We start from the raw sequence: 288,358 nt of genomic DNA, 5'->3' as shown, positions 1-288,358 counted from the left end.
AACTATGTTCCTGTGCAGGATTAGAGGATCTCTGACTACTTGTTTGTGTTTTGTCATTTCCTGTTATATTCTATGTAATGTATAAAAAAAATTCCATCAGGTAGGATGAGAGTCTTTCATAATAAAGACAACAGGTGTGCAGACCTGGGAATTCAGACCAAGGATGGTGGAAACTCACAATGGGCACAGCTGGTATACAAACCCAGGAACCCAGTACAAGGATGGTCAGAACCCCTCATAATGGGCACAGCAGGTGTGCAGACCTGGGAACTCAGCCCAGGGATGGTGAGAACCCCTCATAATGGGCACAGCAGGTGTGCAGACCCAGGAACTCAGCCCAGGGATGGTGAGAACCCCTCATAATGGGCACAGCAGGTGTGCAGACCCAGGAACTCAGCCCAGGGATGGTGAGAACCCCTCATAATGGGCACAGCAGGTGTGCAGACCCAGGAACTCATCCCAGGGATGGTAGGAAACCCTAACAATGGGCAAAGCAGGTGTGCAGACCAAGGATGGTGAGAGGACTCATCAATATATGGCCAGAAGATTTGGACACCTGACCATCACATCTACTTATATGATCAAAAGCATGTGGACCACTTCCAAGTGACTGAGTTCAGGTGTTTCCAGTGATGGGTACCAATAATAATACATCATAAAAAAAACACTGTAGACAATTTTGCTCCTACAACTTTGTGGTAACAGTTTGGTGAAGGCCCTTTTTCTATTCCAACACAACTGTCCCCATGTGTAAAAAGCCATAAAAACATGGTGTGACCAGTTTGGTGTGGAGGACCTCAAAGTGTCCTGCACAGAGCCCTGACCTCAACCCTTCTGATCAACACTTTGGGGTGAATTGGAATACCGATTGCGAGCCAGATCTTCTCAACCAACATCAGTACCTGACCTCACAAATGGGCAAAAAATTCCCACAGACACCCTCCAAAATCCTGTGGGAAGCATTCCTAGATGACTGGAGGAATTCATAGCCACAAAAGGTGGCTGGGGTCAGTCAGGGGGGGGGGGGGGGGGCAACTCCATTATAAAGACCATTATGGGAGACTCCATATTAATGGCCATGATGGACTCCTTAATAATGGCCATGGTGGGGGGAACTCTATATTAATGACCATGATGTAGAAAGGGAACTGCTTATTAATGGCTATGATAAGGGGAATCCATATTAAAGGGCCATGATGGGGAGGAGGACACTATAATAATGGCCATGATGGGGAGGAACTAATGGTATTGTTCATCATTGTGGTGGGGGCTCCTTATTAATGGCCATGATGGGGGGGACTGCATAATAATGGACGTGATGAGGAGGGCTCTACATTAATGGCCACAATGAGAGGGACTCAATGTTAATGGCCATGATGGGGGGGACTCATTAATGGCCATGATGGGGGGGAGGGGGTCCATGTTAATGGCCATGATGGGGGGGTCCATATTAATGGTCATGATGGGGGGGTCCATATTAATGGTCATGATGGTGGGGGGGGGTCCATGTTAATGGCCATGATGAGGGGAGGGGTCCATATTAATGGTCATGATAGGGTGCTCTATATTAATAACCATCATGGGGCGGGACGGGGTGGGGGGGGGGGGGTGATGCCTATATTAATGCCCATGGCCTTGGAATGGGAGGTCAAATAAGCTCATAGAGGTGTGATGGTGAGGTTTTCTCAAACTTCGGATGATATAGTGGAGAAGGACCAATTAGGTAGTTTAACTCTCCAAACTCCACCAAACATAAATTCTCAGTTTTTCTGTACCGGCCTATTTCCCATCACTGTGAAACACAGCAAAATGCAGCGAGAAGAAACCCCGAGGCGTCGATGCAGAGTGATCTGTCATCTTGTAATAAATACGCTTTGCTTGAAGCTGCGGCGGCCTGCCTGCACGCTGAACAGACATTGTTGTGATTCCTGTGAAGAGACATTCTATAGTCACAAAGATCTGCAAAAGTGTGTGTGTGGGGGGGGTCATCCCTTTGTAAAGGGAGCCCTGATGACAGCTAGGGAAGCCGGCGGAGGATACATAGAGTTTTCCCAGCTGCGGTGAGTTTTTAAAGCTGAACCCTGGGATGAGCAAATATTACCTAAATCCATTCCTTGTGTGTCTTCTTCTTGAATCTCGGGGAGCTTTGTGTATTTCTTCCAGATCTGTGCAGTAATCCCAGTGTGAGACTTCCTGTAATAAAGACTGCTCACTGCTGCTCGCTCTCCTTGTGCAGGGAGACTGGTCTTGTCTCCGTCCCTTCCTGCAGGTTTCTGCAGGAAGCCTGTAGTGGGTGGAGCCTGATAGGTCCCTCCCACAGCTGTGGCCCTCTGCACAGGTTATGTACAGCAAAGTGCTGGGTTTTCAAAGGCATTTGGTGCACACAAAGTGGATTTATATCCTTTATGGATATATATATATATATATATACAGTACTGTACAAAAGTCTTAGGCAGGTGTGAAAAAATTGCTGTAAATGAAGAATTAATAGTTTATTTTTTATCAATTAACAAAATGGAAAGTAAATAAAAAAAGAGTAATTCAAACCCAATCAATATTTGGTGTGACCACACTTTGCATTCAAACCAGCATCAATTCTTATTTGCACACAGTTTTTGAAGGAACTCAATGGGTAGGTTGTTCCAAATATCTTGGAGAACTAAGCTCAGATCTTCTGTGGATGTCGGCTGCCTCAAATCCTTCTGTCTTTTCATGTCATCCCAGAAAGACTCCATGATATTGAGATCAGGGCTCTGTGGGGGGCAAACCATCCCTTCCAGGACTCCTTGTTGTTCTTTACACTGAAGATAGTTCTTAAAGTGGAGTTCCACCCAAAAATGGAACTTCCACTTTTCCGGTTCCCCCCCTCTGGTGCACCTTTAAGGGTGAAGGGAGGAGGTGATACCCGTCTATTACAGGTATTTTGCTCCCACTTCCGGGCATAGATACCTGAGCCAGCCGCGGGTATCTACGACACTTCCAGCGCCTTCTCCTCTCCCCCCCTGCTTTCTTCCGGGAGGTCCACGGGTCCCAGAAGACAGCAGGGACCTGTGGGATCACGCAGCGTGAGTCGCGCATGCGCAGTAGGGAACCAGGAAGTGAAGCCGCAAGGCTTCACTTCCTTATTCCCTTACCGAAGATGGTGGTGGCAGCACCCGACAGCCGAGGGATGGGTGCCGACATCGCGGGCGCCCTGGATATATATATATATATATATATATATATATGTATATATACATATGTTTTTTCTAGGAAAGTGTGCAGTTGCTAGAAACAATTCTTGTAAATGACTATTCCACTTTTTTTCACAGCTCTAATGCCTTGTACACACGGTCGGAAATTCCGACGGAAAAGGTCCGATCGGATTATATTGTCGGAAAATCTGATCATGTGCGTGCTCTATCGGACTTTTTCCATCGGAAATTCTGACGGAAAAAATTAGAGAGCAGGATCTCAAATTTTCCGAAAAAAAAAAAATCAGATGGGACTTTTTCTGATCGTTTGTAGAGAATTCCTATCGGACAAAGTGCCAAGCATGCGCAGATCAAATTACGAGACCAAAGCTTTTGGCTACTAGCCTCAACGTAGTCCCGACGTAATGAACGAACGCCATCACGTTCCGAACGATCGGATTTTCCGATGGCTTTGTCCAACCGTGTGTATGCAACACCAGTTTAGGACAAAATCCGTCGGAAAAAATCAGACGGATTTTGTTGTCGGAATGTCCGACCCGTGTGTACAAGGGCATTACAGTAAAGAATCCTTCACCACCTGTACCGTTCTCTCCTTTTCCGCTATGCCCTTGAACTCTCCTCTCCCGGGAAAAGAATCCCGCTGAGGCCCATCCTCTAGGTCTTCTAGCTGTGACTCCTCTCAGAGTCTGTTGAATATTCGGAGTTGCAGTGACATCACACAATGTGCTGGCGGTTTGATCTGTAGCGCTCTCACTGCCTTTCTAGTCTAATGCTGGAAAATTGGAAGTGGCACTTAACGCTGCCAACTGGGACCGCCAAGGATTGCTTTGATAAGTGCATTTGATGCTACAAGTGTGGTCTGGGCTTCGGCTTCTCTGGGAGATGCGGGATGCGTACGACGCGCCGGATTTGCGGGGGGGGGGGAGCGGGGGGGGGGGGGTCTGCTTTTTTCCCGTATTGATCTGACCATAATGTGATTTTTCTCTGCCTGTTAAACACGATTGTCTCGCTGGGAATATGCATCTCCCGGATGCGAGAGACAGTTTAATTAGCAGTGCACCAGGCGACCACACCGCCGCTCTCCGCATTAAATTGAGGGTGATAATAAACACAGGGAGAGACTAGTATGAATACATTACACTCAACTTCATTGGGGGGGGGGGGGGGGGGATTCAAGAAACACGTTAACCCCTCCTGTGCCGGCTACACGTTTGTCTAAACTTTAAAACTTGGATAGGACATAGTTGCGGCAAAGTGCGCTCGGCTGCCAAATCCCTGATGTGGTGTCATTTAACCACGTGCCTGCCGAGCACATTTACCCCCTTCCTGCCCAGGCCAATTTTCAGCTTTCAGCGCTGTCGCACTTTCAATGACAATTGCACGGTCATGCTACACTGTGCCCAAATTACATTTTTATAATTTTTTTTAAACAGAGTTTTCTTTTGGTGGTATTTAATCACCACTGTTTGTTAAACAAAAGCGAAGCTTTTGAAAATACATTTTTTTTCTTAGTTTCTGTTATAAAATCTTGTAAATAAGTAATTTTTCTCCTTCATTGACGTGTGCTGATGAGGCTGCACTGATGGGCACTAATAGGCAGCACTGATGAGGTGGCACTGATGAGGCTGCACTGATGGGCACTGAAAGGTGGCACTGATGAGGCTGCACTGATGGGCACTGATAGGTGGCACTGATGGGCACCGATGAGGCTGCAATTATGGGCACTAATGAGGCAGCACTCATGGGCACTGATGAGGCTGCACTGATGGGCACTGATAGGCTGCACTAATAAGACTGCACTGATGAGGCTGCACTGATACTCTGCACTGATGGGCACTGATGAGGTGGCACTGATGAGGCAGAACTGATGGGAACTGATGAGGCGGCACTGATGGGTACTGATAAACCGGCACTTTTTTTTTTTTTACTTTCTGACACTGATGAGAAGACACTGATATATGGCACTGATAGGTGGCAATGATGGGCAAAACATTTTTTTTACTGGATATGTTTTATAGCAGAAAGTAAAAAATATAGCGTTCTGTTTTGTTTTTTTTCAAAATTGTCGTTTTTTTGGTTTATAGCGCAAAAAGGCAGAGGTGATCAAATACACTAGGATTTTTATATTTTTGTTAAACAAAAGCAAAACTTTTGAAAATAAAACATTTTCTTCATTTCTGTTATAAAATTTTGTAAATAAGTATTTTTTCTGCTTCACTTCTGTGTGCTTGATGGGCACTGATGAGGTGACACTGGTGAGGCTGCACTTATGGGTGCTGATGAGGCTGCCCTGATGGGCGCTGATGAGGCTGTACTGATGGGCGCTGATGAGGCTGCACTGACGGGCACTGATGAGGCGGCACTGATGGGCACTGATGAGGTGGCACTGATGGGCACTGATAGGCTGCACTGATGGGCACTGATAGGCTGCACTGATGGGCACTGATGAGGCTGCACTGATGAGACAGTACTGATAGGCTGCACTAATGAGGCTGCACAGATGGGCCTTGATAGGCTGCACTAATGGGCACTTATAGGCTGAACTGATGGGCACTGATAGGCTGAACTGATGGGCACTGATGAGGTGGCACTGATGGGTACTGATAGGCTGCACTGATGGGTACTGATGAAGAGGCACTGATACATGGCACTGATAGGTGGCACTGATGGGCACTGATAGGTGGCAATGATGGGCAATGATAGGCAACAATGATTTTTTTTATTGCATATGTTTTATAGCAGAAAGTAAAAAATATATATATTTTTGTTTTCAAAATTGTCGCTCTTTTTTTGTTTATAGCGCAAAAAATAAAATCCGCAGAGGTGATCAAATACCACCAAAAGAAAGCTCTATTTGGGTACAGCGTCGCACAACCGCGCAATTGTCAGTGCCGTATCGCAAAAAAATGGCCTTGTCATGAAGGGGGGGGGGGGGGTGTGGGGGTTAAATCTTCCGGAGGTCAAGTGGTTCAACCGAATGGATTGTTTTACAAGGTGATCGTTTACAATAACTTGTATTGGATGTGTATGGATTCGTTTCGGAGAATAAGGATATCATTTAGTGTCACTTTAATCCGTCGTAGACCGGATATGGACGGTGAATTTTTATTACCAATAATAGTGAGAAATTGTTTTGTTGTTTAATTTTTTTCTTTTTTTTTTTCTGGCCCATCAATCAAATCCTCATTAGAGCTCCTCTTCTATGGAGCGGAGAGGATGGGAAGTGTTTCCAGCACAGCAAGTCCCATGAAAAGACTCTATAAATACAGAGATATTCATTGAGGCCGCCATTCACAAGTATAATTATAGCTCGCTCCGGAGAGGCAGGAGACGGTGTGCTTGACTGGCTGCCCAATGTGCCTGTATTGTATCTCCCGCGAGCATTCGTCGCTGACCTATACAACGTACTAATTGCTTTTCTCCCCAAAACTTTTCACTCTGTCAATCACACCGGGGGGGGGAGTTTAAAAGGAAAACTTTAAAGTAATTAAAGCTTGGCTTGAAGTGTATGTAAAACCCAAACTTTTGATTTTTTTTTTTTTTTGGATACAATGTAGAAGGGTTAGCACCTCTGTCTCTTTTTTATTGTCTAAAGAAAAATACGTATTATAATGGGCACCACTGAGTGTGCAAGACAAAGGGGGAAATGGCAACATAAATCCCACCAAAAAAAAAACCAAACAAACAATATTCCGCATAGTTCAAGACTTTTTCAACACGAATGAGTCTTTTTATGACGAAACGTACGTCAGGTGGCAGACGTGCTGACGTCATTGCGATACAGCGTAGGTTGGACAGGCGATTGCATGCCGGCTGGCATTTTTTATAGCCGTTTTTACTGCTTTCTATGTAAATGTATTTTTTTACTTATTTCTTTACTTTTATTACTTTTTACTTGCTTCTTTACTTTTATTAAAATTTGTTATACGGAATTATGCAATGGTGAGCCTTCTTTCCGTTTCCCTGGGATCCTGAGTATGGCCTTTCTGCTTCATGTGCCGCTGTTGACGGTCCCGGCCTGTTTTATTCAATAAGGGAGCCTACTGTGATCATGGTCTGAGGAGGTGCTGTGGAGATTGACTATGGGCACGAAATCGCTTGATTTTTGGTAAGCGCATATTTTGTGTGGTGGTGGTCACAGAAGATTGAACACTTTTTTTATTTTATTTTATTTTATTTTTTTTACATTATTATTACACTCATTATTACCACTATTTTTTTTATTATTATCACTATTATATATTTTTGTACATTTTATTTTTATTTTCATGGTTACTATTAACTTTATATTTTCTATTTTTTCATGAATTCTTATGAATTTTTACTTTTGATCAATTTAGGTATTTATTAAGTTCTCACTGGACTATTTTTTTATTTATTGGACTTTTTTATCACTTCACTGGGATTTTATGAATTTCATTATTAATACTTCATTGTTATTTATAATTATTATTATTAACACTTTATTGTTATTTATAATTCTTTTTATAAATTATGTTATGTTTGATTTATTAGAGGGGTAGATCAATTTTTCTCACTATTATTGCAATCAATTAATTTATCACTCATAGGTGTTTATATTTAATTTATTTATAGTATTTTATTATTATCATTATTATTATTATTATTATTAACACTTTATTGTTATTTATAATTCTTTTTATAAATTATGTTATGTTAGATTTATTAGAGGGGTATATACATTTTTTTCACTATTATTGCAATCAATTAATTTATCACTCATAGGTGTTTATGTTTAATTTATTTATAGTATTTATGTATGTGCGCGGCTTTTTCCTTTTGTTATAAATAAATATTATATTTATAACTTTATATAATTTAATTGATATACTTTAAAATATTTATTTAATAAAAATATTATTAATTTTTTTAATTTTTATTCTCTATTTAAGATCGCTAGTGTTCTGTATTAAAGTGGTATTTCCATACCCGGCATTTTCACCTCCTTCCTGCCCAGGCCAATTTTCAGCACTGTCACACTTATACACACACGGTCGGAAATTCCGACGGAAAAAGTCCGATCGGATTATGTTGTGGGAAAATCCGGTCGTGTGCGGGTTCTATCGGACTTTTTCTGTTGGAGCATCCGACGGGAAAAGTTTGAGAGCTGGATCTAAAATTTTTCCCACACCAAAATCCGATCGGACCTTTTCCGATCGTGTAGTAGTGAATTCTGACGCACAAAGTGCCACGCACGCTCAGAAAAAATTTGGAGACGAAAGCTATTGGCTACTGGCTTCTACGTAGTCCCATCGTACGCGTATAACGTCCCCTTGTTCCGAACGATCGGATTTTCTGACAACTTTGTGCGAGAAAAAATTTCAGCCATAATCCGTCGGAAAAAATCAGACGGATTTTGTGATCGGAATGTCCGACCGCGTGTATGGGGCATTTGAATGACAATTGCACGGTCATGCGACGTTGTACTTAAATTAAATTTTGATAGTCCCCCCCCCCCCCCCCACAAATAGAGCTTTCTTTTGGTGGTATTAGCATTTTTTATTTTTTTTTGCGCTATGAACAAAAAAAAATAGCGACAATTTTGAAAAAAAAACACAATATTTATTACTTTTTGCTATAATAAATATCCCATTAAAAAAAAAACAATTTATTTCCCTCAGTTTAGTCCAATACGTATTCTTCTACATATTTTTGGTATAAAAAAAAATCCCAATAAGCGTACATTGATTGGTTTGCGCAAAAGTTATAGCGTCTACAAAATGGGGGATAGATTTGTAATTTCTATTATTTCTTTTTACTACTAATGGCGGCAATCTGCGATTTTTATCGTGACTGTGACATTGCGGCGGACAGATCAGACACGTTTGACACTATTTTGGGACCATTCACATTTATAAAGCGATCAGTGCTATAAAAAAAATGCACCGATTACTGTACAAATGTGACTGTCAGGGAAGGGGTTAACACTAGGGGGCGCTGCAGGGGTTAAATGTGTGTCCTAGGGAGTGAATCTAACTGTGGGGGGGGGGGGGGGGGGACTGATGAGAGGAGGAGACCGATCTGTACAAGGAATCAGTTCTCCTCTCCCCTGACAGGACGTGTTTACAAACACAGATCCACGTCCTGGCTCTGTTACCGGGCAATCGCAGGTGCCATCACTGCCACCCATCAGTGCCCTTCACTGCCACCTGTCAGTGCACATCAGTGCTGCCTCATCAGCGTACATCAATGACGGCCAAAAATGTACCTGTTTTAAAATTTTATAACAAATTTAAAAAAAAAAAAGATTTTTTTTTTTTAAAGTTTGGTCTTTTTACATTTAAAAAAAATAAAATAAAAATCGCACAGGTGATCAAATACCACCAAAATAAAGCTCTATTTGGGGGGAAAAAATTATACAAATTTCGTTTGGGTACAGTGCTGTATGACCGCGCAATTGTCATTCAAAATGCATCAGTGCTGAAAGCTGAAAAATGGTCTGCATAGGAGGGGGGTTTAAGTGCCCGGTAAGCAAGTGGTTAAAGTTCATGTGCGTGTGAAGGCAGGCGTCCCAATACTTTTGGTAATATAGTGTACTTCTTGCTCATAACTTGGTTTTCACATCCAAAACAAACCATTAATCTGCACTCATCTCTCTGCTCATCGTTGCTTTCCCAAGTAAACTCGTCGCCGTCTTACAAGACAAAAACTTTTTTTTTATTTTTTTTCCCCCACCTGTTAGCGCGCGTCGTAGAAAATGATTAAATTAAATATAACAAAGGCAAAGATAAAACTGAGATTCTAATTAAACATACATCCTTAACGCGCTTCGCTCGCCAAAAGCCCAACTCCCACAATGCCAGTAAAGGCTGCGGAAACGAGAGGCGGAAAGGATGATATGATGGAGGGCTCTCTTCCCCGGCTCCGCTAATAAAAAAGAGGAGCTTTTCATTTTTTGATGATGTTATAATTATGAGGTGCGTGGCGCTCCCGCCTCTCGACGCTCGCAAACGGCGAATACCGGCAAAGCTGGAAAATGTAAAAGGCGCGCGGAGCGGGCAGCAAAGAAGGCGGACCCGAGCCAGCCAGATTGATACCAGACTTTTACCCTTTCAGTGCCAGAGCCCATTTCACGCTTTTTTTTTTGCACACTTTTAAAAAATAATTTTAGGCCTGAAGATTCCTTATAACCCAAAAACACGATATATTTTCTGAAAGCAGAGACCCCGGAGAATAAAATTGTGGTAGCTTAAAGTAGAACTATAGGCAAAACCTTTTTTTTTTTTCATTTTGGATAGAGTAAGGGAGGTTAGTAACCCCTGTCAGATTTTTTTTTTTTGCCATCTGTGCCCCCATTGTGGGGATTTCCCTTCACTTCCTGTCCCATCGCCCAACAGGAAGTTAGAGAAAATCCCTGCAAGCGAAGGGAATTCCAGGTCACCAGAACTGGTGTCCCCATTGGAAGAATTCCCCTCTATTACTTTTCTGGGGACAACCGAATATTTGGGATTTTCTTCTGCTTTCGCTTTCAATGATAATGGTAAACAGGATCACAGATCAGAGTAAAGGGGCCGATCCCGGCCCTTTACCACGTGATCAGCTGCCAGCCAATGACAGCTGAACACATGATGTAAACACAAGCCGGTAAGCGGCTTTTGTTCCCTCACGTTGGCAGCATGAGAAGAAAAAAAAAGCCGATTACCGGTTTGTGTAAATGGGACTTCGGTCCCGCACACAGAGAGCCACTGCCGCCTCATTAGTGCCCACCAGTGCTGCCAATCGGTGCCTCATCATCAGTGCCACCTATCAGTTATGCCTATCAGTGTCACCTACCAGTGCATATCAGTGCCACCTCTCAGCTCCCTTCAGTGCCACCTATCAGTGCTCTTAAGTGCCGCCTATCAGGGCCCATCAGTGCCACCTATCAGTGCCACCTTATCAGTGCCCATCAGTGCAACCTATCAGTGCCACCTTTGAGCTCCCTTCAGTGCCACCTATCAGTGCTCTTCAGTACCACCTATCAGGGCCCATCAGTGCCACCTATCAGTGACACCTCATCAGTGCAACCTATCAGTGGCACCTCTCAGCTCCCTTCAGTGCCACCTATCAGTGCTCTTCAGTGCTGCCTATCAGGGCCCATCAGTGCCACCTATCAGTGCCGCCTCATCAGTACCCATCAGTGCAACCTATCAGTGCCACCTCTCTGCTCCCTTCAGTGCCACCTATTACTGCTCTGCAGTGCCGCCTATCAGTGCCCATCAGTGCTGCCTCATCAGTACCCATCAGTGCAACCTATCAGTGCCACCTTTCAGCTCCCTTCAGTGCCACCTATCAGTGCTCTTCAGTGCCGCCTATCAGTGCCCATCAGTGCCACCTATCAGTGACACCTCATCAGTGCAACCTATCAGTGGCACCTCTCAGCTCCCTTCAGTGCCACCTATCGGTGCTCTTCAGTGCCACCTATCAGTGCTCTTCAGTGCCGCCTATCAGGGCCCATCAGTGCCACCTATCAGTGCCGCCTCTTCAGTACCCATCTTTGTAACCTATCAGTTCCACCTCTCAGCTTCCTTCAGTGCCGCCTATCAGTGCCCATCAGTGCCATCTATCAATGCCGCCTCATCAGTGCCCATCAGTGCAACCTATCAGTGCCGCCTATCAGTGCCACCTCTCAGCTCCCTTCAGTGCCACCTATCAGTGCTCTTCAGTGCTGCCTATCAGGGCCCATCAGTGCCACCTATCAGTGCCGCCTCATCATTACCCATCAGTGTAACCTATCAGTGCCACCTCTCAGCTCCCTACCTATCAGTTATGCCTATCAGTGTCACCTACCAGTGCCTATCAGTGCCCATCAGTGCCACCTATCAGTGCCGCATATCAGTGCCACCTCTCAGCTCCCTTCAGTGCCACCTATCAGTGCTCTTAAGTGCCGCCTATCAGGGCCCATCAGTGCCACCTTATCAGTGCCCATCAGTGCAACCTATCAGTGCCACCTTTGAGCTCCCTTCAGTGCCACCTATCAGTGCTCTTCAGTACCACCTATCAGGGCCAATCAGTGCCACCTATCAGTGGCACCTCTCAGCTCCCTTCAGTGCCACCTATCAGTGCTCTTCAGTGCTGCCTATCAGGGCCCATCAGTGCCACCTATCAGTGCCGCCTCATCAGTACCCATCAGTGCAACCTATCAGTGCCACCTCTCAGCTCCCTTCAGTGCCACCTATCACTGCTCTTCAGTGCCGCCTATCAGTGCCCATCAGTGCTGCCTCATCAGTACCCATCAGTGCAACCTATCAGTGCCACCTTTCAGCTCCCTTCAGTGCCACCTATCAGTGCTCTTCAGTGCCGCCTATCAGTGCCCATCAGTGCCACCTCATCAGCACAACCTATCAGTGGCACCTCTCAGCTCCCTTCAGTGCCACCTATCAGTGCTCCTCAGTGCCACCTATCAGTGCTCTTCAGTGCCGCCTATCAGGGCCCATCAGTGCCACCTATCAGTGCCGCCTCTTCAGTACCCATCATTGCAACCTATCAGTGCCACCTCTCAGCTCCCTTCAGTGCCACCTATCATTGCTCTTCAGTGCCGCCTATCAGTGCCCATCAGTGCCATCTATCAATGCCGCCTCATCAGTGCCCATCAGTGCAACCTATCAGTGCCGCCTATCAGTGCCACCTCTCAGCTCCCTTCAGTGCCACCTATCAGTGCTCTTCAGTGCCGCCTATCAGGGCCCATCAGTGCCACCTATCAGTGCCGCCTCATCAGTACCCATCAGTGTAACCTATCAGTGCCACCTCTCAGCTCCCTTCAGTGCCACCTATCAGTGCTCTTGCGTGCCACCTATCAATGCCCATCAGTGCAGCCTCATCATGGCACATTAATGAAGGAGAAAAATTACCTGTTTGCAAAATGACCTATGAAAACTGTATTTATTTATTTTTCAAAATTTTTTGTTTGTTTAGCAAAAAAATAAAACCCCAGCTGTGATTAAATACCACCAAAAGAAAGCTCTATTTGTGAGGAATGTAATTTGTGTACAGCGTTACATGACGGCGCAATTGTCATTCAAAGAGTGACAAAGCTGAAAGCTGAAAATTTGCCTGGGCAGGAAGGGGGTTAAAGTGCCCAGTGGGCAAGTGGTTAAGATTTTTTTTTTTTTATGTCACATGATAATAGTGCTTGATAAATTTATTTAATTTTACTCTATATATCAAGCAAAAAATTTCAGTAAAAAAAAAAAAATACACAAAATGTCATTTTAGGGCACATAAACACAATATAGGAGATTTGCCAATGCATGAAGTGGCATTTGAAACAGAACACCGGGGTATAAGATCCACCTGCAGAAAGACCAAATGTCGAAAAATCCTGAATTTTTTTATATAAATGTTAATTTATTGTTCAAAAAAAAAAAATGATAATGCTTTTTGTGGGGCTCAAAGTCGGGGGGACTTAGCATTGCCATTTTTTTATTTTTTATTTTCTTTGTGGCTATAAGACAGATACAAAAATAATAGTAAAACTATAAAACTTAATATCGATTTAAAAATAAATAAATTCATTTATTATATATATTTTGTATCCATTTGAAAAAAAAAAAAAAAAGAAGATGGGCGTGTCTCTGGTCCGGGTCACTGATGGCGATAGGAGGATGATGAAGGCGATGAGCATCCTCTTCCCTTCTCTCTCTAGAAAAGTAACAAAGTTGTTTATTGCACTAATTTGGCTGAGAGTAATTCTGGGCTCCGGGGGATTATTACCGCTTTACAATATTCTCCTTCCGTCTCCCATTCCCTCTCCCCCTGTCTGTGACCCGACATGAAAACTCCTAATGAGATCCACCTCGCAGCAACGATATAACTTAATTACATTAACCCCCCAACTGCTGGAGACAACAACCCCCCTTCCTGTGTCCACAATGGTACATTGTTGCGGTGGCGTTCCTGCGTGGTGTCACAGCATTCATACATAATATAAACTAGTCTCATGGGAGGGTATTGGCTGCTTCCATCAGAGCCTAATCACACAGGTGTCCTGATTTGGGATGGATCATCTCCGGTGGTGAGATGATTGGGGCTTTGTGACATGGGGCATTATCCTGCTGGAAGAAGCCATCAGCAGATGAGGACACTGTAGTCATAAAGGCATAGCTCCCAACTGTCCCTGATTTCGAGGGACTGTCCCTGATTTCGAGGGACTGTCCCTGATTTCGAGGGACTGTCCTTGATTTCGAGGAACTGTCCCATATTTCAAGGGACTGTCCCTGATTTCAAGGGACTGTCCCTGATTTCGAGGAACTGTCCCAGATTTCGAGGGACTGCCCCTGATTTCAAGGGACTGTCCCTGATTTCGAGGAACTGTCCCTGATTTCGAGGGACTGTCCCTGATTTCGAGGAACTGTCCCCAATTTCGAGGGACTGTCCCCAATTTCGAAGGACTGTCCCTGATTTCAAGGGACTGTCCCAGATCTCGAGGGACTGTCCCAGATTTCGAGGGACTGCCCCTGATTTCAAGGGACTGTCCCTGATTTCAAGGGACTGTCCCTGATTTCGAGGAACTGTCCCAGATTTCGAGGGACTGCCCCTGATTTCAAGGGACTGCCCCTGATTTCAAGGGACTGTCCCTGATTTCGAGGAACTGTCCCTGATTTCGAGGGACTGTCCCTGATTTCGAGGAACTGTCCCAGATTTCGAGGGACTGTCCCCAATTTCGAAGGACTGTCCCTGATTTCAAGGGACTGTCTCAGATCTCGAGGGACTGTCCCAGATTTCGAGGGACTGTGCTAGATTTCGAGGGACTGTCCCTGATTTCGAGGAACTGTCCATGATTTTGAGGGACTGTCCCTGATTTTGAGGAACTGTCTCTGATTTCGAGGGACTGTCCCTGATTTCGAGGGACTGTCCCTGATTTCGAGGGACTGTCCCTGATTTCGAGGGACTGTCCCTGATTTCGAGCAATGTCCCTCTGTCCCTCATTCCTCCTCATTTTGGTCTGATCTATATAGATGTATATAAATTATAAAATGCACTTTTTATTTATCAAAAGGTGTTTCCCAGTGCTAAACCTTTCATCTGATTTCTAAATTGCTGCATTTGTAAATTCCAAAAGCCAATATAAAGGAATAGTAGTGGTAAAAAAAAATGCACTTTAACCAATCTTGTTTTTTTGTACAATTCTCCTTTAAGGGGGCGTGGCAAGGGGTGTGTGTCTTATGCCTGCATACTTTTGCTGATAGGTGTCCCTCATTCCCATCTCAAAAAGTTGGGAGGTATGATAAAGGGATGGACATGGTCAGCAACAATACTCAGGTAGGCTGTGGTGATTAAACCATGCTCAATTGGTACTAAAGGGCCCAAAGTGTGCCAAGAAAATATCCCCCCACAGCATTACACCCCCACCACCAGCCTGAGCCGGTGATATCCCATCCCCCACATCATTACACCCCCACCACCAGCCTGAGCCGGTGATATCCCATTCCCCACATCATTACACCCCCACCACCAGCCTGAGCCGGTGATATCTCATCCCCACAACCAGCCTGAGCCGGTGATACCCCATCCCCACCACCAGCCTGAGCCGGTGATACCCCATCCCCACCACCAGCCTGAGCCGGTGATATCCCATCCCCCACATCATTACACCCCCACCACCAGCCTGAGCCGGTGATACCCCATCCCCACCACCAGCCTGAAACGGTGATACCCCATCCCCACCACCAGCCTGAGCCGGTGATACCCCATCCCCACCACCAACCTGAACCGGTGATATCCCATCCCCCACATCATTACACCCCCACCACCAGCCTGAGCCGGTGATATCCCATCCCCCACACCATTACACCCCCACAACCAGCCTGAGCCGGTGATACCCCATCCCCACCACCAACCTGAACCGGTGATATCCCATCCCCCACATCATTACACCCCCACCACCAGCCTGAGCCGGTGATATCCCATCCCCCACACCATTACACCCCCACAACCAGCCTGAGCCGGTGATACAAGGCAGGATGGATCCATGCACCAAATTCTGACCCCACCATCTGAATGTCTCAGCTGAAATCCCGACTCATCAGACCAGCCAACGTTTTTCAAATCTTCAATTGTCCAATTTTGGTGATCCTGTGCCAATTGTAGCCTCCGTTTCCTGTTCTTGGCTGATAGGAGTGGCACCCAGTGTGGTCTTCTGCTGCTGTAGCCCACCTGCTTTACAGCGGAGGTCCGCCAAAAAAAATAAAATATTAAAAGCCAGCACCTACAAATACTGCAGCTGCTGACTTTTAATATATGGACACTCACCTGTCCAGGAAGCCCGCAATGTCGTCAGCCAAAGCCAAAGTCCGTCGGCTCTCGGTAAGGGAGTCAGGAAGTGAAGCTGTGCGGCTTCACTTCCTGGTTCCCTATCGCGCATGCGCGATTCGTGCTGCGCATCCTCACTGGTCCCTGCTGTGTTCTGGGACCTGTGTGTCTCCCAGAATACAGCGGGGGGGGGGGGGGGGGACAGAGTAGGTGCCGGAAGTGGCGTAGGTCACCGCGAACGCCGTGGTGATCTATGCCAGGAAGTGGGAGCAAATACCTGTATTAGACTGGTATCTGCTCCCTCCTCCCCCCTGAAAGGTGCTAAATGTGACACCGGAGGGGGGGAGGATTCCAACAAGTGGAAGTTCCATTTTTGGGTGGAACTCCACTTTAAGGTTGGATGTGTTGTGTTCAGAGATGGTATTCTGCATATCTTGGATGAAATGAGCGGTTATTTGAGTTTAAGTATTAAACTGTAGTGTAGCGCTAAAAAAGAAAGGTGACCTTATATACAACCCATCAATATTCTCACAGTATTATATAAATGTCAAAACAAGATTCTCACAGGGGGTCACCCCCAGATGACGTCTTTGAAGACGAAACGCGTCGGAACTCTACTGCAGCCATGTTTTTATTGAAAAAAGCGCTTGATTCATTGTATATATGTGAGTTCATTACCTTTTTTTATAAAATTTTCTTTTAAAAACGGAATTACGCTATTTTGGCCCCTATTTCCTTTTGCATGTGTTCGACAATGTGAGCTGGATTACATTGCTGGAGATATTTTACTGCCCAGTACTCGAATGGAATAGTTTTATTTGAAAAATCCCTGGAGAGTTTATCTTTGAAAAATCTGCATAAGAGTGCATAAGCCTTTGTGATCCTTCGAATGTACATTCGTTTGGATCCAGTATATCTGGTAAGCCTACATCGTGATTGGTGATGGGAACATCACGTGGTGTCTGCATGCTTTTTTTATACAGAGAAGGTGGACGGTGATTTCTACTTCACATGTGGATTGGACCATTATTTATAAGAGACTTTGTATCTCTTTTGGACTTTTTTTTTGTATCACTTTATATTTCATATATATTTTTTATATACACTTGTGCACATACGGTGTATTTGGACGAGTATTACTTTTTCACATGAATGTTATGTAATCTTGTTTTGACATTTATATAATACTGTGAGAATATTGATGGGTTGTATATAAGGTCACCTTTCTTTTTAAGGGCCGGTTCACACAGCGGGCGATGCGAGGCGACACGACTCGCCTCGCTCCCGCAAGTCGCCCCCGTTCTGTACAGGGGAACCGTTCTGAGAGGAGCGACTCGAGTCGCTCCGACTCAGAAAAAAGGTTCCTGTACTACTTCTGGGCGACTTCGGGGGCGACTTGCATTGACTTCTATACAGAAGTCCTCTGCAAGTCGCCGCTGAGGTCGCCGCAGGTCGCGGCGAGGCAAGTCGGAGACGCCTCGCCGCGCCTGCAGTGTGAACCGGCCCTTAGCGCTACACTATAGTTTAATACTTATATTCTTTCACTTTTTTATATCCTTGTGTTGTGTCAGCAGCTTTTCTTTATCATTTTTTGGAGATAGCGCAGTGTTGGCTGGTATTGACGGTTATTTGAGTTACCAGTCTGCCCATTCTCCTCTGACCTCAACAAGGCATTTTCCTCCACACAACTGCCGCTCGCTGGATATTTTCTCTTTTTCCCACCATTCTCTGTATATCTGATAGATGGTTGTGAGTGAAAATCCCAGGAGATCAGCAGTTTTCGAAATACTCAGACCGGCCCATCTGGCACCAACAACCATGCCACGTTCAAAGTCACTTAAATGCCCTTTCTTCCCCATTCTGGTGCTCTGTTTGTACTTCAGCAAGTCGCCTTCACCACGTCTAGATGCCCAAATGTGTTGGGTTGCTGCCATGTGATGGGCTGATTAGCAATTTGTGTTACCAAGCAATTGAACCTAATAAAGTGGCCGGTGAGTGTAGATGCCAACTGTTTCAGGTTTGCCGGGACAGTCCCGCATCTTGACCCTCTGTCCTGCCAATGCCGGTTCCCGGTAACTCAAATACTGTATGTGCAGTAACGCAAAAAAGGTGGAAGCTGTGATCCTGGCTCGTGGCCCGGGCTGTGATCCTGGCTGTGATCCTGGCTCGTGGCCCGGGCTGTGATCCTGGCTCGTGGCCCGGGATGTGATCCTGGCTGTGATCCTGGCTCGTGGCCCGGGATGTGATCCTGGCTGTGATCCTGGCTCGTGGCCCGGGATGTGATCCTGGCTGTGATCCTGGCTTGTGGCCCGGGATGTGATCCTGGCTGTGATCCTGGCTTGTGGCTCAGGCTGTGATCCTGGCTGTGATCCTGGCTCGTGGCCCGGGCTGTGATCCTGGCTCGTGGCCCGGGATGTGATCCTGGCTGTGATCCTGGCTTCTGGCCCGGGATGTGATCCTGGCTGTGATCCTGGCTCGTGGCCCGGGATGTGATCCTGGCTGTGATCCTGGCTTGTGGCTCAGGCTGTGATCCTGGCTGTGATCCTGGCTCGTGGCCCGGGCTGTGATCCTGGCTCGTGGCCCGGGGTGTGATCCTGGCTGTGATCCTGGCTTGTGGCCCGGGATGTGATCCTGGCTGTGATCCTGGCTCGTGGCCCGGGATGTGATCCTGGCTGTGATCCTGGCTTGTGGCTCTGGCTGTGATCCTGGCTGTGATCCTGGCTCGTGGCCCGGGCTGTGATCCTGGCTGTGATCCTGGCTCGTGGCCCGGGATGTGATCCTGGCTGTGATCCTGGCTTGTGGCCCGGGATGTGATCCTGGCTGTGATCCTGGCTTGTGGCTCAGGCTGTGATCCTGGCTGTGATCCTGGCTCGTGGCCCGGGCTGTGATCCTGGCTGTGATCCTGGCTCGTGGCCCGGGCTGTGATCCTGGCTCATGGCCCGGGATGTGATCCTGGCTGTGATCCTGGCTCGTGGCCCGGGATGTGATCCTGGCTGTGATCCTGGCTTGTGGCCCGGGATGTGATCCTGGCTGTGATCCTGGCTCGTGGCCCGGGCTGTGATCCTGGCTGTGATCCTGGCTCGTGGCCCGGGCTGTGATCCTGGCTCGTGGCCCGGGATGTGATCCTGGCTGTGATCCTGGCTCGTGGCCCGGGATGTGATCCTGGCTTGTGGCCCGGGATGTGATCCTGGCTGTGATCCTGGCTTGTGGCTCAGGCTGTGATCCTGGCTGTGATCCTGGCTCGTGGCCCGGGCTGTGATCCTGGCTCGTGGCCCGGGATGTGATCCTGGCTGTGATCCTGGCTTGTGGCCCGGGATGTGATCCTGGCTGTGATCCTGGCTCGTGGCCCGGGATGTGATCCTGGCTGTGATCCTGGCTTGTGGCTCTGGCTGTGATCCTGGCTGTGATCCTGGCTCGTGGCCCGGGCTGTGATCCTGGCTGTGATCCTGGCTCGTGGCCCGGGATGTGATCCTGGCTGTGATCCTGGCTTGTGGCCCGGGATGTGATCCTGGCTGTGATCCTGGCTTGTGGCTCAGGCTGTGATCCTGGCTGTGATCCTGGCTCGTGGCCCGGGCTGTAATCCTGGCTGTGATCCTGGGTCGTGGCCCGGGCTGTGATCCTGGCTCGTGGCCCGGGATGTGATCCTGGCTGTGATCCTGGCTCGTGGCCCGGGCTGTGATCCTGGCTCGTGGCCCGGGCTGTGATCCTGGCTGTGATCCTGGCTCGTGGCCCGGGCTGTGATCCTGGCTCGTGGCCTGGCACACAGCATCGGTTAGACAGAAGCTCAAGATGTAGGACTGTGTTGGCAAATCTGAGACAGTTGGCATCTATGCAAAGGTAAAATGCCAGTCTGGTTCCAATGAAGCATTGTTTGTGTAATTATTACTGTCCTCCGTCACGTTTGATTAGATCAGTGTTTCTCAACTCCAGTCCTCAAGGCGCCCCCAACAGGTCATGTTTTCAGGCTTCCCATTATTTGGCACTGGTGATTTGACCCGTTTCACTACCTTACCCTGTTTTCCCGAAAATAAGACCTAGCGCGATTGTCGGTGATGGCTGCAATATAAGCCCTACCCCCCAAATAAGCCCTAGTTAAAGTCCGTGTAGGTCTTATTTTCAGGGTAGGGCTTATTTTCTGGGAAACCGGGTAGGGCTTATTTGGGGGGTAGGGCTTATATTGCAGCCATCACCGACAATCACGCTAGGTCTTATTTTCGGTGGAAACGGGGTAGTACTTACCACAGCCGTTTCATCTGGGGGAAATCCTGAAAATATGGCCTGTTGAGGTGCCTTGGGGACTGGAGTTGAAAAACACTGGATTAGATGGTACTCATACAATTATATTATCTCCGAGCCACAACTAGTTACAGATCAAAAAAAGAGCTTTAAATGAGAATTTTTATGTCAGGAACGGTGCTGATTCCATTTTTATTGTCACCTGGAGCGGTGAATTGTCTCTGCATATAACGGTGTAAATTGCACCTGTAACTGAATATTAAGCATTATGCAGAGCTGGGACTGAGAACCATGGGGGGGGGAGTGAAGTTTACTACAGCTTGAAGTATAATATTTGAAGTAGACCTATAAAATACATGTGTTCATAAATGTAAGCTGCAGTAATGTATCAGTGTAATGCCGCGTACACACGGTTGGATTTTCTGACGGGAAATGTTGGATGTAAGCTTGTTGTGGGAAAGTCCGACCGTGTGTATGCTCCATCGAACATTTGCTGTCGGACTTTCCGCCAACAAAGGTTTGCTAGCAGGTTCTCAAATTTTCCGCCAGCAAAACTTTGGTGTTCGAAAGTCGGATCGTGTGTACACAAGTCCGTTGCACAAAAGTTCCACGCATGCTCGGAATCAAGCAGAAGATGCCGCACTGGCTATTGAACTTCCTTTTTCTTGTCTCGTCCTACGTCTTGTGCGTCACCACGTTCCCACGTTCGGAATTGTTGGCCAACATTTGTGTGACCGTGTGTATGCAAGACAAGTTTGAGCCAACATCCTTCGAACAAAAATCCACGGTTTTGTTGGCGAAAAGTCCGATTGTGTGTACGCGGCATAACACAACGCAGCCACAGTGCTCATCAATTGCCGCAACTGTGCCATCAAATGCAGCCACTGTGCCCATCAAACGCAGCCACTGTGCCCATCAAACGCAGCCACTGTGCCCATCAATCGCAGCCATTGTGCCATCAAACGCAGCCACTGTGCCCATCAATCGCAGCCACTGTGCCCATCAAACGCAGCCACTGTGCCCATCAAATGCAGCCACTGTGCCCATCAATCGCAGCCACTGTGCCATTAAACACAGCCACTGTGCCCATCAATCGCAGCCACTGTGCCCATCAAACGCAGCCACTGTGCCCATCAAACGCAGCCACTGTGCCCATCAAACACGGCCACTGTGCCATCAAATGCAGCCACTGTGCCCATCAAACGCAGCCACTGTGCCCATCAAACGCAGCCACTGTGCCCATCAAACACGGCCACTGTGCCATCAAATGCAGCCACTGTGCCCATCAAACGCAGCCACTGTGCCCATCAAACGCAGCCACTGTGCCCATCAAACATGGCCACTGTGCCATCAAATGCAGCTACTGTGCCCATCAAACGCAGCCACTGTGCCCATCAAACGCAGCCACTGTGCCCATCAAACACAGCCACTGTGCCATCAAATGCAGCTACTGTGCCATCAAACGCAGCCACTGTGCCCATCAAACGCAGCCACTGTGCCCATCAAACACAGCTACTGTGCCCATCAAACGCAGCTACTGTGTCCATCAAACGCAGCTACTGTGCCCATCAAACGCAGCCACTGTGCCCATCAAACGCAGCCACTGTGCCCATCAAACGCAGTCATTGTGCCATATCAAATGCTCCCACTGTGCCCATCAAATGCTGCCAGTGTGCCCCCCCCGCCCACTGTCTGCCCGGCACTTACCCTGTGTCGTGGGGCAGCAGGAGACGGCGGCGAGCGGTGACCTCCATGCTCCTCGAGGCTCCTCAATGTCTTCTCTCATCCTCTCCACCCATCCAATCACAGCGCCTGTCGTTTCAGCCAATCAGGTGACGGGTAACAGACCCGAGCACCTGATTGGCAGAGAGGTGGTTCAGTGTTAGGAAAGCGAATATTCACAGCTGGGTGACTGCGAGCGCCAAGTACCTTTTTTGATGCCTATTAGAGCCTATTGCTCTAATCAGGTGCTTCACCAAGGGTGGGGGCAGCTGTGGCCATAAATAGATTCATGCAATGCATTGGTGATAGAGGGGGTGGCAGGAGAGAGGGGGCGGACAAAAATGTTGGAGCTGGAATAGTTACACCCAGAAATTGGTGCCGGATATACCAGCTTGAGATATTCGGAGTTTAACTGGCAGTATAATGAGGACCAGTTCACAAAACCTAAAACCTAAACCTACACAAAACCACAAGACCTAAAAGTGAGGTGACAGCATTTTTATGATTTATTATCAAGTTATCAAGTTTGAGAACTGTTGTCACTGCTATTGAGGAGCCCACAATTAGGATGTGTAGAGTAGACTACTCTGAAGTTTGGGGTTTCATTAAAAGAATGCCGAGCAGCCCACAGGTATCCCTGCACACCCCGTCCATTCTGGCAGACACCGGGGATGCCAGATCACCAATCCATGCTTGAGCCAGGCTACACATGGTGTCTGTGTGGACCTGCCGGGTGAATTGACAATAAGAGAACTTTGTTAAACACAGAAGGGATGTTTGTTGACAAGTTAAATATCCGAGGGGGGGGCCGCGGAGAATATCAGGACTATGGAGCTAATTCCTCTTGGCTTGTTGCTAATTGCTCGTCCTGATTGATTGACCTCCTTCATGTCCTATTTATCAAACTATTATCATGTAACTGTTCGGAGAGGACCCTCTTTGTATTACATGACCCCAATTAAGGAAGAGTCGCATCAGATTACGCTCTATTTTGGAAGGCAGAGAGAAAAGTCAGTAGAGGAGCTAGGAGATGTAAATGTGATGGAAGGAAGGAAGGAAAGAAGAACGGAGAGGAGATAGATGGTAGGAAGGAAAGAAAGAAGGAAGAAAAGAAGGAAAGGAAAGAAAGAGAAAGAAAGGGAAGAAAAGAAAGAAAAGGAAAAAAATAAAGAAAAAAGAAAAGAAAGAGAGAAAAGAAAGAAAAATTAAACTAAAGAAACAAAAGAAAGAAGGAAGGAAAAGGGAGAGGTAGTTGGCTTCTATGCAAAAGAAGGAAGAAAAAGGGAGAAGGAAGGAAACAATGAAGGAAGACAAAGGAAAGAAGTGTGAAGGGATAAACAAAATGTATTGAAGAAAGGAAGGAAAAAGAGGGAGGGTGGAAGCAAAAAGTAAGGCAAGATGAAGCATGTAAGGGAAACAGGAAAAAGAAAGGAAGGAAGGAGAAGGGAGAGGTAACTGGCTTCTATACAAAAGAAGGAAGAAATGAAAAGGGAGAGGAAAGAAGGAAGGAAGGAGAAAGAAGGGAGAGGAAGGAAGGAAGAAGCAAAGAAAGAAGAAGGGAGGAAAGAAAGAAAGCCACTAACGGGGCCGTCAAGAAAAGAAAAGGAAGAAGGAAAAAAGGGTGAAGGGGTAAACAAGGATGTTTTGAAGAAAGGAAGAATAAAGTGGGAGGGTAGAAGCAAAAAGTAAGGCAAGATGGAGCATGTAAGGAAAACAGGAAAAAGGAAGGAAGAATGAAGAAGGGATGAAAGGAAGAGGAGATGGAAGGTAAGAAGTAAAGAAAGAGAAGGAGAATGAAAGGAAGAAAAGAAGGAAGGATGAATAAAGTGGGAAGGCAGAAGGAAGAAGGTAAGGCGAGATGCAGGATGTTAGGGAAGCAGGAAGAAGGAAGGAAGAAAGGAAAAGTGATGGAGAAGGATGGAAGACAGAGGTGGAAGGATAAAGTGATAAGATGGAAGAAGGAAAGGGTGAGGAGATGGCAATTATGTAGGAAAGAATGAGGAAGAACAAAAAGAAAGAAGAAGGGAAGGGAGGGGGAAGGAAGGAAAAGGGGAATGCAAGATTGAGGATGTTAGGAAAGCAGAAGAAGGAAAGAAGAGGGGATGAAAAAGAATGAAGGGAAGGATGGAAGGAAGAGAGGAAGATGAGATTGAGGTTGTTAGGTAAGCAGGGAGAAAGGGAAAGGGATGAAGAAGGATGAAAGTAAGAGAAAGAAGGATAAATGGAGAGGCTGGAAGGAAGGAAGGAGAAAGGAAAAAGGAGATGGAGAGAATGTTGTAAAGAATGAGGAAGAACAAAAAGAAGGAAGGAAGAATAAAGTGGGAGGATGCAAGAAAAGAAGAAAGGATAAAGTGGGAGGGTGGAAGAAAAGGAAGAATAAAGTGGGAGGGTGGAAGAAAAGAAGGAAGAATAAAGTGGGAGGGTGGAAGAAAAGAAGGAAGAATAAAGTGGGAGGGTGGAAGAAAAGAAGGAAGAATAAAGTGGGATGGTGGAAGAAGAGAAGGAAGAATAAAGTGGGATGGTGGAAGAAAAGAAGGAAGAATAAAGTGGGAGGGTGGAAGGAAGAGAGGAGATTGAGGATGTTAGGAGAGCAGGTGAAGGAAGGTAGAAGGGATGAAGAAGGATGGATAAAGTGGGAGGGTGGAAGGAAGAAGGGAAAGCGAGATCGAGGATATAGGGAAAGCAGGAAGAAGGAAGGAGGAAACAAGGAAGAAGGGTTGAAGAAGAATGGAAGGAAGAAATTAATTTCAATATGAATGCATAATTAAAGTAGAATTCTGGTTTTAGACAAATACTTTTCTTTGCCTGATGACCCCTCCAGTTCACGAAGACCCCAGTAATAGTAAGCATTTTATTAATTCATTCCACAGGTCAAGATAAACCTCATATGATATAAAAGTCGCACTATTCACTGAGCAGATAGAATAAATGTCATATGAATATATTCTGCAAACACAGGACAAGGACAGGCCGTACCCCTGAACAGGCCGAGACCCTCCAAAATGTCATCTTGTGTGTCTCTCCAAAAATAAGGGCCCCTTTCTTTTGTCTGCTCCCAGTTGAGGAAACATGTAGAAGACAAGGAGCTGATCCTGGGCACACAGCGGTATTTATGGCGTAAATCACACCGGGACCCTGAGGCCCCCCCCCCCCGGTCTTGTATGTGGTATTTATCTACACCAACATGTAAAACAATGTTTGGTTTTTGTTAGCTATGTGCTTAATTATATCTGTACAGTGAGATGGCTGTAGTGTAGAGGAAGATGATACAGAAATACTTTTACCTTTTTAAATCCATGCGTCCAATGGGAAATGTTTGCTTACAATCAAGGTTGATGAAGTGGGATGCAGAAATTCATACAGCTGGAGCAAAAATCAGCATTGCATTTCTCTTATAGGGAGCAGCGATATTTTGATTGGAGATAGAACCTGGGGGGGGGGGGGGGCGGGGACAGAGTCAACCTTTGATCTTCTCTATGTCTTGGATGCCCCAACAGTGAGATCTCCATATCATAATTCCCGGCTCTGTTCCTGTCCACCTGGGGGCTTCCTGTGTGTTCTCTCCCATCTTTGTGTGTCTTGGTTCCTTGTGTTACAAGTTGTTATAGAGCATGAATAAAAAAGTGAACAGGGATGGTTGGAACCCCTCGTAATGGGCACAGCAGATGTACAGACCCCAGAAATCAGCTCAGGGATAGTGGGAACCCCTCATAATGAGTACAGCAGGCGTATAGACCCAGGAACACAGTACAGGGATGGTGGGAACCCCTCATAATGGGCACAGTAGACGTATAGACCCAAGAACTCAGCCCAGGGATGGTGGGAACCCCCCATAATGGGCACAGCAGGTGTACAGACCTCAGAACTCAGCACAGGGATGGTAGGACCCCTCATAATGGGCACAGCAGGCGTTCAGACCCAGGAACTCAGTGCAGAGACCTCGCCAATAGAGTCCCAGAGACTGAAGAAGTCTTCACCATCCACCAAAAGCTGAAGTTTTGATTTTGGCAAGAGTGACGCTTTAGACCTGGTTGACAGCTATGCATTTTACAGTGTGTTTGCAGAAATGCAATACAGTCCATTGAACATTAGTTCCAATGGGTCACGTTCTCATGTATGCAGTTTCTACATTTTCGGAAAGGTGCCGCAACTTTTTTTTTCCATGCAGCACAGTGCATTTTTGGCTTCATAGAATTCAATGGAATCACATCAAAATGTCCCTGCACAGAAACAGACATCTCCTCCTAGCAAGATTAACACGCCCCAAAAACACACAATTCAAAACGCATCAAAAACGCTATAAAAATGCGTAAAAAAAAGTGTTTGAAAAAACACAAACCGCGCTGCAAAATGTATAAACTGCAACCTGCATAGGTGTGATCCTAGCCTTTAAAAAGGGGCACTCCGATCCCACTAGTGGGGCTTACCTGCAGAAGAGCGCCTTATGTAAAACGCCAATCAGACCTGTGTCAAGGCAACTTGTGGGTGTGAACGTTAGCAGGTGTGTCCAATAATGATTGTAGGTGGGGCTATTGGGGAAGGCAACACCCCAGAGGGGCCATTGGCAGTACACTGTAAGCACCCCGTCCTGTGACAGTGGAGCAGATTCTGGCCAAGGTCCCGGAGGAGGAAGAGATGATTGTTATGTTGGCGGATGCAGCTCTTTAGACTGAACTATGAATTGATTTATTGTTTGTTTCTAAACCTTTTGTGTGGTTGTCCTATCAGTTCTTTCTTCTAAGCGTCAATTGTTCTCCTGGCCGGCTGGGGAGCATCTACTTTTTATTACATTTACACTGCAGGAAAAAATAAAAGGCCTTTTTATGACAACGTAGTACAGAAACAAAGAATTTCTATGAACAATTCCAGGGAGAAATCCTTTAAATGGAAATGCAAATTCCTGCTGAGATTTTGCTGAAGAGACCACAAGAGCCCTTACACCTTAAAGTAAATCTAGGCGCTATCTGGATGACATTTAGTTTGCTAAAGCACTATGCAAATTATAAAACACTGTTTTCACTTTTTGTTTTTTCAATACTTATTTTTCCATCTTAATGCTGCTGACCTACTGCAGCCTCTTTCAGACACTTTGGGGTTGATTAACTAAAGGCAAATAGACTGTGAATGTTGCAATGTGCAGTTGCTCCAGAGCAGGGGGTCTCCAAACTTTCTAAACAAAGGGCCAGTTTGCTGTCCTTCAGACTTTAGGGGGGTCGGAGTGTGGGCATTGTAGTAGAAATTGTCCTGGCATCAGCGGGAGTAAACAATGCATATTTGGTGTCTGTGGGAGGAATAGTGCCCCATCATTGGTGTCAATGGGAAGAATAGTGACCCATCATTGGTGTCAGTGAGACCAATAGTGACCCATCATTGGTGTCAATGGGAAGAATAGTGACCCATCATTGGTGTCAGTGAGACCAATAGTGACCCATCATTGGTGTCAATGGGAAGAATAGTGACCCATCATTGGTGTCAATAGGAAGAATAGTGACCCCTCATTGGTGTCAATGGGAAGAATGGCGACCCATCATTGGTGTCAATGGGAAGAATGGCAACCCATCATTGGTGTCAATGGGAAGAATAGTGACCCATCATTGGTGTCAATGGGAAGAATGGCGACCCATCATTGGTGTCAATGGGAAGAATGGCGACCCATAATTGGTGTCAATAAGAGGAATGGTGCCCCATCATTAGTGTCAGTGGAAAGAATAGTGACCCATCTTTGGTGTCAATGGGAAGAATGGCGACCCATCATTGGTGTCAATGGGAAGAATAGTGACCCATCATTGGTGTCAGTGGGAAGAATAGTGCCCCATCATTGGTGTCAGTGGAAAGAATGGTGCGTCATCATTGGAGTCAGTGGGAGGAATAGTGCTCCATCTTTGGTGTCAATAGGAGCAACAGTGCCCCATTTGTGTTGTCAGTTGGAAGAATAGTGATCTATCATTGGTATCAGTGGGAGAAATAGTGTCCCATCATTGGTGTCAGTGGGTGGTATAGTGCCCCATCAATGGTGTCAATGGGAGAAATTGTGGCCTGTTGTTGATGTCAGAAGAAAAGTGACCCATCACTGGTGTCAGTGAGATGAATAGTGCCCCGTTGTTGTCAGTTGGAAGAATAGTGACCCATCATTGGCGTCAGTGGGAATAATAGTGACCCATAATTGGTGTCAATGAGAAGAATAGTGACCCATCATTGGTTTCAGTGAGATGAATAGTGCCCCGTTGTTGTCAGTTGGAGGAATAGTGACCCATCGTTGGTGTCAATGGGAAAAATAGTGACCTATCATTGGTGTCAGTGGAAAGAATAGTGCCCCATCATTGGTGTCAGTGGAAAGAATAGTGCCCCATCATTGGTGTCAGTGGAAAGAATAGTGCCCCATCATTGGTGTCAGTGGAAAGAATAGTGCCCCATCATTGGTATCAGTGGGAAGAATGGTGCATCATCATTGGAGTCAGCGGGAGGAATAGTGCTCCATCTTTGGTGTCAATGGGAGGAATAGTGCCCCATTTTTGTTGCCAGTTGGAAGAATAGTGATCTATCATTGGTATCAGTGGGAGAAATAGTGTCCCATTATTGGTGTCAGTGGGTAGTATTGTGCCCCATTAATGGTGTCAATGGGAAAAATTGTGGCCTGTTGTTGATGTCAGTAGCAAGAATTATGCCCCATTGTTGGTGTCAGTGTGAGGAATAGTGTCTTGTATCAGTGGGAAGAAAAGTGCTCCAAGGGCCAGATAAAGGGAAGCAAAGGGTTGTATCCAGCCCACGGGCCACAGTTTGGGGACCACTGCTCCAGAGCTTAGTAAATGAGGTAAAGCTACACTTTGCAAAGAATACCCAATCAAATGCAAGGAACGTTTTAAAAAAAAAACAGCATTTTTGCTTGCACTGCCCTGGCAGAGTGCAAGTGCACTTTGCAAAGTGCACAGTCTATTTGCCTTTAATAAATCAACCCCTTCCTATCTGTATTTGCTCCAGCATCGGCTGTACATCATTGATCTGATAATGAGACCCTATCAGTGGAATCTTCTGGGACCTGTGAGGTGTCCCAGAAGATTGCAGGAAGGGAGGGGGAGAAGTGAACTTCCTTCCTGGCGCCGCAGGGCCCCAGGAGGAAGTGGGAGCTGGATGCCTCTAAAAAAAGAGGGTATCTGCTCCCCCCCCTAACAAAAATTACATGCCAAATGTGGGATGTCAGGGGGTCACCGTCACTTAAAGCGGAAGTTCAATTTTTGTGTGGAACTCCGCTTTAAGGGGTTTTTAAATGATCACATATACTGTATACAGTACTGTGCAAAAGTTTTAGGCAGGTGTGAAGAAATGCTACAAAGTAAGAATGCTTTTAAAAGTATATATTTTAGTTGTATATTTTTATTAATTTACCAAATGCAAAGTGTGTGAACAGAAGAAAAATCTAAATCAAATCAATATTTGCTGTGACCACCCTTTGGCTTCAAACTGGCATCGGTTCTTACAATTGCACAAAGTCAGGGATTTTGTAGGATTAGAGTCAGGTGTATGATTAACCAATTATGCCAAGTAGGTGCTAATGATCATCAATTTTATATGTAGGTTGAAACACAGTCATTAACTGAAACAGAAAAACAGAAACAGCTGTGTAGCAGGCTTAAACGTGGGTGAGCAACAGCCAAACTCTGCTACTAAGTTGAGGATGTAGAAGACAGTTTTATGTCACACTTCATACACCATGGCAAGACTTAGCATAGCAACAAGACACAAGGTAGTTATACTACATCAACAAGATTTCTCCCAGGCAAAGATTTCAAAGTAAACTGGGATTTCAGGATGTTCAAGCTCTTTTGAAGAAGCACAAAGAAACGGGCAATGTTGAGGAGCGTAGACGCAGTGGTCAGCCAAGCAAACCAAATGCAGCAGATGAACGACATATCATGCTTATTTCCCTTCCACATCAGAAGATGTCCATCAGTGCCATCAGCACAGAATTGGTGGAAACCAGTGTAACCCGGGTACACCCATCTTCCACTGTCTGGAGAAGTCGTGCCAAGAAGCGGTCTGAAAAATACAGGCAGATCCTTCTCCATCATGCCATACCATCAAGGAGGGGTATGATTGGCCCCAAATGTATTCTGCAACAGAAAAACCACCCCAAACATACAGCCAATGTCATTAAGAACTATCTTCAGTGTAAAGAAGAACAAGGAGTTCTGGAAGTGATGGTTTTCCCCCCACAGAGCCCCCTGACCTCACCATCATGGAGTCTGTCTCCAAGATGTTTGGAACAACCTACCTGCCAAGTTCCTTCAAAAACTGTGTGCAAGTGTTCCTAGAAGAGTTGATGTTGGTTTGAAGACAAAGGGCAGTCACACCAAATATTGCATTCTTCATTTACAGCATTTTTCACACCTGCCAAAAACTTTTGCACAATAGTGTATATATATATATATATATATATATATATATATATATATATATATATATATATATATATTGTTTTTGGGGACTTACCATTAGCATACAGTGGGGATTTAATATTATTATTCGTTGTCATATGCATTTCTCTAAGAACAATCTGACCCAAGAAAAAAACATATTTGATCAGAAGAGTAAATACCCTAAGAATATTCAATTAGAAGATATAATTCCATAAAAACATTTGATTAAAATAGTAAATACTCTGAGAACATTAGGCCCTAAGAGAAAACACCCTAAGAACATTCCATAAGAAGAGTAAGTATGCTAAGTACATTAGATCCTAAGAGAATATACCCTAAGAACCTTCCATAAGAAGAGAACGTATGTTAAGAACATTTGTTCCTAAGAGATACCCTAACATTGATTAAAAGAGTATATACCCTAAGAACATTCAATACCAAAAAAAAAATACCCTAAGAATATTCAATGAGAAGATAAAATTCCATAAAAATATTTGACTAGAAGAGTACTCTGAGAACCTTAGGTCCTAATAGAAAATACCCTAAGAACATTCCATAAGAAGAGTAAGTATGCTAAGTACATTAGATCCTAAGAGAAAATACCCTAAGAACATTCCATAAGAAGATTAAGTATGCTAAGTATATTAGATCCTAAGAGAATATACCTTAAGAACATTCCATAAGAAGAGTAAGTACTGTATGCTAAGTACATTAGATCCCAAGAGAAAATACTCTTCTTATGGAATGTTCTTAGGGTATTTTCTCATAAGATCTAATGTACTTAGCATACTTACTCTTCTTATGGAATGTTCTTAGGGTAAGTATGCTACGTACATTAGATCCTAAGAGAAAATACCTTTAGAACATTTCATAAAAAGATTAAGTATGCTAAGTACATTAGATCCTAAGATAAAATACCCTAAGAACATTCCAAAAGAAGAGAACGTATGTTAAGAACATTTGATCCTAAGAAGAGACCCTAACATTGATTAAAAGAGTATATACCCTAAGAACATTCAATACCAAAAAAAAAAATACCCTAAGAACATTCAATGAGAAGATAAAATTCCATTAAAATATTTGACTAGAAGAGTAAATACTCTGAGAACATTAGGTCCTAATAGAAAATGCCCTAAGAACATTCCATAAGAAGAGTAAGTATGCTAAGTACATTAGATCCTAAGAGAAAATACTCTTCTTATGGAATGTTCTTACGGTATTTTCTCGTAAGATCTAATGTACTTAGCATACTTACTCTTCTTATGGAATGTTCTTAGGTAAGTATGCTAAGTACATTAGATCCTAAGAGAAAATACCCTAAGAACATTTGATTAAAAAGAAAAATGCCCTAAAAACATTCAGCCAGAAAAGTAAATACCTTAGATCAGAAGAAAAAATACATTTAGAAGCTTTGATTAGAAGAGAAAAATACCCTACATTCAATCAGAAGAGAAAATCTCTAAGAATATTTGATTCTGTGACAGAATATCCTAGGAACATTCAATCAGATAAGAAAATACTACATTCGATCCTAAAAGAAAATATCCTAAACGATACAACCAGAAGAGAAAATACCTTAAGTGCATTCGATCAGGAAAGAAAATATCTAAAACAGTCAACCAGAAGAGAAAATACCTAAAATACCTAAAATCCATCTTGCCCCATTCACACAACAGCTACAGTTTTTTTTTTTCATTGTTCCATTAATCTCTAAAAACAAATAAAATGCCGGTTAATTCACACATAACGAATGTACATGCAGCTTTTCTGGACGAATAGCTGTGCAAATAATTTTTTGTTTTATAAATGATCCTCTTAATTTTCACCCGGAGTCTGGTGACAACATCATTCTGCACAATGAGAATTTTCAGACCCTCGGTGTTCTCGGTATCTCGCCCCAAGAGCTGTGATGTCACCTTTTGCCCAGGTGCCGAGGGCGTAGGACGGCTGTAAGCTAAGTATATTCAGGTTTGTATTTTCCAGTAGAATGGGGTGTTCGGCCCTCTTTAAGGTGGTCCTGAGACCTTTACTGTACGGACAGAGAGTCAGGAAGTTGTTGTATGGCTGGAAATCCTGCGGCAGAGCTCCGTAGTGCGGCCTGGTTCTCTACATCCTGCCCCATTCTATCCCAGTGTACATAGAATACACAACGCACTCCTGTATTGTCTTTATGAGACTGACGGCTTTACCGATACCACAACTCCATCCTAAGGCTACCTTCATTTCATCTTACTGGTGCCCCCCCCCCCCCCCCCCAGCTTCTTGCTAATGCGCACTCATTCGCATTGTACCAGAACGCATGCAAACAAAGTACCATGCATTTTGGTGCGGCACAATTTTTTTAAAAGGATCAGACACTTCTTTTGACACGTGTAGGGCAGCCCCGTGAAACGAATGGGCTGCACTAAACGGGACGTGCAGAAACTTGCCTAAACGCATGTTCTGAGACCTCTGCACAGGTCTGAACAGACCCTAAATAAATGAAAATATCATAGTGTTAAGTCATAAGCCAATACGTTTCATTGTAGGAACTTTGTCGTGGCAGCTGCAACAACTGTGCAGCACAGTGATGTAGTGGTTAGCACTCTCGCCTAGCAGTAAAAAGGGTCGCTGGTTCGTATCCCAACCACAACACTACTTGCCTGGAGTTTGCATGTTCTCCCTGTGCCCGCGTGGGTTTTCTCCGGGTACTCCAGTTTCATCCCACACTCCAAAGACATGCAGGTAGGTTAATTGGCTTCTGTCCAAAAATTCTCCCTAGTATGTGAATGGGGACCTTGGATTGTGGGCTCCTTGAGGGTAGGGACCAATGTGAGTGTGCAATGTACAGTGATGGGGACAATTGTAGACACTCAGGTTGAACTGGATGGACTGGTGTCTTTATTCAACCTTACTAACTATGCAACCGATGCCACAAGGATCATTAAAGGGGTTGTAAAGGCTCGTGTTTTTTCAAAAAACAGGCATTCAAGAAGTGGCAGGATCGCCTCCTGAACGCCTTACAGCGGCTGCTTAGTAGAACAAAAATCTCCCTGAAGAAGACCATCGTTATATGGGTCGAAACGCGTTGGGGTATTCATGTGGATGGAAATTCTGTAATGTAATGATTTATTTGCTCCACTGTGGAATTTTCACTATGTATGATGGAATATGTTTTTTTTAAGTCTGTAACCAGAGCTCATATTTTAAACCATTTATGAAATGAATTCCATTTTGTGAAATAAAAAATTTTTTTTTAAATCACCACTTTTTGGATTTAATACCTTGCTGCTAAAGAAAAAAAAAAACAAATCCATGGGGGAATCATCCCATATTGCAATTTCATTGGAGTGTGCAGCTATACTGACTCTCACACATGTGTTTTTCTATTTTTAAATGCCACGATGGAATTGTGCCCCATAATTGGTGTCATAGATAGAAATTGTGCCCCATAATTGGTGTCATAGATAGGAATTGTGCCCCATCATTGTTGTCATAGGTCGGAATTGTGCCCCATCATTGTTGTTATAGGTCGGAATTGTGCCCCATCATTGTTGTTATAGGTCGGAATTGTGCCCTATCTTTGGTGTCATTCTGTGGAATTGTGCTCCATCATTGGTGTCATAGCTACCGTAGAAATTGTGCCCCATCATTGGTAAGACTTGTGCCCTATCTTTGGTATCATTGGGAGGAACTGTGCCCCATTGTTGGCGTCCTTGGAAGGAACTGCGCCCCATTATTGGTGTCATTGGTAGGAATTGCGCCCCATTGTTGGTGTCATAGGTATGAATTATGCCCCATCGTTGGTTTTATAGTTATGAATTATGCCCCATCATTGGTGTCATAGGTATGAATTATGCCCAATCGTTGATGTCATGGGTAGAAATGGTGACCTATTTTTGGTTTTATTGGTAGGAATTGTGCCCTATCTTTGGTGTCATTGGGAGGAATTGTGCCCCATTGTTGGTTTTATAGTTATGAATTATGCCCCATTGTTGGTGTCATAGGTATGACTTATGCCCCATCGTTGATGTCATTGGGAGGAATTGTGCCCTATCTTTGGTGTCATAGGTAGGAATTGTGCCCCATTGTTGGCATCCTTGGAAGGAACTGCGCCCCATTATTGGTGTCATTTATTAGGAATTGTGCCTCATTGTTGGTGTCATAGGTATGAATTATGCCCCATCGTTGGTTTTATAGTTATGAATTATGCCCAATCATTGATGTCATGGGTAGAAATGGTTACTTATTTTTGGTTTTATTAGTAGGAATTGTGCCCTATCTTTGGTGTCATTCTGAGAAATTGTGCCCCATTGTTGGTGTCATGGGTAGGAATTGTGCCCCATCTTTGGTATCATAGGTATGAGTTATGGCCCATCGTTGGTGTCATTGGGAGGAACTGTGCCCCATTATTGGTGTCATGTAGAGGAACTTTGCCCCATAATTGGTGTCATAGGTAGGAATTTTGCCCCGTTGTTGGTGTCATAGGTAGGAATTTTGCCCCACCGTTGGTGTCATAGGTAGGAATTGTGCCCCGCCGTTGGTGTCATAGGTAGGAATTGTGCCCCGTTGTTGGTGTCATAGGTAGGAATTGTGCCCCGTTGTTGGTGTCATAGGTAGGAATTTTGCCCCATTGTTGGTGTCATTGGCAGAAATTGTGCCCTATCTTTGGTGTCAGTGGATGAAATAGTGCTCCAAGGGATAAAAGAAAGCAAAGAGCCGCATCCGACCCCTGGGTGTCGCAGTTTGGAGACCAGTGGGTTAAACCATTCCCCAGTTTTCGGGAACGCTCCCCCTCGCAGGCATCCCAGGTGAGCGCTGCCTCTTTTTTTTTTTGCTCTCCTCTAGTAATGTCTGGGAACCGGAGCCAAAACAACAAGTCCTGATATTCTAGTCTCAGGCTTTGTGCGCAGAGTTTCCTACGAGGGAAATTCCGAGAGCGCTCCGCTGATAAAAATCCGCGTTATGTCAACAGATCGCCAACTGACCTCAGACCCGGAGAGAAGAGACAGGAATTACAAACCAAATCAACAAAATCATTATTGGATGTGACCGCGGCGGCCAGGCAGACACAATAATAGCGATTCCAAAAAAAAAGAGTTGGCCCGGTGTGCGTTTTGTGAGGCTCTGAGTTCCAGTGTAAAGGTCAATATAAATATAATATTCATACCTCAGTCCAGCCCCGAAATATCTTTTATTGTTTTGGGCTCGCACACACACTCTGAAAGTTGAAATCAGGCTCGCATGGCCGGTCTGATATCTGATAGGTAGAAGGGGGAGGCACTTAGGGCTCATAAACACCACAGCGCATATTAAAAAGGAAAAAAAAGACGCACGTGTCGACGTGCCTTTTTTTTGGGGGGTGCGTTGAGCTGCGTTAGGCTGCGGGGGGGGGGGGCGGCGCCAGCAAAAACAAAAGTAGATTCTTGTTGGCACTTGTAAGCGCTGTCTGCAGGCAATCCGTGCAGATCAATGGCAGGTGCCGCCGCTGTTTGCATGTAACCACTTGCCAATGCGAACAGAGCCCGCCAAGCGACCCCGAAAGCAGCAATCAATCTGCAGAAATGCGCCGGTGTGAATAAAGCCTTCCATTGAATTCCTGAACAGCACCCCCCCCCCCCCCCCCCCCCCCGGTGCCCCTTTCAAAACTGCTCAATAGCAGATTTACTGCTACAGGGTGGATTTCCTGCAGAATCACCTATATATACGTGATAATGCACTTCCGCCAGCAGGGGGCGCATGCTGCCAGCGGACTGCTTCTGCTGTGATTATTCACAGCAGAAGCCGATCTGCGAGTGCCGGCAGCTGGATATCCTCCGGCACCCGCCGATCGTCGGTAAAACACATAGAACGGGGGGTCTATGTAAACAAGGCAGATCTCCGTTCTGACAGAGGAAGAAGAGATGGATTTTAATAAAAGCCATCACTTCCCGTAGTAAAAGCAACGCACACGATATACATAAACACTAGGCGCACAGTTAGCCCTTTGATCGCCCCCCTGATGTGAACCCCCGTTCCCAGCCAGTGTCATTAGTACGGTGACAGTGCATATTTTTAACACTGATCACTGTATTAGTGTCACTGGTTCCTGAAAATAAACACGTGCGGTTGAAAAAACGTATCAGGGAGGCGAAGATATTGAAACAAACTTATAGCGCCACATCCCTTTGACTATATATCATATCTGCAAAGAATTGTTTGTGGGACTTTTCAAGCGCAATAACACCGATATAGTTAAATAAATAGAAATTTTTATATAAATAAGCAAAACATATAAATACATCATTTAAATTAATTTCAAAGAGATACATTGCAGAGTACATAAGAACAGTTGCAAAGCCAATAAATCTCGACATGTTTCGCCATACAGTACATGGCTTCTTCAGGAGAACTGTTTATTATGGCAAATGCATTTAATCACTAGAATGAGAGAAAACTATTTTAGAAAACACAGCAAGGAAAACACACATAATAATACATATGATACAATTTACAGCCATGCCCAATGTTAGGAGGACCAAAATCCACTCAAAAAACTGACCTGTGCTCTCAAGAAAAATGTGTGTTTTCCTTGCTGTGTTTTCTAAAATTGTTTTCTCTCGTTCTAGCGATTAAACGCATTTGCCATAATAAACAGTTCTCCTGAAGAAGCCGTATACTGTATGGCGAAACATGTCGATAAGTTTGATCTCAGTGGGCATGTTTGCATGGATGAGCGAGTTTGGGGTGGAGGAACTTGACTGGTCTGCGCAGAGTCCTGACCTCAACCCGATAGAACACCTTTGGGATAAATTAAAGCAGAGCCTGCGAGCCAGGCCTTAAGGGGCCAAGCCCAACCCCTGAAAAACAACCCAACACCATAATCCCCCCCTCCACCAAATGATTTGGACCAGTGCACAAAGCAAGGTCCATAAAGACATGGATGAGCGAGTTTGGGGTGGAGGAATTTGACTGGTCTGCACAGAGTCCTGACCACAACCTGATAGAACACCTTTGAGTGGAGACTTTGAGCCAGGCCTTAGGGCAGTGTTTCTCAACTCCAGTCCTCAAGGCGCCCCAACAGGTTATGTTTTCAGGATTTCCATTATTTTGCATAGGGGAATCGATCAGTTGCACTGCCTTAGTAATTACCACAGCTGTTTCATCTGAGGGAAATCCTGAAAACATGACCTGTTGGGGCGCCTTGAGGACTGGAGCTGAGAAACACTTAAGGGGCCAAGGCCAACCCCTGAAAAACAACCCCACACCATAATCCCCCCTCCACCAAATGATTTGGACCAGTGCACAAAGCAAGGTCCATAAAGACATGGATGAGCGAGTTTGGGGTGGAGGAACATGACTGGCCTGCACAGAGTCCTGACCTCAACCTGATCGAACACCTTTGGGATAAATTAAAGCGGAGACTGCGAGCCAGGTCTTCTCGTCCAACATCAGTGCCTGACCTCATAAATGCGCTTTTGGAAGAATGGTCAAACATTCCCATAGACACCCTCCTAAACCTTGTGGACGGCCTTCCCAGAAGAGCTGAAGCTGTTATAGCTGCAAAGGGCGGAGCCAACTCAATATTGAACCCTACGGACTAAGACTGGGATGCCATTTAAGTTCATGTGCGTGTAAAGGCAGGCGTCCCAATACTTTTGGTAATATATTGTACTGTTTTTTTTTTTTTTTTTGCATGTGTGCACCAACACTGGAGTTCCCCTTTAAGGACGCAGCTTCATTTGGCGAGCCAGCCAAACGCTGCCAGTTCCCTCCCTGACAATGAGCCCCATTGTGTGGTCCCATTTTCGATTCTGTAGTTGTGCCCCCCGGTGTGAATCTCTGGACCCTGGCATGATGTCACTGTGTACTCGGCACAATCCGATTTCCGGACCCTTTCTCCACTCATTGAAAACATGTTTTCCTCCCCGCCGGAGGAGCGAGAACACAAGGTGTATATATAGAGCGGGAGTCAGCGACCTCGCCGCTTCCCCTCCAGCTATTGGACGGAGGCTTATTTTGGTGACAAAGGAGGAAGTTGTCTCTCCGACTCCATAACATGTTTTTATACAACAACCATCTGCAGGTCAGATGTCATTCCTCTAAAGTGGGTGAAAAATAAAAATCATGTCACATATCCAAATTTTGTTGACTTTCCCACTGTCAGGAGAGAAAGCGAGAGAAAGCAGCTGGCGCCAAACACGCATTTTCTGCCGCTTCTTTTTTTTTCACTTTTCACGTGTTTCTTCCTGTGTTTTCTTCTTTTAGCAAATGTGTGAAAAGAGATTTGTTTCGGAGGTTTTATATTTTGTCCTAGGTTCACACCTATGCCTTTTTTTTTTTTTTAGTGCAGTTTGTAGAAACGCACTACAGTCCGTTTCCTATGGTACACGTTCACATCTATGCGTTTTTCAGCGTTTTTGGAAAAGGTGACTTTTCTCGCAAAAATTGAAAAGGACTTATTTTCCCGCAGCAGATTGCGTTTTGCGTTTAACCTTCAGCCCCGGAAGATTTGACGGCTGCTCAGTGACCAGAGTCATTTTTTTGCGATTCAGCACTACGTCACTTTAACTGACAATCGCGCGGTCGGGCGACGTTGTGCCCAACAACATAGAGCTTTCTTTTGGTGGTATTTGATCACCTCTGCGGTTTTTATTTTTTGCGCTACAAACATAGAAATAGCGACACTTTTGAAAAAAATACAATATTTTGTACTTTTTGCTATAATAAATATCCCCAATTTTTTATTTATTTTTTTTATATTTTTTTCTCAGTTTAGGCCAAAATGTATTCTTCTACATATTTTTGGTAAAAAAAATAAAAATAATCGCAATAAGCGTATACTTCATTGCAGCCTCACCGTGCCCACCAATCCAGCCTCACTGTGCCCACCAATGCAGCCTCACTGTGCCCACCAATGCAGCCTCTCTGTGCCCACCAATGCAGCCTCTCTGTGCCCACCAATGCAGCCTTAGTTTGCCCACCAATTACAGCCTCTGTGTCCACCAATGCAGCCTCTCTTTGCCCACCAATGCATCCTCACTGTGCCCACCAATGCAGCCTCTCTGTGCCCACCAATGCAGCCTCACTGTGCCCACCAATGCAGCTTTTCTGTGCCCACCAATGCAGCCTCACTGTGCCCACCAGTGCAGCCTCACTGTGCCCACCAATGCAGCCTCAGTTTGCCCACCAATTGCAGCCTCTGTGTCCACCAATGCAGCCTCTCTGTGCCCACCAATGCAGCCTCAGTTTGCCCACCAATTTCAGCCTCTGTGTCCACCAATGCAGCCTCTCTGTGCCCACCAATGCAGCCTTACTGCGCCCACCAATGCAGCCTCACTGTGCCCACAATGCAACATCTCTGTGCCCACCAATGCAGCCTCACTGTGCCCACCAATGCAGCCTCACTGTGCCCACCAATGCAGCCTCAATGTGCCCACCAATGCAGCATCTCTGTGCCCACCAGTGCAGCCTCTCTGTGCCCACCAATGCAGCCTCAGTTTGCCCACCAATGCAGCCTCTCTGTGCCCACCAATACAGCCTCTCTGTGCCCACCAATGCAGCCTCACTGTGCCCACCAATACAGCTCCTCTGTGCCCACCAATGCAGCCTCACTGTGCCCACCAGTGCAGCCTCACTGTGCCCACCAATGCAGCCTCAGTTTGCCCACCAATTGCAGCCTCTGTGTCCACCAATGCAGCCTCTCTGTGCCCACCAATGCAGCCTCAGTTTGCCCACCAATTGCAGCCTCCGTGTCCACCAATGCAGCCTCTCTGTGCCCACCAATGCAGCCTCACTGCACCCACCAATGCAGCCTCACTGTGCCCACAATGCAGCATCTTTGTGCCCACGAATGCAGCCTCAGTTTGCCCACCAATTGCAGCCTCTGTGTCCACCAATGCAGCCTCTCTGTGCCCACCAATGCAGCCTCACTTTGCCCACCAATGCAGCCTCACTGTGCCCACCAATGCAGCCTCACTGTGCCTACCAGTGCAGCCTCTCTGTGCCCACCAGTGCAGCCTCTCTGTGCCCACCAATGCAGCCTCAGTTTGCCCACCAATGCAGCCTCTCTGTGCCCACCAATGCAGCCTCACTTTGCCCACCAATACAACCTCTCTGTGCCCACCAATGCAGCCTCACTGTGCCCACAATGCAGCCTATCTGTGCCCACCAATGCAGCTTCTCTGTGCCCACCAGTGCAGCCTATCTGTGCCCACCAATGCAGCCTCTCTGTGCCCACCAGTGCAGCCTCTCTGTGCCCACCAGTGCAGCCTCAGTTTGCCCACCAATTGCAGTCTCTGTGTCCACCAATTGCAGCCTCTCTGTGTCAACGAATTGCAGCCTCTCTGCCCACCAATTGCAGCCTCACAGTCTCACCATTTTCTGGATAACACAACGCTCTCCTCCCTCTGTTCTCCGGCACTCGTATATCACGGAGCTGGGTCTGTGTGCAAGGTCCCGCCCCCCTAGACCGGCTCGTGTGATAGGCGGAACACTGATTCAACCTACTATCACACAAGCCGATCTAGGGGGGCGAGACCTTGCCCGCAGACCCAGCTCCATTATATACGAGCACCGGAGCACAGAGGGAGGAGAGCGATGCAGTCGCCGCTCAAAGCGGCCCCCAGGGCAGATGGTCTACCAGGAAATCTCCCGGTATCCCGGTAGGCCAGTCTGGCCCTGCTGATGACTCATCGGTTGTTAAGGACGCAGCAGCTGGCTTCCCGGTCTGCTCCTCAACAACCAGCTATTCACAGTTTGTTAAAGAGAAAAAAAGGCATAAAAACGGCATGCACAAATGCAACCAAAAACACGTGTTTAAAAACGCGCCGGAAAACGTATCAACTGGAACCGCATAGATATGAACCTAAAGCCGGACTCTGGACACAAATGCATTCATTTAAAGCGGGACTGCACTGCGGAAAAAAATATTAAAAGCCAGCAACTACAAATACTGCAGCTGCTGACTTTTAATAAATGGACACTCACCTGTCCCGGGGTCCAGCGATGCCGGCAGCCGAGGCCGATCGATCGCTCGGCTCTCGGCTGCTGCCGCCACCATTCTAGGTGAGGGACTCAGGAAGTGAAGCAAAGCGGCTTCACTTCCCAGTTCCCTACTGCGCATGCGCGAGTCCCGCAGCGCAATAGGAATTGTCCGCGCTGTTTCTGGGACCCGTGTGTGTCCCAGCAGACAGCGCGCAGGGACATGAAGAGGCATAGACTCCCGTGGGAGTCTATGCCCGGAAGTGGTTGTAAATACCTGTCTTTGACAGGTATCTGCACCCCCCTCCCCCCTGAAAGGTGCCAATTGTGACACTGGAGGGGGGGAGGGTTCCGATCAGCGGAAGTTCCACTTTAGGGTGGAACCCCGTTAAGTATATTCCTCAATAGCACTTAGTGTGCACCAAATGGTTTTGAAAATCCAGATATTACCTTTTAAAATGGTCAGTGACCTCATCACTGTGCTGTACATAGCCTGTGCAGACCCAGCAGGCTCCACCCACTTCAGGCTTCCTGCAGAAAAGTACAGGAGTGGGGCGGGGACAAGACCAGTCACCGTGCACAAGGAGAGAGAGAACAGAATTGTAGGAGGGGCTCAGCAGCTCCACCCACTACAGACTGCCTGCAGAAAACTACAAGAGTGGGGCAGAGACAAGACCAGTCACCGTGCACAAGGAGAGAGAGAACAGAACTGTAGGAGGGGCTCAACAGCTCCACCCACTACAGACTGCCTGCATAAAACTTCAGGAGGGGATGGAGACAAGACCAGTCTCTCTGCACAAGGAGAGAGAGAACAGAATTGTAGGAGGGGCTCAGCAGCTCCACCCACTACAGACTGCCTGCAGAAAACTACAGGAGTGGGGCAGAGACAAGACCAGTCACCGTGCACAAGGAGAGAGAGAACAGAACTGTAGGAGGGGCTCAACAGCTCCACCCACTGCAGACTGCCTGCAGAAAACAACAGGAGGAGGCGGAGACAAGACCAGTCTCCCTGCACAAGGAGAGAGAGGCAGCAGTGAGCGGTCTTTATTACAGGAAGTCTCACACTGGATTACTGCACAGATCTGGAAGAAATACACAAAGCTCACCGAGATTCAAGGAAGAAGTTCAGCTTTAACCACTTGTGGACCACCCCTTGCTGTTATATGTCAGCTGTTTGAAGAGGAATACCATTGTTATGGCAGCAGATAGCTGCCATAACCCCGGTATCCTCTTCAGTGGGCGGTCCGTTTTTAGATAAAAGCTCCTCCCCCCCTATATGTATATCATGCCCCCCTGAGCTCATATCCACAGTAATCTCTAGCAACCAATCATCAAGCAGAAATCATGTGCTGTAACCTCTAGCAACTAACCAGTGAGCTGTAACCTCTACCAACCAGTCCGTGAGCGGTAATAATACACTGTAACCTCTGGCAACCAATTGCAATCGCTGCCTGATCTGATTGAGTAAACTGATTTTGAGTCTAGCTGCTATTTATTGTATGTCTCAGAGCAAGTGGAGAGCAAAACTGCATGGGGGGGGGGGCAACAAAAGTTTTGCCCGGGGTCCAATCGATATTAAAGACGGCCCTGCATATGGGTTTGATCCCCTGCATGATATAAATACATTTGTAGCGAACAAAAAAAGTGTAAAAAATGTAATTTATACACAAACATTTCAACAACCCCAATCCCCCCACCCTGCCCCCATGTAAATGCACATGTCGGGGGTGCATACGTATGAAAATGTTCATTGTGACACACACCATTAGGCATGTCAGCGTGAGAGCAATAATTCTAGGGCTATTGTTCACAGTAACAATGTATCACTAGTGCTGTATACTATATTACTGTACTGTATAATATATTGCTCTATGGGTAATGTAACACTGTAATGTATAATGTATCCCTGTACCAAACAATGTATCACATCACTGTACAATGTAACCCCCGGAATGCATAATGTATCCCTGTACCCAACAATGTATCACATCACTGTGCAATGTAACCCCCGGAATGCATAATGTATCACTGTACCCAACAATGTATCACACCACTGTGCAATGTATTACTGTGATATGTAATGTATCTGTATAACATACAATGTATCACATTACTGTACAATGTATTACTGTAATATGTAATGTATCTGTATAACATACAATGTATAACATCACTGTACAATGTATCCCTGGACTGCGTAATGTATCCCTGTACCAAACAATGTATCACACCACTGTGCAATGTATTACTGTAATATGTAATGTATCTGTATAACATACAATGTATCACATCACTGTATAATACATCCCTGTACCAAACAATGTATCACACCACTGTGCAATGTATTACTGTGATATGTAATGTATCTGTGTAACATACAATGTATCACATCACTGTATAAAATAATGTATCTCTGTACCAAACAGTGTATCACTTCTCTGTACAATGTATCAGTGTAATGTATAGTGTATCACTGTACCATACAATGTAACACTGTAATGTATTATGTATCCCAGTACTATACAATGTATCACACAGTGGTGGCCCGTTCATAAGGGGCACAGGGGCGCACCCTTAATTCATGCACCCGGTCCCTATTCTACATGCAGCATGCCGGATGCATGGATTTTAATCAGGTTTTTTTTTTTTTTAGAAGCACGTGAGGCCAGAGGACCTAATTGGCTCCAAAAAGTGTGGGTTCGGAGCACAGAGCACTGCTCCTCGAGACCCCCCAGTTGTGTGACAATAGCAAATTAATATTCGGGAGTCTCCTCCCAGCCAATCAGGAAGCGGGGCTTAAAGGGGCTGTAAACCTTTGTGTTTTTTCACCTTAATGCATCCTATGCCATCTGCCAGTGACCGGTAAGTTTTACTTACCTGAGTCCTGTAACTTGACCCGCCGGGGGCACGCTGTCTCTCTGCCCGGGGGTTCTCGGCTCTTGATTGGATAGATTGATAGCAGCGCAGCCATTGGCTCCCGTTGCTGTCAATCAAATCAAATGACGCAGGCGCCAAGGGGCGGGGCCCGAGTCATACATTCGACGGCTATGGACGCAAATGCTGGACTCAGGAGCACGCCTGCAAGGTAACCCCCTGGGAGAGCGCTTCTCCTAGGGGGTTATCTGATGTGGGGAGGAGCCGCGAGAGCCGCCGGGGGACCCCAGAAGAGCAGGTTCGGGGCCACTCTGTGAAAAACAAGCTGCACAGGGGAGATAAGTATGATACCCTTACAATCACTTTAAGACCCCACTGGATGAGAGGAGAAGCGACCGTATTGGCCGCCGAGGAGGAGGAGACGCAGGGGAAGCCATAGCGAAGCAGCTGAGGAGGAGAAAATGCAGGATGGAGCCTGCGCCCCATAGATGGGATAAGTGCGAGGCTGGTGGGCGGATGGACGAGTGAGCAATGGGGATGGGGGGGGGGGTGGGTGGTTTGGCCGACAGAACCATGGGGGGTGGTGGGTGATGGGTGATTTGTTTTCCACGCCCCCCCCCCCCCCAAAATGGAGCACCAGCCACCACTGCACTGTAATGTATAATGTATCCCAGTACTATACAATGTATCACATCTCTGTACAATGTATCACTGTAATGTATAATGTATCAGAGTATTGCATGATGTATCCTTGTATTGTATAATGTAGTCCAGCACTGCATAATGCTCCTCAGTACTGTATAATGTGTCATATCCCGATATGATGTATCACATGGTATTTAATGACAGCATGGATGAAGAATGTCCTCTTGTGTAATGTTCTCTATTTGTTCACAGGCAGAATGCTGCCAGAAAGGCGGGGGTTAATGCAATTCCTCTCTATCCAGGTTCCCTGAGAAATGCTTCCTTGCCTCCAGGAAACTGAAAGGGCTTTTTCCTGTTATGAAGGTTGCAGGGTTACTTCACTCCAATCACTGGACTGTGCAGACAGGGACAGGAAGCCGTGACAGCAGTGCTGGCATTGCAAAGCCTAGCGGACTGCTTACAAGACTCATTATTTGCATTCTCCCATGTAGTGGTGACCACCATGAAGTCATGCAGTAGGTTGACAGGCCTTGGTGCCCAGCGTGCCCACTGTTAAGCCATGCAGTAGGTTGCCAGGCCTTGGTGCCCAGCGTGCCCACTGTAAAGTCATGCAGTAGGTTGCCAGGCCTTGGTGCCCAGTGTGCCCACTCTAAAGACATGCAGTAGGTTTCTAGGCCTTGGTGCCCAGTGTGAAGTCATGCAGTAGGTTGCCAGGCCTTGGTGCCCAGTGTGAAGTCATGCAGTAGGTTGCCAGGCCTTGGTGCCCAGTGTGCCCACTGTGAAGTCATGCAGTAGGTTACCAGGCCTTGGTGTCCACTGTGAAGTCATGCAGTAGGTTTGCAGGCCTTGGTGCCCAGTGTGAAGTCATGCAGTAGGTTGCCAGGCCTTTGGTGCCCAGTGTGCCCACTGCAAAGTCATGCAGTAGGTTGCCAGGCCTTGGTGCACACTGTGAAGTCATGCAGTAGGTTGACAGGCCTTGGTGCCCAGTTTGCCCACTGTGAAGTCATGCAGTAAATTGCCAGGCCTTGGTGCTCACTGTGCCCACTGTGAAGTCATGCAGTAGATTTCTAGTCCTTGGTGCCCACTATGAAGTGGGTTTTCCTGTTCTTGGTGACAGTGTAGAACAGTCATTCTTAACCCACGATTTCATGGTACCCCGGGGGATCCTTCAAAGGTTGCAAGAGGTTCTTTGAACTATGGCTGAATGACCTCCCAGTTGATGGTGCTTGCTTATTTTCTGGGCTAACTCCACTTTGCAGAGCCAGCAACAGGGCATCAGTGATCTTTTTAGCTATCTGTAAGAGCGCCATTTTGACCATCACTGTAAGAGGGGTATTCTTCCCACTGACCCCCCAGGGAATTGGATTTAACAGGGGTACCCCAGGAAATATTTCAAGGGTTCCTCTAGGGCACATATGTCAAGCACAGGACCCTTTGGCCTGAATCCGTCCACCAGGCCTTGTCATGTGGCCTTTGTACCCAATTTTGCAGGCAGAATGGGTCAGAATTCCATTTCGCCACCTCTGTCTCTCACCCTCCACTCCATGCTGTCACTTGTAAACATAGACAATGCAGATTTGTCAAAAAGTAAGTACACCGATAATTTACCCCCCACTTTAAATCCATAAAATTAGAATAAGGTGTCCCAAATTAGGCACCAAAAATGTGAACCTCCTTAGAAAGTATACAGGGGGAACATTTAGGTCTGTTGTTCTCTTTCCCCTAAGGGGGTCTCGTCCAAACCCGAGCTGCAAGAGGTTTCTTTGTTTCGTCCAGCAAACAACGGGTTCAAGTCATGTAGGCCGCCATTGAACCCACTAACTCTTTTGAGTTCTTATTATTCCGCAACTTGTTAGCGAATGAAATATTTATGTCCAGTAAGTCGGAGGTGACTGATGGGAGCTGGGAATTAGCTGTTCGACAGCAAGTCGGTGGCACGAAACAAGAAATGTAATTCAAAGTCATGTCATTTATATTGCATAGCAAATAAGGGGGGGGGGGGGCAGCTTTAAATTAATTCCACCCTCCTCCTCCATACCCTGACAATTTATAGTAACTAGGCCGGCTCTGCCGAGTGATCCCTGGCCAGAGAGGCTGTCCCAGTAATTACGCAAGATACGAAGGCCCGACAGGTACCAAGTCATTATTTCTAGAGGACGATGTGACTTAGTGCAGAGAATTCCTCTATTGATCCGTTTATATTATTTACGCAAAAAAATAAAAATCATTCCGCGATGACTAACGCCCCCAAGTCAGTATAGAAGGATAATAAATGCATTAAAATGTATCATGTTGAAAATGCTATAGATAATTATTTTATCCATTATGGTATACATTGATCAGCATGTTCTTATATATATATATATATATATATATAGCTCCTGACTATGGTAGTTTAATATTCAAAATTCCAAATGGAGAAGGGGGGAAAAAAACAGAAGGGCTGGAGGGTAACCAACCCCCGGGACTTTAAACGGTACCAGATTGGATGGATCGAAACAATATATTATAAAAGGTTTTATTTTTATTTATACAAAGAATAAAAAAAGCATTGATAAAAGTATCAATACATAACAATGGGTATAAGCCTGGTACAAAGCATAAATACATGAAATGTTACCAATCTTATAAATAAATGAACAGCTGCTACTCTCAACATGTTTCGCTCATTCGAGCTTCCTCAGGAGATAGGTGATGCAGCTTGCAATAAATGTTAAGACAACAAAATACAAAAATAACTTGTAAATACATATTGATATTCATACATATGAACAATCCAAATCAATAATCAAAAATGTAATTTAATTCAAAGGACATAAAAGGCATATGACTGAAAGCACAGAAACAGAGCACAGAAACACATCTCACCACATAGACACGGGTTCCAAAAATTAATCTCTTTGTTTCATGTGGAGGCCACTGTCCAAGAACAATGATTTTCTGAATCTTGAGAGTTCCGATACACCAACACTTGGGGTCCCAGAACAATGACCTGCTCAACCTTGAGGGTCCCAAAACAATGATACACTGACACCTGGGGGATCCCATAGCAAAGACACACTGACACTTGAAGGTCCCAGAACAATGACCTGCTAAAGCTTGAGGGTCCCAGAACAATGACCTGCTAAAGCTTGAGGGTCCCAGAACAAAGATACTCTGACATGGGGTATCTGAGGATCAGGGCACACTGACACTTGGGGTCCAAGAACAAGGGCACACTGACACTTGGGATCCCAGAACAAGGGCACACTGACATTTGGGGTCCCAGAACAAGGGCACACTGACACTTGGGGTCCCAGAACAAGGGCACACTGACACTTGGGGTCCCAGAACAAGGGCACACTGACACTTGGGGTCCCAGAACAAGGGGACACTGACACTTGGGGTGCCAGAACAAGGGCATACTGACACTTCGGGTCCCAGAACAAGGGCACACTGACATTTGGAGTCCCAGAACAAGGGCACACTGACATTTGGGGTCCCAGAACAAGGGCACACTGACACTTGGGGCCCCAGAACAAGGGCACATTGACACTTGGGGTCCCAGAACAAGGGCACACTGACATTTGGGGTCCCGGAACAAGGGCACACTGACACTTGGGGTCCCAGAACAAGGGCACATTGACACTTGGAGTCCCAGAACAAGGGCACACTGACGCACTGGTCATAATACAAGAGCATGCTGACATTTGAGAGTCCCACAAGGGCATGCTGCTGACACTTAGGGGTCCCTGAATATTGATACATTGACATTCGAGATCTTAGAAGGCTGACACACTATCACCTGGGGCCCTAAAATAATGACATAATGATACTTCCAAAATAATGGCACAGTGACACTTTAAGATCCTAGAAGAGGGGGAATGTGTAGCAGGACTTTAACGGTACCATGCCAAAAATAGATAAAAAAAATATTAATTTTATCGCTACGACATACAAAGATTAAAATCCTCCCCAAAAAAGTAAAGGATGGAATGAGCCATGGCGGATTACACTTCTGTTACCTATCTAAACTCTTCATGCTAGTGAGGAAGCTGGTTGACCGCAATATACGGCTTAACAAACTATTTTTCTATCTTGATTGGAGACGTGACTTTTGGGGTCCATTCATCCAAGGGGCCTGCTGATCCACATTCATTTCATTGGTTTGCACATTTCGCCAACAGTTTTGACAAACACCTAATAAAGCTATTCTTCCTGAAGAAGCAGGCCTTATCCTGCGAAACCCGTTGAAGATATGGTCCAGATGATATAATGTGAAAAATTCACCTTGGAGTCATACCATTTAAGATGATATAGTGTGAATAATTTACTTGGGAATTATATCATTCTGTAACGGTCTAAATTCAGGTCTTAGGCTGGCCATAAATTATACAATTTTCTTGTACAATTTACATTTACTAAAAACCATATAATATGAGGACATACCTAAACACTTCCAATTTGTATGCAAGCAGGCAGGTCCTTGTACTACATAGCTGAAAGTAAATCTAAAGGAAATTTAATAAGTAAATTGTATAATGTTTGGCCAGCCTTAAACAGTAAAGGCCAAGTGCTTGTTATAGGTGCAATTTACCCTCCTATTTTGTGGGATGAAGCTTTGTATGCTTTGGTAATAAAAGTATACTTTTTTTTTTAAATCTATGTTTGATGTGTTACCGTTAAGGCCTGGTTCACACCTCTGCAGGTTGCAGATGATGCGTTTTGCAATTTTTTTCACATGCATTTTTGACACTTTTGAATGTGTTTTTTATGCGTTTTTGGGAGGTGTCTGTTGTCTTGAGGGAGGAACCAGCAGAAACACATCAAAGGCGCAAACACTGATTTTTTTTTTGTTAAAGTCTGTGGAACCAAAAACACAAATTTCTGCAGGAAAAAAAGGTCCATATAAAGACATGGATGAGCTGGGTTTGGGATGGAGGAACTTGACTGGCCTGCACAGAGTCCTGACCTCAACCTGATAGAACACTTTTGGAATGAATTAGAGTGGTGACTGCGAGCCTGGCCTTCTTGTTCAACATCAGTGGCTGACCTCACAAATACGCTTCTGGAAGAATGGTCAAACATTCCCATAGACACACTCCTAAACCTTGTGGATGGCCTTCCCAGAAGAGGTGAAGCTGTTATAGCTGCAAAGGGCGGAGCCAACTCAATATTGAACCCTACGGACTAAGACTGGGATGCCATTAAAGTTCATGTGCATGTAAAGGCAGGTGTCCCAATACTTTTGGTAATATAGTATAGATAAATAGATTGATACATAGATGTGCCAATGTGCCTATTATATACAGTGTATACAGTATATTGTGTGTATATATATATATATATATGAGACCTTCATTGCTGAAAACAATATAATAGCAAAACCAATTCTAAGATAGATAAATGGATAGTGATAAATAGATTGTAAGCTCTAAACAGGGCCGGTGCACGGATTTTTGACACCTTAGGCGAAACCTAATTGTGCTGCCACCCCCCCTTAACCCTGCTCATGTATACCCCACCTTTTTTAATGAAGCGCCCATGAAATGCAGCCTCACCAGCGCCCATCAATGTAGACTACCAGTGCCCATCAATGAATGTCTGCTTGCTTCCATTCATTCGGGAGTCGGGACACAGACACAGTCCTCCACCGCCACTGTGCCTCTGACACTATGTGCGAACGGAGCGGCGGCTGCATGTTGATGGTGAGACTTAGTTGCTTGCTGCAGAGAGAGGAGAGTAGGAAAACCAGTGGCTGGACGCCCTAGGCGACAGTCAGGGCCATTTTTAAGGCAGAGCAAAAGGGGTAGTTGCCCTGGGCCCTGTCATTGTTGTGGGGCCCAAAGCAGCTGCCTCATACTTGCCAACTATCCTGGTTGAAATTCCCTCGCCCCTTGAGGTTTTAGTCCTGTGCTGTGTCCCGATATCTCAGTGTGAAGTGCTGTTACTAATGCTGCCCAGCTCTGCCCTGTTGTTGTGTAAAGATGACTCCCCTGCATACCCTGTGCTTACATGTAAATTACCGGCATGCATATGTAAATAGCGGCAGCATTCATATATAAATAGGGGATATCATGCGGGGGGGCATAAGGTGTATATCATGCCCCCCTGAGGTCATATTCACAGTAATCTCTAGCAACCAATCGACAAGCAGAAATCATGTGCTGTAACCTCTAGCAACTAATCAGTGAGCCGCAATATGTGCTGTAACCTCTAGCAACCTGTCAGTGAGCGGTAATGATACAATCTAACCTCTGGCAACCAATCATAATAGCTGCCTGATCTGATTCAGTAAACTGATTTTGAGTCTAGCTGCTATTTTATTGTATGTCTGAGAGCAGGCGGAGAACAAAAAGTTTTGCCCAGGGTACAATCAATATTAAAGACGGCCCTGGCGACAGTGCGCCCTAGGCGGCTGCCTAGTTTGCCTAGCAGTAGCATCGGCCCTGGCTCTAATGAGCAGGACTCTCTGATCCCTCCTGTATTGAATTGTACTGTAAATGTACTGTCTGCCCTCATGTTGTAAAGCGCTGCGCAAACTGTTGGTGCTATATAAATCCTGTATTATAATAATAGATAGATAGATAGATAGATAGATAGATAGATAGATAGATAGATAGATAGATGATTGATAGATAGCTGTGCCAACTATTTTATTTAATGGCAATAAGATACAGGATCATTTATTTATATATATATATATATATATATATATATATATATATATATATATATATATATATATATATATAAAATAAATGATCCTGTATCTTATTGCCATTAAAAAAAGATTTATCTTGGCTCCTTTATGCAGTTTTCTGTTTTGCTTTATTTTATATCCTTCAAAACCCAATGCACTTTTTCAGACTGTTCTTATTTCTGCAGTATTGTATTCACTTGTTCATACTGTTTTATATATATATATATATATATATATATATATATATATATATATATATATATATATATATGTGGGACAAAATTCATCAGCCTCTCCAAAACAACTCGAGGGGTAGGTGATGTTAAAGTACAGTACCCCAAAAATGGACAAGTGAAAAAATGACTCCCCCCCCTCTTGCAAAGCAGATTGAGGATTGGTCTCTGCCTGCACCATCCATGCCCCCCTTTCCTTCCTCTAACAAGACACAATGGAAGTTGGCAAGGATCGCATAGCGCTGTAGGTGCAGAGGGTAGTCACAAGCATCGCCCCGGCGCTGGGAGGGAAGGGGGTTGTCAGACACGTGACCCCCCCCCCATCCTCTGGAATAGAAGCTGGGATTGTCCTTGTGTGGATGTGTTGGGTCCCCTCTCTCCCCCTGCAGGAAGGGACATGCTGCAATCTCAGCGCTAGCAGCCCGCAGCCTGCCCAATGCTGACACTCAGCTGACACTGCTGCTGCTGCTGCTGCTGCTGCCGGGGAGCCCAGAGGATGGTCTGAGCACAGAGGACTGCTGCAACTTCTCCGCACAGGAAGATGAGCACAGGTAGGTGACCACAGCAATGCTGTATCCTCCGCCCCTGCCTGTGTGCCCATCATAGGATGGGGGGGGGGGGGTGTATAGTGCTCAGATGGATTCATGCAAAACCCAGCTGCTGTGGAAGTATCAGGACATGCTGGGATTTACAGTCCCACAACAGCTGGAGAGGCTTTCTGGCAAGAACTGCTTTGTATAGTCATAAGCCGACAATATAACACAGCTATACTCCCCGGGCGTTACAGCACTTGTTTTACCATTAGGTTGTAATTGCTCCACTGCTTTTATGTAGGAGAGTGCTTGTGCTGTGTGTTACTAATCTCTGTTATTGTATAGGGGTGATTCTAGGGTCCTAATAGACCAGGGACCCCTTTCTGGGTATACAGGTATACCAGTTCTTGTATGTTACTAACCTATATGTGTCATTGTATAGTGAGTTAACTCAGAGGTAGTTATAGGGTCCTAATAGATCAGGGACCCCTCTAGGCACATAGGTATACAAGTGCTTGTGCTTTATGCTACTGCTAATCTCTGTCATTGTATTGGGCTGATTCTGGGGTTCCAATAGACCAGGGGCCCCTCTGGGCACACAAGTAAAGCATTGCTTGTATGGTACTAATCTATATATGTCATTGTATAGTGAGTTAACTACGAGGTAGTTATAGGGTCCTAATAGATCAGGGACCCCTCTAGGCACATAGGTATACAAGTACTTGTGCTGTGTGTTACTAATCCTTGTGGTATAGGGCTTATTCTAGGGTCCTAATGGAGTAGGGGCCCCTCTGGGCATACAAGTATACCCAGGGGTGGACTGACAACTCGTGGGGCCCTGCAATAGGAGATTATGGGGCCCCCAGGCAATAGATTATGTGGCCACACAGTATATACACACACACACACACACACACACACACACACACTCACACACACACACACACACACACAATATGCACAGACAGTACACACACACAGAATACACATACACACACTGAAAAGGTACTGGAGAGGCAGGGCAGCTATAATCTTGGGATTTTTTTTAAAAAACACAGATTTTTACATACTGTCCCTGGTATTATTGAGGCTGGCAACCCCGATGGGGCCTCTTAGTGGCATGGGGCCCTCGGGCAGTGCCCGAATGGTCAGTCTGCCCCTGGGTATACCAGTGCTTGTGCTGTATGGTACTAATGTATATATGTCATTGTATAGTGAGTTAACTCAGGTAGTTATAGGGTCCTAATAGAACAAGGGGCCCTCTAGGCACACAGGTATACAAGTGCTTGTGCTTTATGTTACTACTAATCCCCTGTCATTGTATTGGGCTGATTCTAGGGTTCCAATTGACCTGGGGCCCCTCTGGGCACACAAGTAAAGCATTGCTTGTATGGTACTAATCTATATATGTCATTGTATAGTGAGTTAACTCAGAGGTAGTTATAGGGCCCTAATATACCAGGGGCCCCCCTGGGCACACAGCTATACCAGTGCTTGTGCTGTATGTTACTAATCTATGATATTGTATAGTCAGTAAACACAGGGGTAGTCCTAGGGTCCTAATAGACCAGGGGCCCCTCTGGGCACACAGCTATACCAGTGCTTGTGCTATATGTTACTAATCTACATATGTCATTGTATACTGAGTTAACTGAAAGGTAGTTCTAGGGTCCTAATACATCAGGGGCCCCTCTGGGCACACAGGTATAGCAGCGCTTGTGCTGTTTGGTACTAATCATTATTGTATACTGAGCTAGCTCAACGATAGTTCTAGGGTCCTAAAAGATCAGGGGCCCCTTTGGGCATACAGATGCAAATGTTGGAGGGCTGGAAGGATGCCATGATGCCCACTTTGGATCAAATCTAACACCAACTCCAACCACTTATTTTTTAACTGAACAGAAATGAATTGGTCTAAAATATCACATTAACGATGATAAAATAATTGATAAGTGAACTGAAAAGTAGATAAATATTTATTGTCATTGAGCTATTAGAATTTTTAGTATTATGTTTAATTATTATTTATTATTATTGTTAATGAATTAAAAATTAGATAAAAAAGATACAATGTCTCAAAATTGTATACAGTGCTGCATAGAATGTACCCTCTCCATGTCTTAAAGGAGCCCTGTGGCACTCGGTAGAAGACCTGGAGCAAGTGCCCTGGGTGCCAGGATCTAGAAACACCCCTGCAGGGTCGATTTACAGATGGGCTCGCTCAACTTTCACCCAAGATTCACACATTTTCTTACTAAATCCTATGTGAATCTTGGGTGAAAACACTGATAAATAGAAGTTCTGTGCAGTCTATAGATTCTGCAATACAAATCAACAATATCTTTAGTTTTTCAGCACTTTTTACTAAAGGAATCTATTATTACTCTGCTTTTTTTTTTATTTTATTTTTTACATCATATAGATTGTTAGCTCTGTCACATAATCTTATTCTTTCATCGTTGAGAATACTAAGATTAGATTGCTTTGTATTAACATATTAAACACAATCAGTTGCATTGATCTGTTGTTGCTTTACTAGGCTGTATTTTTTACATGTGGATACGATGTATATAATAAGGTTTTGTTATACTGCCTGGACAAATACATATTCTTCTTCTGTCCTAGTGCTGGGTCAAGCCCTTGTCTATGGGGATAGAAGTATAGATGTTTAATGGTCTCTGTTTAGAAGCGGTAAAATGCACTTTTTATGTGCAAAATCTGCAGATGATTATACAGAAGGAATAGCCAAGGGATTGATTTATTGAGGATGGGACATGTTATAAATTGATTATGTACTACATTATAGCCATCCGACCTTTACTGAGTAGACTTAGTACACTGTTCCTAAATGGATAGATAGATAGATAGATAGATAGATAGATAGATAGATAGATAGATAGATAGATAGATAGATAGATAGATAGATAGATAGATAGAGTTATACATTTTTTTATTCTTCTTTTATATTAGATAGATAGATAGATAGATAGATAGATAGATAGATAGATAGATAGATAAATGTAGTTATAATTTTTTTATTCTTCTTTTATATTAGATAGATAGATAGATAGATAGATAGATAGATAGATAGGTAGGTAGGTAGATAGATAGATAGATAGATAGATAGATAGATAGATAGATGTAGTTATACATTTTTTATTCTTCTTTTATATTAGATAGATAGATAGATAGATAGATAGATAGATAGATAGATAGATAGATAGATAGATAGATAGATAGATAGATAGATAGATAGATAGATAGATGTAAGTATACATTTTTCATGCTTTTTTTATGATAGATAGATAGATAGATAGATAGATAGATAGATAGATAGATAGATAGATAGATAGATAGATAGATAGATAGATAGATAGATAGATAGATAGATAGATTTAGTTATACATTTTTTATTCTTCTTTTATAATAGATAGATAGATAGATAGATAGATAGATAGATAGATAGATAGATAGATAGATAGATAGATAGATAGATAGATAGATGTAGGTATACATTTTTGTATGCTTTTTTATATTAGATAGATAGATAGATAGATAGATAGATAGATAGATAGATAGATAGATAGATAGATACATAGATGGCTAGCTAGATGTAGGTATACATTTCTTTCTTATGCTTTTTTATATTAGATACATAGATAGATGTAAGTACACATTTTACACTTCTTTTATAATAGATAGATAGATTCATTTTTATGCTTTTTTATATTGTGTTTGTATTATTTTTTTTTTTTTTTTTGCATCAGTTCTATAACTTCTCTGCAATATTTGCATATTCTCTATCAGGCAGTGTGTAACACAACATAACTCCACACAAAGGGGCCCTTTATAGTCAAAATTGAATTTGCACATCGCACTCCAAGGCTCATTTATCCAACTATGCACACTGGATCAATTCTTAATGACACAGGTGCACCACTTAAACCAAAACCATCAATCCCAATTCATGGATGGTAGACGGAGCTGCAAGCATGGGAGTTGACCAGAAGGGGGCAGCATGGTGGCAGTGAGGACATTGCTGTACTTTTTGTCATCCTCAGGACAGAGCCTGCGAGTGTGTCCCTGAGATTAGGGAGTGGGTCACAGTAACAGGATGTGGCCTACAGATCCATTTCTTCCTTCCTGCCATTGCTAACAGTTTCTGGAGTCTTTTTAACCCTTTCGCTGCCCGTGACGCCTAGCTGCATTGTATTGTAGAAGCAGTAGTACAGTCATGTGGATATATATTTGGGGGGCCAGCGATATAATTACCCTAAAATACAATTTTTAGCTGTACCAATCCTGTAAAAAAAAAAAAAGAAAAGAAGAAAGTTCCTGTAATGTTATCACTACTGTAAATATATATTTTTGATTGTAAGCTCCTATGAGCAGGGCCCTCCTAACCAGGAGGGGTAATTTGGTGGGGGCGGCAGAAAGTAAGAATTTGGCTTCGAGGGGAAATTTGGGGAGGTGTGCTAGGAGTGGTGATTTTAAGGGGGGTGTGTGTTGAGAGGAGAGATGGTGGAAGGGGATTTGTGCTAGGATGGGGGACTTTGGGGAGGGGGGGGTGATTTGTGCTAGAAAAGGTAATATGGGGGGAGGGATTTGTGGGATTTTTTTGGGGGGAAATGAATTTGTGTTAGTAGGGATGATTGGGGGGCATTTGTGCTAGGAGGGGAAATTTGGAAGGGGGGGGGGGTGCTAAGATGGGGGTTTGGAGGAGTGGAATTTGTGATGAAAGGGGGGATTTAGAGTGGGGGGGATTTGTCCTCTGAGGGGAAATTTGAGGGGTAGAGGATTTGTACCAGGAGGGGAATTTGTGCTAGAAAATGTAATATGGGGATGGATTTGTGCTAGGAGGAGAAATTTGGAAGGGGTGCTAAGATGGGGGTTTGGAGGAGTGGAATTTGTGATGAGAGGGTGGATTTAGAGTGGGTGGGGGGGGGTTGTCATCTGAGCGTAAATTTGAGGGGCAGAGGATTTATGCTAGGAGGGGGGATTTGTGCTAGAAAGGTAGTATGGAGGAGGGGGAATTTAATTTGGGAGAGGGATTTATAAGTTAGTAAGGATGATTGGGGGGGCATTTGTGCTAGGAGGGTAAATTTGGAAGGGGGGAGGGTTACTAAGATGGGGGTTTGGAGGAGTGGAATTTGTGATGAGAGGAGGGATTTGGAATGGGTGGGGGGAAATTGGCCTCTGAGTGGAAATTTGAGGGGTAGAGTATTTGTACTAGGAGGGGGATTTGTGCTAGAAAAGGTAATATGGGGAGGAGATTTGCGCTAGGAGGGGATTTTTTTTGGGAGAGGGATTTGTGTTAGTAGGGATGATTGGGGGGGGCATTTGTGCTAGGAGGGGAAATTTGGAAGGGAGGGTGCTAAGATGGCGGTTTAGAGGAGTGGAATTTGTGATGAGAGGGGGGATTTTTTTTGGGGGGGTGTGTGCTGGGAGAATATGTTGAATGAGAGGTTTTGAGCTGAGCATGCAGATGAAGCATGAATTTTTTTTGGGGGGGGGGGAGGGGATTTTTGCTGACAAATAATGCTCATACATGTTGGAGGGGGCACGTTTTGGCATGTTCACCCTCTGGGCTCTAGATGACTCTGTGCCAGCACTGGTCCTAACCCTCTGGTCATGACTTGTTTTGTAACTGTACCGTCTCCCTTTTTAAATTGTGATTAGCGGCAAAAACTGTTGGGCACTATATAAGTTCTGTATACCCAAAATCCATTATTCGGAATGTGTGGCATCGTGCCTCACTGTATGCAGTCATGTTAAAGAAAGCTGGCGATCCTGCCAGCAACAGCACTTCCTGTGTCAAGCTGACAATGCTAAAGTCAGCGCATCGCAATTAGCAGCACCATTGGCATTGTGCACCTCTGCAGTTGGCTATTGGATTGCCCAATTGTGTCCCCAGTGGTGAAATGAAGGAATGCGCATGGCAGGCTATTGCTAATTTCAATGCATTGGATTTCAAGAGGTGGATTTATAAAAAATAAAAATAAAATTAATATCCGTTCATCCATTGAAACTGCATGTTAAAGCAGTTGTAAAGACAGAAGTTTTTTTTTTTTTTTTTTTTTTATCTTAATGCATTCTATGCATTAAGATAAGAAGCTTTCTGTGTGCAGCAGCTCCCCTAATACTTACCTGAGCCCCATCTCGATCCAGCGATGTTGCAGGAGAGTCTCGGCTGCCCGGTACTCTCCTTCCACATTGGCTGAGACATCAGTGCAGGGCCATTGGCTCCCACTGCTGGCAATCAAAGTCAGTGAGCCAATGAGGAAAGGGGCGGGGGCTGAACCGTGGCTCCCGTGTCTGAGCACGCTGCTTTCTGTGGGGGGCACTTGACAGGAGGGAGGAGCCAGGAGAAGAGGAGGATTGGGGCCGCTCTGTGCAAAACCACTACACAGAGCAGGTAAATATAACATGTTTGTTATTTTTACATGAAAAAAACAAACAAAAAGAAACGGAGACTTTAAGAGCCCATTCACACAGGGGCAACTCCTGATCCGACTTCAGGTCGCCCCTAGTCGCCTCAGGTCGCCTCAGGTCGGACAACATTTAAAAAGTAATGTAAGTGAATGAGAGCCGTCTTAATGCACACTACTGAAGTCGCTCCGACTTCAGAAAAGGTTCCTGTACTACTTCTATCCGACTTGTAGGCGACCGGTACCCATTGATTTCAATGGAGATCGCCTCCAAGTCGGATCTCCGTTTATACGGAGGCGACTTTGACAGAATTATCAGCTCTCAAGGGGGAACTCCACGGCAAATTTCTGAAAAAAATTTGGCGTGGGTTCACCCTCCGAGAGCATACCAGGCCCTCAGGTCTGGTATGGATTCCAAGGGGAACCCCCTACGCCGAAAAAACGGCGTGGGGGTCCCCCCCAGATCCACACCAGACCCTTATCCGAGCACGCTACCCGGCCGGCCAGGAAAGGGGGTGGGGACGAGCGGGCGCCCCCCCCCCCTCCTGAGCCGTACCAGGCCGCGTGCCCTCAACATGGGGGGGTGCCTTGGGGGAGGGGGGGGCGTGCGGCCCCCCCACCCCAAAGCACCTTGTCCCCATGTCGATGAGGACAAGGGCCTCTTCCCGACAACCCTGGCCGTTGGTTGTCGGGGTCTGCGGGCGGGGGGCTTATCGGAATCCGGGAGCCCCCTTTAATAAGGGGGCCCCCGGATACCGGCCCCCCACCCTATGTGAATGAGTATGGGGTACAATGTACCCCTACCCATTCACCTGTGGAAAAAAAGTACAAAAAAAAAACACAACACAGGGAAAAAATATTTTATTGCACAGCTCCGGGGGTCTTCCGTCTTCGGGGGTCTTCTCGCCGGACTCCTCCGCTATCTTCTTGTAGCTCTTTTACTAGCGGAGGAGTCCGGCTTTCTTCCTCCCCGCCGCCGGCCTCTTCTCCCGACTTCGGGGGTCTTGTCCCCCTCTTCGGTTCTTCTGCCGGGCCACCGCGCCTTCTTATAGCTCTTTTGCAGGCGGTGGCCCGGTCTTCTGTCTTCGCCGCCGCCGCCGCCGCCTTCCGTTCTTCTTCTTCTTCTTCTCCAGGAGATGTTGACACGACGCTCTCTCCGGCCGGAATGCCAGAGCCGCCCTGCGCTGCCACTTATATAGGGACAATGGGGCGGTGTCACATGGGTTGATGTCACATGGGTTGGTCACATGGGTTGATGTCACATGGTAAGGGTGTGACCAACCCATGTGACATCAACCCATGTGACACCGCCCCATTGTCCCTATATAAGTGGCAGCGCAGGGCGGCTCTGGCATTCCGGCCGGAGAGAGCGTCGTGTCAACATCTCCTGGAGAAGAAGAAGAAGAAGAACGGAAGGCGGCGGCGGCGGCGGTGGCGGCGGCGAAGACAGAAGACCGGGCCACCGCCTGTAAAAGAGCTATAAGAAGGCGCGGTGGCCCGGCAGAAGAACCGAAGAGGGGGACAAGACCCCCGAAGTCGGGAGAAGAGGCCGGCGGCGGGGAGGAAGAAAGCCGGACTCCTCCGCTAGTAAAAGAGCTACAAGAAGATAGCGGAGGAGTCCGGCGAGAAGACCCCCGAAGACGGAAGACCCCCGGAGCTGTGCAATAAAATATTTTTTCCCTGTGTTGTGTTTTTTTTTTGTACTTTTTTTCCACAGGTGAATGGGTAGGGGTACATTGTACCCCATACTCATTCACATAGGGTGGGGGGCCGGTATCCGGGGGCCCCCTTATTAAAGGGGGCTCCCGGATTCCGATATGCCCCCCGCCCGCAGACCCCGACAACCAACGGGCAGGGTTGTCGGGAAGAGGCCCTTGTCCTCATCGACATGGGGACAAGGTGCTTTGGGGTGGGGGGGCCGCACGCCCCCCCTCCCCCAAGGCACCCCCCATGTTGAGGGCACGCGGCCTGGTACGGCTCAGGAGGGGGGGGGGCGCCCGCTCGTCCCCACCCCCTTTCCTGGCCGGCCGGGTAGCGTGCTCGGATAAGGGTCTGGGGGGGAATCTATACCAGACCTTTTTTCAGAAATTTGCCGTGGAGTTCCCCCTTGAGCTCATTCTCTGCTTGGCCTCGGCAAAAGTCGCCTGGCCTGGGGCGACTTGTAAGTCGTCCCAAGTCACGCTTGAAGTCATCACAAGTCGTTTTGAAGTCGTCCCAAGTCGCGCTGTGATCTTAACTCAAGTCGTGTCCAAGTTGCCTGACTCAAGTCGCCTACAAGTCGTGTTGCCCCTGTGTGAATGGGCTCTAAGAGCCCATTCACACAGGGGCAACTCCTGATCCGACTTCAGGTCGCCCCTAGTCGCCTCAGGTCGCCTCAGGTCGGACAACATTTAAAAAGCAATGTAAGTGAATGAGAGCCGTCTTAATGCACACTACTGAAGTCGCTCCGACTTCAGAAAAGGTTCCTGTACTACTTCAATCCGACTTGTAGGCGACCGGTACCCATTGATTTCAATGGAGATCGCCTCCAAGTCGGATCTCCGTCTATACGGAGGCGACTTTGACAGAATTATCAGCTCTCAAGAGGGAACTCCACGGCAAATTTCTGAAAAAAATTTGGCGTGGGTTCCCCCTCCGAGAGCATACCAGGCCCTTAGGTCTGGTATGGATTCCAAGGGGAACCCCCTACGCCGAAAAAACGGCGTGGGGGTCCCCCTCAGATCCACACCAGACCCTTATCCGAGCACGCTACCCGGCCGGCCAGGAAAGGGGGTGGGGATGAGCGGGCGGCCCCCCCCTCCTGAGCCGTACCAGGCCGCATGCCCTCAACATGGGGGGGTGCCTTGGGGGAGGGGGGGCGTGCGGCCCCCCCACCCCAAAGCACCTTGTCCCCATGTCGATGAGGACAAGGGCCTCTTCCCGACAACCCTGGCCGTTGGTTGTCGGGGTCTGCGGGCGGGGGGCTTATCGGAATCCGGGAGCCCCCTTTAATAAGGGGGCCCCCGGATACCGCCCCCCCACCCTATGTGAATGAGTATGGGGTACAATGTACCTCTACCCATTCACCTGTGGAAATAAAGTACCCGGCCGGCCCTTTCCTGGCCGGCCGGGTAGCGTGCTCGGATAGGGGTCTGGTGTGGATCTGGGGGGGACCCCCACGCCGTTTTTTCGGCGTAGGGGGTTCCCCTTGGAATCCATACCAGACCTAAGGGCCTGGTATGCTCTCGGAGGGGGAACCCACGCCAAATTTTTTTCAGAAATTTGCCGTGGAGTTCCCCCTTGAGCTCATTCTCTGCTTGGCCTTGGCAAAAGTCGCCTGGCCTGGGGCGACTTGTAAGTCGTCCCAAGTCGCGCTTGAAGTCATCACAAGTCGTTTTGAAGTCGTCCCAAGTCGCGCTGTGATCTTAACTCAAGTCGTGTCCAAGTTGCCTGACTCAAGTCGCCTACAAGTCGTGTTGCCCCTGTGTGAATGGGCTCTAAAGAGGAAGTAAACCCTGATGAGTTTACTTCCTCTTTTTTTCCCTGCAAAGGTAAAGCATAATGGACTACTATGCATCGCATCACATCGCATAGTAGCCCATTATGTGTCACTTACCTGACACAGGAGCCAGCGAAGTCGCCGCTGTCCCCTGTAGTCCGCCGCATCCATCTTGCTGGTGGCGTCTCGCAGCTCCGCCGCTGTCATTCGGCGAAGCCGCGATGACGTCACAACCGTGCATGCGCACGGGAGTCGACAAATGCGGCAGCTCCATTTTTGGAACTGCCGCGTTCAGTGCGCCTGCGCGCCGCTGTCTATGGCGCATGCGCCGTAGACAGCGGTGCCCGTTTTCGGCCAAATATCTCCTAAACCATATAGGTTTAGGAGATATTGCTTGGACCTACAGGTAAGCCTTAATCTAGGCTTACCTGTAGGTCAAAGTGGTTTGTAAGGGTTTACAACCACTTTAATATCACTGTAAAATGGTTGTAAACCGCTTGGTGTTTTTTTTTTTTCAGACCTGCAAGGTAAAGCGATAGTGTGCTAGTATGCATCACATACTAGCACATTATGTGTAACTTACCTGAAAACAAAGCATTCCAGATGTAATCGCTGGAGGCCACTTCCATCGTCACCTGCCTTGCCTCCGGCTGTGTGATTGGCCGGAGCCGCAATGACGTCACTCCCGCGCATGCGTGGGGGGGGGGGGGGCCGCCATGTATGGCACAGGATTCTGAAAGAACGGCCCGGGTGGCTGTTCTCTCAGAGCACATGCACCGATGACATCATGTTTAGTAGATATATACAGTACCTACAGGTAAGCCTATAATATAAGTACAAGATGAAAATTTACAACCACTTTATTTTCTTCTCTGTGAACAGGCAAAATGGAATGTTCTAAAGCTATATTACCTGCAGTTCGAATGTGTGCATGGGGGAAATACCACATTATTGCCACTAGTAGGCGCCGAGAATCATAGGAAATAAGTATGCTCTTCAGCGCCATCTACTTATAATGTGGTATTTTCCCCATTCACACATTTTATCTGCAGAGAACGTATCCTGAGAGCGTTCGATTTTGTCTTGTTCGCACGAAATCTGCAGGGCTTCCGGGACGGATCAGAATAATTTCCGGTTGATCAGCGTCCTCCATTTTGGCAGCAAATTTCGAACTAGTTTTAGTCTTATGCCCTGCACACAAGGTCGGACTTTCCGCCGGAAAATGTGCGATCGGAGCGTGTTGTCGGAAAATCCGACCGTGTGTGGGCTCCATCGGACTTTTTCCGACACACAAAGTTTGAGAGCCGGATCTAAAATTTTCCGACAACAAAATCCGATCGTTTCAATTCCGATCGCGTGTAGACCATTCCGATGGACAAAGTGCCACGCATGCTCAGAATAAATTACCAGACGAAAGCTATTGGCTACTGGCCCTCTTTATAGTCCCGTCGTACGTGGTTTACCTCACCGCGTTCTGAACGATCGGCTTTTCCGACAACTTTGTGCGACCGTGTGTATGCCAGACAAGTTTGGGCCAAAATCCGTCGGAATGTCCGACCGTGTGTACGGGGCATAAGTCTTTGGACTAATGGCATTTTCGTTTTTTTAGTCGCATTTTAGTCTTCTGCAATTGTTTTATTTCTAGTCGTATTTCGTTGAGTAAATCTCCAGTACATTTTAGTCCACTAAAATCGAATGTGTTTAGTAAAAGTGATTGTAAAGGCTCATTTTAAAAAAACAAAAACATAACAAACATGTTATACTTACCTCCTTCTGTGCAGTTGGTTTTGCACAGAGCAGCCCCAATCCTCCTCTTCTCGGGTCCCTCTTTGCTGCTCCTGGCCCCTCCTTCCTATTGAGTGCCCCCTACAGTCAGCAGATTCCTATGGGGGGCACTGGAGCCGAGTCACAGCTCTGTGTGTCCATTCAGATGCGGGGCCCCCATCCCCTCTCTCCCCTGATTGGCTGGCTGATTTTGATTGACAGCCACGGGAGCCAGTGGCGCCGCTGCTGTGTCTCAGCCAATCAGCAGGACGGCTTAGACATTTGTGGACATCGCTGGAGAGAGATGGGGCTCAGGTAAGTATTAGGAGGTTCTGGGGAGGCTGCTACACACAAAACGTTTTTTTATCTTAATACATAGAATGCATTAAGATAAAAAAAAAACATTCTGCCTTTATAGCTCATGCATTACGCAGTCCTGGAGTAAAAAAAATTGAATATCGTGTTATTATTTATGATATTAGGGTTTGAACAAACTCACGGATTTATATTTAGCCACTCTGAAAGGTGGCCTGAGGAGGCCAGTAATGCTGCACAGTGCTTTGAAGGGTGGCCTGAGGAGGCCAGTAATGCTGCACAGTGCTCTGGATGGTGGTCTGAGGAGGCCAGTAATGCTGCACAGTGCTCTGAACAGTGGCATGAGAAGGCCTATAAGGCTGCACAGTGCTCTGGACGGTGGTCTGAGGAGGCCTATAATGCTGCACAGTGCTCTGGACGGTGGTCTGAGGAGGCCTATAATGCTGCACAGTGCTCTGTACAGTGGTCTGAAGAGGCCAGTAATACTGCACAGTGCTCTGGACGGTGGTCTGAGGAGGCCTATAATGCTGCACAGTGCTCTGGATGGTGGTCTGAGGAGGCCTGTAATGCTGCACAGTGCTCCGGAATGGCGGTGCCGAGCCACGGCTCTCTCTGTGAATGGACACACAGGGCACGGCTCAGGAGCAAGCCTGTTTGGGTGCCCACATTGCAAGCTGCTTGCTCTGGGGGCACTCGGCAGAATAGTGGCCAGGAGCGCCAGTGGGGGACCCGAGAAGAGAAAAATCGGGGTTGCTCTGTTCAAAATCACTGCATAGAGCAGGTAAGTATAACATGTTTGTTTGTTTTTTTTATTGCCTTTAATATCACTTTAATAAAAGTAATTTTTTTACTATACATTTTATCATTATAATTTTTTTTATTGTTTTATATAATTTTTGTATAGGGAGATCCCTTCTGTCAGGAGGGCCCAGAGCAGTTGACGCTTTTGCCCACTTATAAATCTGGCACGAGATAGGTGGAGGGGCTCTGTAGTCCACTAGGAGGGCTAATTAGACTGCTTGATATAACACTGTAGAGCGCACAGGGCAGCTTTGTATTTCTGACACAATCAACAGGAATTTTTGTTGCACTTATTGAACACATTAAAAAAAAAAATTTCAATTATATATTTTCTAGACCAGGGATATGCAATTCAGCTGTTGCAGAACTACAAGTCCCATGAGGCATAGCAAGACTCTGACAGCCACAAACATGACACCCAGAGGCAGAGGCATGATGGGACTTGTAGTTCTGCAACAGCTGGAGATCCGCTAATTGCAGATCCCTGTTCTAGACTAATGGGGGTGGGGCAAATGAAGGTAAGTGGGGTATCATGTCCAAGTGTAATGAGCAACCTCAATGATACAAAATATCTTAACAAAAGTCACATGCAAATAATTCCTTCCAGCCCAACAAGTTCTCCCCCCATAAATTATAACACATTTCTGTCCAAGTAAAATAATGAGACACCTCGCATCAATAAGCACAGGCGATAATGAACAGGCGCGAACGGCGAGCAATTAGAATACGTCTGTTTATAAAGAAAAGGAAGTGGTGGCTTTTTAAGGAGATGATCCAGCTTACCTGTACAACGAATTACTCTTCTGCTTTATATGCTATATTACCAAAAGTATTGGGACACCTGCCTTTACACGCACATGAACTTTAATGGTATCCCAGTCTTAGTCCGTAGGGTTCAATATTGGGTTGGCCCCGCCCTTTGCAGCTATAACAGCTTCAACTCTTCTAGGAAGGCCGTCCACAAGGTTTAGGAGTGTGTCTATGGGAATGTTTGATCATTCTTCCAGAAGCACATTTGTGAGGTCAGGCACTGATGTTGGATGAGAAGGCCTGGCTCGCAGTCTCCGCTCTAATTCATCCCAAAGGTGTTCTATCGGGTTGAGGCCAATCAAGTTCCTCCACCCCAAACTCGCTCATCCGTGTCTTTATGGACCTTGCTTTGTGCACTGGTGCTCAGTCATGTTGGAACAGGAAGGGGCCGTCCTCAAACTGTTCCCACAAAGTTGGGAGCGTGAAATTGTCCAAAATGTCTTGGTATGCTGATGCCTTTAAGAGTTTCCTTCACTGGAACTAAGGGGCCAAACCCAACCCCTGAAAAACAACCCCCCCCACCATAATCCCCCCTCCACCAAATGATTTGGACCAGTGCACAAGGCAAGGTCCATAAAGACACGGATGAGCGAGTTTGGGGTGGAGGAACTTGGCTGGCCTGCACAGTCGACGGACTAAAAATCGGGAAAACCGTGCGTCTGTGTGCCGGTCCGATGGACCAAATACAGCGCAAGGACAGCTATTGACTACTGGCTATTGAACTTCCTTTTTTAGTCCCGTTTACGTCATCACGTTCAAAACGAACAGACTTTTTGAACGGACTTAGTCCGTTCATGTGTGGGCAAGTCCGTTCGTACGCAAAGTCCGTCGGACCTCCGCTAAAAAGTCAGTCGGGCCTAGTCAGTTGAAAAGTCCGGTCGTGTGTACATAAGACTGGGATGCCATTAAAGTTCATGTGCGTGTAAAGGCAGGCGTCCCAATACTTTTAGTAATATAGTGTAGATGTAAATGAAAGTGATTGTAAAGGATCGTTTTTTTTTTTCATTTAAATAACAAACATGTTATACTTACCTCCACTGTTCAGCTCGTTTTGCACAGAGTGGCCCCAATCCTCCTCTTCTGGGGTCCCCCGGTGGCTATCGCGGCCCCTCCCCGCATCAGAAAACCCCCCATGGGTGCTCAACCTTTGACCCTCCAGCTGTTGCAGAACTACAAGTCCCATCATGCCTATGCCTTTGGGAGTCATGCTTGTAACGGTCAGCAGCTTGCAATACCTCATGGGAATTGTAGTTCTGCAACAGCTGGAGGGCCACAGGTTGAGCACCCATGCCCTAGGAGAAGCGCTCTCCCTAGGGGGCTACCTTGCCACCTTGACACAAATGCCGGAATCGGTCCGAAAACCCCCACCCCCTGGTGCCAGCGTCATCGGATTTGATTGACAGCAGTGGAAGCCAATGGCTGTGCTGCTATCAATCTATCCAATCAAAAGCCGGGACTCCGTTGAGAGAGGGACAGCTCATCCCCGCCCAACCCCCCCAAGCGATGAAGGGGCTCAGGTAAGTAATTAAAAGGGGGGGCTGGGGGGCCGGTGACTGCCAGGTGTTTTTTCACCTTAAAGCGGAGGTCCACCCTAAAGTGGAGCTTCCGCTCATTGGAACCCTCCCCCCCTCCGGCGCCACCATTGGCACCTTTCAGGGGGGAGGGAGGTGCAGGTACCTGTACAGTACAGGTATCTGCACCCACTTTCGGCGTAGATTCTGCAGAAGGTACGCCCCTTTCCCGCAGAATCTACGCCCCTTTCCGAAAGTCCCCCGCTGCCTGCTGGGAAACACACGGATCCCAGAGACAGCGGGGACCATCCTTATTGCGCAGCGCGACTCGCGCATGCGCAGTAGGGAACCGGGAAATGAAGCCGAAAGGCTCCACTTCCTGATTCCCATAACCAAGATGGCGGCGGCAGCACCCGAGAGACAAACGAGAGATCGGCTTCGGGTGCCGACATCGCGGGCGCGCTGGGCGGGTAAGTGTCCTTATTTTAAAAGTCAGCAGCTGCAGTATTTGTAGCTGCTGGCTTTAAAAAAAAAAAAAAAAAACTGCGGACTCCCGGCGGACTCCCGCTTTAATGCACAGGAGGCATTAAGGTGAAAAAACACGAACCTTTACAACCGCTTTAAGTCTAAAACACAGGGAAGTGTCCATGCATTGCAGAGATGTGCTGAATATGTTTTTTTTCTCTCTCTCTCTCTCTTAAATGCAGTAAAAAATAAAGTATATAAAAGAATCCTGCATCATAAGAACAGGTATACTGCCATTGCTGACTCATGACAAAAAAAAAACAACGCACTCCCTATGGGGCTGATATCTTATCTCAGCAGATGTTAAGCAGGGACGCTGATTGAGGCTGAGCCGAGAGATCCTTCTACAAATCTCCGTATTTATTACAGTAGCAAAAACGTGGAAGAGCAAATAAAAGAATGAGATAATTACATGAAAAATTGATTTATATATAGCACAATAAATATTTAGATATACGCTTGCCAGAAATAAGTTACTTTCCCTTTAAAGATTATTTGTCTTTTTTTTTTTTTTTTTGTAATAATGACATCATGTGCATGTAATATTATTGTAAGCGGGGAATCACATGGTGTCATGGAGTCACCCCTTCTAGTATTCTTCTGACCGATTCCCAGACTTTCATCAAAAAGAATGTCACAGAATGTTATTCTGCACAGGAAGTGACCTCAGTGGCTGATTATTTTTTGTCCTACACGACTTCCTGTCGACAATCAGTCTGAACCGGCATCATGTTTACTAGGAAGCAAGATCATCTGTCCCGAGGGGGCCGGGAGGAAGCGTCTCCCTGGAGAACGAACCCCCAAGATATATTCCAGACTTAAAACACTTTGTCAAAAGGTTTTGTGTAACAAATAAAGTTGGTTTAAAAAAGTTTGGCGCTACATTATTTTTTAGGGCGTGTTTGATGGAGGAATCTTTCCGGGGATAATACTTTGATGCATAATACCATTGTTGGCTGCCAGCAGCTCTTAGAATGGTTCAAGCGCTCTTCCACCGGTTACCAATTTATTCTTTATGTCAATGGAACCTCTTTATTTGGTGTTGGTCTTTGAGCACCGATTTTGGTCGAGCGAGGGTTCGCCAATCCTTCCAAGCAACGGGCCAGTTTACTGTGCTTCAGATTCTGACTGTGGCCAAAAAGAGTAGAAAAAGGCCCCAAACTTGGTGATCAGTGTGGGGGGGGGGGGGGGGGGGGGTAAAATAATGAAATAATGCCTGTGGGCACTAGGAGGTATTGGTATTAGTGGGAAGAATAATCTCCATCATTGGTGTCAGTGGGAGGAATAGTGCCCCATCATTGGTGTCAGTGGGAGGAATAGTGCCCCATCATTGGTGTCAGTGGGAGGAATAGTGCCCCATCATTGGTGTCAGTGGAAGGAATAGTGCCCCATCATTAATATTAGTGGGAGGAAAAGTGCCCCATCATTGGTGTCCGTGGGAGGAATAGTGCCCCATCATTGGTGTCCGTAGGAGGAATAGTGCCCCATCATTGGTGTCAGTGGGAGGAATAGTGCCCCATCATTAATATTAGTGGGAGGAAAAGTGCCCCATCATTGGTGTCAGTGGGAGGAATAGTGCCCCATCATTGGTGTCAGTGGGAGGAATAGTGCCCCATCATTAATATTAGTGGGATGAAAAGTGTCCCATCATTGGTGTCCGTGGGAGGAATAGTGCCCCATCATTGATATTAGTGGGAGGAATAGTGCCCCATCATTGATATTAGTGGGAGGAAAAGTGCCCAATCATTGGTATTAGTGGTGTAAATTGGAGGAATAGTGCCCTATCTATTATGTCACTGGAAGGAATAGTGCACCATCTATGGTGTCAGTGGGAGGAATAGTACCTATTTATAGGCAGAGAAGGAAGGGCTGAGCCCAGCCCTGTGAGAAATAGTGCCCCATCATTGGTGTAAGTGGGAGAAATAGTGCCCCATCATTGGTGTCAGTGGTAGAAATAGTGCCCCATAATTGGTGTCAATGGGAGGAATAATGCTTATTGTTGGTGTCATTGTGAGGAATAGTGCCCCATAATTGGTGTCATTGTGAGGAATAGTGCCCCAGCGCTGGTATCAGTGGGAGGAATAGTGCCCCATTGTTGGTATCAGTGGGAGGAATAGTGCCCCATTGTTGGTATCAGTGGGAGGAATAGTGTCCCATTGTTGGTATCAGTGGGAGGAATAGTACCTATTTATAGGCAGCGCGGGCTCAACGGGCAGCTGCTTTGAGCCCCACAATAATGAATGGGCCCAGGGCAGTTGCCCCTTTTGCTCTGTGTTGAAGATGGCCCTGCATAATTGGCTGATCTGTAGCCTTTGCTTTTGGTGGCCAACGCAAGCTGTACCTGTGCTTCCCCAAACACCCTAGAAAATGTTATAAGCTCGCCCTCAGTGCTTCTAGACCAATCTTTCTCACCGAGGGCCCTGAGGAACCCAAGGGTTCCTCCATAGGTTTATAGTGGTTTCCTTCTGCTCTTCCCAGTAATACACTTCCTGTGCTAGGGTGACAAAGCTAACTGTGTCTATGGAGCCGCATTCTCACCCCTGGCTGCTCTCATGATTGAGACTATAAACATCCCCCCACCCCTCCTTATCTCTGTTACATAGGAAGGGGGTGCTCTGTAGTTCACAGAAGACATCTGGGAAAGCTGATAAGATTGTTTGAAATTTCAATTCAATGAGCAAGAACTTACAAGGGCACTGGTTGTCTATGTCCATCAATAGGTATTTTTCTGTATTTGTATTAAATGCATTTAGCCAGAAAAAGAAAAGAAATGCAGTTACCACATCTAAAGCCTGGACTGTTGGACCGTGCTTCATTAGTTTTTTCTTTTTTTTTCGCCTTGTTCTGGATCGGCTGTGGCTATGATCTTGTGTGTATGGAGGTTCTCTATTTGTTTATTTTTTCTATTTGTTGGACTAGAAGGGCTTGTGTCTTATTCAGCCTGACTAACTATGTAACTAAGTGCAGGGCTGTCTTAATGCATAGGCACTGCCCAGGGGCCCCGGGTGCATGGGGGGCCCATGAAAATCTTATATTACATCCAGGGGAGGACTGACAACTCATGGGGCCCCCGCCCGGGCAATAGGTGATTATGGGGCCCCCAGGCAATAGGAGATTATGGAGCCCCCAGGCAATAGGAGATTATGGAGCCCCCAGGCAACAGATTATGGGGCCACACAGTATACACACACACACAGTATACACACACAGAATACACACACTGAAAAGGTACTGGAGAGGCGGGGCAGCTATAATATTGGGATTAAAAAAAAAAAACACAGATTTTTACATACTGTCCCTGGTTTTATTGAGGCAGGCAACCCTGATGGGGCCCCTTAGTGGCATGGGGCCCTCGGGCAGTGCCCGAATGGTCAGTCTGCCCCTGGGTATACCAGTGCTTGTGCTGTATGGTACTAATGTATATATGTCATTGTATACTGAGTTAACTCAAAGGTAGTTCTAGGGTCCTAATACATCACCGATGGGGCCCCTTAGTGGCATGGGGCCCTCGGGCAGTGCCCCAGTGTCCGAATGATCAGTCCGCCCCTGATTACATCATACTTGCATACTGTCACGTAGTTATAGGGTCCTAATAGACCAAGGGGCCCTCTAGGCACACCGGTATACAAGTGCTTGTGCTTTATGTTGCTATTAATCCCCTGTCATTGTATAGGGCTGATTCTAGGGTTCCAATAGAGCAGGGGCCCCTCTGGGCACACAAGTAAAGCATTGCTTGTATGGTACTAATCTATATATGTCATTGTATAGTGAGTTAACTCAGAGGTAGTTATAGGGTCCTAATAGACCAGGGGCCCCTCTGGGCACACAGCTATACCAGTGCTTGTGCTGTATGTTACTAATCTACATATGTCATTGTATACTGAGTTAACTCAAAGGTAGTTCTAGGGTCCTAATACATCACCGATGGGGCCCCTTAGTGGCATGGGGCCCTCGGGCAGTGCCCGAGTGCCCGAATGGTCAGTCCGCCCCTGATTACATCATACTTGCATACTTTTACGGATTAGCTGGGACAGCCACGCTTTTTACTAAGCTGTCCCAGGATGGCCATGTCCCAAGCAGTGTCCCGGAACCAGTACTCTGCCCTCCCAAATTCCCCTGTACCGCGTCTTTCTGCCTCCCCCTGTACTATGCCCTTTGTGTTGATTAATCTTTGATTTATGGCATGTTTTCTCATTGTTTAAAATTTATTTTATTGAAAGTACTAATCAATATATTTTTAATTATATCAACTATTTATACTTTAATTCTTGAGAGTAGGTTCGTAAATTGGGGCAGGCCGGTAGGGCTCCCAGTTTATTACTTTGGCCAAGGACCTATAATGTTATTAAAGCGGGAGTCCGCCATATTTTTTTTTTTAAAAGCCAGCAGCTACAAATACTGCAGCTGCTGACTTTTAAAATAATGACACTTACCCGCCCAGCGTGCCCGCGATGTCGGCACCCGAAGCCGTTCTCTCGATCGTCTCTCGGGGTGCTGCCGCCGCCATATTGGGTATGGGAATCAGGAAGTGGAGCCTTGCGGTTTCATTTCCCGGTTCCCTACTGCGCATGCGCGAGTCGCGCTGCGCAAAAAAGGATGGTCCCCGCTGTCTCTGGGATCCGTGTGTTTCCCAGCAGACAGCGGGGGACCTTCGGAAAGGGGCGTAGATTCTGCGGAAAGGGGCGTATATTCTGCAGATATCTATGCCGGAAGTGGGTGCAGATACCTGTACTGTACAGGTACCTGCACCCCCCTCCCCCCTGAAAGGTGCCAATTGTGGCGCCGGAGGGGGGGGGGGGGTTCCAATGAGCGGAAGCTCCAATTTAGGGTGGACCTCCGCTTTAAGACAACCCAGACTATGTGACTGGCAAGCTGCAATATATTAAAACATTTTTTTGGGGGGTTTAGGTACACTTTAAGCGTAGCTGTCGTATACTTTATAGAAGTCTCAAATAGGGCCGAAACAACTAATCGATTAATCGACAACTAATCGATTATGAAATTAATCGATTACTATTTTCATAATCGATTAATCGCCACTAACATAATGGGGTTAAAAAAAAACGAAAATTAGCCCTTTATAGTACAAAAAGAGCAAATTGCTACTGTAAATATTACTTTCACTGTCCCATAGTAAAAAAATTAACCCCTTACAGTAGCGATTATTTGCTCTTTTTGTACTAATTTTAGTTTTTTTAACCCCATTATGTTACTAAACATCTGAGGCCTGGGTCACCTCTGTTTTTTGGTGCTTTTTGCAGAAACACACTACAGTTCATTTACATGGTTTCCTATGGGACACGCTCACATCCATGATTTTTTTCAGCTGCTGTGTATTTGGAAAAGACAAGGACTTTTTTTTAACGCAAAACGGTGCTATTTTGTTTTTTTGGTTTGATATACTTCAATAGATAAGCTGCAGAAAAGCAATGTAATAAATGTGTTTTTGCGCCAATTTGTGTTTTTTAATCTGTCCAACGACAATTGACCAAATATGTAAAAATGCAAATCATAGTAAAATTACCTTTTTTTAAAGGTTATTAACCACTTGAGACCCGTGCTATAGCCGAATGACGGCTACAGCGCGCATCTCCTTTGCCGGGACTACGTCTATTGACGTCGTCCCGTGCACGAGCGGCCTGCGCGCCCCCTGTGGGGCGCGCGCGGCGCGCGCTGTGATCGGCGAGTCTATGAGACTCGCCTGATCACTGATCCGAGCAAGGGGTCGATCCCGACCCCTTATCACGTGATCAGCTGTCAGCCAATGACAGCTGATCATGTGATACAATGGAGCCGGTAATCGGCTATTATTCCTCCTCGCGCTGTCAGAAAAAAAAAGAGCCGATCACCGACGGCCGTGATCGGGACTGACCCTGCCAGTGCCCACCTGCCCCCTGCCAGTGCCCACCTGCCCCCTGCTTTGCCACATCAATAAAAAAATGTGTCCCCCCCTGTCAGTGCCACCCAGCAGTGCCCACAGTGCCACCCAGCAGTGCCCACAATCTGCCTCAACAAAGGTGCTGCACCCCAGTGCCACATATCTGTGCCCATCAGTGTCATCTACCAGTGCCCATCAGTGCCCAGCAGTGCCGCCCATCAGTGCCACCTATCAGAGCCACCTATCAGAGCCACCTATCAGTGCCACCTATCAGTGCCACCTATCAGTGCCCATCAGTCCCATCTATCAGTGGTACCTATCAGTGCCCCTTAGTGCCACCCATCCGTGCCACCCATCTGTGCCACCCATCCGTGCCATCTTATCTGTGCCCATCTACCAGTGCCCATCAGTGCCCAGCAGTGCCGCCCATCAGTGCCACCTATCAGAGCCACCTATCAGAGCCACCTATCAGTGCCACCTATCAGTGCCCATCAGTCCCATCTATCAGTGGTACCTATCAGTGCCCCTTAGTGCCACCCATCTGTGCCACCCATCTGTGCCACCCATCCGTGCCATCTTATCTGTGCCCATCTTTGCCCATCAGCGCCGCCTTATCTGTGCCCATCGGTGCCGCCCTTATCTGTGCCTATTAGTGCCGCCTTAACTATGCCTATCAGTGCCCAACAGTGCAGCCTATCAGTGCCCACCAATGCAGCCTATCAGTGCCCACCAGTGCAGCCTATCAGTGCCCATCAGTGCCGCCTCATCAGCGCACTTCAATGAAGGAGAAAAATGACCTGTTTGCAAAATTTTATAACAAACTATTAAACATGATTTTTTTTTTTTTTTTGCATCTTTTTTGTTTGTTTAGCAAAAAATAAAACTCCCAGCTGTAATTAAATACCACCAAAAGAAAGCTTTATTTGTGCGGAAAAAATGATAAAAATTTCATTTGGGTACAGTGTTGTATGCCCGCGCAATTGTCATTCAAAGTGCATTAGCGCTGAAAGCTGAAAATTGGTCTGGGCATGAGGGGGGATTAAGTGCCCAGTAAGGAAGTGGTTAACCGATTATTCGATTAATTGAAACAATAATCGGCCAACTAATCGATTATGAAAATAAGTGTTAGTTGCAGCCCTAGTCTCAAACGCAATTATTAATTCATGTTTTTTTTTTTCTTCTTTGTTTCAGAAGTCACCAAGCCTGCTCTTGCACCAAAACCACAAGGTCTTGACCCTTTCAGTCCAGTGCTTCTTTCAAAGTACTCATCACCTCCTCTCTCAAGATCCAAACTGGTTCACCAAGGGAAATCTATGTCCAGGGGCCCCAAACCTCCCATTGCCCCAAAACCAGTTTTATCTCCATCTACAGAACGAAGGTGTATAGAGGACGAGAATAATTCCCTGAACAAGTGTGCCAACGGTGAAGTAGAGTGCCCAGTGGAAATTTACGATGCTGACCATTACAGATCAGGGTGTGGAGATTCGGAGAAGTTAGACATTACGTATGGTGATTATTTTACTGAATCTCAGCTTACCGATGAAGAAAATACTGATTTGGAGTGTGAAAAAAGCTTATGTTCCGAGGGACCAGCAGATGTGTGGAATACTACGTTTGGGGAAGGGGATATCACTGACGACACAAGCTGCAGTCCTTCCCAAGCAGGGGAAGAAGACAGTGGGCATCCAGACAGTATGCCATCCAGGGATGTTGAATCTGGGGACTCTACAGAAGTCGATGACAGTGACAACACTGATGCTCTCAGCTTAAGATCTTCATCAACGGCTGAGGCCGATAGCTTAGTGCCTAATTCTGGCTCAATGCAATTCAAAAATGACCTAGGGGACATGGATGATTTCTTACCCACTGACAGCAATGAATGTAACATTGATCCAGAGGAAGGGGACACAGATCTTAAAGACACAAGTTGTGAAGATGTCATTTTGACGGAGGATGGCGAGGATAGCCCTACAGCAGAAGATGAAAATGAAGGAATGGAAAACTGTGAGATCTCTTTGGAACAGGCTCCTTGCCACAATAGCCCATTCCAAAACTGTGAAGGCGTTCATGTATCTTCACTGGCAGCTGACCATGAATTGTTAAGTACCGATGCCATGAATGAATGTCCAGGATCAGAAACGTGTGACGAGACAGCCGAGACACAGCAAGAAGTCTCCACAGAACTTATGGATCATGTGCTAGAAAGCACAGGTGACCCGGCTGTTGACAGTGTTGAACTGACCATTGAGGGTGACAGCGGTGAACCACCAATGGACATTAATGAAGAGTTGGTAGAGACTCTACCAGACTCTACTTTCCAGGAGGCAGAAGAGCAAGAAGACAACGAGGTCTGTGAAATCAGTGAAGTAGTGGAAGAAACAACACAAGATACGCTTCAGATAGCTGAGGGCCCTCAAGGTGAAGATACAGTAGAAGACAATTTTGATGACAGCTGCCAAATCATTCCCTTCGAGAATGAGGGTTGTGATGATGCGAACGACTTAGTTGAGCAACCTCTGGATACGGGAACCTGTACCACCCTTCTGGAGCCATTGTCGGAGTCGGAGAAAGAGCAGATAGATGAAACTGAGCCTGTTTCCGAGACTGGATGTTTCAACAAGGAAACTACACCACCACAACCTTCTGAGCTCACCGACACAGCTGCAGATAGTGAAGGAAATAACACATGTGAGGATGACCCAGCTTTCGTTGCACAGGGTGAAGGACTTGGAGAGGATGGAGCTGACACAGCAGAGGTGTCACCTGAAGATCAGGAAATAGAGGTCAAGGAGCTCCCAAGGGACACTGCGGAAAACGCACCAGCGGCTGAGATACCTCTAGAGCCAGAGGAGGATGACAGCAACCCTTATGTACTGGAGGACAGTGTCCATTCCAGAAACAGGAAGTTGCTACAAACAGAGGACATTTCTTACAACAAGCCAGAGGGGGAAGTCACTAGGCCTCATTGTATAATGGAGGAATGTAACCAGGAAGGGGAAAACCATTTACTCTGCATAGACAGGAAAAACATCGTCACAAGGACGAGATCCTACTCAGGAAAAATACCTGGTAATGTCCCAGAGACTGTCCCGGAAGAGACAGCAGCAGAGATGGATGCTCAGCCTCCAAGCAATGACTCGTTCGCCAACACAAAGAGTGAAAAGCAAGAGTCAAAACATTTCGACTTTCTCAGGGCTCTACCTAGGAAGCCAAGCCGCTTTATTCTCTACCCGAGGTCTTACTCTGTTGAGGGCAGGGAAAACGCAGCTTCAATGTACATTGAATCCGACATCACATTCTCTCCATATCTTATTAGTTCTTCTGGTAGCTTTTCACAAAGAAATTATCATTCCTCCAGCGGAATGTCCACACCTACCTCTGTGGTGGACATTCCACCACCCTTTGAACTAGCCAGCATTACAAAGAAACCCATTACCAAAAGCTCCCCATCCCTTTTGATCGAAAATGAGTCTTCTGACAAATCTTTCAAAAAGAAAAAGTCATCGTTCAAAAAATTCCTCACCTTAAAGTTTAAGAAGAAGACAGAAAACAAGGTCCACGTTGACGTCAACGTGTCTTCTTCAAGGTCTTCTTCAGAGTCAAGCTACCATGGACCATCCAGATTTATAGACATGGAACGAAGGAGCCTTGGGAATTCTCCTCAACTGCAGAGTCGTTCTGGGATGCATTGTTATCCTGATTCCCCCACAGCTATCCTCTTCTACAAGGACATGAAGAGGAAAGGAACTTCCAAGGCCTTTACCAGGAGCGTGGCTAGGGTTGAGTCCTTTGAGGATCGTTCCAGGCCACCATTTATGCCTTTGCCGTTAACTAAACCCAGGTCTATTTCTTTTCCCAACACTGACACCTCCGATTATGAAAACATCCCGGCAATGAATTCAGACTATGAAAATATACAGATTCCACCTCGAAGACCAGCGAGAGCGGGGACCTTTACAGAATTTTTTGAGGATCCCTGCAGGGCTTTGAATTCTGCCAATGAGAATGATGGATATGTTGACATGAGCAGTTTCAATAACTTTGAGGTCAAGCCACAAACAATGGAGCAGGAGTCTGAAAGGTAATTCTTTTAATTTCTCTCTGTATATATGTGTACAGTATATGACGTCTTACCACAGTGCCAATGCCAACCATGTAAAAAGTACAGCCATTTATACCTACCATTCAGGTTGAGTCTATTGTAGTCAGACCAATAGAAAGATAAAGACAGTTCCAACCAAAAATTTTCTTTTTCATTTTTGGCGTATGTAAAGGTTAGAGCTTTTCTTAATATTGCTGGAGAGTTTCTTACAAAATCAGCCCTTTTTGGAGAAAAGTATGAAAGCAGACATCTCCTGAACTAAATCACCTTCCTTTTATTCCAAGTGAGTTCACTATTCCTTTCAAACCACCACCTGAAGTCCTGATAAAGGGGGAATGTTGTAACCCCCACAACGAGGTGGCTTGGAATCCTAAACCTGTGGTGTGACTTCTTTGGTCTTTTCCTATATCATGCTTTAACCACTCAAGGTGCCTTCAAGGTGCCTTCATGTTATACAGTCCTTTAGCCTGGGCCGTTGTACTTCTCATTTTGCACCTACCGTATTTGCCGGTGTATAAGGTGACCCGGCAAATAAGACGACCCCCTAATTTTACAGGTTTTTAAGATGTTTTGCCCGTACTCACCGTTTAAGACGACCCCCCCCATTCCAAGGCTTCCGACGCTTCATATCCTTCTTCTTCATTCTTGCTGGAGCCATTTCCTTCTTCCTTCTTGCTGGTGCTGGAACCAATCACGGCGAGCAATGTATTCTATTAATGAATACAAAGCCTGCTTGGATTGGCAGAGGCTGTAACATCATCAGCCGGCGCCTCTCTGACTCTCAAAGCCAATCCGAGCAGGTTTACTGTGTGTAGCCTGATCGGATTGGCAGAGGTTGTTATTCCAATCCGAGCAGGCTCTGTATTCATTTGAATACATCGCTCACTGGGTTTGGCTCAGTGGTATATACAGGGGCGGACTGACAACTCACGGGGCCCCCGGGCAATAGGGGATTATGGGGCCCCCGGGCAATAGGAGATTATGGGGCCACACAGTACACACACACACACACACACACACACACATACAGTATACACACATAATACACATACACACACTGAAAATGTACTGGAGAGGGGGGGGCAGCTATAATCTTGGTATTTTTTTAAAAAACTGAGATTTTTACATACTGTCCCTGGTTTTATTGAGGCTGGCAACCCTGATGGGGCCCCCTAGTGGCATGGGGCCCTCGGGCAGTGCCTGAGTGCCCCAATGGTCAGTCCGCCCCTTAGTATATATTGTATGTTGCCAAAGCTACATACAGTATTACCGCACATCCAGAAGGCATCCCAGCAGCTGACCCAGTGTATAAGACGCCCCCTCCTTTTTGCCCAGTTTTTTTAAGTGTAAAAGGTCGTCTTATACGCTGGAAAATACGGTAATCTAATGCTGAGAAGCAAAACTAACTCTTGATCCAGTGCCATGACCCATGTTCACATTGCTGCCCTCTCTAGAGAGATGCTCCCTAGTTTCCTTTGTCTCGGGAAGCAAGGGGGCATCTCGCCATTGGGAACAGATTTGTCCTTTACTTATATCCAGGTAATGTCTATAACAGGGATATGCAATTAGCGGACCTCCAGCTGTTGCCGAACTACAACTCCCATGAGGCATAGCAAGACTCCGACAGCCACAAGCATGACACCCAGAGGCAGCGGCATGATGGGAATTGTAGTTTTGCAACAGCTGGAGGTCCGCTAATTGCATATCTGTGGTCTATAAGGACAGGAAGTCTCCCCAAAAAGAGACAGGAAAAAATAAAATACTATACAACTAAGATGGTCTAGTTCAGTGATGGCGAACCTTGGCACCCCAGATGTTTCGGAACTACATTTCCCATGATGCTCATGCACTCTGCAGTATAGTTAAGTATCATGGGAAATGCAGTTCCAAAACATCTGGGGTGCCAAGGTTCACCATCACTGGTCTAGTTGATGCTCACGTTTACCTTTATGCCATCCAAGATTAAATTATAGGAATCATATTGTTGTTGGCTATTTTTATGTATTTACAGTTATATCTATACAGTGATTGAACCACAGTTGGAAAATTAAAGTGGTGTTGCCACCAAAAAAATAAAAGCTGCTTAAAATTAGTAAAAAAAAGAAAAAAAAATAATTGGCAAAAAAAAATTTTTTTACTCACCTCTAAATACCGGTTGCTAGGGGGTCCCTCGTAATCTGCCTTCTTCATTGCCCGGGCTGGTGACATCACTTCCCCTCGCGCCGCACATTGTACGGCGTATCACGGCGCCCTGCGCCGCTCGCGCATGCGCAGTGGGTGCCCGGCTGTGAAGCCACAGCCGGGTGCCCACAGTATGCATGACGGCGCCGCGAGCGGAGCGGGGAGCGAGGGGGGGGCTTCGTTCCCCCGCATCGCTGGACCCTGGGGCAGGTAAGTGTCCGATTATTAAAAGCCAGCAGCTGCAGTATTTGTAGCTGCTGACTTTTAATTTTTTTTTTTTAGGGGGTACCCCACTTTAAGCCACTTAGTGGTTAGCAGGTCCACCTTGTAGTGCTAGCGTCTTAAATTCAATACCCAACCAGGAAATTATCTGCAGTTTGCATTTTGTCACTGTAATTGCTTGGGTTTCTTCCCACACTCCAAAGACTCTCTGATAGGTACGTTGATTCAAGATGGCTGCCTCAACTCCTAAGGCTTTGAGTCTCCAGAGAGAAAAGTGATACAAATTAAAGTGGAACTATAGTCAGAAAATTAAGTCCTGCTAGATGACTTTAGACTGGCCCCTTTTGCAGGTATAGCCAGTGGCGGCTGGTGCTCAATATTTTGGGGGGGGGGGGGCAGCAAATGAACCTGACCCCCTCACTCACACTACACCCCCCACACGTGGGATGGACAGGAAGATGGCGATCAGTGGCCTTACCTTAGGAGGCCGATGACGAGGTGGTACTGGATCCGGGGTAGGGCTCCTGGAAGCTTGAAGAGGCTGTTGCGCTGCCTCTCCACCCCTAAGACCCCTTTCTCACCAGGGCGTTTTGCAGGCGCTATAGCGTTATAAATAGCGCCTGCAATCCGCCCTAAAGAAGCTGCACCATTGTATGTAGTGTGAAAGCCCCGAGGGCTTTCACACTACAGCGATGCGCTGGAAGGACGTCAGAAAAAAGTCCTGCCAGCAGCTTCTTTGGAGCGGTGAAGGAGCAGCGGTGTGTTTACCGCTCCTCCACCGCTGCTCCCCATTGAAATCAATGGGGCAGCGCTGTAATACTGCCGGCAAAACGCCGCTATTGCGGCGTATTGCCGGTGGTTTTAACCCTTTCGCGGCCGCTAGCGGGGGGTAAAAGCGCCCCGCTAGTGCCCGAAATGCACCGTAAATCCAGGGGGTAAAAGCGCCCCGCTAGTGCCCAAAATGCACCGCAAAATAGCGGAGTTTTACCGCTGACGAAATGGGCGGTGTGGTGTGAAAGGGGTCTTATTGATTGGCCAGGAAGAGAAGCAGAAAGACATTAGCGAATATTAATTCTCTACTGTCACACAACTGGGTGGGCGAGTACATCCTTTTTTTGAAGCCAATTAGAACCCCAGACTCTAATCATCAAAAAAAAAGACCCCATTGAAATCCATGCCTCCGGTGCCCTGCATGTGGATTAGGAGCCGGACGCATGGATTAAGGGGGCAGCCTCTAATGGAGCAACCGCCACTGGGTATAGCTATGCAAAACACAAAAAATAAGTGTCTACCGGTATATCTTTCTGATAAAAAAATAAAATAAATCATTAATGTGCATGAAATAAATAAAAAAAAGAACATCTCACCTCTTAAAGCCTGTTGCTAGGGGATCCCTCGTAATCTGCCTCCTTACTCACCTCGGCTCCTTACGTCACTTCCCTCAGCGCAGGAAGGGAGATCAGCTCTGCCCCCTCCCTCTAGGCCAGTGATGGCGAACCTTGGCACCCCAGATGTTTTGGAACTACATTTCCCATGATGCTCAACCACACTGCGGAGTGCATGAGAATCATGGGAAATGTAGTTCCAAAACATCTGGGGTGCCGAGGTTCGCCATCACTGGTCTAGGCAATCATCTGGGACATGTCACAAGTCCCAGATGATTGCGCGGCCAGTCAAGACGCGCGGCCGATTATTAAAATTCAGCAGCTGCAGTATTTGTAGCTGCTGACGCTTAATTTATTTTTTTCTTTAAGCGCAACTCCGCTTTAAGATTCAGTTATACCCTGTCTTACCCTGCTCTGCACATGCTCAGTTGCTTTCAATTTTTTGGCACCGTGCTGAAAATGTAGAGACCGATCTGCTGTCAGTCTTAAGATTTACTAAGGGGCTCTGGGCTTCAGCAAAATGGCAGCCTCCACAGCAAGAAGACACAGAAACAATGCCGGAGGCGATTTACAGCACACACTCATTTTGATAGCATATTTATTCATGTAGAATGTATGTTCCTTGCTAAATAACATTATTTTGTATAAAGTTGTTATAGGTAAAGTTCTTCTTTAAACTAAAAAAAAAAAAGTATTCAAATAAAACCACACATTACCAAATAACATCAATGTTACCGATTTGAAAATGTATTGTATTTATAAAAAAAAAAAACATTTGCACATTGATACATTCAAAGACAATGGCTTGGAACATTTGCTGTGTTTAGCTGACCATTTATTGATTGATCAGCAATTCACCATTGATTATATTTTACCTCCCAATTTTCTGAGATGGGAAAAGAGGCACCTAAGTATATAGGGAAAGACCACACCCCTGCCACACCCCCAGCTACGCGGACTGAAAAGAATGAACACGCAGAAAATGATTGGGTAATCCCACAACTAATCCTCCTTCATACTGGCTGTTCAATTTAAAAATTTAGAGATCGATTTAGCATTTTGGTAATTGATACTTTGTTTAATCGGAGCCGAAAACTCGTCTAGACCAATGGTCTTCAAACTGAGACCCGAGGGCCCTTGGGGGACACTATTCCTCCACTGACATCAATAATGAGACACTATCCCTTCCATTAACACCAATCATGGGACAATATTTCTCCCACTGACACCAATCATGAGGCACTATTCCTCCCACTGACACTAAGAATGGGGCACTATACGTTCCATTAACACCAATCATGGGGCACTATTTTTCCCACTGACACTAACAATGGGGCACTATACCTTCCATTGACACCAATGATGGGAAACTATTCCTCCCCCTGATACCAACAATGGAGCACCAAACCTCTGATTGATACCAGTTATGGGGCGCTATTCCACCCTCTGACATCAATAATGGGGCACTAGTCCTCTCATTAACACCAAGGATGAAACACTATTCCTCCCACTGACACCAAGCATATGGCACTATTGTTCCTCATTGGTGTCAGTGGGAGGAATAGTCCCCATCATTGGTGTCAGTGGGAGGAATAGTGCCCCATCATTGGTGTCAGTGGGAGGAATAGTGCCCCATCATTGGTGTCAGTGGGAGGAATAGTGCCCCATCATTTTTGTCAGTGGGAGGAAAAGTGCCCCACCATTGGTGTCAGTGGGAAGAATAATGCCCCATCATTGGTGTCAGTAGGAGGAATAGTGCCCCATCATTGGTGTCAGTGGGCGGAATAGTGCCCCATCATTGGTGTCAGTGGGAGGAATAGTGCCCCATCATTGGTGTCAGTGGGAGGAATAGTGCCCCATCATTGGTGTCAATGGGAGGAATAGTGCCCCATCATTTTTGTCAGTGGGAGGAAAAGTGCCCCACCATTGGTGTCAGTGGGAAGAATAATGCCCCATCATTGATGTCAGTAGGAGGAATAGTGCCCCATCATTGGTGTCAGTGGGCGGAATAGTGCCCCATCATTGGTGTCAGTGGGAGGAATAGTGCCCCATTATAGGTGTCAGTGGGAGGAATAGTGCCCCATCATAGGTGTCAGTGGGAGGAATAGTGCCCCATCATAGGTGTCAGTGGGAGGAATAGTGCCCCATTATAGGTGTCAGTGGGAGGAATAGTGCCCCATCATTGGTGTCAGTGGGAGGAATAGTGCCCCACCATTGGTGTCAGTGGGAAGAATAGTGCCCCATCATTGGTGTCAGTAGGAGGAATAGTGCCCCATCATTGATGTCAGTGGGAGGAATAGTGCCCCATCATTGGTGTCAATGGGAGGAATAGTGCCCCATCATTGGTGTCAATGGGAGGAATAGTGTCCCATCATTGGTGTCAATGGGAGGAATAGTGTCCCATCATTGGTGTCAATGGGAGGAATAGTGCCCCATCATTGATGTCAGTGGGAGGAATAGTGCCCCATCATTGGTGTCAATGGGAGGAATAGTGCCCCATCATTGGTGTCAATGGGAGGAATAGTGTCCCATCATTGGTGTCAATGGGAGGAATAGTGTCCCATCATTGGTGTCAGTGGGAGGAATAGTGCCCAATCATTGGTGTCAGTGGGAGGAATAGTGCCCCATCATTGGTGTCAGTGGGGAGGAATAGTGCCCCATCATTGGTGTCAGTGGGAGGAATAGTGCCCCATCATTGGTGTCAGTGGGAGGAATAGTGCCCCATCATTGGTGTCAATTAGAGGAATAGTGCCCCATCATTGGTGTCAGTGGGAAGAAAAGTGCCCCATCATTGGTGTCAGTAGGAGGAATAGTGCCCCATCATTGATGTCAGTGGGAGGAATAGTGCCCCATCATAGGTGTCAGTGGGAGGAATAGTGCCCCATCATTGGTGTCAGTGGGAGGAATAGTGCCCCATCATTGGTGTCAGTGGGAGGAATAGTGCCCCATCAGTGGTGTTAGTGGGAGGAATAGTGTCCCATCATTGGTGTCAGTGGGGAGGAATAGTGCCCCATCATTGGTGTCAGTGGGAGGAATAGTGCCCCATCATTGGTGTCAGTGGGAGGAATAGTGCCCCATCATTGGTGTCAATTAGAGGAATAGTGCCCCATCATTGGTGTCAGTGGGAAGAAAAGTGCCCCATCATTGGTGTTAGTGGCAGGAATTATCGCCGATGTTAATGTCAATGGGAGGAATCGTGCCCAAGGGCCAGATAAAGGCAAGCAAGGGCCAGATCCGGCCCCCGGGCTGCAGTTTGGAGGCTGCTGATATAGAGGTTAATGTTGCTGCAGCTCAGCCGCCGTATCTTGATGCAGTTAGCACGGAGGGTTTATGTTGCGCTGTCGGCGTTGGAATGTATGTGTGATTAGTGATGACGGTTGCAGCAATACAGCCCCCCCCCCCAGTCTGCGGTGCAGCAGTCAGCAGCCTCCCTCCCCCCACCCCCCGAGAATTGCAGGCTGTATAATCTAAGCTATAGCGACCGGCTGTCCTCTTCAACTTTAATCACACAACTCGCACTTTGCAACTGTTAGCAGTTTGCCTTTTGGTGCATTGCTCATTCGCAGTCCGCTCTGATTGGATAATTGTTGGCAATGTCACCTGAGAGGCGGGGCCAGACTGTGATTGGGATGGCAGGAGGGATATCATGTGATGTGAGTTTGGTGACGTACGTCAGTGGTGGTGACCAAACCGTCCTTTGGGGCCCTCGGCTGCGGTGTGCGGAGTATCCACATCGGGCCGAGTCAATTAGAAGAGGACGTTCGGATTGATTGGCTTTGTGTCAGCGCAGACGTCAATGAGACTTGGCTTGTTAGCTTATCCTGTGGCTTGCGTAGAAAAAGTGTTTGGCTCAAAAGACTCCATCTTGTAAAAAAAAAAAAAAAATATATATATATATATATATATATATATACTGTATATCTTATGGGCACCTACCTTTCAGTTCATCCGGTACGGTTGCCTGAAATACATTTTTTATGCCGCATTGCCGCACATCAGCTGAAAGTTGAAATAAGGCTTGCGGAGTGGGAGGGAGTGATGGATGGGAAAGGGAGATGCATAGCTGAGTAAACCATTCATATACATGGTATTACCAAAAGTATCGGGACACCTGCCTTTACACGAACATGAACTTTAATGGCATCCCAGTCTTAGTCCGTAGGGTTCAGTATTGAGTTGGCCCCGCCCTTTGCAGCTATAACAGCTTCACCTCTTCTGGGAAGGCCGTCCACAAGGTTTAGGAGGGTGTCTATGGGAATGTTTGACCATTCTTCCAGAAGCACATTTGTGAGGTCAGGCACTGATGTTGGACAAGAAGGCCTGGCTCATAGTCTCCACTTGAATTCATCCCAAACCTGTTCTATCGGGTCGAGGTCAGGACTCTGTGCAGGCCAGTCAAGTTTCTCAACCTCAAACTCGCCCATCCATGTCTTTATGGGCCTTTCTTTGTGCACTGGTGCGCAGTCATGTTGGAACAGGAAGGAGCCGTCCCCAAGTTGGGAGCATGAAATTGTCCAAAATGTCTTGGTATGCAGACGCCTTAAGAGTTCCCTTTACTGGAACTAAGGGGCCAAGCCCAACCCCTGAAAAACAACCCCCCCCCCCCACCATAATCCCCCCTCCACCAAATTATTTGGACCAGTGCATAAAACAAGGTCCATAAAGACATGGATGAGCGAGTTTGGGATGGAGGAACTGGAAACGGGTCGGACAGTTTGTGAATCATTGAAAGTATTTTGGACTTCTTTATGAATTCGGTCTGCCACTACTTATATGTGCGGCGGCAAAAGAGTGGGCTTTAATGCCCACACCCTTCACATATGCATCACTGGGCAGTCAATGTTTCTATGCTGAGAAAGCATCTACTGCATGCTCCCAGCACAGAGACCGAGCTATCAAAGACAGCTCGCAGTCACTGCTAACGATTGGTGGCTGGCGGGACCGGCTCCCCATCATGTGACCAGTGTAATAGCCACTGGAGAGAAAAAAAAAATCAAACCCCACACACCGAATGCGAGATAGTAAATCTTTTTATCCAAGCCATGCCCCCCCCCAATGTGTTTCGCCCTGCCCACAGGGTTTAGTCATGGAGGTCCGTGACCAAGCCCGGTGGACAGGACGAAATGCATTGTGATGTGGCCTGTATGGAGCCGGGCTGATGCCATGTTTACTATCTGGCTCTCAGGCTGTGTTGGTGTCAGTAGTTTGATTTTTTCTTTCCAGCCCAGCTCCATCCAGGCCACTCCCTCCATATCCACAGGGCTTAGTCGTGGAGGTCCATGACTAAGCCCTGTGGGCAGGACGAAATGTGTTGGGATGTGGCCTGTATGGACCCGGGCTGATGCCATGTTTACCATCTCGTACTCGGGTTTTGTTGGACTGCAGCAGTATAATTTTTTCTTTCCAACATGGCTTCAGCCCAGCTCCATGCAGGCCATGGTGTTAACACGTTTCACCCTGCTAACAGGGCTTAATCATGGAGGTCCATGACTAAGACCTGTGGGAAGGGTGAAATGCATTGGGATGTGGCCTGTATTGGCTGTTTACGTATAATGTCATGTTTACATCTCGCACTAGAGCTGTGTTGGTGTGCGGCGGTTTGATTTTTTTATTTCTAGCAGTGGCATAGAGCCAGGACAAGCTTTCTTCCACCTGCACCCAATAGTAGGATGTATGTATGTTTAGATTGGTGCCCAAAGCTATATATGGTCACATGATTGCCAATCCCTCCCGCCCCCTACACCCCTCAAGACGCAAGAATGGGTTCAAATTGGGATGCCCATTGGTAGCCCTGATCACCACCTAACCTGATCCAATGAGCGGCGAACATGCAAACTTGCACCCACTCCCCTCCCCCCCAAGATGTATCAGCATTATGTGTCAGCCAAAAACCCCTCCCACCAACAAAAAATCGAGCGTTAATTTGCATGCTTAGCTCAAATCCTTCCACATTGGCTCCCAGCACAGCCCCCCACCCAAAAAAATCCCCCCTCTTAGCACAAATCCTTTACCCCTCAAATTTCCCCTCTGAGCACAAATCCTCTCCTCCTCCACTTTAAATCCCGCCTCCCAGCATAAATTTTCCCCTCCCCCCAAATTTCCCCTCCTAACACAAATGCCCCCCCCCCCATCTTCCTTACTAGCACAAATCCCCCTCCCCCCAAAAAAATGTCCCCTCCCAGCACAAATCCCCACCCCCCCCAACACTATTACCTTTTCTAGCACAAATTCCCCATGCTAGCACAAATCCTCTTCCTCCATCCAGGGCTTTCTTAATGCATGGCCAGTGCCCAGGGGCCCCATGATAATCTTACATCAGACTTGACAACTGTCCTGGATTTGCCAGGACAGTCATGCTTTTTACTAAGCTGTCCCGGGATGGCAGCATCCCATAAACTATCCTGACTCCCCCTGTACTGTGCCCTCCCGACTCCCCCTGTATCATGCCCTCCTAATCCCAGTACTGTGCCCCCCTGACTCCCGCTGTATCATGCCCTCCTAATCCCAGTACTGTGCCCCCCTGACTCCCCCTGTACAATGCCCTCCTAATCCCAGTACTGTGCCCTCCTGACTCCCCCTGTACTGTGCCCTCCCGACTCCCCCTGTACCATGCCCTCCTAATCCCTGTACTGTGCACCCCTGACTCCCCCTGTACAATGCCCTCCTAATCCCAGTACTGTGCCCTCCTGACTTCCCCTGCCCAGTGCCCTCCTAATCCCAGTACTGTGCCCTCTGTACTCCCGCTGTACTGTGCCCTCCTGACTCCCCCTGTACTGTGCCCTCCTGACTCCCCCTGTACTGTACCCTCCTAATCCCAGTACTGTGCCCTCCTGACTCCCCCTATACTGTGCCCTCCCGACACCCCCTGTACCATGCCCTCCTAATCCCAGGACTGTGCCCTCCTGACTTCCCCTGTCCAGTGCTCTCCTAATCCCAATACTGTGCCCTCCGTACTCCCCCTGTACTGTGCCCTCCTGACTCCCCCTGTACTGTGCCCTCCTGACTTCCCCTGTACTGTACCCTCCTAATCCCAGTACTGTGCCCTCCTGACTCCCCCTATACTGTGCCCTCCCGACACCCCCTGTACCATGCCCTCCTAATCCCAGGACTGTGCCCTCCTGACTCCCCCTGTACTGTGCCCTCCTGACTCCCCCTGTACTGTCCCCTCCCGACTCCCCCGTACCATGCCCTCCTAATCCCAGTACTGTGCTCCCCTGACTCCCCCTGTACAATGCCCTCCTAATCCCAGTACTGTGCCCTCCTGACTTCCCCTGTCCAGTGCCCTCCTAATCCCAGTACTGTGCCCTCCTGACTCCCCTGTACTGTGCCCTCCTAATCCCAGTACTGTGCCCTTCTGACTCCCCCTGTACTGTGCCCTCCCGACTCCCCCTGTACCATGCCCTCCTAATCCCAGTACTGTGCCCTCCCGACTCCCCCTGTAACATGCCCTCCTAATCCCAGTACTGTGCCCTCCCGACTCCCCCTGTAACATGCCCTCCTAATCCCAGTACTGTGCCCTCCTGACTCCTCCTGTACCGTGCCCTTTGTGTTGATTTGTTTTTATGGCATGTTTTCTTATTGTTTAAAATCGATAACTAATCAATATATGTTTAATTCTATCAACAATTTATAATTTAATTCTTGAGAGTAGGTGTGTAAATTGGGGCAGGCTGGTAGGGTCCCCAGTGCATTATTTTGCCCAGGGGCCCATAATGCTATTAAGAGGGTCCTGCCCCATATCCTCTCTCAATACAAATCCCCCAAATCACCACTCCTAGCACACCTCCCCAAATTTCCCCTTCTAGAACAATTCTTACCTCCTAAAGCCCCCCCCCCCACAAAGTTGCTCCCCCCAACACAAATCCCCTCCACCCAATCTCCTTGTGGTGCCCCCAAACCTCACACGATACCAGAGTGCCCAGGGCAGCTGTCCCCTCCTGCCCACCCCTTGTCCCTGCCTCTGTATTCCCTTGAACCTTTCAACCTGACATTGGGCCCATGATTTAGGGGTGTGGTTGGCCCATTTTTGTCGGTCGTTTTTTTTCTCCAGCGGAGCGGAAGGGGTTAAATCTCAGCTCAGCATCCTCTGTGGAAAGGACATTATCCCGTTTTATTGTTCCTCCTGAGCATTAGTTTTCAAAACTCAGCAGATTTAGTTAAAGATAGTTCTTGTGGACAGGCACACGCCAATAATGATTAGACGACGCAGCCATCGCGAGCAACAACAGCTGCGGGGCTGCCATTCAAATCTGACTGAGATTGGGCTTTTCAATCGAAACATCTTATTTAATGGGCCTCTAATGGGTTTTCACAGACATTGTGTTCCCCATACTGCTCATCACACACACTCCTCTCCATACTAATGTATATTTAGATTTGTATTTACGGGTCTGTTCATAAAAAAAATTAAAAATTGCATTGCCATTTGTCCAGCAAATTTGAAAAAAAACAAAAAAACGAATGTTCTTTAGGCTATTGTCTCCTCTAAACAAATGTTCTTTTAATATAGGTAGTAAAAAAAACAAATGCAGCATTGTGGACAATAGATGGAGCTGAGAAGTATAGGAAATACATTGATCTTTGTAACAAGAGATATAGAGGCGCAATACCCTATACCACTTCTAGTGACGCTTCTCTATGATTAACCACTTCCAGCCCAAGCCAAGTCTGACATTTCTCTCCTACATTTAAAAAACATATTTTTTTTTCTAGAAAAATACCCAGAACCCATAAACATTATATATATATATATATATATATATATATATGTATATATATATATATATATAAATTATTATTATTATTATTTATATATATATATATATATATATATATATATATATATATATATATATATATATATATATATATTTTTTTTTTAGCAGAGACCCTAGGGAATAAAATGGTAGTCATTGCAATTTTTTATGTCCCACAGTATTTGCGCAGAAATTTTTCCAATTTTTTAAGGGAAAAAATACAAATTTTTTTGCAAGAAAACACAATAGATAACCCGATTTTTTTTTTTAATATAAAAATCTATAGAAGATGATGTTACGCTGAGTAAATAGATACTTAACATGCCACGCTTTTAAATTGCGCACACTTGTGGAATGGCGCCCAACTTCGGTACTTAAAAATCTCCATAGGCGACGCTTTAAAAATGTTTACGGGTTACCTGTTTAGAGTTGAAGAGGATATCTTTTTTTAAATATTAATTATTTTACCCTATACCACTTCTAGCGACGCTACTCTATGATATATATTTATTTTTTCGTAAAAAATTTGAAAAATTGCTACGCAAATACTATGTGACATAAAAAATTGCAACAACTGCCATTTTATTCCCTATAGTCTCTGCTAAAAAAAAAATATATATATATATATATATATATATATATATATATATATATATAATATTTAGGGGTTCTGGGTAATTTTCTATCAAAAAAAAAATATATATATATATATATATATATATATATATATATATATATTTTTTTTTTTTTTAGCAGAGACTATAGGGAATAAAATGGCAGTTGTTGCAATTTTTTATGTCACACAGTATTTGCGTAGCAATTTTTCCAATTTTTTACGAAAAAAAAAATATATATATTATAGAGTAGCGTCGCTAGAAGTGGTATAGGGTAAAATAATTAATATTATTATAATATTATTATATATATATAATATTTAGGGGTTCTGGGTAATTTTCTAGCAAAAAAAAAATATTCATGTATATATATATATATATATATATATATATATATATATATAATTTTTAAATGTAGGAGAGAAATGCCAGAATTTATATTATATATATATATATATATATATATATATATATATTTTTTTTTTTTTTTTTTTTTTTTTTAGCAGAGACCATAGGGAATAAAATGGCAGTTGTTGCAATTTTTTATGTCACACAGTATTTGCGTAGCAATTTTTCAAATTTTTTACAAAAAAAATATATATATATATATTTAGGGGTTCTGGGTAATTTTCTAGCAAAAAATATATATATATATATGATTTTTAAATGTAGGAGAGAAATGCCAGAATTGGCTTGGGCTGGAAGTGGTTAATCATAGAGTAGCGTTGCTAGAAGTGGTATAGGGTATTGCGTCTCTATATTTTTTTAAATAATTAATTTAAAAAAAAAGATATCCTCTTCAACTCTAAACAGGTAACCCGTAAACATTTTTAAAGTGTAGCCTATGGAGATTTTTAAGTACCAAGTTTGGCGCCATTCCACAAGTGTGCGCAATTTAAAAGCGTGACATGTTAGGTATCTATTTACTCAGCGTAACATCATTTTCTACAGATTTTTATATAAAAAAAATTGGGTTATCTATTGTGTTTTCTTGCATTAAAATTTGTTAAAGTGTGTATATATATATATATATTTAGCAGAGGCCATAGGGAATAAAATGGCAGTCGTTGCAATTTTTTATGTCACACAGTATTTGCGCAGCAGTTTTTCCAATTTTTTAGGGGAAAAAATACACTTTAACAAATTTTAATGCAAGAAAACACAATAGATAACCCAATTTTTTTTTATATACAAATATATAGAAGATGATGTTGCGCTGAGTAAATAGATACCTAACATGCCATGCTTTTAAATTGCGCACACTCAAACAAAAGACAATAAAAAGAAAAATGGGAAAGGATATAGATAAAAAAGAGAAAAAGAAAAAAAAGGGGGAGAATTTCACAAGTAAATAAAAAAAAAAAATGTCAGTATTTACATCTGCCGGCGCCAGAAGTGATGTCATGACGTCGCTTACGGCCTCCAAGGGTCATAGAGATTATCCACTAAGATGGATTTTACATTATAGGGAATCGCCGGATGAAAAAAAAAAAAAAAGATATCTGGATGATGATGCCTGCAGCTGCACCCATCATTCAGATATCTCCACTCAAAGCCCAGGATGTCATATGACATCCACCCCGGGGAGGGAAGTGGTTAAGCCCAGATGGGTGGGGTGAAATGCATCAGAGGCGGGGCTTAGGAGCAGTGCATGGCTGAGAGATAGAGGGTAACAATTCTAGAGAACACTAGAGGGAATTAGCAAATAAATGTAACCATTTTTATGGATTTTAAAATTCATACCAAACCCAGTTACATAGTTAGTAAGGCTGAATAAAGACACCAGTCCATTCAGTTCAAACTGAGTGAGTGTCTACAATTGTCCCTATCCCTGTGCATTGCACACTCACATCAGTTCCTACCCTCAAGGAGTCCACAATCTAAGGTCCCCATTCATATACTGGGGCCAATTTTGGACAGAAGCCAATTAACCTACCTGCATGTCTTTGGAGTGTGGGAGGAAACCGGAGTACCCGGAGGAAACCCACACAGGCACAGGGAGAACACGCAAACTCCAGGCAGGTAGTGTCGTGGTTGGGATTTGAACCAGCGACCCTTTCTACTGCTAGGTGAGAGTGCTAACCACTGCACCACTACACCCTTGTGTGGTTCTGGGGCGTTTTTTTTTTTTCCAATACATTTTGCATCGCTAAAATTGCCCCTGAGCACAAGTCGCATGTCACAAGTCGAATCATTCATAAAACTATTTCATTTCCGACACGTGCTGGAAGTTGTTACACTCCCATTGGTTGAGCTCTCAACCACACTGTCAAACCATCCAATGGCTGGTGTCTAAACTGATCACATGTGCAGCATCATGGCAGTTGTAGATTGAACAGAGGCAAAGATGGCGGCTTCCTTGTCTGAAAACGATAGCTGGGGGTTTTACTTACACGTTAAGACGCTGATCTGACTTGGATGCGACTTCCGTTCAATTCTTTGAGCTTAAATCAGACAGAAGTCGGACCAAAGTAGTGCTGGAACCTTTTCCAAAGTTGGGGCCAGTTAAGACGGCTCTCATAGGGAACCATTGATTTTGACACGCCATGCGACTTGGAGTTGGAGTGCTTGTCGCACCAGTGTGAACCAGCCCTGAAGGGAAGATTTAACCCTTTGCAATGTCGTATTACTCAGCCCCTGTAACATATATGCAATGCCCGGGCAAGGTCACCCAGCGCCCAGGGCAAAGATGCCAAACTGCTCCGCCCTCCCCCATTCATTATATAGGGCAGTGATGGCGAACCTTGGCACCCCAGCTGTTTTGGAACTACATTTCCCATGATGCTCTTGCACTCTGCAGTGTAGTTGAGCATCATGGGAAATGTAGTTCCAATACATCTGGGGTGCCAAGGTTCGCCATCACTGATATAGGGGATCCCACACCCAGCACTCACGTGTTAAAATCACTGCCCCTGTCAGCCTTGCAACAGAAGGAAGGCGTCCCCAGTAAACCATTGCACCCAGGGCAGCCGCCCCTCCTGCCCCCCCCCCCCCTTGTCCCGGCCCTGCATATATGGGTTTATGGGTGATGGTGTATTGGGAACCCCTCGGTCTGCATCATTTCGATGTATAAATGATAAGGAATGAATGTTAATATTTCTCACCCATTGCTCAGGGGAATCCCTCCAAGCAGAGCCCCATTTCCTCCCCTCCCTGTTTGAAATGGGATAATCTTATCTGGGCTGCGGATGCGATCTCCTGCGCTCTTCCTGTCCCCAGCCTCACGGATGTGTATACTTTTAAGTGTTGTAAATAAGAGATCAAAATAGGTTTGCTTTTCCAAAATAACGTTGTTTGCCATTTGGAAGACAGCGGCGTCCATATAACAGGAAGTCACCCTGAGGAATAACATCCCGCGCCGCTGCTCTTTTTTACACTTAGCGCTGGCGGCCATGTTGGACGTCCGATTGAAGTGGACATCTTTTCTGGTCTGCACAAATAAACTGCCGACAGCTCACAATATACAGAAACAGACTGATGCGGGAAACGCGCGGGAATCGCTGCATTTCCCTTATCGCATCGCAATCGCACTGCGTCCATGAGATCTGCTGCGGGTGTCAATTAGACCTCTTTCACACTGGGGCGTTTTTCAGGTGCTTTAGCGTTAAAATAAGCGCCTGTAAAGCGCCTGAAAGAAGCCGCAACTGCAATCCCAATGTGAAAGCCCGAGTGCTTTCACACTGAGGCTCTGCGCTGGCAGGGCGTCAAAAAAAAGTCATGCAAGCAGATTCTTTGCCGTTCCTAAAGCGCCCCTTCCCATTGAAATCAATGGGAAGCGCCTGCAAAGCGCCTGAAAAGCGCCTGCAAAGAGCTTTTGGCAGCGACACTTTGTGGGCACTTTTAACCCTTTATTTGGCCAGTAGCAAGGGTTAAAAGCACTCAAAAACACTGGTAAAGTGCTGCTAGTTTAAGCAGCGCTTTACAATCGTTTTTTCGGGTGCTGCCAGTGTGAAAGGGCTCTTAAAGCACTCGGGCTTTCACATTGGGATTGCAGATGAGCTTCTTTCATGCTCTTTACAGGCGCTTTTTTTAACGCTAAAGCGCCTGAAAAACGCCTGAAAAACGCCCCAGTGTGAAAGGGGTCTTAAAGCTTAGGTTCAGTTCACGCTGCCGTGGCCTGGGATCCGACTCGTGACACTCCAAGTCATATGACATGTGAAATCTCATGTTAGTCAATGACAGCTGTCTTAAAGTGGTTGTAAAACCTTACAAACCACTTTGACCTACAGGTAAGCCTAGATTAAGGCTTACCTGTAGGTCCAAGAAATATCTCCTGAACCTATACGGTTTAGGAGATATTTGCCAAAAGACAGTCACCGCTGTCTACGGCGCGCAGGCCCACTGAGTGTGCCGCTGTTAACGGCGATATGGCTCGAGTGGCGGCTCCCGTGCACATGCGCGGGAATGACGTCATCGCGGCTCCGTCGAATGACAGCGCCGGAGCAGCGAGACCCACCGAGAAGATGGATGCTCCGTACACAAGGGGACAGCGGTGACATCGCTGGCTCCTGTGTCAGGTAAGTGACACATAATGGACTACTATGCGATGCATAGTAGTCCATTATGCTTTACCTTTGCAGGGAATCAAAGAGGAAGTAACACCCATCAGGGTTTACTTCCTCTTTAACCACTTGCCAACATATACAGTGCCTTGAAAAAGTATTCACACCCCTTGATATTTTCCACATTTACTCATGTTACAACCAAAAACGTAAATGTATTTTATTGGGATTTTATGTGATAGACCAACACAAAGTGCCACATAATTGTGAAGTGGAAGGAAAATGATAAATCGTTTTCAACATTTTTTACAAATAAATATGTGAAAAGTGTGGGGGGTACATTTGTATGGCGCCCCCCGGAGTCAATACTTTGTAGAACCGCCTTTCACTGCAATTACAGCTGCAAGTCTTTTTGGGGATGTCTCTACCGGCTTTGCACATCTAGAGAGGGACATTTCTGCCCATTCTTCTTTGTAAAATATCTCAAGCTCTGTCAGATTGGATGGAAAGCGTCTGTGAACAGCAATTTTCAAGTCTTGCCACAGATTCTCAATGTGATTTAGGTCTGGACTGTGACTGGGCCATTCTAACACATGGATATGCTTTGATCTAAACCATTCCATTGTAGCTCTGGCTGTATATTTCGGGTCGTTGTCCTTCTGGAAGGTGAACCTCCGCCCCAATCTCAAGTTTTTTGCAGACTCTAAAAGGTTTTCTTCTAAGATTGTGCTGTATTTGTCTCCATCCATCTTCCCATCAACTCTGACCAGCTTCCCTGTCCCTGCTGAAGAAAAGCATCCCCACCACATGATGCTGCCACCACCATGTTTCACGGTGGGGATGGTGTGTTCAGGGTGATGTGCAGTGTTAGTTTTCCACCACACATAGTGTTTTGCTTTTAGGCCAAAAAGTTCAATTTTTGTCTCATCTGACCAGATCACCTTCTTCCACATGTTTGCTGTGTCCCCCACATGGCTTCTCGCAAACTGCAAACAGGACTTCTTATGACTTTATTTCACCAATGTCTTTCTTCTTGTCACTCTTCCATAAAGGGCAGATTTGTGGAGAGACGACTAATAGTTGTCCTGTGGACAGATTCTCCCCCCTGAGCTGTGGATCTCTGCACTTCCTCCAGAGTTACCATGGACCTCTTGGCTCTTCTCTGATGAATGCTCTCCTTGCCCGGCCGGTCAGTTTAGGTGGATGGCCATGTCTTGGTAGGTTTGCAGTTGTGCCATACTCTTTCCATTTTCAGATGATGGATTGAACAGAGCTCCGTGAGATGTTCAAAGCTTGGGATATTATTTTATAACCTAACCCTGCTTTATACTTCTCCACAACTTTAACCCTGACCTGTCTGGTGTGTTCCTTGGCCTTCATGATGCTGTTTGTTCACTAAGGTTTTCTAACAAACCTATGAGGGCTTCACTGAACAGCTGCATTAATACTGAGATTAAATGACACACAGGTGGACTCTATTTTACATTTCAAGGGGTATGACTTCTATATAAGGCAGCAAGGTGGCACTGCTACACTGGATCATGTACTGTACCTAGTACATTATGTGACACATTGGGCGGCACAGTGGTGTAGTGGGCAGCACTCTTACCTAGCAGTAAAAAGGGTCGCTGGTTAAAATCCCAACCACAACACTACCTGCCTTAAGTTTGTATGTTTTCCCTGTGCTTGTGTGGCTTTCCTCCGGGTACTCCGGTTTCCTCCCACACTTTAAAGACATGCAGGTAGGTTAATTGGCTTCTGTCCAAAATTGGCCCTAGTACAAGAATGGGGACCTTTGTGGACTCCTTTAGGGTAGGGACCAATGTGAGTGTGCAATGTACAGGGATAGGGACAATTGTAGACACTCAGGTTGAACTGGATGGACTGGTGTCTTTATTCAACCTTACTAACTATGTAACTTCCAGGTAGGGGGCCCGCTTTCACTGTGAATATACACAGCAGGAGCTGATCTGCGGGTGCTGCATACTCGATGTCCACTGGTACCCACCAATCCTTTGGTACAGAGGCAGACCTGCTGTCTGCCTATGTAAACAAGGCAGATCGTTGTTCCCGACAGGAAGGATGGCATGGATCCATGCCATTTCCTAGTAAAAGCAGCACACACAGCGCACATAAGCACTAGTTAGGCACACATTTAACCCTTTGATCGCCTCTGATGTTTAACCCCTTCCCAGCTAGTGTCATTAGTACAGTGACAGTGCATATTTTTAGCACTGACCAATGTATTAGTGTCGCTGGTTCCTACAAAGTGTCAAACGTGTCAGGTAGTGTCCGACTGTTTGCCGCAATATTGCAGTCCCGATCGCTGCCATAACTAGTAAAATAATAAATAAATAAAAATATCCCATAGTTTGTAAACACTATCATTTTTGTGCAATCCAATCAATATATACAATATGGGATTTTTTTAACCAAAAACATGTAGCAGAATACATATTGACCTAATTTGATGAAGAAATTGGATTCTTTCATTTTTTTTTATTGGATATGTTTTATAGCAGAAAATAAAAAATATTGTTTGTTTTTTTTTTTCTAAATTGTCGCTCTATTTTTGTTTATAGCACAAAAAATAAAAACCGCAGAGGTGATCAAATACCACCAAAAGAAATCTATTTGTGGGAAAAAATGGAGATACATTTTATTTGTGTACAGTGTCGCGCGACTGCGCAAGTGTCAGTTAAAGTAACGCAGTGCTGTATCGCTAAAAATGGCCCGGTCATGAAGGGGGGTAAATCTTCCAGAGGGAAAGTTGTTAAAAAGCAGCCCTTGAGTTCCATTCTGCGATTTTGCCAAGCCTGAGACCACGCTGCCAACCAGAAAGGTCATCAGTGCCCCGCAATCCTCCTTGTGTGGACCCTGCAAGCCAGCCTAGAGGACATAGTGAATTACGGCGGCCATCTTGCTGCACCCTGGCCATCCTGCAGGACATAGATACTGACGGTGGCCATCTTGCTACACCCTGGCCAGCCTAAAGGACATAGACATAGAGAGTGTCTGCGGCCATCTTGCTACACCCTGGCCAGATTAAAGGACATAGAATTCTACTAACTTTTTTTTTAAACTTTAAAAACTTTACATGGTAACTTTGTAGTAAGCCACAAGATGAGAGACTGCAGCGGTGGCTGATCTGTGTCACACATTTGTGAACACAGCCATGTTCCACACAGACACCAAGTTTTTCATTGTGCATCTCTGAGTGAGTAGTTTGGGACCCTGAATGATGCCTGAATAAAGATGGTGCCATCGTTCCAGAAAGGAAAGTCGATTTGCTGTCTAAGACTGAACAATTTTTGTATGTGTGAGGCTTTAGTAGTACTGGCAGACAGAATTGTGGTCTGTAGAACTCAAGTGGGGGGGGGGGGGGGGAGGGGTGTCTTTCTCTTCTCCATAATACCAGGTTACATGCACTCGACTTATTTTTATTAACGAGAGGCAGATCAGGCGTTTTTTGTGATCCAGACAAAGGTTTACAGCTGCATTTACAAGGGGAGTTTTATACGTGGCTTGCTTTGTGACGTGCCCCCCATTTATTTCATTCTAACAGATCCATTAAAGGTAATGAATGGTGAAATGTACTTCGGAGGCAGTGTCTGGCTCCATCCACTTTCTATAAAATATTCTTCACATTGCATAATTGGGCGTGCTAATTGCCATGCCGTTACTTTAACAGGAACAGGATACTTCGCTGTTGGGCTTATTCAATAAGGCAAACTGCTGTTACCAACCAATCAGCAGTCAGCATTGTTGTCTAGATGGATTCAAGGGCCTGGGCCTTAAAGGAAACAGGACGCCAGCAAACCCCACCCTCACCTGCGGGAAGGGGTGTGGTTGCGTGCGTTAAATGCCTCTTTCTTGCCAATGGGAACGGACATAGCTGCTCCCCTCTTCAAGGACTGGCTTACTAAGGTTGTTTGATTTTTACAGTGCTTTATTTTCAGGACAACGGGGAAGAGTGTTCTTTGGAAATGATAAGATTAAATGGGGGGGAGGGGGCCTTTCCCTCCCAAATGTGGCTTTAGAAATAAGAAAATGTAATGTTGAGTGGGAAGCTCCGCCCCTGAATATTGCCAGTTCCACCCCAGAGGTTATATGATTTAAAGTTTGTTAACCCCAACAAAAATAAAAAATACAGATTCTGGTCCCTTAAAGCAGATGAAATAGCACAGAGCTTGTGCTGTGTAATCTGCCCCCCTCTAAACTGTAAAAAAAAAACAAAAAAAACCTGCCACTTCCTGTATCCCCCTCTCTGCTCCGACCACGAAAATCAAGGCTGCCGAGCCCTGACCACCGGGGTCAGAGAACGTCCCTCCATCATCCGCAGTCCTGCTCTACTCTCATCTCACCCCCCTCCTCCCATCCAGCTGTCAGCTCCTTGTTGTGCGTCTCCATCTCTGACCCCCCCCACCCCCGCCCCCCAGCACTATTAGTACTAATCCAAAGCGTTTAAATGCCCATTGGCAGCCCCTCTATTATACTCAGGCATAGCGCACTGTATATGTGTTTTCTAAAAATTATTCTTGTAAATACCTATTTACAGCGATCTTCAGGGTGGTCACGTGACTCGCGGCCGCTTTACAGCTCTGCGGGATAGGATATGCTCTCCCCGACTGATGTCAGAGGGAGATCTCGGCCCCTTCTGCAGTAGCCATGTATTAAAGCTGAAAAGCGGCCGCGAGTCACGTGACTGGCCTGAAGATAGCTCTAAATAGATATTTACAAGCCTCGTAAATACCTATTTACAGCGATCTTCAGGACGGTCACGTGACTCGCGGCCGCTTTACAGCTCCGAGACAAGGCTTCTGTGGGAGGGGCTGAGCGGCCACTTGATCTCCTTGACTGATGTCAGAGGGAGATCTCGGCCCCTCATGCAGTAGCCATGTATCGGAGCTGAAAAGCATCCGCTAGTCACGTGACCGGCCTGAAGAACACTCGAAATAGGTAATTACAAGCCTTGTTTTTAGAAAACACATATACAGCATGCTATGCCTGAGTATAATAGATTGGCTGCCAGTGACTTATAATTGTACCTTCACAAACACTTTAAAGAGGAAGTACACCCTGATGAGTTTACTTCCTCTTTCATTCCCTGCAAAGGCAAAGCATAATGGACTACTATGCATCGCATAGTAACCCATTATGTGTCACTTACCTGACACAGGAGCCAGCGAAGTCCCCGCTGTCCCCTGTAGTCCGCCGCATCCATCTTGTTGGTGGGGTCTCGCAGCTCTGCCGCTGTCATTCGACGAAGCCGCGATGACGTCTCTCCCGCGCATGCGCACGGGAGCCGACACGTGCGGCAGCTCCGTCGCTGAGAATGCCGCGCTCAGTGCACCTGCGCGCCGCTGTCTACGGCGCATGCGCCGTAGACAGCGGTGCCCATTTTTCGGGCAAATATCTCCTAAACCATATAGGTTTAGGAGATATTGCTTGGACCTACAGGTAAGCCTTAATCTAGGCTTACCTGTAGGTCAAAGTGGTTTGTAAGGGTTTACAACCACTTTAAGTGTATGTATAATTGAGTGTTAGGTGGTAGCATTAAGAGGGTGTCATTCCCTCCCAAATGTTGCTTTACAAATATAGAAGACAGCGGGCACATATCAGGAATATGAAGTGTTGGGGTAACAAACGCTTTCATGTAGCTCCACCCTTGAATATTGTCAGTCCCGCCCCTGAGGGTACACCATTAAAGTACATGTACAGCGATAGAATTTCCTGTAGAGGTAAGATCTGACCAGCACTGTCAGAGTAAATCGAGGGTTTCAAATCTTTCCAAAAATAAGGCCAGTTTACTGCCCTTCAGGCTTTAGGGGGGGCCGGACTGTGGTCAGTGGGAGTTAAATATGTCCCAGCAACAGTGGAGGTAAACAAAGCAACAATCATTGGTATTAGTGGGAGGAATGGTGCCTCATCATTGGTGTCAGTGAGAGGAATGGTGCCCCATCATTGGTGTCAGTGAGATGAATGGTGCCCCATCATTGGCGTCATTATGAGGAATAGTTCCCCATCGTTAGTGTCAGTGGAAGGAATAGTGTCAGAAACCATGAAATCAGGCCAAGACAGAAGTACAGTTAAATCACACTTGTTTAATATTAAAATTAAAAAGAACAAACTTAGTCAAAACATAGCCAAAGTTCAGTAACCAGAACGGATAGTCAGCCAAGCCAGACGTCAGGGATCAGTGTAGTGCAGTGAACAGCCTTCAGGATCTGGAGCCAGAAGGGATGAGCAAGTGGGAGGAATAGTGCCCCATTATTGGTGTCAGTAGGAGGTATAGTGCCCCATCATTGGTGTCAGTGGTAGAAATAGTGCCCCATCATTGGTGTCAGTGGGAGGAATAATGCCCATTGTTGGTGTCAGTGGGAGGAATAGTGTCCCATCATTGGTGTCAGTGGGAGGAATAATGCCCATTGTTGGCGTCAGTGGGAGGAATAGTGCCCCATCATTTGTGTCATTGTGAGGAATAGTGCCTCATCTTTGGTGTCAGTGGAAGAAATAGTTCCCCATCATTGGTGTCATTGGGAGGAATAGTGCCTCATCGTTGGTGTCAGTGGGAGGAATAGTGCCCCATCATTGGTGTCATTATAAGGAATAGTGCCTCATCGTTGGTATCAGTGGAAGGAATAGCACCTCAAAGGCCGGAAAAAGGCAAGCAAAGGGCCGCATCTGGCACATGGGTCGCAGTTAGAAGATAACTGAGCTAGACCAACTCCTATACTCTGTTTTATATATTTATATAGATCCATAGGTTGTTTATCCTTTCTTCAGATGTATAACTTTTCAGCTCCAATGACATGCGATAGATGAACTTTGATGTGTAAGGGCTCATTGAGACGCGCGGCAGCCCTCGCTCCTCCTCTGAAAAGCGGTGGATCGCTTCTAACAGGGTGGTTGACCTGCAACTGGGAGACAAGATGTTGCATTCTCACCGCCTGTTCTAATCATCAAAATGCTGAACCACCCTGCTGCAACCACATGCACCGCATTAAGTTGAAATTCGGTGGTGCCGTGCCCGTTAACCTGATTTTTTGCCATGAGCACGAAGAAAAGCATCGCGGCCACAGCATATGTACAGCCCTAAGTGGCTGTATACCTGTGTTCAGGTGGGAAGTTGGGGGGGGGGGGGGTGGTAAAACATTAGCCTAACCGCTGGTTTTTACCGGCTCCTAGGCCGCGTTTCTTCTGAACGAGCCCTAAATGTGTGAATTTTCCATGTATTTTAATTACCGTGTATGAGGGCCCCTTGGGCCCCCAAAAGTCTGAATCCAGCTCTGGCTGGAGGGCCTGGGATGAAGAGTGTGCAGGGTGAGTCCAGGTTTCAATGGCTGCCTGCTGTCTTGATTCAGAATGAATTGGGTATAATAAGTCACTGCCATCTGTAGGCAGGTAGTGCAGACAGCAGCAGAGCCAACGCGTCCGAACATGCAGTAATGGATGAAGTCACGCTGAAAGCTCTGATTAATGTCCATGCCGAACACGCTTGCAGTGAAATAATGACCTGTTTATGGCCCTCGCAGGCTCGTGTTCCTCTCGCTTCCGTTTTGGACGAGGATTGTAATGCTAAGTTGGAACTTTTTGTTTCCTGATGTAACGCAGCGAGCCAATTAACCCCATCCTAGCGCTGGCATCCAGGGATCAAACGGACCTTTGTGAGTCAAACCGAGTGACAACGTGTTCTTAGCTGCCAGGCCCAGGATATTTAAAGTTCTTAAAAGAAAAGTAAACATCTGTATGATCAAACTCCTCTCGGCGTTCTTGTGATAAAACGTTAAACAACCGATCGATCCAAAATTGAACTTACAGATTTGATAGATGGTGGAGAGTTAAATGACCGTTTTTATGACTGCTGGCGTGATGCCCACACTTAGGTCTCTGGGCCTACACATGTGCCACACCCATTCCCACCCTCCCTGTTGAATTCTTTAAATTTTGAGCAAAACGGGAAGAGTGGGAACACCCCAACTGGGGCAGGAACAACCACACCTCTAAAGTTTATAGAAAACCCACACCTCTAAGCCCTTGTACACACGGTCGGAGACAGGGCTGGACTGGGACAGAAATTTGGCCCTGGACTTCATCCAGACCGGCCCACTTACATCAGCACCACCTTACATCAGAGTGTTCCATCACCAGCCCCCTTACATCAGAGTGTTCCATCACCAGCCCCCTTACATCAGAGTGTCCCATCAGCACCCCCTTACATCAGAGTGTCCCATCAGCAGCCCCCTTACATCAGAGTGTCCCATCAGCAGCCCCCTTACATCAGAGTGTCCCATCAGCACCCCCTTACATCAGAGTGTCCCATCAGCACCCCCTTACATCAGAGTGTCCCATCAGCACCCCCTTACATCAGAGTGTCCCATCAGCACCCCCTTACATCAGAGTGTCTCCATCAGCACCCCCTTACATCAGAGTGTCCCATCAGCAGCCCCCTTACATCAGAGTGTCCCATCAGCAGCCCCCTTACATCAGAGTGTCCCATCAGCAGCCCCCTTACATCAGAGTGTCCAATCACCAGCCGCCTTACATCAGAGTGTCCAATCACCAGCCGCCTTACATCAGAGTGTCCCATCAGCAGCCCCCTTACATCAGAGTGTCCCATCAGCAGCCCCCTTACATCAGAGTGGCCCACTGAGCCATCGGCCCACCGGGAAACTCCCGGTAGTCCCAATGGCCAGTACATGCCTGGTCAGAGATTCCGACGGAATGTGTCCGATCGGAGCGTTTTGTCAGATATTTTCCGACTGTGTGTGGTCTCCATCGGACTGTTTCCGTCGGAGTATCCGACGGACCAAGTTTTCCAACTTGTTGGTAAAATTTTCAGACAAAATGCTCCGATCGGACATACTCCGATCATGTGTAGAGAATTCCGATCGGACAAAGTGCCACGCATGCTCAGATCAAATTCCTACATCAAAGCTATTGGCTACTAGCGTGATGTAACATAACGAAATAACGTCATCAAGTTCTGAACGATCAGATTTTCCGACAACTTTGTCTGACCGTGTGTATGCAACACAAGTTTCGGACAAAATCCGTCGGACAAAATCTGACGGATTTTGTTGTCGGAATGTCCGACCGTGTGTACAAGGGTTAAGATGAACAGGGACACCAGTACCTCTAAAGCAAGCGGGAACAAGCCAGGGTGATTACCCAGTTCTCCAAGGGTCCCGTTGTAACGAAATAATGTCATCACGTTCTGAACGATCGGATTTTCCGACAACTTCGTCCGACCGTGTGTATGCAACAGTTTCGGACAAAATCCGTCGGACAAAATCCGACCGACCAAATCCGACGGATTTGGTTGTCGGAATGTCCGACCGTGTGTACAAGGGCTAAGATGAACAGGAACATCCTCACCACCAAAGTGGATATAACACCCACACCTCCAAGGTGAACAGACCCACACCTTAAAGATGGAGATGAACAGTCACACCTTCAAGAGGAACAGGAACACTCACACCCTAAAGATGGAAAGGAACGGCCATACCTCCAAGAGGAACATGAACACCCACGCTCTAAAGACGGAAGAGAAAAGCTACACCTTCAGTGTGAACAGGAAAACCCACACCCTGGAGAAAAATACGAACACCCAAAACACCAAGATGAACAGGAACATCCACACCTTCAAGGTGAACAGGACAGAATAGCCACATCGCTAATGTGGAAGAGAACATCCAAGACGTAAAGGTACACCTACAGCTCCAAGGTTAACAGGACCATCCACATATCCAAGAGCAACAGGAACACCCACGCCTCGAGAGTGAACAAAAACACCCATACCCCAAGGATGGACTGGAACAGCCACTCCCTCAAGGTTAACGGGAGTGCCCAAAACTCTAAGATGAATAGGGATACCCACAATACCAAGATAAACAGAAACATCCACACCTTCAAGGCAAACAGGAAACCCAAACCTCTAACATCCACAACACCAAGATAAACAGGAACATACACACCTAAAAGGTGAAAAGGAACACCTACAGCTCTAATGTGAACAGGAACACCACACCCCTAAAGTGAAGAAGAATACCCACACCTTCAAAGAGAACAAGAACACCTACACCTCCAAGGTGAACAGGAACACCACACCTCCAAGGTAATTAGGAAACTTTTTTCGTTACTCAGGAACACCTACACCTCCTTGTTGAACAGGAACATGCACACCTTCAACAAGAACACCCACATCTCCAAGGTGAATAGGAATTTATACCTCTACTGCTGCGTACACACGAGCGGACTGTATGGCGTACTTAGTTCGTCATACAATCCGACGGACAGTCCGTCGTACTTTCCACTGAACGGACTTGACCACACACGGATGCACAAACAGTCCGTCGAAAGCTTGCGCGATGACGTGTACAGCACGTACGACGGGACTAGAAATAGGAAGTCCAAGACACAGCAAAGCACCCTTCCGCCGTGTAAATCCTTTCTGGGCATGCGCCATTCTTAGTCCGTCGAACTAGCATACTGACGACCGTACTGTCCGCTGAAACCAAAGTACGACGGACAGAATTTCAAAAAAACCGAAATACTTAGTATGCCGGACTGCACGCTGAAAAAGTCCGCTGAAGCCCACACATGAGCGGATTGTCCGCTGAAATGTGTTTCGACGGACTAAGTACGCCATACAGTCCGCTCGTGTGTACGCGGCATACCTCCTCATGGAACACCCAAACCATCTTCATGGTGAACAGGAACACCCATGCCTCCAAGACAAACAAGAACACCCACATCTCCAAGGTGAACAGGAACACCAACACCTCCAAGGTGAACAGGAACACCAACACCTCCAAGGTGAACAGGAACTTATACCTCTACCTCCTCATGGAACACCCAAACCTCCAAGGGGAACAAGATTACTCAGATCTTCATGGTGAACAGGAACACCCATGCCTCCAAGACAAACAAGAACACCCACATCTCCAACGCAAACGAGAACACCCAAGGTGAACAGGAACACACCTACACCTCCAAGGTCAACAGGAACACCCACAACTCCAGGGTGATCAAGAGCACCCACACCCCCAAGGTGAACAAGAACACCCACACCTCTAAGCCCTTGTACACACGGTTGGATATTCCGACGGAAAATGTCCGATTGGACCGTGTTATCGGATAATCCGACAGTGTGTGGGCTCCATCGGTTCCGTCTGAATATCCGACGGGCCAAGTTTGAGAGCTTGGCTATAAAATTTTCCGACAACATGGTCCGATCGGACTTTGTCCTATCGTTTGTAGAGAATTCCGATTGGACAAAGTGCCACGCATGCTCAGATAACATTCCGAGACCAAAGCTATTTGCTACTAGCCTGAACGCAGTCCCGTCGTAACGAAATAACGTCACCACGTTCTGAACGATCAGATTTTCCGACAACTTTGTCTGACCGTGTGTATGCAACACAAGTTTCGGACAAAATCCGTTGGACAAAATCTGACGGATTTTGTTGTCGGAATGTCCGACCGTGTGTACAAGGGCTAAGATGAACAGGGACACCAGTACCTCTAAAGTAAGCGGGAACAAGCCAGGGTGATTACCCAGTTCTCCAAGGGTCCCAAAATTATGCTTAGAGATCCAAACTTTCCTAGTTATAATTGTATAATAAAAGTTAACCATTGGATGAAGAACTTTCAGAAGTTTAAAATTTTTTAGCACAAGGCCAGTCATAGACAATGCAATGATTGCAAGCACAACTACCAGTTTGAAGCATCAGAGGAGTATGCTGTTGTGTAGGGAGATTTTCCAGAACAGAATATGTTGCCAGCACAAGTCCATCAAAGTCCAGTTTTTTATAGAAAAGCGAAAATCTCACCCAGAATGCAATGTTATGGAGGTGTGACAGACAAGCCTTGTTGAAGTGGTCCTATTTGACTTTAAACATTTTAAACTCTGGCATCATTTTCAGTATGCTATAATTACTTGATGGACTACGGTGTACTGGCAACATATTCTATTCCTGTGTGTCACAGTGCGGATCGTTGGTGGCCCCAACAGCCAACTGGAGAGGTTGGATCCAGTATGGTGTGTGATGGGAATATACTGATTTATGAATGAGCCATATGATTATTACTGTCAGTGCAGTAGGAGTATCACAGCAGGTAATAGTACTTGTGGGATCCTTGCATGTAAGGGCAGATAGCCCTCTACCAAATGTTCTTGGTGAGACCAACCTAAGAACTGCTTTTCAGTCCATTTCGATAAATAAAGGGCAGATTGGCTCATGGTTATCAGCAATTTCTGGATTGTGATTGGAATGAAAGAAGGACTTCTTCTACAGTTAGATGCCTAAATTACCTTTTCAGAAGCATTTAACCAAACCGGTATAGAGATGGTCCTCAAACTATTGTTCTTAACAGAATTTTTTTTTGAGTCTTTACCCTTACAAACCATTGTTGGGGGTTTGGAGTGCAAGATTTAACCCTTTGCTGCACTACTCAAAGAGGTGAGGGGTTTAAGAGGGCATTGTTCGGTGGCCTTGGCTCGGCGTGGTCCTGACTCCTGGGTGTGCCGTCCAGGCCCCACGTCAGCCTCCTGCAGTTCATTGCCAGGTTATCTCTGGGGAGGAAAACGCTCCCTGTTTACAGGAAATGCAGCACAAGGGGTCTGCGGTGCGGTGGGAAAGGCGTGTGCAGTAACAAGGATGCTGATTGCTGGTAACCCCTACTTTGCCATGGTGCTAACATGCAGGTTATTTTTATTCTCAAAAAGTTGGGAGGTATGTGTGTGAGTTCACATGTAGTTAGTGTTGTAATGTGAACTTCCTCGCAGTTAGCGTTGGCACTCTTCACAAAGTTACTTTTGGTTGGGTGTACTTTCGTGACAATTTCATTTGGTGTCCTCACATTTAGTTAGCATTGCTTGGGTGTACCTCATGTAGTTAACATTGCTTGGGTGTACTTTCATGAAGTTAGCATTGCTTGGATGTACTCTCGGGAAGTTGGCATTGGTTGGGTGTACTTTCAGGAAGTTAGTTCTGCTTGGTTGGGTGTACTATCATAAAGTTAGCATTGCTTGGGTGTACTGATATAATGTTAACGTTGTTCAAGTATATTCTCATGATGTTAGCATTGCTTGGGTATACTCTCAGGAAGTTGACATTGGTTGGATATACTGTCAGGAAGTTGACATTGGTTGGATATACTCTCAGGAACTAATTGCTGGTTGGGTATACTCTCGTGAAATTAAAATTTGCTTGGGTGTACTCTCAAGAAGTTGGCATTGGTTGGGTGTATTCTCGTGAGGTTCACATTGGGTGTACTTTTGCGAAGTTAGTTTTGGTTGAGTGGACTCTCCTGAAGTTAGAATTGCTTGGATGTACTCTCTTGAATTTATCTTTGGTTAGGTGTACTGAAATGAAGTAAGCACTGCTTGGGTGTACTCTCATTTAGATTGCACTGCATGGGTGTCCCCTCATTTACTTAGCATTGCTTGGGTGTACTCTCATGAATTACAGTAACATTGCTTGGGTGTACTCACATGAAGTTAGAATCGTTTGGTGGTACTTTCGTGAAGTTAGCATAGCTTGGATGTACTCTCAGGGAGTTGACATTGGTTGGGTATAGTCTCAGGAATTTGACATTGGTTGGGTATAGTCTCAGGAATTTGACATTGGTTGGATATACCCTCAAGAAGTTGGCATTGGTTGGGTGTATTCTCATGAGGTTTACGTTGGTTGGGTGTATTCTCATGAGGTTCACGTTGGTTGGGTGTACATTTATAAAGTTAGCAATGGTTTGGATGTACACTCATGAGATTAGCATTGGCTTTGTATTTTCTCCTAAATTTAACATTGGTTGGGTGCACTCTCGTGACGTTAGAATTGCTTAGATTTACACTTACGAGATTAACATTGGCTTTATACACTCTCCTGAAGTTAGCATTGGTTGGGTATACTTTTGTGAAGTTAGCTTTGTTTGGATGCACTCAGAAGTTAGAATTGCTTGGATGTACTCTTATTTAGTTGAAATTGGTTGGGTGCACTCTCCTGAAGTTAGCATTGGTTGGGTGTACTTCTGTGAAGTTAGCATTGGATGGGTGTACTTCTGTGAAGTTAGCTTTGGTTGGGTGCACTCAGAAGTTAGAATTGCATTGGATTTAGCTTTGGTTGGGTGTACTGTCATGGGTGTACTCTCATTTAGATTGCACTGCTTGGTGTCCTCTCATTTAATTGGCATTGCTTGGGTGTACTCACATGAAGTTAGAATTGTTGGTGTGTACAGTACTTTCATGAAGTTAGTATTGCTTGGATGTACTCTCAGGAAGTTGACATTGGTTGGGTGTACTTTCAGGAAGTTAGTTCTGGTTGGATGGTTGGGTGTACTGTCATAAAGTAAGCGTTACTTGGGTGTACTCACATGATGTTAACATTGTTCAAGTGCATACTCATGAAGTTAGCGTTGGTTGGGTATACCAAGGATTTAAAATTGCTTAGGTGTACTCTCAAGAAGTTGGCATTGGTTGGGTGTATTCTTGTGAGGTTCACATTGGTTGGGTGTACATTTATGAAGTTAGCAATGGTTGGGTGCACTCTTATTAGCATTGGCTTTGTACACTCTCCTGGAGTTAGCATTTATTGGGTGCAATTTTTGTGAAGTTATTTTTGGTTGGGTGCACTTTCGTGAAGTTCGAATTTCTTGGATGTACTCTCTCAAATTCAGCTCTTTGGATGGGTGCACTGTCGTGAAGTAAGCACTTGGGTATATTCTCATGCAGTTCAAATGTACAGTATGTAAACACTTACAATCAGTGATGGCTGGTGCTTAAAATTCTTTCTGGTGTTTAAAATTCTTTGGGGGGGTCAAATAAACTGAAAAATTCTGAAAAAAAAAAAACATCAATTGTAGCCTCACTGTGCCATCAAATGCAGCCACTGTGCGCATCAATTGCCGCCACTGTGCCATCAAACGCAACCACTGTGCCATCAATTGCCACCACTGTGCCCATCAATTGCCGCCACTGTGCCATTAAACGCAGCCACTGTGCCATCAAACACAGCCACTGTGCCATCAAATGCAGCCACTGTGCCATCAATTGCCACCACTGTGCCCATCAATTGCCACCACTGTGCCTATCAATTGCCGCTACTGTGCCATCAAACGCAGCCACTGTGCCATCAAATGCAGCCACTGTGCCCATCAATTGCCACCACTGTACCATCAAACACAGCCACTGTGCCCATCAAATGCAGCCACTGTGCCCATCAAACGCTGCCGCTGTGCCATCAAACTCAGCCACTGTGCCATCAAACGCAGCCACTTTGCCTATCAAACACAGCCACTGCGCCATCAAACACAACCACTGTGCCATCAAACGCAGCCACTGTGCCTATCAAACACAGCCACTGCGCCCATCAAACACAGCCACTGTGCCATCAAACGCAGCCACTGTGCCTATCAAACACAGCCACTGTGCCCATCAAACACAGCCACTGTGCCCATCAAACGCAGCCACTGTGCCCATCAAACGCAGCCACTGTGCCCATCAAACGCTGCCACTGTGCCATCAAACTCAGCCTCTGTGCCATCAAACGCAGCCACTGTGCCCATCAAACACAGCCACTGTGCCATGTCACATGCTCCCACTGTGCCATATCAAATGCTGCCACTGTGCTCCATCAAATGCTCCCACTGTGGCATATCAAATGCTGCCAGTGTGCCATATCAAATGCTGCCAGTGTGCCCCCTCCCACCGTCTGCACTTACCCTGTCTCGTGGGACAGATCCTTGATGCTCCTCGATGTCTTCTCCCATCCTCTCTTCCCTTCCTCTGCTATGATTAGATGCCTGATAGACGTCCAATCACAGCGCCTGTCATTTCAGCCAATCAGGTGACGGGTAACAGATCCAAGCACCTGATTGGTGGAGAGGCAGTTTAGTGTTGGGAAAGCAAATATTCATTCCCTTTTCTAACACAGCTCAGTGACCTGCGAGCATCCAGCATGACGCTTGCAGGTCACCTTTTTGACACCTATGGCTCTAATCGGGTGCATCCAAAACACCCGGCACCGCTGTAATTCAGACGCCTGAATAAGGGGTGGCAGCGGCGGCCATAGATAGATTCATGCAATGCATGAATCTATCTATTGGTGATAGAGGGGGGTGACAGGAGCGCGGGGGCGGCGCCCGTGCGCCCTTATGGACGCAACGTCACTGCATACAATGCACTTCTCTTATTAGCTTCCTTTTGCCCTGTTAAATATTCCATTGAATGTATTTTGTTATATCTGCTTGACAAGTGCAAAAAAACTCTGTTGATCCTGCTAGAAATCTTCTTGCAATAATTTCCTGTGCTCTGTGCCAGTACTGCTGTTATCTCTTATCATTGTTTACAGCTGTTTCTGTGGACTACAAAAAAAAACAACCTCCCCCTATGTTACAGAGATGATGAGAGGTGGCTTTGTTCTGTAGTCTTAGCACACTTACTTCCCAGGGTGAAAATGCTGTTCCTCCGTAGATACAGTACAGTGAGTGAGTGTTTGATAAAAGATAAAAATCCTGAAAAAAAAAAAGGAGAAGAAAACAAATGCAGCCACCACATCTAAGGATTGGTAAACTGCAATTTATTACAGTTTTGTTTTGGGGTTTGGATAGACTTTATTCCGGGTCCAGTGTGCTCACGTGCAGTTACTGTTGTTTTCGCTGTACTGGTATGCAGCGACGGCTCGGCTGATGAGCTTGCTCTCTCTGGTGGGCCATCAGTTTGTCTTCTGGCTCCCTTGGTAGTTGCCCATCTTCATTCAGCCCCCCAGCTGCAATCTGCTCTCACTCAGCCATGACATTACAACGAACGGAAGAATCATCCGAGGATTAAACCGTCCGTAGAGACCCCCAGCTCCAGGCTTCTTCTGTGTTTTACTGGCTGGAAATGTAAAAGCTCAGCTCTTGTCTTGACACATCAGGAGAAGAATCACCTCCGAATCTATTATTAACCCCTCGCTGTACTGCATGTCCGAGAAGCGGAACGTTTATAAAACTTAGTATGAATGGTTCCTTTCTGAAAGAAGACAACGCTCCCGCCTAGATGATGCCTGAACAAAGATGGCTTTGTCCTTTTGGAGAGGAAAGCAGATGAAGGCAGTGTCAGGGGGGAGTACTGTGATGTCTGTGAGAGGTAATAAATTCCTGGAAGCAATACAATGACACATTACTTAAAGCGGAGCTCCACCCTAAAGTGGAGCTTCCGCTCATTGGAACCCTCCCCCCCTCCGGCGCCACAATCGGCACCTTTCAGGGGGGAGGGGGGTGCAGATACCTGTACAGTAGAGGTATCTGCACCCACTTCCGGCATAGATATCTGCAGAAGGTACGCCTCTTTCCGCAGAATCTACGCCCCTTTCCGAAGGTCCCCCGCTGCCTGCTGGGAAACACACGGATCCCAGAGACAGCGGGGACCATCCTTATTGCGCAGCGCGACTCGCGCATGCGCAGTAGGGAACCGGGAAATGAAGCCGCTTCCTGATGCCCATACCCAATATGGCGGCGGCAGCACCCGAGAGACGATCGAGAAATCGGCTTTGGGTGCCGACATCGCGGGCGCGCTGGGCGGGTAAGTGTCATTATTTTAAAAGTCAGCAGCTGCAGTATTTGTAGCTGCTGGCTTTAAAAAAAAAAAAAAAAAAAACGGCGGACTCCCGCTTTAAAGCTGAACTCTGAGGAACTAAAGAAAAAAAAAATACTCCTGCAGTGGGGCACCTACTCTCCCCCCAGTGAACATATTGCAATTTTTTTGTAGCTCCTCTTGCGCGCCTCCTTCACCGACCCCCATCTCTGCCTTCTCCCCTTTCCCTGTCACTACACTGAGTGGCTGAGTGAGGAATCCTCTGTCCACCTTTTTATGCCTCCCTCTTCTCCGCGCCTGAAGATATCATGCCAAGTGTCTACTCTGGGGGGTGGGATGCTACACCTAGGGGCTCGTCCGGGATCCCTCTTGCTTGCCTTTTGGAGAGAAATGCAGATGAAGGCATTGTCAGGGACAGTACTGTGATCTCTGTGAGAGGTTATAAATACCTGGAGGTGCTATACTGACACGTTACATGCATTTAATATGAAACATCACTATATTGTCTAAGGCAGTGATTCTCAACCAGGGTTCCTCCAAAGGTTGCCAAGGATTCCTTCAGCTTTGGGCAATTTCTGCCTCTCAGATAAGTTCCCACTGACACCATTGATCTTTTTAGCTATCTGTTAGGAGGTGATTCTTCCCAATGGCCACAAGTGTAAGGACCATTCTTCCCACTGACCATCACACTATTGTATAATAAGTTGTAGATTTATTTTTAGCAGGGGTTCCCCCGAGACCGGAGAGCTATTTCAAGGGTTCCTCTGTGTTCAAAAGGTTGAGAAAGGCTGCTCTAAGGTATTGGGACGCCTGCCTTTACACGCACATGAACTTCAGTGGCATCCCAGTCTTAGTCTGTAGGTTTAATATTGATTTGGCCCACCCTTTGCAGCTATAACAGCTTCAACTCTTCTGGGAAGGCCGTCCACAAGGTTTAGGAGTGTGTCTATGGGAGTGTTTGACCATTCTTCCAGAAGCACATTTTGTGAGGTCAGGCACTGATGTTGGACAAGAAGATCTAATTCATCTCCAAAGGTGTTCTATCGGGTTGAGGTCAGGACTCTGTGCAGGCCAGTCAAGTTCTTCCACCCCAAACTCGCTCATCAATGTATTTATGGACCTTGCTTTGTGCACTGGTCCAAATCATTTGTTGGAGGGAGGATTATGGTGTGGGGGTTGTTTTTCAGGGGTTAGGTTTGAGCCCCGTAGTTTCAGTGAAAGGAACTCTTAAGGCGTCAGCATACCAAGACGTTTTGGACTTTGTGGGAACAGTTTGGGGATGTTTGGCCCTTTCTGTTCCAACATGACTTCTCACCAGAGCACAAAGCAAGGTCCATAAAGACATGGATGAGCGAGTTTGGGGTGGAGGAACATGATTGCTCTGCACAGGGTCCTGACCTCAACCCGATAGAACACCTTTGAGATTAATTAGAGTGGAGACCGCAAGCCAGGCCTTCTCTTTCAACATCAGTGTCTGACCTCACAAATGCGCTTTTGGAAGAATGGTCAAACATTCCCTAGACACCAGTGGCGGCTGGTGAAGTTTTTGGATGGGGGGGCGCCAGACCCCGCCCATCATGACCCCGCCCACCATTTTGGCCCCTCCCACTTCTCATAAAACACACCCCTTATGTAATCGGAAAAAAAATTTGACGTGGGTTCCCCCTCCGAGAGCATACCAGGCCCTTAGGTCTGGTATGGATTCCAAGGGGAACCCCCTACGCCGAAAAAACGGCGTGGGGGTCCCCCCCAGATCCACACCAGACCCTTATCCGAGCACGCTACCCGGCCGGCCAGGAAAGGGGGTGGGGACGAGCGGGCGCCCCCCCCCCCTCCTGAGCCGTACCAGGCCGCGTGCCCTCAACATGGGGGGTGCCTTGGGGGAGGGGGGGCGTGAGGCCCCCCCACCCCAAAGCACCTTGTCCCCATGTTGATGAGGACAAGGGCCTCTTCCTGACAACCCTGGCCGTTGGTTGTCGGGGTCTGCGGGCGGGGGGCTTATCGGAATCCGGGAGCCCCCTTTAATAAGGGGGCCCCGGATATCGGCCCCCCACCCTATGTGAATGAGTATGGGGTACAATGTACCCCTACCCATTCACCTGTGAAAAAAAGTACAAAAAAAAACACAACACAGGGTTAAAATATTTTATTACACAGCTCCGGGGGTCTTCCGTCTTCGGGGGTCTTCTCGCCGGACTCCTCCGCTATCTTCTTGTAGCTCTTTTGCTAGCGGAGGAGTCCGGCTTTCTTCCTTGCCGCCGGCCTCTTCTCCCGACTTCGGGGGTCTTGTCCCCCTCTTCGGTTCTTCTGCCGGGCCACCGCGCCTTCTTATAGCTCTTTTAGAGGCGGTGGCCCGGTCTTCTGCTGCCGCCGCCGCCGCCCGTTCTTCTTCTTCTTCTTCTTCTCCTTCTTCTCCAGGAGATGTTGCCTCGACTATCTCCCTGGCCGGAATGCCAGGGACGCGCTGCAATGCTACTTATATAGGGACAATGGGGCGGTGTCACATGGGTTGATGTCACATGGGTTGGTCACATGGGTTGATGTCACAGTCGCCATGTGACATCAACCCATGTGACCAACCCATGTGACATCAACCCATGTGACACCGCCCCATTGTTCTTCTATAAAAGTGGCAGCGCAGCGCGTCCCTGGCATTCCGGCCAGGGAGATCGTCGAGGCAACATCTCCTGGAGAAGAAGGAGAAGAAGAAGAAGAAGAAGAAGAAGAAGAAGAAGAACGGGCGGCGGCGGCGGCAGCAGAAGACCGGGCCACCGCCTCTAAAAGAGCTATAAGAAGGCGCGGTGGCCCGGCAGAAGAACCGAAGAGGGGGATAAGACCCCCGAAGTCGGGAGAAGAGGCCGGCGGCGAGGAAGAAAGCCGGACTCCTCCGCTAGCAAAAGAGCTACAAGAAGATAGCAGAGGAGTCCGGCGAGAAGACCCCCGAAGACGGAAGACCCCCGGAGCTGTGCAATAAAATATTTTAACCCTGTGTTGTGTTTTTTTTTTGTACTTTTTTTCACAGGTGAATGGGTAGGGGTACATTGTACCCCATACTCATTCACATAGGGTGGGGGGCCGGTATCCGGGGCCCCCTTATTAAAGGGGGCTCCCGGATTCCGATAAGCCCCCCGCCCGCAGACCCCGACAACCAACGGCCAGGGTTGTCGGGAAGAGGCCCTTGTCCTCATCAACATGGGGACAAGGTGCTTTGGGGTGGGGGGGCCGCACGCCCCCCCTCCCCCAAGGCACCCACCCATGTTGAGGGCACGCGGCCTGGTACGGCTCAGGAGGGGGGGGGCGCCCGCTCGTCCCCACCCCCTTTCCTGGCCGGCCGGGTAGCGTGCTCGGATAAGGGTCTGGTGTGGATCTGGGGGGGACCCCCACGCCGTTTTTTCGGCGTAGGGGGTTCCCCTTGGAATCCATACCAGACCTAAGGGCCTGGTATGCTCTCGGAGGGGGAACCCACGTCAAATTTTTTTTCAGAAATTTGGCGTGGAGTTCCCCCTTCAGAGCTCATTCTCTGATTGGCCACGGCAAAAGTCGCCTGGCCTGGGGAAACCTTTCTGGCTGTGAAAGCTTTTTGCATTCATTCAGCTAAATGCACGAACATTCTCCACAAAGTAGAGGCTAGAAAGCCTTTATGCGGCGACTCACCTCTCACTGTCTGGCAGCTCCGCTCGGGCTAAGGAACGGAGCTGCCTACGTCACTTCCGGGTTTCGTGAAGCAGCCGAAAGCCGGAAGTGACTGCCTGTCTAAGAATGACAATGCTCCCGCCCGTAGAATCACAGTGATTTTACGGGCGGAAGCTAGTCGGCGTTCTGCAGTGCGCCGCAAGGCGGGTTTTTAACCCGCAAATGAAGCGCCATGGATGCAATCTTGTGATGGCATGGACGTGGCGCTTCTCATAGTGCACTGTGACCGGCGTCACAGTACACTATGTTAAATTGTTAAATGAGATTTTTTTTTTTTTTTTTTAAATGTCTTAAAGGGCCCGTATTTTTTTTTTTAGTTTTTTTTTATTTATTTTTTTAGTTTTTTACTTTTATTTTTTTTTACACCTAGGGAGAGGGGGGGCGGCGCCCGGGCGCCCCCTATGGGCGGGCCGCCACTGATAGACACACTCCTAAACCTTGTGGACAGCCTTCCCAGAAGAGTTGAAGCTGTTATAGCTGCAAAGGGCGGAGCCAACTCAATATTGAACCCTACGGACTAGGACTGGTATCCATTAAAGTTCATGTGCTTGTAAAGGCTGGTGTCCCAATACTTTTGACAATATAGTGTATCTGGTGCTGGAGTCACTTTAAATATAGACATCTGTACATGGTCACAGCCATACATCTTCCCTGTATGAAGGATATCAGTGATTCGGATAATAATCCCCCCACCCCAGCATTGTCTCAGGAAGTGTCTCCTAATTGGACGCTGTTTTCACGCATTGCGTGTTTCTATATCAGTTTGTGCCCTAGGGATGTAATATCCACCGTCCCCTCAATAATAACATTATAGATTACCGCCTAGGATAGCAATAACCCCTCGCCGTGAAAACGGCCTCCCTTCCATCATTAGTATTTATTGTCATGGCTTCCGCGGCAGACGGGAGCCTTCTCCCAGAATTATTATCTACACTTGTGCGGTCAAAAAAATTCGCCCCCGCGATCTTCCAAGATGAGGATTTAATTGCATCGCCACGAGTGCCAGCCTCATCGCGCTGCTGCCCCGGCGTGCGCTTATTGGATCACGTGGCTCCGGCTCCCAGCGTCGTTCCTGCGCTCGCCGCATACAGCAGCTGTTTAAAATATGTTTTCTCCGCGTGGGCCCCCCATCCCCCCCCGCCCCCGTCCGCGGACTTCATTAACAAGATTTAGTTCCCCAACTAAAAACGTTAGCGGCTCAAAGTGCGACGTTAACAATGCACCTGCCGCGGCTCTGCTGGTGGGACTTTAATGGACGGCAGTCCTGAAAAATTGCGTTTTTTTTGTGACGGCTCGCTGGTTTGGCTTCAATATCCAAACTGATTAAAATTGAAATGTTTTTAGATTGAAAAGGGTATGAACTAGGGTGGCACCGATACCACTTTTTTTAAGACCGAGTACAAGTACCGATACTTTTTTTTAGGTACTTGCCGATAACGATTACTGATTCTTTTTTTTTTTATGTCAAAGCACAATACAGACTAATGATATCTTCTTTATAATTATGAAGAACTGTAACTCAAGACATTATAAAAGAATAAAATGTTTTTATTATGGGCACTGATAGGTGGCACTGACTGATGGCTGGCACTGATAGGTGGCACTTATGGGCACTGATAGGCGGCACTGACTGATGGCTGGCACTGATGGCCAGCACTGATAGGTGGCACTTATGGGCACTGATAGGTGGCACTGACTGATGGCTGGCACTGATATGTGACACTGATAAGTGGCACTTATGGGCACTGATAGGCAGCACTTATGGGCACTGATAAGCAGCACTGACTGATGGCTGGCAGTGATGGCCAGCACTGATAGGTGGCACTTATGGGCACTGATAGGTGGCACTGACTGATGGCTGGCACTGATATGTGACACTGATAGGTGGCACTTATGGGCACTGATAGGCGGCACTTATGGGCACTGATAGGCGGCACTGACTGATGGCTGGCACTGATGGCCAGCACTGATAGGTGGCACTTATGGGCACTGATAGATGACACTGACTGATGGCTGGCAGTGATATGTGACACTGATAGGTGGCACTTATGGGCACTGATAGGCGGCACTTATGGGCACTGATAGGCGGCAGTGACTGATGGCTGGCACTGATGGCCAGCACTCATAGGTGGCACTTATGGGCACTGATAGGTGGCACTGACTGATGGCTGGCACTGATATGTGACACTTATAGGTGGCACTTATGGGCACTGATAGGCAGCACTTATGGCCACTGATAGGCGGCACTGACTGATGGCTGGCACTGATGGCCAGCACTGATAGGTGGCACTGACTGATGACTGGCACTGATATGTGACACTGATAGGTGGCACTTATAGGCACTGATAGGCGGCACTTATGGGCACTGATAGGCGGCACTGACTGATGGCTGGCACTGATGGCCAGCACTGATAGGTGGCAATTATGGGCACTGATAGGTGGCACTGACTGATGGCTGGCAGTGATATGTGACACTGATAGGTGGCACTCATGGGCACTGATAGGCGGCACTTATGGGCACTGATAGGCGGCAGTGACTGATGGCTGGCACTGATGGCCAGCACTGATAGGTGGCACTTATGGGCACTGATAGGTGGCACTGACTGATGGCTCGCACTAATATGTGACACTGATAGGTGGCACTTATGGGCACTGATAGGCAGCTCTTATGGCCACTGATAGGCGGCACTGACTGATGGCTGGCACTGATGGCCAGCACTGATAGGTGGCACTGACTGATGACTGGCACTGATATGTGACACTGATAGGTGGCACTTATAGGCACTGATAGGCGGCACTTATGGGCACTGATAGGCGGCACTGACTGATGGCTGGCACTGATGGCCAGCACTGATAGGTGGCAATTATGGGCACTGGTGGGCAGGCACTAATGGACACTGAAATGCAGCACTGATTCGCAATTGCTGGCCTGGCATAAATAAATGAAATAAATAATAAATGAAATGAATGAATAATGCTTTAAGTTATTATTAGTTATTATTTCATATTTTCGGATTTTCAATTTTTTTTACATTTACAAGTTTTCGAATATTTGAATTTACGAATATTCGGAAAGGTTTGTTAAACGGGTTTTTCGTTCATTCAGATATTTCCGAATGAATGAATGTGTCTAAATTTGTTAAACGAATTCGCAACAAAACTAATCGCACATGTCTAACCCCCCCCAATGCATTTGCAAACGCATACGTTTTTGCACGCCAAACTGCATGGTGCAGCAGCACCATGTGGAACGGTGTGGCGTGTTTTTTGCAAAAGAGTAATGGACTCCTTTTCTGTGTTTCTCGCGCATAGGGCTACCCATTAATATGAATTGCATGCGCTACACACAATGTGTGGGGAAAATGCACAGAAACACGGCCGTGCTTGGTCGCACCTGGTAGGTGTGAATCAAGCCTCATGGACTTCCTTTACGCGTTTCTCACACGTAGTGCAGACTATTGAAATGAATGGACTGCTCTACACACGATGGGCAAAAAAACAAACTGTAATTCCCGCCAGAACTAGTTTCACATTTTTTTGCAGGTTGCGGTTGATGCGTTTTTCCAGCGTGCTTTTCAGTGAGTTTTGCGTTTTTTGAACATGCGTTTTTGCCACTATTTTATGCCTTTCGCGGTTATTTTTTCAGCTAGTAGTAATGTTAGGCTTGATTCACACTAACGTGTTTTCTGATGTATTTTGCATTTTGCAGAAATGCAGGAAATTTTTTAACATGGGTTCCTATGGAACATGTTCACATCAATGCATTTTTGTGCCTCTGCGTTTTTGGAAAGGGTCGGGGACTTTTTTTCATGCAAAATGCAGCGTTTTGCATGTAATAGAAGTCAATGGACCCGCATCAAAAATGCAAGTACCGCGTTTTTACCGCGATTTGCGTTTTTTCTTTTTTTTCACTGTATATAGCTGGTTGCTAAGCAACCACAGTGTAAAAAAAAACACAAAACGCAGCAAAATCGCGGTAAAAACACATGACCAAAAATGCGACAAGCACCGCAAAAAGCACTGCAAAAACACTCAAAAGCAACATGCATAGATGTGAATCGAGCCTCAGCGTTGCATTTGATGCGTTTTGATGGGTTTTTTTTTTTTTTACACGTGTTTTTGACACGTTTTGCATTTTTCGGAGGTGTCTGTTGTCTTGCAGTAGAAACCAGCAGAAATGCATTACTGCATTTTTTTTTTATGCGCTTTTGATGCGTTTCAATTGAAGCCTATGGAACCACAAAAACGCAACCTGCTGCTAGGAGAAAAAAAAAGTCCCCGACCCTTTTAAAAAAAAAAGTCACTGGTGAAAAACGCACAGATGTGAACGTGACCCATAGGAAACCATGTTAACCAAACTGTAGTGCGTTTCTGCTAAAACTGAAAACGCACTGAAAACGTATAGGAGTGAACCAGGCCTGGTCCCCACCTATGCAGGTTGCAGTTTGCACATTCCAGGTGCATTTTGTGTTTTTCAATATACGTTTTTTGATCCATTGAAGTCTATGATACTTTAAGCCCTCGTTCACACCGAATGCAGCTTTGAAATCGTGCCACTTCACATGAAACTGCACCGCTTCAAAGCCGTATCACTGCAACTTCAGGCTGCGACTTGGAAGACATCTGTGGGGCTCCATGCACAGATGTTTATGCAAGTCGCACCCGAAATCGGAAACTACTTTTTCAAATCGGTGTGTCGGCGTCGCACCAATTTGAACACTGCTGTTGCCGCCAATAGGGTGCGACTTGTCGTGCGATTTGACATGTCAAGTCGCATAACAAGTCGCTCTGGCGTGATGCAACTTTGATGCTACTTGAGTGCCAGAGAGTGTAAAGTCGCATCAAAGCCGCATCAAAGTCACACTAAACCCCCCCCCCCCCCCGGAAAACGCATCAAAAACGGTGCGCGTCCATTGAAGTCTATTACACACAAAACGCGATCTGCTGCAGTAAAAAAAAAAGTCCCTGACCCCTTTCCAAAAAAAAAAACCACAGATTTGAACTAGATCTATAGCACACCATGTTAAATGGACTGCAGTACGTTTCTGCAAAACGCACTAAAAAAACGCATAGGTGTGAACCAAGGGTAAGAGCTAGGAGGAGGAGGAGAAGGTGAGCAGGGGGATCGTCTTATAAAATGTACTGCCGATCACTTGTTGACTTACAGTGCCTTGAAAAAGTATTTATACCCTTTGAAAAAGTTTTCCACATCTTGTCATGTTGCAACCAAATAATGGGATTTTTATATACAGCTTACCTGTAAAATCCTTTTCTTGAAAGTACATCACGGGACACAGGAGCTTCATTACATAGTGGGTTATATAGGCACCTCTGGTGATTGGACACTGGTTGACCCTAATTAAGGAGAATTCCTCCCCTATATAACCCCTCCCATTTGGGAGGCACCTCAGTTTTGTAGCAAAGCAATAAGAAACCACGTAAAACCCAAGAGGGGCGGGAGCCCTGTGTCCCGTGATGTACTTTCAAGAAAAGGATTTTACAGGTAAGCTGTATATAAAAATCCCATTTTCTTGATCATACATCACGGGACACAGGAGCTTCATTACTTAGTGGGATGTCCCATAGCAATGCTCAGATTGAGGGGAGGGAGACACAGATCATAAATATAGACCGCCAAGGACCGGAGGACCTAAACTGCAGCCTGCAGTACACTGCGCCCGAAGGCGATATCCTCTTGCCCTCTGACATCCACCTGATAGAATCTGGTGAATGTGTGGACTGATGACCAAGTCGCAGCCTTACAGATCTGAGCCAGGGAGGCCTGGTGATGCACTGCCCAAGAAGCACTGACAGCCCTAGTAGAGTGCGCTTTCACCTAAAAAGGAGGAATCTTCCCCTTTAAGCCATAGGCCTGAGAGATAACTTGCCTGATCCACCTTGAGAGAGTGGACCTTGACGCTGCCTGACCCTTTCTAGGGCCTTCCGGCAGAATAAATAAACAATCAGTTTTCCTTATCTGAGTAGTTGCCTGAAGATAAATACTGATTGCTCTAACCACATCCAAAGTGTGTAAAGACTCTTCCTCTGTGGACTGAGGGTCCGGAAAAAAGGATGGTAGGATTACATCCTGATTCAAATGGAAACCCGAAACCACCTTAGGTAGAAAGGACCTGTTGGGACGCATAACCACCCGGTCCTTATGGATAATTAAATACGACTCTTTACTGGAAAGAGCTGCCAACTCTGATACTCTTCTAGCCATAGATATGGCTACTAAGAAGACCAGCTTTTTAGTCAGGAGAGCTAAAGAAGCTAGATGCAAAGGTTCAAATGGTTGCCCCTGTAAGGCCGAGAGAACCAAATTCAGATCCCATGGGCATACCGGAGGTTTAACTGGCGGTTTTGTCCGCATAGCCCCCTGGATAAAAGCCCGTACCAGGGAATGTGATGCAAGCGGTTTTTGAAAAAATACCGACAGGGCCGAAATCTGCACTTTGATAGTGCTTATGGCCAAATTAATTTCTAGGCCTGACTGGAGAAAGGCCAAGATTCTGTTAATGACATACTTTCTAGGATGCCATTTCCTGAGTTCACACCAGGAGACATATGTCCTCCAGATTTTGTAATAAATAAGCCTGGAGGCCGGCTTTCTGGCATTGACCAGAGTAGAAAGGACTGGCCCCGAAAGGCCACGGTCTCTCAGAATGTGGGTCTCAGCAGCCAGACCGTCAAATTCAGACTGCGTAAAGCAGGATGGTAGATTGGACCCTGTGAGAGCAGATCTGGCCGGAGAGGGAGGGTCCATGGCCTGCCTACTGCCAACTTCATGATCTCTGCGTACCATGGTCACCTGGGCCAAGCCGAGGCCACCAAAAGGACCGACTTCGTCTCCCTCTTGACCCTTCCCAGGAACCGCGTCAGCAGCGGGCTCGGGGGGAAGGCATAGATCAGATTGTACTGATCCCAGGGAACCGTCAGAGCATCTGACCCCTGAGCAAGTGCATCTCTTGTCCTTGACACAAACTTGTCCAGTTTCCTGTTGAACCTGGATGCAAACAGATCTACGTCTGGGGTACCCCACTTGTGGCATATGCTCTGAAACACATCGGGGTGCAGAGCCCATTCTCCTGGGCACAACTGCTGGCGGCTGAGAAAATCCGCCTGCCAATTCTCCACTCCTGGGATGAAGACTGCAGAAAGACACGGAACATTCTTTTCTGCCCAGACAAGTATGCGATTCACCTCCTTTTGGGCCACCAGACTTCTGGTACCGCCCTGGTGATTGATGTAAGCCACTGCGGTGGCATTGTCGGACTGAACCCGAACCGGGAAACCTCGCAGTCTGTAAGACCACTCTATGAGTGCCATGTAAACTGCCCGAATCTCCAAGATATTTATGGGCAGTAGACTTTCGGTCGCAGACCATTTCCCCTGCGAGCACGTTCCCTCCAATACAGCTCCCCAGCCTGTCAGGCTGGCATCTGTTGTGATAATCTTCCATGAGAGAGGAAGAAAAGTTTTGCCCTTCAGCAAATTCTTGGTTTGTAACCACCAGACAAGACTTTTGCGTGTCCCGGGGGATAGACGCATAGGAAGATCCAGAGATTGGGGCTTCCTGTTCCAAGCCGCAAGGATGCATCCTTGCAGAGGCCTTGAGTGGAACTGGGCGAATGGGGCGGCCTCGAAGGAGGCAACCATCTTCCCTAATAGTCTCATGCACAACCGAATGGAGGAAGATCTTCTGCCCAGAATCAGGCGCACCAGATCTCCAATGGCCAAGACCTTTAGCCTTGGAAGAAACACCCTGCCTTGAGCGGTGTTGATAATCATACCTAGGTATTCCAACCTGGTAGTCGGTTGTAGGGACGATTTTTCTAGGTTTATAATCCAACCTAGGCGTTCTAGATGTTCTAGCGTTTTGGTGACGCTGCGACTTAGGAACGCTGCAGTTTTCTCCATGAGAAGCAAGTCGTCTAGATAAGCCATGACGGCTATGCCCTGAGCTCTTAAGATTGCTAAGAGAGGGTCCAGAATCTTTGTGAAGACTCGAGGGGCTGTAGCAAGCCCGAACGGCAAGGCCACAAATTGAAAATGGCGCCGCTCTACCGCGAACCTTAGAAATTTTTGGTGTGTGGGAAAAATTGGCACATGGAGATATGCATCTTTGATATCTATTGATGCCATGAATTCTCCCCCTTGCAGGGAGGAGACCACAGTGCGGATTGACTGCATTCGGAAGGTCTGGATGTGTAAAAACCGGTTTAGGTCTTTCAGATCCAGGATAGGTCTGACACTTCCATTTGGTTTTGGAACGGTGAAGAGATTTGAGTAAAACCCCGAACCCTGATCTTTCGGGCTCATTTCTACTATCACACCCTGGGATAGTAACTGATCTAAGGCCAGGAATAGCGGTTTCTGCTTTACTGGATCCCTGGGGATCCTTGACCTTAGGAAACGAGAAGGTGGAATGATAATCTCCTGAAACTCTAGCTTGTAGCCCAGAGATACTGAAGAGATCACCCACTTGTCCTGGATCTCTTCCCGCCAGGCGCCTGCAAACTGCAGGAGCCTTCCCCCCACTCTGCCGAGCGGGGGCGCCCCTTCACAAGGAAGTTTTTGGGGTCTGCTTGGCAGGCTTTCGCCCCCAAGTCTTTTTCTGTCCCTGGGCTCGGCCTTGAGCCTTTCTAGCAGAGGAGGACTGAGAAGGCCGTCGCCACTGTTTAGAGCTTGATGCTTCGGGAGAGAGAGCACGCCTGAATGAAGGACGCTTGCTCTTTTTGACTGGAAGGAGAGTAGACTTACCTCCTGAAATATTTTGGACGAATTTATCTAATTCTTCCCCAAACAAACGCTCCCCTTTAAACGGGAACCCAGTCAAATGCTTTTTGCATGACAGCTCAGCAGCCCAATTCTTTAGCCATAGGGCCCTTCGTATGTGTACCAACATGAGAGACAAACGTGATGCTTGTTGGACGGAATCCAAAATCGCATCAATTATGAAACACAGAATGTGAGGCAATTCTGCATAATTTCCTATTCCTCACTGGGAAGGAGCCCAAGCATCTGTTTAACCTGTTCCTTGAGGAACTGACACAACCCCACGGCTGCGACTGTAGGTTGCACCACAGTGCCAGCCATGGAAAAGGAGGCTTTTAATAAGGTTTCCAGCTTTTTATCAGTTGGATCCTTAAATACCTGCGCATTATCCAAAGGACAAGTTAGGTTCTTATTCACACAAGAAACAGTCGCATCGACAGATGGGACCCCCCACTTCTTGGTGAAACTTTCCTCCACAGGATAATGCATGGAAAACCTTTTGGGAGGAGCAAACAGTTTATCGGGATGTCCCCAATCCTCATACATCAATTTATCCATTTAGGCTGGGTTCACACTGCTGCGGGGGGAGATCCGGATGTGATTCGCACCGCAAATCACATCCGATCTCCGTAGCGATGCGAGTTCAGCCATACAGATAGTATGGCTGAATTCGCATCGCTCCCACAGCAAACTCGCACAGGACCCTTTTTTTGGTCCGCAACAGAATCGGATCGCATGGGGGTTCACACCATGCGATCCGATTCCTGTGCGAGTCAGCAGATCGCACTGCGATATGCGGACGGATCTGGGGGTGTCATTAACATATCATTGACACTCCCAGCCGTCCGCATAGGGCAGTGTGAACTGCCGGCGGGAGTAATGCGATGCGGGAAAACGCCGCGGATTCGCGGCGTTCCCGCATCGCAGCGGTGTGAACCCGGCCTAAAGGATGAATTGGGAAGGAATAGGCAGTCTGTGGGGCTTTCCTGACTCCCAGGGAAGAAACAGAGGACGTAGCGACTTCAGCAGCAGGCATTCTGAATGTGGTACGCACCAATTCAGTATAACACTGCACCTGTTTTCTGAGTGCCTGGGAGGAGGGGACTATCTCCTCTTCCTCTGACTCGTCCGACTGCTCATGATCCCTATCCAAAGATAGGGATCCCTCCTCATTTTCAGAAGAACCATCCGAGAGAGGGATTTCAGCAGAGGGAGGGGATCTACCCCTTTTCCTGCTATCTTTTAGGGAAGCAGAAATAAAATTCATGATTCTCCCTTCAAAACCCTCCAATGTAGCCCTAAGGGAGTCCTTAGTGGCATAAACCGGGGCTGCGACATTAGGAGAGGCTGCAAAACCTGACAGGGGCACCGACTCGTCTTGAGAGGCTGGCTCCAGTCTTGCAGGGGGGGATGGTAATTTACAGGCACTTTTGGAACCCCTGGACCTAGGCGGTGACTTACCAGTGCTCTTATTACCTCCCCCTGAGACCCTCTTACGAGGAGACATAGTACTAGGCTACAAAGCAGAGGTACTAGTACAAGTGCGATCACTGTTGCGCTTAAAGTCTCACAATAATAAATATATGCTTAAACTGCACAACCTGATGCTGAGTAGGTGTCTTAAGGTTTGCCTGGATCCAATCCCCACGGATGCTTACTGCCCACAGCTCCTGTGTCTTCAATTACAGTCCCCTGACGCTCTGGGCTTTTAAAACTGCCGCCTGGCGCCTGCGCAGTACAGCGCCGTGCACACTGACGTGCACGGCTCGCAACCACACCCCCCTCCTCCATTAGGCCGGGAGCGCGCCCGGCGCGCGTGCACGCGCCAGCGCGCGTGCACGAGGACCGCGGAATCCGGGGGGAGAGGGGAACCCAAAATGGAGCAGCGTGGGACCCCTGAACTGCGTGGGACCCCTGTTTACCTTATTTGTGGCAGGGACTGCAATGGAGACGTGAGTTAGCTGGAGAAACAGGCTTTCACTTGATCGTGTGTATTGAAAGGCATGTAAGTATGCATCAGGCTGCTCTTACTCCCTCTAGTGGTGGAAACCAGGTAAGACATACAACTACTCACAATGAAGAAATCCATTCATATATTAAATATACAGGATGACTTCCCTTACCTGTCCCCGCCGCAGGAATTGCTGAACCAGACAAATTCCAGCCTTCACCCATCACGGCGGGTATTGTTAGCCAACCTTCAGGTATATCTGGGGCTCTTACTCGGAAGAACCTCCCACCTGGGCCATGTAGAAAGCTCTGCCAGAAACTTTCGTGCGCTCTGTATAAACAGTACACAAAGTCTGGTTTTCCCAGAGCCCAGTCTTCCAATGGAGAGGACTTACAGGCAAAACCTCGCTTCTTCGGCAGACGAGGCCCGGGTACCATACCATCTTGGGAGTCAAATATCGGCCCGAGGTATGGATCCGGTTTGTTGTAGCCCTTAGGCCCTCGCAGGGACCTGCATAGAGCTAAAGTTTTACGTGACCATCACCTAGACACTGGCGAAAAAACTGAGGTGCCTCCCAAATGGGAGGGGTTATATAGGGGAGGAATTCTCCTTAATTAGGGTCAACCAGTGTCCAATCACCAGAGGTGCCTATATAACCCACTATGTAATGAAGCTCCTGTGTCCCGTGATGTATGATCAAGAAAAATTTATTTTATTGGGATTTTATGTGATAGACAAACACAGAGTGGCACATAATTGTGAAGTGTAAGGAAAATGATAAATGGTTTTAAATTTTTGTAACAAATAAATATGTGAAAAGTGTGTGGGGGGTACATTTGTATGGCGCCCCCCGGAGTCAATACTTTGTAGAACCGCCTTTCTCTGCAATTACAGCTGTAAGTCTTTTTGGGGATGTCTCTACCAGCTTTGCACATCTAGAGAGGACATTTCTGCCCATTCATCTTTGTAAAATATCTCAAGCTCTGTCAGATTGGATGGAGAGCGTCTGTGAACAGCAATTTTCAAGTCTTGCCACAGATTCTCAATTGGATTTAGGTCTGGACTGTGACTGGGCCATTCTAACACATGAATATGCTTTGATCTAAACCATTCCATTTTTCTGGCTGTATGTTTAGGGTCGTTGTCCTGCTGGAAGGGGAACCTCCGCCCCAGTCTCAATTCTTCCCGACGCAGTTCCGACGGAGCTCCGGCGGACTTCCAAATGAACAGACTTGCCCACACGGACTAAAGTCCGTTCATTTTGAACGTGATGGGACTAGAAAAGGAAGTCAATTTTGCCGCTTTTATCGGCAAGATTGGCACCTTGCGAGCCCCATCGCCTGGTATGGGTTTTAAGGGGAAGCCCCTACGCCAAAAAAACTGCGTGGGGGTCCCCCCAAAATCCATACCAGACCCTTATCCGAGCATGCAGCCCGGCCGATCAGGAAAGGGGATGGGGAAGAGCAAGCGACCCCCCCCCTGAACAGTACCAGGCCGCATGCCCTCAACATGGGGGGTGGGTGCTTTGCGAAAAAGGGGGCGCTCAGCGAGCCCCCCACCCCAAAGCACCTTGTCCCCATGTTAATGAGGACAAGGGCCTCTTCCCAACAACCCTGGCTGTTGGTTGTCGGGGTCTGCGGGTGGGGGCTTATCGGAATCCGGGAGCCCCCTTTAATAAGAGGGCCCCAGATCCCGGCCCCCCATCCTATGTGAATAAGTATGGGGTACATTGTACCCCTGCCCATTCACCTGGGGGAAAGAAAGTCAATAAAAAAAACACACTAGACAGGTTTTTAAAGTAGTTTATTAGGCAGCTACGGGGGTCTTCTTCTTCTATGATGCTCACTCCCGCTGTAATGCTGTGGACATGGTGTGTAACCACTTATATAGGCATAAGAGGTGGGGTCACCAGGTGATGTCACCTGGTGACCCCGCCCCTCATGACATCACAGTCCCTGCATGCCCCAGGACTGTGACATCATAATGGGTGGGGGTCACCGTGTGACATTACCCGGTGACCCCGCCCCTTATGCCTATATAAGTCGTTACACACCGTGTCTACAGCATTACAGCGGGAGAGAATGTTGTGTCAACATCGGAAGAAGAGAAGAAGGAAGAAGAAGAAGACAACGACGTCAGCGGCGGCGACGACAAAGGAGAAGACCGGGCCAACGCTAGTAAAAGAGCTGGAAGAAGATAGCGGAGGAGCCCAGCAGAAGAACCGGAGAGCGTGAGAAGAGGCCGGAGAGCGGGAGAAGAACCGGAAAGCACAGAGAAGTCGGGAGAAGACCCCCGAAGTCGGAAGAAGACCCCCGGAACTGCCTAATAAACTACTTTAAAAACCTTTCTAGTGTGTTTTTTTTATTCACTTTCTTTCTCCCAGGTGAATGGGTAGGGGTACGATGTACCCCATACTTATTCACATAGGGTGAAGGGCTGGGATCTGGGGGCCCTCTTATTAAAGGGGGCTCCCGGATTCCGATAAGCCCCCCGCCCGCAGACCCCGACAACCAACGGCCAGGGTTGTAGGTAAGAGGCCCTTGTCCTCAACAACATGGGGACAAGGTGCTTTGGGCTGGGGGGCCCGCTGGGGGGGCCTCTTCCACATGTTTGCTGTGTCCTCCACATGGCTTCTCACAAACTGCAAACAAGACTTCTTATGACTTTCTTTCTCCAATGTCTTTCTTCTTGTCACTCTTCCATAAAGGGCAGATTTGTGGAGAGACGACTAATAGTTGTCCTGTGGACAGATTCTCCCCCCTGAGCTGTGGATCTCTGCAGCTCCTCCAGACCAGCCGGGCAAGGAGAACATTCATCAGCGCTTCTCTGATGAATGCTCTCCTTGCCCGGCTGGTCAGTTTAGGTGGACGGTCATGTCTTGGTAGGTTTGCAGTTGTGCCATACTCTTTCCATTTTCGGACGATGGATTGAACAGAGCTCTGTGAGATGTTCAAAGCTTGGGAGATTTATTTATAACCTAACCCTGCTTTATACTTCTCCACAACTTTATCCCTGACCTGTCTGGTGTGTTCCTTGGCCTTCATGATGCTGTTTGTTCACTAAGGTTCTCTAACAAACTGAGGGCTTCAAAGAACAGCTGTATTTATACTGAGATTAAACTACACAGAAGTGGACTTCATTTACTAATTAGGTGACTTCTGAAGGCAATTAGTTCCACTAGATTTTAGTTAGGGGTATCAGAGTAAAGGGGGCTGAATACAAATGTACCCCCCACACTTTTCACATATTTATTTGTAAAAATTTTAGAAAACCATTTATCATTTTCTTCCACTTCACAATTATGTGACACTTTGTGTTGGTCTATCACATTAAAGCCAAATAAAACACATTTACGTTTTTGGTTGTAACATGACAAAATGTGGAGAATTTCAAGGGGTATGAATACTTTATATACAGGCACTGTATATAATTCCAATGTAGATTTATTGAATGGAAAGTTGTTATGTGTGAGGTGTTCATAAGATCTATTGCTTTGCCGCTTGCAGTGCCTACACTGAACCATACAAAGTGTGCCCCATTCCTATGGGCAACGCCGAGGACGTCACCTCCGATGAAGAGCAGAAGAGTTCTGAAGATGAAGAGAGCAGCTCGGGCGGAAGTGGCGGCCTGCATAAGGTAACTTTGTTTGGTATCATTATAAACATTTATTACAGGACAAAGAATTCCCAAAGCATGATGGCTAAGCTAAGCAGACAGCACTGCAGAGCAGCTTGCCTTAGGCACAAAAGGGTTAAATAATGAGGCCAATAAGGTGCTGTCTTTTTGGCACAAGAACAGATCCAGGATCCTTGAAAGGAGCCCTTAGATATTTGAATCTGAACTCCAGGCACACAAACTTACATTTTAAAATATTCCTCATTGGTCACATAAGCTACAAATGCACTTTGTGTGCACCAAATGCCTTTGCAAATACAGATATTACCTTGTAAAAGTAGCAGTGACATCATCACTGTGCTGTACATAACCTACACTATGCAGAGAGCAGAGCTGTGGGAGGGACCTAAGAGGCTCCACCCACTACAGAAAATGACAGGAGGGGGGCGGAGACAAGACCAGTCACCCTGCACAAGGAGAGAGAGAGAGAGCAGAGCTGTGGGAGGGGCCCAAGAGGCTCCACCCACTACAGAAAATGACAGGGGGAGGGGGGCGGAGACAAGACCAGTCACCCTGCACAAAGAGAGAGAGGGAGCAGAGCTGTGGGATAGACCCAAGAGGCTCCACCCACTACAGAGAACGACAGGGGGAGGGGCGGAGACAAGACCACTCACCCTGCACAAGGGGAGAGAGAGAGAGAGCAGAGCTGTGGGAGGGGCCCAATAGGCTCCACCCACTACAGAAAACGACAGGGGGAGGGAGTGGAGACAAGACCAGTCACCCTGCACAAAGAGGGAGCAGAGCTGTGGGAGAGACCCAAGAGGCTCCACCCACTACAGAGAACGACAGGGGAAGGGGCGGAGACAAGACCACTCTCCCTGCACAAGGGGAGAGAGAGAGAGAGAGCAGAGCTGTGGGAGGGGCCCAATAGGCTCCACCCACTACAGAAATTGACAGGGGGAGGGGGCAGAGACAAGACCACTCACCCTGCACAAGGAGAGAGAGAGCAGAGCTGTGGGAGGGGCCCAATAGGCTCCACCCACTACAGAAAACGACAGGGGGAGGGGGCGGAGACAAGACCAGTCACCCTGCACAAAGAGAGAGAGCAGAGCTGTGGGAGGGGCCCAAGAGGCTCCATCCACTAAAGGCTGACTGGAGAAAACTAGAGGGGGGGGGCGGAGACAAGACCAGTCTACCTGCACAAGAAGAGAGAGCAGCAGTGAGCGGTCTTTATTACAGGAAGTCTCACACTGGATTACTGCGCAGATCTGTAAGAAACACACAAAGCACACCGAGATTGCAGAAGAATAAGCATGACTTTATACAATATTTGCTGATCATGGAATTCATCTTTAAATGCAAGCATTGTAGGTACCTGATATGACTTGGATTCAACCTATTGCAGTCCTTGTACTGCAGGGCTCAGAGTGGTAAAGAGAGAAGCAACACAAGATATCAGTCAGGTGTGCAGTCAGGTGTGTTCATATGCTAACGAGGAGCCTGCTGATAGGAGGAGAGAGCAGAGTGATAATAAGAGTAATATTACTTACGTTCAGCTTAATATTACTTATGTTCAGCTTTAAATAGCAGCTCCATTTTCGGTGAGAAAAAAAAACAAAAAAACCTTCCCCTCTGGGTGATCTCTGTACATTGCAGGGATTTTAACCAATTTTGTTGCCGATTCCGACCTTTTGCTATTCTGAAGAAATAGCTGTTTGTTTCTCTGTGTCCATGTGAATGTGAATGGGAGTGATTTTATAGTTAACAATCAGCTGCAGCACCTGCAGGGCTCTAATGAGGAAAGTGAGAGAGTCTGCACCCCTAAGCCCTTGTACACACGGTCAGACATTCCGACGGAAAATGTCCGATCGGACCCTGTTGTCGGATAATCCGACCGTGTGTGGGCTCCATCGGACTGTTTCCGTCGGAATATCCGACCGACAAAGTTTTAGAGCTGGGCTATAAAATTTTCCGACAACATGATCCGATCGGACTTTGTCCGATCGTTTGTAGAGAATTCCGATCGGACAAAGTGCCACGCATGCTCAGATCAAATTCCTAGACCAAAGCTATTGGCTACTACCCTGAACATAGTCCCGTCGTAATGAAATAACGTCATCACGTTACGAACGATCGGATTTTCTGACAACTTTGTCCGACAGCGTGTATGCAACACCAGTTTCGGACAAAATCCGTCGGACAAAATCCGACGGATTTTGTTGTCGGAATGTCCGACCGTGTGTACAAGGGCTTAGATGGGATTTCCCTTTGGGAATATCTCACCACAAATGACATTTTTGTTGCAGGGGATGCCCAAAAGTCTGACTTATATCTTAGTGCAGACTTCTGGGGAAATCAGTGAGCCAATCACACAAAGCGGGGAATGTTGTTTCTGGGGGGCGTTCTGTATACCATCTGTGTATCGCATTTTACAGAAAATGGCAGAGCTGCAGATTGAAAAGGAAAGGTCATTTTTAATAATATTCAATTACAATATGACTTCTGACTTTTTTTATTTGCTATTTTCTTTTCACAAGATAGTGGAGTTCTCCTTTAAAGCTCTTTGCACCCTTATAAACCTTGTTAATGGGGTTGATTTACTAAAGGGAAAAAGACTGTGCACTTTGCAAAATGCAATTGCCCTCTGCAAGTGTAGTTGCTCCAGAGCTTAGTAAGTGAGCAGAAACTCTGCTGACTGCCATCATCCAATCATGTGCAAGCATTAATGCATTTTTTTTAATTTTCTTTGGTCATGATTGGGTATTCTTTGCAAAGTGAAGCCTTACCTCATTTACTATGCTCTAGAGCAATTGCACTCGCAGAGGGCAACTTTGCAAAGTGCACAGCCTAGTTGACTTTAGTAAATCAACCCCGATGCCCCCTTCTTCATTGATTCCAATTTATAGCTATGTGGTTACAGGCTGAAAAAAGGCGCCATCCAGTCCATCTAGTTTAGGGGTCTCCAAACTTTCTAAACGAAGGGCCAGTTTACTATCCTTCAGAGTTTAGGGGGGGCTGGACTGCGGCTAGTGGGAGTAGAAAATGCCCCAGCGTCAGTGCCCTGTTGTTGGTATCAGTGGAAGCAATAGTGCCCCATTGCTGGTATCAGAGGAAGGAATAGTGCCCTATTGTTGGTATCAGTGGAAGGAATATTGCCCCATTGTTTGTATCAGAGGAAGGAATAGTGCCCCATTGTTGGTATCAGAGGAAGGAATAGTGCCCCATTATTGGTATCAGTGTAAGGAATAGTGCCCTATTGTTGGTATCAGTGGAAGGAATATTGCCCCATTGTTGGTATCAAAGGAAGGAATAGTGCCCCATTGTTGGTATCAGAGGAAGGAATATTGCCCCATTATTGGTATCAGTGGAAGAAATAGTGCCCCATTGTTGGTATCAGTGGAAGGAAAAGTGCCCCATTGTTGGTATCAGTGGAAGGAATAGTGCCATATTGTTGGTATCAGTGGAAGGTATAGTGCCCCATTGTTGGTATCAGTGGAAGGAAAAGTGCCCCATTGTTGGTATCAGTGGAAGGAATAGTGTCATATTGTTGGTATCAGTGGAAGGTATAGTGCCCCATTGTTGGTATCAGTGGAAGGAATAGTGCCCTATTGTTGGTATCAGTGGAAGGAATAGTGCCCTATTGTTGGTATCAGTGGAAGGAATAGTGCCCTATTGTTGGTATCACTGGAAGGAATAGTGCCCCATTGTTGGTATCAGTGAAAGGAATAGTGCCCTATTGTTGGTATCAGTGGAAGGAATAGTGCCCTATTGTTGGTATCAGTGGAAGGAATAGTGCCCTATTGTTGGTATCAGTGGAAGGAATAGTGCCCTATTGTTGGTATCACTGGAAAGAATAGTGCCCCATTGTTGGTATCAGTGAAAGGAATAGTGCCCTATTGTTGGTATCAGTGGAAGGAATAGTGCCCTATTGTTGGTATCACTGGAAGGAATAGTGCCCTATTGTTGGTATCACTGGAAGGAATAGTGCCCTATTGTTGGTATCAGTGGACAGAATAGCATCCCATCATTGGTATCTGTGGGTTGAATAGTGCTCTACCACTGGTGTCAATGGGAGGCATGGTGCCCCATCAATAATGTCAGTTGTTGATGGACTAGTGCTCCAGGGGCCGGATAGAGGCAAGTAAAGGGCCACATCTGGCCCCAGGGCCGCAGTTTGGAGACCACTCATTTAGTTCAACCAATAGAAAAAAATGCATTTCACCAAGATAGAGAAAAGTCAGGGAAATCTCCCAATTTTTTCCGAAATTGAAAACTCCGAATTTCTCTCAAACAGCAATGGATCTTCTAAGACGTTGACTTCCCTCGCTTGGTCTCTGTCCTTCATCCTTTGCTCTTTCGTGCCTCCTGCTTCTCAAGACTCGTAACTCACGATGTACCCGGGGGAGATCGGCGTGGTGCCGTCTGGCAGTCTCTCCATGTCCAGCCATGAATAATAGATGGCTTCCATCACACCGTCTGCTTACACGGAGCTGCCAGCCATCCTTCACTCGAGCTGTCGCAATGTTATTATATTACAATGGCCGAGTCAGCAGTCCTCGGGCCCGGCGTTGGGTTAATGCCTGCGTCGCCTTTTTCTTCCTCCAATATTTATATATAGTGGCAGAAAGCTAAAGTCAGATTATCCTCCTTGCCAGCAGCAGGTGTGACATCTGCCCCCGACACGGCTCCGTATATCTCACGCGGGCAACTTTCAGCCCTGCGGACGTTGAAAGGTTTCACAAACCCAATTTCCTGGCTGGTATAACAAAAATTATGGACATGGTGCGTCAGAGGTCTGGCTGGATGGGTTTTTGTTTCCTGGGCCAACGCTAATAAGATATGTTGGGCAACTTGGGCTGGTTAGATGGTTGTGTCCCCCCCCCCCCCCAGGACAAGTTGGTTGTGTTAGTGTTTGCCTTCTAAGGCTAATTGCTTGTGTCTGTGTTTGCCCCCCCCCCCCCCCCCCCCTGGAGTGTTTGATTGTGCTTGTGTTCATCCCCCATGGCTATTTGTCTTTGCATGCGCCTGAGGGCTAGTGGACTGTGCTTGCCTGTTCCCTTCCCCAGAGCTAGTTGGTGTTTGCCCCCAGGGCTGGTTGGCTGTGTTTGCATTGATCCCCAGAATTGGTTGGCTGTGTTTGCATTTGCCAGTCTCATTGGTTGTGCTTTTATTTGCCCTCCAGGGTTAATTGCTAGTGTTTGCCTATTCAGGGCTCGTTGGTTGTGTTTGCATTTGCCCCCCTCCCGGGCTAATGGGTTGTGTTGGTGTTTGCCCCCAAGGGCCTATTGGTTTTGTGTTTGATTTTGCCCCCAGGGCTATTTGGTTGTGCTGACCTACCAAGAATAAATGGCTGTGTTAGACCCTCAGGGCTGGTTGTGTTTGCGTTTTCTATCAAGGTCTGGTTGGTTGTGTTTGTGTGTGTGTGCCCCCAAGGTCTGGTTGCTTGTGTTTGCACCTGTGGGCTAGTTGGGTGTGCTTGCCATTCACCTAGTTGATTGTGTTTGCAACCCAGGGCTGGTTGACTGTATTTGCATTTGCCCCCCCCCCCCCCCCAGCACTCGTTTGTTGTGTTTTTATTTGCCCTCCAGGGCAAATATTTATGTGTTTTTATTTGCCCCCCCGGGCTAGTTCGATGTGTTTGCCACCCAGGGCTGGTTGATTGCCTCTGCATTTGCCCCTGGGGCTAATGAGTTGTGATGGTGTTTGGCCCCAAGGACCAGGCTAGTTGTTTGTGTTTGCCCCCCCAGAACTGGTTGATTGTGATTGCTCTCTAGGGCTAGTTGGTTGCGTTTGCTCCACAGGGCTAGGTGGTTCTATTTGTGTTTTCCACCAAGGTCTGGTTGGTTGTGTTTGTTGTGTATGTGTGCCCCCTCCCCAGGGATAGTAGGCTGTGTTTGAAAAAGTATGATTTGTTGTGCTTGTGTGTGCTCCCAGGGCTAATTGCCTACCAGGGCTTGTTGGTTGTGTTTGTTTTTGCCTCCTGGGGCTAATGAGTTGTGTCATACTGTTTGGCCCCCAAGGTCTAGTTGGTTGTGTTTGACCCCGCAGGTTGTGTTTGCCTCCTAGTCAAATTGGCTGTGTGTGCCCCAAAGTGCTAGTTGGTGGTGTTTGTGTTTTCCCTTCCCCAGAGCTAGTTGATGTTTGCCCCCAGGGTTGGTTGGCTGTGTTTGCATTAACCCCCCCAGAATTGGTTGGCTGTGTTTGCATTTGGCAGTATTATTGGTTGTGTTTTTATTTGCCCTCTAGGGTTAATTGCGTGTGTTTGCCCATCCAGGGCTCCTTGGTTGTGTTTGTATTTGCCCCCAGGACTATTTGGTTGTGCTTGCCTCCTGGGGATAATTGGCTGTGTTAGCCCCTCGAGGCTAGTTGGTTGTGTTTGTGTTTTCCATCAAGGCCTGGTTGGTTGTGTTTGTGTGTGCCCCTGAGGTCTGGTTGGATGTGTTTGTGTTTGCCCCCCCCCCAGGGCTAGTTGGTTCTGCTTGCCTTTCACCTTCCCCAGAGCTAGTTGATTGTGTTTGTCCCCCAAGGCTGGTTGGCTATATTTGCATCCCCCCCCCCCCAGGGCTAATTGGTTGAGTTTGCCACCCAGGGCTGGTTGGTTGTGTCTGCATTTACTCTGGTGCTAATGAGTTGTGTTAGTGTTTGGCCCCAAGGAAAATTGGTTGTGTGCTCCCCCAAGGCTAGTTGGTGGTGTTTGTTTTTTCCACCAAGGGCTGGTTGATTGTGTTTGTGTATGCCCCCAAGGTCTAGATGGTTGTGTTGGTTGTGTTTGTGTACGCCCCCAAGGGCTGGTTGGTTGTGTTTGTGTATGCCCCCAAGGGCTGGTTGGTTGTGTTTGTGTATGCCCCCAAGGGCTGGTTGGTTGTGTTTGTGTATGCCCCCGAGGTCTGGATGGTTGTGTTGGTTGTGTTTGTGTATGTCCCCAAGGTCTGGATGGTTGTGTTGGTTGTGTTTGTGTACGCCCCCAAGGGCTGGTTGGTTGTGTTTGTGTATGCCCCCAAGGGCTGGTTGGTTGTGTTTGTGTATGCCCCCAGGGGCTGGTTGGTTGTGTTTGTGTATGCCACCAAGGTCTGGATGGTTGTGTTGGTTGTGTTTGTGTATGCCCCCAAGGGCTGGTTGGTTGTGTTTGTGTATGCCCCCAAGGGCTGGTTGGTTGTGTTTGTGTACGTCCCCAAGGGCTGGTTGTTTGTGTTTGTGTATGACCCCAAGGTCTGGATGGTTTTGTTGGTTGTGCTGGTTGTGTTTGTGTGTGCCCCCCCCCCCCCCATGGATAATTGGTTATTCTTTCCCTCAGGCCAACGGTTTCCAGTCCTCTTTGTGAATTAATTTGTATTTTTACCCAACTTTATAAGCTGACCCCCCACTCTAAGGCCGCGTACACACGCGCGGACTGTTCGCCCAACTTTGTCCGTCCAACAGTTTCGGCAAACAGTCCGCTCAAACTTAGCATGGACGGACATGGCCACACACGACGGACGAACAGTTTGCTGAAACCGTGCGCGATGACGTGAACGGCACGTACGACGGGACGAAAAATACGACGTCCTATACACTGCAATGCAACCTTCCGACGTGGAAATCCTTTCTGAGCATGCGTGAGACTTAGTTGGCCGAACAAGCCTACACACGAGCGAACAGTCCGCTGAAACCTTGTTTCAGCGGACAGTTTTTCGGAATTTCCGTAAGACCTTGTTCGGCCAACTGTCCGCTGAAGCCCCACACACGAGCGGACTGTCCGCCCAAACACTGTTCAGCGGACAAGGTTGGGCGAACAGTCCGCGCGTGTGTACGCGGCCTAAGATTCCTCACATCTGATGAGTTCTACACCAACAATTTCCAGGTTCGAAGGTATAAGTGCACTCTGCTTTTGCATCCCAACACAGCTCAGCTCGGCCTCATGTATTGCAACACAAAACGCCACAAAATGCCAGGTTTGACCTACTTTGGTGAAAGCGACAGCTGAAGGTTATTTCTGGTGGGCTCTCAAGGTAACTGCACTTTCCTCTTTGACGTATCGAACAAACCTGCATTAACTCTGACAGCGAAAGGGTGGCCGAAAGTTCTATTTTTAATACCTCGCGTTGGCTCGCCGCCCCTTCTGTCTGCAGCTGATAAACAGAAATATCCTCGGGAGCCCAGCCGGGCCCTCTACCTCCCTCCATCATACGGTGCCCCCACCGGCCAGAGCCCTCTGTACGGGGTTGTAAACAGCGCAGTCAAAACACAGACAATGGGCGGAATGGAATGAAATGTTTTTCACTCTCGCCGGGGCGTCGATGCCTGCGCCGCTGTTTGTAAATACGGTGCGAGTAAAAAAAAAAAAAAGGTCGAAAATAGCAAAGACAAAAATATCCCGACAACGCGGTAACATTTCCTGCCGACAGATGGAAGTCCTGTTGACAGCACATCTTGTTTGTGCCATGGGGGGTGTAAAGCGTGACCCCGCCTTGTAAAATGGCTTAGATATTTTATTGGAGATGAAATAAAAAAAAAATTGTAGCTGGTATTTATTACCTTAATTGTATTGTTTTACGTGTACAGGCTCTTGAAGTATCCATTCCTCAAAATGGAAAATGTGCTAATCCAGCGTTGCCCTGAGCTTTGGTCAGTATTGGTGGGTTTGGCTAATAAGAGAGGGGGTGGGGCTGAGGTTACCATTGGTAAAGGATAAAGGAAGGCCCCAATTCACACTCTTGAACGTGCGCAAACTTGAGCGTTTTTGGGCTTCTGTATGCCGCTAAAAACCTGAAAAAGCTTCTTAACCACTTCAGCCCCGGAAGATTTGGCTGCTGAATGACCGGGGCCATTTTTTTTTGCGATTCGTCACTGCTTCGCTTTAACTGACAATTGCGCGGTCTTGCGACGTTGTACCCAAACAAAATCGACGTCCATTTTCCCCCACAAATAGAGCTTTCTTTTGGTGGTATTCGATCATCCCTGCGTTTTAATTTTTTTGCGCTATAAGAAAAAAAAAAATTGCGACAATTTTGAAAAAAACTCAATATTTTTTAGTTTTTGCTATAATAAATATCCCCCAAAAATAAATGAACTGATTCAGCCTCGGAAGATTTTACCCCCTTCCTGACCAGAGCACTTTTTGCGATTCGGCACTGCGTCGCTTCAATTGACAATTGCGCGGTCGTGTGACGTGGCTCCCAAACAAAATTGACGTCCTTTTTTTCCCGCAAATAGAACTTTCTTTTGGTGGTATTTGATCACCCCTGCGGTTTTTATTTTTTGCGCTATTAAAAAAAAAAATGAGCGATAATTTTGAAAAAAACGCAATATTTTTTACTTTTTTCTATACTAAATATCCCCCGAAAATATATTAACTGCTTCAGCTCCGGAAGATTTTACCCCCTTCCTGACCAGAGCACTTTTTGCGATTCGGCACTGCGTCGCTTTAATTGACAATTGCGCAGTTGTGCGTCATGGCTCCCAAACAAAATGGACATCCTTTTTTTCCCGCAAATAGAACTTTCTTTTGGTGGTATTTGATCACCTCTGCGGTTTTTATTTTTTTGCGCTATAAAATAAAAAGAGCAACAATTTTGAAAAAAAAACGCATTTTTTTTTTTTGCTTTTTGCTATAATAAATATCCCCCGAAAATATATTAACTGCTTCAGCCCCCCGGAAGATTTTACCCCCTTTCCTGACCAGAGCACTTTTTGCGATTCGGCACTGCGTCGCTTTAACTGACGATTGCGCGGTCGTGCGACATTGTACCCAAACAAAATCGACGTCCATTTTTCCCCACAAATAGAGCTTTCTTTTGGTGGTATTTGATCACCTCTGCGTTTTTTATTTTTTTGTGCTATAAACAAAAAAATAAAGCGTCAATTTAAAAAAAAGAGCAATACCATGTTTTTTTCTGACCATATGCTCCTCTTTTGAACGCGTCCGTGATGTTTCTCTTTTTTTTATTAATGCCTCTAATATGCCTGTAAATGCTTATGCGTGCAAGGATACATAGGGGTGTTTAGAGGCTGAAAAAAGTGCCAAACGCCTCTAAAAACTGCACTTTTCATGCCCAGTGTGCTTTTAGGTCTTTAAGTGCGTTTCCAAAATTCGCAAAAAAAAAAAAACCTCATGCCGCACTTGCAGTTTGGTTCATTGTTAATGGCACTCTTAAATGCGGCAAGAAGGAACCATGTGAAGCTCAACACCTAAAAGAAAAAAAGCTACATGAGCTACTTTGGAGCGTTTAACACGCATAGGACAGCACAATGAATGGGCTTACCTGTGCCTGCAGCACAAAACGCACACAAAATTGCGTGTTCGTAAAACGCTGGGGTGTGAATGGGTCCTCAGCCTGCAGTAAGAAAGGGTCATAACGCCTCCTCGCAGCCTGTCAAACACCTCTGATTTTTTGTAGGCGTCACGTTGGGGGACTTTGGTGAAATATCCGGGGTCTAAACCCCTGATGTCTCACTTTTGGCTCGGGTAGCATGAGGATCACACCCGTCACACCCTGTGCGCACGCCTATGTGAATGTGTACCGTTTTTCAGAGGCGCTGCAATTTAGCAGCATGACTAAGCTTAGCCTTACCTAGTCATGGATGAATCTCTCTGGCAACAAAGAGCGTTTTGGCGGTCTGCCGATTTTTTATTTTTTTTGCAGATCTCTCGCCATGGCTGGCAACGCCCCAGTGCGGGCTGAGAGGCCAGGCGGCTGATGGAGTGGCGTTCATTTCACGTTGATTAATAGAGTCAGCGCAATTCTCTGAGGGCCATTTACTCAGACTCAAGGTTAGGTACTGAGTAGAGTCGGTGGCGGGAAGCCCAAGTAGTCCGCAGAGCCCGACCCTTGTGGCCGGGGGGCTGAGTTGGCAACTGATTACATTTAAAGTAAAGTTGGAGATCCGGCACTCGCCACGGAAAAGAGATTGTGAATTCGGTCAAAATTGACTTGTTTTCTTCCGTGTTCATTATCTTTATGATGTTTATTGTATGAATCGTCCTGTTTTCAAGCTGTACCCAAACTAATTTAGCCTATTGCTGCCTACATAGCGCATATGTTTGGAGGCAGGGCTGGACTGGGACAAAAACCCTGGAATTCATCCAGACAGGCCCACTTTTATTTTGTGTTCCCATCAGCACCCCCTTACATCAGAGTGTCTCCATCAGCACCCCCTAACATCAGAGTGTCCCCATCAGCTCCCCCTTAAATCAGAGTGTCCCCATCAGCTCCCCCTTACATCAGAGTGTCCCATCAGCACCCCCTTACATCAGAGTCTCTCCATCAGCACCCCCTTACATCAGAGTCTCTCCATCAGCACCCCCTTACATCAGAGTGTCCCCATCAGCACCCCCTTACATCAGAGTCTCTCCATCAGCACCCCCTTACATCAGAGTGTCCCCATCAGCACCCCCTTACATCAGAGTGTCCCCATCAGCACCCCCTTACATCAGAGTGTCCCCATCAGCTCCCCCTTACATCAGAGTGTCCCCATCAGCACCCCCTTACATCAGAGTGTCCCCATCAGCTCCCCCTTACATCAGAGTGTCCCCATCAGCACCCCCTTACATCAGAGTGTCCCCATCAGCACCCCCTTACATCAGAGTGTCCCATCAGCACCCCCTTACATCAGAGTCTCTCCATCAGCACCCCCTTACATCAGAGTCTCTCCATCAGCACCCCCTTACATCAGAGTGTCCCCATCAGCACCCCCTTACATCAGAGTCTCTCCATCAGCACCCCCTTACATCAGAGTGTCCCCATCAGCACCCCCTTACATCAGAGTGTCCCCATCAGCACCCCCTTACATCAGAGTGTCCCCATCAGCTCCCCCTTACATCAGAGTGTCCCCATCAGCACCCCCTTACATCAGAGTGTCCCCATCAGCACCCCCTTACATCAGAGTGTCTCCATCAGCACCCCCTTACATCAGAGTGTCCCCATCAGCACCCCCTTACATCAGAGTGTCTCCATCAGCACCCCCTTACATCAGAGTGTCTCCATCAGCTCCCCCTTACATCGGAGTGGTGCTATCAGCACCCCCTTACATCAGAGTGGTCCTATCAGCACCCCCTTACATCAGAGTGGTCCTATCAGCACCCCCTTACATCAGAGTGCCTACATGAGCACCCCCTTACATCAGAGTGTCCCCATCAGCACCCCCTTACATCAGAGTGTCACCATCAGCACCCCCTTACATCAGTGTCCCCATCAGCAGCCCCTTACATCAGAGTGGTCTTATCAGCACCCCCTTACATCAGAGTGTCCCCATCAGCAACCCCTTACATCAGAGTGTCTCCATCAGCACCCCCTTACAGCAGAGTGTCCCCATCAGCACCCCCTTACATCAGTGTCCCTATCCGCACCCCCTTACATCAGAGTGTCCCCATCAGCTCCCCCTTAAATCAGAGTGTCCCCATCAGCTTCCCCTTACATCAGAGTGTCCCCATCAGCTCCCCCTTACATCAGAGTGTCCCCATCAGCTCCCCCTTACATCAGAGTGTCCCCATCAGCACCCCCTTACATCAGAGTGTCCCCATCAGCACCCCCTTACATCAGAGTGTCTCCATCAGCACCCCCTTACATCAGAGTGTCTCCAACAGTGTCCTCCTCCCCACTTCAAATCCCTTCCAGCGCAAATTTCCCCCCAAGTCCCCCCTCCTGGCAAATATATTTTTTTCCCCATCCCCCTTCCAACACAAACCCCCATAAATCACCACACTTAGCACCCCTCCCCCCCACAAATCTCCCCTCCTAGAACAATACTTACCCCCCTGTCGCCCCCCAAATTCCCCCTGCCAAAACAGATCCGCTCCCCCTCCCCCAATTTCCTTGTGGCGCACCCCCCCCCCCCCCCCCCACCTCACATGATACCACTGTGCCCAGGGCCCAGGCTCCCACTGCTGTCAATCAAATCCAATAACGCGGGCGACGGGGGGCAGGGCTGAGTCTGGCATTTGTGTCTATGGATGCTGAATGCTGCACTCGGGAGAGCGCGCCCGCAAGGTAAGCACTTCTCCTAGGGGGTTATCTGATGCAGGGAGGAGCTGCGAGAGCCGCCGGGGGGGGCCCCAGAAGACGAGGATCGGGGGCCACTCTGTGCAAAACGAGCTGCACAGTGGAGGTAAGTATATGTTTGTTATTTTACATTTAAAAAAACGATCCTTTACAACCACTTTAAGAATGAAGACAGGAGAAATCAGTACAGATCGCTCAGTGTGTTCATTCAGAAAAGCAAGGGGCCGGTTAATGAAATATTTACCAGCCCCTTCCACGATCCTGAGAGGAGAGGAGGGAAGCTGGCAGCACTGCAAGCGGAGGGGGGGGGGGGAGGAGACAGAAAGCAGGGGAATTCGGCACCGCACAGGGTGATTAGGGTGTGCCCAGGCACACCCGGCACACTCTGTGCGCACGCTTATGATGATGCCTGAACAAAGATGGCAGCGTGATTCTGGAGAGAAAAGCAGATGAAGGCATTGTCAGGGGAAGTACTGGGATCTCTGTAATAAATTCCTGGAAGGGTAAATCTTACACAATACTGACCATGGATTGGGCATGAAGAACATACCTGAGGATGGGTCCAATTTAATTGGTAGATAAGTCTGGTATGATGTCAGAGTGAAAGCTTCTGTTGGGAGAGGGATTGATATGACTGTTTTGTTGTATATTCTGTAATTGCAATTCTTTATTGAGTTGCTAGTTTTGTTATATTTCATCTGTCTCTGCCCTTTGACCTCTATGGTGAAAAAACAATTCCTATAACATTGCGGCTCCCCCATATAAAAGTGCCTATAATTGTCTCTGCTGACCCACATAATTGCTTCATCTATAAATCAGTAAATGCCGCCGTCTCCTCCAGCCAAATCCAATACTTACTAATTCTATCTCTGCCCCGGGGTGTGTGGGGGGGGGGGGGCACAGGAAACATCTTACCAAAAAATCTTATATATAGCACCTTACCAATCATTAGATGTGGCGGCTGCATTCGTTTTACTTTTTTAGGCTTTTGTAGGAAACATCTTACCATTAAAGCCGTATTAAACCAACATCCAAAAATGTCCTATATTGCACCTTACCAATCATTAGATGTGGCGGCTGCATTCGTTTTCCTTTTTTAGGGTTTTTCCCCCCTCTGTTTTCACCTGTGATCTGGACAGTAACACAACTCCTGTATTAGAGTGCCCCCCCCCCCCCCAACTATGGATGAAGGGGCACAGGGGGCACATTTGGACAGCAGCATTATCAGTCTGTGGGAAGAGGAATAGACTAGAAGATTTAAATGCATTAATTAAAGCCAAACTCCAGCTAACACTTAAAGCGGAGTTCCACCCAAAAATGGTGACCCCCCTGACATGCCACATTTGGCATGTAATTTTTTTTTTGGGGGGGGGGAGCGGGTACCCTGTTTTTACAGGCACCCAACTCCCACTTTCTCCCCTGGCGCCGTGGTGCCGGAAGGAAGTTCACCTCTACCCCCTCCCTCCCTGCAATCTTCGGGGACACATCACAGGCCCCAGAAGATTGCCCGACCATTCACAGCGCGCAGCACGGCTCGCGCATGTGCAGTCTGCGCCCGGCTGTGAAACTGCAGATGGGTCGCCCACAGTTAGAATGTCAGCGCCGCGGAGGGGAGGGGGAGACGAGTGAGGCTTCGTCCGCCCGCATCGCTGGACCCTGGCGCAGGTGAGTGTCTGATTATTAAAAGTCAGCAGCTCCACTTTTTGTAGCTGCTGACTTTTAAATGGGTGGAACTCCGCTTTAATAGATACAGCAACAGTTTTTTTTCCTTTTTGGGGTATAGGATGTATATGAATAAATAAAAGCTGATCATCTGACAAGTTTTCCTGACACCAAGAGAAAAATGGTGACGGGGAGGGAGCTCCAGCACACAGCCTATGATTGACAGCCTCAGCTCTGTTCCCTTTGGGCTGTGTGAAGGGGGGTGTGTCCAGGTCCATCTTTAATATTGATTGGACCCTGGGCAAACATTTTCCAGGGCCCTCCCGAATCCACTTGTCAACCATTTGCAGGCAGTGAAGCTGCTTTGGGCTCCACAACAATGACTGGACCCGGGGCAGCTTCCCCTTTTACCCTGTGTTAAAGACGGCCCTGGGTGTGTCCCTTCCCTCCAATCAGAGAAAAGATATACCTGTGCTCAAATCCCAATAGCTTGTATATATATATTTGAACTATCAAGTGCTAATGGGTTGTGACCACATATTAACACTACAAATTCTGGATGGACCCTCTGCACACTGCTACACCCTCCCCAGCAAACTATGCAATGTAAAAACAGGGATTTCTAGTTCACTTATATTGCAATACATGTTTAAGCTGACCCACTGCATCAAAGTAACCAGTCCTACACTGCCTTGCCAGTGCAAATGCCAAGGTGGACACTATGCCAACATGGGGCATGAAGACCCAAGGTGGGAGAGAGTGATTGACTAGGTTTTGATCTGGCCACTGACCTCCAATCAGCTCTCAGAGCTCTCCTCACTGAGCTCTGCAGAGTGTGACTTTAACTCTCCGCCCCCCTTTTTTCTGACAGCTCAGGCAAGCTTTATAAATGATGTACTTTAAACAGATGTAGAGAAGAGAAGACTGCAGATAAACAGGTACAACTTATGCAGGAGTGTTTCTTTCATCTCTGTGTATCCCCTGAGGCCAGTCACTTCACTGGGTATATTAGAAGGTCTACAACCACTTTACCGTGCGTGCATTAACGCTCTGCAACAGAAGTGTGAATGGGCCATTAATGAGCATTCTCAGGGAATAAAGCAATCAAGCAGATTAAAATAACCGTTCCCGACTGTTATTGTTCTCCCTGACGGTGAGATTGTCTGCATGTGGCTCCCCTTCCATTGCCATAATCAGAGGCGCTCATGCGACTAGAGCGCGGCTTGTTTAGGGTAGTATCTGGTCATTGCGAGATGGTCGGAATCTGCCTTTTGCCTCTGTCTGTCCTCCAGTGTCTTCATCCAGCAGTCATAGAATGTGTGGCTATGGCAGTGGCCATTGTTGGTTCGAATTGCATTGAGCACTGTGGGTTATTTACAGTACTGTGCAAAAGTTTTAGGCAGGTGTGAAGAAATGCTGTAAAGTAAGAATGCTTTCAGAAATATATATATATTTTATTTGTTTATTTTTTTATCAATTTACAAAATGCAAAATTGAGTGAACAGAAGAAAAATCAAATCAATATTTGGTGTGACTACCTTTTGGCTTCAAACCAGCATTAATCCTTACACTTGCACACTTTTTACACTTGCACAAAGTCAAGGATTTTGTAGGATTAGAGCCAGATGTATAATTAACCAATTGTATCAAGCAGGTGCTAATGATCATCAATTTCATATGTAGTTTGAAACACAGTTAACTGAAACACAAACAGTTATGTAGGAGGCTTAAAACTGGGTGAGGAACAGCCAAACTCTGCTACTAAGGTGAGATTGTGAAAAACAGTTTCATGTCACAGGTCATACACCAGTGATGGCGAACCTTGGCACTCCAGATGTTTTGGAACTACATTTCCCATGATGCTCCTCTACACTGCAGAGTGCATCAGCATCATGGGAAATGCAGTTTCAAAACATCCGGTGTGCCAAGGTTCGCCATCACTGTCATACACCATGGCAAGACTGAGCACAGCAACAAGACAAATTGTACTGTATCAGCAAGGTCTCTCCCAGGCAAAGATTTCAAAGCAGACCGGAGTTTCGGGATGTGGTTTTCAAGCTCTTTTAAAGAAGCACAAAGTAACAGGCAATGTTGAGGACCATAGACGCAGTGGTTGGCCAAGCAGATGAAGGACACATCATGTTTATTTCCCTTCCACATCGGAAGATATCCAGCAGTGCCATCAGCACAGAACTGGAGGAGACCAGTGGGACCCAGATACACCCATCTACTGTCTGGAGAAGTCTGGCCAGAAGTGGTCTTCATGGAAGAATTGCTGCCAAAAAGTCAAACCTCCAACGAAGAAACAAAGCTAAGAGACTCAACTATGCAGGAAAACATAGGAACTGGGGTGTAGAACAATAGCAGCAGGTGCTCTGGATGGAGAAGTCAGAAAGTGAAATATTTGCCTTGGCTTGTTTGCTTTTAAGTCAGAATGCACCCAGGAACAAATGCCCAGAATGCAGACTGCTTGTGTCCCTGGCCGCATACTGCCCTACCGCTTGGTGTACAGTCCAGCTGCAGCAGTTGCCAGCCTTGCATAGAGCTTGACAGGCTGGTAGAAGGGGGCCTGGATGGGACACCTGTTCCCTCCACCCACAGCTAGACTGAGAAGAAAACGGGGAGCTTCCCTCCAAAGGAGGGACAATTTGGAGCTAGGGGGTATGCATGCTCCTAGTAGGCTTCTGTTGTGAGTGCAGGCCCAGAAACGTGTTGAACATTATTTTGTTGTCCAACAACTGAAATTAGACACTGGTAAACATTGTAGCCATTCATACAGTAGATTTCATTTCTGTTTATCCTTCTATTTGAAGTTAATAGAGAACATTTTAGGCAGGACAATCAGATGACACCCAATACCTTCCTCTTCTACAGTTTACATGGATGCTGTCAGTTTACTTCCTGCCTAACCTGGGAAGAATCCTTCCCTCCCAGATATCGAAAAAGATTATCAATTTCAGTGGTTACCTGTATGAGAGGCAGAAATGTCGAATTTCTCAGGGAACTCCTAGCAACCTGTGGAGGAACCCTAGTCGAGAAAGGCTGATTTAGAGGATGGATTAAAGGTTTACTGCAATAGGACACTTTTTTGTAAAGGTCTTTACATTAGGCAAAAAAGAAGGACGACTTAAAAGGAAAGAAGAACAGAGGGATTTGGTTCCAGAAGAGGGACAGTCCATTCTAATGAGGGTCAGTTGGGAGCTATGGATGTATGTGTGCTCCTAGTAGGCTTTTGTTGGGAGCACAGGCCCAAAACATTTGTTGACCTTTCCTTTCCAACAACAAAATACATACACTGGTGATATCTCATTTCTGTTCATCTTTGATAGACAACATTTTAGGCAAAATGTCAAGTTTGCACCCAATACCTTACTTCTAGAGTTTACATCCTGTCAAACCTGGGAAGAATCCTCCTTTACAGATATCTTAAAATATAATTGGTGACATTGGTTACTTATCTATGTTGAGAGGCTAATTTTTAGGTTGGTTTAAAGGTTTACTGTAGAACCCTTTTTTTCTATAGGGGTCTATACATCAGAACAAAACGAGGGACAACTGAGAAGGAAATTGGGACATAAAGAGCTGGTTTCAGAAGAGGGACAGTCCATCCAAATAATGGAAAGTAGGGAGCTGTGGGAGTATGTATGCTCCTAGTAGACTTTTGTTGAGCGCATAGGCCCAAAAATCGTGTAGACCATTACTTTCCAATAACAAAAGCAGGCACTAGTAAAACATTGTAGCCATTCATACCGTATATTGCATATCGGTTTATTTTTCTACATGAAGTTGGTAAAGACTATTTCAGGCAGAACATCAAGAATCTTATACAGATATCTAAAAGGATTGTCGTTGTCAGGGCCATCTTTAATATTGATTGGACCCTGGGCAAAACTTTTCTTGGGGCCCCTCCCATGCAGTTTTGCTCTCCATGTACTCTGAGACATACAATAAATAGCAGCTAGACTCAAAATCAGTTTACTGCATCAGATCAGGCAGCTATTGCGATTGGTTGCCAGAGGTTACAGTGTATCATTACCGCTCACTGACTGGTTGCTAGAGGTTACAGCACACATTACGGCTCACTGATTAGTTGCTAGAGTTTAAAGCACATGATTTCTGCTTGTTGATTGGTTGCTAGAGATTACTGTGGCTATGACCTCAGGGGGGGGCATGATATACCTATCAATGCCGCCGGCTCTCCTATTTACATATGAATGGCACAGCTATTTACATATGAATGGCGGCAATTCACATGTAAACACAGGCACTGCAGGTGAGTTATCCTTACACAACAATAGGGCAGAGCTGGGCAGCATTAGTAGCGGCACTTCACACTGAGATATTGGGACACAGCACAGGACTAAAACCTCAGGGGACAAGGGACTTTAAACCAGGATAGTTGGCAAGTATGAGGCAGCTGCTTTGGGCCCCACAACAATGACAGGGCCCAGGGCAGCTGCCCCTTTTGCCCTGCCTTAAAAACGGCCCTGGTCATTGTCAGTGGTTACTTACTGTATTCCAGAGGCAGAAATGTCTCATTGCTCATGGAACTCCTAGCAACCTCTGGAGGAACACTATTTAGAAAGGTTGATTTAGAGGTTGGTTTAAAGGTGTACTGTAGAACACTTTTTTTTTTATATAGAGGTCTATACATTAGACCAAAAATAGGGACAACTGAGAAGGAAAGAGGGACATAGGGAGTTGGTTCCAGATGAGAGACAGTCCATCCAAATAATGGGCAGTAGGGAGCTATGGGAGTATGTGTGCTTCTAGTAGACTTTTGTTGAGAGCACAGGCCCAAAAAACACGTGGACCATTACTTTCCAACAACAAAAAGCAGACACTAGTAAACGTCATAGCCCTTCATACTGTATATTGCATATCTGGTTATCTTTGTATATGAAGTTGGTAAAGAACATTTCAAGCAGAACGAACGTCATCTGACAGCCGGTACCTTCCTCTCCTAGAGGTTACATGGATGCTGTCAGTTGACCTCCTTTCAAACCTGGGGAGAACCCCTTCTTACAGATATATAAAATGATCATCGGATTTAGTGGTTACTTATCTGAGAGGCAGAAATTCCTGAATGCTCCAGGAACCCCTAGCAACCTCTGAAGGAACCCTAGGGTTCCACAGAACTCTGAATAGGATGGAATAAAGGTTCAAAGTACTGTAGTTTACCATTTTTTTTATAGAGGTCTATGCATCTGACCAAGAAGAGAGACATCTGAGAAGGAAAGAGGGACATTGAGATTTAGTTCCAAAAGAGGGACAATTGCTTTGAATGAGGAACAGTTGGGAGCTTTTGGAGCATGCGTATTTCTAGTAGGCTTTTGTTGTGAGCACAGGCCCAAAAAAAGTGTGAACCATTACTAATACTTTCCAATGACAAAAAGAAGACACAAAAAACATTGTAGCCATTCATACAGTATATCCAACTTCTGTTTATTTTTCTATATGAAGTTGATAGAGAATATTTCAGGCAGAACATCTAGCTGACACCCAATGCCTTCCGCTTCTCGAGTTTATGCTGTCAGTTGACGTCCCGTCGAACTTATAGATTGTGCCACTTCCTGCCTGCTGTGCCAAGCGGGGTGGGGTGAGAGTCATATGACCAACCAGGCAAGGGCAGCTGTGTACGAGGACATATCAATCAAGGGATTATCTTACATGTATACAAGTGGTGGAAGTGGGGCCTCCCCGAGAACTTGGCACACAGCATGGTGGGGATATGAGGACGTGCCGAGTGCCCAGTGTGCATTATTACCCCGAAGTGATGCCAGTCTCACTGAGGTCACTTCTGGTTGAGAACTGTCAGAGGAGGGAAGGGCAGCCACCAAGACACTAATAAATGAGCTTGCCCAGTTTACGGTAGTAGAGCATTAGAGCAGGAAAAGCGTTACCGTAAGAATTACTCTAATTACCGAGGAGGATACAACTATTAAGGGAGCTCTCATCCTCAGGCCGGTGCAGTGCAGAAGCTGGAATTTTCCCACACTAGAAAAGAATAGTACATTTGTTGCCCATTTAAAGGGTGAAATGCATTTGTTTACAGATACTGATTAGAGTTTAAAGCTGAACTCATTGCAAGGGTCAGTATTTCTAGGGGTATCAGAAGAGGCTGTATTATTAACTATTCTACATACCCTGGGGAGAGTCTGTCCAGGAGATTACATTGACATACCAGAGGGTACATGGAGACACAGGTGTCATGGAGGCACACTGGGTGCACAGAGTCACAGGATATACTGGGATGCACTAAGAGACATAGGACTGCATAGAGCACATGAGTCACAGGGTGGCACAGGATGCTCAGGGTTCTCTGAGGTCACTGGGGTCATGGGGTGACGCAGGATGCTCTGGAGTCACTGGGGTCATGGAGTGACACAGGATGCTCTGGAGTCACTGGGGTCATGGGGTGACACAGGATGTTCTGGAGTCACTGGGGTCATGGGGTGACACAGGATGTTCTGGAGTCACTGGGGTTATGAGGTGACACAGGATGCTCTGGAGTCACTGGGGTCATGGGGTGACACAGGATGTTCTGGAGTCACCGGGGTCATGGGGTGACACAGGATGTTCCTTGATGTCACTGGGGTCATGGGGTGACACAGGATGCTCTGGAGTCACTGGGGTTATGAGGTGACACAGGATGTTCATTGATGTCACGGGGTGACACAGGATGCTCTGGAGTCACTGGGGTCATGGGGTGACGCAGGATGCTCTGGAGTCACTGGGGTTATGCGGTGACACAGGATGTTCCTTGATGTCACTGGGGTCACGGGGTGACACAGGATGCTCTGGAGTCACTGGGGTCATGGGGTAACACAGGATACTCTGGGGTTATGGGATGGCACAGGATGTTCTGGGGTCACGGGGTGACACAGGATACTCTGGAGTTACTGAGGTCATGGGGAGACACAGGATGTTCTGGAGTCACTGAGGTCATGGGGAGACACAGGATGTTCTGGAGTCACTGGGGTCACGGGGTGACACAGGATGTTCTGGAGTCACTGGGGTCATGGGGTGACACAGGATGTTCTGGAGGCACTGGGGTTATGGGGTGACACAGGATGTTCTGGGGTCACGGGGTGACACACAATACTCTGGAGTTACTGAGGTCATGGGGAGACACAGGATGTTCTGGAGTCACTGGGGTCACGGGATGACACAGGATGTTCTGGAGGCACTGGGGTCATGGGGTGACACAGGATGTTCTGGGGTTATGGGGTGACACAGGATGTTCCTTGATATCACTGGGGTCTTGGGGTGACACAGAATTGTCAGGGTGTTCTGGAGTCACTGGGGCCAAGGGGGCCACACAGGATACTAAGGATGCTCTTGAGTCATTGGAAAGGGCCAATCACAGCTTGGTGGAGGCACCCTTACAGGCCCTAGGAAGGATTCTGTAGATACATTGAATAAATGAATAAATGAGAAATATATGGGCTTCTATCACTGCGCTGTTCCTGAAAATGCCAGGTGCCTGGCTGTCTCCTCCTTTAAGGTAGATTCATACAAGGTGCGTTAGGACTGTGTTGGGTGCCTATTTCAGCAAAGTCCCACTGCAAGACAAGGCAAAGTGCTTTGTCTCCTACTTGGCTGGTTCACACCACAGTGTTGCATGATTGCTGTAAAAAGGGCACCGCATGTGGTTGTTTTTTTTTTTTTTTGTGCAGCACAGTGAGAGCCAATTCACCACCTCGCACAGAACAGCAGCGAACAGAACTTAATGAAGTGTTACTGTGTGACATTTCAGTAAAGTTTGTTTAAAAAAAAAAAGTGAACAGTGCAATGTGCCATGATCAGCACATTGGCACTGCGGTCACCCCACCGCACAGCACGTTGCATGGCAGCAGCTGGTGTGAATGTACACTTAGTGCTCTCTGGGTTACTCAGAACTAGCATGCAACCAGTAAAGTCAGAGGAAAAGCAACAACTCCTGGTCTCTATCTCTGTTGTCTCCTCCTCCTATGCTCATCTCCGGGACTTCCCCAGAACCTCTCTCACCCCCTGGAACTCTCTACCCCAATCTGTCCCTCTTTCTCCTATTTGCCACCTTTAGGCAATCCCTGAAAACTCCTCTCTTTAGGGAAGTCTATCTCACCTCCACCTACCAAACTGAACTATAATTCTTCCATCAGCTCATCCCTCACAGATAATACCTTTTTCTACCACTTGCCCCACCCTATTAGATTGTAAGCTCTTATGAGCAGGGCCCTCCTACTTCTCTTATATTTTATTGTATTTTAAATATACTGTCTCCCTTTAGATTGTAAAGTGCTGCGCACACTGTTGGCGCTAAGAAAATTCTATATTATAATAACTCCTGATCATACTTCTTCTATGGTCAGTAAGCCCTGAAGCAATTGGATAAGCATGGCCGAGGCAAGGGGTGGGCAGGAAGGGCGGCTGCCCCCGGCACTTTGGTATCATGTGAGGTGGGGGGGGAGAAGGGATTTGTGTTGGAAGGGGGAATTTGGGGGGCAGTTATCTGAGGGTAAGTATAGTTCATACAAAGACATAACTATGTCCTGGGGCTTTAAATGGGGAGCATCTTTAAAAACTCAATGCGTTTCGCGAGCTACCGCTCACTTCCTCAGGAATGAATGCACACATGCTGTGTTTACCTCTCATTCGCTTCCCACCCCCCTTGGGTCTCTCCCCAGTCCCGCACCTATAGCTCCTACAGCTCCTAGGCCAGACCTTTTCCTGACTGCCGCTATCTGGGAAGGTTTCTATAATACTTTGTCTCAGCTGATTTGTAAGTATGGTGTCCTTTATGGTGTCCCCTATACTTTGAAGGAAATTCCTTATTATCATATGTCATACGTTCTAGAAAAAAAAAAAAATATATATATGTTTTACCTTATAGACCTGTTTTATGTGCATCCACTCCTGAGGAAGTGAGCTGTAGCTCACGAAACGCGTTGCGTTTTTAAAAACGCCCTGTCTCAGACATGTGCTGTCTTTTGTACATTTTCAAGCATGTATTATACACGGTAATTACTATGAATTTGTCTGGTCTGTTGTCTTTGTAACATGACGAAAAAGTGTACTTACCTAAACCCATTTATTATGTCTAATCAGCATCCAATGGCCATTTGTGTTACACTTCATTTAAAGTCCCAGGGTATAGTTCTGTCTTTGTATGTATAGTTTAGGGATGGAGGTGCACCACTGGTGGCACTGGACTACTTTTATCATTTTTGGGAAGTATTGTTCTAGAAGGGGAAATTTGGGGGGGTACTAAAAGTGATGATTTAGGGATATTTGTGTCAGGAGGGGGGGTGGTAAGAAGAAGACCCGTGCTAGGGGGGGGGGATTTGTGCAGAAAAGGGGGATTTGGAGTGGGGGGGGGTGGAGAAGATGTGTTCTAGGAGAGGAAATTTTAGAGGCAGAGGATTTGCGTTAGGAGGGGTGATTTTTTTTGTGGGGGGAGGGGCATTTGAGCTGGGGGAATTTGAGGGATGGGGGGGAGGGGGCAAAGATTTGTGCTGGGAGGGAGGATTTCAGCAGGGCGGTGGATTTGCACTGAGAGGAGGAGGGAATTTCCAGTATGCTTAGGGGGGTATGCTAATGTCATACATCTTGGGGAGGGTCGCAGTTTGCCCTGGGCTCTAGATGTCCTTGTCCTGGCACTGAGCATGGGAGCCAGGCAGCTAGCATTTTCAGAAACCCTCAGGCACAGAACACTTTCATGGGGCCTTTTTTTTTATTTTTTTTTAAATCAAATACTTTTTATTATACATTTTTTTGCATTTTTACAAGACAAGTACAAAATATAAAATTACAATCAATGAAAGAAAAGAAAAAAAAATCCCAAATACACTTTTTTTTTCTTTTTACTTTCTTTTCATGGGGCCCTCTATGTCGGCTATTGGGTTGTGTTGTCTCTGGTTGATATACAAGAAGAAAAGATTTTGTACTGACTTCCTCCACTCATGGCCGCCCTATATTTACATTATTTGTTCCCTTTTTTTTTTTTTTTTTATCCGCCATAAAATGTAGATTTATAGTTTACATCAAAGAAGGAAATGAAATTTGCGGTCCATATGAGAAGCCGTATAATCTGTCACTTCCCCAATAACAGACAGTGTACTCTGTGACTGCGCCATAAATCTCAGGAATTACATTTGCTGCATTTCGCTCAGAGTTTCTGGAATTCTCTATGAGCATGTTGTGACCTAAAGAGGAACCGCGGCACGACCTCCCCATTTTTATTTCATTTTGCCCCGCTTACCTGATGGTGGTATCTGGACATTTCAGATACTCACCCATCCAGTGGATCCAGCGCTGACCCCGCTGCTGAGATCATCTCCTGCCCGGCCACAGCTCCGCCCCACGCGGCCGTGTTCTCTCTGACGTCATCCAGAGAGACCATGGAGGCCAGGGACAGTCAGGCTGGGAAGGAAAAGGCTAGCTCAGGAGTCGCCAAACTTTCTAAAGAAAGCGCCAGTTTACTGTCCTTCAGACTTTGGGGGGGGGTGGGCGGACTGTGGAGAGTGGGCGTTGAAAATGTCTTGGTGTCCGTGGAAGTAAACAATGCATCTTTGGTATTAGGGAAGGAATAGTGCCCCATCATTAGTGTCTGTGGGAGTGATAGTGCCCCAACCTTGGTGTCAGTGGGTGGAATAGTGCACCATCATTAGTGTCCGTGGGAGTAATAGTGCCCCATCATTGGTGTCAGTGTAAGGAATATTACCCCATCATTAGTGTCCGTGGGAGTTATAGTACCCCATCATTGGTATCAGTTGGAGGAATAGTGCCCCATTGTTGTTGTCAGTGGGTGGAATAATGCCTCATTGTTGGTATCAGTGGCAGGAATAGTACCCCATCATTGGTGTCAGTGGAAGGAATGGTACCCCATCATTGGTGTCAGTGGCAGGAATAGTACCCCATCATTGGTGTCAGTGAAAGGAATAGTGCCCCATTGTTGGTGTCAGTGGAAGGAATAATACCCCATCATTGGTGTCAGTGGGAGGAATATTGCCCCATTGTTTTCAGTGGGAGGAATATTGCCCCATTGTTGGTGTCAGTGGGGGAATAGTACCCCATCATTGGTGTCAGTGAAAGGAATAGAGCCCCATTGTTGGTGTCAGTGGAAGGAATAGTACCCCATCATTGGTGTCAGTGGAAAGAATAATACCCCATCATTGGTGTCAGTGGGAGGAATATTGTCCCATTGTTGGTGTCAGTGGGAGGAATATTGCCCCATTGTTGTCAGTGGGAGGAATATTGCCCCATTGTTGGTGTCAGTGGGGGGAATAGTACCCCATCATTGGTGTCAATGGAAGGAATATTGCCCCAATGTTGGTGTCAGTGGGAGGAATAGTACCCCATCATTGGTGTCAATGGAAGGAATATTGCCCCATTGTTGGTGTCAGTGGAAGGAGTAGTGTCCCTTTGTTTGTGTCAGTGGGAGGAATAGTGCCCCCTCATTGGTGTCAGTGGAAGGAATAGTGCCCCATTGTTACTGTCAGTTGGAGGAAAAGCTCCCCAAGGGCTGGAGAAAGGCAAGCAAAGGGCCACATCTGGCCCCCAAGCCGTAGTTTGGAGACCACTTGGCTAGATGATGCTGAATGTCCTCCAACCAGGAAACGAGACGGGCTCTACCCGGTATGCTGCAGCTTCTGATGCACGTTGTGAGAAGCTCACAGTGTGCGTTGAAATCAGAGGAAGTCATTTCAGTCCAGGAGAGGAGCTGCTACAACTGTGCAAGACTATAGAGAAGGTCGGAGGCCAGATTTAAGTATTTCGGATAGGAATAGGTATAATGATACACTTGTGTGATTAGACAACCTGTTAACGATTGTAATTCTCTATTATTCTTGTCTGCCTTAGAGAGACGGACCGACCAGAGCGCTGACGATCGTGGAGAATCTGCTCGCCTCAGAGAGAGAGTAAGTACGGGAACGGAAGATGCAATGCAAAGACACACAAATCACACTTCATTCCCGTCATTCCAGGATTCTTCTCAGAGCGGATTAGAAGAATGGGGGGTCACCCGCTTTCTTAGCCACGTTGGGGTGTGCTGGCAGATCCTTCTTTTGCAATGAGCTGCCTTGGCTCAATGCACCCCAGGCCTCCCTCACACTACACAGAGTCAGAACTTCTGTACCCACTGGTGGACCCAAAGCGCCCACATGGGAATAGATCCTTAAAGTGGTGTTGCCACCAAAAAATTAAAAGCTGCTTAAAATTCGTAAAAAATAAATAAAAAAAAAATAATTGGCAAAAAAAAAATTTTTTACTCACCTCTAAATACCGGTTGCTAGGGGGTCCCTCGTAATCTGCCTTCTTCATTGCCCGGGCTGGTGACATCACTTCCCCTCGCGCCGCACATTCACCTGGGACCTGTCATGTGTCCCAGGTGACTGTATGGCGTATCACGGCGCCCTGCGCCGCTCGCGCATGCGCAGTGGGTGCCCGGCTGTGAAGCCACAGCCGGGTGCCCACAGTATGCATGACGGCGCCGCGAGCGGAGCGGGGAGCGAGGGGGGGGGCTTCGTTCCCCCGCATCGCTGGACCCTGGGGCAGGTAAGTGTCCGATTATTAAAAGCCAGCAGCTGCAGTATTTGTATTTTTTTTTTTAGGGGATACCCCACTTTAAGCGTTAAGTGCACATTAAGACATCACAAAAAAGTAAATGGGTCCTAAAGAAATCTGCAGTGTTTTTTTTTTATTATTATATTTTTATATATTTTAATTACGTATTTGTTGTATTATGAATGCATGCTATAATGTAGCATAATAATATGATATATATTAGTATAATATAATAATAATAATTATAAAAATAACATCTATTTAGCCAGGCTTATAGCAACACCTGACAAATTCTTCTCTTCACTTCAAAGACCCCAAACATTATTTGATAAGTACTGTAGAAATATTATTATTATTATTGTTTTAGCTGTGGTGGTTGATATTTTTATTATTATTGTTGCTAATAATAATAACAACCACAATAATAATAACAGTAATAGTAGTAACAACAACCATAATAAAAATAATAATAATAATAATAATACCAGTAATAAAAATAATGCTAGTAAAAATAATAATAATAACAACCACAATAATAATACTAGTAATAAAAATAATAATAATAAAATGAATAATAGTAATAGTAGTAATAATAACCATAATAATAATAATAATAGTATTATTATTATTATTACAAGTATTATTATTGTGGTTGCTATTATTATGATTATTTGTATTATTATTTGTATTATTATTAATATTATTATTACTACTGTTATTATTTTTTACTTTTAGTAAATATAAGGTTATAATCTTCGAAATGTATAAATAGTATAAGGCCCGGTTCACACCGCTGCGGGGGGAGATCCGGATGTGATTCGCACAGCAAATCACATCCGATCTCCGTAGCGCTGCGAGTTCAGCCATACAGACAGTATGGCTGAATTCGCAGCGCTCCCGCAGCAAACTCGCACGGGACCCTTTTTTGGGTCCGCAACAGAATCGGATCGCATGGGGGTTCACACCATGCGATCCGATTCCTGTGCGAGTCGGCAGATCGCACTGCGATATGCCGACGGATCTGGGGGTGTCATTAACATAACATTGACACTCCCAGCCGTCCGCATAGGGCAGTGTGAACTGCCGGTGGGAGGTGAGCGATGCGGGAAAACGCAGCGGATTCGCGGCGTTCCCGCATCGCTATAGTGTGAACCCGGCCTAAATGACCAAAAACAAATTGGAGGAAGCTTCTTTCTGATTGGCTGCTCTGGGCAGCGCGGACACATTTAACAGGTTTCCTCTGTTTATCTTATTCTAGCTGATTATTCATTTTGTTTCCTTCCAGGTATGTGGAAATGCTGAGACACTTGCACACTGTAAGTAGACACGGATTCTCGTCATTTCACCCGGCTAATTTGCGTTATAATATGTTGAATTTTGAAGAACTGTTTTACTGCTTTGCTTTTTTTGGGACCTGCTGGAAATTTGGATTACTTACTGGACATATTGCTAGATAGCTGTCAGAAATTAATAATGTGTACCGGCTCTCTGGGGACCCTGATGTAAGGGGGAGGCTCTCTGGGGACCCTGATGTAAGGGGGAGGCTCTCTGGGGATCCTGATGTAAGGAGGAAGCTCTCTGGGGACCCTGATGTAAGGGGGGGCTCTCTGGGGACCCTGATGTAAGGGGGAGGCTCTCTGGGGACCCTGATGTAAGAGGGAGGCTCTCTGGGGACCCTGATGTAAGGGGGAGGCTCTCTGGGGACCCTGATGTAAGGGGGAGGCTCTCTGGGGAGGGGACCCTGATGTAAGGGGGAGGCTTTCTGGGGACCCTGATGTAAGGGGGAGGCTCTCTGGGGATCCTGATGTAAGGAGGAAGCTCTCTGGGGACCCTGATGTAAGGGGGAGGCTCTCTGGGGACACTGATGTAAGGGGGAGGCTCTCTGGGGACCCTGATGTAAGGGGGGCTCTCTGGGGACCCTGATGTAAGGGGGGGGGCTCTCTGGGGACCCTGATGTAAGGGGGGGCTCTCTGGGGCTCTCTAGGGACCCTGATGTAAGGGGGAGGCTCTCTGGGGATCCTGATGTAAGGAGGAAGCTCTCTGGGGACCCTGATGTAAGGGGGAGGCTCTCTGGGGACCCTGATGTAAGGGGGAGGCTCTCTGGGGACCCTGATGTAAGGGGGGCTCTCTGGGGACCCTGATGTAAGGGGAAGGCTCTCTGGGGACCCTGATGTAAGGGGGGCTCTCTGGGGACCCTGATGTAAGGGGGGCTCTCTGGGGACCCTGATGTAAGGGGGGGCTCTCTGGGGCTCTCTAGGGACCCTGATGTAAGGGGGAGGCTCTCTGGTGACCCTGATGTAAGAGGGAGGCTCTCTGGGGACCCTGATGTAAGGGGGAGGCTCTCTGGGGACCCTGATGTAAGGGGGAGGCTCTCTGGGGAGGGGACCCTGATGTAAGGGGGAGGCTTTCTGGGGACCCTGATGTAAGGGGGAGGCTCTCTGGGGATCCTGATGTAAGGAGGAAGCTCTCTGGGGACCCTGATGTAAGGGGGAGGCTCTCTGGGGACACTGATGTAAGGGGGAGGCTCTCTGGGGACCCTGATGTAAGGGGGGCTCTCTGGGGACCCTGATGTAAGGGGGGGGCTCTCTGGGGACCCTGATGTAAGGGGGGCTCTCTGGGGCTCTCTAGGGACCCTGATGTAAGGGGGAGGCTCTCTGGAGACCCTGATGTAAGGGGGAGGCTCTCTGGGGACCCTGTTGTAAGGGGGAGGCTCTCTGGGGATCCTGATGTAAGGAGGAAGCTCTCTGGGGACCCTGATGTAAGGGGGAGGCTCTCTGGGGACCCTGATGTAAGGGGGAGGCTCTCTGGGGACCCTGATGTAAGGGGGGCTCTCTGGGGACCCTGATGTAAGGGGAAGGCTCTCTGGGGACCCTGATGTAAGGGGGGCTCTCTGGGGACCCTGATGTAAGGGGGAGGCTCTCTGGGGATCCTGATGTAAAGAGGAGGCTCTCTGGGGACCCTAATGTAAGGGGGAGGCTCTCTGGGGACCCTGATGTAAGGGGGAGGCTCTCTGGGGACCCTGGTGTAAGGGGGAGGCTCTCTGGGGACCCTGATGTAAGGGGGGGCTCTCTGGGGACCCTGATGTAAGGGGGGGGCTCTCTGGGGACCCTGATGTAAGGGGGAGGCTCTCTGGGGTCTCTGATGTAAGGAGGAGGCTCTCTGTGGACACTGGCATTTGGGGGGCTCTCTGGGGACCCTGAGGTAAGGGGGGGCTCTCTGGGGACCCTGATGTAGGGGGGCTCTCTGGGGATATATATACACACACACGTATATTACTGTATATACATGTGTATGCCCGCTCAAGCATATCACTTTCTTTACTATGCTGCTATGGGCTCTAGCCCCAGATCTTTTGTAGACCTAGCAACGCCCCTGGATGGTGCTGTCCTCCTGGAAAGATATTTGCACCACGTATGGCCGGCCTTAGACATTACTTTGGATGCATGCACTTGACATGAAAACAATACATCTGACACTCGGCCCACTTTAATCTATATCACACATCAGGGATGGCGGAAGGGAAGATTCCTCGCACAGAGATGGAGCCCTTCTAATCTCTGTGAACTTTTGCATCTCCTCCATTCTTATCATTTACACTGTCCAGGGAAGTGACACGGGGAATGGAAGTGATCACAGAGGGGACATGTTAATAATGCATGTTACAACCATAAAGTGCTTTAACGTGCTGAAAACTCAGAGTGCTAAAGATGTTGTCACATGCATTATTAAAGAGGCCGTTACACTGATTGCGGCCCAGGACGAGGTGAGATGAACACCATCGAATGGACACACCGTCCAGTCCTGTGTGAAGATGCTGTATATTGTGTAAATGGCTGGGGAAAGATAAAGGCGATCTATGTGGGATGATGGGGGTCACGCTAAGAAAAGCAGCATATATCATCCTGTAGATTGGGATAAGAAGGATCAATGAGTCCTCATGAATATTGACAAGTTATGGACTAACTTGGCCTTTGGGTATGGGAGGTCTGATAAAGGCAAACAACACTCAGGATCATTGCTTATTCCTTGTGTTAGTAGGGATGGACAAGGACTTCAGACAGGGAGGTCTGCGATTTTGTATGAGTGGGCCTGAGTTATGAAGAAGGGCAAAGGATCATGGTTGGGCAAAGGTCATGGTTGGTACCAGTGCGCCCTCATCAACCGGCTTCCCTCATGGTTCTCCAGGAGAGACACTATATGGGCAAATGTTTGTAGACACCTGACCATCACACCTATAAGGTTGTTGGACATCAAATTCATAATCATGGCCATGGAGTCCCACCCCATCATGGACATCAATATGGAGTCCCGCCTTATTGTGACCATTAATATGGAATCTCCTTAATCATGGCCATTAATATGGAGCCTCACTCCATCAGGGCCATTAATATGGAGTCCCACCCCATCATGGCCATTAATATGGTGTCCCACCTTATTGTGACCATTAATATGGAATCTCCTTAATCATGGCCATTAATATGGAGCCTCACTCCATCAGGGCCATTAATATGGAATCCCTCTCCATCATGGCCGTTAATAGGGTGTCCCACCTTATTGTGGCCATTAATATGAAATCTCCTTAATCATGGCCATTAATATGGAGCCTCACTCCATCAGGGCCATTAATATGGAGTCCCACCCCATCATGGCCATTAATATGGTGTCCCACCTTATTGTGACCATTAATATGGAATCTCCTTAATCATGGCCATTGATATGGAGCCTCACTCCATCAGGGCCATTAATATGGAGTCCCACGCCATCATGGCCATTAATATGGTGTCCCACCTTATTGTGGCCATTAATATGGAATCTCCTTCATCATGGAGTCCCACCCCATCATGGCTATCAATACGGAGTCCCACCTTATTGTGACCATTAATATAGAATCCCCTTCATCATGGCCATTAATATGGAGCCTCACTCCATCACGGCCATTAATATGGAGTCCCACGCCATCATGGACATTAATATGGTGTCCCACCTTATTGTGGCCATTAATATGGAATCTCCTTCATCATGGAGTCTTACCCCATCATGGCCATTATTATGGAGCTCCACTTTATCATGGCCATTAATATGGAGTCATACCCTATTGTGGCCATTCATTTGGAATCCCCCCCCCCCATCATGGCCATTGATATGGAGCCCCACCCTATTGTGGACATAAATATAGAGCTCCACCCCATTGTGGCCATTAATAAGGAGCCGAACAAGGTTGGAGGAGCACAATAGTGTAAAATGTCTTTCTATGCTGTAGTATTAGAAGATATAAGTAGGGGTTCTCTGGGGACCCTGATGTAAGGGGGGGCTCTCTGGGGACCCTGATGTAAGGGGGGGTTCTCTGGGGACCCTGATGTAAGGGGGGGCTCTCTGGGGACCCTGATGTAAGGGGGGGCTCTCTGGGGACCCTGATATAAGGAGGGGCTCTCCGGGGACCCTGATGTAAGGGGGGGCTCTCTGGGGACCCTGATGTAAGGAGGGGATCTCTGGGGACGCAGATGTAAGGGGGGTGTCCAAGAACTAAATGTACTGTTAGTGGGTGGCAAATGTTTAATATCTTGCTGACCGTATAACATATTTATACGGTGGCAGAGCGGCTCTCCTGATCATATACCTAGTGCGTCATCCGGCACTACCAGGTAAGGGATAGGCATGCCGCCGACGCCAATGATGTGCTGTGACTAGACACAGCAGAAGCCGATCAGTTGGTGCCGGCCAATAGATGTCCATCGGCTCCCACTGATCGGTGAGGAGAGACACTGGATGGAGCTCTGCCTATGTAAACAAGGCAGATCTCTGTCCTGACAGGGGAAAATCCGTCTCTTCCCTTAGTGAAATCAGATCACAGTGCTCACATAAACACTGGTTAGTCACACCTTTTAACCCTTTGATCGGCCCTGATTGTTTAACCCCTTCTCAGTCAGTGCCATTAATACAGTGACAGTGCATATTCTTAGCACTGATTACTGTATTAGTGTTGCTGGTTCCCCCAAACTGTCAGAAGTATCAGTTAGTGTCAGAATGTCCGCTGCAGTATCGCTATGAGTCACTGATCACCGCCATTACTAGTATAAAAAAATAAAATAAATATAGTATATATATATATATATATTGAATAGTTTGTAGACGCTATAACTTTTGCGGAAACCAATCAATATACGCTTATTGGGATTTTTTTAACCAAAAACATGTAGAAGAATAGATATTGGCATAAGTTGACGAAGAAATTTTATTTTACAATTTTTATTGGATATGTTTTTTAGCAGAAAGTAAAAAATTTTTTTTTTTTTTCATTCAAAATTTTCGGTCTTTTTTATAAAAAAAAATAAAATAAAACATGCAGAGGTGATCAAATACCACCAAAAGGAAGCTCTGTTTGGGGGGGGGGGGGGGGGAGACATACATTTTATTTATGTACAGCGTCGCATGACCGTGCAATTGTCGCAAGTGCCGTATCTCAAAAAAATTGCCTTTTTTTTTTCATCTATTGCTGCCTCCCAGTGCTGTGGATCTCTTGCAGTCTCTTTGCAGCCGCTTTCCTCTTCCATTCACTCCGGTGATGGTTGCAACGCATTTCTCAGGGCGGGTTTCCTGATAGTGATAACAGTGCTTGGCCCCTTTAAACCGGTTTAGTGGTCTTTAAACGGGCATGCCATGTGCCCTGTAGGCGTATATTTACATGTGTAGAAAATATGCGGTCTCATGTGCTGACCCCCCCCCCCCCCCCCGACACCACCACAACAAAAGCCTACAAATTGTGTGCCATGGGGGGGGGGGCACAGAACGGAGGAATTTCTCTACGCCATACCCTGCTTTGCATAATGTTTCCCACGCAGCCTGTAATGTCACATTGTCATTGCAGCGGACCCAAAAGGCCCGGGAGTGACGCTGGTCGGCTCCGTGGGCCGTCACTGTGCGCCTGCTGTTTCATGCAATGACTGGCCAGCCAGCTTTGTATCCTGGCAGATCCGGAGACTGGACACGTCCAACAGAGGGCTCATTCTGAAGCCGGAATCCCAAGCAGCTCAGACGCCTCCTTTTTTCACTGACCCGCCGTATTCATCCTCCTCGCCCCCAACCCCCGGCATCTAGAATACAAATCAGCTGTTAAAGGACAACTCCAGAGCAAAAAAAAATATTTTTTTTTGCTTTTGCATACAGTCTGCAAAACCTGAAAAACATTTTCAGTCGTTTTAATGTAGTTCCCATTAGTGACTACATTATTCCCTATGTAGTCCCCATTATATTATATATATATATATATATATAATATATATATATATATATGGGGACTAATATATGGGGACTGATAAAATATAATATATATATATATATATATATATATATATATATATATATATATATATTATATTTTATTAGTCCCCATGTAGTGACCCCATTAGGGCGATTTCTCATCACTTCCTGTTTGTTTAACCACTCGCAACCATTTTTTTTTTTTTTGTATTTATATATATATATATATATATATATATATATATATATATATATATATATATATATATATTATATTTTATTAGTAGTGATGTAGTGACCCCATTAGGTCGATTTCTCATCACTTCCTGTTTGCTTAACCACTCGCAACCATTTTTTTTATTTTTTTTGCACACAAGCAGACAACTCCATTCCTTTTGCATACAGTCTGCAAAACCTGAAAAACATTTTCAGTCGTTCTAATGTAGTTCCCATTAGGGACTACATTAGTCCTTAGACCCTATGTAGTCCCCATTACATTATAAATATATATATATATATATATATATATATATATATATAGGGACTAATATATGGGGACTGATAAAATATAATATATATATATATATATATATATATATTATATTTTATTAGTCCCCATGTAGTGACCCCATTAGGTCGATTTCTCATCACTTCCTGTTTGCTTAACCACTCGCAACCATTTTTTTTTTTGCACACAAGCGGGTCTTCAGTCACTTTTTTCATCTTTCCATCTATTAAATCTTCTGCCCTTGTTGTTGTTTTAACTTTGGATAGTAACATACCTCCCAACACTTTAAGATGGGAATGAGGGACACCTACTAGCAAACGTATGTAGGCGTAGGACACGCCTCCTGCCACACCCCCTTAAAGGAGAATTAACAAAAAAAAAAAAGGTTAATTAAATCCACAAGAGCTTTTTTTTTTTTTTTTTTTTTTTTTTTTACCACTACTATTCCTTATATTGGCTTTTAAAATTTACAAATGCAACAATTTAGAAAATGGATGAAAGGTTTGGCACTGGGAGATACTAATTGAAAGATAAAAAGTGCATTTTATATACAATTATATGGATCAGACCAAATTGAGGGACAAATGAGGGTGAATAAGGGACAGAGGGGGACAGAGGGGACATTGCTCCAAATCAGGGACAGTCCCTCGAAATCAGGGACAGTTGGGAGCTATGTAGTAAAACCTTTTTTTTCTGCCAGTAAATACCTTATACAATAGCTCCCAACTGTACCCTAAATTCGAGGGTCTCTGATTTGTCCCTCTGTCCCTCATTCCTCCTCATTTGTCCCTCATTTTGGTCTGATCTATATAGATGTTTAACCGCTTCAGCCCCGGAAGATTTTACCCCCTTCCTGACCAGAGCACTTTTCGGCACTGCGTCGCTTTAACTGACAATCGTACGACGTTGCTCCCAAACATAATTGACGTCTTTTTTTTCCCGCAAATAGAGCTTTCCTTTGGTGGTATTTGATCACCTCTGCGGTTTTTATTTTTTGCGCTATAAACAAAAAAAAGAGCAACAATTTTGAAAAAAAAAACGCATTATTTTTTACATTTTGCTATAATAAATATATATATTATATAAATATATTAAAAAATATATTTTAAAAAAATCGCAATAAGCGTTTATTGATTGGTTTGTGCAAAAGTTATGGCGTTTACAAAATAGGGGATAGTTTTATGGTATTTTTATTAATATTTTTTTTTTTTTTTTACTAGTAATGGCGGCAATCAGCGATTTTAATTGTGACTGCGACATTATGGCGGACACATCGGACGTTTTTGACACATTTTTGGAACCATTGTCATTTATACAGCAATCAGTGCTATACAAATGCACTGATTCCTGTGTAAATGACACTGGCAGTGAAGGGGTTAACCACTAGGGGGCAGGGTAAGGGTTAAGTGTGTCCTGGGGCGTGTTTCTAACGGTGGGAGGCGTGGCTACATGTGACATGTCACCGATCTCTGCTCCCGATCACAGGGAGCAGAGATCAGTGACGCTGTCACTAGGCAGAATGGGGAGATGCTTGTTTACATTAGCATGATCACCCCTGATGTTTAACCCCTTCCCAGTCAGTGTCATCGGTACAGTGACAGTGCATATTGTTTAGCACCGGCTGCATTTTTGTAACGCTGTTTTTTTCCTCCGCTGGAGTAAAGGCGCCCAGGGGAGGGAGGGAAAAAAAAAAGCGCACTGTGTGTGCTCCGGAATGTTCACAGTGTTACATTGTTTCTCCAGTTCCCACATGGCAACAAACAAAATCTCTACATTCTTCCTAGAGCACAAAGGGGACTTTATATATAGCCGTGGAATCCTAACAAAGCACACACACCATTTACACAGCTGATTTTATTTTACGTCAAAAAAGCATAGGCTGCCCATACATACAGTATACATGAGCAGTCTGAAAAAAAACAAAAAAAAAACGTGCAATTATTTTGATTTGCGCAATTGTTCATTTAGAAAAAAAATCAGAAAAGATTGTTGGATTAAAGAGTAATTCCACTTTTATTGAGAAAAAAAAATTAATTCAAAGACAATCAGAAGGCGTTCAGATGGTATACAGAACTACAACTTAACTTCTAAGCAACAAATGTCAGAAATAGGCAGTGGCTGCTGGTAGTTTTTTGTTTGGGAGGGGGGCGGCAAACAACCACCCCCGTGGCACCTCAAACCCCCCCCCCCTCGCTGTCTGCCGGTCCGCTGGCACTTGCTCCATCTAGGCGGCAGGCACATCAGGCAGCGGCGGGCACATTGGGCAACGGCGGGGATCGAGGCATCAGCGGACATACGGCTGCAGCGGGCAGCGAAGGAAATTGGGCAGCGGTGGGCACATTGGGCAGCGCCGGAGATCGGGCAGCAGCAGGCACATTGGGCAGCGGTGGGGATCAAGGCATTAGCGGACATAAGGCTGCAGTGGGCAGAGGTGGAGATCGGGCAGCGGTGGGCACATTGGGCAGCGGCGGGGAACGAAGTAGCGGCGGGCACATTGGGCAGTGGTGGGGATCAAGGCGTTAGTGGACATACGGCTGCGGCGGGCAGCGAAGGAAATCGGGCAGCGGTGGGCACATTGGGCAGCGCCGGAGATCGGGCAGTGGCAGGCACATTGGGCAGCGGCGGGGATCAAGGCATCAGCGGACATACGGCTGGCAGCGGGCAGCGAAGAAAATCGGACAGTGGTGGGCACATTGGGCAGCGCCGAAAATCAGGCAGCGGCAGGCACATTGGGCAGCGGCAGGGATCGAGGGATCAGCGGACATAAGGCTGCGGCGGGCAGAGGCGGAGATCGGGCAGCGGCGGGCACATTGGGCAGTGGCGGGGAACGAAGCATCAGCAGACATAAGGATGCGGCGGGCATTAGGCAGTGGCTCCTGTATCTTCTCCTCGCTTCCGCCGTGCATCTCCTTCCCTCCTCCTAGGCATCCAATAGGAACGCCTGTTCTTTCAGCCAATCTGGGGGACAGCTATCAGACCCGCTTCCCGATTGGCCAGAAGAAGGATCAGTGTTGCAACAGCAAATATTAATTCGCTGTTGTAACGCCTGGGTGGGCTTCAAACACAATGCTCTTCACCCGGAGCCCACCCTATTTTTAAGCCTATTCGAGCCTCTGGCTCTAATTAGGTGCTTCAAAAAAACACCCCAATACTGCTGTCCAAAAGGTGCCCCCTGTGCTCCTTCATCCAGAGTGGGGGGCACTCTAATACAGGAGGTGTGTTTCTGGCCAGATCACCAGGTAAAAACACAGGGGAAAAAAAAAAGACAAAAAAAAGCCGCGACATCTAATGGTTGGTAATCTGCAATGTATGGCATTGTTGGTTTTGGGTGTAATTCGGCTTTAATAAGATTAAATGACAACATGGCATTCAATATATATTTATATATCTTTTTTTTTTTTTTTGCTATTTATTTTCCAACAAAAGAGACCCTTTAACCTTCAAAGACTGCCCAGAGTCCGGGGAATTCATTTGGAAGGGTGAGCGGTGTAGCGGGGTCTTTGCCGCGGCCTCCTCCTCCCCCCCCCCCCCTCTCCTTCCTATGGGCACGGACAATGTGGGCATTCTCAGCTGAATGGCACAGCGTGGGTGGCTGAGGTGCCATTGTGCTGCCGCGCTTTCAGACGGGCAGGTCACGTCTGAGGTGGATGCGCTTCCTGTCTTGGAATTGTGTCATCTGAGCCTTTGGAAGCCCGGCGACCCGGGACCAGGGAAGACTCCGCGACCTGGAAAGACCTCTCCTCCTCTATTACTTTTTTTAAAGATACGGCTTTTTATATTTTGAGGTAGAACAGCGATCGTCTACACCGGTGGGGGGGGGGTCTCCAAACTTTCTAAGTAAAGGGCCGGTTCACTGTCCTTTAAGTCTTTTGGGGGGACTGTGGCTAGTGGGAGTAGAAAATGCATACCTCCCAACCGAAGGATGCCCCATCATTGGCGTCATTTGGGGGGAATATTGCCCCAAGAGCCACATCCTGGACAGGAGTGGCACCCGCTGTGGTCTCCTGCTGCTGTAGCCCATCTGCTGCAAGGTTCGATGTGTTGTGCGTTCAGAGATGGTATTCCATAGCTCCCAACTGTCCCTGATGTCTCCTCTGAACTCTGACATCAACAAGGCATTTTCCTCCGCACAACTGCCACTCACTGGATATGCGCAACAGCAGAGGTGCCTCTGATGAAGTCCACATAGCATGAAACATGTCAGGCTGGCTGATGCAAGCACGTTGTGAACCGTGGATTTTTATATGCCTTGATGTTGCTGTTGTCCCTGGTTTTTCATACTGTCCCTGGTTTTACTGAGGCTGGCAACCCTGATGGGGGGCCCCCTAGTGGCCCAGGGGCCCTCGGGGCAGTGCCCGTGTAGCCAAGTGGTCAGTCCGCCCCTGGTACCCGGTTAACCCTATGATCCATCTATCGAGTTTGGAGTGTGCCATCCAAGTTTATTATTTACCACCTGCATCGCATGATCATAAGCCCGTTTTCATATTATTCTGGTAAGCAGATTGAGAGCGCGTGGGTGCGGCGCGCTTTATACGCGCACATTGAATCTCGGTGGAAGATTTACGTCACCTTTCTATGGACAATCACGTTTAAGTCTTTTGATTTTGTTCACATTTGTTTTTTTTTTGTTTTTTTATGGACAATCACATTTAATAGCTTTTGTTTAGCGCTGTGCACTATTGGACGCCATAAAACTCTCCCCTATTTCGTGGGCGCTATAACGTTTGCGCAAACCAATCAATAAACGCTTATTGCGATTTTATTTTTTATTTTTTTTTACCAAAAATATATAGAAGAAGAATACGTATCGGTCTAATCTGAGGGGAAAAAAATTTTTTTTTTTAGATATTTTTCGGGATATTTATTATAGCAAAAAGTAAAAAAAAGAAAAAATGTTTTTTTTATATATTTTTCGGGATATTTATTATAGCAAAAAGTAGAAAAAAAATGTTTTTTTTTATATATTTTTCGGGATATTTATTATAGCAAAAAGTAGAAAAAAAATGTTTTTTTTTTTATATATTTTTCGGGATATTTATTATAGCAAAAAGTAAAAAAAAAAAATGTTTTTTTTATATATTTTTCGGGATATTTATTATAGCAAAAAGTAAAAAAAAAAAAAAAAATGTTTTTTTTTATATATTTTTCGGGATATTTATTATAGCAAAAAGTAGAAAAAAAATGTTTTTTTTTATATATTTTTCGGGATATTTATTATAGCAAAAAGTAGAAAAAATAAAGTTTTTTTTTATATATTTTTCGGGATATTTATTATAGCAAAAAGTAAAAAAAAAAAAATGTTTTTTTTATATATTTTTTGGGATATTTATTATAGCAAAAAGTAAAAAAAAAAAAAAAATGTTTTTTTATATATTTTTCGGGATATTTATTATAGCAAAAAGTAAAAAAAAAAAAAAATGTTTTTTTTTATATATTTTTTGGGATATTTATTATAGCAAAAAGTAAAAAAAAAAAAAAAATGTTTTTTTATATATTTTTCGGGATATTTATTATAGCAAAAAGTAAAAAAAAAAAAAAAAATGTTTTTTTTTATATATTTTTCGGGATATTTATTATAGCAAAAAGTAGAAAAAAAATGTTTTTTTTTATATATTTTTCGGGATATTTATTATAGCAAAAAGTAGAAAAAATAAAGTTTTTTTTTATATATTTTTCGGGATATTTATTATAGCAAAAAGTAAAAAAAAAAAAATGTTTTTTTTAATATATTTTTTGGGATATTTATTATAGCAAAAAGTAAAAAAAAAAAAAAAATGTTTTTTTATATATTTTTCGGGATATTTATTATAGCAAAAAGTAAAAAAAAAAAAAAATGTTTTTTTTTATATATTTTTTGGGATATTTATTATAGCAAAAAGTAAAAAAAAAAAAAAATGTTTTTTTATATATTTTTCGGGATATTTATTATAGCAAAAAGTAAAAAAAAAAAAAAAATGTTTTTTTTTATATATTTTTCGGGATATTTATTATAGCAAAAAGTAAAAAAAAAATAAAAAAATTTTTTTATATATTTTTCGGGATATTTATTATAGCAAAAAGTAAAAAAAAAAAAAAAAAAATTTTTTTTTTTTCAAAATTGTCTTTTTTTTGTTTATAGCACAAAAATTAAAAACGCAGAGGTCATCAAATACCACCAAAAGAAAGCTCTATTTGTGAGGAAAAAAAAACGTTGATTTTGTTTGGCAGCCACGTTGCACAGCCGCGCAATTGTCAGTTAAAGCGACGCAGTGGCGAATCGCAAAAAGTGCTCCGGTCTTTGGCGATCTTTATGCTCCGGGGGCTGAAGTGGTTAATTTTAGTGTTTCAGCGGCTGAGCCGGCTGCTTTTTTTTTTTTTTTTACAATTTAATATTTTATTTATTATTATTATTATTATACAGGATTTATATAGCGCCGACAGTTTACGCAGCGCTTTACAACATTGGGGTAGACAGTACAATGCAATACAATTCAAGACAAGGGGAATCAGAGGGCCCTGCTCGTTAGAGCTTACAATCTAGGAGGGAGGGTCAAGTTATACAAAAAGGGTAATAGCTGTGGGGGGGATGAGCTAATGGAGAGAATAGTGAAGTTGTTAGATGGAGGCAGGGTAGGCTTCTCTGAAGAGGAAAGTTTTCAGGGATCGCCTAAAAGTGGCTAAATTTGGAGACAGTCTGACAGATTGGGGTAGTGAGTTCCAGAGGATGGGTGAGGCTCGGGAGAAGTCCTGTAGGCGGATATGGGATGAGGTGATGAGGGAGCTAGAGAGCAGGAGGTCCTGGGATGTCATAGGATGCCATCAAGGACAGACTACTGGGCATCCCCCAAAAAAGAAAAGAACATAACAGTACAATTAAACATCCCAAAAACAACAAGAATGCAGTAACTCGTGTATACTGTCTGTATACTTTTTTTTTTTTTGACAACTGCAATTACCGGACTTCTTTAACACTTCAGCTGTCAACGGGGGGAGACCCGCTGACAGCTCAAACAGCCGAGCCTGAAAGTATCGGTTTCAGATATCGGTGCATTATCGATACTTGTGTAAATACTCGGTATCGGCACTGATACCGATACTAGTATCGGTGCAACCCTAGTTTTAACCCTTCCTTACTCTATCCAAAATGGAAAAAAAAAAAAAGTTTTGCCTATAGTTCTACTTTAAGACCACTTTCACACTGGTGCGTTTTTCAGGTGCTTTAGCGTTAAAAAAAGTGCCTGTAAAGCGCTTGAAAGAAGCCTCATCTGCAATCCCAATGTGAAAGCCCGAGTGCTTTAAAGGGGTTGTAAAGGTTTGTTTTTTATTTTCTAAATAGGTTCCTTTAAGATAGTGCATTGTTGGTTCACTTACCTTTTCCTTTGATTTCCCTTCTAAATGTTTTTTTTCTTTGTTTTCTTTGTCTGAATTTCTCACTTCCTGTTCCTCCTCAGTAAGCTGTTCTGGCTGACTAAACACCGCTCGGATGATGGTGTGAAGTTTACTGAGGAGAAACAGGAAGTGAGAAATTCAGACAAAGAAAAAAAACATTTAGAAGGGAAATCGAAGGAAAAGGTAAGTGAACCAACAATGCACTATCTTAAAAGAACCTATTTAAAAAAAAAAAAAAAAAAACTTTACAACCCCTTTAAGAGCCCTTTCACACTGCCAGCACCCGAAAAACGCTTAAACTAGTGGCGTTTTACCAGCGTTTTTCGAGCATTATTGGGGCGCTTTTAACCGATGCTAGTGGCCAAATAAAGGGTTAAAAGCGCCCACAAAGCGCCGCTGCCAAAAGCGATTTTCAGGCGTTTTGCAGGCGTTTCCTATTGATTTCAATGGGAAGGGGCGCTTTAGGAGCGTTGTATTCACCGCTCCAAAAGCACTGCAAAGAAGCTGTTTGCAGGACTTTTTTTGAAGCTCTGCCAACGCAGCACCTCAGTGTGAAAACACTTGGGCTTTCACATTGGGATTGCAGCTGCGGCTTCTTTCAGGCGCTTTACAGGCACTTTTTTTTTTAAAGCGCCTGAAAAACGCCCCAGTGTGAAAGGGATCTCAGTGTGAAAGCACTCGGACTTTCACATTGGGATTGCAGATGAGGCTTCTTTCAAAGCGCTTTACAAGCGCTTTTTTTTAACGTTAAGACCCCTTTCACACTGGGGCGTTTTTCAGGCGTTTTTCATGCACTTTAGCGTTAAAAAAAGCGCCTGAAAGAAGCCTCAACTGCAATCCCAATGTAAAAGCCCGAAGTGCTTTCACACTGAGTCGCTGCGCTGGCAGAGCGTCAAAAAAAGTCCTGCAAGCAGCTTCTTTGCAGCGCTTTTGGAGCGGTGAATACAACGCTCCTAAAGCGCCCCTTCCCATTGAAATCAATGGGAAGCGCCTGAAAAACGCTATTGGCAGCAGCGTTTTGTGGGCGCTTTTAACCCTTTATTTGGCCACTAGCAGGGGTTAAAAGCGCCCCAATAATGCTTGAAAAACGCTGGTAAAGCGCTGCTAGTTTAAGCGGCGCTTTACGAGCGTTTTTCGGGCACTGACATTGTGAAAGGGCTCTTAAAGCAATTGGGCTTTCACATTGGGACTGCAGATGAGGCTTCTTTCAAGCGCTTTACAGGCGCTTTTTGTAACGCTAAAGTGCTTGAAAAACGCCTGAAAAATGCCCCAGTGTGAAAGGGGTCTAAGTGTGGTCACACTAGGACAGGAAGTGTGTTACTGGCAGGATCACCCCGATAAAAATGAAGAAAATAAAGCCTGAGGATCGGTATACGGCACTGTGCCGTTTTTTTCTTCTTGGGTTTGGATACATTGTAGCACAGCCGGGTCTCTTCACAGCAGCCTGTGCTTGTTGTAGCATGAAAGTGACAGCGAAGACTCCACAAATTCCGCTTTATGACTTTTCCTGAGCGTAAAATAAGTTCAGAGAAGGTCAAATTGACCAAAAGAGGCTTTTATCTGGCTCTAGGGGATTAGCGCCGGTTTGATCCAATCACCGCGCCCGGAACGTGGAGATTGACGAGCAATCTTTATAAAACTCCAAAGAGTCATAACCGAGCTGTAGAACTCAGCAGAGCCTGCAAGTCATAGGCAAGACGGTCCCTGTGCAGGCGTATAGCGAGGATATAGTGGCGCGTTGTTGTAAACCACCTGCTCAGAGGTGGGGGGAGGGGTGGGGGGAGGGGGGGATGGCACTCGCCAACATTCATCGCCGGTCTGATGTCTCTATCAGAGCCGAGTTGTCTTCGTAAAGGAATAGAAGAGGAGAATTTTAGAGCATGACGGTGCCGGCAATTATTGGATTTCTACAAATAGCGCGGCTGGTTTTAATTGACGAGGACGAACGGTCGCTTACATGCGTTTGTTACCGTCGGCCCGCTAACTAATCCTATAAATTCTGCAAACAATCCGACAATGATCCGCTAACCGCCCTTCTTATTTCCCTAACCGCTTTTATTCTTGTCCTGCGTCGGCTTCATTGACTGCTGACTTAACCGATTCTTGGAAGGAAGGGTTTGATAGCGGCGCGTTGTTAGCTATAAAACCATCAAGCCGATGCCATAAATATATATAGGAGATAAAATAAAAACTAGAGGATGCCAGTCTGAGAAGAATTCCAGCTATGGATATACACTATATTAACAAAAGTATTGGGACGCCTGCCTTTACACGCACATGAACTTTAATGGCATCCCAGTCTTAGTCCGTAGGGTTCAATGTTGAGTTGGTCCCCGCCCTTTGCAGCTATAACAGCTTCAACTCTTCTGGGAAGGCCGTCCACAAGGTTTAGGAGGGTGTCTATGGGAATGTTTGACCATTCTTCCAGAAGCGCATTTGTGTGGTCAGGTGCTGATGTTGGACAAGAAGGAACTTGACTGGCCTGCACAGAGTCCTGACCTCAACCCGATAAAACACCTTTGGGATGAATTAGAGCGGAGACTGCGAGCCAGCCCTTCTCATCCAACATCAGTGCCTGCCCTCACAAATGCACTTCTGGAAGAATGGTCGAACATTCCCATAGACACACTCCTAAACCTTGTGGACGGCCTTCCCAGAAGAGGTGAAGCTGTTATAGCAAAGGGTAGGCTAACTCAATATTGAACCCTTCCGACTGAGACAGGGATGCAATTAAAATTCAAAGGCAGATGTCTCAATACTTTTGACAATATAGTGTATTTATGATGATCAAGTCTGGACCAATGGAAGTATGTGTACCTGGCTGATGCCGGTGGTAGCTGGAAATCTCTGTGGTAGTCACCGCTACTTCAGTGATTTCCACTAACTTCTAGGTCCTGAGGTTGCTTGCTCAGAATGGGCACCATTCAGATCTCAATGCATGCAAAGATTTCTCTGATTGGAGGAGGTAAAGATTGTGATGTCACTACCCCACCTTTCCACTTTGTCCATTCAGATAACGCTTTGCATTCATTGAGAAAATACAAAGTACTCCCTGAATGGCTCCTATGCTGAGCAAGCGACCTTCTGTGTTCACAATGCAGCAGAGCATCCACCCAGCATGGGACACGGAAGCCACAGGAGGGCACTGAAGAAGCAATGTCTATACAGTGATTTCCAGCTTCCATAGGGATCCCACCGGTATGGCACATACATACGTACATTGCTCCAAGCTGCACCACTGTAAATATGCAAAAATTGCCATACCAAAGCTTTAATGCCGAGTTTACTTTATGAAATTGTCCCCTACAGGGGGCAGAGGTGAGAGGTCATCTTGTGTTTTGCCAGCTGCTATGAAGAGCCTTGTTCAGACACTTCCAGTTTTGGGGTGACCACTGTCCCCCAACTGTCCCCCAACTGTCCCCCAACTGTCTCCCAACTGTCCCCCAACTGTCCCCCAACTGTCTCCCAACTGTCCCCCAACTGTCCCCCAACTGTCCCACAACTGTCTCCCAACTGTCCCCCAACTGTCCCCCAACTGTCTCCCAACTGTCCCCCAACTGTCCCCCAACTGTCCCACAACTGTCTCCCAACTGTCCCCCAACTGTCTCCCCCAACTGTCCCCCAACTGTCTCCCCCAACTGTCTCCCCCAACTGTCTCCCAACTGTCTCCCCCAACTGTCCCCCAACTGTCCCCCAACTGTCTCCCCCAACTGTCTCCCCCAACTGTCTCCCAACTGTCCCCCTAACTGTCCCCCCAACTGTCCCCCAACTGTGTTACTGAGATTTCACTTTGTCACGCGTCCTCCTGCTGGTGCTGGTGGTAAGCAGTTGTGCTGTCACATGTTGCTCAGGCGTGGTCCACCATTGTTACTATCAGGAAGCCGGTCCAAAGCAATGATATGTGGCTGACAATGGAACAGATGAGCATCAATGCAAAAAAGGGGAAAAAAAGTTATTTATTAAGAAATATATTGTTTAGGATACACAGCAATACTTTAGTGAAAAGTAACCTGGTAAGTCACCTCCTTCTTCACCTCTCTAAAACTGTCTCTCTCTCTCTCTTGCCTTCTTCTTGCACTTTCTTTCTTCTCTCTCGCTTCTCTTTTCCTCTCTCTTCTCTTTTCCGCTCTCTTCTCTTTTCCTCTGTCTTCTCTTTTCCTCTCTCTTCTCTTTTCCTCTCTCTTCTCTTTTCCTCTCTCTTCTCTTTTCTTCTCTCTTCTCTTTTCCTCTCTCTTCTCTTTTCTTCTCTCTTCTCTTTTCTTCTCTTTTCCTTTTTCTTCCCTTTCTCTCTTTTCCTCTTCCTCTTTTTTCTTAATCCTCTCCTTTCCTCTCTTTCTCTCATTTGATCTCCCTCTCTTTTCTTCTCTTTCTCTCTTTTCATCTCCCTCTCTTTTCGTCTCTTTCTCTCTTCTCAATCTCACACTCTCTTTCTCTCTCTTTTCCTCGCCCTCTCTGCTCTCTCTCTTTTCCTCTACCTCTTTTCTTCTCTTTCTCTCTTTTCCTTTCCCTCCTCTTTTCTTCTCTCTTTCTCTCTTCTCACACTCTCTCTCCCTTCACTCTTTTCCTCTCCCTCTCTTTTCTTCTATTTCTCTCTTTTCTTCTTCTTCTCTTTTCTTCTCCTTCTCTCTTTTCCTGTCCCTCTTTTTTCTTCTATTTCTCTCTTTCCCCCTCCATCTCTTTTCTTCTCTTTCTCTCGTATCCTCTCCCTCTTTTTTCTTCTTTCTCTCTTTTCCTCTCCCTCTCTTTTCTTCTCTTTCTCTCTTTTTTTTGTTTGATGGCACAGTGGCAGCATTTGATGGGCACAGTGGCAGCAATTGATGGGCACAGTGGCAGCATTTGATGGGCACAGTGGCAGCATTTGATGGGCACAGTGGCGGCTCTTGATGGCACAGTGGCAGTATTTGATGGGCATAGTGGCTGCAATTGATGGACACAGTGGCAGCATTTGATGGGCACAGTGGCAGCATTTGATGGGCACAGTGGCAGCATTTGATGGGCACAGTGGCAGCATTTGATAGGCACAGTGGCAGAATTTGATGGGCACAGGGGCAGTGCTTGATGGCACAGTGGCAGCATTTGATGGGCACAGTGGCAGCGCTTGATGGCACAGTGGCAGCGCTTGATGGCACAGTGGCAGCGCTTGATGGCACAGTGGCAGCGCTTGATGGCACAGTGGCAGCGCTTAATGGCACAGTGGCTGCAACTGATGGGCACAGTGGCTGCAACTGATGGGCACAGTGGCAGCATTTGATGGGCACAGTGGCTGCAATTGATGATTTTTTTTTCAAAAACTTTGAGCGCCAGACGCCACTGCTTCCTATTAGAAGGTGGCTACATTCGCTCTCCATGGTCCCACTGTATGTAGGAACATAGCGACCCTCTCTCCGGACTATGGGATGTGTAGTGCACACAGAGCAGTGTACATGACCACAACTAACATGCTCTGCTTGTTCCACGGAACAGGAAGTGAGGGGGAAAAGGAGAGGTTTAGGTGATCACAAAGGACGTCCTGAAAACGAGATTACAGGGTTATTAGGTAGTGGACGCATATGAATTATTTTTGGAGACTAGGGCTATTGTTTAGTGTCACTTTAAGGCTGCGTTTTCAGTTTCGTATCTCGCTCCACATCTGCACCGCGGGGCCGTTTGGGGATTTCATGACAGAAAGCAAACCAAGACTCTTTATTGTCTATCTATTTTAATAAAGCAGAAGACACATTGCCTTATCAGCCTTTTTTTTGTGGCGGGGGGGGTCGGAGGTCACACCTGCGCAGCGCCTAACATATTCCAACGAGCAGCGGGGCGCTCGGTCAGGACTAAAGACAGATGAATTGTGTCAGTTTAATATTCACAGTCCCCACCTCACATTCCACATGAGCCGCAGGAACAATGTACTCCAGGAAACAGTGCGACATCCTGAGCGCTCACGTGATCTTCCTGCTACACCGCCGCCACAGGGCCAAGACAATGGGGGACGTTTATACAACGCACGCAGGCTGAAAACTGCGGCGTAACGAAGAATCACAATTTTTTGGTAATTCTTTTGCAAAAAAAAAAGTAAAATATCAGCAATGATACATGGCAAACACATTATCCCCGGGTTACAAAAAATATACAAAGAACAGATGCTGCTTTATTTTTTCAGTTTATGTCCCAGAACTTGGCCATACGTAATTTTTATAACCCCCCCCCCCCCAAAAAAAATAAAAACATAGCCCTTCGTCCAGCTAATCTGCATGTGAATTTGTTCCGTGCAAATTGGACAAAAACAAATGTTCTTTAGGCTGTTTTCTCTTCTGAACAAAGTTGTTTTTTTATTCTGGACAGTAGGAAAATACTGCATATTGGCCAGTAGATGGAGCTAAGGATCATAGGAAGTACATACAGCTTTATATCAAGGGATACAATGTAACAATTCTAGAGAACGCCAGAGGGAGTTAAAGCGGAGTTCCACCTTGAAATCTTTTTTTTTTTCCATAATTAAACTCCTTTAAACCTATAAAGAATCATTTAGAGGAATTTTTTTTTTATACTTACCAGAAACGCCCTGTTGCTATGCAGTCCTAATCTGCCACTTCCTGGTCCGCGGAGCTCATCGTCACTTCCTCCCTCGCCCGTGCTCCTGGGAACTGGCGTGTCATCATTTCCCAGGAGTCTGTGGGATGTACTGTGATGAAAAATCGTTACGACCGCCGGTGAATCGCACATGCGCGAGATCGAGAGGCAACCAGCATGCACCTCTCCAGCGCTTATCCCAGGAAGAGTTATCGATTGGGCTTCACATGCCCACAATCATGATGGCAACGGCCACAACAGGAGGGACAGACTTGCGAATATTAAATTTATATTTTAGCAACATCCACTATTAATAATCCACTATGTATAATTGTTTTTTTTTATTTAATAAGGCTTTATCAATAAAAAAAAAAATTGTCCAGAACTCCGCTTTAACGCAAATTAAAGTAACAGCTAATTAGTTACAGCTATATGATAATTCCCTCTAGTGTTCTCTAGAGTCTTTACATTGGGGGGTGATTTACTAAAGCTTCAGCACTGAGAATCTGGTGCAACTGTGCATGGTAGCCAATCGGCTTTTAACTTGAGCTTCTTCAATTAGGCACTTTTTGTGTACAAGTTTTAGCCCTGGTTCACATTGCAGTGGTTTGGCATGCGTTTTGACATGTCAAATCGCATGCCAAACTGGCGGCTATAGCCAGCAATGGCAACCCCCCCCCCCCTTTCTGTACTACTTTTGGCGACTTCAGGGTGCCATTTCAATAGAGATCTGTGCGAAAAAAACCCGCACAGGTGTCTCTGAAAAAGCCCCCGAAGTCGGGACTGACATGCAGGAATGAAATAGCTGAACTTGCACAATTTAATTCGGGCTGTGAGTGTGAACCTTGGCCAAAATCTGTGTTTTTAGCTAGAAAATTCCTTAGACCCCCCCAAATATTATACTTTTTTTCACGTAGTAACAGGGCCCCCCACAGGCTCGCTTTTCTCGACGCGTTTCAGGCACGGCCTTGCTTCCATCACCTATTTTTTATTCTAACTCTATATCCACTTGGATGGTGTAGCTTGAACCTGGACGCCGTTCATCTTTGGAGACTTTCGGCATCTCCTTGTCCTCCGTACTGCGCAAGCGCAGGACAGGGCGGACACTATTCGACACAACACCGGCAGAAACGGCATGACCGAGAAACACCAGTGAGTGGCGGGAGGGGGGGGGGGGGAACTTCCCTCCCATTTCATCTTGTTACAATGACTCCTGTACTTCCTATGCTCCTCAGCTCCATCTAGTGGCCATAATACAGTATTTTAAAATAATGTCTAAAATAATTTAAAGTAAATGAATGCGTAATTTAAATGCAAAGGCTTTTATTTAACCTGTTTATTTTCTTGTTGTTGGGCTGGAGACCAGTGAAGGCCAAAATATAAGAAGGTTAAACTTTAGCTTTAACATGTTAAAGATATTAGTTAACATCTCCTTTAAGAACTTGTTTCAGTCGCCTCTCGGCACAAATGTCAGAAGGGGGGTTCCATAGTCTAGAGAGCGTCTAATGTCTCAATTGTAACATGACTTTCCTAATTTCATACCTGTGCCCCTCCGCCCCCCCCTCCCCGCGGTGACTTGTCTTTCACAGAGAGGGTAGGAGCTCTTAGACAGCTCTCAATACCTGCTGCTTGACATCTTACAATGTGTCTGGATCATTGTGGGGATCAGCAGGCTGTAAGTTAGGCTTTTTCATGCAGATAAAACGTCTTTAAGTGCTCGGCACCCAGCTGCTCCCTGGAGAGGCCTGTCAGCTGTTTCATCTACTGCTCCTTGATGGCTTATGGATTTCTGCAGCAAATTACGTGCTATAGATGTTCTTCTAACCTTCATTGAACTAGGAGTGTCAGGAGCGAAAGCGAGACGCCGAGCGAGTGGAACCGTGTTATGAAAACAGAGATAACCTTTTGTACTTAGATTTTTTTATTTACCTTTTATCCCAGCATTATGATTGGAGTGGGCTCAGGAACGTTCGTCTTTTATTCCTGTTGTTGAAAAAGCTTGTAAATCTTTCTTCAGCATAAGGAGCTTATAATCACCTGGTGGCATGAGATGTGTTCTTTTTCACAATGGCAAACAAATATTATAGGAATGTGTAGCAGTTGGCTCCTCTCCTCTCCTTTTCTTCTTCCTTTCCTTTCCTCCCTTCTTTCTTCCCCTCCATCCTTCCTTTCCTTCCATCCTTTCATTCATTTCCATTCCTTCCCTTCTTTCCTCCTTTATTTCCTTACATCCTTCCATTCATTCCTTTCCTTCAATCCTTTCTGCCTTTCCATCCTTTCCTACATTTCCTCCCTCCTTCCTTTCCTCCCATGCTTTCATTAATTTGCGTTCCTTACTTTCATTCCTTCACTAATTTATTTCCTTCTATACCTCCTTTTATTCCTTCCCTTCCCTCCTTTCTTTCATTCCATCCTTTCCTTTCCTTCATCCCCTCCTTGCTTTTTCCTTCCATCCTTTCTTTCCCTTCCTTCCTTTCATTCCTTCTCTCCTTTCTTTCCTTTCATTCCATCCTTTCCGTTCCTTCCACTTCTTTCTTTTTCTCTTCCTTCTTTTCATTCCATCCTTTCTTTCCTTTTATTCCATCCTTTCCTTTCCTTCATTTCCACAATGGCAAACAAATATTATAGGAATCTATAGCAGTTGGCTCCTCTCCCTTTTCCCTTCCTTTCTTCTTTCCTTTCATCCTTTCATTCATTTCCATTCCTCCCCTTCTTTCCTCCTTGATTTCCTTACATCCTTCCATTCATTCCTTTTCTCCCCCCTCTCTATTTCCTTCCTTCCTCCTTTCCTTCCATCCTCTCATGCATTTCTGTTCCTTCCTTTCATTCCTTCCCTCCTTTATTTCATTTTATACTTCCTTTCATTCCCTCCTTTCTTTCATTCCATCCTTTCCTTTTCTTCACCCCCTCCTTGCTTTTTCCTTCCATCCTTTCTTTCCATTCCTTCCTTTCATTCCTTCTCTCCTTTCATCCCCTCCTTTCCTTCCTTTTCTTTCCCTTTTCTTCCTTCCTTTCATTCCATCCTTTCCTTTCCTTCATTTACACAATGGCAAACACATATTATAGGGATGTATCGCAGTTGGCTCCTCTCCTCTCCCTTTCTCCTTAATTTTCTTTCTTCCTTCATTTCTTCCCTTCCATCCTTCCAGCCTTTCATTCAATTCCATTCCTTCCCTTCTTTCCTCCTTTATTTCCTTCCATCCTTCCATTCATTCCTTTCCATCCCTCCTTTCTGCCTTTCAATTTCCTCCCTCCTTCCTTTCCTTTCATCCTTTCATTCGTTTTTGTTTCTTCCTTTCATTCCTTCCCTCCTTTATTTCATTCAATACTTCCTTTCATTCTATCCTTTCCTTTTCTTCACCTCCTCCCTGCTTTTTCCTTCCATCCTTTCTTTCCATTCCTTCTCGCCTTTCTTGCTTTTTCATTCCCTCCTTTCCTTCATTTCCTCCCTCCTTCCTTTCCTTACATCCTTTAATTTCTCTTCCTTCCTTTCATTCCTTCCCTCCTTTCATTGTATACTTCCTTTCATTTCCTCTTTTCTTTCATCCCATCCTTTCGTTTTCTTCACCCCCCCCTTCTTTCATCCCTTCCTTTCATTCCTTCTCTCCTTTCTTTCCTTTCATTCCCTCCTTTTGTTACTTTTCTTCCTTCATTTCATTCCATACGTTCCTTTCCTTCCTTTTCCCTCCTTCCTTCCTTTCCTTCCATCATTTCCTCTCCTTCATTCCCTCCCTCCCACCTTTCCTTTCTTCCTATGTCTTTGAAATTGTCCCTCTTTCCCATCACAGAAAAGATCTAGCTGTAATAACTCTGCTTCTTTTTTCATGCACAGGAATTCCACATGGCCATACTCAGGGCTCTCGGCCCCGAAGAGGAGGATGGTGAAGAGGAGCTAAGACTGAGACATGGACTCAGCCAGCTACAGAGCATCTACCTACTGCATGAAGAGGTCCTCGGAGAGCTGGAACAAAGGATCCAGAACTGGTCAGTCTCTCACAGCTTAACTGTATCTTCCAGGGCAACCTGGTAATCTAGGCTGGAGCTACATTGGAGAGCAGGGTCTCTCAACCAGGGTTCCTCCAGAGGTTGCTAGGGGGTTCCTTGAGCAAGGAACAATTTATGCATCTCAGATAAGTTCCAACTGACACCATAGATCTTTTTAACTATCTGTGGGGTGGGGAGGGGGGATTCTTCCCACTGACCACCAATGTAAGGAGTATTCTTCCCACTGACCACCACTGTTTGCATTCTTCCCACTGACCACTAATGTAAGGAACATTCTTCCCACTGACCACTAATGTAAGGAACATTATTCCCACTGATCACCAATGTAAGGATCATTCTTCTCACTGATCACCAATGTAAGGAGCATTCTTCCCACTGATCACCAATGTAAGGAACATTCTTCCCACTGATCACCAATGTAAGGAACATTCTTCCCACTGATCACCAATGTAAGGAACATTCTTCTCACTGATCACCAATGTAAGGAGCATTCTTCCCACTGATCACCAATGTAAGGAACATTCTTCTCACTGATCACCAATGTAAGGAGCATTCTTCCCACTGATCACCAATGTAAGGAACATTCTTCTCACTGATCACCAATGTAAGGAACATTCTTCTCACTGATCACCAATGTAAGGAACATTCTTCTCACTGATCACCAATGTAAGGAACATTCTTCCCACTGATCACCAATGTAAGGAGCATTCTTCTCACTGATCACCAATGTAAGGAACATTCTTCCCACTGATCACCAATGTAAGGAACATTCTTCCCACTGATCACCAATGTAAGGAACATTCTTCTCACTGATCACCAATGTAAGGGACATTCTTCTCACTGATCACCAATGTAAGGAGCATTCTTCCCACTGATCACCAATGTAAAGAACATTCTTCTCACTGATCACCAATGTAAGGAACATTCTTCCCACTGATCACCAATGTAAGGAACATTCTTCCCACTGATCACCAATGTAAGGAACATTCTTCCCACTGATCACCAATGTAAAGAACATTCTTCTCACTGATCACCAATGTAAGGAACATTCTTCCCACTGATCACCAATGTAAAGAACATTCTTCTCACTGATCACCAATGTAAGGAACATTCTTCTCACTGATCACCAATGTAAGGAACATTCTTCCCACTGATCACCAATGTAAGGAACATTCTTCTCACTGATCACCAATGTAAGGAACATTCTTCCCACTGATCACCAATGTAAGGAACATTCTTCTCACTGATCACCAATGTAAGGAACATTCTTCCCACTGATCACCAATGTAAGGAACATTCTTCCCACTGATCACCAATGTAAGGAACATTCTTCCCACTGATCACCAATGTAAGGAACATTCTTCTCACTGATCACCAATGTAAGGGACATTCTTCCCACTGACCACCAATGTAAGGGACATTCTTCCCACTGATCACCAATGTAAGGAACATTCTTCCCACTGATCACCAATGTAAGGAACATTCTTCTCACTGATCACCAATGTAAAGAACATTCTTCCCACTGATCAGCAATGTAAGGAACATTCTTCTCACTGATCACCAATGTAAGGAACATTCTTCTCACTGATCACCAATGTAAGGAACATTCTTCCCACTGATCACCAATGTAAGGAACATTCTTCCCACTGATCACCAATGTAAGGAACATTCTTCTCACTGATCACCAATGTAAGGGACATTCTTCTCACTGATCACCAATGTAAAGAACATTCTTCCCACTGATCACCAATGTAAGGAACATTCTTCTCACTGATCACCAATGTAAGGAACATTCTTCCCACTGACCACCAATGTAAGGAACATTCTTCTCACTGATCACCAATGTAAGGAACATTCTTCTCACTGATCACCAATGTAAGGGACATTCTTCTCACTGATCACCAATGTAAGGAACATTCTTCCCACTGACCACCAATGTAAGGAACATTCTTCTCACTGATCACCAATGTAAGGAACATTCTTCTCACTGATCACCAATGTAAAGAACATTCTTCCCACTGATCACCAATGTAAGGAACATTCTTCTCACTGATCACCAATGTAAAGAACATTCTTCCCACTGATCACCAATGTAAGGAACATTCTTCTCACTGACCCCCAATGTAAGGGACATTCTTCTCACTGATCACCAATGTAAAGAACATTCTTCCCACTGATCACCAATGTAAGGAACATTCTTCTCACTGATCACCAATGTAAGGAACATTCTTCCCACTGATCACCAATGTAAGGAACATTCTTCTCACTGATCACCAATGTAAGGAACATTCTTCTCACTGATCACCAATGTAAGGAACATTCTTCCCACTGATCACCAATGTAAGGAACATTCTTCTCACTGATCACCAATGTAAGGAGCATTCTTCCCACTGATCACCAATGTAAGGAACATTCTTCCCACTGATCACCAATGTAAGGAACATTCTTCCCACTGATCACCAATGTAAGGAACATTCTTCTCACTGATCACCAATGTAAGGAACATTCTTCCCACTGATCACCAATGTAAGGAGCATTCTTCTCACTGATCACCAATGTAAGGAGCATTCTTCCCACTGATCACCAATGTAAGGAACATTCTTCTCACTGATCACCAATGTAAGGAACATTCTTCTCACTGATCACCAATGTAAGGAACATTCTTCTCACTGATCACCAATGTAAGGAACATTCTTCTCACTGATCACCAATGTAAGGAACATTCTTCCCACTGATCACCAATGTAAGGAACATTCTTCCCACTGATCACCAATGTAAGGAACATTCTTCTCACTGATCACCAATGTAAAGAACATTCTTCCCACTGATCAGCAATGTAAGGAACATTCTTCTCACTGATCACCAATGTAAGGAACATTCTTCTCACTGATCACCAATGTAAGGAACATTCTTCCCACTGATCACCAATGTAAGGAACATTCTTCCCACTGATCACCAATGTAAGGAACATTCTTCCCACTGATCACCAATGTAAGGAACATTCTTCTCACTGATCACCAATGTAAGGGACATTCTTCTCACTGATCACCAATGTAAAGAACATTCTTCCCACTGATCACCAATGTAAGGAACATTCTTCTCACTGATCACCAATGTAAGGAACATTCTTCCCACTGACCACCAATGTAAGGAACATTCTTCTCACTGATCACCAATGTAAGGAACATTCTTCTCACTGATCACCAATGTAAGGGACATTCTTCTCACTGATCACCAATGTAAGGAACATTCTTCCCACTGACCACCAATGTAAGGAACATTCTTCTCACTGATCACCAATGTAAGGAACATTCTTCTCACTGATCACCAATGTAAGGGACATTCTTCTCACTGATCACCAATGTAAAGAACATTCTTCCCACTGATCACCAATGTAAGGAACATTCTTCTCACTGACCCCCAATGTAAGGGACATTCTTCTCACTGATCACCAATGTAAAGAACATTCTTCCCACTGATCACCAATGTAAGGAACATTCTTCTCACTGATCACCAATGTAAGGAACATTCTTCCCACTGACCACCAATGTAAGGAACATTCTTCTCACTGATCACCAATGTAAGGAACATTCTTCTCACTGATCACCAATGTAAGGAACATTCTTCCCACTGATCACCAATGTAAGGAACATTCTTCTCACTGATCACCAATGTAAGGAGCATTCTTCCCACTGATCACCAATGTAAGGAACATTCTTCCCACTGATCACCAATGTAAGGAACATTCTTCCCACTGATCACCAATGTAAGGAACATTCTTCTCACTGATCACCAATGTAAGGAACATTCTTCCCACTGATCACCAATGTAAGGAGCATTCTTCTCACTGATCACCAATGTAAGGAGCATTCTTCCCACTGATCACCAATGTAAGGAACATTCTTCTCACTGATCACCAATGTAAGGAACATTCTTCCCACTGATCACCAATGTAAGGAACATTCTTCTCACTGATCACCAATGTAAGGAACATTCTTCTCACTGATCACCAATGTAAGGAACATTCTTCTCACTGATCACCAATGTAAGGAACATTCTTCCCACTGATCACCAATGTAAGGAGCATTCTTCTCACTGATCACCAATGTAAGGAACATTCTTCCCACTGATCACCAATGTAAGGAACATTCTTCCCACTGATCACCAATGTAAGGAACATTCTTCTCACTGATCACCAATGTAAGGGACATTCTTCTCACTGATCACCAATGTAAGGAGCATTCTTCCCACTGATCACCAATGTAAAGAACATTCTTCTCACTGATCACCAATGTAAGGAACATTCTTCTCACTGATCACCAATGTAAGGGACATTCTTCTCACTGATCACCAATGTAAGGAACATTCTTCCCACTGATCACCAATGTAAGGAGCATTCTTCTCACTGATCACCAATGTAAGGAACATTCTTCCCACTGATCACCAATGTAAGGAACATTCTTCCCACTGATCACCAATGTAAGGAACATTCTTCTCACTGATCACCAATGTAAGGGACATTCTTCTCACTGATCACCAATGTAAGGAGCATTCTTCCCACTGATCACCAATGTAAAGAACATTCTTCTCACTGATCACCAATGTAAGGAACATTCTTCTCACTGATCACCAATGTAAGGGACATTCTTCTCACTGATCACCAATGTAAGGAACATTCTTCCCACTGACCACCAATGTAAGGAACATTCTTCTCACTGATCACCAATGTAAGGAACATTCTTCTCACTGATCACCAATGTAAGGGACATTCTTCTCACTGATCACCAATGTAAAGAACATTCTTCCCACTGATCACCAATGTAAGGAACATTCTTCTCACTGACCCCCAATGTAAGGAACATTCTTCCCACTGATCAATGACCATCACACTAATGGATCATGAGTTGTAGATATACAGTAGTCATTTTTTTTAGCAAGGGTTCCCTGAAAAGTTATTTCCCTGCTGTTTGTTTTCTCCTATGTACTCCTATGTATGGGGTCATAGGAAGCTAATATAAAGACAGATTTAGGTACTTATGCCAGTTCTATACATGATTTCTATATAAAAAAAAAACTTTTAAAAAGTGGGATTATTTCACCTGGATAAAGATCACATGTAAACCTATGCGTGTTAAAGGGATTTTTTTTTTTGAATGAACCCTCCAGGGTCTCCAAATATTGAAGAAGGAGATGTTTGTGCCTGGCATAACATGAATTCTTGCAACATTTTACCTCCTACCTCTGTCCACAGGGAAGAGAACCAGAAAATCGCAGACATCTTCCTCAGCTGGGAAGCCAGGGTTCAGCACCATACGGCTTTTATCGTTGCCTTCGACAAGACGACCGCTGCGCTCGATGACTGTAGCATGAAAGCTCCCTGCGTGGCAGCCGCCGTCAGAGATTTTGAGGTACTAAAAATCTCTGTGTTATATATGTATATATGGAGATAACATATGAAAGGAAAGCTCACCGTGGTATTATGTGGATGGTTCAGTAAAGTGAAGGGCAATGTGTTAATTATGGTCAGGTGTAGAAGACAATCAGAAGGAATATTTTATGGGCTTGACTTCAGAAATCGGAGCAATAAATAGCAGTTAGACTTAAAATCAGTTTACTGTATCAGATCAGGCAGCAATTGTGATTGGTTGCCAGAGGTTACAGCATATCATTACTGCTTACTAACTGGTTGCTAAAGGTTACAGCACACGTTATGGCTCACTGATTAGTTGCTAGAGGTTACAGCAAATTATTTGTGCTTGTTAATTGGTTGCTAGAGATTACTGTACAGTAATACTGCTCACTGGTTACAGCACATCATTTCTTCACTGCAGGAGGGCATGATATACATATGACTGCCACCTTTATTTACATATAATTGCCGTGGGCCACAGCTATTTACTTAGTAATGCTGCCGCTATTTACATATGAGTGCCGGTTATTCACATGTAAACACAGGGTCTGCAGGTGAGTCATCTGTACACAATAATAGGGCAGAGCTGCGCAGCATTAGTACCACCTCTTCACACTGAGATATCGGGACATGGCACAGGACTAAAATTTCAAGGGAAAAGGGAATTTCAACTGGGATAGTTGGCAAGTATGAGGCAGCTGCTTTGGGCCCCACAACAGGGCAGTTGCCCCTTTTGCCCTGCCACTGCATGCGCGACGCTGCCATATGCTTCGCTCACCACGCTTTGTGCACAGCCTCGTTTCATTCGGCATTATTATAATCTAAATCTATGTCCACTTGGATGGTGGGGCTTGAACCTGGACTCAGGGGTGGAGCGCATATGGCGGTGTCGCACATGCGCAGGCCAGCGGGTAGACAAGTGTGATGAGTCGCCATATGTGACGAAACATGGGTCTCTGTGCTCCATTATGCAATGCAGGCAGACCATAGCTGGTGGGAGGAGCCAGCAGGTTGCTGTACATAGCTTCCCGAAATTGCCACATTCCTGCTTCATTACTTCTCTTTTGGGAGGAGTTATGTGATTATTAAAATGCCTTGCAGGGTTGGTATCAGTCTTTTATTCTGGGCAGTAGTAAAATGCCACATTATGGCCACTAGATGGAGCTGAGGAGCAAAGGAAGTATGTTGGCTCTTGTGGCTCTTGAGAGGAGTTATGCAAATATCAAAGTGCCGTCATTGGTGGATGTTAGCCTGGGGGAGTCGACATTTGTAGGCAGACTGTATTTGCATGCAGACCACCCTAGGCAATGCCTATATGTGATGCTGAGCCTCCATCATTTGAAAGAACTGGGGTGGCCAAGGACTTTCCGACTTGGGAGGAAAGGGCTAGATAATACTGGACATCCTCCTGCCAGGAAAAAGGCAGGCTCTATCTGACTTGCTGCAGTTTTTAATGCGCATTGTAAGAAGCTCACAGTGTGCAGTGAAATCAAAGTAAACCGTTTCAGTCCAGGAAAGGATCCGGTCAACCGTGCAAGACTGAAGGGAAGGATGGAGTTGGGCCTTCAAAAGCTCCTACACCGTCCTGTTGAATAGATAGCAGGGATCTTCATAAATATTGCTCCAGCCCTCCTTCATGGCTCTTTCAGCGCTGTGCATGTGACAAGTCCACTTCATCAATGACACAATTAATGAGCGTTCCATTTAGCCATTGAGCCGGGGAAAGCAGCCAGCGGCTCTGCTGTCCAATTGTCACCGCGATATGCGACGAGTCAATTCTCTGCTCATTTTTTGGAGCATATTTCTTTTTTGTGCAGAAAGCTCATTTCTCAATCAGGCCAGCTCGTCCCAGATGCCGCCTGTTTATCTGGCCTGTCACCGTATTCCTGAACTGACGAATGGGGATCGCCATCGATGGATGACAGGGAGGCACCATCTCCGTGATATGGCTGTGGAGGGGATTCACCAGATGGTGCCTCGCTGCTATGCATTTACATGGAAATCGAATTATTGTAATGCTGCATTCTTAAAACACACTTTGAATAATCCCCTACTATAAAATCATAAACCGTCATTTTGTTGCCTCCCGCCAAACATAACAGCTAATGAAAACCAATAAGGTTATACAGCAAAATGACTGACATGAAATGCTATATATTTCCTTTTCTTTACCGAGGTGGAAACTCATCCAGTGTTGTAGATGCCATTGTCTTTTGTTCCTTATAATGTAACTTTCGTAATAAGTTCAGTTTTGGCAAATCAATTAGGGATGGTTTAACCCAACCATTCTCAAAAAAGAGTTCCGTGGAATTTTAGGTTCCTCCAGATGTTGGGCGGGTTCCTTGAGCTGTAGATCTCATTGTTTTCTTTTCCTATTATTGTAACTTGTTTATTAATTTCAGTTTTGGTCTAATAATTAGCGTTGGTTTAAACCAGCCATTCTCAAATGGGGTTCCATGGAATCCTAGTGTTCCTCCAGAGGTTGCTACGGGTTCATTGAGCTCCTTGAGCTGTAGATGTCATTGTTCCATGAGCTGTAGATGTCATTTTTCCATGAGCTGTAGATGTCATTGTTCCATGAGCTGTAGATGTCAACATTTCCTTTTCCTTACCATGTAACTGTTGTAATAAGTTCAGCTTTGGTATAATTAGAGATTGTTTAACCCGATCATTCTCAAAAAGGGTTCTATTGAATCCTAGGGTTATGATTAAGAGCACCTGAAGTGTGTGAAACGCGTCTACCAGAATTCTGTTCCTGTAGTGTATGAGGGATGCCCTAATAAAGGATCTTGGATCAATTGTGGTGTGCCGCCAATTCTTTTATTTTCCATTTCCTTTTCCCTACCATGTAACTTTTGTAATAAGTTCAGTTTTGGTATAATTAGAGATAGTTTAACCCGACCATTCTCAAAAAGGGTTCTATTGAATCCTAGGGTTCCTCCAGAGGTTGCTATGGGTTATTTGAACTCAAGATGTCATTGTTCCATGAGCTGTAAATGTCAACGTTTACTTTTCATTATAATGTAACGTTTGTAATAAGTTCAGCTTTGGTATAACTAGAGATAGTTTAAATCAGGCATTCTCAACCAGCGTTCAATGGAATCCTAGGGCTCCTCCAGATGTTGGTTGTGGATCCTTGAGCGTTAGGGCCGGTTCACACAGCGGGCGATGCGAGGCGACACGACTCGCCTCGCCTCGCTCTCTCAAGTCGCCCCCGTTCTGTACAATGGAACCGTTCTGAGAGGAGCGACTCGAGTCGCTCCGACTCAGAAAAAAGGTTCCTGTACTACTTTTGGGCGACCTCGGGGCGACTTGCATTGACTTCTATACAGAAGTCATCTGCAAGTTGCCGCTGAGGTCGCGGCAGGTCGCGGCAAGGCAAGTCGGAGTCGCCTCGCCTCGCCTGCAGTGTGAACCAGCCCTTAGATGTCATTGATCCTTGAGCTGTAGGTGTCAAAGTTTTCTTTTCATTATAATGTAACTTCTTTAATAAATGTAGTTTTGGTATAATAAATAGTGTTGGTTTATTTTAGAGATTTTCAACCAGGGTTCCATGGAATTCTAGGGTTCCACCAGGAGTTGGGTGGGTTCCTTGAGCTCTAGAAGTCATTGTTTGATTTTCCTAAAAAAAAAATTCTAATGAAACTTTTGTGATACGCTTATGCAGGCCATACACGGTCGAATTTCGAACGAATTTTCTTTTCAAAATCAGAAAATTTGTTTCTTTTGTGATCCGATGATGCCACTATTGATTTTCGAAATTCGGCCGACCAAGCCTTCAATTTCACCTCATGTTGCTACAGAAAATAATTTTCTTGGCTGGGAATCTTCTTTTCTCTCCGTACATTTTCTTTTATCTCCGTACATTTTCTTTTCTTATTACGTTTCTCGCACGATTCTCCCATCATTGATTAGAAAATCGTTCGTTTTTCTAAAAATTTCCAACATGTCCGATTCCTCAAATTTTATTTCCGCACGAAAATCGGCTGTTGCTGCAGCCCACTAATGGTGCGAAATTCATACGAAAATTCTTAGATATGATTTTCGAAAGAAAATTCTTTCGAAATTCGAACCGTGTATGGCCGGCATTAATTGTGGTATAATAATTAGAGATGGTTTCATTTAGACATTCCCATGCAGGGTTCGATGGAATCCTAGGGTTCCCCCCAAAGGTTTCTAGGGGTTCCTTGAGCTGTAGATATCATTGTTTTATTTTCCTTACCATGCAATTTTTGTGATAAATTCAGTTTTGGTCAAATAATTAGAGATTGTTTAGCCCGTCTATTCTCAATAGGTCTAAATTAACCATTGCAAATTATTATACCAAAACTAGACATTCTCAGCCAGGGTTTTTCCATAGAATCTTAGGGTCCCTCCAGATGTTGGTAGAGGTTTCTGGAGCACTAGATGTCATCATAACTTTTTCTAATAAAGCAACTTTTGTAATAAGTTCAGTTTTGGTATAATAATTAGAAATAGTTTAACCCAGCCATTCTCAACCAGGGTTCCGTAGAATCCTAAGGTTCCTCCAGAAGTTGGTGGTAGTTCCTTGAGTTCTAGATGTTCTAGATGTTCCTTAAGCTGTAGATGTCAAAGTTTTATTTTCATTATAATGTAATTTTTGTAATACATTCAGTTTTGGTATAATAATTAGGGATGGTTTAGGCCAGCCATTCTCAAAAAGGGTTCAGTGGAATCCTAGGCTTTCTCCAGAGGTTTGGTGGGTTCATTGAGCTCTAGATGTCATGTTTTTTTCCCCTAATAATGTAACAGTTGTACTAAGTTTTGTTTCGTTATAATAATTAGTCTTGGTTTAATTTAGACATTCTTAACCCGGGTTCCATGGACTCCTGGTTTCCTTTAAAGGTTGCTGGGGGTTCCTTGAGCTGTAGATATCATTGTTTTCTTTTCCTTACCATGTAACTATTGTAATGAGTTCAGTTTTGATATACTAAGGCCGCGTACACACGGGCGGACTGTTCGCCCAACTAAGTTCGTCAGACAATCCGACAAACAGTCCGTTCAAAATTTGCATGAACGGACTTGACCACACACGATGAGCAGACAGTCCGCTGAAAGCTTGCGCGATGACGTGAACGGCACGTACGACGGGACGAGAAATTCGACGTCCAATACACTGCAATGCAATCTGCGCCGTGTAAATCCTTTCTGAGCATGCGCCAAACTTAGTCTGTCGAACTAGCCTACACACGAGCGGACTGTCCGCTGAAACCAAGTTTGGACGGACTGTCTTACGGAAATTCCGTAAGACTTTGTTCGTCAGACTGTCCGCTGAAACAGTCCGCTGAACCCCACACACGAGCGGATTGTCCGCTGAAACACTGTTCAGCGGACTAAGTTGGGCGAACAGCCCGCCCGTGTGTACGCGGCCTTAGAGATATTTTAACCCTGCTCTTCTTAACCAGGGTTCCATGGAATCCCAGAGTTCCTACAGATGTTGATAGTGGTTCCTTGTGCTCTAGATGTCATCATTTTATGTTCCCAATCAAGTAACTTTTGTAATACATTCAGTTTTGGTATAATAATTATAGTTTAACCCAGTCATTCTCAATCTGGGTTTTGTGGAATCCTAGGTAGTTGGTGGTGGTTCCTTGAGCTCTAGATGTTCCTTAAGCTGTAGATGTCAACATTTTCTTTTCATTATAATGTACATTTTGTAAAAAGTTCAGTTTTGGTATAATAGAGATAATGTAACCCAGCAATTCTCAACCAGAGGGTTCCTCCAGAGCTTAGTGGAAGGGTTCCCTGGAATCCTAGGGTTTCTCCAGAGCTTGGTGATGGTTCCTTGTTCTGTAGACATCATTGTTTTATTCTCCTTATAACCCAATTTACACATTATTTTGTTTTGGTATAATAATTATGGATGGTTTAACCCAACCATTCTCAAAAAGGGTTTGGTACAATTCTAGGGTTCTTCCAAGGTTTTACGGGAGAGCTGTAGAGATATTTTAACCCAGGCATTCTCAACCAGAGGGTTCCTCCAGAGCTCTTGAGTTGTAGATGTCATTGTTCTTTGAACTGAATATAAGTTTTCTTTTCCTTATAATGTAACTTTTGTAATACTTTCAGTTGTAGTATAATCATTTTAATGTATTCCTAAGCCCCTGTACACACGGTCGGACATTCTGCCAACCAAATCCGTCGGATTTTGCCCGTCGGATCTTGTCCGAAACTGTTGCATACACACGGTCGGACTAAGTTGTCGAAAAATCCAATCATTCAGAACGTGATGACGTAATTTCGTTACGATGGGACTACATTCAGGCTAGTAGCCAATAGCTTTGATGTAGGAATTTGATCTGAGCATGCGTGGCACTTGGTCCGATCAAAATTCTCTACACATGATCGGAGTATGTCCGATCGAACCAGTTGGACGGAAAATATTTCCAACATGTTGGAAAATTGGGTCCGACGGATATTTTCCGACGGAATCAGTCCGATGCATACCACACACAGTCGGATTTTCCGACAACACGGTCCGATAGGACACATTCCGACGGATTCTTCCACCGTGTGTACAAGGGCTTAGGTTCCTCAAAAGGTAGGTAGGGGTGCATTGAGCTGTGGCTGGTTAACCTCCCATCGGTGCCTGCATTTTTTCGGGACCAACACCACTTGCCAGAGCTAGCAGCATGACACCGATGATCTTTTTATCTGTCTTTAAAGGTGGCATTTTGTCTATAAAGGTGGCATTCTGACCACCAATATAAAGGGACATTTTTCCCATTGACACCCAATGATCTGATTTTAGGTTCCTCGAGACCGGAAATTTATTTTAAAGGTTCCTCTTGGGTTAAAATATTGAGAAAGGCTGGTTAAAACCAATTTAAAGCATATCTTAAGCCAAACCTTTCGTTTTTGAAGCATTAGATTCTCTGTCAGATTTGTATTGATGCCTGTGTCCCTGCTGTGTTGATTCACCCTCCTATACTTTGTCATAGTCACCATTATCACTATGACAGAAGGTGAGGAGAGACCCAAAATTTTACAGTTGTCACCAAAACAGGACATACGGGAAAATCTTCCCACTGTATTTCAACTGTGCATTTGAGTTATTAATTATAGAATAAATACTGTAGGGTGTATTTATAAAAAACCTTGCAAAGCTGTTTCTCCATCAAAACTGCATGTTTGCATGTAGGTATGCCAAATTTGAATGTTCTCAGGCTATAATCTCTTTGGATCAAATGTGTGAATGGAGAAAATACCACATTATAGCACTAGATGGCGCAGGCCATCACAGGAAGTACAGTAAGTATGATCCTTAGCTCCATCTAGTGGCCCTAAAGTGATATTTTTTTCTATTCACACATTCGATCTGCAGAGAATATAGGCTGAGAACATTCAATTTTGCTCCATTCATACAGAATGGATTGACATCCAGTTTCGATGGACAAGGAGCCATGCAAATTATTTAAAAATACACCCCTATGAATATAATTGCAAGATTGCAGAACTGATACATATTCTCGTTTTTGAACAGAGAATCTTCCAGAGAAGACAGTCGAGCATACGGCATGAACTGATGAAAGTGGTGCAGAGGATCTTCCAGTATCACATGATCCTGACAGGTAAGGAATAAACAACTACTATAATACTGAAAAGGTATATAAATCCACATTTTTGGGTTGATGTTTTGCATAGTGCTAGAAAGTGTTAAACCCCCTGGCAGGTTTACATCGCCGCCAAGCAAGCTTTAAAAGTGGCAATTCTGCAGCTGAATCAATTTTCTATTTAAAAATAAAATAAAAGACGTGTGTTATTCTTACCTGCTCTATGCAATGCTTTTGCACAGAGCAGCCCCGATCCTCTTCTTTTTGGGTCCCCAACCGGGGGTCCTGGCTCCTACCAAAATCATTTGGTGGAGGGGGAATTATGGTGCGGGGGTTGTTTTTCAGGGGTTGGGCTTGGCCCCTTAGTTCCAGTAAAGGGAACTCTTAAAGTGGTTGTAAACCCTTACAACACACTTTGACCTACAGGTAAGCCTAGATTAAGGCTTACCTGTAGGTCCAAGAAATATCTCCTAAACCTACACGGTTTAGGAGATATTTGCCGAAAGACAGGCACCGCTGTCTACGGCGCGCAGGCGCACTGAGCATGCCGCTGTTAACGGCGATATGGCGCGAGTGGCGGCTCCCGTGCACATGCGTGGGAGTGACGTCATCGCGGCTCCGTCGAATGACAGCGCCGGAGCAGCGAGACCCACCGAGAAGATGAATGCTCCGTACACAAGGGGACAGCGGTGACTTCTCTGGCTCCTGTGTCAGGTAAGTGACACATAATGGACTACAATGCAATGCATAGTAGTCCATTACGCTTTACCTTTGCAGGGAATCAAACTGAGCGCGCCGCGGTCAACGACTCTATGCCGCGAGCGGCAGCTCCCGTGCGCATGCGTGGGAGTGATGTCATCGCGGCTTTGCTGAATGACAGCGGCGGAGCAGCGAGACCCACCAAGAAGATGGATGCGGCGGACTACAGGGGACAGCGGTGACTTCTCTGGCTCCTGTGTCAGGTAAGTGACACATAATGGACTACAATGCAATGCATAGTAGTCCATTACGCTTTACCTTTGCAGGGAATCAAACTGAGCGCGCCGCGGTCAACGGCTCTATGCCGCGAGCGGCGGCTCCCGTGCGCATGCGTGGGAGTGATGTCATCGCGGCTTTGCTGAATGACAGCGGCGGAGCAGCGAGACCCACCAAGAAGATGGATGCGGCGGACTACAGGGGACAGCGGTGACTTCTCTGGCTCCTGTGTCAGGTAAGTGACACATAATGGGGTAGTATGCGATGCATAGTAGTCCATTATGCTTTACCTTTGCAGGGAATGAAAGAGGAAGTAAATTCATCAGGGTTTACTTCCTCTTTAAGGCGTCAGCATACCAAGACATTTTGGACAATTTCATGCTCCCAACTTTGTGGGAACAGTTTGGGGACGGCCCCTTCCTGTTCCAAGGTGACTGCCCACCAGTGCACAAAGCAAGGTCCATAAAGACATGGTTGAGCGCGTTTGGGGTGGAGGAACTTGACTGGCCTGCACAGAGTCCTGACCTCAACCCGATAGAACACCTTTAGGATGAATTAGAGCGGGGACTGCGAGCCAGACCTTCTAATCCTACATGAGTGCCTGACCTCACAAATGCTCTTCTGGAAGAATGGTCAAACATTCCCATAGACACACTCCTAAACATGGTGGACGGCCTTCCCAGAAGAGTTGAAGCTGTTATAAGAATGTTTCAGAATTGCGCACCTGACTCGGGGTAGAGAAAGTTCACCAATTCTATTTGGCTTAATGATGGTTCAGAAGAATCCTGCAAAGAACTGGCTGCCAAATCTGTCCCAGAGGAGACCAATCTCAGTCTCTTCCTGGCCTTAGACTGGAAATGTAATTTTTCCTGGTCCAACCTTTTTGTTATATTTACAGTAAGTGACAAACTTGCGACGGCTTCTGTTTGTTGAAGGGGGTGGAGGTCTTGTGCGGGAACACATTAAACATCAACGCAAATGAAGAGACCGAAAAGGACCTTATTTTCATCTTGACAGGAAAATATATATATCATAGTAGGGCGTCCTCTGGAATTTTTGTATGTTCCTCTTGTCACTTGCAATAGTTTCTACAAGTGACACCTCTCATTTTATGCCCGTGGTTTTTCCGAGTTGGGTGTCAGCTGTCAGCAGCCCTACAGGTTTTGGGCACCCGCAAGTCCCAGCATGCTTTGCATGGATGTAATGGGGTCTGTATTTAGACAAACTAGGTTGATATGAGAATGTATACAACAAATATTCAACGCATTATTGGTGCTAAGGAATAATAACACAAGGTACTCTCTCTCTCTCTCAGGGCTGGTGCAAGGATTTGTGACACCCTAGGGCAGCGATGGCGAGCCTTGGCACCCCAGATGTTTTGGAAGTACATTTCCCATGATGATCCCCTACACTGCATAGTGCATGAGCATCATGGGAAATGTAGTTCCAAAACATCTGGGATGCCAAAGTTCGCCATCACTGCCCTAAGCAAAATCTAGTTTTTCTGCCCCCCCCCCATTTGGTTCCACCCCTGACTCCACCTGCTTTGCCCTGCCCATATATACCACACCTTTTTAATGAAGCGCCCACCAACACCCTTCAAATGCAGCCTACCAGCGCCCATCAATGCAGCCTACTAGCACCCACCAATGCAGCCTACCAGCACCCATCAATGCAGCCTACTAGCACCCACCAATGCAGCCTACCAGCACCCATCAATGCAGCCTACTAGCACCCACCAATGCAGCCTACCAGCACCCATCAATGCAGCCTACCAGCACCCATTAATGCAGCCTACCAGCACCCATCAATGCAGCCTCACCAGCGCCCATCAATGCAGCCTCACCAATGCCCATCAATGCAGCCTCACCAGCACCCATCATGGCAGCCTCACCAGCGCCCATCATGGCAGCCTCACCAGCGCCCATCAATGCAGCCTCACCAGCGCCCATCACGACAGCCTCACCAGCGCCCATCAATGCAGCCTCACCAGCGCCCATCAATGCAGCCTCACCAGCGCTCATCAATGCAGCCTCACCAGCGCCCATCAAATGCAGCCTAACCAGTGCCCATCAACGCAGCCTCACCAGCGCCCATCAATGCAGCCTTACCAGCACCCATCAATGCAGCCTTACCAGCGCCCATCAATGCAGCCTAACCAGCGCCCATCAACGCAGCCTCACCAGTGCCCATTAATGCAGCCTCACCAGCGCCCATCAATGCAGCCTCACCAGCGCCCATCAATGCAGCCTCACCAGCGCCCATCAACGCAGCCTCACCAGCGCCCATCAATGCAGCCTCACCAGCGCCCATCAATGCAGCCTCACCAGCGCCCATCAATGCAGCCTTACCAGTGCCCATCAGTGCAGCCTAACCAGCGCTCATCAATTCAGCCTCACCAGTGATCATCAATGCAGCCTACCAGCACCCATCAATGCAGCCTCACCAGCGCCCATCAATGCAGCCTCACCAGCGCCCATCAATGCCCATTCCACTTACCTGGATCCAGCGTTGTCCTGCAGCAGTCCATTGTTAAAGTGTTTGCTTTGCACAGAGCAGCCCCGATCCTCCTCCTTCTCAGGTCCCCCCCACCAGCGTTCCTGGCTCCTCCTCCCCTGCCGAGTGCCCCCATAGCAAGCCGCTTGCTATGGGAACACTCATGCATGCTCTCTCCTGAGCCGGCTCAGGAGAGAGCATGCATGAGTGCTCCCATACATACCAGGTAAGTGGGATGGGCGGGGGAAGCAGAGTAAAGTTCCTTTTTAGTGAAAAGAGATATAAAACATTTTATGCATTTGTAAACCAGCGGCTGTGCGTTCAACATGTATCACTGGTGTAAAACTTTTCAGTACATATTGGAGGAGCGCCGGACTCCAGAGTGGGCTAAAATAGAGCAATCAAGATGTTTCTTTCAGAGGGAACATCCAAAAAAAGACAAAATATTTCAGGTACTCAAAGCTTTATCCAGGCCAGTAATCAATTTATTGATCTCTGAACAGTAATCAAAAAAAGCCAACATGTTTCGGGGGCTCAACCTCCCCTTCATCAAGTCTTGTGTGTTGGCAGCGGGATCAAACTTGTGAAACAAATACGGATAATATGGGATCTGAGTCGGCAGACCCGGCGCCGCTGTCCAGGTGACCCAGATCTCATAATATCAATATAATTTCCCAATTGTTGCCCAGTACAAGTTTGAACCCACCACCAGCACAAGCACTGATGAAGGTGGGGTTGAGCCCCCCCGAAACATGTTGGCTTTTTTGATTACCGTTCAGAGAACAATAAAATGATTACTGGGCCCGGATCAAGCTTTTTTGGTGCTCTCTTCCTTTAAAACTTTTCGGCAAAACAGCTAGGAACAAAAACTGTACGTTGGGAGTAGACGGGTCTTTTGATATAAATGGACAATGCAGGGCGTTCTCTCGGGATGCGCGTGTCTGTGACAGCCACATATTTAAAGCCGCGTCTGAAATCATCTCGCGCGGTTGTGTTCTTCCAGGCGGTCCTCTGACGATTGAGCGCGGCGATATTGTGCCGCTCGGCACAATCAGTCAGAGGCCGCAATGAGACAGACCCGTCACACCGGACTCTTCATCTTATTTTTAATAAAATATATGTCGATGTGTTATTATTACTGTGTGAAGAGGATTCCTCCAGGTGCATAAATATTCTTTGTGTTTTCTTGTATTAATTCAGCCGTTTACCTGGACAAAAAAAAGATTAAACACAAACTGTAATACCTAAAGAGACCCTGTCACCGCACCAGCCATTCCAACAAGTGTATCCCCAGAAGATTCTAGGTTCACTTAGCATATTTTATGCATGTTATATACCTGTAATAGCCTCCCCGATGTGGACATCCAAAAGTCCTGAAACTGCCGCTGGGTGCCGCCATCTTGGATGTATTGTCAGCCGTCCCAACAGACTCAGAGCTGTCACTCAAGTAATACTCTATAGCCGTGGTCTACAAACTGTGACCTGGTGGGGGGATGCAGCCCTCTGCTTGCTTTTATCTGGCACCTGGGGCATTATCCCCCCCCCTTCCCCCAGTGTCAGCAACAGTGGGGAATAGTTCCTGCCACTGACACCAACAATGGTACACTATTCCTTCCACTGATATCAATGGTGGGCCACTATTGGGCAGCACAGTGGTGTAGTGGTTAGCACTCTCACCTAGCAGTAAGAAGCGTCGCTGGTTCAACACCCAACCACGACACTACCTGCCTGGAGTTTGCATGTTCTCCCTGTGCCTGCGTGGGTTTCCTCCGGGTACTCCGGTTTCCTCCCACACTCCAAAGACATGCAGGTATGTTAATTGGCTTCTGTCCAAAATTGGCCCTAGTATATGAATGGGGACCTTAGATTGTGGGCTCCTTGAGGGTAGGGACCAATGTGAGTGTGCAATGTACAGGGATAGGGGTAGACACTCACTCAGGTTGAACTGGATGGACTGGTGTCTTTATTCAACCTTACTAACTATGAAACTATGAAACTATTCCTTCCACTGATATCAATGGTGGGGCACTATTCCACCTACTGAAACCAATGATGGGGCACTATTCCTTCCAATGACACCAATGATGGGGCACTATTCCTTCCAATGACACCAATGATGGGGCACTATTCCTTCCAATGACACCAATGGTGGGGCAATATTCCTTCCACTGATACCAATGATGGGGCACTATTCCTCCTACTGAAACCAATGATGGGGCACTATTCCTTCCAATGACACCAATGATGGGGCACTATTCCTTCCAATGACACCAATGGTGGGGCAATATTCCTTCCACTGATACCAATGATGGGGCACTATTCCTCCTACTGAAACCAATGATGGGGCACTATTCCTTCCAATGATGGGGCACTATTCCTCCCACTAACACCAATGATGGGGCAATATTCCTTCCACTGATACCAATGATGGGGCACTATTCCTTCCACTGACACCAATGATGGACCGCTATTCCTTCCACTGATACCAACAATGAGGCATTTCATTATTCCTTCCATTGATACAAACAATGGGGCACTATTACCCCTCCTAATACCAATGCTGGGCCAGTGTTTACTCCCACTAATACTAGGGCATTTTCTACTCCCACTTGGCACAGTGTGGCCCCCCCTAAAGTTTGAAGTACAGTAAACTGACCCTTTGTGTAGAAAGTTTGGAGACCCCTGCTCTATAGTATTCCACTTTGCTCCTCCTCCTGCATCTAAATTTTATATAAGGAGGCAAGGGGAGGAGCTGGGCCAGCACAGATGGTAAATAGACACTCCAAAAAGAGGCGAGAGCTATGGCCTGCAAGAAAAAAGTGCAGGGGGGGGGGGGGGGGGGGAGCTGTGCTTTGGAATTTAATCTTTCTTAAAAAATCAACTTTTTTAGCAAGTTAACAAGCACATTGGAAATGAATAAAACTAATTATAATAATAATAATAATAATGTGTGTTTTAGGCTGCTGTATATCACATTTAATTAACCAGCTTGTTATTTTAGTATGTGAGATTTTCATATAACCTTAAATAAATCAATGTTTTACATATAATCTATTTAATCTTATGCCTCGTTTAAAGTCCCATGGTCACTTGATTTGGTTTGTGTACGTGTTTCTGTAAGTACATGTTCTTTGCTTTTTTTTTTTTTTTTTTTTATAATTTTTATGTGATTTTGTGTACTATGGCACAAAGAAAGGTCCAGGATATGGAGAAGCAGCTTTGGCAACCCTCAGGAGCCCATTATATAAAAAAAAAAAAAAAAAAAAAAAAATTGAAAATGTATATATAGGATGTATATAGATAGGATGGGCATGGGTTAAAACTCACATTAGGTTTTTTTTTTTTATTTTTTTTTTATTTTTTTTTTAGTTGGTCAAAATAAGGGGAATTCCCATTTTGGACAGTCAACTGAAAATGTGTCCCCAGTGGAAGGTTTCCCTTGCAGATAGAGGGGTTAATCTGCAAAGTGTGTCCAATGCAGGGGCTGACTGACCATTGGGCCACTCGGCCACTGCCCCCAGGGCCCCGAACCACTAGGGGGCCCCATCAGCCAGCCTCAGTAAAACCAGGGACAGTATGTAAAAATCTGTGTTTTTTTTACATCTGTCTCCGAAATGTCCCTTACCGACAATCCTTTTGGTCTAAAAATCCTGAGATTATAGCTGCCCCACCTCTCCAGTACCTTCTCAGCCAATAGAAACATGTTTGTGTATACTGTGTGATTGTATACTGTGTGTGTATACTGTATGGCTCCATAATCTCCTATTGCCCAGGGGCCCCATGAGTTTTCAGTCCACCCCTGGTCCAATGCAATACTCCCAGCGCTCACGTACCTGCATAAACGTCTGTATCTTAAATTGGGTGCTGAAATGACCAACAGTTGGAACCGACTGCAATCATTAGAAGCTATGAGTAAGCACTTTCGGTAGTGTGAAACGCGTTAGCTCTTTTTTGTATTGCTTTGCTGTGGTTTGTGTGATCCTGATTTTACAATAAAAAGGCACAAGAAACTTTTCATTGGAGTGCGGCTTTCCAGAGTTTTCTAATTATCTTCATTTGCAATCATGAGAAGGAAGTGTCACCAGCACATCGGGATCTCCAAAACTGGGTCCAAATTTTTAATCACATAGTATCAAAAAAAAGAAATAAATAGAAGCAAAAGTTTCAGAGCCACGCAGGACCCCTTCATCAGACATGTGCCACATGCCTGATGAAGTCACCTGCCTGATGAAGGGGTCCTGCGTGGATCCAAAACGTCGCTTCTATTTATTTATTTTTTGATACTATGTGATTAAAATTTTGGACCCAATTTTGTTGATCATGGTGTGACACGGACCACGGTGAAACATTGGAAGAGGGCCTAACCGTTCCCCACTGTATCCACAATCAAAAATTAAATTCACGCCGTCGCATGCACTTCCACTTTCTTTTTGAATTTAAAATAGTGAAATTTCACCAAACCTCCTGATTTTCCTAATTTTTCTTAAAAATGAAAACGCTCAAATTCTCTCATCCCTACTCGTGTATCTCCAGTTCTCCACCATGTTTTTTAGCTGAGGTTCTGCTTCTAAAAAAAAAAAATGTCTCTCTGTCTCTTCCTGCAGATTATCTGAACAATCTCTGTCCAGACTGGGCGGAATACGAAGATACACAAGGTGAGTGACCGTACGCTATAAGGACAGGCGATCTGAGCCAAGATAGATCCCCGTCTCTGTGGGTCTGGTCTCTAAGGAGTTAATCAATCCCTCAGCATCATCTGGTCCAAGTGAAGTGCTCAGAGTCTATTCATCATAGTCACACTTATAGGAATTCCTAGCTCCGATCTGCTGCTTAGATGTGCAAATTTCCCACTGTGCCATTCATCAAACTCACTTGTGCACAAAAATTCAGACTGGGCGGATTTAGGATGAAGAAATATTCCCTTCTCTAGTCATGTCATTATTCTGTACAATAAAAAAAAAAAAAATATATACACACATATATATATATATATATATATATATATATATATATATATATATATATATATATATATATATATACATATACACATACATATACTATGTATCTATTTCAAAATATGATTGCTACAAAAAAATTGTATTTCTCTTTTAAAAATACATTATGTATGAATCTAAAATGTGGGTATCATTTCTTTCATTTTTTTTATTTAATTTGGTAGCATTTAAAAAAAAAAAAGGTGTGTATTTATGTATATGTGTATATATATATATATATATATATATATATATATATATATATATATATATATATATTATTATTTTTTTTTTTTTTTTTTATTATTATTATTATTATTGCACAGAATAATGATATATTAAATAAATATATATATAAATATAAATAAATATATATAAAAATGTATATATATATATATATATATATATATATATATATATATATATTCTGTACAATAAAAAAAAATATATACACACATATACATATAGATACATATATATATATACACACACACGCACATATTTTATATATATATATATCATTGTTATATATTAACATGGTAATTATGTGGATAATATTATTATAATTATATAAATAATATTATTATTATTATAAACGCACACACAATTTGTTTTATTTTTTTTAAAGTGCTACCACATTAAATTAAAAAAGAGAAAGAAATGATACCCACGTTTTAGATTCATCCGTAATGTATTTTTAAAAGAGAAATACCATTTTCCTGTAGCAACCTTATTTTGAAATGTGTAATAGATACATATATATATATATATATATATATTGTATGTATATATATATATATATATATATATATATATATATATATATATATATAATTTTTTTTTTGGGAATCATGACACTAATAAGGAGGTGTTTTTTTTTGCATCAAAATAGGTTTTAGATTGTTGAAAAGGAGCTTTCTAAACCCTCAGAAGACATTTAAAGCCCCGTGAACCCTTGAATCTACCCAAACCACCTTAATTTTGCCTTCCCTACTGACCATAATCCATTTTGTCAAAAATAACTAAATAAAGTCCCCCAATTATTCTAGTTCTAAGCCTGTAAGAAACACCCAACTTGATTTGTAACTTTGAATATATAAACAGGCAACGTGTTTCAAGGTGCTCCCACTTCTTCAAGGTTTGAATCTGGAATTGTGAGTTTAAGTGCAGTAGGCTGCCTGATGAGGTCATGAGTGATATGGAGCTCTGGAATACGTCAAACCTCCAACTGTAAGGAAAATCTAACTTTATTATAACTTTATATATATATATATATAGATATATATAGATATATAAACAGGCAACGTGTTTCATGGTGCTTCCACTTCTTCAGGGTTCAAACCTGGAATTGTTAGTTTAAGTTCAATGAGCTGCGTGATGAGGTCATGAGTGATATGGAGCTCTGGAATACTTCAAACCTCCAACTGTAAGGAAAACCTAACTTTATTGTAACTTTGTAAATATAAAACAGGCAACGTGTTTCAGAGTGCTTCCACTTCTTCAGGGTTCAAACCTGGAATTGCAAATGGGCTGGATGATGGGGTTAGACAGTTTGGCTGCATTTAGAAATTCATTTTACAAAATGATTTTTTTCTTTCCTGTAATTCAAAACAGCACCACATTTTATGACACTAGCTTCATTTTTTGCTCACCAATTTCAAGCTTGATAAATGGAAATCTATTTTTGGCATGTTGGATGCCTCCTCTTGTACCTTATTTTCTATATTTATTTTATATGTATATTCTATATATTTTTTATGTATATTCAATAATTATGTATATTCAATAATATGTATATTTATGTATATTCAATAATTATTTTATATGTTTATTCTATATTTATATGTATATTTATTTTATATTTATTTATATATATATATATATATATATATATATATATATATATATATACACACATATACACATATACACACACACACACACACACACATACATGTATGTGTATATATATGTATGTGTTTATGTTTTACCTCATTTCTTATTTATTTCATTTTTAGTTTTAATGCAAAAAAACATTATTTCATTTTATAAAATAATTTACAGCATGATGTTATATATACACCTTATCCATACTGTATAGTCAAAAAAAGCTGTCTTTTTAATACCACCACATTCCAAAACTCGTGGAATTTGTTTTGGCTGGGGTGGAATATCAATACGTCGTGTGAAATTTGTCCTGACAAGATTTAAATGTAAACAAATTGAATAAAATGTAATCTAGCAAAGCAAAAATGTAAATATAATAAGGAAAATTTTTGAAGGTTTCTGCGATATCTGTGAATAGAATCAGTAAAATGTAAAGAAAACGTGTCCCGAGAGAACATGGTACTGATCTCTCCTACTGATAATGCCAGATGCCTGGCTGTCATGCCGATTCATTGGCTTTAGTGCCATCTGATGCGTTGACCCGAAACAAGTACACGAGATAGGAATTCTGACTTCAGTCGTTTTGATCTGCTGGCTTGTTTCCGTTTAGTTTCTCAGTAAGTACTTCAACCGAAGAGACAGCCAGGCACCTGGTAGTTTTAGAAGTTGGCCAGCAATAGCAGGCTGCGTGTTTCTCTCAGTGCAGGTTTACTTTAAACCAGCTAATCAGATTTAAACCAGGTCTAGACCATTTTTTTTTTTCGTAGATGGGGCGGGAAAAGGGCAGAACTTCTGTAAGCTACGAATTGTCGCACTTGTCTCCTTTTGGGAGATTTCTCAACACTTCCTGCCTAAATCTCCCCAGCATTAAACTTGATAGATTGAATTTTAGTTGCATCTTGGAAGCCAGAGCTCCATCACTCAGCCCATTGCACTTAAACTAACAATTCCAGGTTTGAACCCTGAAGAAGTGGAAGCACTCTGAAACACGTTGCCTGTTTATATATTCAAAGTTACAAATCAAGTTAGGTGTTTATTACAGTCGGAAGTTCGAGATTTTCCAGAGCTCCATACCACTCATAACCCCATCACCCAGCCCATTTGCACTTGAACTAACAATTCCAGGTTTGAACCCTGAAGAAGTGGAAGCACTCTGAAACACGTTGCCTGTTTATATATACAAAGTTACAATACAGTTAGGTTTTCCTTACAGTTGGAGGTTTGAAGTATTCCAGAGCTCCATATAACTCATGACCTCATCACGCAGCCCATTGCACTTAAACTAACAATTCCAGGTTTGAACCCTGAAGAAGTGGAAGCACTCTGAAACACGTTGCCTGTTTATATATTCAAAGTTACAAATCAAGTTAGGTGTTTATTACAGTCGGAAGTTCGAGATTTTCCAGAGCTCCATACCACTCATAACCCCATCACCCAGCCCATTTGCACTTGAACTAACAATTCCAGGTTTGAACCCTGAAGAAGTGGAAGCACTCTGAAACACGTTGCCTGTTTATATAATACAAAGTTACAATAAAGTTAGGTTTTTCTTACAGCTGGAGGTTTGAAGTATTCCAGAGCTCCATATCACTCATCACACAACCCATTGCACTTAAACTAACAATTCCAGATTCAAACCTTGAAGAAGTTGGAGCACCTTGAAACATGTTGCCTGTTTATATATTCAAAATTACAAATCAAGTTAGGTGTTTATTACAGTTGGAAGTTCGAGCTTTTCCAGAGCTCCATACTACTCATGACCCCATCACCCAGTCCATTGCACATGAACCAACAATTCCAGATTTGAACCCTGAAGAAGTGGGAGCACCCTGAAACATGTTGCCTCTTTATATACACAAAGTTACAAAATAAAGTTAGGTTTTTCTTACAATTGAAAGTTCAAGCTATTCCAGAGCTCCATACCACTCAAGACCCCATCACCCAGCTCATTGCACTTGAACTAACAATTCTAGATTTGAAATCTGAATAAATGCAAGGACCTTGAAATGCGTTGGCTGCTTATATATACAAACTTACAGTTAAAGTTAAGTTTTTCTTGCAGTTGGAAGTTCAAGCTATTCAATATATTGCTTCTTATCTATCAATAGCTTTTGCCACAGCATGAAAATCCCAACCCTTCCCCCTAATCCAGTAAAAAGTGTCTGTCTGTGTCCCCATCAGGGAGATATTCCCCTCACTTCCTGTTCTGCATTACGCCCATCAAATACTCAGATTCAGAATACATTGGGATTAATAAAGTATTCTGAATTTGAATCTGATTATTTGATGGGCATTATACAGAACAGGAAGTGAGGGGAACATCTCCCTGATGGGGACACAGACAGCAATCAAAGCATATTAGTAGGAGGAAGGGTTGGGATTTTAAAGCTCTTACAAACTTATTGATGAGTAAGGAGCGCTGTACTGAATACGTCAAACTTCAGACTGTAAGAAAACCTAACTTTATTGGTAACTTTGTATATATAAGTAGCCAACGCATTTCAAGGTGCTTCCACTTCTTCAGGGTTCAAATCTGGAATTGTTAGTTTAAGTGCAATGGGCTGAGTGATGGGGTCATGAAATGTATAAAGCTCTGGCTTCCAATGGGGTCATGAGTGATATGGAGCTCTGGAATACTTCAAACCTCCAACTGTAAGGAAAACCTAATTTATTGTAACTTTATAAATATAAACAGGCAACGTGTTTCAGAGTGCTTCCACTTCTTCAGGGTTCAAATCTGGAATTGTTTGTTTAAGTGCAATGGGCTGCGCGATGGGGTCTTGAGTGGTATGGAGCTCTGGGTTCCAAGATGCAACTAACATTCAGCCTATCAATTTTAATGCTGGGGAAATTTCCCATCACTTCCTGTCCAGGTGACAGGCGTGAGATCAAACAGGAAGTGAGGTGGAATCTCCCCAGTGGGGATACAGATAGCAATAGAAAACTCAACATTGGCTCTAATGGCTCACCAATCTATCTAATACTAAATAATAACATTTGGCTGAAGTTGGGCTTTTTAAAGCTAATATTTAACCAATCACTGCAGGTTTTTGCATATTTATAAATTTTATGAAGATTTGCTGTTTGAGGTGAAATATTGCTCAGTGTTTCTGGCCCCCATGAAAAGAGTTCCTGTATAACAGATTGTGTGTCACGGGGGAAAGGAGAGCCCTTGCACAGCCAGGAGTGATAACGATGATATATTTCTCTTATTACAGCTGCCTTGCTCATTGTCTCAGAAGTCGCAGACCGAGCTAATGAGAGTATGCGTCACGGGGTGAGTTCCAGCTGTCACTGTATCATGTCCCGGTGAAAAATTGTTTATCGATAAAGTTGCACAGTTCAAGTGTACCTCTCGCCTACACGGAATGGAAGCCGCTGTCTTGTAGGCTTGTCATTGATATAAATAACAGGTCCTCGCGTCTCAATGCTGTCCAGTTTCTGGTCAACTGATTGGCTTTGTTCACGGGGAAAACAACACGGAGAGGTAGCGCGTCTTCACCGAGGGATCGAAGAGGGTCAGGTGAGTAAAAAGGGGGGGGGGGCAGTCCCTGTCCAGAGGTTTTTTCACCTTAATGCAAAGGATGCATTAAGGTGAAAAAACATGAGGGTTTACAACCCCGTTAAGCTCCAGGAGGCAGAGTGAAACGCGTTGGGTGCGTGCATTGACTAAAGCCCGGTAATTTCACATATGCACAGGGTCTTGCAGTAATGTGTGGTGCATGGCATTTTTTTTGTCTCTTGTATCTCTCCAATATCATGGACAGTGGTCTGTATGTATCCACTGCGAGAAGAACTTTCCAGATGATAGTGTACTGGAGATTGCAAGAAGAGGCAGGTGTCACAGAGGCACAGTAGGAACCACTAGATGACACAAGGTGATCTGGCATACACCTGGATTAATGGGAGCACGCAGGGTTCCATTTGGAGTCATCATATTATAGAGACGATGATCTGAGGTGCACTTGAAGGCATGGTGGTGCATTGAGGCATACTTGGAACCACTAGATGACACAGTATGCTCTGGGGTACACGTGGAATCATGGGCACACATGGGGGGGGTGCACTTAGAGTCACTAGATGACACAGAAGATTAACTAGGATACACTTGGAATCATGGGGTACATTTGGAATCCCTAGATGACAGGGCAAACTGGGGCACACTTGGTGTCATAGGGCAGCACAGGGGTGCACTTGGAGTCACTAGATAGCACAGGATGCTCTGGGCTACACATGGAGTCATGGAAGCACACAGGGTTCCACTTGGGGTCACTATATTACAGAGAAGATGATCTGGGTAGACTTGTATTCATGGTGGTGCATTATGAAACACTTGGCGTCACTAGATGACACAGTATGCTCTGGAATACACTTGGAGTCACTAGATGGCACAGGATGCTCTGGGCTACGCATGGAGTCATGGAAGCACACAGGGTTCCACTTGGAGTCACCCTAATACAGAGAAGATGATCTGGGTAGACTTGTAGCCATGGTGGTGCATTACGAAACATTTGGCTTCACTCGACGACACAGTATGCTCTGGAGTACACTTGGCGTCACTAGATGACACAGGATGCTCTGGGCTACACATGGAGTCACTAGATGGCACAGGATGCTCTGGGCTACACATGGAGTCACTAGATCACACAGGATGCTCTGGGCTACACATGGAGTCACTAGATGGCACAGGATGCTCTGGGCTACACATGGAGTCATGGGGAGCACACAGGGTTCCACTTGGGGTCACCATATTACAGAGAAGATGATCTGGCTAGACTTGTATTCATGGTGGTGCATTATGAAACACTTGGCTTCACTCGACGACACAGTATGCTCTGAAGTACACTTGTGCCACGTACACATGATCAGACTGTCCGGCGGACTTTGAAGCGGAGCGAACCTGCCCACACACAACCGGACTTTTCCTGGCGGACTAGGTCCGCCGGACTATAGCAGGAGTCCGCCGTACTTTTGAAATGAACGGACTTGCCCACACACAGACTTCCCCTCTTCGGTTCTTATTGCTGGGCCTCCGCTTCTTTTTCCAGCTCTTTTACTAGCGGTGGCCCGGTCTTCTGTCGTTGCCTTCTCTTTTCTCTTTTCTTCGTCTTCCTCTTCTTCCTTGAGATGTTGACTCAACGCTCTCTCTGGCCGCAATGACAGGGACGCGTTGCACGGCGTCTTATATAGGGAGAATGGGCGGGGTCACCGGGTGATGTCCCCGCCCCTTATGATGTCACAGTCCCAGCATCCTCTGGTAGGGCTTCCCCTTTAAGTGCATACCAGGTGATGGGGCCCGCGAGGTGTCAATCTCGCCGCCGAAGGTGGCGACATTGACTTCCTTCGCTAGTCCCGGCTACCTGGAGCCGCGTTCAAAATGAATGGACTTTTCTCTGTGTGTGGGAAAGTCCGTTTATTTCAAAAGTCCAGCAGACTAACACACAGACGGCCAGATTGTTGAGACAATTTTTGAGTCAAAACTACTTTCTAAGTCTGCCGGACTTTTGGGCAAAAAAAGTCCGCCGGAGCCCACACACTGTGGACTCTGGCCGCCGGATAGTCTGATCGTGTGTACGCGGCATTGGAGTCACTAGATGACACAGGATGCTCTGGGATACACATGGAGTCATGGAAGGATTCCACTTGGAGTCACCATATTACAGAGAAGATGATCTGGGTACACTTGTAGTCATGGTGGTGCATTACGAAAAACTTGGCGTTGACACAGTATGCTCTGGAGTACACTTGGAGTCACTAGAGGACACAGGATGCTCTGGGCCACACATGGAGTCATGGGAGCACACAGGGTTCCACTTGGGGTCACCATATTACAGAGAAGATGATCTGGCTAGACTTGTATTCATGGTGGTGCATTATGAAACACTTGGCGTCACTAGATGACACAGGATGCTCTGGGCTACACATGGAGTCATGGGAGCCCAAAGTGTTCCACTTGGAGTCACCATAATACAGAGAAGATGATCTGGGTAGACTTGTAGTCATTATACATTATGCAACACTTGGAGTCAGTATGGAGTCCCTAGGTGACACGGGATGCTCTTGGGTATACATTGACCCGTGGGCACACACGGCGATGCACTGAGTCACTAAGTGACAGAGAAGATTACCTAGGGATCACCTAAAGACAGAGTAGGAGATAGCCAGACGCATTGGGGTAAGACGTTGCAGAGGAGGTGATGAAGGAACTGGAGAGCAGGTGGTCTTGGGAGGAATGGGGAGGACAGTTTGGGTGATATTCTGAGATAAGGATGATGATGATGATGATGTAGCTCGAAGCAGACTTGTGGATGGCTTTGTATGTTGTTAGTGTTTTGCATTGTATTTACTGGATGAGTGGAAGTAGTAGCTTGGTGGAGTCATTGGTTAAGAAGGGGAGTACTTCGAAGTTATACTTATAGTTCACAAGGGACCGTTTTTCTGCTGTCCAGTACTGAAATGTGGGCAGACTCTCCTGTGTCTTCACGTACAATGGAGGACCAGCAGCCACATCTTCAGGATGGAGCTAATTTGGGTCATTGGTGGGGGGGAAATCAGTGGGGCTGAGGATTGGGGTAAGCATTGAGCCCCGTACACACGAGCGGACTTTTCAACATCCAAAGTCCGATGGAATGATTCCGTCAGACTATTCGATCGTGTGTGGGCTGCAACGGACTTTAGATTCGCAAAAGTCTGACAGACTTTAGAAAATGGAACATGCTTCAAATTTTTCCGACGGAACTCCGCCGGACCCAGTTCCTACCGAAAAATTTGCTCGTGTGTATGCTATTCCGACGGACTAAAACCGACGCTAGGGCAGCTATTGGCTACTGGCTATGAACTTCCTTATTCGAGTCCAGTCGTACGTCATCACGTTCGAATCCGTCGGAGTTTGGTGTGATTGTGTGTGGCCAAGTCCGCTCATTCGGAAAGTCTGTCAGAACTCTGTCGGAACTGCGGCAGAACTCCGTCGGAAGTCTGTCAGACTTAATCCCTCGAAAAGTCCGCTCGTGTGTACGCGGCATTACTCTGCTTTATACTATGCTCTAAGAAATCGAGCAGCATATTCTTCATTATCTGGGGATAGAGGAACAATTTCATCATTGTCTGGAGTTAGTCTTTAAAGAAATTCGGAATGCATGTAATGTGTGTATCGAGACACACACACACACACACACATACACACACACACACACACACACATATATAAATATTTCATCTAAAATCACTGACAGCCATTTTTGAGCCTTCATCATTCATCACTTTTCTGCTCTTATTATATTTGTACTTTATCTTTAAATAGTCTCCAGACTCTGAGAAATCCTATAAGTCTGATTTCCTCCAGAGGTTTGCTGTCAGCTATGAGAAATTTCAAGCGTTCTAACATGTCACCCCCATCGGGAGAGCAGGAAGTGATATTTCTACTCAGCCTGGATATTTTCTCCCGCGCTGATCAATAATCTGCCCAGATCAATACTGACATCAGATGAGGACAGGCTTTTCTTTCCACTGGAATCAAACGATTCACACCCGCTGCTTTTATCTCAAGTTCACTTTTTTCATACAGTATTACATGGCAGTGGTATATTGCTTAGCATGGTGGGAACCCCTCATAATGGGCACAGTAGGTGTGCAGACCTAGGAACTCAGCTCAGGGATGGTAGGAACCCCTCATAATGAGCACATTAGGTGTACAGACCCCGGAACTCAGTACAGGCATGGTAGGAACCCCTCATAATGGGCACATCAGGTGTACAGACCTGGGAATTCAGCACAGCGAAGGTGGAAACCCCTCATAATGGGCACAGCAGGTGTACAGACCTGGGAACTCAGCTCAGGGATGGTGAGAACCCCTTATAATGGGCACTGCAGGTGTATAGACCTGGGAACTCAGCACAGGGATGGTGGCAGCCCCCTTATAATGGACACAGCAGGTGTACAGACCTGGGAACTTAGCAGAGGGCTGGTGGGAGCCCTCATAATGGGCACAGCAGGTGTACAGACCCAGGAAATAAGTGCAGGGATGGTGGAAACTCTTCATAATGGGCGCAGCAGGTGTACAGACCTGGGAACTCAGCTCAGGGATGGTGAGAACCCCTCATAATGGGCACTGCAGGTGTATAGACCTGGGAACTCAGCACAGGGATGGTGGGAGCTCCCTTATAATGGGCACAGCAGGTGTACAGACCCAGGAAATAAGTGCAGGGATGGTGGAAACTCTTCATAATGGGCGCAGCAGGTGTGAAGACCTGGGAACTTGGCACAGGGACGGTGGGAGCCCCTCATAATGGGCACAGCAGGTGTGCAGACTCGGAACTCAGCTCAGGGATGGTGGGAACCCTTCATAATAGGCACAGCAGGTTTACGGACCTGGGAATTCTGTACACGGATGGTAGGAACACCTCATAATGGGCACAGGGATGCCAGCTCAGAGATTATACAGTCATGTAAATCCTGGTGACCGTGCAGTTCTTTGCTGTATTCATAAATGCCCAGCACAGATCAGCCCCTGCTGTAACCTCTGATCTTGTGACTGGCTAAAAAGTTACAGTCTGATCACTGGAGGAGAGGAGACTGAGGAAATGCTTCCTCCTGCCTGCAGTAGACTGGTGACCAGGGCCATCTTTAAGGCAGGGCAAAAGGGGCAGCTGCCCTGGGCCCTGTCATTGTTGTGGGGCCCAAAGCAGATACTTGCCAACTATCCCAGTTTAAATTCCCTTGTCCTTTCAAGTTTTAGTCCTGTGCTGTGTCCCGATATCTCAGTGTGAAGTGCTGCTACTAATGCTGCCCAGCTCTGCCCTATTGTTGTGTACAGATGACTCACCTGCAGACCCTGTGTTTACATGTAAATTACCGGAATTCATATGTAAATAGCGGCGGCATTACTAAGCAAATAGCAGCGGCTGGCCGCATTGCTATGTAAATAAAGGCGGCATTCATAAGTATATCATGCCCCGCTGCAGTGAGGAGATGATGTAACCTCTAACAGCCAATCAGTGAGCAGTAATCTCTAGCAACCAATTAACAAGCAGAAAACATTTGCTGTAACCTCTAGCAACTAATCAGTGAGCCGTAATATGTGCTGTAACCTCTAGCAACCAGTCAGTAAGCAGTAATTATATGCTGTAACCTCTAGCAACCAATCACAATTGCTGCCTGATCTGATACAGTAAACTGATTTTAAGTCTAGCTGCTATTTATTGTATGTCTCAGAGCAGGTGGAGAGTGAAATTGCATGGGGGGGGGGGGGCAAGAAATTGTTTGCCCAGGGTCCTATTAAAGCGGGAGTCCGCCGTTTTTTGTTTTTTCTTAAAAGCCAGCAGCTACAAATACTGCAGCTGCTGACTTTTAAAATAATGACACTTACCTGTCCAGCGTGCCCGCGATGTCGGCACCCGAAGCCGATCTCTCGATCGTCTCTCGGGTGCTGCCGCCGCCATCTTGGGTATGGGAATCAGGAAGTGGAGCCTTTCGGCTTCATATCCCGGTTCCCTACTGCGCATGCGCAATAAGGATGGTCCCCGCTGTCTCTGGGATCCGTGTGTTTCCCAGCAGGCAGCGGGGGACCTTCGAAAAGGGGCGTAGATTCTGCGGAAAGGGGCGTACCTTCTGCAGAATCTACGCCGGAAGTGGGTGCAGATACATGTACTGTACAGGTACCTGCACCTCCCTCCCCCCTGAAAGGTGCCAATTGTGGAGCCGGAGGGGGGGAGGGTTCCAATGAGCGGAAGGTCCACTTTAGGGTGGACCTCCGCTTTAATATAAAAGATGGCCCTGCTGGTGACATCATCTTAGCTTAGGCAAAACCAAAGAACTGGGGTTCTAGGATAGATTCTTACTTTCAATGTATCTTTATTAGAATTTTTAAAAGAAGTTGTACCAATTCTAGTAATATAAAAGAGGAAAGATATGCAGCAACTCACAATATTCAAAATTCCAGGCAAACGGATCACACAGGCAGTTATAAAGCACGATATATCCATTATAAACTTTGCACAGTGATAAGATATTCTTTTTTCCCCCCCTTGCGATCGGATTTTGCATTAATATCAGCTCGCGGCGTTGTGGAACCACTTTGACGGAAGGAGGTATTTAAATGGGATGCACAGTAAACAAAACATTTTTGAAGCTAATTAAACATAATTTGTTTTCTTACGACAGCCAGCGGTTATTCTGTGAGCCCAAGTGGGTGCTAGAAATAGCGCTTAGCGCTGAGTGGCGAGTTTCACACCGCCATCTTCCTGTCACACCGCCAACTAAACCTCTATCATTGTGTAAAGGTTGTCATGAAAAAAAAGGCAAAAAGACAAAAGTGTCTTCTGCTGACAACCTCTGTGTTTTTCTGTTTTTTTTTTAACTGCGCTGGCGGTAGTATGGAAAGTGATTTATGCCGTCTTACCAGAGTGCCAAGCAATTAAAATATCATTTGCAGGTGTTATTTTCAGTCTCTTTGTGAAGCCAGTTCATTAATTGTCTCCTCTGTTGTGTGTGTTGAAGGAAAATCTACAGAAGTTGGTTCAGATCGAGTACAGCGTCAGGGGACAGGGCAGCCTGCTCCAGCCGGGAAGAGTAAGTGCAATATTTCTGACATATGGATCAATAGCAAATTCATCATTCCAGAAAAACTCCCAGAGATGGTTTTCCCTTTTTGTTTTTCTCAGGAACCAAAAACACAAATGCTATTTCTGAGTAAGGATAAGCTTGGGTTTTGCTTCCAACCAGCCAAGCCCAGAAGGAGGCTGTTGATGCCAATAAGCCATGGCTGGGGCATTTCTTGCAACTCGGCTGAGCGTACATAAGGGGGCTTGGATGATCATGATGACACTATTGACCTAATATGGCCACGTGGATGCTGGGGACATCAATGACCTAACATAGCCACGTGGATGCTTATGGCTTCATTTATCTAATATGTCCACGTGGATGCTCGTGACATCCTTGACCTAATATGGCCACATGGATACAACTTTGAACTAATGTGGTCACGTGGATACTCGTGACATAATTGACCTAGTATGGAAACATGCATGCTCATGACATCTTTGATCTACTATGGCTTAATGGATGCTTGTGACATCATTGGCCTAACATAGCCACATGGATGACCATGACATCATTGGCCTAATATGGCTTCAGAGATGATCTTGACATCATTGGCCTAATAAGGCCACACAGATGTTCATGACATCATTGGCCTAATATAGCTACATGGATGCTTATGATAGTATTGACCTAATATGGCCACAGGGATGCTCATGACATCATTGACCTAACATGGCCACATGGATGCTCATGATATCAATGGCCTAATATAGCTACATGGATGCTTATATTAGTATTGACCCAATATGACCACATGGATGCTCATGACATCATTGACCTAACATGGCCACATGGATGCTCATGATATCACTGGCCTAATATAGCTACATGGATGCTTATGATAGTATTGACCTAATATGACTACATGAATGCTCATGACATCATTGACCTAACATGGCCACATGGATGCTCATGATATCATTGACCTGATATAGCTACATGGATGCTTATGATAGTATTGACCTAATATGACCACATGGATGCTCATGATATCATTGACCTAACATGGCCACATGGATGCTCATGACATCATTGACCTAACATGGCCATATGGATGCTCATGATATCAATGGCCTAATATAGCTACATGGATGCTTATAATATTATTGACCCAATATGACCACATGGATGCTCATGAGATCATTGACCTAACATGGCCACAAGGATGCTCATGACATTATTTACCTAATATGACCACAAGGATGCTCATGACATCATTGACCTAACATGGCCACATGGATGCTCATGACATTATTTACCTAATATGACCACATGGATGCTCATGACATCTTTGAATTAATGTGGTCACATGGATTCCCATGACATCATTGACCTAAAAAGGCCACATGGATACTCATGATCAAATATGCCACATGGATGCTCTTAGAGCAACTATGGCTACACTGATGCTCCTGACATCATTGACCTATTTTGGCTACATTGATGTTTGTTATGTCATTGACCTAATGTGCCCATATTAAGTCAAAGGTGTCACAAGACATCGCCGCCTCTATATGTACCTGCAACTGCAGGGTAGAGTATACCCTGGCCACAGCTGATTGGACCAGCACCAACAGTTTTATTCCAGGTACGGCAGAACATGGATTTAGACTGAAGCCAAGCTCATGCTTATTTCTCCATTGTGACGGGTATTGCAATGTCGTTAATTGTGAATGGCACCCCAACACATTGTACAGTATAGCACAATGCACCGCAGTGAACCATCATGCATATACTGCACATTGGATTGGTAGAGGGTCATGCACGGATTTGCATCTGTTGTGGTGATAATGAAGTGACAGCCCAATGATAATGAATGGGCTGCCTGATACAGCACATGCATCACATGTGCATTAACACACTGCAATAGAACGAAAGGGCCCCTTTGGGTTTGTTGAAGAGTGTCACTGTATGCATGTTAATAAATGGTATTTTAAGTGTATGTGTGACAACATTTTACCAAAAAAAAAGTTGGATAGTGTAGGGAAGGGTTAAAACTCAATGTCTGTATTTTTTTCTGTCTGTGTACCATTTAGAAAAGTTTCCTTCACTTCCTGTCCCAGAGACACAAACGGAAGTTACAGGAAATCTCTCACAGTGATTAGACTACCCCACTCCCCTCCCCTGACTTCTTTTTTTTGGGGACAGATCTTAAAGGGGTTTAAACTGTCATTTTCTTTTTATATAAAAATAACAAACATGCCTACACTTACCTGCTCTGTGCAGTCGTTTTGCACAGAGCAGCCCCAATCCTCTTCTCCTGGGGTGCCCCCCCTCCCCCAGCTGGCACTCCAGGTCCCTCCTCTTTATCGGGTGCCCCCCACGGAGAGCCAATTTCCATGGGGGCACATGTGTGGGCCCCCCCCGCTCCTGTGTCAATGGATTTGATTGACAGCAGCGAGAGCCAATGGCTCCATCATTGGCTCCTGCTGCTATTAATCTGTCTAATGAGGATAGAGACAGTGGCTGGAGCCGCTGTGCTCATGCACATGGCTGGATCGGATCGGGCTCAGGTAAGAAAAAGGGGGAGGGGGGGTGAAAAACCTTGAGACTTTATAACAGCTTTAAGTTTTGGATTTCTCCTTTTTTTAAAGTAACAATGGTCACCAGGACAAATAGAGCAGTGAATCTTCCCAAGGGGGAAAACAGTCAGCAGTAGAAATTTGACAGAGGGTCTAACCCCTTTCCAACTCTATCCAAAATGTAAAAGAAAAAAGGTTTTGCCTAGAGATAAACTTTAAGTTAAGGAAGCCCCAGCAACGGAATTAAAAAATTGTACCCGTACATTTAAAAAAAAAAACATGGCGTGCCACTATACACATCACATTGCCCGCACCTTGTGATGCGCTTCAGCACGGGTTCATTGACCCTTCCTATAATTATGTGTTGGGGTGCCATTCTATATCAGAGGTGGTTTACCTCTCCATCATCTACCATACACTTCTGGGGGGGGGGAGGGCGACTGACCTTTACTGTGGTCACGCCTTCATCGCGAGCTCTCAAGGCGTTGATCTGTAAAATTCATGGATTAAAAAGCAGGATGGCATTGTTGATGTACCGCAATTCTCACCGAAAACTCAGGTGGTGACTATTTCTGTGGGAAGAAGGATGAACAATTCTATTTTTAGTGTTAATTGGGATTTCAGAGTGACGAGTACCGAGTCACGGGGTCAGGTAATGTGAGAATGGTTCAGTCTGCGGCTTGTTACGTTTTTCACACACACCGATTTCTCTTGTCACAGACGTTTGTTAAAGAAGGCACGCTCATGAAGGTGTCTGGGAAGGCCCGCCTCCCTCGCCATTTGTTCCTGGTAAGATTTATCCAACAATATACCCAGCTAAGAGGGCTATGTGCACAATGTATATTAAATATTATAAATACATAATGTAGAATAAATATGTCATTTATGATATGGTATATAATAACACAGTATATAACATATATAATAAGCATATTATAAAAAAAAATTGCATATTAAATAATATATATGTGTAAGGTATAATAAATATATAAGATATATTTTATATATTAATAAAAAATATTTTACAAAATATATATCATGAAGATAACATACTGTATCTAAGTTGAGATTTTATATATATATATATATATATATATATATATATATATATATATATATATATATAAATTAATTTTTTGTATGTGTGCGCCATTTTCTGTGGTTCTATCTATCTATATATATATATCCACAGAAAATGGCGCACACATACAAAAATACAAAAGGAGTAGCTTTTAAATCTTACAAGGCTGCTTAAAACACCTAAACTCCATGAGCAAATATGATGTGACTAAATCCCCATATTTGCTCGTTGAGCTTAGGTGTCTATAATACTATAAATGTATAATGTATAATAAATATATAATATATATATATATATATATATATATATATATATATATATATATGTATAACTTGCCAGATATGTTTATACAAGCATATAATATTACATAATAAACTAAATATTAAATATTATAAATGTAATGTATAGTAAACATATAATATATAATATATTCATATATTAAACTATATATATAATTGTGTAATATTAATTTATCCACATAATTACCATGTTTATATATATATGTTGTATACAATAAGTTGATATCATTTTTTTATATTTATTTTATATATATATATATATATATATATATATGTATATGTATATATATATATGTATATGTGTATATATATATATATATATATATATATATATATATATATATATATATATGTGTGTGTATATATATATATATATTTGTTAATTAAAACGTATATTATTGTTTATTAATAATATTTAATATTATATTATTAAGAATAAATTACATTTTGTTATATATTATTATATATTTGTACCAGCCACGTGCATGTTTTTGCGGAACTGCGACATTGCTGGGAAGAAAAAAAAAAGAACTTAAATTGTGTTTGGGTACAGCGTTGCACGACCGCGCAATTGTCAGTTAAAATGACGCAGTGCTGTATCGCAAAAAATGGCCTGGTCATTAAGAGGGTAAATCTTTCCGGTCCTTAAGTGGTCAAGGACTGGTAACGTAAGATCTTGCTGCACGACTCTACGGGACCACTGAGTGATTTGGCCCCCCGGACATCCAACAGACGTGTTCTTTTAGCCGATTCAGCTCTTGGAATTCAGGATTCGTTCGGCATTCCCATAGAAAAGACTGCTTTGAGCAGAAAATGGGCCCAGCTTGTATGACCGGGGGGTCACCTTCCAGCTCCCAGCCCATTGATATATGAGATATTACTGTACAGGGTCACACTGTACACCAATCAGGACCCTTCCCTGACCCCTTTCCATATCTCACCCTTCCAAGAATCACTCTCCAAAGGTCAGGGGACCGCTGAGATTCCGGGGACTCCATAGGTCTGCTGTCAGCTCCACAACATTAACCTCTATTTCTTCTAAAGTTCAGCCGCAGATTTTATCACAGAGGAAATGCTTAATAATAACGAGGATCAGATAACATCTATTTCTAGATTGAAGTGCTGAGGGATTGCCGGAGGGAGGTCCTGGGCAGTTGGGCAGGTCGCTTAAAGTGTATGTGAATGTGTGTGTTTAGCTTTATTTGACTTACATTTGTTACCATCATTAACCACTTTATGGACTGCGCTTCTTTCTGAGATTTGTTATTTACAAATTAAAAAATATTTTTTTTTGCTATAAAATTACTTAGAACCCCCCAAACATTATACATTTTTTTCTAACACCCTAGAGAATAAAATGGCGGCCGTTGCAATACTTTCTGTCACACCATATTTGTGCAGCCATCTTACAAGCGCACTTTTTTTAAAAAAAAAAATACACTTTTTTTAATTAAAGAATAAGATAACAGTAAAGTTAGCCCAATTTTTTTTTTTTATATTGTGAAAGATAATGTTACGCCGAGTAAATTGATACCATGCTTCAAAATTGCGCCCGGTCGTGGAAAGGCGACAAACCTTTACCCTTAAAAATTTACCCTTAAAAAACCCTTAAACCCTTCGCACCGCAAATCACATCCGATCTCCGTAGCGATGCGAGTTCAGCCATACAGATAGTATGGCTGAATTCGCATCGGTCCTGCAGCAAACTCGCACGAGACCCTTTTTTTGGTCCGCAACAGAATCGGATCGTATGGGGGTTCACACCATGCGATCCGATTCCTGTGCGAGTCGGCAGATCACACTGCGATATGCGGACGGATCTGGGAGTGTCATTAACATATCATTGACACTCCCAGCCGTCCGCATAGGGCAGTGTGAACTGCCGGCGGGAGTCATGCGGGAAAACGCCGCGGATTCGCGGCGTTCCCGCATCGCAGCGGTGTGAACCCGGCCTAAAAAGGCGACGTTTAAAAAAATTCTACAGGTTGCATGTTTTAAGTTACAGAGGAGATCTAGGGCTAGAATTATTGCTCTCGCACTACCGATCGCGGCGATACCTCACATGTGTGGGTTGAACACCGTTGTCATATGCGGGCGCTACTCACGTATGCATTCGCTTCTGCACGCAAACTCGGCGGGACGGGGCACGTTTAAAAAAAAAAAATGTTTCTTATTTATTTTACCTTTTATTTGATTTTTTTACAATGTGTCACTTTTATTCCTATTACAAGGAATGTAAACATCCCTTGTAATAGAAAAAAAGGATGACAGGACCTCTTAAATATGAGATCCGGGGTCAGAAAGACCTCAGATCTCATATTTATACTAAAATGCAATAAAAAAAAGAAATAAAAAATGTGTCATTTGAATTATAATTTTTTTTTTTAAATGGCCCTTTAAGAGCTATGTTTTCACGTCGCTTCCGCCCTACAATGGTATGGAGACGGGTGGGGGTCATCTTCCCCTCACTCGTCTCCATACCCAGGAAGGAGAAAGATCCGATCGCCGCCTCCGCTAACGATGGCTCCAGTAAGCGGTGGAGGGCACCAGAGTGCGGCGGGAGGCTGATACAATGTCATATCCAGCCTGTGACTGGACGGTTAAAGAAGTAGCAGTAGCAAGTTTATCTCTCTGTCGCTCTGCTCTCTTCTCCTATCAGTATGCTCCTCGTCAGCACACAAACTGATTGGCTCCTTGTGCTGCTTCTTTCTTTCGCACTCCAGCCCTGCTGTACTGCAAGAGGCTGGTACCAGATAACATTCAGGTACTTTTCTTGTATTTCAAAAAAATATATATTTAAATGATGCGTAATTTATTATATTCATTTGTGTCTTTCACATCTGCCTGAAGTTCAGCTTTAACGCGATTGGAGCCTCTTAGGTCCATATGTCAGGCTCATGACATTTTTTAAAAACAGGGAAATCTTCAGCCCCCTCTAGTAATAATAATCGCTTCTGATGTATAATCAAATCTTCGCAGTGCTAATCAGCATTTCCATGTCAACGGTATACGCGCCGCGGCATCTTTCCCGAGCACTTCCCCCGAGCAGGAGAACAAACAATGGCTTGGCACCGGCCCAAAAAATCCCTTTTATTAGCTCGCTGGACGCCATCTGATTAACGCTTTTCCTTTCAATTTCAGTGGAATGTCTCCATGGAATACAAAGCAGAGCGGTTATGTCTTCATTAATTAAGCCCAAAGCCTTTTTTTTTATTTTTTATGCCATTTCCAAAAAAGAAAAAAAAAATGCTTAGCGTACACCTGCACCTAAAAGCGATTGCAGGCATCCAAAGCAGGCACCTGGGTGTGCTTGCATGGACCTGTAGATGCCCTCATGAACACCCTGTGACCCCTGAAAACCGGGGCACTTGAATATGCAAATTCTGACTTCAGCTCAGAAGTCTAAGCTCTGTCCCCCCCCCCCTCCCCCCAAAAAAAAAGCTGCTCTGAAAAGGTTACTCAACTTTAGATTTTTGAAAAAACAAAACAATTGTGGAGATTGTTTCAGATTTCTATCTTCTGTTGCTCTGAAGAAATATCTCTTTGTTTCACCATGTCCTTTGCAGACTGATTCTAAATAGGGGGGGGGGGGGGGGGGGGTCTGGTTCATTATAGTCACCCGGTGCATTCCCAGCAGGGCCGTTTTTAAGGCAGGGCAAAAGGGGCAGCTGCCCTGGGTCCTGTCATTGTTGTAGGGCCCAAAGCAGCTGCCTCATACTTGCCAACTATCCTGGTTTAAATTCCCTCGTCCCTTGAGGTTTTAGTCCTGTGCTGTGTCCCGATATCTCAGTGTGAAATGCTGCTACTAACGCTGCCCAGCTCTGCCCTATTGTTGTGTACAGATGACTCACCTGCAGACCCTGTGTTTACATGTAAATTACCGGCATTCATATGTAAATAGCAGCGGCATTCATATGTAAATAGCAGCGGCTGGCGGCATTGGCATGTATATCATGCCCCCCGAGGTCATAACCACAGTAATCTCTAGCAACCAATCAACAAGCAGAAATCATGTGCTGTAACCTCTAGCAACTAATCAGTGAGCCGTAATGTGTGCTGTAACCTCTAGCAACCAGTCAGTGAGCGGCAATGATACACTGTAACTTCTGGCAACCAATCGCAATAGCTGTCTGACCTGATTCAGTAAACTGATTTTGAGTCTAGCTGCTATTTATTGTATGTCTCAGAGCAGGTGGAGAGCGAAACTGCATGGGGGGGGGGGGGGCAAGAAAAGCTTTGCCCAGGGTCCAATCAATATTAAAGACGGCCCTGATTCCCTGTGTTCTAATGAGATAAGCTGCAGTGTCTGCATCCCTTTAGAAGTTGGGGAGTATCTCACAAAGCTGAAGGTCCTATTGCAGTAATCCTGAATCTTTGCCTCTGTGCAAGAGCTGTCCGAGGATGTCGGGGACAAGATTGTAGACCTACACAAGGCTGGAATGGGTTACAAGACCATCCACCGAAAAGTTTGGTGAGAGGGTGACAACGGTTGGTGCGATTATTCGCAAATGGAAGGAACGCAAAATAACTGTCATTCCCACCTCGGTCTGGGGCTCCATGGAAGGTCTCACCTCGTGGAGTTTCAATCATCATGAGAACGGTGAGGAATCCGCCCAGAACTACACGGGAGAATCTTGTCAATGATCTCAGCTGGGACCAAAGTCACCAAGAAAATGATTGGTAACCCACTACGCCACGAAGGACTGAAATCCTGCAGTGCCCGCAAGGTCCTCCTGCTCAAGAAAGCACATGTACAGGTCCGTCTGAAGTTTTCTAATGAACATCTGAATGATTCAGAGGAGAACTGGGTGAAAGTGCTGTGGTCAGATGAGACCAAAATCAAGCTCTTTGGCATCAACTCGCCGTGTTTGGAGGAGGAGGAATGCTACCTATGACCCCAAGAACACCATCCCCCACCGTCATACATGGAGGTGGAAACATTATGCTTTGGGGGTGTTTTCCTGCTAAGGGGACAGGACAACTTCACCGCATCAAAGGGACGATGGACGGGGCCATGTACCCTCAAATCTTGGGTGAGAACCTCCTTCCCTCAGCCAGGGCATTGAAAATGGGTGGTGGACGGATTTTCCAGCATGACCATGACCCAAAACACACGGCCAAGGCAACAAAGGAGTGGCTCGAGAAGAAGCAGCTTAACGTCCTGGAGTGTCCTAGCCAGTCTCCAGACCTTAATCCCATAGAAAATATGTGGAAGGAGGGAGCTGAAGGTTCGAGTTACCAAACGTCAGCCTGGAAACCTTAAAGAGGGACTTCACTGGAAAAAAAAAAATTAAAAGCCGGCAGCTATAAATACTACAGCAGCTGACTTTTAATAAATGGACACTCACCTGTCCCGGGGTCCAGCGATGTCGGCAGCCGAGACCGATCGATCGCTCGGCTCTCGGCTGCTGCCGCCGCCATTCTGGGTGAGGGAATCAGGAAGTGAAGCGTTGCGGCTTCACTTCCCGCTTCCCTACTGCGCATGCGCTAGTCGCGCAGCGCAATGGGAATGATCCACCCTGTCTCTGGGACCCGTGTGCGTCCCAGCAGACAGCGCGGCGGGACAGGAAGAAGCATAGACTCCCGCGGGAGTCTATGTCCGGAAGTGGATGCAAATACCTGTGTTAGACAGGTATCTGCACCCCCCCTCCCCCCTGAAAGGTGCCAACTGTGACACGGGAGGGGGGGAGGGTTCCGATGAGCAGGGTGGAACCCCGCTTTAATGACGTGGAGAGGATCTGCAAAGAGTAATGGGACAAAATCCCTCCTGAGAGGTGTGCAAACCTGGTGGCCGACTACAAGAAACGTCCGACCTCTGTGGTTGCCAACAAGGGTTTTACCACCAAGTACTAAGTCATGTTTTGCGAAGGGGATCAAATACTTATTTCACTCATTAAAATTGCAAATCAAATGTGCTTTTCTGGATATTTTTGTCTCTCACTGTTAAAAAAAAAAAAAAAAACGACCATTAAAATTATAGACTGGTCATTTCTTTGTCAGTGGGCAAATGTACAAAATCAGCAGGGGGTCAAATACTTTTCCCCCCTCACTACATATATATATATATATATATATATATATATATATATATATATATATATAGAGAGAGAGAGAGAGAGAGAGAGAGAGAGAGAGAGAGAGATAGATATCATATATATATATATATATATATATATATATATCTATATCTATATATATATATATATATATATATAGAGATAGATAGATATATCTCTATATATATATATAGATATAGATATATATATATATATATATATATGATATCTCTCTCTCTCTCTCTCTCTCTCTCTCTCTCTCTCTCTCTCTCTCTCTCTCTCTATATATATATATATATATATAGAGAGAGAGAGATATATATATATATATATATATATATATATATATGAGATAGCTAGATAGATAGATAGATATATCTCTATATATATAGCTATATAGAAAGATATATATATATATATATATATATATGTATGTGTGTATATATATATATATATATATATATATATATATATATATATAATTTTTTTTTTTTTTTTTTTATGAAAATCTTTTATTGAAGTTCAATTTGATACATTACGCAAAAGCAAAATTGAGCAATATATTAAAATGTCCATTTTCAGCTTTTAGATACATTTAGTGAACTCCCTGACTTGCGCAGAGCTGCGGCCTTTGCTGGATGACATGTGGATCACTCTGATTGATTTCAGCAGCTCATGTATTGTCAGCTCCCCTCCCCCCTCCAATTTTTTTGGTTGAATGCTCAATAATTTAGCACTGTTTAGGCATGATCCTAAATCAACAGATTACCGCGTTCGCCCCAACGCAAATCGACTCAGTAAAGGTAATGTCGGATTTATGCGGCTGTTAAATCACGACTTGCCCATGAATTGATGTATGTCTATCAGGTGGGTCCCATTTCCCCCACCCTCCACATCCCCCCCCCCCCCCCCGGGGCCGGAATGGTAACGCGATCAGCTGGTTGGAGATGTCAGCCCTTCAGATCAGATTAATGTGAGCTGGGAAGACAATTTATGAAGCAATAAGTAAAGTGAATAAAACACGGCTGACGATTCATCTGTCACCGGCGCGCCGAATCGCCACCGCCAACCTAGGAATGGGGGGGACGCCAGGTTGCGCGGTGATTGACGGGTGCGCCGATCCCACATTTTGTATCATCTTATTAAATACAGTTGAGGAATATACATTATTTATGTTGAATATTGCGTAAAAATAAGAACGCGCGAGCCACGTTCAAGGTCACTGGAGTGTATGTGGGGGGTGTGGGTGGGGGGGGGGGGGGCGGTTTTGCCGTGACGCGGGCTTATTTCTGACTCTTATAATAGCCGGGATTAGCATAAGGCAATCCATCATTGCGGCACCGGGAACAGTTCTGGGACCTCGGCGGCTTTTCTCCTTCTGACACGTCGTATCGGAAGCCGGCGCTCTGCTGGGAATAGCGCAGTGAAAAGGGGGACAGATGTGGGAGACAGTGAGCCTGAGAGTTATGATGTTTATTAGTGCCAGGTCTGTTTAAAATCAGTGAAGGCCCCATATAGCTATGGATGGCCTCGGTTTTTATGTTCTGCCCCGCGCTTTGTGCGCCTTTTTTCCGCCAGCTGTTCCGGTTTTCCTCCCAAAAGTTTCCGCTGCAGATGTAAACGACATTAAATTATTGCAGCTCTGGATTTGTAAACACATCATTAATTGTTGGCCACAAACTTGTCTTGCATACACATGGATTTTCCGTCAACAAGGTCCGATCGCACATTTGCCGTCCGAAAGGCCGATCGTGTGTACAGGGCATTATGCTGCGTACACACGATCGGACATTCCGACAACAAAATCCCATGTTTTTTTTCCGCCCCCGACGGATGTTGGCTCAAACTTGTCTTTGCATACACACGGTCGCACAAAGTTGTTGAAATTTCCCATCGACCAAGAAGTTCAATAGCCAGTGCACTGGCTCTTCTGCTTGATTCCGAGCTTGCGTGGAACTTTGTGCGTCGGGAATTGCGTGCACGCGATCGGAATTTACGGCAACGGATTTTGTTGTCGGAAAATTTGAGCTCCAGATCTCAAATTTTGTATTAGTTGGAAATTCTGACGGAAAGTGTTCGATGGAGCCTACACACGGTCGGAAATTTCCGAGAGCAAGCTCCCATCGGACATTTCCTGTCGCAAAATCCAACCGCGTGTACGCGGAATTAAGGTTTGACCTCCATATTTTATGGCTTTGGTAAATCTGAAGACAAAAATCTGCAGAAAATCGAAAGCCTCGCACACAAGCTCGGATTTTCCGCAGAGAAAAACGCGTACTTTTGTCCAAAGGCGTGTGCCTGGATTTTGTCTTGCATACAAGCGGCAAGGAATTGTTGGCCAACAAACACGAATGTAGTAACGTACTTAGCGGTTTTTTTTTCAGCTCTTTAGCGCCACCCTTTGGGCTCCTTCTGCTAATTTTGTGTTAGTAGAAGTTTGGTGAATGTTGATTCGCGCTTTTCAGTTCGTTTCTGATCGGCCGTTCGTCAACCAGACATGTTGTGGAATCGGAGGAGATAACGTGTTATTTATTATTGGCCTTGGAGTTATTGCTTTGACCCAAGACCAGTCCAGGAACAGGAGGAGGAGGAGTTCTCGGACCAAAAATTGGTTGCTTTATTAATCGTGACCAGTTATGTCATATGCCTTTGCTACGGGAGCTCCAGGAGAATAATCCGGATGATTTTCTGAATTATCTCCAGATGACGGACCCCTGCTTTTACCAACTCTTGGCATTGTTGACTCCCTATATTAAGAAGCAGGACACATGCATGAGGCTTTTAGTTTATTTTTTGGTTGAATAATAATGATTTGATTATGTATATTTTCTATATTTTTGGATGCATAGAATGCACTTTTTGGTTAAGTTCTATTGGCAGATAGCATGTCTAATTTTATTTTCTTTCTTTTTTTAATGCACAATAAAAAGAATAATATTTGTGTTTTACTTCAAATGACAGTTGGGGAGTAGACAGTTACATTTAAAAACATACAATGTCAAATTGACAAGGGACACCAACATAGTTGTATCTTTGATCTTATAAACTACGGGATAATGATGTTGTGGTAACTTACACCAAAAACAAAACAAAAACAAAAAAAAAACATAATAATATTATTCTTGATATCACTAGAAAAAAAAAGCCTTTGAAAATTAGTTTGCAATAACTCCATCAGTATCACCAGCAAAGCAGCTTCATTATTATCCCATTACAGAAGAAGAGAATTGTGCGCTGCGTTTCCAGATTTCAGAATTTGCCGCGTCACGAATGTTAATCCTCCATTACGAACGCTGGTTTACAAGACCGACCGCTTCCGGCTCGTCCTTGCTTCCGAGCATGCGTGTTTGTACTTTGGACTTTTGTCCGACGGACTTGTGTACACACGCTCAGAAAATCCGACAACAGACATTTGTCCGCGGAAAATGTTAAAACCTGCCATCCAACATTTGTCCGCGGAAAATCCGACAACAATTGTCCGATGGAGCGTACACACGGCCGGATTTTCCACCAACAGCCTGACATCACACATTTTCCGTAATAAAGTCCGATCGTGTGTACGAGGCTTAATAGTGCGTAATGGGGCCTTATACAACAGAGTTTAGACTGGGAAAGAGAGATGGAAGGAGGGATTTGGTGGTGCTCTAGTGCTCATGTGTTAACGAAGGACATGCTGGTAGGAAAAGAAGGAGGCTTCAGTCTCACTGAATCCAAATTTTTCAAATTGTGAGACTTTTTAAATGAAACCGAATGCAGATTTAGAAATACTGACAACATTTTTTTGGAATATGATTGATATTTCAATCGTTGATTGGGCCAGCCTGATAAACTTTGGATATAAATTAAATGGATTGTTTCAGCAACACTTTGCATTACATATTGTTGGTCAATCCAAAGGAGATTCAACTCTCAGGTTGTAACATATGTGCAAAGTACCTGCAAAAATAAAATACATAAAGGTATTTATCCATTGAAAAACTGCTGCTATTTTTGTTCTGAGTGAATGAGGAAAAACTTGAATGCTCTTCTTATTCCTCTCTACAGGTTGAATGTCATTCAAACTGTAGTGCTTGCATTAAATACCCCATTGTGGTCGTTACATGGAGCTGGGAATCATAGCAAGTATTTATTTTCCTATGCTCATCATCCCCATCTAGTGGCCATAGTAAGGTATTTTCTTGATTCACTCTATGTGTATGATAACATTTTGACCGGTAGAAGAAACAAAAGGAGAACATTTGATTTTGCCCCATTTGCACAGAATGAATGTACCAGCAGCTTCACTGAATAAGTAGCTTGTTTTTACAACCCTGTAGTATGCCAGGCTAATTCATTTTCCATGGTTTACATCTGGGGGAAAAAAAAGAAAGTAAAAATAGTTTTTCCCACAATGTATCATTTAAATACCTGTTCATTTTTTTTTGTATATTTCAATTTTTTTTTTCTTGCAATTGTTAGATGAATGATGTCCTTCTTTATACATATCCTCAAAAGGATGGAAAGTACCGACTGAAGAATACGCTCTCCATTCCTGGAATGCGGGTAAGTATTGCTTTGTGTGTTTTGTACGCATATACAGTATATATATATATATATATAATGTATATATAGATATCTATATCAAGTGCTATGTAAACTGTTGGTGCAATATAAATCCTGTGTAATAATAATAATAATATCTATAGATATAGCTAAATATAGATATATCTATCTATCTATCTATATCTATCTATATCTATCTATATATATATCTTTTCATGTGACAACACTGAAGAAATGACACTTGTCTACAATGTAAAGTAGTGAGTGCACAGCTTGTATAACAGTGTAAATTTCCTGTCCCCTCAAAATAACTCAACATACAGCCATTAATGTCTAAACCGCTGGCAACAAAAGTCAGTACACCCCTAAGTGAAAATGTCCAAATTGGGCCCAAAGTGTCAATATTTTGTGTGGTCACCATTATTTTCCAGCACTGCCTTAATCCTCTTGGGCATGGAGGTCACCAGAGCTTCACAGGTTGCCACTGGAGTCCTCTTCCCCTCCTCCACAACGACACTTTACGGAGCTGGTGGATGTTAGAGACCTTGTGTTCCTCCACCTTCTATTTGAGGATGTCCCACAGATGCTCAATAGGGTTTAGGTCTGGAGACATGCATGGCCAGTCCATCACCTTTACCCTCAGCTTCTTTAGCAAGGCAGTGGTGTTTTGGAGACGTGTTTGGGGTTGTTATCATGTTGGAATACTGCCCTGCGGCCCAGTCTCTGAAGGGAGGGGATCATGCTCTGCTTCAGTATGTCACAGTACATGTTGGCATTCATGGTTCCCTCAATGATCTGTAGCTCCCCAGTGCCGGCAGCACTCATGCAGCCCCAGACCATGACACTCCCACCACCATGCTTGACTGTAGACAAGACACACTTGTCTTTGTCCTCCTCACCTGGTTGCCCCCACACACGCTTGTCACCATCTGACACCAAATACGTTTATCTTGGTCTCAAGACACAGGACGTGGTTCCAGTAATATATAGTATATATTTAGATATTTTTTTCTTGGATTGTATACAAATTTATGTATATTTTTACATTTAGACTCCATGCACACTGGAGCTCATAAATGGCGCTTTTTTGGAGTTTGGGCGTTTTTTTTAACAGCCCATAAACTCCACTCTGTCATCCTATGTGTCCATGCACACGTGGACGTTTTTTAGCTTTTATCAGCAGTGGAGTTTATGGGCTGCTCTCTGAACGCCATAAAATCGCGTTCAAAGTGCAGTTTTTCTGACCACAAAAAAAAATGCTAAAAACCGCCAAACGCCCCAAAAACGCCACGTTAGTGTTTCGGCGTTCCATTTTTTTAATGCATTGTGAGAGTTTGGGAATGCATCGTGGGATTTTTGGAGTGTCTTCTGTGTATTTTTATTAAAAACGCCCATAAACGCTAAGGCTAAAAAAAAAACGTGAATAAGCGCGCATAAACGCTAGTACAAAAATGCTGGTAAAATCTCGTTTTTCAATCATTATTTTCTGCCAGCAATCTGGCATCCAGAAAAAGCTTTTTGGAGCTCCAGTGTGCATGGAGCCATACACACCACACCAACATACACATAAAAGTACAATATATATATATATATATATATATATATATATATATATATATATATATATTAAATATATATATATATTTATATTAAATATATATATATATATATATATTTATATTAAATATATATATATATATATATATATATATATATATATATATATATATATATATATTTATATTAAATATATATATTAAATAAATAAATATAAATATAAATTTATATATATATAAAATATATAATTTAAAACACACACTTAGCCCTTGTACACACGGTCGGAGATTCCGACGGAATGTGTCCGATCGGACCGTTTTGTCGGATAATCCGACTGTGTGTGGTCTTCATCGGACTGTTTCCGTCGGAGTATCCGACGGACCAAGTTTTTCAACTTGACGGTAAAATTTTCCGACAACATGATCCGATCGGACCTTGTCCAATCATGTGTAGGTAGAATTCCGATCGGACAAAGTGCCACGCATGCTCAGATCAAATTCCTACACCAAAGCTATTGGCTACTAGCCTGAATGTAGTCCCGTCGTAACGAAATAACGTCATCACGTTCCGAGCGATCGGATTTTCCGACAACTTTGTCCGACCGTGTGTATGCAACATGAGTTTCCGACAAAATCCTTTGGACAAAATCCGTCGGACAAAATCCGACGGACAAATTCCGACGGATTTGGTTGTCGGAATGTCCGACCGTGTGTACAAGGGCTAACACACACACTGTTTATCGGCGTATATTCTTTTTCTCTACATTTATTTATTTTTTCTCAGAAGATGAATCTTCTTCTTAACTAGATAATCTAATATACCTTTCAATTATTTCGTAGGGAAATATTTATAGCAGTATATTATAATAAGGTTGTTTTTATATATATATATATATATATATATATATATATGTAGGGAAATAATATATCTGATAATAAGTGTTTTCACCAAGGGGAAAGTTAAACTCCAGCTTTGCACATCTAATATCATCTTCTGAAGGTAGCGGAGGTCTAGTAATATCACCATAAACCGCCGGCCTTCGTTCTAACCTCGAAATACTGCCGACTGAGGTGTAGTAAGAATGTAACGGCTCATATCTTTGCTTGTAAAATTCCAGGGCTGATAAAACACAACATTAATAATAACACTTCGCTCCCTACGGACGGACGGGCGAGGATCACACCTCGCGCGGGGGGGGGGGGGGATTTTGCACTTTTGGTGCCTACAACAGCTGGTCTATAAAGACACAAATTAACAAGTTGGGAACTTATCTATCGGGGGTGGGGGGGGGGGGGTGTTTGGGCACAGTGGGGCTCATTTACTAAAGAAGTACATCTTTCACTTCTCTTCTACAATTTCGAAATTTTTTCAAAAAGATACATTATAATGCTGGCAGTAATCGAGTGAGCTTCGTTGCTCTCTTTTCTCTTCCGTGATTCAGTGATATCGCACCGGTATTGCACTTTCACACCGGTGCAACATCTAGCCAAGAAAGGTTGGGCCAGGATATTTTGTCCCTTTTGTCTTCTTATGCCCCGTACACACGAGAGGGATTAAGTCTGACAGACCTCCAAAGGAGTTCCGCCGGAGTTCCGCCGGAGTTCCGACGGAGTTCCGACGGAGTTCTGGCGGACTTTTAGACCGAACGGACTTGACCACACACCATCACACCAAACTCTGACGGAGTCGAACGTGATGACGTACGACTGGATTCGACGTAGGAAGTTCATAGACAGTAGCCAATAGCTGCCCTAGCGTCGGTTTTAGTCCGTCGGAGTAGCACACACACAAGCGAATTTTTCGAAGGGGACCAGGTCCGGCGGAGTTCCGTCGGGAAAATTTGAAGCATGCTTCATTTCTAAAGTCCGTCAGACTTTAGCGAAGCTAAAGTCCGTTGCAGCCCACACACGATCGGATAGTCTGACGGACTCAGTCCGTCGGAGTTTGGATGTCGAAAAGTCCGCTCGTGTGTACGGGGCATTAGCCCTTGTACACGGTCGGACATTCCGACAACAAAATCCGTCGGATTTTGTCCAAAGGATTTTGTCGGAAACTCATGTTGCATACACACGGTCGGACAAAGTTGTCAGAAAATCCAATCGTTCGGAACGTGATGACTTTATTTTCGTGACGACGGGACTACATTCAGGCTAATAGCCAATAGCTTTGGTCTAGGAATTTGATCTGAGCATGCGTGGCACTTTGTCCGATTGGAATTCTCTACACATGATCGGACAAGGTCCGATCGGATCATGTTGTCGGAAAATTTTACCGACAAGTTGGAAAACTTGGTCCGTCGGATACTCCGACGGAAACAGTCCGATGGAGACCACACACAGTCGGATTACCTGACAAAACGGTCCGATCGGACACATTCCGTCGGAATCTCCGACCGTGTGTACAAGGGCTAAGTGTGTGTTTTAAATTATATATATTTTTTCTATATATATATATATATATATATATACATATATTGAGTGTATATATATATATATATATATATATATATATATATATATATATATATATATATATACAAACGATCGGACAAAGTCCGATCGGATCATGTTGTCGGAAATTTTTTTATATCCAGCTCTCAAACTTTGTTGGTTGGACATTCCGACGGAAAAAGTCAGATGGAGCCCACACACACGGTCGGATTATCCGACAACACGGTCCGATCGGACATTTTCCATCGGAATGTCCGACCGTGTGTACAAGGGCTTACAACTCAAGCAACTATGAGGACTTCCCCAGAGACTTTTCTATAGCAAATTGTAATAGGGTTTCTCTTATCTCTCTACCTTGATCTTCTCATGTCACAATGTTGAACAGCCATTGAACGGTCCCATCTCACTGTTATACTTTTCTCCTAGGTGAGCCGGCCAATTGTGGAAAACGCTCAGAATGTCCTGAAAATTGAATGTATGGAGTGCTGCCTCACTCTGTCCGCCAGGTAATATGGGTTCTCTAGGCCTCCACAAGAGAGGCCACTTCTTTCCTTTATGTTTCCTCCAACATGGTGGTGGGCAGTCAGCTTGAGCCCAGCCAGCCATAGATAAGAACCATTCTTATTTTACCTCTGATAATCTGTAATCCAACACAATTTGGTTAAAACCCCAGTTAGGAACTTTATATAATTTTTTTCCCATTGGGGAAATTTACCTTTTACTTTCTGTGTTGGGTGATCCACTGGAATAAACTCCATGTTAAAAAAACAGCGCTTGCTAATATAAGAATGCTCCTTACATTGGTGATAATGGGGAAGAATGTTCCGTACATTGGTGGTCAGTGAGAAGAATGTTCCTTACATTGGTGATCAGTGAGAAGAATGTTCCTTACATTGGTGGTCAGTGAGAAGAATGCTCCTTACATTGGAGATCAGTGGGAAGAATGTTCCTTACATTGGTGATCAGTGAGAAGAATGTTCCTTACATTGGTGGTCAGTGAGAAGAATGTTCCTTACATTGGTGATCAGTGAGAAGAATGTTCCTTATATTGGTGATCAGTGGGAAGAATGTTCCTTACATTGGTGGTCAGTGAGAAGAATGTTCCTTACATTGGTGGTCAGTGAGAAGAATGTTCCTTACATTGGTGGTCAGTGAGAAGAATGTTCCTTACATTGGTGATCAGTGAGAAGAATTCTCCTTACATTGGAGATCAGTGGGAAGAATGTTCCTTACATTGGTGATCAGTGAGAAGAATGTTCCTTACATTGGTGATCAGTGGGAAGAATGTTCCTTACATTGGTGATCAGTGAGAAGAATGTCCCTTACATTGGTGATCAGTGAGAAGAATGTTCCTTACATTGGTGATCAGTGAGAAGAATGTTCCTTACATTGGTGATCAGTGGGAAGAATGCTCCTTACATTGGTGATCAGTGGGAAGAATGTTCCTTACATTGGTGATCAGTGAGAAGAATGTTCCTTACATTGGAGATCAGTGGGAAGAATGTTCCTTACATTGGAGATCAGTGGGAAGAATGTTCCTTACATTGGAGATCAGTGGGAAGAATGTTCCTTACATTGGAGATCAGTGGGAAGAATGTTCCTTACATTGGAGATCAGTGGGAAGAATGTTCCTTACATTGGTGATCAGTGGGAAGAATGCTCCTTACATTGGTGGTCAGTGAGAAGAATGTTCCTTACATTGGAGATCAGTGGGAAGAATGTTCCTTACATTGGAGATCAGTGGGAAGAATGTTCCTTACATTGGAGATCAGTGGGAAGAATGTTCCTTACATTGGTGATCAGTGGGAAGAATGCTCCTTACATTGGTGGTCAGTGAGAAGAATGTTCCTTACATTGGTGATCAGTGAGAAGAATGTTCCTTACATTGGTGATCAGTGAGAAGAATGTTCCTTACATTGGTGATCAGTGGGAAGAATGTTCCTTACATTGGTGATCAGTGAGAAGAATGTTCCTTACATTGGTGGTCAGTGAGAAGAATGTTCCTTACATTGGTGGTCAGTGGGAAGAATGTTCCTTACATTGGTGATCAGTGGGAAGAATGTTCCTTACATTGGTGATCAGTGAGAAGAATGTTCCTTACATTGGAGATCAGTGGGAAGAATGTTCCTTACATTGGTGGTCAGTGAGAAGAATGTTCCTTACATTGGTGATCAGTGAGAAGAATGTTCCTTACATTGGTGATCAGTGGGAAGAATGTTCCTTACATTGGTGATCATTGGGAAGAATTACCCCCTTATAGAGGGCTAAAAAGATCCATGCTGTCAGTGGGAACTTATCTAAAAGGCAGAAATTGCTCTTTGTTCGAGGAACCCCTAGTAACCCCTGAAGGAACCCTAGTTGAGAAACCCTGCTCTATATGATGGACCTAGCTTCCTAGTAAGCAGAGCATGACACCCATTCATAATCAAATCTCCATCTACTGTACCATCAAATATCGATCCCTGCATTGTGTAAACATTTCATATTTCATCTTTGGATGCACACATCACACCATCCTAATGTCCCTGCCGATTGCTTACAGACCCTTCTTCAATAATGAGAATTGTAATTTACCCGCAGGGTCATTACTCAACAACTGCTCATTAAGCGACCAACCTAAGCCTTGCAAGCACGCTCCAGTATCCTAAAAAAGCCATCCCCGACGCAACCTTTTCATTCGCAAAAAAAGGTGGAACCAATTTGCACATAACTCACCTCGGAAAAGCCCATAGGACATGTGTTAGCGACATGCCTTGGCAGCTCAATACGTGTGATTTCCACCCGCGAGGGCTTAATGATGCACAGAGAATGGCGGAGCGGGAGCATGTTTGATATTAAGCGCGTGTGTGTGTGTGCGGCATCCCAAACTTGCTGTCCTCGGCTAATGAAATTTATAAAATCGCTCTGAGGGCAGCTGTTAAGGAAACCGTATGTTTATCGCTAAGAAACCCCTGACAGATTCCATTAGCGTTTTCTCCTTTCAAACTCACTTGCTCAGAATTTTTTTTTTTTTTTTTTTTTCTTGTAAAATTTAAAACTCATCTAAAAATCTGTCACCATAGAAGGTTTCTGAGCGTTCTAAAACACATTTATCACTGCAAATTAACATTTTCTGATTGAACGGTTATAAAAACGCTCGCTGGGTGTCAGGTTTTGCTGCACGTTCCATTAAAGGGAAAAAAAAAATGGGTCTGTTTTAATTTTCAATTTAATATTTTTTTTTTTTTTTTTTTAAGTTAAAAAAATGTATAACGAACAGTTTCTATCATTTTAATATAAAATCTTTATTTTACCAAATAATGTCTTTAGAGGTTGAATCCATACAAACGTGATATTATCTTTAAAAGTGGCTTCAGCCTCAGCTTCCTATATACACTGTATTGTCAAAAGTATTGGGACGCCTGCCTCTACACACACACATGAACTTTAATGGCATCCAAATATTATGCCCTGTATACACGGGGTCGGACATTCCCGACGACAAAATCCATCGGATTTTTTTTCCGACGGATTTTGGCCCAAACTTGTCTTGCATACACACGGTCGCACAAAGTTGTCGGGAAAATCCGATCGTTCAGAACGTGGTGAACGCCTACGACGGGACTATGAAGAGACCAGCAGCCAATGGCTTTCATCTTGTCATTTATTCTGAGCATGCGTGGCACGTTGTGCGTCGGCATTGTCTAGACACGATCGGAATTTAAACTTTATTTTGTTGTCGGAAATTTTTTTTAGATCCAGATCTCACACTTTGTGTGTCGGAAATTCCGATGGAAAAAGTCAGATGGAGCCCACACACGATCGGAATTTCCGACAACCCAATCCGATCGCACATTTTCCGTCGGAAAGTCCGACCGTGTGTACAGGGCATTAGTCCGTAGGGTTCAATATTGAGTTGGCCCACCCTTTGCAGCTATAGAAGCTTCAACTCTTCTGGGAAGGCCGTCCACAAGGTTTAGGAGGGTGTCTATGGGAATGTTTGGCCATTCTTCCAGAAGCGCATTTGTGAGGTCAGGCACTGATGTTGGACAAGAAGGCCTGGCTCACAGTCTCCGCTGTAATTCATCCCAAAGGTGTTCTATCGTGTTGAGGTCGGGACTCTGTGCAGGCCAGTGAAGTTCCTCCTCCCCAAACTTGTTCATCCGTGTCTTTATGGGCCTTGCTTTGTGCACTGGTCCAAATCATTTGGTGGAGGAGGGGCTATTAAAGACCACCTTAATTTCACTATCCACATTGACTCCAAAGTAATGCACTGAATATTGAAACTTTTGCCAAAAGAGTCCAATTTTCCTAATCATAGTTATCACTTCAGCGCCCCTCACCTTCAAACCGGTCGGTAGACTGACACCTTAAAGTGGTTGTAAACCCATTTAAAAAATAAAAATAAAAAAAAACGAATGCCTGCAAGACAAAGGCATAATGAGCTAGTATGCATAGCATACTAGCTCATTATGTAATACTCACCTGAGATCGAAGCCCTCGCTGCGGTGCCTGTATACAGCACCAGCCGGCGACATCACTCCCGGGTATTGTGGCTCCGGCGCTGTGATTGGCCGGAGCCGTGAAGACGTCACTCCCGCGCATGCGTGCCGTTGCTTCAGTTTGTGTCAGTGCACATGTGCCGATGACGTCGGCACATGCAAATACAGGGGATATCTACTAAACCGTGCAGGTTTAGGAGATATCCGGGGTAGCTACAGGTAAGCCTTATTATAGGCTTACCTGTAGCGAAAAGTGGTCTGTAAGGATTTACAACCACTTGAAAGTGGTTGTAAACCCTTACAGACCACTTTGACCTACAGGTAAGCCTAGATTAAGGCTTACCTGTAGGTCCATGAAATATCTCCTAAAACGACACGGTTTAGGAGATATTTGCAAAAAGACAGGCGCCGCTGTCTATGGCGCATGCGCCGTAGACAGTGGCGCGCAGGCGCACTGAGCATGCCGCTGCTAACGGTGACATGCCGTTAGTGGCGGCTCCTGTGCGCGGGAGTGACGTCATTGCTGCTCCGGCGCTGTGAGCGGCCGGAGCAGCAATACCCGGAGGAAGATGGATGCTTCTTGCTACAGGGGACAGCGGTGACATCGCTGGATCTTGTGTCAGGTAAGTGACACATAACGGGCTAGTGTGCGATGCATAGTAACCCATTATGCTTTACCTTTGCAGGGAGACAGAGGAAGTAAACCCTCCTCTTTAAAGCCCTTGTACACACGGTCGGAGAATCCGTCGGAATGTGTCCTATCGGACCGTGTTGTCGGATAATCCGACTGTGTGCGGTCTGCATCGGACTGATTCCGTCGGAATATCCGTCGGACCCAATTTTCCAACTTGTTGGAAATATTTCCCGACCAACTGATTCTATCGGACATACTCCGATCATGTGTAGAGAATTTTGATCGGACAAAGTGCCACGCATGCTCAGATCAAATTCCTACATCAAAGCTATTGGCTACTAGCCTGAATGTAGTCCCATCGTAACGAAATTACGTCATCAGGTTCTGAAAGATCGGATGTTTTGACAACTTAGTCCGACCGTGTGTATGCAACAGTTTCGGACACAATCCGACGGACACAATCCGACGGACACAATCCGACGGACAAAATCCGACGGATTTGGTTGTCGAAATCTCCGACCGTGTGTACAGGGGCTAATACAGACTGTATTGAAGAAACTCAATTTGTAAAGGATGCAGGGCTTACTCAGAAAGCCCAGCAGCACATTTTTGAAGACAGCCATGCAACCAATGCTTACATTTTATTTTCCAATTCCCTCTAGCATTCTCTAGAATGGTTACATTGTATCTCTTGTCACAAAGACATATGTATGCCCTATGCTCCTCAGCTTCTTCTAGTAGACAGAATGCTGTATTTTACTACTGCCCATAATAAAAGAATCTTCGTTCAGAAAGGAACACAGCTTAAAGCGGGAGTCTACCGGGACTCCGCGTTTTTTTTTTTTTTTTAAAGCCAGCAGCTACAAATACTGCAGCTGCTGACTTTTAAAATAGTGACACTTACCTGTCCAGCGCGCCCGCGATGTCGGCACCCGAAGCCGATCTGTAGATCGTTTCTCGGGTGCTGCCGCCGCCATCTTGGGTATGGGAATCAGGAAATGGAGCCTTTCGGCTTCATTTCCCGGTTCCCTACTGCGCATGCGCGAGCCGCGCTGCGCAATAAGGACGGTCCCCGCTGCCTCTGGGATCTGTGTGTTTTCCCAGCAGGCAGTGGGGCACTTGCGGAAAGGGGTGGGCACTTGCGGAAAGGGGCGTAATCTACGCCCCTTTCCGCAGAGAGCTATCCCGGAAGTGGGTGCATTTACCTGGATTATCCAGGTAACTGCACCCCCCTCCCCCCTGAAAGGTGCCAATTGTGGCGCCGGAGGGGGGGAGGATTCCGATGAGCGGAAGGTCCATTTTAGGGTGGACCTCCGCTTTAAAGAACATTCTTCCCATCCCCCCTATTTGCACGAGATGAATGTACATGGTTATGCACATTTTTTTTTTATAAATGGACCCCTATATGTATCTAATATGGCAACAAAATAGTCATTTTAAATCAGCTGTTCTTTGCATTCCCAGATCAGATCGCTGCATTATTCTCCTTTTTCTCCTAATTTAAAAAATATATATTTACTCTTGAGAAAAGAAAAACAACCCCGTCAAATAAACCTACTTACAGTTTATGTTTGGCACCCCTTTAAAATGATTTAGGAGTATTTGAAACCCTGAAACCACCATAAAGACAGAAAAACACGCATTTTTCATCAAATAAATCTGCATCGTAATGATAATTTTTGTAGAAATGGAGCATGTTCACCCCATAAGCCGATATACATTTCGCTTTAATGCGCCAAATTGTATCCATTGATTAATATATTGTTTTCCCCTGTTACACACAAACCACAAAATAATTGGCTCCGTCTGCAAGCATTTTTCTTTCTTCCCCATAATGGGGCGCCTTCCTCCAACACCGAGGATAATTGTCGCCTGCCATTGTCGCTTGCGCTTTTCTGAAATGACGTTCCAAATTGCCCGCTCGCCATGACAGTGACTTTGTCTTTGTTATCTTTAATGCGATTTGTACCCTCACACGACATTCAGATGATCTACTGCTCTCGAGGAGGCTCAAAGCATGTTGAATATTTAAGGCAATTTGGCAAGAAGATACAGTTATCCAGACCTGAGTCAGCCTGTAATAGAGACGTTATGAAATTTAATGTCACCGGTCGAGGGGAAAAAAAAAAAAATTTGCTGTGATAGAGACACGGGCTGCAAGGAACGAAAAACGTTGGGCCATTCGCAGTTTTAGCTCCAGCTGTGCCATCTTAGGATGTGACAGACTGTAGAAAGTCCATCTGTCTCCATAGAAATCTTGAAATTTTCTTTCTTTTATTTTTCAGCTCCTGCTCGGAGAGAGATGACTGGTTTAGCTGTATCAGCAGGACTGTGCAGGAATACTACAAAGCTCCAACTGTGTCTATCTATAACAATGTAGAGGTAAGTGTACGCCAGAGTTCCTGGGGCCCGTGTCCCTTCAGCTGCTGGGTAACCGCAAATCTCAGCCTGCTAAACTGGATATGCTGTGACTTGTGGTGTCCCAAAAACCGAAACAACACTGGTTGCCCGTATCAGTGGTATTAGTGGTAATTCGTTTTCTGCACTTTTCGTTTTGGGTGTCATGCAGCTTAGAAAAGTGTCACTGTGTTGTATTGCTAGACTCTGGCACTGAGGGCCCATGCCCCAGGTCTTCTGCTAAGGGGGTCAGGTTTTCTGTTTTAGTGCCCCAGGTCTTCTTTTAAGTGCCCAACTCTTCTATTGAGTACCCTAGGTCTTATATTCATTGCCCCAGGTCTTCTGTTAAGTGCCCTGGGTTTTACTTTATGTGCTCCACTACTGTGTTCTACTGTGTGCTGCAGGTTTTCTATTAAGTGCTCCGGATCTTCGACTAAGTGTCCCATGTATTCTGTTAGGTGCCCAAGTCTTTTATGTGACCAAAGTCTTCTATTAAGTGCCTCAGGTCATCTATTAGGTACCCTGGGTTTTCTTTCCCGTGCCACAGGTCTTTTATTAGGTGCTCTGGGTCTTCTACTGTGTGTCCCAGGTCTTCTAGTAAGAGCCCTAGTTCTTCAGCTAAGTACCCCAGATAGTCTACTAAGTGCCCCAGATATTTTACTAAGTGCCCAGGTCTTCTACTGAGTGCCCAGGTCTTCTACTGAGTGCCCAGGTCTTCTATTGAGTGCCACCAGATCTTCTATCGAGTGCCCCAGTCTTCTATCAAGTGCCCTAGGTCTTCTATCAAGTGCCCTAGGTCTTCTATCAAGTGCCCTAGGTCTTCTATCAAGTGCCCTAGGTCTTCTATCAAGTGCCCTAGGTCTTCTATCAAGTGCCCTAGGTCTTCTATTAAGTGGCCTAGGTCTTCTGTCAAGTGGCCTAGGTCTTCTATCAAGTGGCCTAGGTCTTCTATTAAGTGGCCTAGGTCTTCTATTAAGTGGCCTAGGTCTTCTATTAAGTGGCCTAGGTCTTCTATTAAGTGGCCTAGGTCTTCTATTAAGTGGCCTAGGTCTTATATTAAGTGCTAGGTCTTCTATTAAGTGCCCCAGGTCTTCTATTAAGTGCCCCAGGTTTTCCACTAGCTGCCCTGGGTCTTCTATTCAGTGTCCCAGGTCTTCTACAAAGTGTCCCAGGTCTCCTATTAAATGCTCAGATCTTCCAGGTGCCTCCAGTCTTCTATTAAGTCCCCCAGGTCTTCTACTAGGAACCCTGGTCCTTCTATTCAGTGCCCTGGGTCTTATATTGAGTGCCCAGGTCTTCTTTCAAGTTTCCCCGAGTTTTCTTTCAAGTGTCTGTTTTCAAGTGCCCAGGTCTTATATTAAGTGCCTCAGTCTTCTACTAAGTGTCCCAGGTATTCTATTAAATGACCCAGGCATTCAGCTAAGTGCCCCAGGTCTTCTGCTAGCTGCCCTGTGTCTTCTATTCAGTGCCTGTGGTCTTCTACTAAGTGCCCAGGTCTTTTAATAAGTGCTTTCATATTCTACTAAATGCACAGGACTTCTATTAAGTGCCTCGGTCTTCTACTAAGTGTCCCAGGTCTTCCTACATGGCATAGAGAAGCACAGAGACCTGTGATGACATCACAGGATCTAAAATAAGGTATTCAATGACAACGGAAACTATTTTTTAATAATTTCATTAATATGTTGAAGAGGGGGGGATAGGAGGAACCAGGGAAGGGCAAAAAATAAGCAGAACAAACTTTAGCTGTAACCTAACCCCCCCAAAATCCGAACCCTGTCTCCAAAAACCCAACCCTATCCCCGAAAAAAAGAAAATAAACCTCCTAATATTTGACCTCAACCCTAACCTAACATAACACATAAGCTAGTCCTTAGCTTGTCCTGCACCAGGAGCTGCCGAACCAAACCCCCGCGGCTCTATGCTGTAGATGGCAGCTCCTTGCTGTGAGTGCCGATGACCCCGATTTGAGGTATTAAACACATTTATATCGACCGTTCTTTCATGCTCACTAGAGGTTACCTTTATGGGGATTTAATATTGGTCTGGCCAGATAGTCTGTAATTGTTTGGCTGTTGGAAGCCTCAGATCTCCGGGTTTCAGCATGCTGGGAAAGGGTTGTCAGGTCATTCTTTATAAACCGAACACATATGAATTACACAGACTCTGTGGCTAATTAAACACAGGTAATGAGCGAATCTAATTACCACATTTAATCAGCAACAAAACCTGTGGAATTCATATGTGTTCAGTATTAAAGGGATAAGAGAGGCTCAAAGGCCGGCTTTCCAACTAGGGTTCCTTCACTTGAGCAGTAAGCAATGACAGATTGTTCTCCCATCTACAACAAATACCAATGTAAGGGGGCAATTACCCAGTAACATTCAATGTCTCTCCACTGACCTCCAATGTAAGGGGGGATTTCTCTACTGACCACCAATGCAAGAGGGCTTTTTTCCACTGACCACCAATGCAAGAGCGTATTTCTCCACTGACCACCAATGCAAGGGCACTTTTCTCTACTGACCACCAATGCTTAGACTTTCTTCACCGACCACCAATGCAAGACAGCTTTTCTCCACTGACCATCAATGCAAGGGGCTTTCTTCACTGACCACCAATGCAAGGGGGTATTTCTCCACTGACCATCAATGCAAGGGGCTTTCTTCACTGACCACCAATGCAAGGGGCTTTCATCACTGACCACCAGTGCAAGAGGGCTTTTCTCCACTAACCACCAATTCAAGGGGATTTTTCTCCACTGACCACCAATGCAAGGAGATTTTCCTCCATTGGCCAACAATATAAGGTAGCATTTCTTCACTGGCCACCAATGTAAGGGGGTATTTCTCCACTGGCCACCATTCCAAGGGGGTATTTATCCATTAACCGCCATTGTAAAGTGGTATTTATCCACTGACCACCAATGTAAGGGGGTATTTTTCTGTAAGGGGGCATTTCTTCACTGGCCACCAATGTAATGGGACATTTCTATACTGACCAGCACTGTAAAGGGGCATTTATCCAGTGACCTCAAATGTAAGGGTGTATTTCTCCATTGGCCAGCAATATAAGGGGGTGTTTCTTCACCGACCAACAATGTAAGGGGGTATTTCTCCAATGACCACCAATGCAAGGGCACTTTTCTCTACTGACCACCAATGCAAGGGGCTTTCTTCACTGACCACCAATGCAAGAGGGTTTTTCTCCACTGGCCACCAATGCAAGGGACTTTCTCCACTGACCACCAATGCAAGGAGATATTCCTCCATTGACCAACAATGTAAGATACCATTTCTTCACTGGCCACCAATTTAAGGGGGTATTTCTCCACTGGCCACCATTCCAAGGGGGTATTTATCCACTAACCACCATTGTAAGGTGGTATTTATCCACTGCCCACCAATGTAAGGGGGTATTTATCCATTGATCAACAATGTAAGGGAGCATTTCTTCACTGACTACCAATGTAATGGGACATTTCTTCACTGTCCAGCACTGTAAAGGGGCATTTCTCCATTGACCTCAAATGTAAGGGTGTATTTCTCCATTGACCAGCAATATAAGGGGGTGTTTCTTCACTGACCAACAATGTAAGGGGGTATTTCTCCACTGACCACCAATGCAAGGGCACTTTTCTCTACTGACCACCAATGCAAGGGGCTTTCTTCACTGGCCACCAATGCAAGGAGATATTCCTCCATTGACCAACAATATAAGGTAGCATTTCTTCACTGGCCACCAATGTAAGGGGGTATTTCTCCACTGGCCACCATTCCAAGGGGGTATTTATCCATTAACCACCATTGTAAAGTGGTATTTATCCACTGACCAACAATGTAAGGGGGTATTTCTCTGCTGACCAGCAATTTAAGGGAGCATTTCTTCACTGACCAGCAATATAACGGGGTGTTTCTCCACTGACCAACAATGTATGGGGGAATTCCTCCACTGACCACCAATGTAAAGAGGGATGTCTCCACTGACCACCAATGCAAGGAGACATTTCTCCATTGACCAACAATATAAGGCAGTATTCTTTACAGGCCACCATTGTAAGGGAGCATTTCTCCACTGACCAGCAATGTAAGAGGGTATTTCTTCACTGACCACCAATGTAAGGAAGCACTCCTCAACTCTCCCAGAGAAGAACTGTTTTTAGCTAATGTGAAGTTACTCTTTAAGCTGGCCATACATGACTCAGGTTTTGGCCAACTGCCACGCTTTTGTATTCTGACAGCCCGTGGATGCCGGTTTGTCTGAATACAATAGCTGGAAGAGAAAGATTTATCTACATTGTTTACCGTGGATGTGTTTTTTTGGTGGATTTCCCCATAGAATTCTTTGTGTATGGCCAACTTAAATCTAGGAGCGTGCATTGCCCCTAATTCTGAGATCCCTCCTGTGTGGAAAGGTATTTGTCCCCATTTCTGATTTATTTTTCTGCATATTTGTCACACTTAAATGATTCAGATCATCATACAAATTTTAATATTACACAAAGATAACCCGAGTTAAACCAAAATGCAGTCTTTAAATTAAATAATAATAATTAAATAATATTAAATATGATTCCATTCATTAAGGAAACAAAGCTGTCCAAACCAGCCTGGTCATATGTGAAAAAGTAATTGCCCCCTCTTGTTAAATCATGGATGAACGGTGGTTAGCCACATTTTTTTTTTTTGAAAGCTGAATTAAATTTCACTTGCCACACCCATGCCTTATTACTGCCAGACCTGTTGAATCAAGAAATCACTTAAATAGAAGCTGTCTGAAAAAAGTGAAGCACGCTAAAAGATCTCAAAAAGCAAAGCATCATGGCACCATCTAAAGAAATTCAAGAACAGCTGAGAAACAAAGTAATCGACATGTATCAGTCTGGAAAGGGTTGCAAAGCCATGTCCAGGGCTTTGGGACTCCAGCGCACCTTGGTGAGAGCCATTATCCACAAGCGGTGAAATCTTGGAATAGTGGTGAACCTTCCCAGGAGTGGCCGGCTGACCAAAATTACTCCAAGGTCATGACAGCGACTCACCCAGGAGGTCATAAAAGAACCCACAATAACATCTAAAGAACTGCAGGCCTCACTTGCCTCAGGTAAAATCAGTGTTCACGATTCAACAATAAGAAATAAACTGGGCAAAAATGGCGTCCATAGTAGAGTTCCATGGCCAAAGCCACTGCTGAGCAAAAAGAACACAAAGGCTCGTCTCACATTTGCCAAAAAACATCTTGATTATCCCCAATACTTCTGGGCAAATATTCTGTGGACTGATTAGACAAATGTTGAACTTTTTGGAAGGTGTGCGTCCCGTTACATCTGGCGTAAAACTAACACAGCATTTCATAAAAAGAGCATCATACCAACAGTCACACATGGTGGTGGTAGCGTAATGATCTGGGGCTACTTTGACCTGGATGACTTGCAGACCCCCACAACCACCGGCCAGGGTTGTGGGGATGAGGCCCTTGTCCCCATCAACATATTACGGTTCAGGAGAGGGGGGGCGCTCTCTCGTCCCCCCTCTTTTACTGTGGCCTGCCAGGTTGCGTGAAAATTCTGAAAGGAGAATGTCCGGCCATCATTTCCTGACCTCCAGCGCACTTGGGTTATGCAGCGGGATAATCCGAAACACAGCAAGTCCGCCTCTGGATGGCTAAAAGAAAACAAAATGAAGTAACCTTGTTAAAGTCATAACTCAAATCCAAGTCGAGTCATACATTCAGTGGCTATGGACGTCGAATGCTGGACTCGGGAGCGCGCCTGCAAGGCAACCCCCTTGGGAGAGTGCTTCTCCTAGAGGTTCCGTCGGGGGCCCCTAGAAGACGAGGTTCGGGTCCTTCACAGTGGAAGTAAGTATATGTTTGTTATTAATAAAAAAATAAAATAAAAAAAAACCCTTACAATCACTTTAAGTTTGACAAATTGAAAAAAAAAACCTTTTTCAGGTCATTGTATATTTACAGAGGCAAGTCACACCCTGTTGCAGTTTTGTTGCTCAGCAAAACCAAATGATTACCATATCATGGTCACAAGATTGCACCTGCATTTATGTGGCCTAGCTGATTAACAGCTTCTTAATTTCCCCTTCCCTATTGACTTCAATGCATTTTGCCTAAGGGTCCTTTTACACAGGGCCATCCCCTGATCCATTCAGCAGGGCGGTCCGTAAACTTTTGTGACATCCGTGCCCATTTAGTTTCTTTGTACATTCGCCAACGGAACCTTTTGCAGACACCTGTATGGGCAGCCAGACAAAAAATGGATTTGCCCCTCCAATCCATTGGGTTTACGTCTGGCGAAAAGGAAAAGGACACAGTCCTTTTCAATTGTTATTTTTCCGGACCTGGATGGAATTGGAGGTAAGCAGATTTAAACGGATGCATACCCGTTTACATTCACATGCCAAAACTGACAGGCAGACCAGATCGTAAAAGGACCCTTGTGGTGACATTTTTCTGAAGTGTCCAAAATTTTACCAAAATTTGGGCAAACAGCAAAAACTCCCAATTTTTCTTTTAACACTTAGCTGTGATGAGCAGTTTTCAGAATTCCACGAATATAGCCTACAAGTCAGGGATTGAGGTCAAATATCTGCCTGTAACCTCAGGTCAACAGTGATGGGATCCCCCCGACCCCTGTCACCACTGCCCTGTACATACATATGGCAAGGCTCTGATGGTTGGATATAGTGCCATGTATAAGATATGGCATATAGCAGTGGTCATCAACCCTGTCCTCAGGGCCCACTAACAGGCCAGGTTTGCAAGATAACTGAAATACATCACAGGTGATATCATTTGCTGCTCAGTGATTGCAGTATTGTAGTCTGCATCTCCCCAAGGTAATACGTAAAACCTGGCCTGTTAGTGGGCCTTGAGGAAAGGGTTGATGACCACTGGCATATAGGACTCTGGAAAATACATGAAGGTCTCAGGTCTCTGCTCTTAAACTCTCAGCGTCGACCCTCATTTTTACCAGCAAATAATGATCTAGCCCACCCTCCGCCCCCAGCCCAAGCCCGAGAAGTAAAAAAACTGAAACCACCTCACAGCTGGCAATAAAATACTATTGTTATCACCACCGCATAGTAGAAAAAAAAAAAGAAAAAAATCTTATTCAGAGTGTGAAACAATTCAACAATTAAGAAAAGTAATTTTCAGTCGGGGAGGATTCGGTCTGGCCCAACCGCTGAGATTTATATTTGTGGTAAAAATAATAAAATACTTACGGCTCCACTCAACTCCCAGGCCTGGAATTAATTCCTGTGATGCGAACTCATTATATTGCTAAGATTAGCAAGCTAGCGCTCTCTGCGGGCAGTTTACAGACTTCAAGCTGTTCATATATTATTCCACTCAAAGAGTAGACCAAGCTGGTGGCGCGGCAGCCGGCGGAAAAACAATATACCTGGATAATCACCGCTTCTTTCTGGAAATGGTGTAAAATCACAAAACACAATACGTAGCCTCGGGGAATGATGTTTAGAGACTATGGGCCTGATTTAGTAAAGAAAACGAAACAAGGGCAGGCAGAAAGCTCTATGGCACACGTGCGGAAGTGGGCGCGCACAGTGAACGCCATCCTGGAACCGAGCTAGCAGACTAACAAACAAATGTACATTAAGTACAGAGTGGTCCTGGTTTGCAGTGTGGGTTGTAAATCCAGATAATACTGCCTTTGTGCCTTCTGTTCTGATAAAAAAAAATATCCAAAAAAGAAAATAACATGACTGGCTCGAAAAGCAATTAAATGCGCAAACACCAAACCTGGCAGGGTTAAAGCAGAATGGGGCCCTAGGCAAGGTTTAGCTTCCCATACCCTTGATTGACATTGATAAAGATTGCAGTAGGCACAGAGAAGTTGCTCCATTTGCATGGCACCTTCAGACACCAAATGTCTAAAGAGCATCCTCCCTTGTGGAGTCACAGGCTGGTGCACCGTGGTGACCAACTGCACTATCCCCCTGGTTTACTGCAGAAGCATAAACGTTGTAGTTGGTTCCTAGGACATGCATTGGGCCAAAGGCGCCTGCCTAGGCTGCCATGCAGGTGATTTTGTTTTAGGTAGGTTGCAATTGGCCCCCTGGACATACTGTATCACCCGGCCATAGGTTCCTGTCCAGGTTGCCTTACAGGCGATTCAGTTGTAGGTAGATAGGCTGTAGTTGGCTCCCCAGACATATCCTGGGCCTATGTGCACCCCAAAGCTCAAACACACATATATACTGTATATATATAGCAGCAGGCCAATGGACAGCGTCAGTAGAGCAGAGACTGATGTCAGTAGTTTTTCTTTTATTTATTTTTTATTATTATTATTATTACCATTTTATTTATTTTCATTTTTTTACCATATTTTTTACAATAATTTTTTGTTATATTTTTTACATTTTTTTCAGGAGCCCCATTGGGGTGCTTTGGTGAAATATCAGGGGTCTAAACAGACCCCTGATGTCTCGATTTTGAGACAGAGAAAGGGACTGGGGACAGAGATTCCTCAGTCCCTTTTTCTGAAGCCAAGAAGCAGTGTAAAATCTGTGCAAAACAGGGTGACTAGGGTGCACACCTTGTGCGCATGGCTATGATCCTCGGCATACGCTCTTATCTAAATTGTCTTGCATATGATTTGGTTATAGGTAGGTTGTAGGTAGCTAGAGTGTAGTTTGTATCTCAGATGTCCAGCAGGCCATAGGCTTTTGTCTAGGTTGCCTTGCAGGTGATTTGGTTGTAGGTAGGTTGTAATTGGCCCCCCAAGACACAGCATTGGCCATATGCTCTTGTCTAGGTTGCTTTGAGAATGATTCAGTTGTAGGTAGGTTGTAGTAAGTCCCCAGAACCTACACTGGGCACCAGGTTACCTTTTTGGATAATTCAGTTGTAGGTAGGTAGGCTGTAGTTGGCTCCTCGGACATATCTTAGGCCATAGGCTCTTGTCTAAATTTCCTTGCGAAAGATTCAGTTGTAGATAGTTTGGACTTGGCCCCTGGAACATCCACTAGGCCATACCTTACTGTCCAGGTTGCCTTGCGGGTTATTCAGTTGCTGGTAGGTAGGCTGTAGCTGGCTCGCTAAACATATCCCAGGCCATAGGCTGTTGTCTAAGTAGTCTTGCAGATGATTTGGTTGTGGGTAGGTTACAGTTGGCCCCTCGGACATCCACTGGGCCATAGCCTTCTGACTATATTGCCTTGAAGATGATTTGCTTGTAGGTGGCTAGAGTGTAGTTGGTCCCTCAGGCATCCAGCAGGCCATAGGCTTTTGTCTAGGTTGCCATGCAGGTGATTTGGTTGTAGATAGGTTGTAATTGGGCCCCAGGACACATCACTGGCCATATGCTCTTGTCTAGGTTACTTTTAGAATGACTCAGTTGTAGGTTGGTTGTAGTTATTCCCAGGGCCATATGTTTATGTCCAGGTTGCCTTGCAGATAATTCAGGTGTAGGTAGGTAGGTTGTAGTTGGCTTCCCGGGCATATCCAGCAGGACATAGGCTTTTGTCTTGGTTGCCTTGCAGGTGATCTGGTTAAAGGTAGGTTGCAATTAACTTCCTGGACATATCACGGGCCATATGCTCTTGTTTAGGTTGTCTTGAGAATGACTCAGTTCAAGGTTGGTTGTAGTTATTCTCTGGGCCATAGGTTCCTGTCCAGGTTGCTTTGTGGGTGATTCAGTTGTAGGTGGTAGGCTGTAGTTGACTCCCTGGACATATACCAGGCCATAGGCTCTTGTCTAAGTTGCCTCCAGATGATTTGGTTGTAGGAAGGCTGTAGTTGCCCCCCCCCCCCCCCCCCCCTTGGATATTCACTGGGCCATAAGCTCATGTCCAGGTTGCCTTGAGGATAATTTGATTGTAAGTAGGTAGGTTATAGTTTACCCCTCAGACATCCACTGGGCCATAGGCTTCTGTCTACGTTGCCTTGAATACGATTTCGTTGTAAGTAGGTAGGTTGTACTTGGAACCCCAGACATCCACCAGGCCTTGGCTTCTATCTAGGTTGCTTTGCAGGCGATTTAGCTCTGGGCCAAGCAAATACGCAGGTGAATTGGGCAAAAATGTATGTTCTTTAGGCTATTTTTTGTTCTGAACGAATGATCCTTTATTATGGGCGATAGTAAAATAGTGCATTTTGGCCACTAGATGGAGCTGAAAAGCAAAGGAAATACACATATGTAGCAAGAGATACAATGTAACAGTTGGTGAGTTTTTGGTAATTCCCTCTAGCCTTCTCTAGAAATATTACATTTCATCACTTGTTACAGGGACCATATGTATTGCCTATGCTCCCCAGCTCCATCTAGTAGTCAAAATATGTTAGTTTACTACTGCTCATAATAAAAGGACAGGTGCAGATTTGCTGCATGAATAGCTATGCATTTTTTAATAGGCCCCACATCCAATTGTTTACCATTCCATATATATATATATATCTTTTTTTTTTTTTTTTTACAGACATTTTTTATATATTTTCTTTGGAAGAGCAGTATAGGTTTCATGCAGGCCTTTGATATTGTTATTGATAAAGCACAGCTAATTCCAAATTGCGTACGTAATTTGTCATCCTGTCCTATCTCTTATGTGAGACTTCCCCCCCCCCAGGGGTGTACATTGTAGTCATTCCCCAAAATGATGTCACACCTCCACCTAGTGGCAAATGTAAAGAGCAGCAGATGAAATAAAGTCTGTCTGTCATACCTCCCAAATTTTTGAAATGGGAACGAGGGCCATCTATTAGCATATGTATAAGAGATACACACCCTGGCCACGCCCCCTTAAAGGACAATTAAACAAACAAAAGATTGGTTAAACTCACAAGTGCTTTTTTTTTTTTTTTTTTTTACCACTACTATTCCTTTATATGGAAATGTACACATATGGAAATTTATATAATGGATGACAATGTAATACTGACATATAATCACACACATAGGTTGGACTTGATGGACTTGTGTCTTTTTTCGACCTCACAAACTGTAAAGTGTTACTAAACCCACAACAGTAAAATCAGTCTATAACTGCTGTAAAGCATGCTTGTTGTACTCACTGTGGAACCTAAGGGGTTAATCCTCTGCATTGTGTATAAATGCTGAGTGATCCTGTCTTTTCTGATCCTCCCCTTCTTCCACTGTCCCCAATCCATTTCCTGATAGAACAAAGACTTGGGAGTCACGCTTCACATGCTCAGTTTGGTGTGTATTGCTAGAGAGGTTTTTTTTTTTTTTTTCTTTGGAGAGTGCATGTGATCAGAACAAAGCCAATGAGTACTGTCCAGACAGAGGGTCAGGGGTAAGTGAAAACCCCTCCTACAAGCTTTAACCAGACACTGATAGGAGTCACAAGACTGCTATTTACTGCCGATTAGAAAAGGTATTTATCAGTTTAGATTTACTAAACTAATTGCGTTTCCATGTTCTGTGTACTGTGGGAGACCAGATATAGTGAATACAGGGTCCTGGGGTTAATAATACTGTATTTATTGGCGTATAACACACACCTTTTAACCCTGAAAATCGGGTGCACGTTTTATAAGCCAATACTTTAGTTTTATCTGCCTCGGAGGTGGGTGGGGGTGGGTGGGATGAGCTCCGTCAGATTACATACAGCGAGAATCTCCTGTTTACTTGGCGGCCTCTGTAATAGGAAGTCCCGTTTCCTGGGCCACCAATGGACCACTGTTCTGCCTATCATAGGAGATTCTCACTGTATGTAATCTGTTGGCACTCATCTCCCCCCCCCCCCCCCGCCCCCTCTAGGCTGCAGATGGGCATCGATCAGGCTGCTCTGATGGTAATGGTGAGGCTACTGCATTAATGGCAATGGTGAGGCTGCTGCATTGATGGCAATGGTGAGGCTGCTGCATTGATGGCAATGGTGAGGCTGCTGCATTGATGGCAATGGTGAGGCTACTGCATTGATGATAATGGTGAGGCTGCTGCATTGATGGCAATGGTGAGGCTGCTGCATTGATGGCAATGGTGAGGATGCTGCATTGATGGCAATGGTGAGGCTGCTGCATTGATGGCAATGGTGAGGCTGCTGCATTGATGGCAATGGTGAGGATGCTACATTAATGGCAATGGTGAGGCTGCTGCATTGATGGCAATGGTGAGGCTGCTGCATTGATGTGGACTGGTGAGGCTGCATTGATGGCACTTGTGAGGCTGCAGATGGGCATTGATGGCAATGGTGAGGCTGACGCATTGATGGCAATGGTGAGGCTGCATTGATGGCACTTGTGAGGCTGCAGATCGGCATTGATCAGACTGCATTGATGGCAATTGTGAGGCTGCTGCATTGATGGCAATGGTGAGGCTGCATTAATGTGGACTGATGAGGCTGCATTGATGGCGATGGTGAGGCTGTTGCATTGATGGCAATGGTGAGGCTTCATTAATGGCACTTGTGAGGCTGCAGATGGGCACTGACCCTTATTTTGTTTCAAAGTTCCTTATTTAAAATGTAAGTTTTTTTTCCTGAAGCTTCCCTGTTAAAATGAATGTGCGTGTTATACGCCGATAAATACGGTGTATAAAGTACCTAAATAAATATACTGTATATGTGACATCACCTAAAAACAGGCAAGACACATTTTGTGGTCATACGACCATCAATATTTATGGACAGAAGATTTTCACGTGTATCTAAACTCTCTGATTTGTGTCTCTCTTCAGGTGCGGGAAAGGCTGGGGATGTGTCTGGGGGAGAGGCCGCCCAGCGTGGTGCACATGTCCCACGCCATGATGTGTATGAACTGTAGCAGTGACTTTACACTGACGCTGAGACGCCATCACTGTCACGCCTGCGGCAAGGTGAGCTTGTGGTCGTCTGCTGCCTTCTGACATCTTCATCCCGCCTGGAGATTTCTGCTTACCAACCACGGCTTTGCTGTACAGGGACTGCAGGCTTCCATGACATTTGCCCTTTTTCTTACGTGTTTGAGTGGTCAAACATTCAATAAAAATTATTTTGGATTTCTATCTCTTTTTTTTTTTTTTTGTTGACAGATCGTTTGCCGCAGCTGCTCCAGAAACAAATACCCTTTGAAGTACTTAAAGGACCGTCCGTCCAAAGTCTGTAATGGCTGCTATGCGGAGCTGCGGAAAAGAGGTGAGTGCAGCCGCAGCATCGTCTTCTGTTCTGAGTACCTAACTCTATGGGCCGGTTCACTCCACATGCAGTCCAGTGCGTTTTTTGTTTTTTTTGCATCAAAAATGCATGGAAAGTACTTTAGATGGTTTCCAATGGAATAGTTCACACCAGTGCAGTCAGTTCCAGGGCTTTTCCAGTACCAGAAAAAAAAGGGAGAACATGTTGCATTTTCCCTGTACTCGAATGCAGTAAAATGCATCAAAAACGCACTTAAACGCATCAAAAACGCACTGGAACGCATCAAAAATGGGGGGGCCTAGTATAGTGAAAACAAACAGAAAAAAAAAACCTGAAAAGAATCTGGAAACGCATCAAAAAGGCACATGCAGAAACGTATCTGGAGCAGATCTGGAGTGCGTTTTAATGCTGTGAACCAGCCCTACAAGAGACTGCTTTGTTACAGATAGGAGATGCAGGAATCAGTGGTGGCTGGTGATTATTTTATTTTATTTTTTTGGGGGCGGAGAGGCAGCAAACACCCACCCCCCACCCGCTGTAAGTCGGTCAGTCGCCGGTCAGGTCGACCACCATCATGTTACAAGATACTGCTAAAGACTGCTTACAAGTTACAGGATATGACCAGTTGACCTGCCATGCCTCTCAACCTTCCCAATTTCCGCAGGACTGTCCCATGATTTGGAACAAATTCCAGAGTCTTGTGGACCCACCCGATCTCCCGAAGCTCGGTTTTCTTCCCATTGACCACCAAAAGCGGGGCATTAAATTTTTCTCCTGCTGACCAAAGATGCTGGTCATTTATTTCTCCCATGGACCGTACACAGTGAGGCATTTTTTTATTTTTCAACAGTATCACTTATTGTTAGCGCTGTATTCCAACGTGGTGGGACACATAAAAAAACTGCATCTTCCTATTTTAATGCTATATCTCCACCTACTGGTGGGACTTGGCTATTACATCACAAAGTGAGTCTTCCCTTAAATCATTGCTTTGTTTGGTTTCGCAGAGCTTGCAACAGCCAGTGCAAATTCCTCACCTCAAATGCCAAGATCCGCATCCAGCACCTTTACATCCATGTTTCAGAGCATCCACCCGTCTGCTTTCAAGAGGCATAAGAAAGTCCCATCAGCTCTGATGGAGGTAAGACGATCGCTGCCCGCACCTAACATGCATTCTGAGCATGCCTCAAGTTCAGACGCACACATTTATAAAATCTATCTAATTTAAAAAGCACATTTGAGAAGCCTTTTGGAAACCCTAACAACAAGGCCCCATACAGCCAACCTGACAGGTTCCCCCCCCCCCCGACCCAAACACACACAGTTTACTATGCTTCAGTTATGAGCACAATGAGTGATTGGTACCGATCACTCATTGTGTTAATTCAGGAAAGCAATGACATATTTACCAGACCCTTCCCCCACTCTCCATCCCGAAGGATCCTATTATATGCCTGCATCTGCCAGCAGGAAGGAGAGGAGGGAAGCCTGGGGCGAGGGGTAAATGTATGGTGCACAGGGAGGGTGATCAGTGTGGCGGATGAAGGGGGCAATTACTGGAACCGATCCCTTTTAGGGCTCTCTCTGCAGCAGATGAAAGCCAGCAGGTGGTAGAGTAGAATATCCCAGCTTTCAGCTGCTGCCAAGATAGCCATACAGGGGATCGGTTCCAGTAATTGCAGCCCCCCACCACTGCACCAATCACCCTCCCTGCCCACATTTGATTCACCCTGCTGCCTGGTCTCCCCCAGTGGCCTGGGCCCCATACAGGAGGACTGGTGGTACCCCATTATCCAGGGCCCTGATTGGGGGAATACTGTGCTGAGTTCACCAAATGAACTAAAATGATGCAGACATACAACCAGTGCTATTGTTCAGGGGTCAAGAAAACAAAACAGGCCCATTGGGGTCTCCAAGGAGCCAAAAGCAATAGCTGTATGATCAGGATGGGTGACGTCACTTCATATGGCAGCCCCCTTAACTTGGGTACACGTTGGGTACATGGGCATTCATGAGAAAGAGAACAGGCACATAGATGGAGCAACAATAATAAGAGTCAGGGAGAGAGTACTCTATTCCTTGGCACTGGTCCCTACGTCTGCCATTGTAGCTAATGCCAGGTTCTAAGTGAGTGTTTCAGCTCTGGATTGCAGTGATAAGCCTAAAGCAGTTATTACATGATAAACAGTCTTTGAAAGTGATGTATAAATCTATCTTACAGCATTATAAAATGTAAACTCTTTCACAGCCCCACTAGAGCCTGTATGGGAAATTAGCTGTCCTCATATATCTCAATTTTATAATGCTGTAAAATGTGTTTTCTCTGATTGACTGGGGCTGGACTTGGTACACAACCAACAACACATTTCATACACATAAACATTACAATTAAGAAGGGTAGTAAAAGTGAGCTGTAAGGTGGGGATTTTGCAAAAAATGTTAAGCATTTAGCAAACAGTGTGTGCAGGAGAGGAGTATGGAGGGTATGACAGTGAGAATTATGTGCAGGAGAGGAGAGCGAAGGCTATGACAGTGGGCACTGTGTACAGGAACAGAGTGGAAGAGGGTATAACAGTGAGCACTATGTAAAGGAGTAGAGTAGAAGAGAGTATGACAGTGGGCAATATGTATGGGAGAGGAGTGGAAGAGGGTATAACAGTAGGCAGTATGTACAGGAGAGGAGTACAGAGGATGTGACAGTGGGCAGTATGTGCAGTAGAGGAGTTGAAGAGAGTATAACAGTGGGCAGTATATGCAGGAGAGAAGTACAGAGGGTGGGACAATGAGCAGTATGCATAAGGCAAAAGTGTGGAAGGTATGACAGCAGACAGTATGTATGGGAGAGGAGTGGAAAAGGGTATGACAGTGGGCAGTATGTACAAGAGGGAAGTACAGAGGATATGACAGTGGACAGTATGTACAGGAGAGGAATGTAAACGGTATGATAGAGGACAGTGTGTGCAGGAGAGGAATGTGCAGGGTATGAATGTGGGCAATACAGACATTTATGCCCCGTACACACGATCAGACTTTCTGACAACAAAATCGTGGAATTTGTTTCGAAGGTTGTTGGCTCAAACTTGTCTTGCATACACGCGGTCACACGAATGTTGGCCAACAATTACGAACGTAGTGACGTACAAGACATACGGCGAGCCAATAAAAAGGAAGTTCAATAATCATGTGATATATCCATTAGGAACACTAGTTTTACAAGACCGAGTGCTTCCGGCTCGTACTTGATTCCGACCATGTGTAGACTTTTGTGCGATGGACTTGTGTACACGCGATAGGAAAGTCTGACAACAAAAATTTGTTGGCGGACAATTTGAGAACCTGCTAGCCAACATTTGTTGGAGGAAAGTCCGACAACAAATGGAGCATAACACACGGTCGGACTTTCCACCAACAAACTCACATCCAACATTTGTTGTCGGAAAATCTGATTGTGTGTACGTGGAATGTGGAGGGTATGACAGTGGGCAGTATGTGCAGGAGAGGGATGTGAAGGGTATGATAGAGGACAGTAGGTATGGATTGTGAAAGGTATGACAGCGGGCAGTATGTACAGGAGAGAAGCGTGGAGGGTATGACAGCGGGCAGTATGTACAGGAAGGAAATGTGGAGGGTATGACAGCGGGCAGTATGTACAGGAGAAGAGCACGGAGGGTATGTCAGTAAAATGTATGTGTAGAGGAGGAGCGCAGATGGTATGTCAGTAAAATTTATGTGTAGGAGGAGCGCAGAGGGTATGGCAGTGAGCTGTAGGTAAAGCAGAGGAGTGTGGAAGATATAATTTTGGGTAGTATGAGCAGGATTCTGTTGTTTCTAAAGGAACAGTCCATGGGTACCATGGGTAGACTGTGTCAAGGGCTAGATCATTTTCTGACGTCTTAAGCAGGGTATTCACATTCAGGTTTTTTTCAACCATTGGGTTGAACAAAACTAACAGATCTCTGCATCAACACAAGTAATATGTGATGCAAGGATCTCCCCCATATTATATTCTGACGGGATTCCCCCACCACCAGAATACACAGAGCAGCGCTTGCAGCCATTGGCCAGAATTCTCATTTCCCAGCGTGAGTGTTTGACAGAACCAATTTTCATCCATGTATGCCCAGCTTTAAGGTATTTTTGTAACTTTAGCAACAAGACTGTCCCATTGCAATCTTTAAGCATTGGAAATAACCATAAACTATTTTAGTTGAAAGGAAACCTCTTGTTTCCAGTATCTGAAACAACAATGTATAGAAAAAGTAAAACCGCTTTAAAACAACAACCCCAAGTATAAAACATTCCCTTCCCTCTCTTCCCAGGCAGCAGCATCTGGAGAAAACGCTACGATCAGCGGCTATTTACACCGGTGCAAAAAGGGCAAAAAGTACTGGAAGAAACGCTGGTTTGTCATTAAAGGCAAAGTACTGTATACCTACACTGCCTGTGAGGTGAGAGCAAATGCCACTGTTCACGCTACTTTCTCAGGCATGGTCATTGTCCCCATTGGATTTCTGCAACATTGTGACATAAAAAGTGGCTTCCCACCTTCAGAGCCCCAGGGTATTGGCTGAGGCCTTTTATTGATTGCATTGCCCTTGGATATGACAAGGGTTTTCTTTGTGAATTGGAGATGAATGTATTCTTAGATGTGTTGTATCCTGTGTGCAAAAACAGTGAAAGCCAACATTATTTAACTATACAATTATAAAGGCTGATAATAACTAACAACCATCATAAGAAAATAATAATAAAGAATGATGATAATATAGCAAATGTTCGCTGAAGGTGGGGGGTCACTTTGATCCATTTTTTTTTCTTTAAATCCCATATTTCCATGTCAGTAGATAGTGATGTGAGGTGCCATGTGCCTTACTAATTAGGTCACATGCTCTAAAGCGGAAATATTGCTATGGCCCTCCAAATGGAGAGCACCTTGTGCCTGGTCCACTTTAAAGGCCTTTCCATATATTAGACACTGTATCTCACCATGTAGTAACACAATCAGACTTGTTCAGTAGGGCATCCAGTGACATCTAGCAACAAATCAGAATTTTTCTTCCACTAATCTGAACTGAAATTAGGTCCAAGGGCCATGTCAGATGGGAAATCTGATTTGCAGCAATCCTCTTTTTAAAAAAAAATTAACATCAGCTATCTTCTATGAAATCAGAAACAAATTTTGCAGTGATTTGTGCCCTGGTTCACATTGGTGCGATTTGAAATGTCAAATCAGCGGCAACGGCACTGTCCTAATCGGTGCGATGCTGCACGGATTTCCAAAAGTAGTTTCTGTACTACTTTTGGGGAATTTAGGGTGCGATTTCCATTGACATCTGTGCAGAAACCCGCACAGATGTCTCTAAAATCGCGACTGACATGCAGGACTGACATGTAGGAATGAAAGCTGAACGCTTTCATTCCTGCAGTCAGTGTGAACCAGGGCTGTAGCTTAGTCGCTCAATGATGGAGTCAGGGCGACGTTTCAAGTCATTGACTGGCTCGCCAATAATTGTCTCATCATTCACCACTGTGGCCTATCTATAAAGTAGCTCAAACATGGTGATTTGTAGTAGAGTACAACAATCTGATGCTGTAGCACTAGTTTAAAGAGTGAGTTCACTTTTACACTACAATTTCCCACGCATTCCAGATGCATGCCCATGCATTTCAATAACTAAAAACAGTACTCAGGTTTTAAAAAGCATATTCTTTTCAACATCATATTTGCAAGCTGTGTGCGGCCTCTACCATTCTAGCCTGAAAAACTCCTAGGTAGAGGATCATTCATGGTTATGACTAAGGCCTTATAGGCTGAAACGCGTTAACTGACTTAATCTGCGTTTGTCTGGAGTATGGGTAGTGGCACTGACTTTTCTGTTTATACTATAGGTGACCATTCTGCCACTGCCACCCCCCCCCCCCCAAGCTGTCTAGATGACAGGACTTACTATATGATGGATGTGCCCCCTTTTGCTGGAATGAGCGCTCTGGCTGGCTCAAGACCCACAGACCCTTTGCCACAGAGCACTGAGCTGCAACAGAGAGATAGAATACACTGAGCATGTGTGCCAGTTCCGAGCCAGAGCGTTCATTTATGCAGAGCTGGGGAGTGGGTACATGCCTTAAGTATGCCGTGTACTGAAATCAAGGATGACAGGGGAGGGGCCCCCTACCTACAAGTTTTTCAGGCAGGCTTGGGATGGCTTGGAATGCGTATGGGCAATTTTATTGTAAAGGTGAACTAACCCTTTAACTTATTGAGGCAACAAATTACTTCTTAGCTTGCAAAACAAAACCGGAAAAACAAGTGATGAATCCACGTTCATTGCTGGCATTAGTGAGCTGTAGAAGCAAATAATCTCTGATACAAAATTGCCCGTTGGACATGGCCCATATATTGCACTGTCTACTGGATGAGCCTGATGGAGTCAGACCCCCCCTTCTCTCCTCGAAATGACACTTGTACATTGGAGCTTTGTTCATAGGAGCAGCTCTTGGGGGGGGCAGCAAAACAAGGCAGTTGAGTCAATGGTTTTACTACCTCCGACTGCCTGCCTGAACATTTGAGATCCAGCCACCCAAGGCTGTACACATGCTGTGGCTGTGTCAAAAAACGAAACAGCATGTCGCTTTTGGCAAACAATACCGCAGCCAAATATGAGTCTGTGGGGCCATGCCACAACCACACTACAACCGGGTTCAGTGCATGCGATTGGCACGCAGTAGTGTAGCATTTACAGGGTTAAATCAGCTGGTGAAGAGGTGACATAATGCCTCCTTGCTGTCTGTCAAATGCCCTCTGAAAAGCGATCCAAGGAGTATCGCTCTCCAAAGGGCACCACACGTGTCTCCACTGGGGAGATGTATTCGCTCAGTTTATCCTACTGACCAATACCAAGACAGAGAGTAAAGGGAAATCCAAAATGTGATGGTTGTCCTCAAAACAGGAATTAGAAGAGAAATTGAGACATCTGACCTGGGGACAGATGTATATTTTCTTCATTTTGGTGATTCTTGCTCACTTCCTGTTGTGTCACCGACAGGAAATGAGGGAAAATTTCCCCAGTGGGACGGGGGGGGGGGGAAACTCCAGACTGGGTTCTGACAAAATAGTGACAAAATAGTGATATACTTTAAGTGAACTATGGACCTTCTTGGCAATAAGGCCTATAAAGGGGTAGTGGGAAAGGGAGACCATTACTATATGGTGAGTCTGGTGACATGAGTGAAATAATAAATCCCAATTAAAATGGCCCCGTTAATATTTGCAAAACTGTTTGAGCCTTGACATGTTTTTATCCTTCTCTTTTAGGACAAAATGGCCTCAGAAAGTTTACCTTTATTAGGTTTCCACATTGTGCCTGAGAACTGGGATCAGAACCCCAAGCTGGGCACAGTGTTCCAACTCTATCACAAGCAGACCTTGTACTATAGCTTCAAAGCGGCAGACACCGATACCGTCATCAGGTACCCGCTGCTCCCTCCGCCTGCCTCTCTCCTGACTCTGACTTCCTGCCAACGCTGTGCAAGTGCTGCTCCTGCTTATTCGGGAAGGCAGGGCAAAGATCGATGGTGATAGAGGATGACCCAAAAAGGACCAATCAGAATTCAGGCCATAATAAAGTGGTTGTAAACCTCAGACATGAAATATGAACAAAGCATATCCCTCTATATTGTGTACTTGTCTCAGTCCAGAGCGCTGTGTGGTTGATTTACTAAAGGCAAACAGACCGTGCACTCTGCAAAGTGCAGTCGCTCCAGGGTTTAGTAAATGAGCAGATGTTCTGCTGACTTCCATCACCCAATCATGTGCAAGCAAAAATGCAGTTTTTTTTTTTCTTGCATGTGACTGGGTATTCTTTGCAAAGTAAAACTTTACATCAATTGCTAAGCTTTGGAAAAACTGCATTTGTAGAGTGCACAGTCCATTTGCCTTTAGTAAATCATAGACATGTGCAATTCTTTTCGTTACGAATTTGTTTTGTTTTTAAATTTCAACAAATTTGTTAATTCGGAAATATCCAAATTAACAAAAACAAGTTTAACAAATTTTTTAGAATATTCTGAATTCGAAAATTTGTAAATTCGTAAAAATCGGGAATCCATTAAATTCGAATATTCAGAAATTCAAATATTTGGAAATTCTAAAATTCAAATATTCGGAAATTCTAAAATTCTGAAATTTGAAAGTTCAAAAATCCAAAAGTTCGGAAATTCAAAAATCTGAAGATAAGAACAAAAAATTCAAAAGAACGAAAGTCCGAAAATAGGAATGAAAATTCTAAAACCCGAAAATTCTAAAATCTGAAATAATAACTAACTAATAATAACTTGACTACTACTAACTATTAAATTACAGGTATTGGAATTTCCTTTCAAATTTGGCTGTTAGTGAACGTAACGAATGCAAATTTACCTGAAGTTACGAATTATCCGAAATAACGAATGCCGTATCTAAACGAATGGAACGTAGCATATTAATAATAAATAATAATAAAAACTTTTCATTATTATTATTAATTAATTCCATTCCAGATTCGGCATTTGTTATTTCAGATAATTTGTAACTTCAGATATATTCGTATTCATTACGTTCACTAACAAATTTGAAAGGAAATTCCAGTACCTATAATTTAATTTAGAATTTTCAAATTTTCGGATTTTCGAATTCATAAATTTTAAAATGTATAAACTTATGAATTTATTGAATTTATAATTTTTTTTTAAATTTACTAATTTCCGAAATTAAGAATTAACAGATTTTGATCATAACGAATGACCAAAAAAACAAGAAAAAAAAAACAAATAAAACAAAACAAAAATTTTTCGGCAGTGCACATGTCTAGTAAATTAACCCCTATGGGTCATTTCTGTCTGCTGTCTCAGAGCTCTGCAGAGCGTAACTTCAGCTCCCCGCCCTCTCCTTTCTGTAAGCTCAGACAAGCTGTATACATTCTGCACTTTGAATGGATGTAGAGAAGCAAAGACTGCAGATAAACAGGTACAACTTATGTAGGAGGATTTATTTCATCTCTGTCTATCACCTGAGGCCAGTCACTTCACTGGGGATATGTGAGGGTTTACAACCACTTTAATAGGACTAAACTGGACCCCCATTCACACTAGTGTACTGTGATATCAGGCATCACGCCCATGCGCGTATCTAGTGTGTTGTCACGCTTTTTAAGGGCTTTTTTCAAACGGGGCAGCTGAGAAGCAGTAAAAACAGGTGGCTAAGCCAAGGTTTCACCTCCTCCTTGGTAGGTGAAAACCCACCTATGCCCACCTGAGCTGTCAAGGCCACAGCGTTTTTAACTCAGGCTGCAGAGTTTGACAGGTGGCACCGCCAGCCGTACTCGCCCTTTGAGATCAATGGGGTCACTTGCTTGGCTTTGAGTGCGGTATCATCCACTGCCTAACGCTTTTAAGTGGGTGGTAAGCACTGCTACCTGTCTGAAAGAAGCCTAACTGTGCTTTTTTTTGTTTACATGTTCTCTTGCTTGGCACATTTGGGGAACCATTCACAATGAAAGGCACCACAAACACAACACTCATTTTTCGAGTGTTTCCTTTGCGTGCGTTCACACACTGCACTAGTGTTAATGTGGACGAAAAACTCTGATAAAGGGAAACTGCTTCAATCAGTAAAACTGCGACGGCTGGTTGGCAAGTGGTTAAATAGCAAACATGTTATACTTGCCTCCTCTGTGTAAGGGTTTTGCACAGAGTGACCCCGATCTCTGATGGAGAAGCGCTCTCCTTTGAGGCACCTGTGCGGGCGCGCTCCCATTGACGTCCTTTTTTCCCCACAAATAGAGCTTTCTTTAGATCACCTCTGCGGTTTTTCACTTTTTGCGCTATAAAAAAAAAGCGTAAATTTTGAAAAAAAAGCAATATTTTTTACTTTTTGCTATAATAAATATAATATATATATATATATATATATAAAAAAAAATTCTTTCTCAGTTTAGGCCCATATGTTTGTAAAGCCGGCTTCCTCAGGGGCAGAAAATTCTTTGTTGTGTGGAAACTGAAAAGGCTTTTGGTGTACTGGGATTCTACAATCATAATTGCTCTTTGTACTGCCTGACTGAATAAGCTTTTCTTACATAAAAAAAATAAAAATAAGATTGTTGCCACTGAAAACAAAGCGCAGCTAAAGAAGTCCTGTAACGTCATAACACTTCTCCCTATCTTGACCACTTTCAGTATACTAATAGGTGGTAAATGAGATGCTGAAAGTCCAACACTGGGCTCTGCTGCCCCCCTCCCCCCCCCAAATATTTTTTTGCCAAATTTATATTGATGCCTCCCTTCTCTGATGTCTTCAGGCCGGTCATGTGACACCCAGGGTCCGCTCCCCTCTTCGTCTGTTTTCTGGGCGGTCCTTAGCGATGCAGAGAACAGCGCTAAGGTGATGATGTCAGAGCCACTCTCGTTACACTATGAGTGCTGACTCCCCCTTACAGGGGGTGGGTCCACGACACCCTGCACACAAAGTACGTCCTTGGCGTCATTCAACCTGTAAGACTGAGGACATCTTGTGGTGAAAAGGAATTACTGCAGGGGACAGTGCTGAGGTTGGGGAGGATACTGCAGACTGAACAGATGTTATATTTAATCCAGATGGGGGACTATTTAAAAAAAAATTGCCTGTTAGGGGGCGTTAAAGTGTATGAAAACCCTAAAAAAAAAAAATTATGCATTTGTTCTCTTTTGGAATGTCGATTATACCATTGAAAACATTTTTTACATCTGTTAAATAAGTGTAAAAAATACTAGTCGATTCTGCCAGAAATCCAGCGGGCTGATAACTTCCTTTGCTCTCTGCTGTGTTATCTCAAGCAGTCTTACCAGCTTTTGCAGTTCTTCTCTGTGGATTACAGAATATATCACCAATATCAGTGGCGGCTGGTGCTCACTATTTTGGGGGGGGGGGGGGAGAACAAACAGCGAGCCCCCCCCCCGCGCGCGGGAGACAGTCAGTGGTGATCACCCGAGATGAGTACTGGCTGCCTTACCTTATGGAGGCGGAGAGAAGGAAGACCCGGGGGCCTCTCTGGCGAGAACACAGGGAGACATTCTCCTCCCAGTCCAACAGGAACTGTCCTAGGTCCTAAGTTCTAAGACTCCCTGGCCAATAGGGGCCTCCTGATTGGTCGGGAAGAGATTGAGGAAGACAATTGCGAATATTCATTTGCTATTGTCACACAAGTGGGTGTGCTTGAGGCGTAGTGCTCTGCGCCCCAAGCCCACCCTTTTCTGAAGCCTATTAGAGCCTCTTACTCTAATCATGTGCTTAAAAAAAAGAAAAAACCCATTGGAGTCCATGCGTCTGGTGCCCCGCATATAGATTAGGCGGCCGCATTCATGGATGGGGTGGGGGGGTGCCCCTGTGCCCCTTATAGACTGGCCCATTATGTTGTAGAGAGGAGGAAGTGTTCTGTGGTCCAAACGCACTTCCTGACAACACTGCTGCTTCACAGATACAGTACAGTGAGTGTTGTCACCTTAGGACAGGGAGTATTGGTGGAAAAAAAAAAAAAGAGAAGCAAGCCTGGAAAAAGAAAACGAATGCAGCGCTGGTAAGCTGCAGTATATTACATTTTTATTCTTGGGATTAAATATATTTTGAAAACAATTGCCCCTGTGTGCCCCGGACCTGGGACACCACAAAAGCTATCATCTAATCCTTTCTAGAAGTACAAGCACAGGTGTGCTGAGCGAACCCTGTGCCGCGCGTTCAAGTGTGTGCGTTTCCGTATTGCACGCTGTGTTTACTGCACTGTGACACCATTTCATTTTATGTTTATGTGTCTACAGTGCCCCATCTCATCACCACTCATGCATATCCAATTCCAATATTTCCTTTCTATCATGCCCCTCCTCTGACTTTTTCTATCTGCTCCGCTCAAAATTATTTCTATTGTCTTTCTTTCTTTTCAAAGACTGTTTGTTAAACGGGAACTATTATCTTTTAATGGTTTGTATTTTTGTCATATACAGAGATGTGATCCGCCTGTCATAAATAATTGTATCAGTTTGGTTTTAAAATCTATAAATATATATATATTATTTATTATTATACAGGATTTATATAGCGCCGACAGTTTACACAGCACTTTACAACATTAGGGTAGACATTACAATACAATACAATTCAAGACAGGGGGAATCAGAGGGCCCTGCTCATTAGAGCTTTTATATATATCTATATATCTATATAGCTAATTGAGCCAAATTTGGACATTTTCACTTAGGGGTGTACTCACTTTTGTTGCCAGCGGTTTAGACATTAATGGCTGTGTGTTGAGTTATTTTGAGGGGACAGCAAATTTACACTGTTATACAAGCTGTACACTCACTACTTTACATTGTAGACAAGTGTCATTTCTTCAGTGTTGTCACATGAAATGATAGAAGAAAATATTTACAAAAATGTAAGGGGTGTACTTACTTTTGTAAAATAATGTGTGTGTGCGTGCGTGTGCGTGCGTGTGCGTGTGCGTTTGGTATATTACCAAAACCATATTACCAAAACTATTGGGACGCCTGCATTTACACGCACATGAACTTTAATGGCATCCCAGTCTTAGTCCGTAGGGTTCAATATTGAGCTGGCCCACCCTTTTCAGCTAGAAGAGCTTCAACTCTTCTGGGAATGCTGTCCACAACATGGTTTATGAGTTTGTCTATGGGAATATTTGAGGATTCTTCCAGAAGCACATTTGTGAGGTTGCGTACTGATGTTGAGTGAGAAGGTCTGGCTCGCAGTCTCCACTCGAATTATCCCAAAGGTGTTCTATCAGGTTGAAGTCAGGACTCTATGCAGGCCAGTCAAGTTCCTCCACCCCAAACACATACAAATACCCACAGATACTTCAAAATTATGTGGAAAGTCTTCTAAGAAAGAGTAGAAGACATTATAGCCATAAAATGGGGCCAACTACATATTAATGGCCATGATTGGGGGGGATCCATATTACTGACCATGATAGGGTGGGACTCCATATTAATGGCCATGATGAGGTTGGACTCCATATTTATGGCCATGATGGGTTGGGACTCCATATTTATGGCCATAATGGGGTGGGACTCCATATTAATGGGCATGATGAGGTGGGACTCCATATAAATGGCCATGATGGGGGGGGGTTCCAATTTTAATGGCCATGATGAGATGGGACTCCATATTAATGGTCATGATGAGGTGAGACTCCATATTAATGGCCATGATGAGGCAGGACTCCATATTAATGGCCATGATGAGGTGGGACTCCATATTAAGGGTCATGATGAGGTGGGACTCCATATTAATGGCCATGATAAAGTGGGACTCCATATTAATGGCCATGATGAGGTGGGACTCCATATTAATGGTCATCATGAGTTGGGACTCCATATTAATGGCCATGATGAGGTGGGACTCCATATTAACAGTTTGGGGAAGCCCAATCATTGTACCCCATGTATAATGATAACTTTGTAAAGACATTGTGAGACCAATTTGGGGTGGAGGACCTCGAGTGTCCTGCACAGAGCCCCAAACTCAACCATACTGAGCACATTTGGGATGGACTGGAATGCCAATGGCGAGCCAGATCGTCTCATCCAACATCAGTACCTGACCTCACAAATGCTCCTTTGGGTGTACTGGCACGATATTGGTGTGATGATTAGGTGTCCACAAACATTTAGCCATACAGCTTACCTGCAGCCCAGAGAATTCTATTTCAGAACGTAGAATCCCTCAACCAGCACATGCTCCATTATAGTTATTTTAAATAAATCTGTGCATCTCGCCAAACCTGACACCCATTTATGACACGGCGGCTGCACACAGCTAGAGCAACGCAGACAATTACTTTCCTCAATTGCCCAATAAAACTAATTTCTTTTATTGCCTTTTGCAGGTGGGTTGATGCCATAAAAGCAGCATCAGTGTTATAGCGTTTGCTAATCGGAAGGCCGCTAAACCAATGAACATTATCTGAATGTAAATCCTCAAGATGGAACTGGAAAGGAAAAAAATAAAAATAAAATACTGAATTGATAGGAAGAAAGAGTCACATGTCGCCCCCTGCAGGATGCAAAGGACGACAGCGCTTTATCTTCACCACCAAGCTCTTCGATGGAAATCTTGTTTTATTCCACTTTTATACAACCGTTGATTGGAATGTGTCATTCAGAACAGCCGGCTCTCTTTGCTTTTGACTTTGAATTTTATTTTATTTTTTTGGGGTGAAAGGTTTTTTTTTTTTTTGTTTTCCATAGACAGACAATCTAATGGCTCCCCCGAATCTATTCATCTACTCCTGTTTACAATGTGCTAACGGTTTTCAATTAGCGGGTTATTTTATAATATTTTATATCAGCTTCAACATAGACGGGTGCTTATCTCAGTGGGATAAAAGCAAAGGAGGTGAAAATGTGCACAATAAATGATAAACTTATTGAAGAATAAGTGCACCTTCCTGATATATATAATAAAACAATAATTATGTTGCTCTTGGTTGAACCATGCTAAACAGCTTGCAAGCCCTGAATCAGAATGCCTCATTATTTCCATGGTCCAGAACAGTGATTCTCAACCAGGGTACCTCCAGAGGTTGCTAGGGGTTCCTTCAGTATTGGGCCATTTCTGCCTCTCGGATAAGTTCCCACCGACACCTTTGATCTTTTTAGCTATCTGTAAATAGGTAACTCTTCCAAATGACCACAAGTGCAAAGGACCATTCTTCCCACTGACCATCACACTAATGTATCATGAGTTGTAGATTTCAAATTTTTAGTAGCGGTTCCCCGAGACTGGAGAACTATTTCAAGGGTACCTCTGTGTTGAAAAGGTTGAGAAAGGCTGGTCCAGAATATCCCAAGTAACCGTAGTGGCCAGCACTGTAACGGTTAAACATAAGGTAACATTAAAAGGAAGACATAGAAGAGGCAGACAGCTTGCAGCTGTATTGTTAGTTGAAGAACATCCTCATACATCCCTATTCTTGTGTTTGCTCCTTGTATATCTGTGCAGGAGATTGGTGGCCGTTGGTGTACTGTAGAGGGATGCTACAACAGGGGTTTGTGTTGCTAGAGGGATGCTACAACAGGGGTTTGTGTTGCTAGAGGGATGCTACAACAGGGGTTTGTGTTGCTAGAGGGATGCTACAACAGGGGTTTGTGTTGCTAGAGGGATGCTACAACAGGGGTTTGTGTTGCTAGAGGGATGCTACAGCAGGGGTCTGTGTTGGTAGAGGCATGCTACAACAGGGGTTTGTGTTGTGCGTCCTCAGCAACCCCTATTCATGTGCTTGCTCCCTGCTGATCCCTGCAGGAGGTTGGTGGCAACATGTATACACATCTAGAGGGATGCTCGAACAGTGATGCTTGTAGAACCTTGCTTCTCAAGCTCCAGCTTCCCTTCTCCTAGGTCTCCAGCCAGCTGAAGATTTCTTCCAGTTCCCATAGTGTCCCACAATGACCCTACAGAACCCCCAGCCTCCACAGTGCCCCCCAGTCAGCTGCAGAGCCTCCAGCCTTCTATCATGTACAAACCTCCAACAGCGTCACCCAGCCTCCGACAGTGCCCCCGCCTAAAAAAAAAAAAAAAACTCATACCCTACATTGGCCACCAATCCTGCTGCAGTCTTCTAACCCAATCCAGAACCCCCACCCCTTCCATAGTGACACCCAGACCAATCCAGTGTCTTCCAGTATTTCAATACATATTTTGTATTTCAACTGTTTTATTGTGAGAGTATAAACTTTATTTTTTACTGTTGGAGCATTGAAAGGTTTTGCTAGAATTTACCAGGGATTGGTCTTAAAAGGTTGAACTTGAGAATCACTATTCTAGACCATCCTCAGCATTTCTTTTTGATGTTTTTACTCTTTGCTCATCACTGCAGGAAACTGGGGGACAGTGGGTATTCCTATCTAGATGAATGCAAGGGATGGTATAATAGGGATACTTGTAGAATGATGGTTCTCAACTACTGGGCCGCTGCCCACTGCCCCGTCTTGGCTTCCATTCTCTAAGGCCTATAACCAGCTGCAGATCGCTTAACCTTTCCTGGCGCCTCTCAGCTCCCATAGTTGCACACAGTGCTCCCAGTCTTCATAGTGCCCACAAGCCTGCTTCAGACCCTCCATAGTACCACCAACCACCCACAGTGGCCCCCAAATAGCCCTCAGCCTCCACTGTTTCCAGTAGCCAGCTTCAGTGCCTCCAACCTCCCACGGTGGTGCCCAGAGAGCCCCTGCACCTCCATAGTTTTCACCAGGCTGCTTCAGACCCTCCAGCCCTCCATAGTACCACCAACCACTGACAGTGGCCCCCAAATAGCCCTCAGCCTCCACTGTTTCCAGTAGCCAGCTTCAGTGCCTCCAACCTCCCGCGGTGGTGCCCAGAGAGCCCCTGCACCTCCATAGTTTTCACCAGGCTGCTTCAGACCCTCCAGCCCTCCATAGTACCACCAACCACCCACAGTGGCCCCCAAATAGCCCTCAGCCTCCACTGTTTCCAGTAGCCAGCTTCAGTGCCTCCAGCCCTTCATAGTGTCCCCAACCTCCCACGGTGGTGCCCAGAGAGCCCCTGCACCTCCATAGTTTTCACCAGCATGCTTCAGAACCTCCAGCCTTCCATTGTGCCCCCAACCTTCCACAAAAACATTGCACCCCGCCCTCCGTAAACCTTGTCCTACAGAGCAACCAAATCCACTGGAGAGTCCACTAACTCACTCCACAACCCTCATAACCCTACAGTTAGATCCAACCCCATACAGAGTCTTCCAGAATTTTAATATGTGTTTTTCATTCCCATACTTTTGCTGTGCAAGTATAAACTTCATTTTTTTTTTACTGTCGGGGCATGGAAGGGTTTTAAAGGATTTACTGAGCCCTGGTATCAGAACCAGAGAACCCCTGTTGTAGAACATCCTTGCTAATCCCCGCAGGCCAGCCGGTATACACATCTAAAGGGATACCAGAGATGCTATAACAGGGATGCTTGTGTTACATCCTCAGCATTTCTTCTGGATGTGCTTGCTCATCATTGCAGGAGACTGTGGGCAGGTATATCTGGACAGATGCATGTTGATTGCGCTAATATGTCTCCCCACCATTGTAGGAGGTTAGGTACATAAGTATGGAAGACTTAAGGGATGCCAGGAATGCTATAGCTCCATGTGAGGGACCCAGTCTTTAACGACATCCTTATCAGCCAAGAAATGTAAATTGCAAAACCACGGGAATTCAGATTTGTTTTTTGCAGGGGACAGCAGGAGCAAGAAAATATTATAGGATTCTAGTTGCAGACTTGATTGATCTGCCTGGATGTATTAAAATAGCATGTATGAAAAGTGCAATTATACTGGAAACACTACAAAGCTGCAATCCTCCAGGTTGCCCTGTTTTCCCAGAGAGAGTCGATTGGTTTAAAGTGTAACTCCGCTCCGCTGAGAAAATAAAATCCTCTCCTGATTCTAAAGGAAATCTAAAGGAAAATCTGAATGTGTTGGTTATGTTCTACATCCCTAATACATGGAGTGGAAAAGGTTCCTCAAAGGTGGGATTTTAAACGGGCCATAAGCAATGATTAAATATAAATGTAATTTAATTACATTTTTTTAGAATATAAAATATACACATAGAAACAATAAGATAAAATAAAACACATGAGTTTACATACATTCAAAGGATTTTTAGCAAAAATGACTTGCACACTATAAAATTTTCTTAAATTTTTTTCCTTTAGATTCACCAAAATCATATAATATGAAATCAAACCTAAACACTTTCAATTTGTATGCAGTCAGGCAGGCCCTTCCACTACATAGTTAAAGGTATTTCATATTCCAATACATTCGTATTTTTCATTTGAAATCATTGCTTATAGTTCGTTTAAAAATCCCACCTTTGAGGAACCTTTTTTCGCTCTATGTAAGGGTTTCCAACCACTTTAACTCTATTTCCTAGGCTTGCCAGCGCCATCTAGTGGCAGCAGTATGGTATTTTCTCCTGAAATACCCCAGTCCGGAAAAATCCTGCATCATCGCCACTACATGGCGCTGACTGTCATAAGAAATAAATGTATTAGACATATCACGGTGAACATTAGTTCTGCTTGTGTGAATGATTGGCACATTTACAACAAACCTATTATACATAGATCTCTAAATTATAGTCCAAAAAAAAAAAAAGCTTGTATAGCTGTTATATATGTTAAAGTGGAAGTAAAGCCATCGATTTAAACAGTTAAAAAAAAAAAAGGCATGCCGGGAATGCTAACTTCACATTGGCTGCGCTCTCAGCCAAACTATCAAACCATCCAATGGCTGGTGTCATAACGAATCACATCTGCAGCACCATAGCAGTTGAAGATTAAACAGAGGCAAAGATGGCAGCTTCCTTGGCTGAAAACGATAGGGGAGTTTACTTCCACTTTAATTTTAACAATATTGGCGTTATCCTTTTAATGGGTTTTTCATATACAGTGGAACCTTGGATTACGAGCATAATCCGTTCCAGAAGAATGCTTGTAATCCAAAGCGCTCGCATATCAAAGCGAGTTTCCCAATAGAAGTCAATGGAAATGAAGACAATTCCTTCTGCATTGACTTCTGTTGCATTGCAATACCACATGCGGCCAGAGGTTGGGGGGAGGCGCGAGTACTTCCGACTGCTTCCAAGTATTTCCGAACGACTCCGAGTGTCACTGGCGCCCCCTCAGCTCTGGTCAAATGCGGTACTGCACACCTCATTAGCTTGAATTCTTCTAGTTTTGCGAGACAACACTCCCAAACTGTCAGAATAAAAAAAAAAAAGTTGCTCACCTTTCAAAACGCTTGTTACTCGTAACACCAAGGTTCCACTGTACTTTGTTGCCTTCTATGAGATCTCCTTTTCAGTCAAGCTTGTCTATCCTCCAGTTGCCCATGTTATGGGGGGGGGGAGGTATTACACAAAGCCGCTCTCTGGCTACAATGCAGAAAAAGCAGCAGAGCTGAACAAGATCAATAAATCCCTCTAATGAAGGTTATAAAGACATGGCTGAAAAGCACAGAAAAACAAAAAATGCTGAAAAACAAGATACAAAGTTTCAGGACTGTATGTACAAGCCGACAGATAGAAGTCATCTAAAAAAGTGACTTACGCCTCCATTTCCCCCAATCGTGCACTGAGTGATATGAAAGTTTTTTGTGTTTTTTTTTGTGTTTTTTTTTGGGGAGCCCTCGCCCAAACCGCAGTTCTTGCTTAGAACATCACAAACCTCAAATCGCTATGTTATCTACAGGACAACTTTACCCTCTACCTACCTTGACTCATCATAAAGTGCATTGCGACACCCCGATTTTCCAATGTATAAACCTCAACAATAGAAAAAGAAGGGAAAAAAAAAAAAACGTAGCAAGCTATGCGAGATATTAGCTATTTTGAAATGGCGTTGTTTACAGAGAACTTGCTATTGTATAGGAAACAAAAAGCCTTAAACGATCTCGGTCGGCTCCGACCAAACCTATTTAAAAAACGTTCAACTAAAAAACAGCCAGGTTCACTTCTTATACGACTCTACAATGATCTGTAATAAGTATGTGTATAAATAAATATGTTTAATGGTGTTGTCATTATTAAGAATTGATTGCGTTCTTTTACTGGGTGTGGCTTTTCTCCAAGAATTGGCGCATTCATTATTTATTGCAACTTTTGACAGTATATACAGTGCCAACCAAATACCCCCCCAAGGAGCTTACAATCTAAGGCCCCCTAATCAAAAATGTGTTTCGACCACCATGTACTGCGGACGAGCGGGCACTGTAGGCAAAGCGAGGTATTCGTACGTCACTGCCTACTTCCAGGTTTAGGGCTATTCCACACTGCTCGGCAGCAAAATTGCGGTAAAAACGCTGTTTCAAGTGCGTTTTTTTGGGTTGCCTGCACCTGTGAAAAATGGACATGTGACTCAAAAACGCAAATCCTGGTGCGTTTTTTTTTTAACCGCGATTTCTAATTAATTTCAATGGGAAGCTGCGTTTTTTGGTGTGGTTTTTAAGGCCCCTTTCACACGGGACGGATCAGTAATGCTCAGGGGATCGCTCCGTTGTCCCCGCTGAGCCGGCGGATAACAGGGCGGTCCCAGCACACTGTGCAGGGACCGCCCATTCTCCTCTATGGGGGATCGGAATGCATGTATGTCCGTATTTCATCCGCAAACGGATGGATGAAATACAGACATAATGTCCGCATGTGTGAAAGGAGCCTAACACCAAAACACCCAGCTTTCTCCTTTCCTCGTCTGAGAGATGCAGCGGGCGGGGCTGAGATTCCCCTGCTGATGTCAGAGCTGGCTGGTCATGTGATCGCCATCTTGGCTCTTGAATTAGGTGTTTACAGCATTGATATTTATAAATCATTCACAGAGGGGGGCACTGTGTCTATGGGAACGTTTGACCATTCTTCCAGAAGCTCATTTGTGAGGTCAGGCACTGATGTTGAACGAGAAGGCCTGGCTCGAAGTCTGCTCTAATTCATCCCAAAGGTGTTCTATCAGGATGAGGGCAGAACTCTGTGCAGGCCAGTCAAGTTCCTCCACCCAAAACTCGCTCATCCATGTCTTTATGGACCTTGCTTTGTTCACTGGTCCAAATCATTTGGTGGAGGGGGGATTGTGGTGTGGGGGTTGTTTTTTAGGGGCTGGGTTTGGCCCAGTGAAGGGAACTCTTAAAGAGGAAGTAAACCCTGATGAGTTTACTTCCTCTTTCATTCTCTGCAAAGGTAAAGCATAATGGACTACTATGCATCGCATCGCATCGCATAGTAGTCCATTATGTGTCACTTACCTGACACAGGAGCCAGCGAAGTCACCGCTGTCCCCTGTAGTCCGACGCATCCATCTTCTTGGTGGGGTCTCGCAGCTCCGCCGCTGTCATTCGGCTAAGCCGCGATGACGTCACTCCCGCGCATGTGCACAGGAGCCAACACGCGCGGCAGCTCCGTCGCTGAAAATGCCGCGCTCACGCCGTAGACAGCGGTGGCTGTCTTCGGGCAAATATCTCCTAAACTGTATAGGTTTAGGAGATATTTCTTGGACCTACAGGTAAACCTTAATCTAGGCTTACCTGTAGATCAAAGTGTGTTGTAAGGGCTTTAAGGCATTAGCACACCAGGACATTTTTGGAGAATTTCATGCTCCCAACTTTGTGGGAACAGTTTGGGGTCAGGCCCCTTCCAACATGGCTGCGCACCAGTGCACTTTCAAGGGCAAAGGAGGGGTTTGGGGTCTTTTAGACCCCAGATCTCTCCATAAAGAGTACCTGTCACTGTCTATTACTGACACGCGGCGATTTGTGGGCGTGCGCCCACTGGTCAGCCAATCAGCCGGTTGGGCGGACTCGATGTCCACCGGCCACCGGCGATCGCTCCCCACAGAGATAGAACGGCATGCCATGGAGCTGAGCGGGGGCCATCTTCCCCATGGGAGAGGACGCGATCCTCTCCGCCGCTACCGGTGGGACCAGTAAACAGCAGAGACAACCAAATTGCGGCGGGAGGGGGGTGGGCACCTCTCCCGCCGCTGATAAAATTGATCTTGCGGCAGAGACCACTTTTATCCTAAAGAGAAACGCACGCTGTTCCTAAAAAACACCGGGGTTATGGCAGCTAGCTGCTGCCATAACGCTGGTATTTAGTGTCAAGGTACCGACATACGGGTACGGCGATTTTCATGAAGTTGTTGAAAGGAAGTAAACTCTGTGTTTTTTTTGTTTCTTCCCTGTAAAGTAAAGGCATAATGTTCTAGTATGCATCACCACTGGGTTATTTTATTTTTTTTGCTATATGAAACTTTACAAGAGATCCCCAAATGTTCCACTTCTTATTAAGCGATTGAACAGTACTGACTGGCATATTCAAGGTGTTTGATATATTTTTCCAACGTTTAATTACCTTGTTACGCAAGTCTTTTGACTGTTCTTTTCTACCCCCTCATGGTTCAGTGTCTAGCCTGCTCAGTGCATCCATGTGAGAGCTAACAAACTCATTGACTATTTATACACAGACACTAATTGTGATTTAAAAAGCCACAAATGTGGAAAATTAACATTTAATTGCCATTTTAACCTTGGTGTGCCACCTTCTCTGTACCAAGGCCAAACATTCCAGGGTATGTAAACTTTTTATCAGGGCCATTTGGGTGATTTCTGTTATCATGATGACTTAAAAAGGATCCAAAAAACGATGTGATAATAAATGGCTACATGTGATTGCTATCCTTAAAGAGGGATTCCACCTAAAAAAAAAAATTAAAAGCCAGCAGCTATAAATACTACAGCTGCTGACTTTTAATAAATGGACACTCACCTGTCCCGGGGTCCAGCGATGCCGGCAGCCGAAACCGATCGATCGCTCGGCTCTCGGCTGCTGCCGTCACCATTCTAGGTGAGGGAATCAGGAAGTGAAGCGAATCGGCTTCACTTCCCGGTTCCCTACTGCGCATGCGCAAGTCGCGCAGCGCAATAGGAATTGTCCGCACTGTCTCTGGGACCCGTGTGTGTCCCAGCAGACAGCGCGGCAGGACAGGAAATGGCGTAGACTCCCATGGGAGTCTATGCCCGGAAGTGGGTGTAAATACCTGTCTTTGACAGGTATCTCCACCCCCCTTCCCCCTGTAAGGTGCCAATTGTGACACCGGAGGGGGGGAGGGTTCCGATCAGCGGAAGTTCCACTTTAGGGTGGAACCCCGCTTTAAATAAAAGACAAATTTTCAATATTAATGCCAAAATTTCACAATTTCTGCCAGGGTATGCAAACTTTTGAGCATGACCGTGTATATACAAGATATATAAATACATATATCTGAAGATCGATCAGTCCTGACTCCTGATGTACCTGATGTTTTTTCCAGAATTCTTTGGAAAATAAAGAAATTAAATAATTTCTTTTAAATGTCAATTTAACATTCCACTACTCCTCCCTAGTAAGTGGATACCACATGTGAGACTTTTTTTTACAGCCTAGCTGCAACACTACCAACGGACCACTAAACTCACAATTTTGAATTCCACGGACCACCAACATGAATTTTAAATGCCTTATACACACAATGCTCCGGCTCTCTGCCCCCCTACCCTCAGATCACACTGCTGCCTTATACACACAATGCTCCAGCTCTCTGCCCCCTGGCCCTGGATCACACTGCTGCCTTATACACACAATGCTCCGAATCTCTGCTCCCCTGCCCCTGGATCACAATGCTGCCTTTTACACACAATGCTCTGGTTTTCTGTCCTGTTCCCTCTGGATTACACTGCGGTCGTATACACACGATGCACCTGCTCTCTGCCCCCTCCCCCTGGATCACACTGCTGCCTTATACACACAATGCTCCAGCTCTCTGTCCCCCTCCCCCAGGAACACTGCGCTGCCTTATACACACAATGCTCCAGCTCTCTGCCCTCTTCCCCCTGGATCACACTGCTGCCTTATACACACAATGCTCCGGTTCTTTGCCCCCCCTCCCCCGGGATCAAACTGCTGCCTTTAACACACAATGCTCCGGTTCTCTGCCCCCCTCCCCCGGGATCAAACTGCTGCCTTTAACACACAATGCTCCGGTTCTCTGCCCCCCTCCCCCGGGATCAAACTGCTGCCTTTAACACACAATGCTCCGGTTCTCTGCCCCTATCCCCCTGGATCACACTGCTGCCTTATACACACAATGCTCTAGTTCTATGCCCCCTTCCCTCTGGATTACACTGCAGTCTTATACACACAATGCTGCAGCTCTCTGCCCCCCTCCCCCTGGATCACACTGCTGCCTTATACACACAATGCTCCAAGCTCTCTGCCCCCCTCCCCCCAGGAACACTGCTGCCTTATACACACAATGCGCCAGCTCTCTGCCCGCTTCCCCCTGGATCACACTGCTTGCTGCCTTATACACACAATGCTTGGGTTCTTTGCCCCCTCTCCCCCGGGATCACACTGCTGCCTTATACAAACAATGCTCCAGCTCTCTGCCCCCATCCCCCTGGGACACACTGCTGCCCTATATACACAGAATGCTCTGGCTCTCTGCCCCCTCCCCCTGGATCACACTACTTGCTGCCTTATACACACAATTCTCCGGTTCTTTGCCCCCTCCGCACTCTGCAATCACACTGCTGCCTTACACAGACTCATCATTGGTCCCCACCTCCTTATCCAGCCATGTGCTCGAACGCCCTGCTCCCTCCCACAGTCCGATCAGCACTGCCATTGGAAGTCTCCTCCTTCTTCACCTCTCGCTCACTGCACTACTACCGGCACCCCCCTCTGAGTTCACAGGAGCTGGAACTACAGAGGAGGCATCGGGTATCACATTATTGACTGTCAGCGCACATTGAGAACAACACTGGAAAGAACATTGGGCTGGATGCATCCAGCCCAATGTTGATTTGCGACAGAACCCCTGGGGATCACCAAAATTGGTTGGCGACTGATGCACCAGACTGACAACCAACCTTTCAAGGTATTTAGATCATTTGCATAGCTCCTCCCAAGAGCCAGCCCGCTGCTTGTATCAGAGCTGAGGGCTCTTGGGAAGAGTACTGGGGAAAGGTGCTGCGATGTTTTCAGGAAGCTACGCACAGCACCTTGCCGGCCCCTCCCACCAACCATGATCTGCCTGCATTGCATAAAGAAGCACAGAGATCCAGTGATGACATCACGGGGACTAAAAATAGTATTGAAAACAGGTTTTATTTAAACAATTTATTATCATGTTGATGGGGGGAGAACGGGGAAACCAACAGATAAAATGTAATGTTTATTGACATCCGATGGCACAGGAAAAGCTCAGTCATTAGATGGAGATATGGAGGGGAGGGAGGGAGGGGGGAGGGGGGGTCTCATCCTGGGTGGGTGGCCTGGCTTTTTGTCGGTGGATAGCGTGGATCTGAATCGGCAGCCTGTGGGAGATAGAAGCGGAGTTTCTCCACAAGCTGACCAGGCCAAAACGCGTTGTCGTCAGATGTATAGAAGTGATGGGGGAACTTCCTCTTCAGATCCCTACAAATTAAATAGAAGGAGAATATAATAGATCACTTATAACACGTTTAAGGGGCATATTTTTAAAGATGTGAATCAGATGTTCACCATGCACAGAGTACATTTTACAGCACCGTTCTGTGCTGTGATCACGTGACCATCGAGCACATGTGCGGGAGTGCCGCCATCGCATCCCGGCCAGTCAAAGAGCCTGAACCAAAAAGGAAGACCAGGAGAAGATGGAAGCACCAGTGACAGCCAAAAATGTTGACAGCTCAGCGCTGGAGGGGATCATGTGGCAGGTAAGTATAACCCCAATCTCAAGTACTACTAGGGTACTCAGGTATTAGGGTACTCAGGTACTAGGGAAGATTTAGACAGGAGCCAGTTAACCAAATCAGCGTGCCTTTGGAGTGTGGAAGGAAAGTAATCCCATGGTTGGGATTTGATCCAATGACCTTAGTGTTGCAGAGCAGAACTGCTAATCATATAGAGGGACGCCACCATTTTTTTCAGTCTATTCGACTCACCCACTCATCTCCCGAAATTGCTCGAACGTCGTCCAGCATCTCAGGGTTTCTGTCCCGGCTTTTTTCTTTCCTCTCACTTTGGTTTTCACCCAGGCAACGTAGGTGTTGGGGGGGTATGGACCATTACTGGAAAACACAAGATAGGGTGAGAGTTAGGAGTGGAGACAAATTAGCGGGGTAGAGGATAAAACACAACAGAGAGGGGCTTAGATGGAGAACAGAGACTCAGATTATTGTGAGGCTTCATGTCTCTCGAAGACTCTAGTGGTGATATGTCCCTTCTGTAGGTGGTGTCCCTTCCCCTCCTACAGGACCGGAGCAAAGTGTCATCCTCTCCCAGATGGATTCCCTAGATATTGGATATTTTTGTGGAGAATTCATCATGGTGGACACCATGATGAATTCTCCATAATGCAGAAAGATCCAATAACTAGGGAATCCATCTGGGTGAGGGTGACAGCTTGCTCCTGTTATATCAGCGGGTGGAGCAGACAAGTCCCTGTGTTATATAAAGTATTGGGACACCTGCCTTTACAGGCACATGAACTTTAATGGCATTCCAGTCTTAGTCCGTAGGGTTCAATATTGAGTTGGCCCGCCCTTTGTAGATACAAAAGCTTCAACTCTTCTGGGAAGGCCGTCCACAAGGTTTAGGAGTATGTCTAAGGAAATGTTTGACCATTCTTCCAGAAGAGCATTAGTGAGGTCAGGCATTGATGTTGGACGAGATGGCCTGGCTCACAGTCTCCGCTCTAATCCATCCCAAAGGTGTTCTATCAGGTTTAGTTCAGGACTCTGTGAAGGCCAGTCAAGTTCCTCCACCCCAAACTCGCTCATCCATGTCTTTATGGACCTTGCTTTGTGCACTGGTGTGCAGTCATGTTGGAACAGGAAGGGGCCGTCCCCAAACTGTTCCCACAAAGTTGGAAGCATGAAATTGTACAAAATGTCTTGGTATATTGACACCTTAAGAGTTCCCTTCACTGGAACTAAGGGGCCAAGTCCAACCCCTGAAAAACAAACCCACACCATAACCCTCCACCCAATGATTTGCACCAGTGCACAAGGCAAGGTCCATAAAGACATGGATGAGCGAGTTTGGGGTGGAGGAACATGACTGGCCTCCACAGAGTCCTGACCTCAACCCGATAGAACACCTTTGGGATAAATTAGAGCGGAGACTGTGAGCCAGGCCTTCTTATCCAACATCAGTGCCTGACCTCACAAATGCGCTTCTGGAAGAATGGTCAAACATTCCCATAGACACACTCCTAAACCTTGTGGACGGCCTTCCCAGATGAGTTGAAGCTTTTATAGCTTCAAAGGGTGGGCCAACTCAATATTGAACTCTACAGAATAAGACTGGGGTGCCTTTAATGATAATGTGTGTGTAGAGGCAGGTGTCCCGATACTTTTGACAATATAACGTAAGTCAGCATGTCATATTCCAGCAAGCACACAATATAACAGGATTTACCCCCTCCTAATGCTCATGACTTCTATAACCTTCTCCCTCGTAATGTATCTGTACATCTCTCTGCCTGGAGGGAGAGGAAGAAGGTGATAGAGATAGGGACCTAACATTAACATTTAATGTATATAATGAAACCATTTTGTTTTAACTCCAGCTACAAATTGCATATGGCAGCTCACCAGAGTCTGGGAGAACTGTCAGGATCCTCCTCCACATTGGGTCTTCCTTTGGACTTTTTTGAAGCAGAGCTCTTCCTTGTGAATCTGTCCTTGGAGGAAAGGCCAACGCCTGGCTGTCGGAGGGGAAGCCGATCTCCTGCATCACAGATCAGCTTGTCTCCGGGATATAATAAAGCTACATGAAGAGAATGGATTCAGTTCAGGATGGTGCATATGTGGTTGCATTGACAGTGTCCCCCGTGAACTGACCAACCTGTCAAGATCCCAGTCGGCATCCAACTACTCTCTTGATTGCCGTCTGCCTTCGACCTGACTGCTCTCCTGCCTCGTCAAGGTCCAGGCAGCAGTTGAAGGCAGGTGGCAATCAGGAGAGTAGTCAATCCAGGCGCGGGTCATGGCAGGCAAGAGAATAGTCAGATTGAGGCTGGGGTTGAAGGCAGGTGGCGGCACCTGCATTCAACCCCAGCCTCAACCTGACTACTCTCTTGATTAATGACTGCCTTCAACCCCAGCTTCGACCTAACTACTCTCTTGCCTGCCATGACCTGCGCCCTGGACTGACTACTCTCCCAATTGCCGCCTGCCTTCAACTGCTGCCTGGACCTTGATTACTGCCTGCCTTTGACCCCCGCCTGGACTTAATTCCTTCCCTTTCTGCCTCCTGCCATGTCCTCTGCCTGAACGTGACTTTCTTGTCTGTCATCACCCTACTCTCTTGCCTGCTGCCCAACATGACCCAAGCCTGAACCCGGCCGCTCTCATGCCTGCCACCTGCCTTTGACCCCAGCCTGGACCTGGCTACACTCTTTATTTCTGCCTGCCTTCAACCCCAGTCTCAACCTGACTACTCTCTTGATTGCCACCTGCCTTCCACCCCAGCGTCGACCTAAATACTCTCTTGCCTGCCATGACCCAAGCCTGGATTTGACTACTAGTGATGGACGAACTTCCGACGGGACGTTTCGCGAAAGCGAAATGCGAACGGACCCAAACGTTCGCGAAACCGAACGTTCGCCGCGGGCCCCATTGACTTCAATGGGAGGCGAACTTTGCAAACCTTCATGTCGAATTTGCGGCCACGTGGTAATTATTAGGGGGTAAAACGTAGTCCCACCATCTGGACAATGACATAATACATGTATGAGGTGAATTTGGGATCGATAACTACAAGCATTTTTATTTTATTTGGGAAATTGTTCTAACAATTCAGGACTATGGAGCTAATGAAGGCAATGGAGGAGAGGGAAGGTCAGGGACCAGGGTAGGCAAAGAAGAGGGTGCAGGAGATGATCACCAGCAGCGTGACATACCGGAATGACACATGCACCGTGATAGAGGCATCTGACAGCAGCACCGTAATACAGAGCACTGACAGCAGCACCGTGACATACAGCGCTGACAGCAGCACCGTGACATACAGCGCTGACAGCAGCACCGTGACATACAGCGCTGACAGCAGCACCGTGACATACAGCGCTGACAGCAGCACCGTGACATACAGCGCTGACAGCAGCACCGTGACATACAGCGCTGACAGCAGCACCGTGACATACAGCACTGACAGCAGCACCGTAAGCAGCCCCAGGAGGAAGTCAGCACAGCACAGGGATGGTGTGATCCCCTCATAATAAGAACCCCCAGGAGGAAGTCAGCACAGCACAGGGATAGTGTGATCCCTTCATAATAAGAACCCCCAGGAGGAAGTCAGCACAGCACAGGGATATCATAAGCAGCCCCAGTAGAAATATGACACCGCTCAACCTCTTCAAAGAGGAGGGTAGGGGCATATAGTACGGTGTGCTTTTTTGGGTCAAGGAAGTGAGCAGACTGTACGTCAGTCCCTATACCGCTGAAGGACTGCTGCAGTATAGGGCAGCGGTCAGCAGTGGTGCACGTCAACCCTATCTATTGTGGACCGATAGCGGTCCTTACAGAACAGCAGACTGTACCGCACTCAAGCCTATGTACCGTAGCACCCTATACCAAGTTACCAGTCCTTATAAGAACTTTTGTGGACCAAGCAGGTTGTGTATTAGTGTTTAGCAGACTGTACGTCAGTCCCTATACCGCTGAAGGACTGCTGCAGTATAGGGCAGCGGTCAGCAGTGGTGCACGTCAACCCTATCTATTGTGGACCGATAGCGGTCCTTACAGAACAGCAGACTGTACCGCACTCAAGCCTATGTACCGTAGCACCCTATACCAAGTTACCAGTCCTTATAAGAACTTTTGTGGAACAAGTGAGTTGTGAATGTTTAGCAGACTGCAGCAGAAGGGCAGCAGTCAAGTATAATATCCTTTCTATATTTGGAAGAAAGAATATTATACATGTACAAGCCTATTACTGTACCACTGATACCAGTCCTGAAAAGAACCTTTGTGGAACTAATAATAACAGCAAGTCTTTAAAATTACCCTCACTGCCTGACACACTGCTTCCTTCCTGTCCCTATACAAATTGGCAAAAAAAGAGAACGATTAGTGGTTACTGGAACAGCTCTTTTGTGGACCTTGATAGTAACAGCTAATGATGATGATGATGATGATGATGATGAAAGACTAATCTGGCTGTCCCTGTAGCATACACCGTCCTTTCCCTTTCTCTAAACTAACAAAAGACACTCAGGCTGCTGCAAGAATCAGCAGCACAGCAAACCTATCAACACCTAACACCTATACCAGTCCTGAAAAGAACTTTTGTGTACCAAATAGCTAGTGGTTTATCTCTCCCTACTCCACACAGGAACCTGTCCCTATCGTAACAGAAGAAAGAATGTAAAATGGCCACCGGATCGGGTGTATTTATAGGTTAGGGGGAATGTCCAAGTGTCCATGTGCTGTCATGTCTCAATTGGCTGTCCTGTATCACATGATAAACGTGTCACCAAAGGTTAAAGTTCTTGTATACATTAAACACGTAAGTCCGCCGCGGCGAACGACGGAAAAAGGCGTTCGAACGTGCGGACCGCGAATGTCGGAAATTCGCCGCGAAACGACCGCCGGGCGAAACGTTCGTCCATCACTATTGACTACTCCCCCGAGTACCGCCTGCCTTCAATTGCTGTCTGGACCTTGATTGCTGCCTGCCTTTGACCCCAGCCTGGACTTAATCCCTCCCATTTCTGCCTCCTGCCATGTCCTCTAACTGGACATGACTACTTTGCTGCCTGTCATCACCCTAGCTTGGACCTGACTACACTCTTGATTGCTGCCTGTCGTTGACTCCTGCCTGGATCTAACATTGCCCATGCTGACATCTACCAGTGTCAGTGGGAGGAATAGTTTCCCACCATTGGTATCAGTGGGAGAAATATTGCCCCATTGTTGGTGTCGGTGGGAAGACTAGTACCCATTTCATTGATATCAATGATAAGAACAGTGCTCCATCATTGGTGTCAGTGGGAGGAATAGAGCCCCATCATGGGTGTCAGTGGAAGGAATAGTGCCACATTGTTGATGTCAGTGGGAAGAATAGTGCCCCATCATTGGTGTCAGTGGGAGGAATAGTGCCCCATCACTGGTGTCAGTGGGAGGAATAGTGCCCCATCACTGGTGTCAGTGGGAGGAATAGTGCCCCATCACTGGTGTTAGTGGGAGGA

At 45.3% G+C, this 288,358-nt stretch overlaps 2 protein-coding genes across 4 annotated transcripts in view; one reads left to right on the top strand and one right to left on the bottom strand.

The window, feature by feature from the left end:
- The first annotated feature begins 52,433 nt into the window (after positions 1–52,433).
- On the top strand, positions 52,434–277,188 carry FGD5 (FYVE, RhoGEF and PH domain containing 5). Of its 2 annotated transcripts, XM_077451612.1 has the most exons (21): positions 52,434–52,743; positions 75,427–78,316; positions 131,504–131,633; positions 158,096–158,154; positions 160,086–160,116; positions 184,321–184,472; positions 189,745–189,901; positions 197,408–197,495; positions 205,553–205,603; positions 211,051–211,109; positions 218,327–218,398; positions 221,674–221,742; positions 232,848–232,931; positions 237,365–237,444; positions 244,339–244,435; positions 257,124–257,261; positions 257,457–257,559; positions 258,567–258,700; positions 261,879–262,007; positions 264,872–265,026; positions 271,473–277,188. In XM_077451612.1, the coding sequence occupies exons 1-21, from the start codon at positions 52,734–52,736 to the stop codon at positions 271,507–271,509; spliced, it is 4,725 nt and encodes a 1,574-aa protein (XP_077307738.1). In that variant the 5' UTR covers positions 52,434–52,733; the 3' UTR covers positions 271,510–277,188. The 2 variants fall into 2 exon arrangements, with proteins under 2 accessions (XP_077307738.1, XP_077307739.1); XM_077451613.1 differs by lacking the exon at positions 264,872–265,026.
- A 5,081-nt stretch (positions 277,189–282,269) lies between these two features.
- EFCAB12 (EF-hand calcium binding domain 12) overlaps positions 282,270–288,358 on the bottom strand; it is an 18,518-nt gene continuing 12,429 nt past the window's right edge. For both annotated transcript variants that reach the window (XM_077451610.1, XM_077451611.1), the window contains 3 exons: positions 284,760–284,934; positions 283,107–283,232; positions 282,270–282,597 (listed from right to left, as the gene is read on the bottom strand). In XM_077451610.1, coding sequence (XP_077307736.1) covers positions 282,438–282,597; positions 283,107–283,232; positions 284,760–284,934 — 461 coding nt within the window. In that variant the 3' untranslated portion in view covers positions 282,270–282,437. The remainder of the gene's footprint in view (positions 282,598–283,106; positions 283,233–284,759; positions 284,935–288,358) is intronic.

This window comes from Lithobates pipiens, unplaced genomic scaffold (assembly GCF_037356315.1).
Source record: "Lithobates pipiens isolate NorthernLeopardFrog02 unplaced genomic scaffold, aLitPip1_a1.2 Scaffold_23, whole genome shotgun sequence".
In the NCBI taxonomy this organism is placed as follows: domain Eukaryota; kingdom Metazoa; phylum Chordata; class Amphibia; order Anura; family Ranidae; genus Lithobates; species Lithobates pipiens.
Note: the sequence above shows the minus strand (reverse complement) of the source record. Positions and strands in the feature narration are given on the sequence as shown.

Coding starts and splice junctions, on each gene's coding strand:
- FGD5 (XM_077451612.1), top strand. Junction 184,473..189,744: donor GAACAAAGGATCCAGAACTG/GTCAGTCTCTCA, acceptor CTCTGTCCACAG/GGAAGAGAACCAGAAAATCG. Junction 262,008..264,871: donor ATACCTACACTGCCTGTGAG/GTGAGAGCAAAT, acceptor CTTCTCTTTTAG/GACAAAATGGCCTCAGAAAG.